Raw genomic sequence first — 242,107 nt, 5'->3', positions numbered from 1 at the left:
TATTGATTTGCAAGTAATTATCCTTTACAGTCAATTACAGAGGCATAGTTGACTCTGTTTCCTGGGTGGTGTAAATTAAAAAGAAAATACCCTTCAGCAGTTGCTTTTTGCTATTCTGATCCTGAACTGCAGCCAAGGACAGGCAGCTGTTCCCACCAGGTAAGGAGGGGCCCTCTGCACCCACACCAAATCTGAGACATTGAAGCCACTGGGTGTCAAACCCTTTTGGACAAGAGACTCAGCAGGTGTGCCTTCCACACCAGCAGCCTCTCAGTTACAGGTTTTAATTGCTGATTATTGCACCACAGCAAGCTAAATTCATCAGGTGCTTAGGACAGTTCTCTAGAAGCAGCACCAGTAGTCTAGCTTTGGTTTGTATCAGAAACCGATGCTTGAGCTTGAATCAGGGCTCAACTCGGAATGAAAGAAAAAAAAAAAAAAACAAACACCAAAACCTGGAAAACCTGTATAGTTAACTTCTGGCTGCCATCTCATTAAACAAAACAGCCAATGGATCTGCCTTTGAAAAGATACCCATCCTGCCTGAAAGCAAGCCCAGAGATGCAGCAGCAGGATGCTTTTCACTGGTGGTCATGGTAGTAGACCTCTCTGATTTTATGTACATGCTAATTTTACAAGTGATGCTCTTCTAGCAGCCTGACTTATTGCTCAGAACTTGGCTTGTGCTTTTTCTTTCTATCTAGTCCTCAGGGATGCATAAATGACCCTTTGTGAAATCCTTCTCGTGTTCTAAGTGCCCGAGGGATAGTAGGAAATCCATTATTTAGCATCAGTACTACAACAAAGAGGGACTAAAAGGACAAAAGTAAGACTATGTCACAGCTTTAACATAGAAAAATGTGGAGTTTCTTTATTTGAACACTAAAAGCTGCTATACTATGTTCAGTAGATTAATTTTACAGATAGCATTTGGAACTGATTTGCCATCAGATGCTAGTAATGTGTAGAGGCCACACACCATATGCACTTTTTCAATCATGTTCATCCACTGCAGCATCCATTTGCTATCCTACTTGGCAGGGTAGCAAAAACAATTTTTGCTTTTAGAATTCAAATTCTATTTGAAAAAAAGAAAATCCAAGTCAAGTGTATCTGTATTTAATAACAACTGCAAATTCAACCAAAATAATACAAAAGAAATATACTAACAATGTCAGTGTGAAAATTGCAATAAGTTTTTCTGAAACAAAACCTTCATCTTCTTTTACAATGATGCACAATCAGAACTTGTCTGGAAAAGCTGTCATTTCTTCCTTGATCCTGTTTTCTATGAGTAAGGTGAAATTGCTGTCTGTGTTTTGAAGATTGTAGCTGACAAATATCTGCTTTTTGGTCTTGCTGGCTAAAACACAAAACAGAGTAGTCAGCCAGAGTTTATTCTTATATTAAAGTGATTATGGTATTTGAGCAAGCCTCTTAAAAAACCACATCATGCAGATTTCTAAGATGTTCTCCACTCCTGCTGTGCTCAGTGCAGTTAAAAATGAAAAGCAGAACAAGTCCTTGACCACTGGGGAGTTGGGCAATATTTTGCACATCACAAAAGTGAACAATATAAGACTGGTGACTGTCAACTAGTTGTTGATCTGATACAAGACAGCACTAGTCACTGGAGAGCCTTGCAGAGCTTGTAGTGCATTTTTGGACACTTCTTAAATATCTTACATTGTAAGTGACACCATAGATTGTACTGGACTCTTAGCACTGAAATTCAGAGTTTGTAAATCTGTGCTGTGTAGAACATTAGAGGGAAAGTGCTTAAGAAAGTAATTGGGCCCAAATTAATTATTTTTATGAACCTTAAAAGGTTCACAAGCCTTAAAAGACCCCAAAAAGCTATGCACCAGTTCTGTCTAAGCTTGCTATCAATTTTGTCTCCATTAACCTTTTTTCAAATGGAGTCCATGAATGCTCCAAGGATGAGCTGGAGAGCCTTTACTGAACATGATGAAGCCAAGCACAAGTTCCAGGCTACTGTAATGACAAATACCTAGAGAGAGGTGCTACAAAATTATGAGCTGCCTTCCATGACAGAGCTAATTAACAATGACCAAAAAGCTGTTCAGTAGGACAAGAAGACATAATTATCAGAGTAGAAAAGATAACACTAAGAAGTGTTTTATAAACAAAATGCCATCCTACTTAGAGTTTACCATGGTAATATAGCAAATTTGTGGCTCTCCTTATATATTACTGAAGTTAAACTTTGTGAAAAATGTAAGCACCATACAGGAAAAGTAGCCACTAAATTTAAATTGAGTTGTGTAAAATAGAAGACATAAAATAGTATTTGGGTCACAAGATATTCTTGTCCAGGAATGAGCTGGGAGCTAATGATCCCAGACACAAATCAGACTGTTCTGCTGAATATTCAAAAATGTCATCTGAATTTTTAACACTTCAAAACAGAGACACTCAGACTTCTAAAATTTTAATCCTTTCTAAACAGGAAACTAAATAGTTAAATACAGAAACCCATATATATGTATGTATAAAATGTAGTTGAACAATTCCTTTAAGGCATTTTCATTATGCAAATAATTTTTTTATTATTTTCTATTCTAACAGGTTACCAGCTTCCTGACTCAGTAAATAAAGCTGCTTCTGAAATGCAAGGATTCATTTGCCTTTTATGTCTTGGCACTACAAAATGCTGATACAATGCAGCGTGCTGCTCTGATTGCAAAAATTAACACCTGGCACTAGATTTTTGTGGTATAAAGCAGCATGTTTTGTAAGCACTACTGCTTCATCATCATGCCCTAAATGAATGCAATGCCAATTCTGAACTAATTAATGCCATCATCCTAGCTAACAAAACTATGTAGTGCACTGCAGTGTCAAACTCAAGTTCTTAATTATGTTTGCCTATAGAGTCTCTGGGATGCTGCTCCAGTTCCCAGGAACAGTGTGAATCTGGGAGTCCCTCTGGGTTTCCTGTGCCAAGAACCTCCACTCCCAGGGCTCTGAGGGGCAGGGGCACCTTTTCTGTCCCTACTTCCTAAGGATTCAGTTGGACATGTGCACTCCTGCGGAAAGGACAAAAGAGGGCAGATCTTACGCCTCTGTGGAAGACCATCTGCAGCTTCAGAGTGAAGCAGAAAACTGCAAAGTACAAGGCTTACCTAAAAAGCCCTCCAGCAGGTCTGCTTCCTGCAGCCTGGTTAATAACCCCTATTCCACTGTCTCTTCAAAGTGGAGGAAAAACAGCCTTGACAGCCATTATCCGGGATGCACTGAGTACCAGCAGAAAATACAGCAGCACAGATCTGCTCCTACATCATGTACAGAGCAAAGGCCCAAACCAAAGAAGCCCAGCAGGAGCAGAAGAGGTGGGATAAATGTTAGACATGTGTCTGTATTTATGCTGGAAAAGAGGTGATGAAAGTGACCAGCGCCCAGCTGAGAAATACTCAAAAGAAAAGGTTGAGATTATCTTCACCAAGAGTCTGCCAGTCCCTACAGAAGGAAGACTGAAGACATGGCCCTAATCAGTACTGCAGCCCAAAGCACTGTGATTTCAGGATATGCACGTGAGGGAGGCACTAATGGACACGGACTTTCTATAGAATTGGCCTCCAGTATCCTACAGGAAACATTCTTAGAATTCGGGTTCATTGACTAGTGAGACACATCTTGTGCCAAAGTGATCAGGCAGGGTAGTAGGAAACTGCAGCTCATAAAAGCAGATATAGATAGATATATGTAGAAAGAGGAATGAGAATGAAGTATATGTGTCTTCAGCAACAAGAAGAAACATCAGAAATAAGGAAGGAGATAGAGCAAATACACAAAATGCAGCTGTTGTGGCTAGGACCCCTGCCAAATTATCCAGAAAACAAAAGGAGAATGTGTGCACTGTGATGCACAGCAGCACTGAAACTCCTGCTCCAGGGCTGGAAACCTGACATTGCAGGAGCACATGGCAGATGATGGAATGTGACTGGCAAGTTTAAGAAATAGAAATAGTTATGTGCAAAAGGCACTGCATGCTACTCCTGCTAGTGCCTGTGGAGACAATAAACTGCACAGAAAAAAGGGTGACAAGCATGGTGGGGGCAAGAGAGGCATGAAAAACTGCCTGCCTGAAGGTTACCACATGTCAGGATGGTTAAAAGGGCTACTTTGGAAGTACAACTACAAGTCAATACTTGACTGTGAATAGCATCTCTGCTATTACAGATTGTGTGGGAGTAACAAGAATTTAAATTCCCAGAGAAAAACTAAACACCATTAACAGCAAAGCTGGGTATTCCTAGCTGAGGTGGAGCACAGAGTTCCTTACCAAGCACTTTGCGAAACAAAGATAAGGGATCCTTGTTGATAATCTTGCACATCCACAGGTCTTAGTAAAAATATTTTTTTTTAATAGATGTATAAATAAATAAATAAATTTGGACGAAGTAACCATGAGTTGACCTAAATTGCTGGGCTGTCAAAAGCCAGCCTAAAGATTTTGGTGTGAGATTGAAAAAGATGTATTTCTTTTCCCAGAAGCTAAGGTAAAGAGTAAGCACATAATTATTCAAAGCCATAAGTGTATTATTTACTTTCCACTTCAAACTAAAGGTGAAAAAGGTCTATCCAAAATAATATACTTTAGCCAGGATCACACAAGCAAGAATAGTATATAAAAATAATATGAAAGGAGCTGACTGGCAAGGAAACTGCAACACAGTGGATGGATGACATGGATACAGAGGAACATGGACCAAAAGCCTAGCTGGGCCACAACTGGCTCAGAAATTTAAGAATAAATAACAAAAGACACCTGAAGTTCACAAAGCAAAAGAAAATAGGAAGGTGCATTATAGTCCAAGGATAAAAAGTAACCTACAGACAAATACCATGCAACAGTATCAGTTCCCAGTAACAAAGTATGGGAAATAAGTGGTGCAAATAATAAAAGCACCTTAAGGGAAAAAATAAAGATAAGAAAAAAAAGCAGCAAAACTGAGACAACTCACTAGGAGAAAAGTCAGGCCACTCAGATAGCTTCTGTCCAGAACACTGAAAGAGCTAATAGAAGAAATGGCAAGTTATTATGAACTTCAGCTATGAAACATGTGATAAATCTTTTAAGAGAGACAGTAAACACATGTACAAAAAAAAAAAAAAAAAAAAAAAAGAGTATGTCAATCACTAAGATAACTTAGAACTGTCAGCTGGGCTGCAATGCTACACAGAAGATTAGAGCAAGATTCAGAAAAAATTAATGACAAGGAGACCAAATTTCCATTTGGAATAAAATGGAATAGTGGAATAAACTATTACATTTTATCCAAAGAAAATCCTCTCTGGCTATATTTTGACTGACTTCCTAAGGATAAGGCAGTAGTTTCACGCAAAGAAGTTGTGTTATACAGTACCTCATAAAATTATTACTTAAAGTAGAAAGGATTGAACTCAGTGTGTACAGAAAATTGAGTCACCAGAGTTGACTAAAACAGTGTATATTAAAATACAAGTTATTGTGAAGAAAAGATGCTAATACCATTTTTCAAAGATTAGTCTTGTGAGCAACCCTTTTTTATATGTGGCCATGAAGGAGAAGCAGGTGATGTAGACTCATGGAAGTGCCTGACAATACAAACTCAAGACATACTGTCTGAAACAGAGATCAGCACACAGATCATTAATAATTCTGTGGCCTTTCCATCTGAAACAGAGGAAGTAAGGTGAGACTGAGCAGCTCAGCATGTTGCTTTTAAAACTTGGTAACAAGCACATCAGCAGTTTACCAGTTGGAGCTGTATGAGCCACTGGTGGGTGATGATGAGTAACCAGCATGACACAGCTGTCAGAGTTGTGAAGGTGCTAGGATGCACTAGGCCGTGTATTTGTGATCTTTTTAATAGGGACATGGGAGTTTGCAAGCTGTCATTAAGATTCAGGATTTCAGCTTTTGCAGTAGCTGTAGCACACTGCACGTGATGGAAAAAGGAACAGTCAGATCAAGCCCAAGCATCTGCGAGACAACCCTGGGCTTCCCAGGCCACAGCTTCCTGGAATGTGGGGGCTAAAAGGTGCGAGATGTGATGAGGGTTGCCTTCATCTTCAGGTAAAATGCACGTGCCTGGCATGACGGCCACCTCGCCCACCAGCACAGCAATGTCACAGGTTTACAAAGAGGAGGTCACTTGAAGATAACCAAATAATTCACTTCCGATAGGGCACAGCGTGCCCAAGGCCGCTGACTCAGGTGCCACAGACTCCCACAGAATGGGAAAATAAAAGCGGATCGGTGCATTGCATGGAAGCTGCCGCAACTTGCAGCAGCGCAGGCTCTGCGGCCGGGGCAGCGCGCACCGCATCCCTCTGCACCCGCCCGGCCCGGGCTGGCGGCTCCGGGCCACCAGGGAGGCACGGCCCGGTCCCGACCCGCGCGTTCCCGGCGGGAGGCGGCTCCCGCAGCCCCGCCCGCCCGCAGCGCGACCCGCACCTACCCAAGCGCTGCGCCAGGCAGGAGGAGGCGGTGTCCGAGGGGTCCCCCAGCAGCGAGGCGGCCACCGGGATGCTGTCCTGCAAGCGGAGCACAGCACAGGGCACGGCTTAGTCCCGGCAGCGCGGGGCAGAGGCGGCGGGGCCGCCCCCAGCGCCGCGGGGCTCCGGGGAGCGGCGGGACCCGGCAGCGACACTCACACGGGGGCTGCACATGGCGACGGCCAGGCTGGCGAGGGCGGGCGCGGCGCCCACCCAGAGGAAGAGCGAGTCCCGCAGCCGCATGGCGTGGAAGTGCACCCGCTGCTCGCCCAGCTGCCCGCTGAAGTCGTGCAGGGCGATGCCGCCCGCCGCTCCGCCGCCGCCCGCCGCCTCCATCGCCGCTTCTCCCGGCGCGGCCAGGCCCGAGCGCGCAAGGCCCGAGCGGGAGGCTGAGCCCGGCCCGCCCCGCTGCCCCGGGGAGGCGGCGCTGCTCCGCTCCGCCGTGCCCGCCCCGCCGGGAGGCACCGCCCCCGGCACCGGCCCTGCGCGGCCGCCCGCCCCTCCCGGCTCCCGGGGGATGCACGCTGCCCGCTCCCCCGGGGAATACCCGCACACTCACTCACACCGGTGCCCGCACTCCGCTCCGTGCACGTCCCTCCCCGGGCCCCCGCTCCGTCCGTGTACAGACCCCGCAGGCACGAACACCCAACCCTGGGTACAGCCCCCCGGGAGCGCGCCCCCTCCGTGCCCCCTACCCCCTGAACTTGCACTCCCCCCGGTCGGTGCGCACCACCTCCGTTCCCGACCATTCCCCTCCCATCCCAAAAGACACAGCCCCCTCCCGGTGCGCAGGCACCCCGCCGGTGCACACCCCCAGTGTAGGAACACACCCGCGGCCCCGGTGAGCGCCCGCTCCGTGCGCGGCTTCCCGCGGCCCACACCTCCCCGGGCTTCGCCGCGCTCCACCCGGGAGAGGGATAACGCGGAGGCGGCCGCAGGGATGGGCAAGCCCCGCTAGGTGGCAGGTGACCCCTGCGTGCGCCGGCACATCCATGGCTCCGGGGAGTCACCCGAGAGGAGCCCCGGGGGTTCCGACGAAAGGCAAAGGGATAGCGTGGTGCTGAGCAGCCTCGGGAAGGGGGAGGAAGGTCACGGCGACCTTGCCTTCATTCAGCTGCGGAGGTTTTCGGCACTGGGGATCTACAAAGCGAGTGATTCGGGTTTGCATAGCTCTGGAGAATATGGAGCCGTGAATAATTAAAAGCCCTACTTTGGGTGTGAATTTTGTGTTCGTCACTCTTTCAGCCGGAGCACACCAAAGTCGGTCATTACTGGAGAGGATTTTCAGTAACTGTACCGTCTGTTGCTGATAAGAATATTGTCGGCTCCCTGATGGCCGTGGGCCCTTTACAATTGGAAACGTGTATTTTCACGCCACCGGCAGGGCAATAATCGTTGCACAAAGAACAAGGACGTTAAGGGTACAGAATGGCTTTTTAATCAGCATTTCCTCTGCCTCCGGTTTCCTACATACTGCTGGAAATAAAAATTTTTATTTCTAAATTGTTAGATTTAATTTTCCCATTGAAGAAATGGGTGGAGGGAAAGGAACCCTTCATCACTTTTCTTCCCTGAGCTGCTCCAGTTCTTCTGGCATCTGCCAAAAGAAAATCCTCAGCCCTGTGCTAATTTCTGCCCATGCTGCCACACTGACACTAAATCCCGGGAGGCAGCTAAGCCCGGCTCAGCTGCCATACCCCGACATCCCATGGCACAGGATCAGCTTTGGGGGGGGGGGGGGGGGTCGCATGCCCTGCCCTACATTTGTCACTTGCTTCTTGTACAAAGCATTATGGGATGTATGGTGTCAGCCCCCCACTATGTCTGTCCTCTGCCTCACTGCTGAAACAGCATCAGGCTTCTGCTAGTCCTCCCATGCCCCCCACTCTACAGCCGGTCCCAACTCTTTCCCTCCACATGGGTTGGCCTCCCACAAGGTGAAGTACTGCAGAAGCTGAATCTTGTGTTGGGGCTCAAAAACCTGTTCCCACAGCCTGTTGCAAACTAACACTTCTTCTGTGACAGCTGTGAAAACAGACAGGCAAATAGGTGACAAAAGCCACCTTGGAAGGGAGAGAGTGTTGCCTGCATGAACTCTGCTTATTGCAGCTGCAGGTTCGCTCTGCAGCTGGGTAAGCAGACATGCCAGCTAAAACAGCCAGGAGCCAGGAGCATTGCAGGAATAAAATTCTAATAACAGGATAAAATGTCTGCTGGGAGCTACACAGGTGGTGGTGATGAGATTCCTGTGGTTAGACACCTGCAGGTGATGGAGGAATTTGCCCCAGGCTTGCTTGATCAGTGGAGAGAAGAAATATTAGAGCACAGTTCACCCGAGCTGCTTTAGGTCTCCCTTTTGAGAGAGAAGGAAGCCCTCCTGTCTGGTTTCCATTGACTTGAAAGGAGGTGAGGGTGAAAGGTAAGGCATTGCACAGCTTTGCAGACAGATTTATTCATGCAGGCAGATCCTCCTCTAAGTATTCAGAGTCAGTTTATTTGCTATGCTGGGTCAGGCTTGGCTTCTGCAATGGAGTCCTAGTGGAGGATCTGTTCTAACAGTTCCAGCTCAGTGTGTCTTCCCACAAAGTAGAAGTTTGTGTGCTGAACCTTTGTTAAAGTCATCTGCTGGACTGAAGTAAGAGTTTTCTTCACTGGTCTTCACATCAGGTGCAAATGTCTGGTGTTGCTTCTGAGGCTGTCTCCTGACTTGCTTCTCCCTACAAGGAACTGCCCCTATTTCATCATGCTGTGATCTGTTCCTATTCTCACCAGGAGTCTTCTCCAAAGTGGTTGTAGCTTCCCTTATCCTAAACCCTGCAGAACTCTAAAAGTAAGTCACAGGGCTCCTCTGCACATTAGCAGTTCTGTGTATTCAATGCTTTTCTGTGAAATGCAGCTGCTCTCTGTAAATCATGCTAAATCCTTGTTGAAGCTCAGAAAAGGAAAAACATTCATCTAGTGACTAAAATGCTGGTTAAGCATTTTTATTTGCAGTGCAGGTGTGTGAGTAGAGCTGTGCAGAACCAGAACATCAAGTGTGAAATTAATTTCTTTATTACAGCACTGCAAGGTCATGAGAATCCCTACAAAATGAGAAGGGAAAGCACTCTATATGTGTATGGACCCTCTTGCATTTCTTTTTAAATGCTATTTTTTTTTCCCTGTGGCCTTGAAAGCAGCACCCATAAGTCTGCTTTGTTTGTCGGGTATGAGGCTGCAATGAGCCTCAGGTGTAGTAATACACTGGAGAGAAAAATAAAGACAAAGCAAACACACCTTGGCAAAAGCACTGCATGTTTATATGGATGTGTATGTATTCCTGCTCAGGTGAGATCAGGGAGAGGTGATTTAAAGGTATATACTTCTATCTACCTTGTTCTTCACCAAAAGTTAGGTTGCCCATAAGAGTCACTAGATCCTAAACCTTGATTTTTACTGATCATCATCTCCATTTTAAGCAAGAAGTAAATCTTCTTCCTGGTAACTGAGGAGTCAAGACCCATAAAGCACAGTTATGAACTGGGATATCACTGAGAGCAGCATTTTTTTCTGATTCCAAAATGTATTCTGTGCTTTGGCTCCTGCATGAATAAAGAGTGAATTTGACATGCAAGAAGGCAGGTAACCATTAATGTGTGTCAGTGAACCTTCTGTTGATGCCTAGGATGTTCTAGCTTTCTTGATTTGCCATCCTTCTGCAGAGGAGTAAATGACTCTTGATAAAGTCAAGCAAAACCTTCCAGCTGCTCTGCTAAGGCTCCATGACACCAGGCTATTCCTGCAGTAGTTGTGCTGCAGTCCCAGGGATCTACTTTGAGGCTTGGATGCTCATTGTATGTAGACTTCCATCAGTGGCACTGATGGCTGAGGGGATTCTTTTCTCTCCCTCTACATCAAGGCACCTGAGGAGCTGGAAAAAACAGCACAGCCTCTTTTGAGGTTTTTTTTTTTCCCCATCATTGAATGGTTTTTCTCAGCTGGATCCATCCTCTGACGTAAATTGTTGTGCCACTGCTCAAAAACTTGTGCTGTTATCATGGAGGGCAGAATCAGGCAAGCAAGAAAGGGAGAAATGTCTCTGCTTACACTTTACTGTTACCATGGTTGTGAGGCTGTGGCCATCTAAACCAGTTTAAGGTGGGGCTGGCCCAGTCCTTCTTTTTTGTACTTATCTAACATGATGATGAGTCAGTGTGGGGAACCAAACTGGTCAAAACCTTTTTCTGTGATCCTGGCATGGGTTGTTTGTTATTTGTGATAGGAAGTTGCTCCTGAATCAGCTAACTATGGCCATAGGGATAACCTGAGGACTCAAAAGACTTTGTCAAGTGTTGATCAGTCTGAGTTGTAGTCTCAGAAAAAGAGATGGAAAGAGAATCCAGGCTGGAACTTCTGAAAAAGTTGCAGACAATGGAGGAAGGGGACTGCACCAAGTTCACACTATGAATCCTGCAATCCAAAGCACTGTCAAAGCCAGCTCTCTCTGAAAAACACTAGTAAGCAGATGCAAAATATAGAGGTACAAGCAATTCCACATCTGCAGTAGCTGCTATGACAGTGTTAGCAGAACTGCTACAACACCTCCTCATCATACATGTTGGTACCTAGGCAGGCATTGCTACAAGGAAATTAAGTTCCTGATTCCCAAAAGACTTAAGATAACAGATTTTATTTTCCTCCCTGAGTTTGTAACCTCAGCTGTGAGGATTTCCATACACATGTGGGATGAAGCCTGGAATGCAGGTGGCACAGCAATTCTGTCAGCTGTGATCCTCTGCCCAGTGTGTTTGATTAGAAATTGTGTCTGTTAGGTTTTGTGCCCAATGACCCAGTGGCCTCCTGCAAATCCCTTCTACCCTGCTCTATTTCACTCCTCTGCAGACTAGAAGAGTACAACCACTGTTGCCTATCTCCCTGCAGCTGAACAAAACTCTGTGTGACACACAGCTTGTAAAGACCTTTGTGAGACCAGACTAAATTTCTGCTGTTATCAAATCAGTTTCCTCTCCTTGTCATATAAGTCATTGGAGGACCTTGCCTTAGATCTGCTGGAGCATTTGAGATGTGTGGTTTTGTAGCTGCTGGACGGGAGGCACTAACACAGAGTGACTCATTGCTCCCCTTGGGGACAAGAGGTTTATGCAGTCAACTGGAAATCATATTTTGTATGCAGATAGACCACTTCATGGTGGAGAATCCCAAAGCATCTTACCAACACCAACTCCCCTATATAGATGTCAGCAGCTGTAGTGAGATCTGCAGGAGCAATGGGTTATTACACACCTGTGACGTAACAGGGAAGGGCATAGGTGTGAAAGGCTGATGGAACTGAGAAGAGAAGGAAAAAAACCCATGAGATAGTACTGAAAAATGTTTTCCTTTCTCAATTAAATTCCTAGATCTTATGTGACATACAACACACCTGGTGGATCCTGGTATTTTTCTGTCCCTGGGTCATCTATACCAGTGCAAGGCCAGGGCAGAGGGTATGTGATGTCCTTGAACCAGAGGGAATGTCAGTCTGCTGCAGACTCAAGGGCTCACTTGTCTGCTCAGGCTGCAGAGAGGCACGTTCATAGTCATGGAAATTACTGATTCAACATGCAGCACTGGCAGCCACAAAAACAAAGGTTTGACCGAGATTCAGGCTGCTTTGGGAGTGGAATGAAATTCCTTTTTTTGACAGATAGTTTGCTGTTGCCATGGTTATGCAACTTGCTGCACTTCTGGTCTCTTCCCCACCCCTCTGGGTACTTTCCTTCTGCTGATGCCAGGATTTCCATGAATCTTCTTTTTGCTCTTTATACTGAGCCTTGGACTTATTAGTCTCTGTCACAAGACCCTGAACCTGCAGGTTCAACTGGATGTGCCCACATACAGGTTATCCCATTCTCCAGCATGCCAGCGAGGACCTGCCTCTCAGTCTGGCTCTCCAAACAGCCACTTCTTTTTATTAAAGTGATGCCATGGCCTTTTCATTTTTCCATTTGCAAGCAAGCAAAACTAGCTGTACAAAACCAGCTTTGATTATTTTCCATCCTCTTCCCTGGGCAAGGCAGGAAGCTAACAGGCCTGGTGTTGTCCCTTGGCAGCCTCTCAGTCTTCACTCAGAAGTTCCTCAGCTCAATCCAGTTTTTTCTCTTAGTTTTTCCTTCCTGCACCATTGAACACAGTGGTTTAGCAGAAGGAGTAAATATCTCAAACAATAGTTTGTACATTACTAGAGAGCAGCAAATGTCACCTGATCCATAAGGATATATTTGCTTTGCCTAGGACCTCCAAGTTCCTAGTACAATTCTTGAAATTTTATGATTTAGATCTGGTGTGTATTTTATTTCCTAGCAAAAGTATGTCAAACAGCTACTGTTTGACATCTCGTCAGTATATCTGATGTTATTGGTGGTTACACTGGATATAACAGATCACTTCAATTATCTGTTTCCAAATTCCTGAGTTAAAAAACACGTAAAACAATAATTCACACTAGTAGCCAAAGATGGGAGTGTTCCCTATTTACATGACAACAGAACAGACAGAATGGCTTAGCTGTCAGTACACATCACCCTGGGAAAATGTTTTCAGTCCCTTTACTGCATTTTCAAAGTATGATCCCAAGAGGCTGAAACTGCATCTTCAAAAAGTCTGTGTCCCACTCTTCTATTCTGAAAAATATCTTTCTCTGCTGCCTCTCAGAAAGCATGAGAAATTATCTCCCTTTTCTGCTTTTGTGTTTGAAAAAGCTGGTGCCAGGCACAGTTGCTGCTATTACAGTGTTCTGGGGTGGAATGTCACCTTCCTCAGGATTGAAAGATTTGTGTACATGAAGTTAGATGTTTCTCATGAGGCAAACACAAATTGGCGAAAAGTATCCCTAAATCCTGTGAAGACCCGTAAATGGAAAAATGGGAGGAGAGAGCAGGACAAAGGAATTCGTGCCATTTGGAAGTGATATATTTTTTTAACGCATTCAGAATCTGAGCCAGCCTCTACACAAATCAATTGAAAAAATACCTGCTCCTGTGAGCAGAAGATAAACCTTGTAATGATGAACCTCGCTGAGCCATTGTGCAAAATGCTGCAGTGTGCTCAGAGGTAGTGCTGGATGGTTTGCTTACCTACCTATGCCAAGGTGAGGCCTCAGCCCATAAAACCCAGGCAACTCTGCGGGCACAGTTCAGCTCTCCCCTGCTCCCCTGCAAGCGTCTATCAATCACCTATACAGATGTCCCCGAGTCACAATGTCAGTGCTGGCACAGTGGTCCTCCGTCACCACACCCCAATTTTGCCGCCTTTTCCTCATCTCTGCAGCTCCAGCGCAGGGGTTCCTTAAAGCACAAAGGGAAGGAAGGGATGGAAATGGTGCTTTCAGCTATGCTCTTGGTTCTGTCTTGGTGAGGATGCTTCCAGCTTTAATAAACCAGACGATCAAAGCCTTTGTGTAAATCCTGCCATCAGGAGAACGGCTGTACTGCTGCACTGACAGCACAGCACAGCTCCCCCAAACCCTGCTTTTCTCAGCTGCGAGCTCCTGGCACCCAGATCATCTCCCTCCAGCCCAGCCCGGGACGGCAACTGGTGCCCGAGAGAGAGAAATCTCTCAGTCATTTTCTTTGCCAGCATACTATACGTATGTGTGATCTGGGACCATTTTTTTCAGCTTTCAAAATCACATTTCTTTTCTTTCCGCTCTTCTGAAAATGTTTATCAGAGGCACCTGAGAGGCCAACGCAGCTGCTTGATAAGGTCTTCACGCTTTATTTGCACGATCGTGCCTTTAGCAAAGGGAAAAAGCAAGTGTTAACGAGTTGACAAGCACACGCTTTCGTACAGCGAGCCTCGCTGCCAGCCGCAATGTAACTGCAGGGAGGAGAGAGCAGGGTGGTGGCAGAAGACCTTGAAAAAAATTTCTTTGTTCAAAGCGGTTACAAAGGCTCCTGCTTCCCTAACATACCAAATCCGAGCTGCTCGAGGGAGGCAACGGATTCAGTAGAAATTAGACTTAGCACCGACGCAGGGCAGAGTGGTGCTATCGGGGTTTCAAGGATGACTGTTGGGGTGGAAAGAATTTTTTTTTTTTAACCAAGGAGAATCTAAACAAAAAGGGAGTATTTGCTGGGCATGTGGCTCCTGTAGCGCTGCGGTTCCAGATTCTAACCTGATGGCTGCAAATGAGGGTCTTGCCAGCGTTTCTACCCTCTGACACTGCCATTTGCAACAAGATCCTCAAACTGTGCAAATTTGTCCCGTTTATTTCAGCCCGAACATACACACACACCCCCTCAAAAAAAAAATCCTGCTTATGAAAGGAACAAGACCAGATTTCAAGAATATCTCAGACAAGCAAGTGAATATTTTCTTTCATGCCTTGCTCTTTTGCATTTACTGAATTTGTTCCACATGAACGTAGAAACAGCTGCATCAGCAACAGTATTGAGGCTGGAACCTTATTAATATTTATGCCTGGCAAGGAGAGCACACGGGAATCAAAATGCTTTCCCATCATTGGTTCAGGGAGCCCAGCGTCCATTCAACATCTTGCCACGTTTGGGACAAGGCAAGCGGATTTATTAGAGTAGATCAATTTTTCATCAACAGTCTCACCCTGTAGTAGGCAAACTGCCCTTTGCCTCTTCTTACCTGCTCTTTGCTTCTCGTCATCTAGTAATTTCCTAATTAGAGAAACCATTTTTCATCTCTCTTTTGCACTTCTGTATTTATATTCCCACGTATTATATATTCTTGAAGACTTTATAGATGCTTGATTTATTATTATTAATATTATCATTTGCTTATATGGGGGCATACCAATCAGCCTTAGTGTGAACGAGATGAACCAGGAAATAAAACTGACACAGATCCATCATGTGCTATGGGAAACCAAGTGCTCATTATGTGTCACTATGCACATGAAAGGTGTCATGTGGTCCTGGGATTTCCTTTAGAACCTCATTTGGGGCTTCTTACTGCTGTAATTTTTGCTGACAAAGTGCTGCAGTGAGAGTCCTTAAGCTGAGGCTGGGGGGTTTCCTTTCTGAGAGTACTGAGTGATTGCCTTGCTCCAGCTTTTGTTTTGTGAAAGCAATCCTTACATTCTGTAATAAAGAGGAACTGATGAGCACACAGGTGCCCTCAGAAAAAAATTAAACAGTCACAGAGTTTTAATTATTCACTAGCAACAATGACTTGTAGCAGCAGTAAAAAAGAAAAAAATTATCCTGTGATTGGCTGAAGCCCATTGTGGGGAGGATGCACCAGCAGTTGATGCACTCAGCAGGGATGAGGCCAGGGATGGCCCAGGATAAGCAGTACTGGCAGGGACTACAGGGCAGCTGCCCTGGCCCTGGGCCCTGCTGGCAAGCGTGGCAGCACTGTAGGGGTGACCCTGCTTCCCTGGGGGGCTGCCTGGGAGGACATGGGGGCTGTGAATACAGCAGGACCATGGCCCAGACCTCATCCACTGGGGCTTGTTGGGTGACCAGAGCTCACCCAGCAGACAGGATGGTGTGGGGCCACTGCTGACAGTGTAACCACACCCCTCTGTCCAGTCCTGGATCACACTGTGATCACCAGTCTCATCGGGCATACATTGGCATTAACCCGGGGGACTGCAGCCTGAAGGCAGCTTGGCCTTGATGAGCTGTGGGGTTTAAGCATTGCATTGATGAGCAGAGACAGACTCTGGTGTGCTGGCTGGGCAGCTGCAGGCAGAGGGAGGAGGGCCGAACTTTGCTGCTCCCATGAACACCCTCAGTGTTGATGCATTGCAGTTTTCTGCTGCCTCTCTGCTTTCTTCTTTTAGGGTCTCACAGCTTTCCATACTGATGTTGATTCTACCCTGTCCTTCAGCCACTGATGATCGTGTTCCTATAATCTCTCTCTGCCTGCATTTGCACCTTTTCTTGTTAGGCAGGGGGCTGTGCTGCTGGCTTTCCCACAGTTTAGCAATTTTCTCAGGAATTTGGGTCTGGGCAATGCAGTACGGCTATGTTACAGCCAGGGGTTTTTTTGGGAGCAAGGGTGATGAGGGTCACAGCACACAGCTGTGGCTACTATCAGCCTTGTCCTGTCCCAGCAGCTGGCTCCAGCCACTGACACAGACTGCAAGCAACCTGTATACAAAACTGTGAAGACACATAGAAATGGAGATACTCAACAAAATTTTGTTTTCAAAATGTTCCTTCTCCACCTGCACCACCCTGAGTTCCTCTCAAATGTACCCAGGATCCTCCCAGCCTGCCCGTCACCGATGCACGCTGAGGAGCAAAATATTGGTTTGCCCTAAATGACCTAATGAGCCAGCCTAGATGTCCAGCTTGGTCTATGGTCTAAGACCCCAACTCATGAGCGTACAAACTTCTAATTTTTGTATAATACAGCAGCCTTTCCCAAAATATACAGAAGGCCTAGGTGCCTCTCTTGGGGGTTTGGGCATTACTTCAAGGTCTGTAAGAGATTTCCATCCTTCTGAGATGAGCCACAGACAAGAAGTGTGATCTCCATTAAATCTGCTGCTGAGCCATGGGAGAGCTCCAAGTTTCTTTTTAGAACAAACATTCTAATGACCCACAAACTATGCTGCAGCACATCCCACAAAAGCACATATTTTCTATTATAAATTAAAATTATTAAGTCTTTCCCTTGGGCTTTTGTTAGGTGGCTTTTGCAACCTTCTGCATCCAGCGAGGAAACCAGGACTTTCTTTCATCAGTGCTCACTTCAATAGCATAAGACAGAGGCTCTGAAGGTGATCCTACCCAACCTTGTAGTGGGAGGATGGGAACCACAAAAGGGAGTGAGGAGAGGACATGTTAGATAAAACTGGGTTGATCCTCTGAGTTTCATTAAACAAACTCGTGACTGTGATTGTGTTATTCCTTCTCTCTAAAACCGACTGTGAACAACCTTGCAAGCTGGCATTTCACCCACCCTGCCGCCGTTTCCGCAGTCCCCTACCCACATTGCCTTTACGCCCTGGGAAATGAGCCTGGCGAGTGAAAATGCAGCAGGCTTTTTTTTTTTTTTTTTTTTAATTTGTGTGTGTGTGTGTGTGTGTGTGTGTGCAGCTCGTTTCTACCGGGCACAGGGGGCGGTTGCCGGGGAGATGGGGATGGAGGAGCCCAGCGAGGGCCGGTCCCCGGCTGGGGCTGGAGCAGGGGCTGCACTGACAGAGACAGCAGTGTCAGGCAGATCCAGAGAGGGGGGAGAGAGGCACGGGCACCAGCAGCTAACACATCATTTCCCTGCAAGTAATTCACAAAAAGCTGTGCTGAACATTTGAGGAGCCCTCCGTCCCAAACACCTTAGAATTAAAATGGACTTTGTCTGAAGTCTCCTGAAGTGATTTGAATGGCTGCCATTCACCTTTAAGGAGTCTGGTCTAGGGGATGCAGAAAAGACAGATCTGGGTTTTGTCTTTCATCCTTCTGAAAAGCAGCTATTTATTTTAAAAATAAACATTTCACCTATTTTATTTTTCTTACAGTCTTAACAAGTTCTATACAGTAGATATACTTGAATCTCCCCTGCTTCAAAGAGGTGTATTCGTTTATTTTAAGGCAAAGCTGTTGGGGTGGGTTTCTTTCCTCCACTGTTAATAATCTCTTTTCCTTGAATTGGATTTTAAAATGGCTTCCTTTGAAGCCTCAAGCTGTTAGGAATGAGCTTAGCGTAGGTATGGAGGATGTGTAAAATCAGCTACTCCCCTTCGCACCAAAATGTCTGTTATTCTCCTAGTAAAAAACCAATATGCAGGATACACGCAGGATACTTCGAAATAACAGTAGCAAACAGTCACAGTACCTATATTTTGCACCAGCTCTGCTGTCACCGAGTTTTGCTGTGACAGGGTTTTCAGGAGCACACCCGCCGCAGCCATGGGAAAGACTGGCATTACTTTGAATCATTACCTGGAGCGGTCAGTGGTCCCCTGCAGCTGCTAATCTGCAAGCTATTCTTGAACAAATAATTATAGATGAGGATGTTGATTATGCAGTTAGCATGCCACAAAAGAATGTTCGCTTGGAATTACAGCTACACATTGTTTGTGAAGCGTAGTCAACCAAATAATTAAATTGTTCCTGGCTTAGGCCAGTAAAAACAGATTTCACAGGGACTGCAAATGATCGGATTAATTTTTCTCAAAATCACTACTGAAGAGACAAACGTGATTCTGTATTTTCTAGCATGCCTTTTGGAGATGGGATGCCTTCTCACCGTAAGGCAAACAAAAGAAAGGTGTGGATGCACTGGCATATCAATCAGAGGAAACCGGGCTGTGGTGAGGATTGCCTTGGAAGAAGGTACAATTAGATCAGGAGTAATCCATAGGCAAGGTTATCGATCTGCATAAACCAGGTTAGAGAGATTAGGGATATCGGCACGTGTACAGAACAAAGGAGGGAGAAAGAAGAAGAAATATATAGAAGAAATATTGGTTGAAAATGGTGATACACTTTAATCTGCACCTCTAGAGTAGCTGAAGCATAGAATAGATGAAGTAGCCTTCCTCTAGCGGGTCACTAAAACGGGATTTAGCGGAGTCCCGCCCGGCGCTGGCTAAGGGGATCCTGCCTGGGCTGTCGGTGGCTCGGAGCAGCCTCCCGAGAGAACCGCTCCCTCCCTGCGCTGCACACGCACACCGAGACCGCGGTGAGAATCAGGCGATGCCGAGGAGGAGCCGCCACGCCGGGCTGACCGCCCCGAAGGGCACCGGGCACGGCGCGAACCGTGCCGCGTTGCCCGTGCTCTTCCTCCTCCCACCTCCTCCTCCTCCTCCGGCGGCCTGGGCAAGTGCCGTGCTCTGCCCGCTGCCGCGGCCCCCGCCTGCCCGCCCTGCCACCGCTGTCATGCCCGCGGCGGCATAGGGGCTGCTCGAAAATAAAGTGAGGGATAAGAAATCATCTCTGGAGACCACATGTTCAACAGTCTCCTGCTCCCCGCCCCCCACCTTCCTTTCTTCATCCCTCGGCATCTGTAAATCCGCAATGAAGCGGCGAAAAGCAAGACCCGTTTGCTGCAGAGCTCAAGGAACCACCCCACTCAAGCCCCCGGCCCTGTGCAGCAGCACCCGCGCTATTGTCTGCTTGAGGGTCGCTGGTGGCTGCGGCCGGACGGGTGACAGCGCGGAGCGGGGCGCTTGGCTGGAGCGCGGCTCCTGCCTCATCTTCGGAGCAAATCCAACCTTCTTAGGCATAGAAAGAGAAGCCGAGCTCGGTAGCGAGGAGAGGCGGGCGGGAACCGCCCGAGGGCAGGCAGGGCTGGCGGACAGGATCACCGCAGCCCGTGCTGGAGGGAAGCCCACCCGCGTCGTGCCGGGGGTGGATAAACCGGGTCAGGGCGCGGGGCTCCTGACCGCCGGGGCGGGCTTGTGCGGGCAGACGGGCGGCAACCACGGGCGTCTGGTGATGCCGGCGGGTACACGGTGCCTCCACGGGGAGGGAGTCTCCCGCCGGCACCTAGTGAACGGAGACACTGGCGGGGGGGCGGAGGCAGCCGCGGGGTTCCCCCTCCCACCCCCCGACGGCAACGCCCGCTGCTGCGGCAGGGAAGGCTGCGCTTCACGGGGAACAAAAGGCTGCGGCGGCGGCGGCCGCGGGAGGGCGAAGAGCGGGACGGCGGCCGCAGGGAGGTTCCGCGGTTCACACGTGGGCGGCCCGGCCCGGCTCGGCCGCCCCATCGTGGCGCTCGGCGCCTTTGTCCCCGCTGTCAGCGCCGGAGCGGGGCGGCGGCGGCGCGCCCGGCCGCTCCCGCCGGCCACGCCCCGGCCGCGCCCCCCGCCCCGGCCGCGCCCCCCGCGGGACACAATGCCCGCGCCCGCCCCATCCCCGCGCGCTCATTGGCTCCGCGCCGTTCCCGCATGACGTCACCGGCGGGCGGAGCGCGGCGCCCGATTTAAGGGGCGGCGAGGGGCGCGGCCGCCGCAGCGGCGAGTGCGGGAGCGGGCGGAGCGGGCTGTGAAGGCGGCAGGAGCAGCGGGGCGGCACCTTCCGACACCGGCACCATGCGTGAGATCGTGCACATCCAAGCCGGGCAGTGCGGCAACCAGATTGGCGCCAAGGTACGGACTGCCCGGGACTCCGCGCGTGGGGCGGTGCCAGCTCAGCCGGGCTCCGCGTGTCCCGGGGATAGCGCTGCCGGGCGGGAGAGTTCTCGGCTTCCCGATACGGAGCACCATCGGGCTCGCCCGTCCCCGGGAGGGTCCGCGCGGCATGGTTCCCGCCTGTTCCACCTTACGGGGAAGCGCGGAGGGGCTTCCGCGCCGTGGGCGCGGCATGCCTTGAGGAAGAAGGGAAGGGCGGGGGCATCAGCTGCCGTCCATCAGCCCCTCGGGGGCTGCAGGGGTCCCAGGCAGGCGGGGGAAGGGGCGCCGGGCAGTGCCACACCCCTCCCGTCGGTGGAGGGGGAGTGTGCAGGGTGCGGTAGCGGCTCGGTCTGGCTGGGGGGGCGCACCCACGCGCGGCGAATCCCCGCGCGCCACGTGGCGGGGATTTGACCGGGGGGCGAGAGAGGGGCGTGGCGGCACTGACCACCCTTCTGTCCCTTTAGTTCTGGGAGGTCATCAGCGATGAGCACGGCATCGACCCCACGGGCAGCTACCATGGGGACAGCGACCTGCAGCTGGAGAGGATCAACGTCTACTACAATGAAGCCACCGGTAACGCCCCTCTCTAATGAGCTTCCCGGGGGAGTGGGCAAGGGGTGTGCAGGCAGGGGTCCCCCCAGCCCTTCTGCACAGTGGGAGACGCCCCAGCACAGCTTAAATGGCTGCTTTTGTTTTCCCATCTTGGATCTTTCCAAATTCCCACACCCTCCATGTCCTCATCAGCAAATCCTGGGGAAGCGGATGGGAGCACAGCAGGGCTCCCGTGGCTGCCAATTGCGGGTTGTAACGCTGCTGCTGGTTCCTCCCACAGGTAACAAGTATGTCCCCCGTGCCATCCTCGTGGACCTGGAACCCGGCACCATGGACTCTGTGCGCTCTGGCCCCTTTGGACAGATCTTCCGTCCGGACAATTTTGTCTTTGGTGAGTGACTGTGGTGTGGAGGATTTCCCAGAGTAGGAACTCCTCACACAGAAAAGGCTTAGCATGGGCATGCAAGTGACCCTGACCCTGGGGAACTTGTATGCCCTTAGCAGAGTGGGGATGGAAGAGAGGGGTGGGCCCCTAGGGAAGAGGCAGTGGCATCATCTGTGTTTGTCCCTGGGGCGCTAATGTGGCACCTGGCTTGTGGTCTGCCCTGTAGGTCAGAGCGGGGCTGGCAACAACTGGGCCAAGGGGCACTACACGGAAGGCGCTGAGCTGGTGGACTCTGTGCTGGACGTGGTGAGGAAGGAGTCGGAGAGCTGTGACTGCCTCCAGGGCTTCCAGCTGACCCACTCGCTGGGTGGAGGCACGGGCTCTGGCATGGGCACCCTCCTGATCAGCAAGATCCGGGAGGAGTACCCCGACCGCATCATGAACACCTTCAGCGTGATGCCCTCGCCCAAGGTGTCGGACACGGTGGTGGAGCCCTACAACGCCACCCTCTCTGTGCACCAGCTGGTGGAGAACACGGACGAGACCTACTGCATTGACAACGAGGCCCTGTATGACATTTGCTTCCGCACCCTGAAGCTGACCACTCCCACCTACGGGGACCTCAACCACCTGGTGTCGGCCACCATGAGCGGCGTGACCACCTGCCTTCGCTTCCCCGGCCAGCTGAACGCCGACCTGCGCAAGCTGGCGGTCAACATGGTGCCTTTCCCGCGGCTGCACTTCTTCATGCCGGGCTTTGCCCCGCTGACCAGCCGCGGCAGCCAGCAGTACCGCGCCCTGACGGTGCCCGAGCTGACGCAGCAGATGTTCGACTCCAAGAACATGATGGCCGCCTGCGACCCCCGCCACGGCCGCTACCTGACGGTGGCCGCCATCTTCCGGGGCCGCATGTCCATGAAGGAGGTGGACGAGCAGATGCTCAACGTGCAGAACAAGAACAGCAGCTACTTTGTGGAGTGGATCCCCAACAACGTCAAGACGGCCGTCTGCGACATCCCCCCGCGCGGCCTCAAGATGTCGGCCACCTTCATCGGCAACAGCACGGCCATCCAGGAGCTCTTCAAGAGGATCTCGGAGCAGTTCACGGCCATGTTCCGGCGCAAGGCCTTCCTGCACTGGTACACCGGCGAGGGCATGGATGAAATGGAGTTCACGGAGGCCGAGAGCAACATGAACGACCTGGTCTCTGAATACCAGCAATACCAGGATGCCACTGCTGATGAGCAGGGCGAGTTTGAGGAGGAAGGAGAGGAGGATGAGGCGTAAAGTTGAGATGGGTAGGAGTTAAGTATAGTCTGAGCAGGCAAGTATTCATTGAGAGAAGGAATCTGTGCAGTTGTGCTGAAGCATGCATTTTTTCATTTGGTGCTCTCCACTGTTGCTTCTGTCAGCAGTTTTGTATCCTTGACTGTCCAATGTAACAGTAGTTGCAAAATTCTTCAGAGTCTTCTGTTGAAATGGTTAACTTCTCAAACATAAAGGCTTTTTGTGTCCTAAACTGTCTCCTCTACTTTATTTCTCTCTTGATTAAGCAAATAATTCTTGTGTAGTTTTCTGTAGTTTCGCTTCTCAGTTTATTCCTGTACCTCAGTGAAAGGCTAAACTGAACAAAAAAAGAATTCCCAGGCTGTCAGTTTAGCAGCACGTGGAAACTCACGTAGTAGCTCAGCTAAACGTGCCAGGTAGTTTATACAAAATCCTGTGTTTAACAGCTTAGCTATTTGTTAAGGCAAAAGCTGCTTTATCTGATAAAAACAAGTCACTGCATTAGAATCATACTATTTGTCTTTATGGACATACATGGTAGAGAAGTCAGAGCGAAGGTATTGAATTCCACATTACTGACTGTCAAAACTGATTTGACGGGATAGCTGCGGGCTTCCGTATGGGCATTCAGCAGCTTATTTAACTTGTTCCACAGACTGTAGTACAGGCATATGGGTGGCTGACTGTGATTTGACTTGATGCTGAGCTCACTTCTCTTCCCCTCAGCTCTCCTCTCTAAATACAAACATTCCATACAGAGAAGCATAGGTTGGTACTAGCAGGCAACTTGAGAGCTCAAGTAAAAAACTAAGCTTTTTCTCTTCAAGAATAAAATTTGTGTTTCCCAAAGATAGCCACTAACCTGCCCTTAATTGTAAAAGGATTGATTCTACAGGGCAATCAATTCCCTTTAGGAGATAGGAGGTAATGAGCACATTTCTAGGCTCAAAAGTGTGTCTAGAGCATACCATACAATCTTAGTCAACTGTACACCCCCTGACAACAGCTGTCTCCAAGTTACATGTTTACAGGGCAATTGTTTGCTCCTGGTTCCTGCAGCAGGAGATGAACCTCTACCCAGGTAGGGGAGAGCAGTGCAGCTGCACCCTCCTGTGCATCTTTGCAAAGGTAAGTGTTATTTCTTTACAGTGAGGGAGGGGGGATTGATGTTCTTATGGGATGCAAGAACCCTGAATGAATCTACAATGTTGTTAACAGTAGTTAGCAAAGTTTCATAGATTCTAATCCTCCTACAGAGCAAGAATGAAATCCCTCCTGGAGTTTAACAGTTACCCAATATATAAGCTTAGTCCTTAGTTCATCCAAACACCACTCTAGGAGAGTGGTCCTGCACTAAAAAAAAGTGTTGCTATGAGAACTGCTACCAATACTACAATTACTGCAGTCCTTACTGCTCTGAAAGAGCTGGTATTCACATGTGTTCAGCCTCTATTGTGAGCCTTTGCTGAAATGCTTGCAAGGCATTACTGGAAAAAAGAATTAAAAGGGAGCTGCTGTGCATGACTAATATCTTGCCTGAGTCCTCTGCCTGTGGATGCTGCTCTGAATGTGTGCTGTTCTTTGCCAATGGGCCTGGCTGCACTGGTGTGTGTGGGACAACAGGCACTTGCTAAAGCTTTTCTCTCATTTGTAGGTTTGGTCTCTGGTGTACAGAGGAGTGAGAAGCTCTTAAACTACCTGGGCTGTCAGTAAACAAATACAGCTGTGTATATCCACAACAGTACTTGTATTTCTTAATGCTTGAGCCATTCAAGGATTAAACATTAGACAAATTGAAGTTGTTTTAGTAGCTGAGTTAATACATGCTGCCTCAGGCCCTTTGGGGAAATAACACTGTATCTGGTTGCCACAGTAACCTTGCCTTGAAATTACCTAGCTGGGTTGCACTTGAAACTGTTGTTCATATAGCTTTGAGTCAGCAAACAAATCCAAACAGTTTCACTAAAAGAGAAGACCTTGGTCTTTGATAGTAATGATCTTCCTTTCAGCTGTGACACTGTAGCAGTTTTCACTAGTATTCAGCATGTCTAGCATCTAATTCTTAGTGTAATTACACTCTGTCTCTAGCTAATCCTTAAATATAGCTACCCAAGTGACACATTTCACTACAGCTCCCTTACTAGAAAGTAGGACACCATCCTACATGGCTTGCTGTTGTTTTTAGTCTGCCTTTTTTTTTTTTTTTTTTTTTTTTTGTTCTAGTGGAAGAAAACCCAAGAATAGAAATACTCTAGAAAGAAGCATGTCCTTTCATAAATTCTACATGTCTTATTTGCCAATCATAATCATTAAAAATTCAAAATCAAACCATCATTTCAGTAGGAGTTGAGAAATATAGAAAAAGGGGATACTGAAAGATTTGAAGGGGAAGGTTCAAAGCCTGGTAGGAACAGTAAGTCAAATATAAGGGAGGTTGAGTCTCATGGGCCTGGGACTGCAGTACCTATTTTTGTTTATCTTTGATCTTTAGCTGTATTTATTCCCCATGAGACCTTTCATTATAAAAACTGGAGCTGAGTGCTGTATGCCAAACAACAAAGATGTGTCTTCACCTGTCTTTATGGTTGCAATTTTTCTGTTTCACAAAAAAGCAGAACCACTGGAAGGATTTCAGATGAGGTTATCTGACTGACTTTACTTCTTCTGGCTGTAGATTTATATTTGTCCATGTAATGAACAATACATTTAGGGCTAAAGGTCTTGCATGAGGCATCCTAATTGGAAGAAATGGAGATGGATAATACAAATTTAGTGGTCTGCAGATTAAGCTGCTTATAATGTCTGATTTGTGTTGAGATATAAGTTAATAGCATAGAGCAATCTATTCTCATTTCAATAGATCAGTTGTGGCCTGAAGGGTAACATTCTCTTCTTTTGACAATTGGAGCTGATTGTGTTGGAGAAGGGAACAATATGTTTTTTTTTTTTATTCCCTTTTGTTAAGTGTGTAGAATTTTTAATCATGTTAGTAGAGTCTTGACCAAGAAAACCAATCAGTGTTTGACTGCTGTTAAGTACAAGAAGGTAAAGATAAATAAGGTCATAAAAACAAGGAGGCAGCATGCAAATTTAGTTTACATAGAAATGGCAGGAGTCATGGTAGCACTGGGATGCCCTCTCTCCTAATTTCTCAGACTTCAGTCTAAACCATTGTAGCAACAGTGTGGTGGAAATATAAACCAGTATGTGGTTTGATATTTCAAAACTTGCAATGGGATTGTAAACATACATCTGTTTTCCAAGAGATGTTTTCCAGTCTTTCAAGTGGGATGATTCTTATCTTCCCAATAATGATTTTCATCTTCCCAAGATACATCAAGTGTGAATATAAATCAAAAATTGGATTGCATTAAGTATAAAATTGTCCTGATGACACGATAGTCTTAGAATCAAACCGGAGGCCCATTCTGTTGAGAGATGTATCCTTCCACAAGGTATGAGGTAATGAACAGAATAAACCAAAGTAGCAAAAGGATTTAAAGCCTGAAGAAAGAAGACAATCCATATGTTTGGGTTTTCTCTCCAGTGAATTGCCTGCAAAAACAGGGCAAACATCTAATCTGTGCAGGGAAATCTGCTCATGGATGACAATATCATGTGCTACATAGTTCAAAAGTGTGTGGTTCTAGTAGGTTTTTCTAGATATGCAAGCTCTCTGTGCTTAAAGAAAGTGTGATGGACTGACAGTCCCTATGGGATGGTGCTGTCATGCACTACTGCAAAGCTCAGCTCTGGTCCTGGAGTGACTCTGGCAAAATGGTGCTAGAGGGACAAGTTTTCTTCCCTCACTTGAAAAAGCTGGGGCTTCTTGCAATACTCCCTGCATTAGAAAGAGTTTTCTTGTTTCCTTTGTTCTTTGCCTTCCCTGTAATCCCCATAGACAAGTTATGTGTAAGATCAGGATGAAACCCAGTAGGCTTTCAGTAGGGCAAGTTACATGGTTGTTCCACTGAAATCACTTTCCAAATAACACCCCCTCCCACCCAAAAGAACCCAAACCCAATCCCCCACATCTCATGGTTTTATTACTATATTTTAAAGAAGGGCTGTTAATCTATATTAGGTTCTGCCTCACAGTGGGAGGTATTTTTACTACTTTCTGTTCAATGAAGCCTAATATTTTTCTTTGCTATTGTAGCTATGAGGAGGTAAAATCTTCTCTGGAGAAATCATGTGACTATCCCCTATAATTTGATACACAAATTTTCTCCCAAAGGATGTTATTCTGCTTTTCTTCTCCACATTAAAGCATAATGAGCAAATATGTTTCAGAAATGGTAGCCTGCACAGGAGTTATAGGTAACATTATTCCTCCAAGCCTGTTCATTGTCGGTTAGGCACGGTCTTTTGTTTACAAACAATCTCCTTCTCAATCATCCCATTTGTTTTTTCAGCTGCTTCTACATTTCTACAGAACAAAGCTTGTGGCACCTTTGATGCTTTATATGTGCCTGGGGTAATCCGAATAAAGGTTATTTTTCTCCCCCTTTCTTCAGCTAAAAATAGATCTCTACAGGAAAGGAGCTGATTTTGAATGTGGCTTGAAAAAAAAACAAAACCAACTTCTGAGAATTTTTCACCTTCCAATAAAATCCATTCATACTAAGCACCTGCCTTTTGATACTTCAGTGATCACCTGTCCTGGTCTGTTATTTTTTTTAAATGGGAAAGAGCTCAGATACTCCCACTTAAATGGGTCTTATCTTTAGCTTGCCTACAAGAAAATTCAAAATTGAAGCATTTGGTCATAGGAAAGTGCCTCAGGGCATGATGGATTTTGGAAAAACATTTCTTGGCTGTGAGTCTCCTGGAGAGTTGTCCAGCTGGAGCCCTCTGAGCAATGGAAACCAAGGCAGAGGGAGGGAGTGGGGTTTGCTGTGAAAGCCTGCCCATCCCCAGACATCCTGCCAGCAAAGCACACAGTGCAAGTGACAACTGCTCTCCCTGAGAAGTTTAACAAGAAGTGAACTGTTTCCTTGCTCCTAGCTTCACTCCTATTTTAAGTATTTTATTTGTGAATCTGCCAGAAAGCAAAATTGTGCCTCTTTGAAGTGTGTGTATAAGAAGGCTATCTACTTACAGTATCTAGGTAAAAAAAGAAATAATTTAAGAGTAGGTCATTCCCTCCGCCCCACTCAAAAAGTCATTTTTCCCTTACGGGCAAAATTCCACTTGTAAGGGAAGAAATCAAGTTAACTCTGTTAAATTCTTGTTTATTAACATTTGATTCTTCTAGTGTAGAGATTTTCCAACTGGCCTCAATTTATCCATCTGTCATCCTTTATAATCTGGTTATTTTTCTCACTAGTCTTCCTTGGAAAGCTTAAGGCAAAGGTGGTGTTTTTTTTGTTGTTGTTGTTAGTTTTTTGTTGTGTCTTTTTTTTTTTTTTTTCATTTCTGGCAAGAATGCCTCTATCATTGAAAAAAAAAAAATTCAGTTTAAGCAGAATGTGAAAAAAACAACTTGTTCCGGAGTGGCTAAAGTGAAGTGGCTACCCTAAAAGAAGTTCTGTAGCTTATTCAGTAAGTTCTGTGTTGTTTTGCAGTGAAAAATATTTTCACATTTTCCATTAATGTAATAGAAAGATACTGCCTACCTCCATAGTGAATAATTAAACAGGGGTTTCAAGCAGCATTCAAATGGTCTCACAACAAGCTTTACAAACACTTAATGAAATTCATGCACTGACTTCTTATAGCATGCTTCTCTGCATCTAGCCTAATGCTGGTCTTATAATTAATAAAATTATTTTGTGGCTGGTTTTTTTTTCTTTTTTTTTTTTTTTTTTTTCTTTCTGAAACTTCAGCCAAAAAATTTCCAGCTCCACCCTAGCAGGCAGGGATTAGAGGTTTTATTGACATTGAGAAAACTGTCACTTCCAAAGGCAGGGCTGATTCAGTATTCTCCAACTGCTGAGAAGGATTCCTATTCCCCTTGCCCCTCTTCAGGTGTTACCTCTGGTGTCATTTCCCCTACCAACTCCAGGGCATGTCTGACTCTTTTACCAGTCTTTTCCTTAACTCCACAGTTAATGACAGAAAATTGAGGGGGTGGGAGAAGGTTTTTCTTCAATTAGGTGGTGTGCCAGAGGGAGAACATGTACAAAGGAGGAGGGAAATGCGAGCAGCTGGAAGGAGGAGAGAACAAAACAAGTTATTTGGTTGATTCAGCCACCACCTACTGCAACATCACCCTAAACTCTCCTGCAGAGAACCCAGGCAATTTTAAACAATGTACACTGAATCCCACCACAAACTATGGCATCTCTTAGCAAACCTCACAAGTAGTAGTAGCTCAGTTTGCCCACTGTCAGTTTGAGTTACAAGTAACTATCAGATTGCAAGAAAAAAGGAGGCTAAGGAACAAAAGAAACAGTAACTAGAAGATCAGTCTTTATCTGTACCTTGTTCTCAATGACGTGCAGGAAGTGAACTGCCCTGGGAAACATGGTATCAGCATTTCATTTATACTGATGCTGGAAGCTTAGTAATCTTTTGACTGGAGGACTCAGTTCGTAGGGATATGAGATGTGTTTCATCTACTGAGCAATCTAAAAAAGGTAGATGCAGCCTGGATGGGGGCAGGAGCCATCTGGCTGCTACCCCATCACATCTGGTGTGCCAAAAGGAAATAATGAGACGCTGCATTGTTTTGCTTTTCTTCTAAGTAAATTGCTGCCTGATGATGATCGCCACATTTTCCCCTTTTTGGAATTGTTTTGTGATGTGATCATGTTTATTATGGTGGTTTTGAAAGACAGAGAACCAGGGTTCTGTTTGCTGTGTCCAATACAAGCACATGCACAGAAATGCCTGACTCTCAGAGGTTATAATCTAAATTCACAAGAGGAACCATATGGTGTGGAAGAAATATTAGATTCACTGAGAAACTGTTCTCCCCTCTAAAGGTGCACGGGTTATTTTAGAATTGACTGTGTCCCAAATTGCTCTGTAATGTGATTTTTTCTCACACACTTATCCTCTCTCCTCTTTTGTTCTTGGCAAAACACATCGACCCTCAGGTATAATAAATACAAGTTCAGAGGGCTCTACAATGAAAATGGTTTTGCTCATTCATAAAAACACACTCAGTATTGTTGTATTTAATAGCTTCTGATTCCTGCAGTGAGTTGTAATATTGAAATAAAAATAGATTTCCCTTTAGGTATTTTATTATTAGCATTAAAATCACTTTCACAATTATTCCAAATATCCTCTTGCTGGCAGAACATCCTTCTATCTTAATGCATATTGCAAATTATTAAGCATCATGTTCCAAAGGTGACTTCATACAGTCCTCATCAGCTGGTTATGTCATAGTTACCAGGTAGAAGGCAAATGATAATGTATTGAACAGAGCCTGCTCATTTGAGTACCAACAGAAGGACTCAAAAAGCCATGTAGTCTCTGATATAAATATCTGAGCAACACATTATATCACCCATCACAAATGACTGAGAATAAAGCCGTGGGCAGACATTTTGTGTGCATGAGAAGCTTTCCTATCTGTACACTTGTGATTCTTTCTCAAACAATGGGAAATCACAGACAGATATGAAAATATTGTGGGATCCCTGTTGCCTCCCTTGTGCATCCATCGCCAGGCTCCACCGTTGCCTTGGAAACTGGGTAGGCAGGGCTTGATTCAGGCAGGGAGGAGGCTGTGGCAGTTTCAGCTGCTGAGGGGTCCATGGATGTTCCTGGGCACAGCACATGCCCTGCCTTTGTATGAACAGGAGAATTTTGGCTTTCATTTGCAATTCTGACAACTTAGAATTTATAGAGCTGTATTCAAAAACCCCAAAACTGTAGGGAACTCCCATATCTAAGTATCATTGATGGATAAGATTTGTTAAAGTGTTTGCCATAAGGAAAGGTTCTGAATTGACATTCAAGTAATTGACATTTAGTTCAGTTCACTGTGTGTTCATGGATGTTCAGCATTGCTGAAGATGAAGGAACTTGTATGCATAAATATGTACTTCCCTCTAGGTACACAGAATAAAACCTGGAGCTACCAGCCCCACCCCGAAAGAAACAGTGGGAATCTACAAAGAGACCACTACTATGGTACCTAAGAATTAGTTTCCTAATAAAAGAATTCTTAGTGGAATAAGTCTAAAGGAGGTCACTGTGTGCATGTGGGAAGACAACATCTCAAGGAGTGTCCAGGTGTCTTCAAGAGAAGAATCGTAATACTTCAAGCCAAGCCTTTGTGGATTGCCAGGAATATTCTGGCACCCAAAAAGCTCTTCAGTGTCTGTGTGGATCTCTCAGAGATACCAGAGATGCAGTTGTGTTGCAGTTCCACCAGTAGTTAGATGTAACTGCTGCTGCTGCCCAAAAAGGTGGGTTATGCCTAGAGCAAGTACAAATGTATATGCATAAGTGGTGTGAACAATAACAAAGACTGCCTGTGATTAAGTGTTGCCAAAACATGTCAAAGGAAAATACTGATGACAGCTGGGATATAAAGAAAGAATTTGGTGAAAAGATCTCAGTGCCTGCACAGTGCTGGATATTTTGTGATTGCAAAAGCCACATGGAATAGCACCACACTTACCTCCCTGTGTTGCAAAGCTTAAGCCAATCTGTGCTCATGACATTTCACAGCAGCTGAGGTTTCTGCACTATGGAAGAAAATGAGCTACAGTTGATAAGAAAGTCAATTCACTGGAGCAAACTGAGAGCTACTTTTGAAAATATAGCCAAAGTACTTTTTCAAGGTCACAGCAGCCAAATTCCAGGCTAAGATATGGCACTTCTTTAGCCACTAGGATTTCCTGCTGTTGATGAAAAAAAAAAATAAATAAAGAGTGAAACTGGTGACATTGTGCATTGATTTATATTGTGTTAAGCATAGCTAACCTGAGTATTCTGATCATTCTGGCCTTATTCTTGATAGTGGTAATGATTTCCCACATCAATTATTACCTCACTTTTGCAAAAATCTTCCTGTTTTGAAGGTGTTGTAATTGCAATATGATGTTATACTGTAGTGAGAAACTGAGATGAATAAACTGTCAGTCTGGTGTTGCTGATCAGACACAGCCTCCCACTCCTTTCTTTCCCTTTCATACAACTACACAATTGTGGAGGTTGGACAGAACCTCTGGGATCATCTAGTCTAGTCCTTTACTTTGCCTGACAAGGTCAGCTAAAACAGGTTAATCAAGGTTGTCCCCACCAGGTTTTTGACTGTCTCCAAGACTGGACACCACAATCTCTCTGGGCAACCTGTACCAGAGCAAAGTGGTTTTGGTTTTGGATTTTTTTTTTTTTTAAATATTCAAATTTCTGTATTTCAGTCTGTTTCCACTGATAATCATGTGATATCATGTGTTGCTCAGACATGTCCACTGCCTCTCCTCCCATTACTGTGCACCTCTGAGAGGAGTCTGGCTCCCTCTTTTTTACTGCTTCCCATCAAGCATTTATACACACTGATAAGAATCTCCTGAGCCTTCTCTAGGAAAATTGGTCCCAGCTCTCAGCCACTCCTTGTATGACAGATGCTCCACTTCCTTAACTGCTTTCATGGCCTTTCATTGGACTGACTCCAAAATGGCCATCTCTCTCTTATACTGGGGAGGCCAGAATTGGATGTAAAACTCCAGATGCGTCTCATCACAGCTTATCCCCTTCATTGACCTGCTGGTAACAATCTCCCTTAAACAAGGACATTGCTGGACAACTCATGCTGTTAGGACACACTGCCCACTCACGTTCAACTTGGTGTCCACCAGGATCTCCAGGCTGGTTTTGGCCAAGCTTCTTTCCATCTGGGTGGTCACCAGCATGTACTGTTTCAGTGAGTTGTTCCCTTCCAGGTACAGGACTTTGCACTTCCCTTTGTTAAACTGCATGAGGTTCCTGTCAGCCCATTTCTCCAGCTTACTGTGGTCACTCTGGATGGGCAGCATAATCCCCTGGTGTGTCAGACCCTCCTCCCAGTTTTGTATCATCAGCAGACTTGCTGAGGGTGCACTCTCTTGCCATTTAACTCACTAATGAAGCAATTAAATGGTGTAGGCCAAGGATCAGCCACTGGAGTATGGCACCAATGTCTGGCATCAACATGAATTTTATGCTGCTGATGTTAAACCCTGCAGCTTGGCAGTTTAGCCAGTTTTCACTCCATCTCACTGCCCATTTATCTAGGCCATACCTCATCAACTGGCCTACAGGGATGTTATAGGAGACAGTTCAAAAGCCTTCACAAAATAAACAATGTTAACTATGTTGATACTTGGCAAAGTTTTAGTGCTTGCATCACCATGTTGTCTCCCCTTTGTGCTTTAATGTTGTGCTTGAGGTGAACACTCTCCAGTTCCATTATGCTGAACACAAGGTACACTGTTTTGCATTCTCTTTACCAACCTATTCCTTGCTTCATTGTGGGCTGTCATCTCCCTTCCCTGGTGCTAGTGTAAAGCTGTCCTTACCAGGGTGGCCAGATGAGTAGCAAAGTTACTTTCATCTCTGAAAAAAAAAAAATAGAGCCGTGAATCAAGTACTGTTTTATAATCAAGTTCAGTAGTTTCTGCACAATCAATTATAGACCCTGCTGAAATGTCAGATGTTCTCTCCTTGGCAGCAGTGCAGATACAGGTGTGTATTGCAGTTTGTTCAGTTATATTCTCCTGTTGTCCTTGAACTGTTCCTCCTCCCTTGGTCATCCACCATGTACTTTTCTCAGGGCTTTTTTTTTTTTTTTTTTCCTATGAGAGATCGAGCAAGATACTACTAGCAGGAAGCAGCATAAAATTTTATGCAAGCCCTCTGTGTTCCTGAAATTAGAGCCTCTTGTATATATGTTTAGCAGCACTATCTAAAACACAGTTTCATACTTGAAACTGGTTGTGGGCATTAACATCACCACCCAATGTCTGCTTGTTTCAGGTGCCCAAGCTATGGAAAAATTATGCTTGTGCTTTAGACATATTGAAATATGATAAAGCTGGCCTGAGCTAGAAATACAGGCTTGAGGGTACTACTAAAACATAGCAGCATGTGCTTTGCTGCTGTGGCTTAGCAGACGCGAAGGAAGCAAGGGCACGAATTCCAACAGGTGCGCAAAGACGAGTTAGGCGGTTTTGTTTTCTTTTTCACTCTTTCACTCCAAGATAAGCCATGTCGCATCCGATCCCGGCCTTTTCCCCGACGGCTGGATGCGAAGTTCCCGCAGCACCCCAAGCCAGCGGCGTTCAGCATGCGGAGGGGCCCGCAGCCTGCCTCTCCCAGACCAGCCCGGGCTCGGACGGGGAGCCAGCCGGGACAGCGGGGCGCGGGAGACAATGCCCGGGCCCGCCCCGCGCCGCGCCATTCCCGCCGCACGTCACCGGCGGGCGGAGCGCGGCGCCCGATTTAAGGGGCAGCGAGGGGCGCGGCCGCCGCAGCTGCGGGTGCGGGAGCGGCGGCGAAGGAGGCGGTAGCAGCAGCAGGGGCAGCTTCGGACGCAGGCGCCATGCGTGAGATCGTGCACATCCAGGCCGGCCAGTGCGGCAACCAGATTGGCGCCAAGGTACGGACAGGCGCGGAAGCGGGGCGCTCCTGCCGGTGGTGCGCAGCCCGTCCCGAAATGAAAAGCGACCCGGGGTTTGCTGAGGCGTCGTGGCTAGTGTTACCCCTCGTCCGTGCCGCTCCGAGCTGCTGCGGGGCTGGGCGGGGCAGGAATATGCCGGCGCTCCCGTCCGGCGTGCCCGGCCTTCCCGCAGGCAGCCGCGGCCATCCCGTGCTGCCTCGCCCCTCTGCGGCCGCGGCGCCAGCTGCCGAGGGAGGGAACGGGAGGTGTTTCAGTGTGCAGGTGTTTCCATCTTGTCGTGGCTGCAGGGTCTTAAGCCAGTGCTAGACAATGGGAGGGCACCAAATTGATACAGCCAGAGATGGTTATTGTTTGGATACAAACTACAAAGGAATTAACTTGCACTTCAGTGCTATGGCTCCTCGTCAGCCTCCTGCTAGTTCAGCTGCTGTGGCCAGCGAAGCCCTTGTGCACTGACTCACCTTCCCACCCGGCAGCTGCTCTGCCATGCAAGGGAGTGGTCAGGGCCCGGAATGCATGGGCTGCACCGGGGGTGTGTGATTGGCACTGGCCAGCTGTTTCCACTGGCACTGAAAATGGCCAATTGTAATTTTTCAAAAATTTCCTCTAGTTCTGGGAGGTCATCAGCGATGAGCATGGCATTGATCCCACGGGCAGCTACCATGGGGACAGTGAACTGCAGCTGGAGAGGATCAACGTCTACTACAATGAAGCTGCTGGTAAGTGCCTGCTTGCTCAGATGTCCTCAAATAAATGGGGCAGCCATGACAGTTCATTGAGGCTGGAAATATCCCTGAGCATGAGCTGTCATCTGCCAGTGACTCCTCTAAGAGACCTTTGTTCTCAGAAAGGCTCTGATAACACGGCAGTCTTGATTGTGACAGTGCCTCTCCAGAGAAATGCAGGGAGGTGGAAGGGAACACAGCAGGGCTCCCATGACACTGGCTGCTGACTGCAGGGCTGTAACGCTGCTGCTGGTTCCTCCCACAGGTAACAAGTATGTCCCCCGTGCCATCCTCGTGGACCTGGAACCCGGCACCATGGACTCTGTGCGCTCTGGCCCCTTTGGACAGATCTTCCGTCCCGACAATTTTGTCTTTGGTGAGTGACTGTGGTGTGGAGGATTTCCCAGAGTAGGAACTCCTCACACAGAAAAGGCTTAGCATGGGCATGCAAGTGACCCTGACCCTGGGGAACTTGTATGCCCTTAGCAGAGTGGGGATGGAAGAGAGGGGTGGGCCCCTAGGGAAGGGGCAGGGGCATCATCTGTGTTTGTCCCTGGGGCGCTAATGTGGCACCTGGCTTGTGGTCTGCCCTGTAGGTCAGAGCGGGGCTGGCAACAACTGGGCCAAGGGGCACTACACGGAAGGCGCTGAGCTGGTGGACTCTGTGCTGGACGTGGTGAGGAAGGAGTCGGAGAGCTGTGACTGCCTCCAGGGCTTCCAGCTGACCCACTCGCTGGGCGGAGGCACGGGCTCTGGCATGGGCACCCTCCTGATCAGCAAGATCCGGGAGGAGTACCCCGACCGCATCATGAACACCTTCAGCGTGATGCCCTCGCCCAAGGTGTCGGACACGGTGGTGGAGCCCTACAACGCCACCCTCTCTGTGCACCAGCTGGTGGAGAACACGGACGAGACCTACTGCATTGACAACGAGGCCCTGTATGACATTTGCTTCCGCACCCTGAAGCTGACCACTCCCACCTATGGGGACCTCAACCACCTGGTGTCGGCCACCATGAGCGGCGTGACCACCTGCCTTCGCTTCCCCGGCCAGCTGAACGCCGACCTGCGCAAGCTGGCGGTCAACATGGTGCCTTTCCCGCGGCTGCACTTCTTCATGCCGGGCTTTGCCCCGCTGACCAGCCGCGGCAGCCAGCAGTACCGCGCCCTGACGGTGCCCGAGCTGACGCAGCAGATGTTCGACTCCAAGAACATGATGGCCGCCTGCGACCCCCGCCACGGCCGCTACCTGACGGTGGCCGCCATCTTCCGGGGCCGCATGTCCATGAAGGAGGTGGACGAGCAGATGCTCAACGTGCAGAACAAGAACAGCAGCTACTTTGTGGAGTGGATCCCCAACAACGTCAAGACGGCCGTCTGCGACATCCCCCCGCGCGGCCTCAAGATGTCGGCCACCTTCATCGGCAACAGCACGGCCATCCAGGAGCTCTTCAAGAGGATCTCGGAGCAGTTCACGGCCATGTTCCGGCGCAAGGCCTTCCTGCACTGGTACACCGGCGAGGGCATGGATGAAATGGAGTTCACGGAGGCCGAGAGCAACATGAACGACCTGGTCTCTGAATACCAGCAATACCAGGATGCCACTGCTGATGAGCAGGGCGAGTTTGAAGAGGAAGGAGAGGAGGATGAGGCTTAAGCCACCTGGTATCAAAGGAACTTCGGTAAAGCGGGCATGCACCTGAATGACTTCTGATAGTGGTGGTGAAGCATGTTTTCTATAAACTGTACCCAATTATCCTCTCAGCTTTTGTGACCTTGCCAGATTTCTCAATGTAACAGTTCTGAATCCTAATTCTTACAATGTTTTTTGTCCTTTAATATTAAGAGCACATAAAGGCATGTATTCAAGATCATGGTTTCTGTCTTTCTTAACACCTCTATTGGACAAAGACCAGCTGTTCTGCCTGGGTGGCAACAAGTAAGTTTAAAGGCATGTCAGAAATCTAGCAGTACAGTAGTATGCTCTGATCACTGAGGCTTGCGTGTTCTTAAGACATATGCTTCTCATGCAAATATGTTTAATGTTTTTCTTACGTGATTCAAATCTACCTATTACTCCATTGAAAATGGAAAGCCAACCAAAATTCCTAAACAAGGCAAAGGCTAAGCACCTCTGACTTGTTTTACAGTTCATGTCAGCGTAGAAAATTTTCCACTTCTCTGTTGAAGTCCTTTGCAAAACGCAGGTGTAAATTATGCTTTCCTTCTGGCATCAGAAGTAACCTTAAAAGAGGAAAAAAAAAACCCCACTGATTATTCTGTGGGCATGGGTAATTAAAATGCTTGTTTCATTTTCCTTGCTCTTGGTTATCCCGTAAGGAATTGTAGTAACTCTTATTTTAAGTACTGTCCTTATGTATGTGGTTGGATTGTGAACCACAGCAACAGTTGGAACAGCAAGCATACTACTTGTCCCACTCTGGGGAGGGTAAAATAAGCCTAAATCAAATTTTTGGGTCCTAGACCCAGTTTATAGAAAACTTTCTGATCTTCAGAGAAGGTAAGTTCCAAAACTTATGTAAGATGCATTTTGAAAGGTGTGTAAAGGACCTGAGCATGAGCACTTTTGCCTCTTTCAGAGAACAGTAGTTGTGCTGGGCAGTGAAATGTAGAGTTCTTGTCATTTCCTAAGCTTAGTTAGTTTGTGTAATCTTTCTGCAAAAAGACCATCCAAAATTAAAACCATTTATCCCTTAAAATAAAAAGGAAGTCAGAACTTCTCTGGCTATACCAAAAGCTTAGAAGTAGCACCTGCGAATAAGGTTCAATTTTTATAATATGAATATAAGTTTCACATGTCTAAAATTCTACTTATTTTTGCTTTCTGAGGAAGACTTTATCTATCAGGGACATACACTTCTTCATATGGAAGTGGGAAATTTTTAAAATTGTTTTGTTTTACCACATCCTAAGCAGTTCCTATAGAGCTAAAACCATTTTGACTGATACCATGCTGCCTCCCTGTCTAAGTCCCACTATAGCAAGAGGAATCAACCTCCTTTTGGTGGTGACAAATGCTGTTTTGTTTTGGGAAAAGAGCAGCAGCATGTGAACATATCCAGATTTTCTAGTGAATTCTGTCTGAATTTCATTAAGTCTGTTTCTTGAAAGGTAAGCAGCACACTGATGCACAGATTAAAGCACTGTGCATGCTAGTTCCTATATCTGTTAATGTTTCTGACTGCTGTAATGCTACTGAACTCCAGCCATACCATGCAAATGCAGAATGATGGCATACTCTTTCACCATGAGAGAAGCCAGCAATGTATCTGCACTAAAATCAGAAAAAGCTTTTTCTACTTTACTACTAGACAAAAATCAAGGCAAGAAAAACTGATGGTAGAAGCCTGTGTTACTGAAAACATACTGAATTTAGGCTTTTCTGTCTGCTTCACAATGTAATTTCTAATGCATTTCTAATAGGACCATGTGCCCAAGCATTAATTCCTGAGAACACCATTAGTGTGGTTTATTTTCTGACAAATAAGCATACAGGGGAGCACTTCAGCACAAAGACATGCAAAGAATTACTGGTTTATATTTCACTGGATGGCATTTTCTAACAGTGTTTCATCTTTGACTTGTCTTCCAAAGAGAAGCTATCAGATTCTTGTTGATTTTCTTGGGATAATTTGCCTTAGGTAGCATCTAGAGTACTTTGGAGCTCAGTGAAACCAAGCTGTTCTGAACAGGGCATGTAGGAGTGATAAACCAGCAGACATGAAATAAAACACCTGCATGTGGTAGTTACAAAGATCTCTTGTTCTCATCTTTCCTGTAGCAGAATGCATTATTATAGTCAGCATAGTAACACATGAGATATCATTCATTTTTGCACTGAGATGACACCAGCAAAACAGCTTCCTACACTTCGCATTCATAAAAATACTTTTTCCCCCCCTCACTACTTCTGTTCTCCAGTGCTAATCATCACAGGCTGTTATTAGGTAGTAATAGAATGCTTGCATTTGTGTGCAAATTCATGAAGAAAATTCAGCTGGTAAAATCCCAGCTTTTTATAGGAAGCCTTTCTGGAATTTTCAAGTTGTGCAGGTTTTGGCTGGATAGAGTCAATTTTCTTCACAGCAGCTGGTACTGGGGCTATGTTTTAGATTTGTGCTGTAAACAGTGTTGATAATACAGAGATGTTTCTATTATTGCTGAGCAGGGCTTGCATGGCATCAAGGCCTTGGCTTCTTGTACTGCCCCACTAGGGAGGAGACTGGGGGTGCACAAGGAGCTGGGAGGGGACAGAACTGGGACAGCTGACCAAAGGAATGTTCCATGCTATATGGCATCATAGTGAGCATACAGAGCTGGGGAAAGAAAGAAGGGGGATGTTCAGAGGGATAACATTTGTCTTCCCAAATAAACTGCTATGTGTGATGGAGCCTGGCTTTCCTGGGGATGGTTGAACACCTGTGGGAGGTGTGAGTTAACCCTTGTTTTACTTTGCTGGCATGTGTGGCTTTTGAATTAGCTATTAATCTGTCTTTATCTCAACACATGAGGGTTTTTTTTCCATTTTTACTCAGCTGATTCTGTCCCTGATCCCATGAGTAGGTGAGTGAGTAGTACTGAGTTGCCATCTGGGGTTAAACCACAACACACATGAAGCAAATTTTTCTTGATATTTTTCTTGTTTAAATAATAATGTTTCTGAGCACACCTGTACCTTTTTTTCTTCATTCTGCTTTTCTTATAGACATTGAAAATTCATGGGACAGGTGGAAACAGAATCTTTGAGGTTGTTCACATTATTAGGGCACAGCAAACAGAAGCAAACTGTGTTTCTAATAACTGGGAATCTCTCTCTATTCATAGCATCTAAATTCCCTGTTCTACTGAATGGGACAGAAATGAGATCTCTTGCAGCAAAAGGAATGCAATGGTCATAACAAACAACTTTGCTTGCTTTGATAAAGCTTAGGGAGTAGTAGTTCTGTTTGCATAGTGGAAAGAGGAAAAGGGAATTACTTGGTTTCTCTCAGAGGGCTTTAGGAAGGAGCTTATTAAAATACTGTACTTTTTATACTGCAAGAAAAGTCCAGCTACTCTATTTGCATTGTAACTTGCTAGGGAAGTTCAGAATCACTCTCTGTGTGGCAGAGACAACTTGTCCAAATACTTTTTTTTTTTTTAACAGTGAGTTTGAACTACTTCATTCCTTCCACAAGGATTTTTATAAAAATTCCATCATTTAACTTACCGAGAGCCTTTGATGTGATTATGAATGTATTCTGCATGAGCTTGTGGGACCAAAGGGTCTTTCTCACCATGAATTATAAATGTGGGACATTTAATATCTGGCAGCAACTGTTGGCAGATATTACCTAGGGAGAAAACAAACGAAGGTCACACTTTGGTTTAAAATTGTATGAAAGATGAAACAGCTTCCATAAAGGACTCTGAACTCCATTGGTTCTAGCTATTGCCTCTCCTTGTGGATTGTGTGATTAATCTACGGAACTACATAAGCAGGACTATGATTAATATTTCTTTCTCCAAAATCTTACTTCACTGCAATTTGCTCCATTAATGGATACTAGCACAAAAAGATACAGAAAATCAAGTACTTCTGTTCTATATTTCCCCCAGGCTCCCTTTGACTCTTCAAAGCAAATGCATGAATCTCATTCCCAGCTTTGTTCTTCTTAACCTTAGAGTCTTGTGGTCCTCAGTTTAAGCTGCATTTTGTTGCAGCAGTTGCCAGGTTACAAGATTTGCTACTTTTTTGGAACAAATTAACTTAGGCTGTGCTCATACCTGTTGCACTTCCCAGGCCCGTTGCTGTCTGCAATATTCTAATGGACTGACCCTGGCTGGATGCCAAGCAACTACCTAAGCCTCTCCATCACTCACCTCCACAGGTGGACAGGGGAGAGAAAACAGAATGAAAGGTTCCTAAGTTGAGATAAGGACCAAGAGAAAGATGAATCACCAAATACCATCATGGGCAAAACAGACTCAAATCAGAGATATTAACTGAATTTATTACTAACAAAATCTGAGCAGGATAACGAGAAGTAAAATAAATATTAGAAGCTTCTTCCTGGGTTCTCCTGTCCCTCTGTGGTGCAGGGAGATGGGGAGTGAGGGTTGTGGTCAGTTCATCACAGTTCCTGCTGCTGCTCAGGGAGTCCTTCCACTCCAGTGTGGGGTCCCTCCCACAGACAACAGTTCTCCATGAACTTCTCCAGCATGAATCCATCCCTCAAGCAATGGTTCCCCACAAACTGCTGCCAGGTGAGTCAGCTTTCCACAGTGTGCAGTCCTTCAGGCATAACCTGCTCCAGCATGAGTCCCCCAGTGGGTCACAAGTCCTATCAGGAAACCTGCTCCAGGGTGGGCTCCTCTCTCCATGGGTCTGCAGGTCCCAGCAGGAGCCTGCTCTAGCAAGATTTCCCACAGGTGCAGACAGAGCCCTCTCTTGGGCCCACACCTGTTCTGGTGTGGGTTCCTCCAAGAGCTGCAGGTGGATCTCTACATCCCTGTGGACCTCCATGGGCTGCAGGGGCACAGCTGCCTCACCAAGGTCTGCACCATGGGCTGCAGGGAAATCTCAGCTCAAGTACCTCCTCTCCCTCCTTCTTCCCTGACCTTGGTTGCTGCACAGTTGTTCCTCTCACATATTCTCACTCTGCTCTACTCTGTCTGCAGTAACATCTGTGCAGTAACTTTTATTCCTTTCAAAATATGTTTTCACAGAGGTGTTTCTGCCATCACTGATTGGCTTGGCTTTGGCCAGTGGTATTTCCATCTTGGAGCAGGCTGGCATTGGCTCTGCTAGACACTGAAGAAGCTTCTAGGCACCCTGCAACTTCCCTGGTACCAAAACCTGGCCATGCAAACCCAGTACAAATGCAGAACCATTTGATATCAATAGTACTAAAGCTATTCAAAAGTTGTTTTCCCTGCCCATTCATAATTTTATGTTTACTACTCATTAATCTCATTAGAAGTAATTTTAATGGTTTTGCTTAAAGACTTTGCTGAATTTTCTCCCTTTTTTTTTTCCTAATTTCTTAGTAACCCAATTTTCAAACTCATTGCCGAACTTCCCACATTCTTGCAAGGGAATCTTTGGGCAAAACATCCTTGATGGGCTTTATATTCCATTTTTCTTTGAGATAACTTTGTCTATTCGTAGTTGTCACTTTGCAGCTACAAACAACTCTAAGATTAATGCTCATACATGTACACTTTCCTTAGCTGTAAAGTCAGAGACTGTTTCACAGTTTTTCCAATTGTTTGGTTAGTTATGCAGTCTTTGTTTGCTGTTCTACTGGTTAAATATTTTCATTTAGAACATTTTGCCCATAGTCCTCTAAAGCCTGCAGAAATGTTGACTATTTTTCAGAATGAGCACCAGGTAATTTTAGGTTATTTATCTAGGAACATAGTTGGCAGTCAAACTATTATTTCCCAGTTTTCATTACTAAAATAATCACTAAATTGTATTTACTCTAAAAGCATGGAACAGCAAGAAGAATCTTGGATGTTGCAACTTTATGCAACTTACTCAGTTTTATTAATTGTTGTCTCCTTCTAAAAATTCATTTCTTATGGTATTTTACACTAAAAGCTGTCTCATTTAGGGAAAACAGTCTATTTTTAAAAAGAGCTTAAGTTTTTGACCAACATTGGGTTTACTGTCCTCCTTTGATCTCTAATGGGTTTTATTAACACCTTTTCTTATATCTGCTGTAACTCTGCCTTTGTTGCAGTGTTTTATCTTTAATTGCAAGGTGATCTGTTTGTAATCTAAATTGGAAAACTGTTTTTCCTCTGGAAAAAAACCTCTGCAGTCTGATAGCTGTTATCTCTTGCAGCAAACATTAGGCTTCTCCCAGTATCTGACCCAGTTTCAGCATCTAGGCAATTCAGCTCCTTGTTGCATGTTTCTTGCTGGCTTGTTTTTCACAGTCACTTTATCTCAGTGTCTGAGGCATGTGCAGGCTGTGAAGGGATGTCACAGCCACAGATTCACCAACCTAGGCTTTTCACTTCAGAAAAAAATAATTCTAAGGAGATTCCAGAAAAGGTAAAATAAAATTGGAACCTAATTTGTTATATCACTTTACTGGGAGAAATCCTAGTCCTGTGTTGATCCTATATAAAAATTTATGGCAAAAATATGACACGAAGAAACATTTTCCTTGTAGTACCTGCTGCTGTTAATGTACATCACCTTCTATCTTCCATTGTGAGAGCTACAGGAAAACGTGGATAAGAGTTACAAACACCTTTTTTATACATTATATATTACTGCGTTAGGCAAATTAAAAGCAAATTCCCTCTGAATCAAAATAGAACTGCAGATTATTATTCATAATATCCTTGGCTGAAAAAGTCTATGTAGAGTAATTGCAGAAATCTTCAGGAATAAACAATTATATTGTCTAGTTTAACTTTTTTTTGTTTTATTTTTAAACATCTGAGCTGCTTCAATAGTTCTCAGAATCTGAAGTCCCTTCTTTTTTAACTAAAACATTGCTAAAAGGATTGAAAGGATGCTAAAAGGTTTGAAAGAGTATTTCAGCTCTGTTTGCAAGAAGTGGAAAGAGCATGCCTTACTTTTGGTACATCTTAACTATGCCACCAAGAGATAATCCTTTGACACAGAGACAGAAGAGGAGAGAAAGATTCTGCCTGAGCAGAACCCTTCCTATTTAGTCTGCACAAAAGCAATGACTTAATAATGCAGTTTTGTGGTGGAACAAGAGGAGAGACTCGTCAGCTAACGTTTTCCATAAATGTTTTCCTCCCATACCTTTCTGGTTCTGTGAACCATCTACAGAGTAATTGTGTTATTCCTGAGTGTGAGTCAGACACAGCTTTTAATGCCATATGCAGAGTCCTTCCTTTACTGGCTGCTAGAAGTACTGTTAGAGTAGTAGGCAATTCTGGATTAAAAAGAATTCTAATTGCCCCAGTTTAACACTGTGAAAGTCTTACCATCTGAATTTTCAGCAAAGCGTGATATTCCATCTACCCAAGCCTCACAGGTTTCTGCAAAGTACTTATGTCCATACAGCTCTTCCAGTGGTTTCCTGACCTTTTCACTCCATTTGGAAACATCTCGGATGCCTACATAAAATAAAGTTGAAATATGTCATGTCCTTTCCAGCAAAAAGGTACAAGCCACACCTAATATGGGGAAGTTCTCAAACCAGACTGCAAATATGTATTTCAAACTCGAAAATGTAATGGATGTTTTAAGTAATTCATAGTATGGAAAGAGTAAAAATTATAGTTGTACAACCTCTGCTGTGGTCTTCTGAGTTGTTGAGGAACATCTGAGTTGTAGAGGAACACAAGGAAAACCGGAAAAAAACATAATATTCGAAGGACTCAGTCCTAAAACTTCTGATGGTTCTTTCTTGAAGGCTTTCATAAGAGAAATTCAAGGGCTACCTTGTGTATAAAACTGGGACTGTTTTATAACAGTGTTCTAGACCTGGCAGTTTTTTCATATCCTTTAGCCTTTTGCATGGCCTCATGGATGGAAGTTCTTCCATGGCTCCTACCAACTCTCAGAGGAAGGAAGCTCTTACTGAGGCATTCCAGCAAGCTGACATCATGGTACATTTGCCATAGTTTTACACAAAAACAAGTGACTCAGTACAGATCTGTGACTCATGGCAGGCTGGCTAAAACTGTACAAATAATCTGATATTTTAGTTATTTATCAGATTTTTCTATTTTTTTTCCTCTAAAATTTTCAGTACTGCTCACAAACTAGGTATTCAAAAGGGTTATTTTCACTAAACTATATTCCAGCTGTGCAGCTTTGTACTGACAAAATCTGAAACAAAGTTGGCACAGCAGAGACCAGGACAGTACTGAATCATCAAACTGCAAAATATGCCACTAGCAAAATTTTTAATTTGTTTCAAAAGTTAATTAAGGGAAGAAAGGAATGAGATGTTAATTAACAAAGTGAACCTGTCCAGCCAAATGATAAAGGTAGCTGTGACTGAAAGTATTTTATAACAGCATCTGATTTGAAATGAGACTGCTCACCCCAGGCTAGGTGCTACTGAACAACTGTTTCCCATATAATCTACTGTTTTGTCCTTGTGGTGGGCATTAATTTAAAAAGAGAAGGGAGAAGCCAATGTTGAAAGGACATAGACAACAAATCAACACCTTTCTTTCCTGCTAAACCCTCCAATCCAGCTGACATGCACTGATAAGCCAGTTGTAGAAGACTTGTGCTGCTACTCTCTGCACTCCATCAGCCAGGGAGAGATGTTGAAAGCAACAATTCACAAAGGACAAAGGTCAATATTTCAGTGGGCACTCAATGTAAATAAGGTTTCTTTTTTGTTGTTGTTTTGGGTTTAATTTTTCTTTTACATTTTAGTCTGCTGTGCAGGGAGGAGGTGTCCATTTCATAGTTATACAACAAAAAATTCATAAGTATAAAAACATGTGAAGCATTTTATGGAGCTAAAAAGTATTTTGCTTTCTGACATAAAAAATATATTGCTATTACCACTACCACTTTGAGTTTTAGTATAGGTGAGGTAAATATAGATATGCAATATATACACTTGTAATTTTGCTGAAGCAGGAGAGATTTCACAGCGGATATAAATCAAACTGCAGTCACTAAAATGAAACTATAATGGGTTACATTTGTTGAGAGCAAACATGGTTAACTCTTTTCATTTCTATGTTCAACAGGAAATACGGCCCCTTTCAGAGCTCACCAGCCATTTCTTCCTATTTTTCTTTACAGTGAGCAGTGATCTCAGATTCTATTTCACATGAGTGGAATAAGGACCAGAAACCTCATATTTCTTCACTTTGCAAAGGTTTTCTAATGATAATAATTAACTCTGAAGGAATGCAAATTGTAAAGACACCTTGGGACATTTACTTGAAAGATTAATTTGCTTCCTGAACTTAAAAGGTAAGTTATGAACTTGTTTTCTTACTGTCTATATTATATAGCCCCTAGAGGCAAAAGCTGTAATGAGCTAGCCCAGTAATTATCTGTGGACCTGGTTTTAAAAAGGTTGTGCAAGATGTGAGATAAGAAATCAAACCTGGGGTTTGATAGCATTATTTGGAATTTATTTTTAGAAATTTGTTATAGCAACAAAACTTTCACTTTCTGAAAACTGCTGATAAGCTGCTGTTAGTCCTACTTTTCATCATGGTAAACCGGAAAGGGCTTATTAAAAGATCTATTATATTACCCTTATAATAATTGTTAGAGAGTTTCTCACTATAAATTTAATCTATCTCTATACCTAGCAATGCAGTGAATTTTGTGTCCTGTCTCTTTAGGTTTGTTTTGTCCTCAGCTCTGTCTCCACTTAGCTATTACATGACTAAGATCCTTGGGTCAAGTAGAAAGTAAAATAATTTATTTAGAATACAATATGCAGTTCATACATACCACTGTAAATTCTCACATCCTCTTGAGTAACGCTGGCATTTGCTCCCCAGACAACCAACTTGTGGATAAGATTTGGGTACTTTGCAGCAGCAATGAGTGCTGTAATTCCACCATCACTCCACCCCAGCAAGGAGAACTTCTCAAACTTCAGTGCCTTGATTCATACAAGAAAGTTATATGCAAATCATCAGCTGGCTTTACAGCCAAATGTCAAGTATTTATTGAAAATTAACTCTACCATTTTAGGCACAACACTACGTAGTTAAACTATAGTTAGCTTTAATAGTTAGAAAACATAATTTTCTTACTATATATAAAAATGCTAAAAATAGTCAAATATTTAGGAAACAAAAAATGACATCTGCCATTTCAATTTTCTATAACTCTTCTATGAAACAGGCAGTAGTCCTATTAGATTCTTGCTGCATTTTAAAAAGCCCTCCAAAAAAAGAAAAGTTGATTTAAAATGGAGAGTAAAGACCTTTTCAGAGAGCCTGATAATACAAAGAATCTGTGGAAACTCTTGGTGTGAAGTTGGCAAAGACTACCACAGTGTGGATGGTAAGCAATCCAAGATTAAGCTAAACTTAAGAAAAAGAAAAATGTAAGACTTGAAAAATGGAAGCCAGTGATCTGGTTTACTGATGCTATCTTCTTTTTGGTAACAACCAAAAACAAAAAAACCCAAAAAAACAAACAAAAAAAAAATCTGCTTTTTGGTAACAACCAAAAAACGCTTAAAGTATTTTCTAAAGGAATGTATCAAATTTTAGTTGCTTATTCACATTTTCTGAAGCTTGTGAGTGTATGTTTGAAATGTTACTTCACGGTCAGTTGCAATTTGAAACATGAATAACTAAATGCCTCTTTCTTCAAAAGGAAAGCTTAGGGCAAAAACTTTTACAACCAAGACCTTAATTCATTCTGACCAGTGACAGGACCCAAGGGACCAAGCATGAAGCTGAGTTGGTGGAGGTTTAGGTTGGATATCAGGAAGGGGTGAAACTGGAACAGCTCCACAGGGCAATGGTCACAGCACCAAGCCTGACAGAGCACAAGAAGCATTTGTACAATGTTCTCAGGCACATGGTGTGAACCTTGGAGTGTCCTGCACAGGGCCAGGAGTTGTACTCAATGATCCTGATGGGTCCCTTCCAACTCAGCATGTTCTGTGATTCTATGATAATGCTTTGTTCTAGAATTTCTAACTCTTGTTTCCTCATAAATCACTATATGTTGTAGGGAGTACTGATAGTCACAGGTGAGAGATTTTGTGTGTGTTATGTTCAGTGAAGAAAGAGTGGGGAAGGTAAAGGCACTCATCTGAAGGTTGTAGAGGAACGATGGTTAACCAACGGTACAATGGTTAAGCAATACTTGAAGTTTTGCATACAGGAACTGCGGTTTGTGAACTCACTCACAAGAAAATATATTTCACAGTGTGTTTTGCTTTTGTTCTGCAAAAAATACAGCCTTTTAGATGTAATTAAGGAGACTATTGTACTTTTGGAGCAAAAAGAGCAAGTTAGTTGAATGAGTTGCTTTGGTGCTTGCTGGTGTCAGAAATCCAGGCCTGCTTTGTTGTGACAGAAGAAAGCAAAAATGCAGGCAATGACAGAAACAACTCTCCCTCATACAAAGGGAGAAAAAGAAGTTTCTACTTTGCTAGTAAACTTGATGATCAAGTGAGGCACAACTTTACTAATCAACTCAATATTTAGCAGATTGCTATCCCTATAAGGCTTTTCTGTTTTTGGCTTCATCCTCAGTATTCTGCTCACTGTAGTTTTGACCAATTTTAGATTCCACTCTGCAAATCTGTAATTACTAAACAGAAAATAAATAAGGTAGGGGAAAGAAAGGGACATGTGAAGTAAGAGCTGACAACAAGAAAAGAGAACTTTGAAATTTTGCAGCTGATCAGAAGCTGGCCTTGGTCTGATGAAGAGGTAGTTCATCTGTGTCCAACTTTCACTATTGTGCTCCTGAAGGGTTCCTGGTATCTTGGCAGATTCTGGGGGTTTGCAGCAATGCTTGTAGAGGCTAATTTTTGATGTTGCCACTGTTCCCTTACTGTCAGTAGCAAATGATGGGGCTTAAAGTTGGCTGATGGATGGAATAGCTGATTAAATTTTTGTTCTTCATGCCAGGTTATTTGAGATCTGTTTGCCTCCAGTATTTCTCATGTTTACTAGCCTTTATCTTGATGCATTCTTTGGGGTATCTCAGGATGCCTTTCCAGCAGGAGGAATTTAATTTATCCTCTGCAGCTTTCAGAAAAACAATGTGATGTAACAGATGTGCTGGATAAGGTGTGCATGTTTGCTTGCTTTAATTTTTAACTACTTACAGTATAGGTCACTAACCTAACATGGCCAATACCCTGAAAGCTGATTGCACAGCACAGTTTTGTGGGTGATTTTCTGCTGCCTTTACTCAGTGAGTGAACAAAATTTATTTTGAAGTCACCTTCTCCATCCAGGCCTATGTGAAATGCAATCCAGTGACCACATACAACAGTGAGCTGCAACACATCACTGTGCACTGCATGTATGCTTTCACTGCATCACAGGGAGTGTAGCACAAACAAAAGTTACAGTTGATGTACAAAAACATAGAGAAGCCTAAGCCCATCCTTTTGCTAGGACAGTGGCTCTGAAGAGTAAGAACTTCTTAAATATAAACACAAATTATTTACCTAATGACTTTTTTAATGCTATTGACTTTGCTAGCATTAGACATTTGGGTAGAGGGCAGCAAAGTGGACTCAGGTGCAGTATATTCCTTCTATTTCAAGTAAACTCCTTCACAGAAGACAAATGGAGATACAGAACAGTTTCTTCTGCATAAAGGTGCTAAATACTCCACAGAATTTCAGCTTTTGTTATTTCACAGAAACCTTGTATCACTCACAGCTCCAGCAGAGACACCAGAATATGAAGGAAACTAGAACAAAGGTGCTGAAGGCTCACCATAGGGATATGTTTTTTGGATGATTGTAGGTTGGATGATCTATATAAACTGTTATATTCTGGAAGTCATAGTTAGAATGATTCCTTGGGATTTGTGCTATCCTTTATAATATCCTAAAATAGAAGTAAGTCATCCATGCTTGGAAACACTTTAGTAAGTTGTTATTATATGTTTATATTGAGAAACATCTTCAATAAAACAGGATGCTATGCCTCATTTGCTTTGGCAGCTCTAGAGATTGGTAGGCTGCTGTTCCGTTTGGCTGGAAGCTACATGGTTACATTCCCTCTGGGGAAAACTCTGTTTAATATTTTGCATTTATTAGTATTTGATCAGAGACAAGAAAGGGGGACGACCATTTAGACAGCAAGTTTGTCACCTATTCATGGCAGCATCTTTATTTTCTTTGCTAGTGTAGCAGAAAAAAAATAGAAGATTTACAGTACAGAGAGATAGCTTTTATGGTTAGAGGGCAAATCTGTGTCTTAATCCTGATTCTACTGTCAGACTTACTTTGTTTCACTATGCAGAATCCACCTGGAAGGCCACATTTCCAGTTTCAGATGGGTTTTCAGCCAGGTTATTGTTTACTACAGAAATAGAGTTGGACTGACTGTCTGAATCTTGCCTCATATTTTTGGAATTTTAATGCTCTGTCAAATTTCTTAACATGGTCAAAGAGACTGTATATCTTAATATAAAAAGACAGAATATTAGTTAAAGCTAAACCATAAAATAGTGTCTGCAGTTATAGGACAGAATAAAAGAGGAACACAGAAACACAGATTAGAATAAAAAGTTCTGCAAGAAGGAGAAATAATAACAGCTTTAGGCCATATTATTTATAACCACAATAGCAGTATTAATTAGTAAGATTTGGTATGGTCACAGGAAGCCTTTGATTTCCCACAAAAATTACTTCAGTAATGTACTGTAAAATAAAGCATCAAGTTAATTTTTAGAATCAAATGTTGCTTAAAATGGGCTGCTCCAGGCAAAATGCCAAGATTCTATTAGATAGAAAATTTCCTAAGAGCCCTTCAGTTAAAGGGCTGGTAATCCCTTCAATTAAATTACTTTGCATAGACTTTGTTTCTTATACACACTTAACTAAACTTATATGGTTTTTGGCTGCAAACCTCTTAGAGCAGGGCCTTAGAACAAAAGCACATTGCTTTATATTAATTCCCACTGCTGAACCTCTATGTATCTTGCAGAATAGGTGGAAGAAGAAAATATTTTCTAGAATAGTGTGTATATCCTTTTAAGCCTTCATTTGTATGGTCTTTTCATAATCTGCTGTCTGCTGGAAACAATCTTCCTCCTTCTCAAAATTTAAGGAAAACAACTTAAAAAAAAGAAATAATAAAAATCTCATCATAGATTTACCTGCATAAGATCCACAGCATCTTTTGCATCCCTCTCAAAGAAATCTGGAGGAAAGTCTCGAGATGGAGGAATGGACTTTCCATAACCCCGAGGATCCCAAGCAACAATTGTGAAAAGTTGCTTATTCATAGACTTAAGCTGAGGTCCAAAATCAGTTTGACCACTCCCTGAAACATTATAATTTTTCAATTTTATTAACCACCATACTGCATACATAGTATACATTCTTTCAAGGGAAAGTGGGGAAAATTTGTAGCTTCACTCCAAATAAGAGATTATCCAACAAGTGAAGTACTCTTTAATTGTAACTATCCATTGCAATTCTTAGACAGGAAGAACCACAACTAAAATCTTTAGAAGCATCTGCAGTATGTTCAGAGCAAACTGTTTCTGGTAGATGTGAAAGGTTTTCAAGAACAGCATTCTCATGTATGATTAAATACAATATCTTAAACTGAGTTACTTGAGTAGAGATTTATATTTGACAGATTTAAAGTACCAGCAAGGTCATTGCTGTTTACCTGGGCAATACAGGCGACACTGAGAGGGCAGGAATATTTTGCTACAAATTTGTAAGTGAAGAAGCACTGTGCCAGATGGTTACTTATTTGATAAAGCATCTCTTTTGGTGCTTAAAGCTGACCTTTAAATACTTTGTTGCCTGAGGAGACTGTGGTGCCACAGAAGCATAAAATTATGTAATTTTAATTTTTTAATATGTAAAATTAAGACAAATACAGCCTTTTTTTCTGAGGTGGACCCATTTCTCCTATAAATGATTCAGACCTTCAAAGGATTTAAAAATTAAGTACTCCTGTCTATTACACTAAGCTATCTATGAATGAAGGTAACCTAGCATGAAAGTAAGACTGCAGTTTGTGTTGCTTGTATTGTGGTCATGTGGTAATAGTATCAAATGCTACTTGATTAAAACTTGTTCAAATTTAATGTGCTGAAATATGAAATTTGCTACTTGTTGCTATATTAAAAAGCCATTTAAAGGCATTTTAGAGTTTTTTTTTCTGTTGACTTGGAGAAATCAGTCCTCAGATACCATCAACAGGTCTAAGTTATAAAAGAGGCTTTATATAGCCTGCTATGATGATATCAATGTATGCATAATAACAAAAATAATCAATAACAATAATATTGCTCACAACTGCAGAAATACATTATTTCCGTTTAAAGAGTTTGCATTGGCAACAGTATTGCTAGTTTAAAAAGCTGTTTAAAATCAATAGATTGAAACATATGACTACTTGACATATGACCAGTATTAATTATTTCCACCCTCCCCTTGAGAATTCTTTGAAAGAAAGAACCACACCATGAAGACTTGAAAACATTGCTGCCAAGAAGAAAATGTTTCCTGCTCTTCAGTTCTTGACATTTTATCATCTTATCCAGCAATTCAATTAAGCATTTGCCCAACTCTGAGCACAGTAACAGTCTTACTGACAGCCTGCCATGAACTGTTGGTAAGTCTGATGGATCCTTTAGAACTGCAAGAACCCAGAAAAAATAGGCTGTGTTAATTTTAAAAGGTTATCAAAAACAGAGTTTTCAATGGACAAACACCACTCAGCTAGCAGAACCTGTTGTCAATCTCAAAAAAATCACTGAGAATCTTAATGATGTTGCCTTGAATAAACAAAACATGAAAATACATCTTTAAGCAAAAAATAAATTTTAACACTGACTTTTTCACAATAAACTGTAAGGGTTACATCATGTCTATAAATTCAGTTGGAATCCATCCAGCTTCTAAAGAGGAATGCATAATTCAGTCTGCCTAACAAATATAGCTGACCTGTTTTTTCCTCCCTTCTGCTATTTTCCACCTTGTGTAGCTATTTGCCACCTGTCCTGGACACCACCTTTGCACAGTTAAATCCAAAAGTCCAAGTGACCACTAGGTGAGTCAAGACATCGTATAAAAGGTGCCTGGTAAGATGAAATATTTTAAAAACTGTTAACTGATAGCAACAACTCTGCAATTTCCCTTCTGTTTTAAGTGTAGCAATTTTTTAAAAATGACAATGCTCCATAATCAGGAGCATTGTCATTTAAATTGTTGAATGTCATTGTCATTGATGTTGAATACATTACAAAATAGTTTTGTGCATTCTTGCTGGAGACCACTTGGATAAAGAAGTGGGTGTTCTACAAAGACAAGATAAAATCTCCAAACCTAGCATTCCTGGAAGCAGAAGAACTGCATGGCTTCCTTCTCCTGTTTGCTGATAATGCAGGTGAACTCCATTCACTTGGATTTTGGCAGATGTTATTGAAGTACTAGGGACAGAGAAAGAAGAGAGAAATAGGAAAACATTCAGAGAGTTAATTTTTATTACTACCTGGTCACTTCAGGAATACAGAATAATTACTTTTCCTAGATATTAATGACACCACTGTGAGATTTTAATGGGTCACTTGCCTTTCATGGGTGCATAGAAAATTAAAAAAAGCTTCTCAGGAAAAGAGAATAATTCAGTTGTGACCATTATGTAGCATCCATACCTAGGCTAAAGGATTGGGGGTGGGAAAACAGTTTTGATGGTGCAACCAGGAAAAAATAAAGGCAGCTTTACATGGCTACAGAAATATTGAAATAAATATATTAGAGAGGAGAAACCTCATTCTGTCACAGCATAACTTTCAAAATGGCTGGTGTTCACCTTGCTATTACTAAACTGAGCCTCTTCATCTGCCAGAGAAACCACAATCTATTGTTGCTGCTCCTCATGAACCACAGGGTCTGCAATGAAAACCACTTTGCACTGAGATGAGAGCAGAGAAGAAGAATGTGATAATAATATTTCTGTCAGTGTAATCTCACCAGGAGATAATGCTTAATTGAAAAACACCACATGAGCAATAAATCCACACACTAAAAAATCACCACATAAACTGACTGCACAGGCCATCTTTCAGCCCCAACACTTAAACCCCTACACTAATCTTCAGTACAAAGGAAAACATATGTGTAAATGCAAATAAGTGACCTAAGAAACCATGTCCAGATACAAACTCCTAGTGAGAAAGCAGAAGTAGCACAGATTCAAAGTATCTTCTTAAAAGTATAAACCATTACATCTGTTCTCCCAGGCAAATTTATGCCCTAATGGTTGCAAAACATCTTTTCAACAGCCTAATTAATTTTATTTAAAGGTAATATGAAAAAAATATTGTCATTTGGTTACATATGGCTATTGAGTAACCATAATTTCACCTAGATTAAATATTCATGCCCTATGAATTTAATCACTGTGAATTTCATGTACATAGAGACATGTTGTTTTCCAGCCTCAGATATAATAACAATCTCTATTCCATGATATGCACTGGGCAATTCATTAGCAATTTAATTTTTATATATAAAGTCTGAACTACTTACAGTATGTACAGAGGTGAAAGTGGTGGATTACAGATAAAAGCAATCCCAGTAATTTAAACCCTTTTCATAAGAAAAATGAACAGTAGCTTGCAAACGCAGGCTCCTAATACATAAGTGGCAGTTAAACCACAGAACCTCTTCAACATAAAGCCATTTTAATTTTAAGTAAAATCTTGGATCTGTGTAACCCATCATGCCACATGCCTGAATAAAAGCTGTGACTCTGAAGAATAGTATCAGCTCCTTATGTGCAGATCCAATTTGAGAACTGGAGTACAAATGCAGATCTGTGGCAAGAGTACAGCTCAAAGAAATTGTGTAATTATAACTTCAGTGAGTTTTGCTAAATTGCTATGCTAATGTGATTGTTTGCCTGTAATGCAATATACATATATAATGAGCACTTCCTTATAGTCCATAGTCCATGTATCACATTTGATGTGGTTTATTACATCTTACAATTCAAATTCTGCATGTAGCACTCATATGGCTGCCTTACCCCCTTTTTGAATACTGACTTTCACTTTTTTTCTTTATAAGGGTTTTGTTTTTATTCTTCATATGCCATCTTTTCTTTGCCATCAATTTCAACAGGCACTTTATTATACTTCTCACCACAGTGTATCAGCACATTGCTCTTATTAAATTTTAAGAATAATGTGATGGGCTTTTTTGCTTATGATTAATAATTGCCAAACCCACACTCAGTTCCTAACAAAACAGAAATAATCAATATCTTGTTACTTTTTAAGAAACAGGTTAGCAATGTACAGTTTAACAGACAGTTATATATTCTACTTTCCTGATTCAGATTTTTTTTCCACATAGTTCTGTGTTTTTAGGATTAATTATTAACATCTGGGCCTTGAGAATTTTGCTGAGTCTGTGATGCTTTTCCATTCTTGGATTATGCTTTGGTGTGAAGCTCACTGAAATCCAGGAGTTTCACACAGAGGGTATTTTCAATACTTTTTGGACTAACTACAAACGAGTTGGGGTTTTTATGCACTGAGAAATTGTATTGGAATTGGCAACATCTAAGGCATACTTAATCCTTCCAATACCAAATTTCTGGGAGCCTGAAATCTTCAGGCTTCATCAGTGTGCTTGTCAGTAGGATGACTTCACTTCCGTTAAGGTTTTGTAAATAATGTTTTTTTCATTGGTTGAAAGAATTGGAAACTGTGGTAAAACAAAACAAAAAAACCAAAAACCCCACCCTGGTGTTTTGGATTATTAATGTTAAGGTGTACAACTCTTTGAGAAGCGTTGGATACATACTGCCTATGTTTACCACAGCAGCACAGATGCAGAGTGGGCAGATCTTGTTCCTCGTACTCTCAATGAGTGCAGGTTAATCTGGGAACTACCTCTGTTCCAGCTTTCTACAATACGACCTGCTCTTTATCTGTGCAGGGGAAAAAAATTATGGTACTATGTCAGTTTTCCTCAACAGGATCTGCGGAATAAACGGGATGATATAGATTAGATATTTGATTAGGCGAGTGCTCTCTTGGCTACCTCGGCGACCTCCAGGGAGCCCCTTTCCAGCAGCAGGCGGCGGAGGGCTGGCGGCCAGCGGCACGTCCTGCCCTGCGGGGACCGCCACAGGGGAGGGCGACAGGCACTGCCCAGACGGCGCTGCGGAGCCCTCCAGGTCCGGATCCCGGCAGCGCAGGGAAAGCAGGAGCCGGCTCCTCAGGACACCGCCCGAGTCCCCGCTGTGTCACCTCCGCCCTCCCGATCCCACGCACCACCCCCTCTGCTGACACGCTTTGTCTATCCCGCCGCCTGTCTGACAAATATCCCCTTCCCCAAGCCGCGGGAAGGGAGGAGGGAGCTGGGGAAAGGGAGGAGGAGGCGGCTGTGGATTTTACCCGTAGCAGGCGGCCGGTCCGCGGGGCGGGAGCGGCGCTGCCCGGGCGGGCGGCTGCAACTGCAGCAGCGCCAGAGCCCGCAGGGCCCGGCCCGCGCTCCGCCAAAACATTGCACCCAGCGAGGCCGGCGGGGAGGGAAGGAGACGGGGGAGCCGGCCCGCCTCTCCTCCCCTCCCGCCCCGTGTCCTGCCCCCATCAGGGCCGGCCCGCCTCTCCTCCCCTCTCCTCCCGCGTCCTGCCGCCTCCCCTCCCGTTTCTCCCCCGCCGGGCGGGAGGCGGGGCCACTCCAGGGCCCGTGCAGGGAGAGGGGCGGGGCGGTGTCCGCGCTCTGATTGGTGACCGCCGCTGTCACTCAGGGCAGGATGGGCGGGATTGGCCGCTGGGCTGTGGCCCCGCCCCCCGCGGCAGCTGTGGGGCCGGAGCGGGTCTGTTGGTTCCTCCTCCCGCATCCTTTCCCGGTTCCTGATCCCGCCTGGGAGCCGTGGAAGGGATAGTACTGCCCCCGCTTGAGAGCAGGAGGCGAGGGTTGAGGGCTTTGCCCTCACCAGCCTCCTGCGAGAGTAGAGCAGCGCCCAGCGCAGCACAGGTGTTTGGCTGCGCTATCGGCCGTGGCTTGGAGCGGGGCTCTGTGAGCGCCTCCCTCCTCTTCCAGAGGCGGAGACAATGGAGACGCGGCAGCGCCCGGGATGTCTGCAGGGAGCAAAGATCCTGGCCCTGGAGATAATGGGAGCTGAAGCCATGAACTGCCCCTCCGGCACTGCCCGTGATGCAGAAGCTCCGTGGGCTGTGAGAACACAGAGGACACGGGATCGCCTGTGGCTCCAGGTCTGCCTGGGAACGCTCCCCGGGCAGCTGGGGCACTGAGCTGTGATAGTGCAACCTCCCCGGTGGCCGTGCCTTCAGCGTCTCAGCGTCCAGGCGTCCCCAAGCGCTTGGCAGGAATCATTAACACTGCCTCACCAATGTTATTGTATAGGGCCTGCTTGTAGGGAACATCTGGAAAAAGCTTTTGCACTGGCAAGTCCCCGTACTCATCAGGGCTGGCCACTTCTGAAGCAGCCTGGCTGCTTTCATTTAATGCAGCGCTTGGCCTGGCTTTCCTCTGCATATTCTCACAATTTGCACATAAAACACCAAGGAGACCAACTGCTTTCCTTGGTGTCTAGCTGTGTTTCTTGGTGTCTGTTTTCCAAGCATGGAGGAGAATGGATTGAGTCCGAGTCACAGCCAGCCAGGGTGATGGTGGAAAAGGCAGTTAGGAAAATAGCAGAAAGCTGCAGAGCTGATATAAAGCTTGAAGCAGACCTAAAGGTCTCCTGCCTTATACCTGGATGAGAGGAATTTCCTCAGGATAGGTCAGTGTTAGGTATTCCAGCCCAGCAGAAGCTCAGTGGCTGTCCTGAGAGTGAATAGTTGTCATCCTTCTCACCCCATTGCCATATGTGTGCATGGAACTAACAAGTCTTCGAGACAAATGACAGTCATAACAAATCCCAGTGCATAAAGAGATTAACTCAACTGTGTGAGCATACTGGTTCGGTTTATCCCCTGAGCAGATCAAACCATTTAAGATTAAGGTCTTTAGAATGGATAATTACAAGCAATCCTTCATCAGGACAAGCTGTCTTTGCTTTTGCCTGGTGACATTTACAAGCCCCTGCAGTTTCCTTGGTTCTTAGGCTACTTTCAGAGGCTCATCTTTGTTGTGAGTCTCACTGTCTAAGTTTCTTTCTGGTAGAAGATGACTGGAGGAGATGGCTGACTATTCTGTAGGACAAAGAAGTAGCTTGGTCTACTGCTGTAAAAATGTAATTTTTTCTGAATTTTATATTTTCTGTGAATCAAAAGGGGCTCCTATCTTGTGTGTCACTATGAGCTTTCAGAGGGAAAGGTCTCCACTTGTATCCAATTTCATGCTGGTTAAAATGCCTTTCAATCTATTCTTCCTCCATATCAACTACTTACTAAGGCTGAAGGAAACAACAAATTCTCAGAATGTGTGCTGAAGGGAAGAGGTAAGTAGAAAGGTAAATCCAAATGCTCTTCCCGGATGAGAGAAAAGGGAGATGGGGAGATTTATGTACCACCTAGATCTGGGAAAGTTTCAGGTGGGTTAACTCCATTGTCAGTGTGGCAGAAATTGGGAGGTGTCTGTGTAGAAAAGGCTGTCACATTTGAGCTGTTGCACCGTGCATCTCCAGATGCAATCGCAGCTCTGGAGCATAGGAGGCCTGTAAAGCAGCCATTCCTCTCCCAAGTGCCTGGACCATGCAACCCCTCCCACAGGTAGTGTCCTGCCTTCTTTGGCCTGAAGAGAAAAAAATAGTGTAGCAGTTAGGCAGAAATGGCATTGGCAAAAAACCTTTGTCTGTGTGTGTGTTAAATCACTGGCATTGTGAGGGGAGCAGGGAAACGGCCCCAGGTAGAGCTGTGAAAACAGGACTTTGCCAAGGCTGAATGCAGGTGGTGGATGATCTGAGGACAGTGTAAACTCACAGATTCAAACTCTATTCAACCTGCTTAGCTCACCAGAACACCCAGTCTTGTTAGTAAAGCAGATTTGCACATTGTGATGGGCACCTGGGAAAATACAGTATTTTGGTTCAACTATTTCCTCAAATACATTTTCATAAATTAGTGGCTGAAAGGAGAGGAAAAGCTTTGAGCAACCCAGACACAGGCTGCTCAAAGCTTTTTGCTTTGCTTTTACACACATGAAAGAGTTGAGAACAACTGGAACACTAGTTTTCCTGACCACTCTCATAAAAAATTTTTATTTGTCTGATTATTTCTGATGGCTCAGGCTAGAAACTACCTGGTTTTGGCCATTGCATAGAGGAGAAAAGAAAAAAAAAAGAAAAAAATGAAAAGGCGATGTTTAGAAGAGGTAGCACTGCTCTGTGGGTGATGTGTTCCTGAGAACAGATTTCCCTTTTAACTGCCCCTTCATTTTTTGACCCCCTAGTATACCATCTCTTCACTGCAGTCATCTACTACTGGCAGGGTTTCCCTCATATCCAGGTAATGCTTTGCAGGGCATCACTGCTGTACAGTGGGACTTTGTCACCTCTGAGGAACTATCACAGTCCCTGCAGAAGACCAGGGAAAAGTTTTCCAAAACGTCTCATAAAGGACAAAACTGCACAACAGTGAGATTTTCAGTATGCCTATTAAATTGCAAGGAGGAGTCTTCTGACTCATGGTTGGACAGAAAATATGTTATCTGCTATTTCTGTACTTCTGCAGGTTGTAGAAAATCTAGAAAAGACCTAGTCAGTTGTTGACATAGTGGGTCCCTTGGGATCTGCTGAATCATCAGGCAGAAAGCCTAATTCCAGTTCTCAAGAGGCATTATTTTCATCCACACATGGGATTCTCCTATCAGGAGCTGCGATCCCATACAAGACACTGGAATTATCAGCATTAGCAGGGATCTAACTCTGGAGTTTTCAAGGAAGAGCTCATTTGTCAGGACCATCAAGGCACTAAGAGGCTAATGGCCACAATCAGCCTCAGCTGGGGTCTCTCCCACACCCTGGCTCATGGGTCCTGGAACCTAATTTCAGCTTACCACAGTGCTATCAGTCCCTGCCCCTGCTCCAGCTGTGTTACAGCCATCTCTGTGACTCATTGGGGTCTCCAGTGATCCAAGTACTGTTGTAGGCATTGTGTCCTGAGTCTGTGAACACAATGGCTGATTATTTTTATCTCATTTATTTTAGCTGCTTCTATGAGGTGAAATATCCTGCTCTTTCAGGACTGTTTTGTTACTTGGGCTCTTGTGCCTCTTGGATGTTGATTGTTATGTTTTCACCTTAGGAGAAAAGTCTTGCTGCTTCAGCTCCACAAAGAGGTAAGATTTGGGTAGTTGGGAATTGCCAATTCAGAACAAAGATGTGAAAATACTGGTATTTCTGTGATTTGGTATTGACCTTCCAAATGAGAAAGACTGAATAAGGCATGACTTTTGAAGCTGTGAAAGTATGTGGTTTTGTAGCAGGAGACCTATTTATTTAGAATATTAACCAAACACAAAGGAATGGATGCTTTGTCATAAGCAGAACAGATTGTAGAAAAAGATCCCAGATACTTTGGCTCAGAGAACATTTCAGACTGATGAGGAAACTAAAACACAGTATGTAATAATTTTCTTTGCTTGCCTGCAGTTTTCTTATGCTCACAAAGGATAGTGTCTGTCAACTTAAGCAGTGTCTGGATATCTTTTGTATTTTCATGAATAACTGCATTATAAATCTAACACACCTGCACTTGGGTGCTTCAACGGGAGGTGGTTTCATAATTTCAAAGTTGAATATAATCTCCATCTTGTAAATCCAATCATAATCTTGGTATAATTTCTGACCATATTTAGGACATTCTAGACACAGAGACTTGAAATTACTTCAGATACTCTGGTATGAAGGCAGAAACAGATTGTTCCTTGGAGAAGGCAAGAATTACATCTAGAAGATAGTTATTGATTTGTTTATGGAAGGGGTTGTGTCAATCTATTTTGATGAATTCAATGACCAAGACATCCTTTCCAGTGCTGCATTTAGGTCTCTCAGCTAATGAGAGAGGGTGTGAGTAGGGTGTACAGGAGTTGCAACCCATCATTCAAAACCCAGCAGTATTTCTGGTTAATTAAGGAAAGTAGTGTGGGTTTTTGTTTCAAGCAGCTTTTATCAAGCATCTCTGAGCTCTATAGGCTACAATGCTTATTATCAGATCACATTTAGTCCTGGCAGAAGTTAGTGTCTGTACAAACATGAGGAAACTGTACTAAAGAGAAAGGAAGTGACCTACTTAAGAGTTGCAGAGGAGGGGGAAACCCAGCATAAGTCAGAGCTCTGGTCCGCTTTGTTTCACTCATAGGCAATACTTCCTCCAGCACAAAGATCACTTCTAGTCTCTACAGCCTAGAGCCTGTTCTGATCTTGCCTTCCCCCTTCCCTTTTTCCCAGGGGCTGTATTAAGGGGCTGCACTTTCACTAGCTGCTCTTGTTTGTTGAGGAACAAATGAGCGTGGTCGGCTGACTCCTCCTATTGCTAATTGGTATGCTAGAAGGGAAACCTAGCATGCTGCAAGGAACACTTTTTGTATCTTGTAGAGACTGCAATGAGGAAGGGGTAGGAAAAAATGCTTGGAGGACACTAAGATCCCATGAAGAAAGCTCTCCCAAGTGCTGCTTAGCTGTAATGTGTCCCTGCTTGTATTGGATGATGCTTCCTACTTTGCTTCGCTGTAGCTCCTTCTCACTGGGTACATGGCTGAGCATGTTTCAGAGGCTTAGGGATTCTTGCATAATTTCCTGTGTGCTTCCATGCTGAAAGATGGTTTTCATTTATTATTGAACGGTGCTAAAAAATCCATCAGAGAAAAGTGGCATAGTTTACTTAAAGCTGTTGGATCAGTCAGAGGTTAAGTGCTGACTGTTGCCTCTCCTTGGAAACTGGCCTCTGAGGGAGAGGAATTGTATGTTGCCAGCTCAGTTCAGAGGTCACGTATCCAATACTTGCAAAAATGTATGAGTTTTTAATGCAGCATTATTAATTGGTATTGTTTTGCAACTATTTTGGAAGGTGTAAAAATTCCTCATATTTCTTAGCTGCTTGTACACTGTTAGTGGCAGCATAGTAACAAAACTGAACAAATTAATTGCTCTGAATTACATGGCCTCAGTTCTCTCTGCATGTAAGAGTTTCAGCACAGACTGGCTGCTGTGTGATGAGGGTAGCTAATGGGCAGGGGTAAATCTCTGTAAAGCTGCTGCATTACTGCTGCCTCTGCCCTTGAGGCTGTTAGCTTGCCAGTTTGATGTGAAATTTCTCTTCTGTCCTTTCTCTCCTTTTGTTTTGCCATGAAAGGTATCAGATCTATGTCATCATACATCACTCTCTTTCATCCTTGTCCCCATTATTTTCCTGCATTTTTTATCTCTTGTGAAAGGTTGGTTTTTAAAAGTCAACTCCATCCTTAATTTTTTTCCTTGGTTTTTATTTTGAGCAGGGAGAGAAGGGTATGGGGTGGTAGATTAAATGAGCAATCCAGTAAATTAGTATTAGCTTCTCTCTCTTCCATACTTGATGTTTCTGTAAATTTTTAGGTTGAGGAGAACACTTTTTGTTGGACCTCTTGTACACCATTTGCTTTTACATTTCACCTAGTTTACCTTGTATTGAGACTTACAGCTTTGATTTAAATTATAGCCATCTTAAGAAACAAGACCAGTCTTAATTAAGAGATAATAAGAATATCCACAGACTCCCTAGGTAGTTTATCCCAGTAGTTCATCATCCTTATGATTGAATATGTATTCTAGTTTGGCATGCCTGGCTGCTGCTTTCAGGCATTGTGTCCTGCAATGTGGTTTTCCACAATATGCTAAAGGACTTGTAGTACTTTAGCCCTTCTGCCCAGGAAGCTGAATCCTCTCTGTGTTTGAGTTGTGCAAGGGCTGTAGTAAAGGAGTTTGTCTCTAGGTGAGTTTAGTTTTGTTCTGTATCATCTACAGTGTCACATGAACTTTGTAAGCACTAGTCTAGAACTGGATTGATAAGCACCAAAGCTAAAACGACCTTCATCTTCCAAGTCCTGCATTAAAGACCTATGACAGCTCTATGCCTAAGTCTTGTTCTAAAATGCTTCATGTTTGTGCTCTACATCTCTGTTCTTGTTTCAGAAAGTAAGGTCCAGACTTGCTTTAATAAAGAGCAAATGAAGCATTTAATGTAGGCCCATTAAATTATCACCATTCATTCTGTGTACCAAATAAGACAAAGATCTCATGATTGAAAAAATGCATATTGTTTAAATAAAGACTGCAGATATGGGAGACTTTAAAAACCAAGGGGGGTGGAGGAATTGATGTAGCAATGCAGTGCAACCAGCGTTAACAAAACATAAATGGACCTTGTGATCTGTTCAGGGATCTGTTTAAAGAACTAACACAGTAACTGCAGGCTGTAGCTCTGTGGACTGACATAGAGAAGACACCCCAACACCCATCTCTCTGTTTAAAGAATAATTTTTCTTTTTCTGGGATGTGTATGCGTATTACATTAGACAGATAAACCACATCATTATATTGTACTCAAGAATTTATAGAAAATTTAGCATGTTGCTAAGTCAAAACTGTAAGGCAATGCAATAGATTTTAAGTAGGTTTAAAGACACTTGCTTTGATTAGTTTCATTTTGCTTCCACTGAAATGGTGGGTGCTGTATCAAGGAGCAGAAATCCATTGTAACTGCACTCCATTAAGTTATTAGCTTTTTTTTGACAATTAAAATTAATAATTATGAACACCTAGTGCTCTATGTACAGCTTAAACAATTACCAAAACATCTGCCTGAAATATCTGTAAACCTGATGGAACAGGAAGCATTGTCCATCATAAGAGGAGTTTGGCATAATTCTTCAGACAAAAAACTTTAAGTAATTCTTCTTTCATAGATACTGCACACTGAGATTATGTCAATTTGAGGAAGTCAGAGTGACAAGGAACACTTCCAGGCACTGGGATATCATCATCTGAACTACAGAGCTGTTCCAGTGTTCCCCAGAAACAACCTGAGTGCTGTGAAATAGTCTTTGCACAACATTTTGGAGAATTAAAGAATGTGCTATTCTGGCAGCAGGCTGCAGCATGCCAGTTTAACCTCAGCATCTAGTAACATTTCAAGGCACATTTAACTTACTAATATAAATGCAGCCTAAGAGATTCAGAATGTAGTGACACTGTGCCCTCAGAGCAGGTAGGAAACTTGGGTCTTCAGTCAAGAGGTAATAAGGCACCTTTCCCTTCCCAAAACTCTTGTATTATTGAGATTTTACTTTGGATTGCATACTGATTTAACTTATTTTTTCATTATTTCATAAAGCAGATGAGACTTTTACCCTGGAAAATCTTTTCTACCAAATGATGTAAAAATCTAATGCAACATTATAAAATACCAATTACAGACTTTTAAAGCCAGAAATAGATTTTGCTTTTATTTATGCTGCTGTTCTGCATAATTCTATACATCCATATTTAATAAAATTTATAAAAATATTTGAAAACCATTATTGACTTGGACCAGTAAATTACTAGCATGATAAGTATTGGCACTTTTGGTAAAATATAAGGGTTGATTTTGGTTTCTGTACAAGTTTTTCAGGCAATAGGTCGATCTTCGGAACTGAACAAGACTACCACATGTTTCAAGATTAGAATGTAAAAATTTTGTGTAATGCATTCTCCTTGAATTGATATTTGTCTTGCATTTTGTTGTTGTTATCTTTGGGCAATTGTTCTATTTGGAAGGAAGATGCTTTTTTTTAATCCTTTGGAATATGAAATACTGTGACGTGAACTTTTTGATTTATTGCAGGTATTAACTAGTTGTAAAAAAATAGGTTCCAAAAGTCTGTGCAAAAACGAGAACTCTAGAAAGTCTGTTCTCAGTAAACTTATTCTTCCTGGATTTGCATCAAACTCCTAAGGAGATCAAGTCTTCGGCAGCCAACAAGGGCCTTGGCGAGTTTTCCAACTGTAGCACCTTTGGCGCCTTCCCTCATTACCCACTTGAGCAGCATTTGGTAAACTTTTTCTTTTAGTCCATCTCGTTCATAGTCATGATCAATTTCATCAATCTCGGGATCACCAAAGCCCAGTTTCCGAGCACAGTGCTTCCACTGCTTAGCCAGATTTTCTCTCACTAGATTCAAATGTTTTTCTGTCAGGACAGTAGTATTGTCTGCAAAAAGAAGAGTGTAAGAAAATGGCATCATTCAACAGTTCTTCTGCTCCTTTCACTCCCTCTCTCCTGTCCTCCCCCAGCTACTTATTGGTAATATCTAGAGACAGAATCTTAGTGATGCAATCAGAAGTGGATTTCATGGAGGCAGCATAACCCAGTGATGGTAGGCAAGAAATGTCCAGACAGCACATGTGTAGTCACACGTCAGTTGCTGGATTTGCTCTTTGATCTGAAGCTATCACAGGTTGTCACTTAAACCTGCAAGATTGAAAAAACCCTTTCTAGAGTTCTTAAAGAATTGTATATGTTTGATATTCTGAAACACAAATGTTACTTAGGAATACATAGAGATAGTTTAATTCAGTATTGACCAATGAAAATAAAGTACATTTCAAAATTGTCCCACTTCTATCTGAATGAAGTTGTCATGGCTCTTGCTTACGCGGTTTAACTTTTAGTTTTCCGTGTGTTGTGTCAGACACTGGACTCTATGATCTGCACGGGTCCATTCCAACACAGGATATTCTACAATTTAAACTAGAAGTCAGGTGAGGATCTCCAATCCCAGCCTTGCTTCTACTAGTGTGAGTGTTTTATACATTCCAAACCAAATGATTCTCAGGTAATTATATGGGGTGAATACATGAAAACTAGGGATTATTTCTCTTACCAAATACACCTGCTGCTTCATAATAAGTATAAATGTCTTCCATAGAAACAGAATAAGTGCTGACATGTGGATTCTGCTCTTCAATTTTCATTTGATTGTAGGATCCAATCTGAATTCCAGAGCTGTTATTTATGTTGTACTTGATTGAATCATCTGTATAGGGAACTTTAACACAAATTTACAAACAACAGCATCAGTTTCAAATATCAAGAAGTAACATAAGGAGGAAAAAGTTCTACTAATAAGGGGAGTGATATTCATTGCACTTGATGTAGAAATAACCATTTACTGGCAACTGTGCTGTGAGCACATTTTCACTATGCAGTATGACACCAGTGCACTTTAGTGAAAACCCAGTCTATTTTACAACAGAGTGCCACAACCAAGTTGATAGTTACTAGACTCTAAATAATGTTCTCTGTGCCTTGGGAATGCATAGTAGCAGTCTTGCTTTCTGCTGCCTAACAGCTTCAGGATGTCAGCCTTGACTTGAATGTTCTTTTTGTTTAAATTTTAAAGCCTCGCTTCATCCTCTCAGCTTTCCTTTTCATGGATGTAAGTACAGGTTTACAGTTATGACTTCTGAGTTCTGTGACACTACAGCAAATTGTTTCTTGTTCCTCATAAAATATGATAAGTAAAACACATAATTTGATGTTTTGTTTACTGTTGCCTGATTGCCACATGCAGCATGAAGCTAAGTCACTGTTCATTTTAGGTGATGTCAGTTTTCTCTTCTCTTGACAGTGTTGTCTGAACTCTGCTTCGATAATTATCCACTAAACATTCTAACTCTAGTTTAAATGGTGACTCTCACAACCTGTGTCTAAAATTGAAGTACAGATACTTAAAATGATACACCAAGGTCTGTATTTAATCACCTGGAATCATAGTTACAGCCTTGTTACACACTCAATTGCAACGTGAAGTGTGAAAATCTATAGTTATGTAAGAAAATCTGACTAAGTACACTTAATATATGCTAACCTGGGACTGCAAGTCAGAAATATTATATGTATGTATGATGAGATTGATGAAATTGCAAAAAAGGAATGCATTTTATGTCTCATAACATCATTACTTCTACTCATAACATTATGATTTCTGTATTTTTTAAGAGCCAGAGGACTCAGGAAACACATCATATTTGTAGTTAAAAATATAAAGAAACCTCATGTTTGCTATGTTCTTATCTGGCAACAAAATGAATTTAGCATAAGATATGAAAACGTATACTCATACTTAGTCGATATTACAGTATTAACAGGAAAACTTACTATGCTTATAAATCTCCTTTCCCAAGTCTTTACACTTCACTGCTTCTCAGACTTGGGTCATCATTTAAGGGGTGCAGAGTCAAGAAGACAGAAAGCTCTTTCAAGTTTTCTTTGTAGTGCTGACCGCTTAGAAATTGGACAACCCTTTGAAAGGGTTAAATAAAGAATTCAGAGTGTCCCAAGCAACACAGCTTTAAGGAGCATATATTAACAACCCCTGATGGATATTACATGATTTTAGGGGTTCAAGCGAGTAGAACTGTAGAGATCTGTCCCCCAATGAAGGCTGATCAGCACAAAGCTTGTAGCTCGAAATCTGTATTAAAATGCAGAGCAAGACAGGACAAAGTATCCCAAATGTGTGTGTGGTTCCAGAGCTGGGCAGAGTGACAGCAACTTGAAGTTTAATCTAAGGAAGTGGTTAGTTTAGGTGTGCAGGAGATCTTGCAATGCTTTTGTATTTTTAAAGTTCTTACATTAAAAAATATGTTGTCCTTGATTTATCAAATACACATTTAATAGTGTGTTTAGGTCCTGCTAGAGACAGGAATTAGTTTTACCTACTGATACCAAAAACTGGTTAGAGGTATTAAGCAATAACAGGAATTATTTCAAGTTCCTGGAGTTTTTTGCTTTACTGGTTAGGATGCAAGGCATGGCCTGTTGGCTACCAGGGCACTTACCTGGGCTTACTCTGGGTGCACTAGTATGGTAGGCGAACGTTCCCCTTGTGAAAGAAGTGGAATCCCTGTAACCTGTAGAAAGAGAAAAAAACCCCAAAGAAATGCCAAAAGCATTATGTAAATAGAAAAGCAGATACTTAACAATGCCATATTTTTAGCAGTGTGAGTATACAGTGCTCTTACATACAGAGATAAGAAGCTTTTTAATTAGCAGCATTGTGTCTTGTTGAATAACTCGAATTTAAGCAATGATCTTATTGAGGTTTTGCTGAGTTGCTATTAACCTTAACCATCCTTGGATCTCTGTGAGGACAATGGGCTTCCATATGGGTGTAGGAATACCTGGAAGTGTGGGATCACAGCACACTGCAGTTACAGACTGAGTTGCATGTATGAGGTATTCAAACTGGCAAATTCCAGACTCCCTAGTGTGAGTTTTTGGATGCTCACAGATGAGCTCTGCAACTCATACTGGGGCAGCAAGAGCAGATGGATTACAGCCACCCAACAAGTCAGTGAGAACTGAAATGCAGCTCTTGTGCACCTCAGTCTGGTATCTGCTACACTATTTCACATAGCCTTCCTATAATGTTTTCCTTATTTCTTTCAAATAGAAGGTTTTCCTTTATTAGTGATGTTGAAAATTTTAATGCCTGCCTTATGACATGACAGCCCTTGGATTCATTTTTGTAAATAAATGCACATAAACAACTAATCACAGCCTCTTCATTAATAATTTAACAGAATAACACCTTTGTGGAATTCTGCTTGTAAAAAGCTAGGCATTTTCTTGTGAGATGACCTGGAAAATAACACCATGCTAAAAATATTCAAGAGTACGAGCAGGCATCTCATGCTGTCTTTAGTTCCTCAAAGTTGTATCTTGTAGGTCTCCAGTTACCATTTTTGTAGCTTTTTTTGTTTTGTTAATGTCCAATATTCTCTTCCTTCTTTGTCTTCATACCTTTCTACTCTATGGCTTACCAGCAAACACCAAAAGAACTCTCTCTCAGCACAAGGCAGAGCTCCCTGGAGAAACCAGGTAAAAGTCTCAGCTCCTTGCTGGCTCCCTAGGTTCAGGAGTCTCTCAGCTTGCTGCAAGTCAAGCTAAAAAATACCCATCTATTTCCTGAAATGCTACAAGTGTTGTTTCTGCACAAGCAGAACCTATGGTATGAATGTTACTGTTTTCAGAGTCAAAGGTCTCAGCTTTCCTAGAATGACTGGTAGCAGCTCCTGGTTTTGGGAGCTGCTTTGGCAGTACTTGCTGTCTGTTCTTCCTTGGCTGGTAGCTGAAGAGTCAGCTGTTGGGTCTCATGCTCTTCTGTTACACTGATGCTTTAGAACTAGTTCATTTGAAATTGGCAGCTTGACATCAGTGAAAGCAGCATAATGAAGTCAGAGCTAGAGTGTTTTAACTTTGAGTAAACAAAGAGAACTTAATGAAATAAATTCACCCTTTCTATATTACAGATCAGCCTGCAATAAGCAGGTTGTTCAATGAGCTAAATAGAGGAAAAATGTGTTTTTATAAACATAGGTGTTGGAAAAGGAGGAATCTCACCTGTATCTGTGTCTGAATTCTTTGAATTCCAGTTTACGTTGGTCTGTGATTTCACATTTTGTCCAGATTCCAGCACAGGAGGTTTATTTACGATAGAGTTAGTGGCTGAACTTAATCCATAGGTATCTACTGGCTTTCCTGTTGGAGGACACTTGGGATTGGGCCCATAAAAAACATCTACATTTCCCCATTTTGGTGTTGTTGCAGCTGGCCAGAAATATGGATTAGTGTTTGATCCTGTCTTCTCAGCTCTTGGATACATGTTACTCAGTTGAGAAGTAGGGGATGGCTTTGCAAATGGATCGCAGGAAACTCTCCGTCTCCTTTCCTCCTCTAGCATTTCGGGGCTGTGTACCACAGGTGGAACTGCTTTATCCATCCGGCTCCCAAACGCGTGGTAGTTGTATTCATGCTGAAGTTTTCTTTCCAGATTATCAGGAGGTGCAAATGAGGTCTCACAGCTCTCAACGGGCTGGTTCTCAGGGGAGGCAGCAAACAGGGCTTCATCGACCTTACTGGTCATGGGACCTTGAGAGCTGTGTAGAGAATTAGGCTGATCTGAAAGGGAAGAACATTAAATGTTTGAAAGCATTCAAATGCAAGTATTTAACTTGTTGCAATGATAGTAAGATCTATTAAGCTACTTTATTATTATTGTACATCTAAAAGGTTTAAGGTTTAAATAAAGCATTACTTCCAGCATAATACATTCTATAAAATAAAACATACCTTTACTGACAAGTAGAACAGATTTCTATCTAGGAAGTACAGGTTTGCTTAAGCTATCAGTGTTCAAATCTTAGTATCTTGAGTAGTGTAAGAATTCACTGTGTACTCTGTTTGTATTGATATCAAGTTTTCAACCATTGAAACAAACATTCCTGGAGGCCTTTGTAAGATCTGATTTACTGGTGTGTCCCGTCTGGCATTAACTGGAGTTTGATCAGTGCAAAACTGAGGTGTAACAGGATGGAAAATAATGCCACTGTAATAACAGATGGAATTTCATACAGCACAAATAATTAAAATATTATTTTAAAATGATTATGTGAAGTGTCCTGTCTGAGTATTTCATGATGAATACTCTTCCAAAGAATACATTTTTACAAGTAATGTCTACCAGATAAAATAGTGTGTGTCATCTATACCTTTCAACATAATTCTCAGTAGCAAACGAAGCTCTACTTCAGAATTGAGCTAGATGGAGTTATAATCTCTATGATGCTGTAGCACTCCAAGACTAAATAAGAAACATAAAAATCTGTTTGTTACTACTTGTAATAATTTTTTTAAGGGTAGGACTACAGATGCTTTCTGAAAGCTTCAAACTTTTCTAGAAAGTATCATACATTGCTTGAAGCAAGGGACACTTACAGAGCACTGTAAAACTGGAATAAAGTGTATCTATGCACTTCTATTTAGCTCAGATAATGCTAGTGAACTGGGTTCCCCCCCTCTGCCCCAAATTACATTACTTTAGACTAATTAGGCAGGACCAAAACTAGTTCCTTTGAATGGCTGTATATTCAGTCAGACTTGCTCTGCTTGTTTTGCTACCACTGCTAGAGAGGGAATGGGAGGAATGACTAATACAGAAATAAACCCATCCAAAGTGACGGCTCTTAGCAATTCAGTATTAGCATAAACTATATGGCATCTGCTCTCCAGGGCAAGCTTGAGATGTATGAACAGATGTTGTAGGATGCCTTTCACTACCTGAAAGACTACATGATGTCTGAGTGATGCCCATTGACTAGAGGAACCCCTGCCTTTGACTGACAGGCTGGCAAGATGGCATCTTTCTGCAGTGGAGATTCACAACAAAGTCCTTTATACTTAAAACATGAGAGCATCTGCAATCTGCAGCAATCTTACACAATTCTTTCTGCACAGGAAATGTAACTACACTCACTTATAAACACAGTGGAGCTGTGGAGCTGCCCTAAGTCCATCAGTTTTACTGAGGAAGAGCTGTGGGAAACCTAGCTTTGGGGAAGATTTATTAGTTGCATGTTATAGTTTAAGATTACTAATTTAATAATGTCTTAGATAACTCAGCAGAATTTTATTTCTACTAGATTTTTTATTATTTCTTTTAAATCAGTCTTGCAAATAAGATCCTGTGTCCTTTGACATTAAGAAATCTTGGTAAGAAAATTCCAGATACACTACTACACAGCTCTATCATATTAGATATATTATCACATAGTAGAGAGCCAGCTCTATAAAATCACAAAACATGCAAGTCATCCAAGATTTCATGAAGGTATGAGAGAAAAGAGAGAAACCTATCTACTAGTGTTCCTCGGATTCCTTAGAGAGCGAAGTCCTAAGCAAAGGAATAGTTTACAATTATATATCTTGGTCGTATTCAGAGAATTCATAAGAAAGGATGGAGGGAGAAAATGAAAAGTCTTAATGAAATTAAAGCCTACAAACCAAGCAGTTGGCATGACTAAAAAGATGAGAAGAAAGATCAAGTACGAAAAGTAATTATCAAAGTGACCACTGTAAAAGCTTAATGTTGAACAAAATTTTGGGCATGGAAGAAAAAGTGTAAGCATGTAGAAGGAGATGGAAATTGTAAGTGTGACTTCTGGGAGCAAATAACATCTCAGTGATTACAATTCTTTCTGAGGTGCTGAACAATTGAGTCTCTTGATAACCCTTAATGGTAAGGTTACTTGCTTTGTACACAACTTCATCTTTGGCAAATAAACAGAATAATTATGTACTAGTGACTTACCTACTTGACCATTGCTGGTATCTTCTGGTACAGCGTCTATTTCAAGGGATTCCATGCTATACAGCAGTTCATTTGTCTCGGGCCACATTTTCTGCATGTGAGAAAGAACAAATGATCAAATTACAGGCAAAAGCTTAAAAATGGGTATACCTGTAGAGTATGAAACAGCACAGCTTCACTGTGAAGTGACCTGGATGAACAGATTCTGTGAATCTCTGGGAGAAGATCCCACCCTCTTTCAGATAGCACAGCTTGACAGAAAATACCCATTGCTTTGCTATAGGTGGGCAAAATCTTTTCTTCAATGCAGGGAGGGAGGACTGCAGTATAACTGCAGTATATAATACTCTGAGTTGGCCAAACAATACCCTTGCCTACATGAATGTGACCTTAATCCAGAGTGGCTCTGGATTGTCTGACTTGTATTTAATAGCCAGACTTTGGCAAGAAATCTCGGTGAGGGGATGATGCTGAGGTAAAGGTAGCAAACATGCATCCTGTTCTGTGGATCTATATTTAATAAGTTCATTCATCATCAGGGAAGAAGAGGTGAGAAATAATTAACATTCAGGTATAGGCACAGGTATTGACTTCTGTGAAGATTATTACAAATGAGGAATTTAGAGTAAATTTTCAGAAAGAAGCACTGGGAATTTCCTTTCTATAGCCCTCATCCTCACTTAACTAGAATGAAGGCCAAATCTACTCCTGTTCTACTCTTTTGATGCTCCCATTATTCAGGCTTTGCTGGAAGTAATTTTTTTATTAACCTGGAAAAATTACTTCTCAACTTCCCCAAGTGTTGCTTACTCACAAAATAATTTCCAAAAATAGAGTTTCTGTTAGTGTTTCTTTTTTTTCCAATTAAACCCAAGAAGTAATTTTACAGATTAAAAACCAAGAATTCCTACCTATATCTTCCCAAAAAATCTACTTCCCTCCAATACCAAAAGGTAGCATTCTAATACACATTACAACCATTGGGCCTTAGATTTTACTTGAGTAATGGAATTGTTTGAACACAGGGGTTGAAGAAAATGACTTCTGGTCCCTTTCAACCTCAACCATTCTGTGATCCTTTTAGTTAGGAAGCTTCCACAATTGCTGGGCAGGAGCAGGGAGGCTATGCCCAAATTCACTGAGCCATGTTGCTACTAAAGCTCTACTAATAATTCACACTGGATCCACTCTTCACAATCTGTGCCCTGACTGTAATGGATGTTTTCCTTCCTGAGAAAGGAATAAACTCACAGCTCATTTCCTAAATAGTAATTTTGTCCCTATGATATGAGAGGTGTATCTGCAGAGAGCATCTGCACGTAGTAAAATTTGCCATGGTCCAGATTTGGAGTTGCTGTCATAAATTAGACATATATACAGTTCATATTGGGAGTTTGATCAAATAAATCCAAGAAATCCGTTTAATCAGTTTCATTTTGTAAAACTCTGTTGCTTTTTGGAACAGTTACCAGTGCTTTGTAAGCAGCACACAAAATGAATAATTTTAATTTCCACAATTGAAGGCTTGGTGAGAAGGAAGCACTTAAAAAAATGTGAAAGAATGGTTTCACAAGGAAGTTTGTTTTGTTTTTTTTCCTTAGTTAAGAATACTGTCTATATTGTCTGTGAGTGAAGTCTATGTAATCAAGTGCTTATATTCGTAATATCTGTGATAAAAAGGTTCCATTATCAGCCCAGTTGTTCAAGAAGTTCTGATTCTCTTATTTTCAGGAAATTATTCTTTTAATCACAGTTTTAAAACTTACAGCAAAAAAGGTAAGAGAAACCAACTTGGACCCTCAGGAAAACTATCTCAATTTTAACTTTTACCTGTTAATATTACTATGGAATAGCTTCCTGGCCTCAAGCAGGCTGAGACTCATTAGACACTGCCTGAAAGCAGGGCAAAAATTACCAAGAATTTTATGAAATTACTTTAAATCAGATTTTGCCACTTCTGAATTGATAGGAATAACATTTTATTTCATGAGTGAGACTTAGTGGATATATGAGGAGCTTTTGCAAAATATCATCATGGAATCAGTGTGCCCCTCAGGTGGAAACAGACCTTGGGCCCACCTCCTGCTCAAAACAGGGTCACTTATGGGATCAGACTTGGTAGTTCAGAGCTTTGTGCAGTCAGGTTTAAAAACCTCCAATGAGCGTGACTGGACAACCTCTTTAGGTAACTTGTGCCGCTGCTCTGCTCTCCTTAGAGGGAAAAGTTTTGGGTTTTTTTCATTTCACACTTACATCCAAGTTTAAATCTCTCTTGTTTTCATGTTTGTTGTTTTTCTCTAGTCCTCACACAATGTGCTGCTGTGAAGAGCTTGGCTCTGTCTTCTCAAACTCTTCACATGTAGGGGCAGGTTGCTTTGTCCTCCAAAGCCATTGCATGTCTGGGAAGAAGTAGTCCCATCTCCTATTAGGACTAACAAGGTCTGAGCAGATCTGCTGGTGCCAGGCAGGCTATGGCTGGTGCCCAGGTTGCTGCTCTCCACCACCCTCAGGTTCTTCTCGGCAGTGCCACCCTGGCTGGCATTGAAGCCAGGGGTTATTTAATCCCAGTCACAACACATGCCTCTTGTGCTTTCTGAATTTCACAAGGTTTCTGTCACCACATTCCTCCAGCCTGCAGCTATCAGCCTTATCCCTGTGACTGTATTGACTAGTCCTTCTAGTTTGGTGTACACTATGTTCATCACTTCTGTCAGGTTACTGACACAGGAGTAAACCAGGTCAGGTCCCAGCCCCCTGCACTCCTGCAGCTGCTTCTGGCCTGCAGGTGAAGTAGGACCCATCAACTGCTCTCCTCTGGGACTCACCATCCAACCTGTTTTCATCTGCTCATCCAGACAGCAACATCTGAACTTGAATACAAGAGTAATTTGGGAGAAAGTGTTGAAAACCTTCTGAAGGTTGAGATAAATGACATGCACTGCCCTGCCTGCATTCAAAAATCCATCCATTTTATCACAGCAGGAAATCATATCAGTCAAGAATCAGTGTTGAAGTGGCAGAATCTGGCCATAATTAGGGCAGGGATGAAGGTATGTGAGGAACCTTAAGCTACTCACTTTTAAATTCTTCAGGTCATCTTCAATATTTTTTCCTAGATTTTCATAGTAAAATGGCTTGTATCTTTCACTGATTTCTGCAAAAATAAAAGAACTAAGTGAAAACGGTTTTCAAAGGAAAGTAAAAGTGACTTGTATTGTTAACAATCTTGATGGAAAAGGAAGAAGAATGAAGACTTCTACAATGTCAGAAACAAGAAAGGTATACATACATTTGTAATTTGTTCACATGGTACATTTAGTCTCAAACAGTAACAAGAACAGGATGACTTCTAGGGATTTGTTGTTGTTGTATTGCTTTTTAGGGTGAAATCTGTCTATGATCAGTAGTTGAGAGCATATTTCCTTGCATGTGGGAAAATGAGAAGCTAAGATCCAATACAAGTATAAACTTAATCTATTAGCAGTAGATTATGTAAGTTTAAATGGAGATAGTTGGTGGGTTCCTCATGGGATACACATTTCCTGTGAGCATTTAAGTACATGCCTGCTGTATACAAAGCTGTTGGTGCTTCTGTCTAAATACAAACCTCAGTTTCCCATTATTTGTTGGGGTCTTTTTTGTGGGTTGGGCTTTTTTCTTCCTCTTTTTGTTGTTTTGTGGTTTTCTGGGTTGCTGGGGTTTTTTATTTTATTTTTTTTTTTTTTGTTTGGTGGGTGTTTTTTTTGGCACTATGCATTGAAGCAGAAAGAAGAGACAATGAGATCTAGAATTTTTACTTATTTGCTCTTAGTCCTTCCCAGACCATTCAGCCAAGACTTCTACTGATTGGAAGTGTTTTGCCATCTGACCATATGAAAGGATGATTAGCTATCAGTCAGTCATGTTGCTTATGGAAGGATAACTAGGACAGCTTTTGAATCTAGAGTATTTTGAATAGGATATTTTCTCAGTCATGGTCAAGATATACTATATCCCTTGATATTAGTTTTATGTAAATTTCAGCAGTAAGATTATACTATGCTGAAAAGAAATGATCAGGGATAAAGTGTCTTAATTAGCTCCATTCACTTACTAAGATTTCTCAAATCTGCAAATGCTGGCTCAGATCCCATTTTTGGCCATAGTACAGTGAGCATGCTTTACAGAACATGTGCATGGCTATTTCAGTTTTCAAAAAAACCACACCTTATTTCAAGAGGAATATACTCAGGTTTGTTTTCTGGCATTATAAGTTATCAATGGACACAAACCAATACAAATCCTAAAGTAATGTCTTACCTGCAAAGGTTGGACGTTTCTCTGAATCTTCATCCCAGCATTGCTTCATTAAGTCAATAACTTCCATTGGACATTTATCAGTGATCTCCTTTATGTCTGGTCTGTTTCCATTCATGATGCCAAAGCAAATCTGGGTTTCATTTATACCATCTGAAATTTAAAATTTCTTATCAGGTTCTGCTCATGGGTTTTGCTACCTTTCCATAGGTAAAAGAAACAATGAAGTGGCTCCCTGTGTGTTTGTGGGTATGTAAAACATAATTTCAAAGAGGTCCAGGTTACAGCTACAAATCTTTTATATTAGTGAATTTGAATCCACTGCTCTGACTTCCATGGATTAGAGATTTATTTTTATGATTAATGGATTTACTTTTATATGTAAGACATGCACAGCGTGAGTAAAGGCGGCAGATGTACCTCTCTAGAACCTGCTTCTCAGATGCATCAGCTCTGCATTAGATATGAACACAAAGATGGCCACACAGGCAACATTTAGCCATTTAAATAGCAAAAAACCCATTCAAAATTATAAACATGTTACCCTGGAATTCCACAGTTGGCTCCTACTATTCTACATAAGCCCATTGTGCATGTTGAGAAATCAGCACCACACAGCTGAGAATCAGAAATGTGAGATCATTCTCATTTCCAAGTGTAACTAGTCCCCCTCAGGAAACAGTGTCCATCAAAGTTTCCATCCTGGCCCACCTGAGGTTTGCCTACTTTCTGCCACCAAGTCTGGTTTGTGCCCACACCATGTAGATGTGAGCAGATTCAGCTTATGGCTGCATTTCATTCAGATGTTCTTGTCTATGCTTAGAAGTCAGGAATGATGCAACTAATTCCTCTGACTGGCCAAGAGGTGTCAAACCAGTGCAATTCTAGGCCAGAGGTGATGCAATCTACTAATCTTAATTTTATAATATTAAATGCTTAATATTTGTAACTTATTTTCCTGATAGTATCCTTTGGGAAGTAACGTACTTTCGTATGGCTCTTTGTTAGCAAAAATTGCCCAGATCACAATGCCAAAGCTGTAAACATCTGATTTCTCCACTGGTTTAGCATTAACACAGCGTAAATGCTCTGGGGCCATATAGAAAAGAGTCCCAGCATTGTTCTGGTAAGTGCTCTTCATTTGCTTCTGTCGGCCAGTTTCTTCTTGGGTCAGCCTACTCCAGCTCTTAAAGGAGGCAACACCGAGATCTGCAATCTGAAAAATGAGACACATCAGAACTAGTGCTGTAATGAAGAGGAGATAAACAAGTATTGCATTCAGTGCTCAATTTCAGCCAGTCTTAATAAAAATCTAATAACTTATCTAAAAACTAAATAGTGAACAAAATACAACTTAAGAAAGGAAAACAAATTATTTTGGTTTTTTTTTTGTTTTCTTTGTTTGTTTGGTTTGGTTTTGTTCTAAATAAAGTATCACTGCCAATTGGGAGCCATTAGGCTGTAATTGTGGAACACTTGCACAATGTGAGGATAGAAGAAATTTGGTTTCACTCATATTGGTAATCATATTTGAGGTCTGCTTGCAGTGCTCAAGGGAAAACAGAAGATTCATAGGAGAAGAATCTAAGATTCAAACCTTAGAATCAATCTATGAGATGGGCAGATATGCATCCTCCCTCACTACCCTTTCCATTCAGATTCCATTTAACTCAACCATCTTAGATCTTCCTTCAGAAAAGGGCAAGAAGAGGATCTAAAATGGTGTGATATGTGTGACAGAGACATGGAAAAGAATAGCATGGAATAGGTTAAAGCAGAGATACCTGGGTACTGTGTGCTTGACAATGTGATATTATTGAAACTTTAGGATGCAGTTTTGCAACTAGACTAATAACTGGTGATGATGAAAGTAATCCTTCCCTCCTCTTCCACAGTCTCCTATTCTGTGTCCCCTCTGCTCTCTTGTTCCAGCACTGACACTTACCTGGGAAGACCCAGTGCAAGGCAGTCAAGCAGCTTGCTGAACCAAGTGCTCCCCAACAGAAGGATAGCACTGCCAACAAGATAAATGGCAATCTGCTGGCTTGGCTTCCTAAATCAAGACAGGCTGTTCACATTAGCACCAGTAGTAGCACAAAGAAACAGGAGGTCAACAGGAGAGGAAAGCTGAAAGAAAATGGGCCTGTCTCCCTTGGCCATAGAGAGCTGTCAAACAGTCATGTAACGTAACTCAATTACTTCAGATAAAAGTGAGATGACACCTTGCCTCACTTCTAACTCACTTTTTTCTATGGTTGCCTCTAACCAGCTTATTGTTCCTCTTGAATTTCTGAGGCCTTGGGCTACATTTAGAGGTTGTGTATTCAGAGGAAAATCAAAGCAACATTCAGCTAAGGAAAGTAGGAGTCCAGGTTAATGTCTACAAGTGAGAGGAGGTCTAGTGATAGAGAAGGATATGACATATATCTTTCTACATTTACAATTTCCTGGAACAGCTATTTTCCTTTCTAATTATTGACAATGTTAGACACATTCAAGCAGATAGATTGTACAACAGCTGCCTTAAATTATACTTTTGATCAAGCTGCTTGAGGAAGTCTTATCTGATTCTGAATTTGATCCCATGTTCTAGATCAGTTTGTCATGAAATGTGATGATAGCCTAATTTGGTCCTGTCCATATAAGTGAGCTGAAACCAAACTCCCCATACAATTTACATTTAAAGCAGATAATGATTAGGTTTTTATTTTTGGAAAATAAAAAAATTTGTAATTCTTACCTGCAAGCTGCACTTGCTACTATGTTAACCTTGTCGAAGAACTTCTCATTAATTTATGTGTGAAAAATAGAAAATGTCAGAGTTCTCTTCACAGAAATTTATTCTATAGTTTCAAACTGTAATGGGGTCATTATTTCAACAACTCACCTTAACCAGAGACAGGATATTTGATGAGGACTGCTGCAAATGCCCCTCAGGTATTTATTCCAAAGTAGCCTCTATATTTATGTGTCTTGATCCAAAACCCCACTGAAGTTAATAGAAGGGCTTTGGAATAGGCTTATAAACCATTCTTTGAAGCAGTATCCTGATGGGGTTTTTTGTAGCTCCTGGATGTCATTTTAAAATGAAGACTAAGGGAAAAGAGGGATACAGAAGAGGAGAAGATAACAGACAAAAGAAAGAAAAGAATAAAAAAAGGAAGTGAAGGCAGGAGGAGAAATTACAGCAATAAAGGACAAAAGACATCATACATAAAAACATTCTATTTTGTTTCAAATGCCGTATTAATATTATTTTCATTTAATTGTTATGTTATTTACAGCTTGTTAATTCTCAATAACACTGTTTTTTAATGTCCTCAGTGGTTTTATTTCGCAGTTGGAGGAATACTGTGCAAATCTCAGACTCAGAGGTTGTAAGGCCACCATAATTCAGTGATTGAGGGAACACTCTCACTAAACTACAAAGGCATTAATCTACCAATTCCACCAGGAACTCTAACCAGCACAGCTGTGGTAGGTTCTTCGACCCAAATCACCAACCTTCTCCATTCACACTCTAACAAATACCTTAATATGGAAGTCTCTGTCCACAAGGATGTTTTCTGGTTTTAGGTCTTTGTGTACAAAGCCCTGCTCATGCAGATAAAGCATCCCCTCTGTGATTTCCAGCACGAAACGCCCTCTCACTGACAAAGGTACCGAGATCTAAAAGAAAGAATAAGAACTGCCATCTATTAAAAAATTCAACTACAACAATCAAATTAAAACTCAGTCTTTAAAAAAATTCCTCAGTCTCAAGGGTACCTCTGCTTAAGCTATGTTAAGAAAAACCTGCATCACTAGCGTGTTGAGGGAGGTGATTGTCGCACTCTACTCCACTGGTATGGCCTGACCTTGAATACTGTGTGCACTTTTGGCCACAATTTAAGAAAGATGTAAAGCCATAAGAGAGTCTCCAAAGGAAGGCACAAAGATGGTGAAGAATCTGGGGGGAAGCTATATGAGGAAGGGCTGAGGTCACTTGGTCTGCTCAGCCTGGAGGAGACTGAGGGGATACCTACTGGTCTACAGCTTCCTCATGATGGGAAGTGGAGGGACTGGCACTGATTTCTCTCTGGTGGTCAGTGATAGGGCCCGTCGAAATGGCACAGAGCTGGATAAGGAGAGGTTTAGGTTGGATATTAGGGGAAGATTCTTTCCCAGAGGGTGGTTGTGATTTTTGGGGTTGTCCTGTGCAAGTTGGATTTGATGATCTTTCAAGGTCCCTTCCAACTAGGGATATTCTATGGTTCTAAGGTCCTTCTTGGATTGACATTTTGGCAGTAAAATTCTTGAGTCACTCCATATTTACAAACACTTGCTACATATTTAGCAAATTCTCCACTTATCTCTACAGCCTCTCTAGAACGTTTTAATCTGTTATTGGTTTGCTCCTCTGTGATGCACAGAAAAGCCACTGTCATTGTCTGCTGTCTCTAGAGAAGGCAGTGTTGCCACTGGCTTTTTAATACAAAAAGAAGAGTAAGAAATTAAAGACTCCATTCTCTGGATATAGCAGTAACATCCTGTCCCTTTCAAGCAGCTCACCAACCCTAAGGGATGAAGTAATTGACTGCTCACATTCTGTAGCACTTTCATCATGTTCCCCCGGTCCACATACTCCATCACAAGTGAGTAGTTTCCGTCTTCCAAAATGACGCCAAGCAGCTTTACCACACGGTCATGCTGCAGCCTGCGCATAATCCTACCTTCTTCAAGAAGGGAAACATTGTACCTGTAAAACAGAAATTACACTGAATTTAGGTGCCAGCCTAGAAAGAACAAAAGGATGAAAATCACACTGATTCAGGATGAAAACCATGGTCAAAAACGTCAACATCCCTACAACCCCTGCAAGATTAACCATACCTTCAGCTGCTTTTGAATTGATACAGATTTGTTCATGCCAGTTTATATTCTCTAAGATTCTGCTCAAATGCCTTACACAGAGACTGTCTGCTCAGTCTGATTTTAAGGCTTGCTTTTCAGAAACTGCATAAGCATTCTTCTTGTAGTTAGTGGCAGATGTGCAAATATTTAAACTGGGGTGAGAGCTAGGCAGAGCTGAATGAGCCTTCGAACAAGAAGGATCAGGATCTACATTCACTCCACTGCTTCTGGTACAGGAAATGTATAGAGGTCTTGTTTCCAAAGGGCTTCATGTTCAAAACGGATTTCTTACAAGGGAGCCACACACATACTAAATGATGACAGTATCTGCTAACAATTACTGGTTTAACAATTACCTCGGCCTCAGTACAGCCCATCAATAATCACAGGTACATAGCTGGGAGCTCACTAAAGGTCTTAAAAATGGATAGTATCCATTACATAATGAATAGAAGGGGTGGTATTTTTATTATTGTTCTTGCTCTAGTCATCAGACAGAAGGATGTAAGAAAATTTCAAAACAATACTGCTTGCTAATGCTTTCCTACCCTCCGAGGTAAAAGGAAACTGCTTTCTCCATCTGCATTCCTCTGTATTACTAGAGAATAAACTGGTTGTTTTGTTTGCATTAGGCTCAGTTTAAAAATTTGCTAAATACTTATGGTTCAGTATTTTAAGAAATAACAAAATTATGAGCCCATGTAATGAAAAAATAAAAACACAAACCTAAAAATACACTTGGCAGGCATGTCCATTTTAACTGTAATCATCCAAACTGTCATTGCAGGCTGCAAACTTCTATAATCTCTTAATTTGCTTTCTACCAGCAAAATTAAAACTCAGTTTATTTATTTATCATAATCCAAAGTAGAAAAAAACATGGAATTTTGTCTCTCTGTAGTGGATGACTTATGGGAGAGTTTTAGGATTGTTATGGCTGTGAGGTAGTAGAGCTGCAATGGGACCTGAATCCACTGAAATCAACAGCTAATTCAATCTTTGAATTAAATCAGTGGGCTCAGCTCACTCTGCTCTTTCTCAAGGGAGAGAGGGTCACATTCATGGTATTAACACACAGGAGGTTGGAGTTCTGCTGATAATTTATGTGTATTTAGTTCCTAGGGACATCTACAGTTGGATAATTTCATTGAAAACATATCTGCAAGTCTGAAAATATTGTTGGCCACTACTGAAAATATCAGTATGGCCACCGAGTTCCTGCATTTCCTTAAGTATGGTCACTGAGTTCCTGCATTTCCTTAAGTGTGCAAGAGTCCTCATGACTTTTAACAATTCATGATAGTGCTCACCTTGTAACAAAGACCACGAACTTTACTGCAACGATGAGTTAAATAAAAAAGTTGTCTCAAGAGGGAAAAAAGAAGCAAATTTACAGGACAGCTGTTAGTATTGTTTTCTTTTCCCCATATAAAGGATCGCCAGAAGCCAAAGACCTGAAGTTATTACAGTCCCTTTAGGTTTATCTTAATTGAATTTAGAGGACTTAGACTAACTGAAGTGAAAATCAGAACTGAGATCTGTAACTTACTCAGTGCGCTGTGGTCCTGTATACACTTTTTTTAATACTACATATCCATGTTTCTTGTGAACACATAAAGAAATTGTTCCAAATCCTCCAGCATCTAGTTGCTTTTTTTCAAGCAAATCCTTGGTGTTCATGTGGATGTCTTCCAGTGACATGGCTGCAGTCTTTGTGGCTTAACAATTAAAACAAAATCAAGCACCCTCGTGCTTCTGCACCTGCAGTATAAAGGAAGAAAAATAAGTGTAATTAAAAGCATTTAGCTATTCCACTAAATAAGTGTACATTTAAGGAGTGGGACAGAAACATAAACTCTCATGACCCTTATGAATGCTCAGCTGGAAGCCAAAAATGCTGTGGTTCTCACAGAATCAAACCTTTACATTTATCCTGTCAGCTCACTACAGTTATAATCAGTTGATGTAAAATAATTTCTTCACCTGAGGATCTCAAAGTGCTGTATGGATAAATAGTTTTTACCCATACAATATGCAGTAGATCAGTACTGTCCCTACACTTCATATGTGCAAAATCCAAACCCCAGAAAAACCAAGCGCCACAGTCCCAAAGGCAGGTAGTGCCTAATGATTATCTTGTATCTTGTTTTCTGAATTGCCTGAACATGGGCCTGTCATGTGCCCAGATTCCCTCATAACCCTAAGCTACTTTTTAGGCATCTTTGCAAACCTAGCTTTTAAGGCTTTGCTTAAAGCTTAAACCAAGCAACCTAATGGAGGGTGAAATGAAGGACTCGGCTTCTATGGGAAACTTATTTGCACATGAACTCAAGGTGACAAGTGCTAGGAAGGAATAGGTATAGCAACTTCTCCTCTGCCCATTAAAAAGAAGAGGAACAAAGAAATTATGAAGGCTTATAGTAACTCCTAAGTGCATCAAGACAAAAAGAGAGTTTGGGGCATCCTATGAAATGGGTAAGTAATAGGTAAGTAAGTAGTTGTGATAAGTAACAGATAAGTTATAGGTAAGTAATAGGTAGGTAAACGCAAGTGGATGCCAGAATTATTATAATCCTGTGGTAAGGGTGTGATACTCTCTTGCCTAATATGCTTCCCAGGCTAGACAGCCCCTGCCTTCAGCACATGCCAGCAAGCTGCTTTGCTAGCATTGGTGCAAGCCAACACGCTCTGCTTTTCCCCACTCTAAGTTTTTAACTTAAGCGCCTTACATCAGGTAAAGAAAGAGTTTGCTGAGAAAAGCCAAAGTCCGAGAGACTGGCAGTGCTGTTCGTTTTCCACTCATCCTGGGTAACTACAACACAGACACAGATAGAGGGGGCTGGGAGAAAGGCACCACCTCTAAGTGCAACTATCAGCAACAGTAGATGGGCTCTCGTTTGGATAACTAAGAGCTCTAACTTGTGTAGCAAAGGGACTCCCAAGTTTTCCCAGATCAACAAATGACTGCTAACTCCTGCAAACTACTGTGCATCCAATCTCTAATTGAAAAGACTGCTTAATGTTCTTGTGAACATCGCTGCAACCTAATTTTGACTGCCTCATTACCACAGCCTCTTCGGGAAGCCTGGGATCTAAGGACTTAGTGTGTGTGGAATATAGGTACCTGAGGGAAAACAGACATTTCAGTGCTGAGTTGGAAATGGTCTGATCAGTTCAATACTGACAGGGTATTGTTAATAAGTTAATTTTTTTAAAAAATAAATGAATTGTGCCTGTAGAGGAGATAGAGCAAGAGCTTTCTTTTCAAAGTACATATAGAGACTCTATGGGCTGTCATAGTACAGATGGGGAACAACCTCCCCTACACCCAGAGCAGTGTTCTCTCTTCAGAGTTTTCTGCTTTGGCTTTACAGACTTCAAAAAGATGCAGGCTTTGTTTTGCTGCAGTGCTAGCCTGCATTATGAGCAAAGGCCTGAGGACATGGCTGCATTCATTTAGTAAGAAGGTAAGTCCTGCAATACATAATAATGATTAGAGGAAATTATTCTTGTTTTGTTTGTTGTGGTAGTTTTTTTGGGTTTTTTTTTGTGGTTGTTTTTGGTTTTTTGTGGGGTTTGTTTGCTTGTTTGGGGGTTTTTGTTTTGTTTTTAAATTCCTTTACAGTCAATCAAATAGATAACAAATTACTCATAGCAGGGCCATTGCTACTTTCATAGCTGAGCTTTCATCTCCCTGGAAGTTTCTGGTGATGGTTGTCTGGATTTGTTAGCGTGGTCATACTGACTTTTGTGCAGATAGGGTGGATGTCACATGTACAAGGGCATAAATTCAGTCATGAGAGTCAAACATGGCATAAACTAACATCATGCTTCTTTATCTGGGTGTCCCTTCCAAGAATAAGTTTGAAGTCACTTATGTATATTAATTTTTCCATGCTAACAGCAATTAAGCATCTAGGTAGTAGTTATAAGACTTGTGTGTGAAGATGTGTACTTTTGAATGGTGAATCTCTAAAGTTGCATTGATATCACTTGATAGCTTGGGACTGGCAATCAGTACCATATAACCTGGCAAAAAATATCTCTGCCCAAAATTGCAACAAATGCAGAACCTTGTTCCTATTTACAATGTTAATTACCTGTTGCTTCCAATCAAGCTACATGCAGTCACTATGACCAAAAGTCTTGGAAATTCAAAAGAAATAATAACTTAAAATTGTAATGTCTGTTGAAGTGAGCTGTGTAACATTCAAGAAGAGGGAAGTTTTTTTATTAGATGGGAGGGAACCTTCCCCCTTGCGCATGGAAAAATGCTACTGCTTTTTTTTGGTGTTCTTATTAAGTAATGAGGTACTCTGAATAGAAGCTCTCTATCTAATTACTTATTTCAAACCCAGTGTTTTGGGGAACTTTTCAAAGAATGAGTATCACAGGAAAACAATGTCTAGCCAGGCTTTAAAGCAAAGACTACTTATTCTATTTAACATGAGATATTGGCTTATGATAGCTTGAAATGTCAAATTATAAAAAAACAAGGATGGAAGCTCAAAGACTCAGGGTCACCCCAACCTTCTTTGAAATACAGGGTAATTGATACGTATTCTCAATACTAAGGACACACCAATTAATGCATTATGTATCTGTGGTTAAGATAATAAAAATTTTGTAGTTTAATTTAGCCAGCCCTTACAAAAGGTATGCATACTTCTAGTGGTTAATTTATGTTCTGTGAAGTAGCTGTCATCTGTATACTTGATTAATTTTAAAGCAGTTCTTCCTGTATACTATTTGAACATTTGTATTCGGTTGGGTTCATATTTACCAAGTACCAACATGTGTTATGAAAATTTTGAATACCATTTGCTAGAAGAGAGGAAGTTATGTCCAACAATATGACTGGTGTTCTTCAGAAGAGGATAGAACTGTGCTAAATGGGTTTGTGGCATTTTTCTTTTTAACACCATGGTTATGTCCTCTCCTCTAATGCCTAAAGGGCATATAAATTCACAAGAATCATAACCTGGACATTAGGTCATCATGTCATATTCCTAATCACTGTTCAAAAGTGCTTTGCTCAGTTTTAACTGCATCTGATCTGATGCAAATTCTAATCTGTAATGATGTGACCTGCCTGCCTGGTTAAGGAGGAGCACTGAGCACATTAGCACAGTAATATGAAAAAACATGGAACCTTTGTAGTTTAATGATGCTTCCAGCACCTAAGTTTCTAAGAGGTGTTAAACTTTAATTGGAGAAAATTAGCACCTTTACAAGCAGCAAAACTCAGCGGCCACTGAGTTATTAGTCAGTAATGGAACGGAATAAAGAACAGAAGCCAAAGTTGGTATTCCCAAATGACCAACAGGAGACAAATAGAAGGGTTGCTATAGCTGATAACAAAAATATTGCCTCTGTCAATGATGTTTCAAAACAGGGTATCTCAGATCTGTTGCTGTAAATGTCATAACCCACTCCATCTAAACCTTTCCCTTCTGCTCAGATTTTTCAGCTGATGCATCTTTTCACTAAGGAATGATTTCCCCCCCACTTTTTTTTCCTCTTGGAAATAGCAAAGACAATACCTGTGTCAGATCGTCAACAAGTTACACAGGAACCCGTGGGAAAGGGAGGAGAAGCCAATACAAGGGAAACAAAGGTGTTATGCAACACAAATTTTCACAGGAGCAGAGGCAGCGTGGGAAGAGGAAAGGATGGGATCTGTGCAGTAGCCAGTACCCGTGCAAAGGTGTTGCAGTCGGTTCTGGACACAAAAGTGTGCATTCCATATGGGGATCGGGAAAGGCTGTCTCGGCTGCGGCGCCGGGCCGTAGCTGTCGGAGACGGGCGCCGCGGGCGCTGCCACTCGCGCGGCCAAAAGCGCCTGCTGGGCGGCAGCCGGGACGCGCTAACGCGGGGCTGCTCTGGCCTAGTTCCTCGTCGGCCCATCTGCCTTATCGCCCTTCTCCTCCCGCCGGCTTCCTGCCGCCGCGGCCGCCTCCTCTCTACGTACCGCGCCCTCGCCCAGCGCTTCCCGCTCGCCGTGCCCAGGAGCCCCTCCGCAGCGCTGCGGGATGGGACGGGGCGCTAACACCGCCGCCGGCCATCTCACCTCGGAACGTCACCCCCCTTCGCACCCTCGCTCGCGGGGTCGCCACCGTGGTTTCGGTTTCGGTGCAGCAGCGCGGCCTCGTCCAGCTGCCCCCTCTCCGGAGTTCCTGCCTTACCGTGCTCTGGCCTCTGAGAGTCCTGCCGCTTCTCCGGGGGCCGCTGGCAATGGGGCTCGCCCCCAGCGCCCCTTAAATTATGCCTCGGTCCCGGAGCAGGATGACGCGGAGCGAAGGAGGCGGCTCGGAAGGCTCGAAGCGGCGCGGGTGCCGCCCAGTGACTCCTTAAAGTGCCCGAGCTCTCTGCGACCGGCGCCACACGGCGGCTCTATCGCTGCCTCGCCTCTCTGGGCACTACCATACTTGCCTAGAAGTGACTGTGTCGCTTCCTCAGCTCTCTGGGCATCCTAATCGGTGCCGCCAGAAAAATCTCTCACTGCCTGAGATCTCTGGGCGCTACGATCCACGAGCCACACCTTGGCTTTGTCCCTGCCTGAGCTCGCTGAGCAATGCGGTCGGTGCCACACGATGGTTCTATCGCTGCCTCAGCTCTCTGGGCACTCCGAGCCGTGCTACACCGTGACTCTGTCGCTGCTCCGGCCCTCCGGGCACTACGATCGGTGTCGGCAGAGAATCTTTCAGTGCCTGAGCTCTGAGCACTGCGATCGGTGCCACAAGAGAATGTGTCACGGCCTGAGCTCTCTATGTATTACGATCATTGCCACGCCGTGACTGTCACCTGTCGAGCTCTCCGGTAAGTACGATCGCTGCAACACCCTGCCTCTGTCACCTGCCGAGCTGTCTGGGCACTGCGATCTGTGCCACACGGTACCTCTGTCGTCTGTCGACCTGTCTGTGCACAGTGATCGGTGGCACACGATGACTGTGGCACTAGCTCGAGCTCTCTGTGCAAACTGATCGGTGGCATAGCCTGACTCCGTCAGCCACCGTGTGTCTGTGTCGCTGCTCGAACTCTCTGGGCAGTGCGATCGGTGCCACAACGTGACTTTGTCCCTGCCTGAGCTCTCTGGACACTGCGCTGCCCCCGCTCCGCGCTCCTGCCTTACCGTGCTCTGGCCTCTGAGAGTCCTGCCGCTTCTCCGGGGGCCGCTGGCAATGGGGTTCGCCCCAGCGCCCCTTCAATTATGCCTCGGTCCCGGAGGAGGCGGAGCGAAGGAGGCGGCTCGGAAGGCTCGAAGCGGCGCGGGTGCCGCCCACTGACTGCATTAAGCGCTTTAGTGCTCTAGGAAATGCGAGCGGTGCCGCCACAGAATCTGTTCCTGCCCGGGCTCTCTGGGCACTGCAATTGGTGGCGCACAGGCTCTATCCCTGCCTCAGCTCTGTGAGGACACTATATTTTTCCCAAGAAGTGACTTCGTGGATTCCTGAGCTGTCTGAGCACACCAGTTGCTCCTACCCTGTGGCCCTGTCACTGCCTCAACCTTCAGGGCACTATAAACAGCGTCGCATCTTGACTCTGCCGCTGCTCCATCTCTTTGGGAGCTGCGATGGGTGCCACACCATAACTCTTGTCACCTGTTGAGCTATCTGGGCAGCCCAATCGGTGCCACACCATGGCTCTCTCACTGTCTGAGCTTTCTGAGCATTGCGATCACTGCTGCATGGTGACTGTCATTGCTCGAGATGCTTGGGCACTCCAATCCGTGCCACACAGTGGCTCTATTACCTGTTGAGCTCTCTGGGCACTCTGATCCGTGCTACACCGTGATTCTGTCACTGCTCCAGCCCTCCGGGCACTGCGATCAGTGCTGGCAGAGAATCTGTCCCTGCCTAAGCTTTCTGGGCACTGCAGTCGGTGCCACACAATGGTTCTGCCACTGCCTCAGCTCTATGGGCACTACGATAATTGCCAAGTGACTTTGTTGCTTCTACAGCTCTCTGGGGACTACGATCAGTGTCACATCTTGATACTGCTGCTGCTCCATCTCTTTGGGGATTGCAATAGGTGCCACACCGTAACTCTGTCACCTGTTGATCTATCTGGGCGATCCCGTCAATGCCACAATATGACTCTGTCACTGCCTTAGCTCTGGGCACTCTGATCTGTGCTATGTCTTGACTCTGGCACTGCTCCAGTCTTCCAGGAACTACAATCAGTGCCAGCAGAGAATATGTCCCTGTCTGAGCTCTCTGAAAATTGTGATCGGTGTCACACGGTGGCTCCATCATTGCCTCAGCTCTCTGGGCACTATGATAATTGCCAACAAGTGACTTTGTCTCTTCCTCAGCTCTCTAGGCACCCTGATTGGTGCCGCAAGAGAATCTGTCACTGCCCGAGATCTCTGTGCGCTATGATCCATGCCACATCATGTCTTTGTCACTGCCTGAGATCTCTGGGCGCTATGATAATTCCCAAGAATCAACTTTGTAGATTCCTGTGCTCCCTAGACACTTCAATCACTGCCACAATGTAGCCCTGTTTCTGCTTCACCTCTCTGGGCACTAGGGTTGATGCCACACATTGATGCTGGTCCATCTGTTTGGGGGCTGTGATCAGTGCCACACAGTAACTCTGTCACCTGCCAAGCTATCTGGGCAGTCCGATCAGTGCCACACCATGATCCTGTCACTGCCTGAGCTCTCTGGGCATTATGAGCCTTGAAAACCTGCTGATGCTATTGATTCTGAGAGCAGGGTGGGACTTCAAGGCGTTGGAAATACCTTTGTCTATGGAATATTTAGTGCTGGATATGTGGGCATTTTTTTGTGTTCAGGAAGGCCCGAGGCAGGAGTTTGTTTGTCAACAGAGTTACTAACACAGATGACAGCCCTAGGGACAGTTGCAGGAATACGTAACCAAAAGAGTCACTGTAAATCATGTAGTTCAGCCTCTTCTGGATGTCAGGTATGTAGTTAATACAGCTTCTTTACAGAAGGGCCTTCCCACTGCCATTCCTCTTTGAAAAGTTTGGTGATAACGAGTGTCTAATGTCTTTACCATGATCTTTCCCACTCTCGAGAACTGTTGCATTCCCTATGATACTTTCAAGTGGTAGTGACAGAAGAGCAGCAGCATATCAACGTGGTAGGGCAGCATCAGCCCACAACTATGTTTTAAATTTTTTCCTTTGATGGTCAGCAATGCAATATAGGAGCTCCTAAACCATCCATCTACCCTTATCTGCTCTTCCAGGGATGGCACTGTCTGCTTTGTGCCTTGTGTTGGCCCACACAAGGCTGCTGGGAGCAGGGGCTCCTCCCTTCTGGCTTTCTGGAAGGTGTCGCATGGGAAAGACAGGTGGGACACGGAACGATGCGGGCGACCCTGGGTTTGGAGAGATAGCACAGCCTTGGTGATCACTTTCAAGGAGAACTTTTCTCTCTGATTATGAAACTGCCCTATGATGGGCAAACTGAATAAACAACTTCTTTCTAGGATTTTGCAAAAAGAAAAAAAAGAAAAACGGAAGTTGACAGTGGAATGAGAAGAATTGATGCAGGACCAGCACATTCCTGTTTTCCACCCATGCTGGATTAGCTGGTATTCAGACAAAACTGGAGTTTAATGCTCCGACAGCTCCTGATGTAAGGGCTGATCACACTTACTGTAAAGAGGAGACTCAGGACCAAATGCTGACTTGTCACACTGAGCTCACTGTAGTTTAAATGCTGCAATTTTATGTCCATCCACACTGTGAGGTATCACAAGGAGAGCTTTATTGAACCTGCAGTCCAGAGAGTCTGGGACATTTGTCAGGTAAATAAAGCAAATGCAAATATAGACATGAAATATGTTATAATTGGCCACCATCTCTGGTGGGCCAATTATTCAGTTTTTGTCTTCTGCAAGCCCAAGCATCACAGAAAACTTTGGATTACATTTGACTTCTAAGGGTTTTTTTTCCCCTTTTTATGGTCAGTTGGTTTGTCTGGTTTGCTTTTTCTGCTGTTTAGCTTTGCATTGGGTATGGGGCCAAAGGTGTGGTCTAAAGATGGGAAGAGAGATAGCTGAATTTATTAGAATTGCTTGGTTAAAAACTTGTCAGTCTCATTCAGTGGTGATTTGCCAACAATCACTATGCAAAGAAAGAGGTTTATTTGTCATTTATTTGTATGTGCTTGGAGGTTGGTGTTGCCAGTTTTGACATTAATTCATTAAATGAATAGGGAAAATAAACTGATCCAGAAATGCAAACTGAATTTACAGAGAAATGTCTTAATTCTGATAGAGGAGAAGGAAAGATTCTCTTGAAATGGACAAAATGATTGGTACATTTTTAGTGCTTTTCTCAATAATGAATTTATCTGAGCAGAAGTCTTCAATTTTAGTATTAATGAGAATTTAATAAGCCCATTAGTTTTCTTTCAACTTTAACTGAACTTGCATTAATCTCAAACATTCACATACTTTGTACTACAAATCTCAACCAACTTATTAAACTTAGTGCTACCATGTGTGGGAGCTGGCATGTGTCTGCCAGATAGTGTCAAGCACAGTATCCTCAACATACAGGTCAGTCTGACATTCTTCATCTAATAGTTAACCCCACTAAGCTCTGCAATTGATCCCAAGCAGTAAGATTGGTTTGACATTGCAACTTCTGCTTTTACCTCAATTTCCTTCTTTCCTGAATAGTCTGCTAATTGAACACAGTGAATAGAAGGATGATTTCTCTTCTATGCAATTTTAAAATTTGTGCTCAGATTTCTTTCAGTAACTTTAAGTTGTTCTCCTTAAGTCTTTAAGGCATGAATCTGCTTTCTCCACAACTTAGATGTGTAGTACTTTCTTCCTTATTCCTTTTCACTTTCCTTTTCCTATAACAAAGCTGTTGAGACAAAGCAAATTTTCTGCTTCTGCAACCTAAAGACTCTGGCTCACGTACCTCACAGCAGACATCTGCAACAGCTTGGGGCAGCTCTGCTTCCTGGGAAATGTCTCTGTTGAATGTGGCCCTTTGCTTCATATGGGAGCAAACAGGAAGACTGACCTTTTCCTGTGGTGGCATTTCCCAGCCTGGTGTATCAGTTTACACAGAGCCTCCAGAGCTTGGGTTCAGCATGTTTATTATCCAATTAGTCCCTAAGGAACTGTAAGGCTGGGGTGTGATAAGACTGCCACAAAGCAGGTATGGCAGATGCATAGAGGCTTAGTTGTCTTTGACAGGGACTCAGGGAATGGGTTCTTACAGTGGCCACAGTCTTTTAATATCAAAGTGCAAAGGCAGCTGTTAGGTGAGCTGGTCAAAGCAAGAAATTCAGTAGCTAAGTGAGAAACCCACCCCCTTGCCATATGCACAAACAGGGTTAACAACTCTAAAGCACAAAAATAACACTGCTACATTTCCAGGTAAAAATCCTGGATATTAAGAGCCAGACAATTCATTTATCCCATAGATCCTGACCCATATACAGACAGTGCATCTGCAGGCTTTCGGGTTAGTGCTCTGCCTCACTATCTGCTGGTGCTGGAGATCTCCAAGGAAGCTGATTGATGCTGATGCTGGAGGGGAAGCAAACACCCTCCAGACCCAAACACCAACACTGACTGGTGTGAGAGGGCAGGCTACAGACAGGATTCCTTTTTCTCTCTACTTTGGAAAGATGCATACTTTACAAAAGGGAGCTGTAGTCTACAAAGGAAGGTAAATTAATGCACATATCACTACATACATATTTATTTTTTTCTTTTTCTGGCATCTGTCATAGCTTTAATATTGCTATATAGATAGGATCTGGAGAAGCCTAGATTTAATCTAGAGAAGCCTATGGCTGCCCACAAGGATTTCCAGCTGTTTAAGACACTTTGCAATGGTACATCCTTTTGCAACACTAGTCATAACGTGGTTTTTGTTGCTCCAAGGCACAAATATAGCACTATCACAATCCATCTTGGGCTTTTAAAGGTTGAGTATGGGCACCATATTCCCTGGCAAAGGAAAAAGAAGTGTCAATTGGTACAAAAAGTGTTAAAATAAATGTGGCCACATACTGTTTCACAAGCAGCAATGGTATAATCTGCCATGAAACACCATGTGTGCTATCAACCACAAGGAGGCAGGATGACGGTGTTTATGTGAGCAGAGAGAATTTCAGAGTTTTGCACCCATCCTTGAAGGGAATCTCCTGGGAATCACTGAAGATAAATGCACTGTTGTCAGTTAAACTGCTAGAAGCAGTATTGAAAATTGTTAAAATATATTTGAATTAGGAGATTAGTGTTCAGATATTTAGATAGAGCATCAAAAAGAATGGAGAAAAAAAAATCTTGTAGTCTTGCACCTGACCACTACTTGAAATACCACTCAGGAGAGCAGTTTATGGGTTCTTCCTTCCAAAGAGTCTTCAGACGCTGGGTCCAGGCAGCCAGCATCTCCTTCCTCTTCTCCTCAGAGACATTCTCTGGAGCATAACAGATGTGAGGTTCAAGGACTTTGACACCACAGAAGTGCATGATTCCATGCTGGATGCAAAACAAAGAAAGAAATGCCTCAGGAAATATCTACTCTTACTTTCCTTTGAAGAACATGGAAGATTCAAATCTGTTCTGCTTCTCTGATCTGATATCAGCCAGGTTCTCTAAACCTGTGCATTTATCAGGAGAAGGAAAATAAATTGCAGAAATTCACCACCTATCCAGTCAGACATTATTGAAGGCATTCAGCAGAATAGCACACAAGATACTCAAAGGGCAACTTCATTTCCTCTGCTCTGGGGAATTTATTTTTAACTGCTGCTAATCCCGTAGAATTTTTCTTTTTGGGAGCTGTTCACTGTTCAGTTTGCAAGGATCACAAAAGTTCATTGTTCAGTTTGAAACTCTTCAGATGGGTCTCTAACTGCAGTGCTCCACATCTACTTCTAAAATGTTTTTTTTTTTAAACTTTTTCCCTCTGGCTTAGCTGAGGTTTCTGTAGGAAGACTAGTACCTCTGGAATCAGCTCAACTTGCCATTTTCCCTCTGTGTTTCTGAATTTAGATCTGTGTTTCACATTTTTGCCAAGTTGACCTGCAAGCTCTGCAGCTGGACAGCTCCACAGGAGCAGGCAGCTGATAACAGTGTGGGAAGACCATGGAATTTTGGCTCATCTCTTGTATCAGGAAGAAGCTGGCAAAACTTGCCTTACCACCTGTATTTCCCAAACCATGCTGGGTACTTCTGAAAAAAGAGTAGCAATTAGAAGAGGAATGCTAACTTTGTGTGTTGACTGTTACTGCGAGGGTAACGTGTGGCTCCCCTCCTGCCCTGCATCCTAAATGAAATGGGAAACCACTGGGAACAGAAATGCATGACTGCGTGACTGAGCTAAAGGAAATCCTGTAGCAGGGAAACTGAAAAGACTCACAGTGTTAAGCTTTCTCTACATTCTAATCTGGAGGAAGCGGGACAAAACAACTTTAAAAGTCAGTGGACTTTTAAAGTATCCCAGCATTTTAGGTAACAGTTTACAACCTGCAGATCCTTGGAACTGACAATTTGAATATTAACTATTATATTTCATATCTAAAAAATACCCAATAAAGCAATTGCTAAAAATAGCTGGAATAATAAAAAATTATATAGACAATAACCAAATGTTCATATATTATACCTGCATGGGCCACAGGACATAGCGAATATCACCACCAATACCTTCTTTTGAATATATCTCTTGGCTTACTCCCGTGGTGAAAGAAAACAGGGATAACTTGTCCTAGAATTAGGAAAGTTGTGGTTAATTAAGACATATTTAAAGAGGAGTGCCTGAATGGTTCAAGAGATATTCAGGCAAACCTGGACAGCAAGGATTTCTAATGAAGAGGGTGACTTCTTCTTTCTCAGACCTTACATGAAGTGGCAGTTCTGAGGCAAAGATTGATGTCATACAATTAGACAGTGGACTGCGTGTCTTTGGAAAGACAGAGGTTAAAGAAAAGGAATTATGTGTCTGACACCCTTGTGTGAAGTAGGGCTGATACACTACAACATAGTGTAAAGTGAGAGCTGTAAACAGCTACAATGGAAAAGAATGAACAAGGACCCATAGAACATGGTGCAAGCCTTGACCTTAGTAAAACAATTCCAAAAACATACCTGAAGCAAACCATCATCATAAACCTTTGACAAATCGTAAGCAAAGCCTTGGACCAAGACTCTGTCCATCCAGCCCTTCAGGATTGCAGGCATGTTGAACCAAAACAAGGGAAACTAGGCAAAGAGAAATGACCTGGTTAGCACAGAGAGTCTGGGTCACCCTTAGGCCGGGTTTATAGGACAAATCCTGTCCTCTGAACCTGCTCAGATCCTGTATGTACCTTCTCCAGCTCTCTGTCAGTAGAGGTAGTAACTATGGCTGGCAAAAGAAGCCAAAGTGCTTTCTGTTTGTGGTAAACCACAGGGCCAGACCTGAGTATCTACAGCACACCAACATTGTGGTGCATGTGAGGGCTTCCATCCAGAATAAAGTTGTAATGTGTTGAATTGGTGGGTGCAATTTAATTCTGATTTAAGGCTATACAGAATCATGTCTCCTATGGCTGAAAGGCAAAAGAAACTACTATTGTATTAGCAGGATTGACATCTGCTGATCAGTTCTGATCTGACAGTCTGCTGACAAATGCCAGGGCATCATAGGAAAGACTTACTTTCAAAGCCTTATTTTCATGACCCCTAATCCCTTTACTGAGAAGAAAAAGAATTTTTTAACAGTTGGACCCTTGGTTTCTAGATCTTCCAGTTAGTCCGTGGGACTGCATGCCAAAGCTATCATGTCCATGGCATTATCTTGACTGCTTAATGGGCTCTTATACAAGGCTGCATCACTACTCTTAAACCTTTGTACACATTGCAAATAGAGAAATTCTATAAACAAGTAACCACACTTGGCTTAATACACGGTGAAAACAAAATGGAAACTGGGCAACCACCACTGTAACTACAAACAGTGAGTTTAGTCTGTAGCAAATCTAGAATTCCTTCATCATGTCCTTTAGAGGCTTTTAAAATTTATTTTGTATTTTCTCCACCAGAACACACTCAATTCATCATAGCATTTTACACATGAAACGTAGACGGCAACTACTTCCTTCAGGGCATGTCTTACTGTTCTTATATGGGAAGTGATAGTGTGAAAATTACAATGACTTAGAGTGAAATGCTTAATTGATATATGGCCCCAACCTAAATTTAATCTAACTTTAGACAGAGGAATATATATAGAGATGTCTAAGGCCAACAGGGACACAGAGAAATGTAAGGCTACTACTTCCCTCCACAATACTTTGTGATTTGTAGAGTTGGCATAATGGAGAACAGAGATGGGCTGTAAAGCTCTGTTATCAATTCCCAGTAGTGTTTCTGCAAGTCAGCAACAAATGACAACAGTCAACTTGGGAAAGCCCAATTCCCTGATTTGCTGGTTGCCCCCAGCTCCTTGCCCAGGAAATAATCCTTCCTCTGCTTTCTGCCTGCCTGCCTGCCTGCCTGCTATCCATGGTCACATGTTTTTGAACATCCTACAGGAAATTTGGCCCAGTGTTGGGGAGTTTCTGGGGTTGCTGTTGTTTTCAACCTGCATCATTGTGCTACTCAATTACTGGATTTACTGTAGTAATGACCCAGATAATTGTACTACTGACCTGTAGTTTCTACTGTACCATTTACCTAAAGTCAACAGCACAACTGAATTCTGTTTAAAATAATGACCTGAAAAATCAGCAGGTCTGCTTCCCGCACTTTCTTCTGCTCTTCAACCAGATCTTTGGACAAACATCCTCTCTTGTAAGCTTCCCAGGTTTCCACACCATAATTGAACGCTTCTGAGTTGTGCAGGTGACCTGTGGGTAGAACTGAAAAGTCATTCCTTGGCCCCTGTGCAGTATCAGTGCCAGATAAGAGTTGAATGCAGGTTGCCATTCACAGTTCTAAACTGAGTTACTGCTTTCCATTTTTCCTGCTTTTTGTCATTGTTGGATATTCAGCATCAACCCAGCTGATGGCCACTTGATTTTAAAAAGGAGAGGAACATAGGATCTCAGAGTTCTAAAGCTTCATCTTCCTGTAGCAACACAGGAAGTGCAATATGAGGACCTAAGCTTGCCTCAGGACTCTGGGGATGCAGGTGGAAGATTTAAGAGAATGTTGTGAATTGTTCTGCCTCTGCCTTAGGGCTTGCTGAGGCCATCCTGCACTTGTAAGCTTAACTATGGAGCTGCTTTCCAGCCTCTATAACTGGGACATTCCCCAAGGGATGGGGGACCAGTATTGGGAATCAGCTCTACTGATTCCACTAGCAGATCATCAGTCTCTAGCAGAAGACAGGGGCAGTTGTAGCCTCGTGAACTAAAATGTAACTAAACTAAGTCCCAGAAGGGCATCTGAAGGCATTTCCTCTCCATGAGAAATGGTCTCTGGAGGCTGATTCATGGATGTGCTAATGTCTTTTTTCCTGTCAGTAATTTCACTGTGATACAAAGTTCATGTTCAGGAGTGGACTTTTAGAAATGCAGATGTCTGGTCATGGATAAGTTTCTTATCAATTAATTTTGTTTATTACTAATCTCTTGAGGATCTGATGGCTGGAGCACCTCTCCTACCAAGCCAGAATGAGAGTTGGGGTTGTTCAGCGTGGGGAAGATTTCAGAGAGACTTTTTTCAGTCTTCTGACACTTGAAGGAGGTCTTACAAGTCACTGTTTTTTGAGAGAGGCATATTTTGGCTGGGCTCACCAACAATGTCATTCCTTGTTGCTCTGGGCTCAAACTGCATGGCGTATAAATCCGACACGGTGACACTGCAGCCCTGCTTGGTCAGCTCTTCCACAGCAATCTTCAACAAAGATCCATTGAAGGACTTGGGCTCTTGATGTGCATACACTATCAGGACTTTTTTCCCTGGAGGCAGAAAGAAAACCAGGAGACCATTTGGAATCCGGGAGGCAGGTGCAGAACAGTTTGTAGAGTTGGGGCTCACTCCTTGCTCCTTCTGTGGTGTCTTTTCCCAAGGACACAGAAGCAGTGAAAGTAGTGACAGTGGCAGCATTTGACTCCTGCTCAGTAGCACTGAGTGGCCCCTGAGGCCCTGATTGCTGCATGTGCCCAGCGCAGCAATTCTGTGCTACACTGGGCTTTCCTAGGTGGAGCCCAGTGCATAGAGGGGGTGTTCCATATCAGGTCACGCTGCCCTACATCAGCACAATACAGCCCCTTCTCTTGAGACAACATTTCTGTTGGTCTGATTCCACTACCATCCAAAAAGCATTGCCAGATAGATTGCCCAAAAGTGTCATGGAAGTTTCTTAGAGGTTGGAACACCTTCCTACCGCAGTGGTGGTTCCCTTCCTGATCTTTCATTTCAGTGCTGTGCAAGTTACAACACAGACATTAAAGATAGGGATTAAAGATGCTCGTGTCCCACTTCAGCACAGTTACAATTACTTCTGTACAGAGCAAAAGGGGTTTTTTTCCTCAAAGATGAGAGTCTTATGTGTATTTCAAACTGTTGTCAATGTGGATTCAAGGTAAACTGAGTGTCCAGGCAGTTGTGGAAGTATGAAATATCTGAGAGGCACGTAACAAGACTCTGCTCAAAGAACTCCACTGTGTGCTTTATTAAGCATAGGTCCTACAATTTTTATAATTCTCTTAAAAATCATTCATCAGTGAAACAAAGGAAAGATTTTGTATGGGGTTTTTGTTGATAGATAACCAGATAGGGAAATTCACAGGCACTATTGAAAATGACAGGGTTTGCAGAATATGCAGCTCTTGCTTCCTGACTGCCAACCCAAAAGCTCAGGCATTTCCTGAACTCGGTTTCTCTGTGGTGCAGCTTCTGGATATGGGTACCTAATGTCTATGAAAGAAGAGGTATGCAAAAAAGACTATTAAAACTTGCAGGTCAAATGCTATCATAAATTCAATGTGTCTATAAACTCTTTAAATCCCTGCTCCTTACTCTACTCTGGAATTTCAGGAGCAGTTACAACTTCGCTGTTTCTGCCAGATCTCAACAAATGGAGCTCAGTGATTGCACGTTATCAAAAGCTCCAAAAGGTGCTAACTTTCATTCTGCAAAAATGCTGATTTGTTTCCATTTCAGTAGAGCTGAGGGCACTTGGGCAAAGGATTTGGAGAGGCTGGAGTTTTCCAAGGCATCACTTACTGAGGTAATTTCAGTCTTTTGGAAAAGTAAGACCTCAGTGTCCCAAAGGCCCAGAGGCCTCAACCCTGAGGCACCCAGCGCTCAGGGCTGGAGCGAGCAGCATTTTCGCCCGGATTTGCTCTTACCTGCCATTGCTGGGGAGCGCTGGGGAGCTTCACTCTTGATCATCTGTCACTGCCTGAGAACTCAAGTGAGAGATTGGCGATGAGAAACACCCGGAGCAGGTGCAAGGAGAATCGCTGTTTCAGCGGAGATGTGCCGTGGTGTGGCTGCGGGCACTCACGCACAGCCGGGCACTGTCCAAGCGCGGCCGCCGCAGCGGAGGGAAGCCGCCGGCTCTCGGCCCGGCCCCGGAGCAGGAATTCCCTCTCCTCCGGCCGCCGCACGGCGCTGGGCGCCCGCGGCACGGCCGCCTCGGCCCGGGCTGCGCCGGGCGCACGGCGCCGCTCCCGGTCCCGTGCCGCCTATGGAAAGCGGCTGCGGAACAGCCCCGGCGCCCCGCTCCCGGCGCAGCCCGGGCTGCCTTACCTGCTCCCCGGGGCCCGCAGCACATGTGCGGCGGGGCTGGAGCCGCCCTTCCCGGCGGCCCCGGGCCTGGGGCAGCGCCGGAGCGGGGCGGGATCGGGATCGGCGCCGCCCGCCGCTCCGGCTCCGCCGCTGTGACAGCGTGCGACACCTACATCATCTCTGGATAGGTTTTTTTATTCTGGGTCTCTGCTCTTCTCCAAGTACAGAGCTTGTCCTTCATTTCTCTCAGCAATGCAGTATGAGAGCTCCTAAACCATCCATCTACCCTTATCTGCTCTTCCAGGGATGGCACTGTCTGCTTTGTGCCTTGTGTTGGCCCACACAAGGCTGCTGGGAGCAGGGGCTCCTCCCTTCTGGCTTTCTGGAAGGTGTCGCATGGGAAAGACAGGTGGGACACGGAACGATGCGGGCGGCCCTGGGTTTGGAGAGATAGGACAGCCTTGGTGATCACTTTCAAGGAGAACTTTTCTCTCTGAGTATCAAAACTGCCCTATGATGGGCAAACTGAATAAACAGCTTTGTTCTGAGACCTTAGGAAAAAGAAGAAAGAAAAAAAACCCCAATAAACAAAACAAACCTCCACCACCACCATCACCAATAAACAGAAACAAACAAACAAACAAAAAACAACAAAAAACACAACACAACCCAAAACAAAACAAAACAAAAAACCCCAAACCCCCCAAAAAACCCCAAAACCAAGTGCAGTCGTTTCCCCTGGAAAAAATGGAAGTTGACAGTGGAGCAAGTAGAACTGATGCAGGACCAGTACATTCCTGTTTTCCACCCATGCTGGATTAGCTGGTATTCAGACAAAACTGGAGTTTAATGCTCCGACAGCTCCTGATGCAAGGGCTGATCACACTTACTGTAAAGAGGAGACTCAGGACCAAATGCTGACTTGTCACACTGAGCTCACTGTAGTTTAAATGCTGCAATTTTGTGTCCATCCACACTGTGAGGTATCACAAGGAGAGCTTTATGGAACCTGCAGTCCAGAGAGTCTGGGACATTTGTCAGGTAAATAAAGCAAATGCAAATACAGATGTGGTATCTCTGGTGGGCCAGCTGTGCAGTTTTGATCTTCTCCTGCAGTCCCAAACATTACAGGAAGCTTTTGATAACATTTGACATAGTTGTCTTTTGGTTTGGTTTTTCTAATTTTGTATTTATTTATGATGGGGCTGAAGGCAGTAAGAGAGATGGCTGAATTTATAAAAATTGCTTGGTTCGAAAGGTTTTTTCCAGCGTGTACTAGGTAAAGAAAGGGAGTTATTGGCGTCTATTTACATTTAGAGGTCACACCTTTGACATGTAGCTGTGTGGTTTTTTTTTGGTTTTTTTTTTTGTTTTTTTTTTTTCCAGTGGGATGAAAACTCTGTGTGTGAAATTTGCAGGTTTCATTGCACCACTGGAAAAATTATAGGGACTGATGAATAAAAAGCATCAAATCTCCACAGTGATAGACCAAATGGTTACCAATGGTAACCAGATGATTTCCTTATCCCTTAATCTTAACTAAAAATCCAATCACAGTAAGCTTGTGCCATAATGGGAAGGTGATTTTGTACCTGTTTTCCTGGTATTAATTTAAGGGCTGGATAGTAGTAGTAAACTTTGCCAACACAGGTTTAATTTTTAAGTCTCCTTTCTCTCCTCCTGTAGTTTGCTGCCAGGTATCTCTTTAGAGACTTTTTCCTCTCCATTTCACTGATGAATTTTAAGATCTGTAGCAACCTGAGTGTATTCATTCTCTGGCTGTCTCTGGCTTAACACTTTGCCTGGCCCAGCAAGAATGAGTGCTCTCTCACACAGGAGGTTTCCAGCTCAGGAGATGACTCAATGCTAGAAAATTAATTCTGGGCTCTATACCTCCTCTGGGGAGGAGGATCATTGGTGGGCAAGAGTAAAGTATTTTTCCTAGTATTTCTGAGGAAGTACTTGTCTATATTTTTTGTGTTATCTACCTTTTAATCTAAAAGTAAAGCATTATCTGGTCTGATTGATTCCCCCGTTGTTCAACAGTCATGAAGATATTATGCTGTAGAGCTTATTTTAGAGAAAGAAGCTGTGTTCTTAGTTAATTTTGCATCATCTGTGCACCAAAACTCGTATTTCTCTAAACCCCTCAGAGAGCTGAGGTGGGAGAAACTGCAGCAACTAACAAGGCTGATGCTTGTGGAGCAGGGTTGCATCCACCTGGGGAGTGTGAATGCAGAATGGGAGGCTCCAAGAGCCTTGGGAACCACTGTGGTTGGTGACTGACTGCAGTCACAACTTTTCACTGCAGTTAAGTTCAAAAGAGCACTACTTGACATTTCCCATAGATACTGAGCAGTGGCCTAGCAACAGATGGCAGAAATACAAGGGTGTATGTGTAGAGAGGATTTGAGAGAGGATTGACATTGAGAGGATTATTTTGATGAATAATTTATTACAAAGTATATTCCTCTGCAAGCTGGCAGCTCACCTCAGTGATGTTGCTTCAGGAACCAAATATTAAACCACAGAATGAACAACACCTGCCTTAAATATCAGGATTTTTGAAACCTGGATTAAAAGCACCTTACTGCAAGACATCAGTCTTGGTTTCTCTAGGCTTCTTGGTAACATAGTTCAGATGGGTATCTGTTTTCTTCTATTGTTCTGCAATTGCAAGCATGTTTGACCTGCCATTTCAGAACATCAAATAAAAGAAATACCATCATGATTTCTGGAAAAAAATGTCATACAAAAAGATCAGACCACTACTTAGACATCTGTGGGAGAGCAGGACCACCAGCAACAAAAAGCAAATACCCAGACTAAATGGAAGCGGAAAGCACGTTCCTTTATACCCTTCTCCCCAGCCTGAAGTGCAGCTACAAGTCACTCACCTGATTCTAGCTCCATTCTCATGAAATCAATGCTGGTTTGGCAGAGTGACATTTGACTTTTAGTGTTATGTGATTTAGAAGGACAATTATTCTTTAGTTCAAAATGTCTGTAATACTTCCAGTGCTGCTAAGACTGCAATACTGGCACTTCTTTTCTCTCTCCTTACTAAGCACAAACAAGTCTTTGTTGGTTTTCTATGTGATAAAATTCCCCCGAATTTTGGAAAGGCATGTGTCAGAACACACGTGCAGCCCAGCACAATGCCCTGCACAGCACACACTAAAAGAACATCAGGATAGGGACAAAACTCTTGGCTCACCACCCACTGCCACTTCACAGTTGTGGCTTCCAAAGCATTGCAACAGCAGCAGCCTTCTGGAATCTGAAAACTTTTTCTCACATGCCCCACAGCAGACATCTGCAACTGCTTGGGGCAGCTCTGCTTCCTGCGTCCCTGCTGGATGTGGCCCTTCACTTCATACAGGAGCAAACTGGAAGAGGTGACTGATGTGAGAGGGCAGGAAAAAACTAGGATTCCATTTTGTCTCTACAAAAGGTAATCAAAATAGAGAAGTCCATTTGATTTTAGGAAGTTGCATACTTTACAAATGGAAGTTGTAGTCTACAAAGGAAGGCAATTCATGCATATAGCAATATACAAAATTAGCAATTTTTTCACCTTTCTGGTATCTGTTATGGCTTTAACATTGCTTTGTAAATATGTCTGAAATCCTGGGGCTGCCCATGAGGCTCTCCACCTGTGTAAGACACTTTGCAATAGTACATCCTTTTGCAACACTACTCATAATTGGTTTTGTTGCTCCAAGGCAAAAGCTTTCACAACCAATGACAAGTGACTTTGAAATGACAAGTTGGGTATGGGCAAGATATTCCATGATAAAGGAAAAAAAGTGTTAAAATAAACTTGGCCATATACTGTACTGTTTGACAAGCAGCAATGGTGTAATCTGCCATGAAATATCATGTGTGCTATCAACCACAAGGAGACAGGATGATGGTGTTTATGTGAGCAGAGAGAATAACACAAAGAGTTTTGCACCCATCCTTGAAGGAATCCTCTTGGGAATCATTGAAGATAAATGCACTGTAGTCAATGAAACCGCTAGATGCAGTATTGAAAATTCTTAAAATATATTTGAATTAGGAGATTAGTGTTCAGATATTTAGATAGAGCATCAAAAAGAATGGAGAAAAGAAAAATCTTGTAGTCTTGCATCTGAACACTACTTGAAATACCACTCAGGAGAGCAGTTTATGGGTTCTTCCTTCCAAAGAGTCTTCAGACGCTGGGTCCAGGCAGCCAGCATCTCCTTCCTCTTCTCCTCAGAGACATTCTCTGGAGCATAACAGATGTGAGGTTCAAGGACTTTGACACCACAGAAGTGCATGATTCCATGCTGGATGCAAAACAAAGAAAGAAATGCCTCAGGAAATATTTACTCTTATTTTCCTTTGAAGAACATGGAAGATTCAAATCTGTTCTGCTTCTCTGATCCGATATCAGCCAGGTTCTCTAAACCTGTGCATTTATCAGAAGAGAAATAAATTGCTGTTAAACACACAGGACTGTCCTCTTTGTATGCTGTATGCTGTTCAAGTTGCAAGGATAAGGGACAGTCTAAAGTTCATTGTGTTGTTTGAATCTCAGATTGTTCCTGAACTGCAGTGTGTTTCACATCTACTTCCATGTTGATTTCCTGGATTTTTTTTTTTTTTTTTTTTTTTTTTTTTTTGTTTGGTTTTTAAGCTTTTGCCTCTGGCTTAGCCATATGAACCTGCATGATGTCTAGTGCCTGTGGAAGTTCAGCTTGCCATTTTCCCTCTGTGTGTTTCTGAATTTTGAGTTGTGTTTCATGTTTTTGTCACATTTACTTGTGAACTGTGCGGCTGGACAGCTCCTCAGGGGTAAGGAGCTGGTAACTTCAGTGAGGAGGAGACATCCTTCACAAATTGGGTAAACACAGCAAACAGAAATCCTGCATGCTAAAGCTAAAGTTAATCCTGTAACAGCAGACACACTGGAAAAGCTGACAGCAGAAGCTTTCCCCACATTGCAAGCTGGAGGAAGGGGGACAAAACAGCTTTAAAACTCTATGGACCTTTGAAGTAATCTCAAGATTTTAGAGTCGAGTTTATAACCTGCAGATGCTTGGAGCAGGCAACTTAATTATTTCTTATTATGTTTTGTATAAAATAAACAATAAAACAATTGTTTATAAATAGCTGGAATAGTAGAAGTTAAAGCAAATAGTAACCAAATATTCATATATTATACCTGCATGGGCCATAGGAGATAGCGAATATCACCTCTGATTGCATAATTCTCTTTGCTTCCTCCCGTAGTGAAAGAAAACAAGGATAATTTGTCCTAGAATTAAGAAAGTGTTGCTTGAATTAGACACGTTTAAAGAAGAGTGGCTGAATAGTTCCAAATATATTTGAGGGAACCTGGACAGCATGAATTTCTAGAGGAGGGGGTGTCCACTTTCTCCCCAGATATTCCAAGGACTGGCAATTCTGAGGCAATGATTGATGTCATACAATTACATCAATGGACTGAGTGTTTGGACTTTGGGCAGAGATGGGTTAAAAAGAAAATAAATTATGTGTCTGACACCCTTGTGTGAAGGAGGGTTGATCCTTTTTCTTCCTTATGCAACAGTTGGAAAACTGTGTCTGGAAAGCCCTCTGTTACTGTGAAAAATCTCTATTCCTGTCCTCTGCAGAAATTTTTTGTTAAAAACCCTCTTCAAACTTGGGCTTGCTTAACCACCCTCTTTCTTCTGCTCCTGTGATTATGGTATTAGCCAGGTGCTCAGCTTCTCTCATCTCAGTTTTAGCTTCTGTAATCGAGCTAACATTTTTCCAGTGCCGTATCCCAAATGTCTCGAGCCTGTACTGGGACCATTGGGGATTATACCTATTTATGTCAGTGAGGTAGTTATTCAATGTAAAGAAATTTAAATATTTGAAATTGTTAAGAACATCTGAACTAACAGAGATTAACATGCACTGAAATAAATTGAAACTAATATTGACTGTTTTTTGATGCTGCATTTGTTAGCAAATAAAATCTATCAGAGATAGTGGGCCAGCATTTTCAGGGATATTCTCAGTGCTGTGGGGAATTAAAAATGTATTAATTGACAATGAGAGATACTTCTCATGCCAAATTAAAAGCTACAGAGAGGAAAAGGTTCAGAGTAGATAGTTGTGACAGAGGCTCACACTCTGAGTATTTCAGATTTCTGATTAAGTTTTATAGTTCAAGTCCAACCTTTGACATCTAATCCCAGAACAGGACTTTGACACTTAGCATGTCAATCATTACAGGTAAGAGCAGTGCTAGACTTCCAGGACTGCTGTAGTTATAGAAAATGGATTGATATAAAATGTTTCCAAGCTGTATGATACCACAGTATACTCTAATACTCCTAACAAATTATAAAGCCCACATAGTTGGCCAATAAAGGTCTTTAGGAGATAGTGTAAATCTTTAGGAAATGCTGCAGTCTCCTTATTTTCTTACCCTCCAGACTGTGTTAAGAAGCCAGAAAATCACACAACATATTACCAAAGCATTATTTCAGAGCAGTGAAAAGTAAGAGCTCTAAACAGCTACAATGGAAAAGAATGAACAAGGACCCATAGAATATGGTGCAAGCCTTGACCTTAGTAAAACAATTCCAAAAACATACCTGAAGCAAACCATTATCATAAACCTTTGACAAATCGTAAGCAAAGCCTTGGACCAAGACTCTGTCCATCCAGCCCTTCAGGATTGCAGGCATGTTGAACCAAAACAAGGGAAACTAGGCAAAGAGAAATGACCTGGTTAGCACAGAGAGTCTGGGTCACCCTTAGGCCGGGTTTATAGGACAAATCCTGTCCTCTGAACCTGCTCAGATCCTGTATGTACCTTCTCCAGCTCTCTGTCAGTAGAGGTAGTAACTATGGCTGGCAAAAGAAGCCAAAGTGGTTTCTGTTTGTGGTAAACCACAGGGCCAGACCTGAGTATCTACAGCACACCAACATTGTGGTGCATGTGAGGGCTTCCATCCAGAATAAAGTTGTAATGTGTTGAATTGGTGGGTGCAATTTAATTCTGATTTAAGGCTATACAGAATCATGTCTCCTATGGCTGAAAGGCAAAAGAAACTACTATTGTATTAGCAGGATTGACATCTGCTGATCAGTTCTGATCTGACAGTCTGCTGACAAATGCCAGGGCATCATAGGAAAGCCTGCCAACATTATGCCACCAAGCCTTGTCTAAGGCAAACAGGGACACAGAGAAATGTAAGGCTACTACTTCCCTCCACAATACTTTGTGATTTGTAGATACTGGGGACAGAGTTGGCATAATGGAGAACAGAGATGGGCTGTAAAGCTCTGTTATCAATTCCCAGTAGTGTTTCTGCAAGTCAGCAACAAATGACAACAGTCAACTTGGGAAAGCCCAATTCCCTGATTTGCTGGTTGCCCCCAGCTCCTTGCCCAGGAAATAATCCTTCCTCTGCTTTCTGCCTGCCTGCCTGCCTGCCTGCTATCCATGGTCACATGTCTTTGTGCATCCATCAGGAAGTTTGGCCCAGTGTTGGGGAGTTTCTGGGGTTGCTGTTGTTTTCAACCTGCATCATTGTGCTACTCAATTACTGGATTTACTGTAGTAATGACCCAGATAATTGTACTACTGACCTGTAGTTTCTACTGTACCATTTACCTAAAGTCAACAGCACAACTGAATTCTGTTTAAAATAATGACCTGAAAAATCAGCAGGTCTGCTTCCCGCACTTTCTTCTGCTCTTCAACCAGGTCTTTGGACAAACATCCTCTCTTGTAAGCTTCCCAGGTTTCCACACCATAATTGAACGCTTCTGAGTTGTGCAGGTGACCTGTGGGTAGAATTGAAAAGTCATTCCTTGGCCCCTGTGCAGTATCAGTGCCAGATAAGAGTTGAATGCAGGTTGCCATTCACAGTTCTAAACTGAGTTACTGCTTTCCATTTTTCCTACTTTTTGTCTTTGTTGGATATTCAGCATCAACCCAGCTGATGGCCACTTGATTTTAAAAAGGAGAGGAACATAGGATCTCAGAGTTCTAAAGCTTCATCTTCCTGTAGCAACACAGGAAGTGCAATATGAGGACCTAAGCTTGCCTCAGGACTCTGGGGATGCAGGTGGAAGATTTAAGAGAATGTTGTGAATTGTTCTGCCTCTGCCTTAGGGCTTGCTGAGGCCATCCTGCACTTGTAAGCTTAACTATGGAGCTGCTTTCCAGCCTCTATAACTGGGACATTCCCCAAGGGATGGGGGACCAGTATTGGGAATCAGCTCTACTGATTCCACTAGCAGATCATCAGTCTCTAGCAGAAGACAGGGGCAGTTGTAGCCTCGTGAACTAAACTGTAACTAAACTAAGTCCCAGAAGGGCATCTGAAGGCATTTCCTCTCCATGAGAAATGGTCTCTGGAGGCTGATTATGGACACGTGCTAATGACTTTTTTCCTGTCAGTAATTTCATGTTCAGGAGTGGACTTTTAGGAATGCAGATGGTCATGGATAAGTTTCTTATCAATGAATTTTGTTTATTACTAATCTCTTGAGGATCTGATGGCTGGAGCACCTCTCCTACCAAGCCAGAATGAGATTTGGGGTTGTTCAGCGTGGGGGAGACTTTTTTCAGTCTTCTGACACCTGAAGGAAGTCTTACAAGTCACTGTTTTTTGAGAGAGGCATATTTTGGCTGGGCTCACCAACAATGTCATTCCTTGTTGCTCTGGGCTCAAACTGCATGGCGTATAAATCCGACACGGTGACACTGCAGCCCTGCTTGGTCAGCTCTTCCACAGCAATCTTCAACAAAGATCCATTGAAGGACTTGGGCTCTTGATGTGCATACACTATCAGGACTTTTTTCCCTGGAGGCAGAAAGAAAACCAGGAGACCATTTGGAATCCGGGAGGCAGGTGCAGAACAGTTTGTAGAGTTGGGGCTCACTCCTTGCTCCTTCTGTGGTGTCTTTTCCCAAGGACACAGAAGCAGTGAAAGCAGTGACAGTGGCAGCATTTGACTCCTGCTCAGTAGCACTGAGTGGCCCCTGAGGCCCTGATTGCTGCATGTGCCCAGCGCAGCAATTCTGTGCTACACTGGGCTTTCCTAGGTGGAGCCCAGTGCATAGAGGGGGTGTTCCATATCAGGTCACGCTGCCCTACATCAGCACAACACAGCCCCGCCTATTGAATCAACAAGGAAAGAGGAATATTTTCTATGCCGTAGGAGTTGTTTATAGATAACCAGAGAGCCAAATTTATAGGGATTATTGGGACAAGGGACAAGGTTTGCAAAACATGCAGCTCCTATTTCCTGACTCCCAAGACAAACATTCAGGCATCTCCTGAGGTCATTTTCTCTGGGACACAGCTTCAGCCTGGAGCAGCACTTGCTGGGTAACAGGCAAGTTTCCAGTTTCAGGGAAAACTAGTAGAAGCAGAACTGAATATTCCATGAAACAACAGCACATTTTTAACTTAAATGATAAGAGGTAATTATTTCACGATGATGTACAGTGTCCATGAAACAAGAGTTCTGCAAAAAAAGAAAATTAAAACTTGCAGGTCAAATGCTATCATAAATTCAACATGTGTACAAACTTTTTGAACTCCTGTCAATATGTTATTCTGGAGTATAAGGAGCAGTTGCCTCTTTGCTGTCCCTACCAGCTCCTAGCAAACAGGGAGCTCTAGGGAGTGCCTGGAGATGGACAATCTCCCCAAGGTGCTCAGTTTGATTCTGCAAAGCTGCCTAATTTTTTCTGTTTTGGTGGAGCTGAGGGCACTTGGGCAAAGGGTTTGGAGAGACTGGAGTTTTCCAAGGCATCACTTACTAAGGTAATTTCAGACTTTTGGAAAAGTAAGACCTCAGTGTCCCAAAGGCACCCAGGGCTGGAGCGAGCAGCATTTTCGCCCGGATTTGCTCTTACCTGCCATTGCTGGGGAGCGCTGGGGAGCTTCACTCTTGATAATCTGTCACAGCCTGAGAACTCAAGTGAGAGATTGGCGGTGAGAAACATCCGGAACAGGTGCAAGGGGAATCGCCGGGTGCGCGGCGCCGCTCCCGATCCCGGGCCGCCCTCCAGAGCGGCCCCGGCGCTCCGGCCCCGCCAGGCTGGCTGCCCTTACCTGCTCCTCGGGACCCGCAGCACACCTGCGGCCGGGCTGGGAGCGACCCTTCTTAAAATCACTGAGTATCCTGAGCTGGAGCGGACACACAAGGATCATCGAGTCCCTCTCTTCCCGGCGGCCCGACCAGGCAGACCCTGGGGCAGCGCCAAGTGCGGGGCGGGATCAGGATCGGCGCCGCCCGCAACCACGGCTCCGGCTTTTTTTCCCTCTGCACCTGGTTTCGTTTGATACCCCCACAGTTGTAGTTCTTGTACTGTGAGTGGCAGCGAAGGGTTAATCCGTGCTCTTCTCCCCTGTCCTCTGGTGATGTTGTGGACTTGCAGCATGTGCCGCCTGAACCACCTTTCTCCTGGTGGTTCTGTTTCCAGAAACCGTTCTGTACTTTCAATCCTTCTCAGTGCTCTTCTCTGTCCCTTTCCAGTTTTGCTGTATCATGTCTTGAAGCAAGGAAACCATCTCTATACATAGGTTTCACACTGTGGAGATGACTTGAATATACCTAGTAGTCTAATGATTTTCTGCTCTGCAGATGTAAAATTTGTGCTTTTTTGACTGCTATGGAGTGTTGAGCTGATGAGTGTGTGAAATTACCTGTTATAATTAGAAAATTTTACTCCCGTGTGGTGTTAGTCAGCTCATAGCCCTTTATTTTAAAAGTGAGGCCAATCTGGTTGGTTTGTCTCCCATAAGCATCTCGTAAGGTTCACAAAGACTGAAAATAACTTTCACTTGTCTAACCTCCTCAGCAGCATTCAGAACACTCTGCTGGTCTCAGTTCTCACAGAGGTTAGAAACAACCCTTCTGCTCTATGAACGACTTACCTATTGGAGGAATTTGGCACAGGTTTGTAGTTTAAATACTATTCTTCAGATATATTATGGGTACACGTCCCTACTGGTATCTAAAATACTTTTACTCTTGATTTGTAGCCCCAAACCATCTAAAGAAGATGAATAATTTTTATTCTCTGAAAATCTAATCAGGAAACTTGATTTTCTGTTGATTTTCTTGGGGCAGGCATTGGACACATGGAGAGGAAGGTGGAAATACTTTAAAAATTTTTTTCTTAATTGCTGCAGTATTTGCTTATTGGTCCATTTATTTAGAAATGTTATGAGTTGGATTTAATTCTGTCTTCAGCTTCAGAGAAACCAAACACCCATTCTTAAAGAATGACCCCCAAATCACACTGCAAGTTGTTTATTCTGGAGTGGGTACATGATAAGTTCTTGTTGAAGCTGTTTCACTGCAGAAAAATACTTTATGTTTTGGTGAAGGAAAAGAGAGAAAGTGGGCATCATTTTATTACTTAGGCACTGGGATGACCTTGGAACAGGAAAGTTCCAGTCTTTATGTCAAGAATTGCTAAAAATTTTAACATGCAATAGCAGTTGAGTGCTGTAGTGACCCACTGCAGAAGGTGAGGGTAACCCAGGTTCTTGTTGATAAATCCCTTGGGGAGGATTAGAGGGAAACAACACTGAATGATTGGTAAAGAAATGCTTCCTAATGTCCAGTCTGAACCTGCCCTGGTGCAGCTTTGAGCCATTCCTGCTGTCACTGGATCCAGGAGAGGAGAGCTCAGCACTTCCATCTAAACCACTCTGAAACAGACAGGTTTGTTGCTTCAAGGCAACAAAGAGTTGAGCCATAAACACAATCAAAGCCATTACAGATGCCACTGTAAAGTACAAGAACATGCAGCACTTAGGTTGATTGGTTTCTTCAGCAATTGAACTAAATGAAAGCTTCCCCCTCCCACTTTATCAGATGACACAGCACACAAGCGGGGCTGATGGGCAATAACTGTTGTATAAATTCGTCTGGAAATGCTAATACCGTATTTGTGTGTGTGTATGTGTGCATTTTCTTCTATACAAATTGTGTACTGTGGTTTAGAGTGTTAGGGACGGTCATCTTAGAAAATAAATTCATTAAGATAAATGAAATAGAATATAACAGCTCAGGAACGACTTTAATTATTCTTACGGCTTTTCCTAGGATTGATACGAAGTTTACTGTACACATTGTTCCGTCTTTGGAGTAGTTTATCAATGTTTTAAGGGACTGTGCATCTAAAGGATATTTGTTGTGCCCTCTAGCGCCCAGTGTGAGGTTTTACCTTTACAGCAGAAGCGAAGCCTCCACCGAGGACGAATCCCTAAGGCAAATTCCGTCCCAAAAAACCTGTTTTTAGAATCTTTGCTGCCAGTGATAATAAATAGCAAGGAAAAAGGATGCTAACAAACGTTAATGTGAGAGAAATCCTATTTAAGATTAGTTTTCCGTGACTTTTGCAGAGAACAGAGCCACTGGGGGAACGGTTCTAAGCAGTGAGTACTGTGGTTCTGCACTGAAAAGGAAGAAAAAAGGAGAAACTGAAAAATAATATCCAACAGAAGATAGGTCTCTCCCGCCATACGTGTCACAATAACACTGTAGCTATTCGTAGGCTTGTTTTGTCATGTGATAAAGATGACAATCACTCTTGCATTGCTCTTTCTCCTTAGAACAGAAAGGTTGATGGGCTGGTGCAACAGGAAGGAGGGAAGGAAGGAAGTAGAAGGACTGTGGGACTACCAGCCTCTCACTGTGACCTGTTTTCTTCTCTGTCTGTATGGTAATAATAAACAGAAATTGAAAATGGTCACCTCTGGGGTTAAGTCTGTCATACAGTCTCTAAATCAAAAGCAAACCAAGAACAGGGATAGTGTCCCAGAAAACATCTATCAGGTGTTTAGCTTATTTTTAAACTTTGTGATGTTAAATATTTAACACTATGAAAGTATATAAATTAAATATATATCTAAGACTTTTATCTGTTTGAAACTGAATTGCAGCTTCTGCTAGCAGATCAGGTGTAAGAGGACTAGTTCAGTCAAATACAAATTTGTTACTTTCAAATTTGAAATCCCTTCTGTAATTTTAACTGAGGAGTCTGGCCTGAAATGCTCTTTTGATGAGAGGCTAAAGTTTCAAATCTGGCTATGAATTCATTCTTTGTCTGTAAAGCATGGCATATCTAGGATTTGTCTTTGCATCTGAATAATGAGACTCTTTGCTAAACGTGACTGTCTTTCTTTGCCCCATTTGTGATAGCAAAAGACAATAGGAAGTGTCTGCACTCTCCCTCAATTACTTGTGGAATAGTTAATGTAAATATAGAGTGAAAGTAATATTAACTGGTACTTAAAGAGGCAATGAATAAGCAGTTTAATTTCAGGACAGGGTACTTTATGGAGTATTTGAACTGAAAATGGCGATGTGTTAGCTATGATATAAAAAACTTGAATACATCTGATCATAGTTTTCTGAGAAGGTATTTTAAAATCTGATGATATTTTACAGCTCTACCTATCTGACTTTGAACAACTTTGAAACACAGTTTTAAAAATTGTGATCTTTTTCAGGAGAGAGGTGAAGAAGGGACTAAGCAGATTTTCTATGCCAATAATTCTTCCCTTAGATGAAACAACAACTTGGGAGACCTGTTTCAATAGTCATTGCACATAAAAATTGCTTTCTATCCCTAATGTAAGATTCACATTTGGCTATTATGGAGAAAAGACCATACATCATATTGGCATTCTGTTTTCATATTCAAGATGATGCTTCTTTAGATTTGAAAAGTGATGCTGGAAAGAAGCACAGCTGCTGCCTGAAGTCTGTTATGGTGTGGGTAACAATCCTATACAGCTGATCAGCTGTAGAGAGGCAGCAGAACGTACACAAGGGGCTGCCTCTGGTGAGTCCAGTGACATGTGTGACATTATGTACTTCAGAAGCAACTAATTTTAGATATTCTTTCCAAAGGAATTTTTACAGGTTCCTCTCACATGCCAGAGTACTAGTCTGAAACATCTGCTGACAGGTCATTCTGTGCACCTGCAAACGCCATGGGGAGAAAAGCCAGGGAAATTAAGAGGGAGCACCCCTTTGCTCGGTGTGCCATGACCTCATGCTGGCATTTGTTATGGGATGTACCCATGATAGTAACTTGGTGATTGCTTTCCAGTTACTGTTGAACCTTTCATTGACTTGGAATCAAGCTATGGTATGAGATCAAGTCCTGTACAGGAACACACCACCCCATGAGCTGAGTGCTAGCCATCCTGGTAAAAAAGCCATCAAAGGAAAATTGCTTTAACACATAGTGCCCTGCCCAGGCTCAGAATTAACAACCTGGCACTGGAAATTGTCACAGCTCAGTGACAATCGGCTTCAAAACAAATCCAGCTATTTAGTCAGAGTTCAGAGGAATAATGTTATGCAGAGGCCATAATTCGGGGGGGAGGACCCTCTGAATTTCCACCAAAACCCGACTGTCTAAGGCTTCAATAGGAGCAAAGCAACTTTTCAGTCTTTAGTGCCCTGACACCAACTAATCGAGCCTGTTGTGAGCGACAGAATAGTCAGGAGGGCGCTTGCCCTGCCGAACCCCAGCTGGGGGTGCTGGAGAGCCGAGAACGGCGCCGTGAGATGCTTTAAACTCCTTGAGCCCCGCAGCGCATCAGAGCCACCCCCCATACCAGTGTGTTTTCTCCCTTGTCCGGGGAGTTGCAAAACAAATAGGGAGTTAATAAAAATCTTGCTTGTGTTTGCCACCCAGCAGGTGTGGCTCTGCTGAGCAGCTGTTTTGTTGCTTCCACCATCCTTTCTTGGTTTGTTTTATGTGTCAGGTAAAGAATCTAGATACCTTGGGTTTCACCCGTACATTTAATAGTTTATTCATAGAACAGATATTGTTATCAAAGTACTTGATACAAATTGAGGGTAATGATTAATGTTTGGTGGGTAGGCAAACTGATGCTTAGAGACAAAGGGAGGCTCAACAAAAAGATAAAATCACCTCCAATCTGCCTATGGATAAAACTTCAGCCCAGTGTTGTACAGTTTGTTATGCTCAGAATCCACTACCAGAAAACTTTCTTAATTAGGATTTGATCTGGAATTATATAGGTAATGATTGTGCATGTGAAATACAGGGAAAATAAAATCCCCGGAGTCAGAGCTGGGATCCAAACTCCTCTCTGCACTACCAGGGCCAGCCAGCAGGCCACAGCCGTGCTGCGCAAGAGCTGCTGCTGCTTGAGCTCTTCTGCAGGTGGGAGTCTCTCCAGCACGGAGGTGCCCTGACTCTCCCCAGTCCTCACCTCCTGCTCTTCTACAGTTTCGTGGCTGAGGTGCCCTGAAGTGTGAAACCTGTGATAAAATTCTCTCCAGGGAGAGACGGTTTCAATTCTAGTCTTAATCATTGGACTATAACATGGGAGGGAAAAAATAAAATAATCAGCACGTGCATGCTTGGGAAAAGATATGTGCCAGCTTCTGTGTATGGGAATGGCAGCCTGTTGGTAGTTGTCCCCCTGGGATGTACCAAAATGGTTGGGGAAGCAGATGATTCAAGACATATTCCTGATATTACTTGATGTTGCATTACTATTGGATGGCTGCAGATAATCTGTCTTTCTGTGACTCTTTGACTCCTGAGCCTGAAGCCTCTTTTCCAGAATGTCCATATTGGCTCTTCTCTCTCTGTCAATGGACCCTGTGCAGGCTGCAGCCAGCAAGGGGCTGCCCAGGGGAGCAGCTGCTGTTTGGTTGGTGGCCCCTTGGGAAATGACTGCTTGCATCCCAACTTCTTAGTCCCTGCCAGGTCAGGGCCCGAGCACTGCCATGGGCTGCTCATGGGTTATTATTCTCTCAGACAAATAGTAGGTTTATAACATTAATATACAAATAAGCCTTTGCCGGGCTGGAGCATTACTATATCTGATAGGTACTCACGTCCTTTCAGGATCCCAGCCTTCAGAGGTGTGAAAGGGCAATCTTCACAGAAATGTAACCAGTAACCATATATGCCTCCTCTCCATGTGGGGAAAGGAGGAAGGTGTTCCCATAAAAGGAGGTGTACCTCCAGTACACTGAAGAAGCCAGCTTGGTAAGCTGCCCTGAAGGGTAGATGTTACAGTTTTACAGGACAACCAATACAACGTTTTGGCAATTGACTGAGTGGAGGTTAGAGTGATGCAAAATTACATGTTCATACAAGTTGTTGTTAATTCAGTGATTTGCTTATGGTTTGGGTGTTCTAGTTTGAAAAAGATTAAGATTGTTGCTGTAGTATGAACTAATATGCACACAACTCAATGTGCCCCATTACTTTTGATTGCCTCTAGTTTGGTCTGCATGAAAGAGTAGGCAAAGACTTGTGTATGATTCAGAAAGGTCTGTCCCAGGCACTAAGGGGCATTAGTCACACAGCTATATGCATACTTCTTTTTATTCATGTTGCTGTGGGGTATCCCCATTTTCTCCCAGACCTCCTATGAAAAGGCACAAGGACAAAGTTACTTCCCTGCAGCACCCTAACTAGTAGTGCAGATCCAACACTGCTGACACAGAGCCCTTAAATTTGAGAATTACTTCCTTGCTATATATCTGTGCTGCCCAGCCCCTTCCCCTCCCCCTTTCTTTGCTATCTGCAGTACTGCAAACCCCAAGAGCAATGAGCAGAGCTGAGAAATCCCCCAAACTCAGTTATCCGTGCAGCTACTCAGCATGACTTTGACAGCACTCAACAGTGCATTGCTTCCCCCACTGGGTTTTTTGACCTTTTCTGTGGCCTATTGTCATCTAGCATCCTGTGTTCACACCACCTCACAAGCCAAAATAGTTTGTTCTGGGATTAATTTCTGTGGTTCAGGGGCTCAACCTGACAAGTAATGTAGCGGCAGCCAAAGCTTACAACAAAACCCCAAGTAGAAAATTGAAAGAGAGATAAGTTCCTTTCCCTCTCCTCCCTCTGTAAACTCAAATGATCAAGCTAAAGGATTGTCCATACATTTTCAGGTAAAGAGGCATCATTTTGTTCCCTTTTAGTTACTCTGTCCTATAACAGAATTCCTCACTACTGCAGTTTCACCTTGTGGGAAGACAGCATAGCAAGGTATGTGTAATTTCTTCCCATTCTCAAACTACTGCAATGATAGCACAATTGTTCCTGGAAAAGTGTGCATTAGTGTTTGTGATAGTGAATATACAAATATGAAAAATTATTGTGGTTTAGAAGTAGGACAGTCAGGGGAATATGTGCAAGTCTGGGAAGTAGTAACAATTAATTTCTTCCATTGACAATCTCCTTGCCCATGGGAAAGTTACACAGACTCCTGTTTTGAACAGTCATTCACTCAAGTTCATTTATCTTGATTTTTGGATGTCTATCTTGAAACAGATGGCGTGGGAGCACCAAAGGGCTATTCAGCTCCTGTATCAGCATATTCCTTAGAGAACCCTTGGCAATAGGCACTTATGAGAGCAAGCTTGGGTTGAACACTCAGAAAAAAAAGCTGCTTTTGAAAGGAGGGCTTTAAGGCTAAGGTTATGAAAATGCTGGTTATCATGAATGCTTATTTCAAAAGGTCAGCTAGTGCCCAAGATGAGTGTTGCAGGAGAGTGAGGGGAGGAAGGATGTATCCCCTCCTGCTGCTGTTTCTCTGGGGAATCACAGTCCACAAGTGATATGAGGGCTCACAGCATTTTGCCGCCCTGCTTGAAAAGGTTGGCCCCTTTGGGTGACGAAGCTTGGATGCACTCTGCTCAAGAATACTGTTGCTGTGACCAAATGTTGCTCCACAGCAGAGCTGTAAATTATGATGGTGGTTTAGAGCTGATCTTAGGAGGCCTTGCTGCCATGTAATCTCTTCAACCAAGGTTGTTTTAACTGTAAGAAAGAAATTAAAATATAAACAGAAATATGAGAGAAATAGGAACAAGAACATGCACTTTATGTTCCTGGCCAGTGTAAATGAGTCATGGAATTGAGTTAAAAAAAATAATAAGGGAATAGAAACCTCTGTAGATAACTAGTCATTTGTTTTATTAGTGATATAATTGGATTTGAACAGGAACATTTGGTCTGGGACTAAAAGCAATTTCTTCCCTTCTTTCTACCAAAATCTTTAACCAAGATGGACATATGCTGCTCTCTTTCAAACATGTCTGTTTCATGGCAGACTTCAAACTTTACTTAATCTGTTGCAGTACAGACAGATTTGGATATAATTGAATACATAACCTGATGGTTTATGGATCACACTTGAATTTCTCTGAGCATTGCTCTAGCAGTATCACAGGACAAACACTGAGCTGCTTGCATAACCTTGTAGGTGTCAGTGGTTTTGCTGCAGAGGCATTTAGTCAACTGATTCTCCCCAGCAATATGTTCTTAAGCACAGTGGTGTTTTCAGGCCTGCTGCAAACATACCAGCTTGTGCTGAACCTTACATGTGCTGGGGAATGACTTGGATTAAGGCTGTGTGAATGTATGGCCTTTAGTGTTCACTAATTGTAATGGTTTCATCCTTTATGACATAGTGACTAATTTCTTTATTTGCATGGACATGGCAGGTAGTGCTCCTAAAGCTCCTCTTAGGGTTTCTGATGAGGGCTGATACTTGACTTTCTAATGCCCATGTCCTCTCCTCATGACATTGCTTCTGGAAAATCTTGTTCTCAAAGACAAATTTCAATTTCATTTTGATTGCCATATCCAGCCTCCTTTCTTGACATGCCACCCTGTTGCAGCATAAAACCTAAAATCATTCTTTCACTATGTTGAAAGGTCTCTAGAGAAGAATGACACTGTGATAGTTCTTTGTGTAGTACATAGCATCTATTATTTGGTTTCTCACTTGCACAATACAATTGTATTTTGGAAAACTGCCTGCTTACAATTACATGCTGAGATTCATATAAAAGATTATGAAAATATCATTTGTTTGAAATAGATGTGGGACTGCATGCTTGTGTATGCCTCCAGGATTTGTGTGTGTGAGCACCTTGCTGACAATACCATACCATCCTATTTAGTAGCTGTACTGAACAGTTGCTGAACTGTTCACTTTCCTCTAAATCCTGCTGTGATCTTTTCTTGGGGTGGAGAATCTGTGTGATGAGAAGGAAATAGCAGTGGTCTAGTCAGTTGTCTAGATTGCATCATTTTTTCCTAGTCCCCTGCAGAATTTGCAGGTGAGGGCTGTGTAGATGAATAGTTTTAAGCTGAAGGTGTGTTAGTAGCACTAACCCCTCTGTGCTACAGGACATGCTGTGTAAAGGGAGAGCTGGGTCAGAGCCAGCAGCATTTAAAAAATGCAGAAATCATGTTGCATGCAGCAGTGCTGCCATGTGTTAGGGATGCTGCTCAGGAAAGTTTCCTCTGTCTTCTCCTAGAGTGAGAAAGACACATTCAGAGCCAAAGGATGAGCTGCAGCTTGTGCAAGTTTGGACTTCAGGCTTTAAAAATTAACACTGTTTTTCCCAGAGCCCAGGACTGTGCATTATCATGTGCCAAATTGTAGTAATAATTTTGGTACTTAAATGAAAAATGTGGGTGTATGGAGAGAAATGATTGTATGGAAGTGATGTCATGCAATGTGAAAGAAGAGAAAGTCAGTCTTTGTTTCCCTCTGTACGTGATTTTCCAAATAGAGGAACCTTTGCTGCATTCAGATAGTATATAGGACTAATAGGAAAAGAGCTGTCAGCATGAAAACCAAGAACAAGTCTTCTGTAAGATCCAGAATCAAAACTAAATAACTTGCATGAATATAAGACTGTGAGTCTTGGATGTAAATCTTCACTATTGATAAAAAATGAAATAAATTTTTTGACAACAGAAGGGCCCATCCTAAACTGGGTACAAGTCTTTACTTAATCTTAAATCTGTGGGGTACAAGATTTAAGCAGTCAGCTGAGTTACCTCAGTATGTAATGTCAGCTTTTACTGCTTGATAACCTTTGTTTATAAAGTCAACATATGCAGTCCAGGATGCCATTTCTGTCACCTGCATAAATATCTTAAATTTTACTGGCAGTTTTTAATGTCAGAGGTACTTATAGAGTTTAGGAGGGCCTGGATTATCATTAATTAGAATAGCTAACAGTTACTGCAGACAGTCTAAGTGCAGATGCAATTACAGACACCTCCTCTATAGAAATGAAGCCAAAAGATTTTAACCCAGTTTTAATGAAGTTATATCTCTGTGTCTGTATTCCAAAACTCTACCTCAGAAATGAAGTCATATTCAGAAAAAGTCTCAGATCTTTATCTCATATTTGTAATATGAAAGATGGAAGGATGAGCTGAGTTTCTTGGGATTTGAACTGTTACTGTTGTTAAATATAAAAGGAACCTAGTGACAGAACGTCAGCAGATGTACTTCCTCAGTAGGTGCCTCTGTAGGATTTGATCCATGGAACACTGTAGTTTAACATTCCTAATAAATAATATTACAACTCTTGGCAGTTGTCTCTGTTACAAAACATACATCTCACAATCTCTGTCAGTCAACACTTTTATGGAGGAGCTATCATAGAGGAGTTGAGATCAGGTCTGTTCTATAGTGTCTTTACCATGTAACTGCCAGGGGGGGGAAAAGAAGGCACTCTGAAAAAAGCTTTTCAAACTACCCGCCTTAATACTGAACCCTGTGAATGAAAATCCTGTGTAGTGAATTGATTGCATCAAACTGCAGCCTGATTCTGCAACTTCTCACTTTACAATGCTGGCTTGCAAGAGATCTTGGAGGAAGAGCTTGTGAAAAAGGAGAAGTTGTTTAAAAGTCGTGTCCTTCTTTCCCTCCTTCCTTCCTCTGTTGGACTGCTGTGGAGGTGTTTAAGTCCTGCTGAATACTTTGGGTTTTGTTTAACTTTGCATTTGCCTTGCTGAGGGTTATGGTGAAGGACTCTGAAGAGAAAAGGCTTTGAGCTCACTTAGAAAATGCAACAAAAATGGTGGAGGCTGCATGAAGGGATTAAAAAAGGCAAAGATCCTGAGCAGTCTGGCAACCACGTAGAAGCTGGTCCCAGTAGAACAGTAGTGTGGTACCTTAGCACGTGTATTGTACAAGCTTTTGAAAAGGAAGTTGTGAGAGAAAGCAAAGGGACCACATGCATAATGAAATTACATTATGAGTAACAGAAGTACCACCAGGCCTGTGGGCCTCCCTTTCTCCAGGATCTATTTGAACCTTCATTTCCTTGTAACTGTATTCTGTGATGGGCATTGTTTCATTTCACGCCTGGTTAGGAAACTCTTCCGTTTTTGGTGGCCCAGATTGTCTCACACACAAGTAGTGCCACCATGTTCCCTGTGGTGACTTACCAACACGTTGGCCAGGAGCATCCCAGTGCCAGAACTAATGCAAGGATGTCAAGGCTGGGTAGGTGTAGACAAAGATGGAAGAATTGGAAAGTGAAATATGGTGGAGCTTAGGAAAGCCTTCAGATGCTCCTGGGGCAACAGAAGAATGGTGAAAATAATTGCTGCTGTTTCCCTGATGATTGCTGCCTCTCTGAGTATACCCATCCCTTCATAAGTCTCCTGCCTTGCTTTCCAGGGCTTTGAACAAGACAAATTGGCCACTTCAATATCCTTCCTGAACCATATGCATAACATCTTCATTTTAATTCTTCAGAAACTGAGTGAAGCTATAGAGTTCTGATTTACTATTCTTATATTCCCTGCAAATGCTCCCTGGGCCCAGCATGGTCCCAGCAATGGGATTCTGTGTCACCTTTTCCAACAGGCAGTAAATTGACCACACGTGTATTGATTTTAATCTAAATTCCTGAGAAAAGGCCAAGATTCATAATTTCACCTCAAAAATCTGTACAGGTACATCATGCTATCTTCTATCAATTTTACTGCCTTCTTGTTCTATTGCTTTAGAAGAACTTTGCTTGAATACAGAGGTAGTTCCTAATAACTGAGCAAACCTCAAGTTTACTGATGAGTGTGAAGTCTTGCTGCCTTGAAACATGAGCCCTCTGGGTTGGAATGGCTGAGTTCTGAGAAGAGAGGGGAAAAGATAAAAAAACCTCATCTCTTAAGAAATTGATTTGTGGTTTGAAGGAATTCTGGAAGTGTGTGGGGAGATAAACATGGTAAGCCCAAACCAAAACTGCAGTAATTTATTTTGAAACTAAATTAAAAAACAAAAACCATCCTAAAATCTCATCATATCCCTTTATTAAAGGCTAACACTATCTTCTAGTGAATTTTCTGTGTCCTTCTAAAAAATTAAACCAGTATGATTTCCTCTTGATCTTTCTTGAGTTCAACTTGTGACTGTTACTAGGAGGAAGTCGGCTGCTGATGTTTTGCATGAAGTTATACTATATTGCTTATATGTTACAATTTATACAAATTGAACTTCTGCCAGTTACTTCTGTGCTCAGCATAAGAAGCTGAATCTTGACCTCGAAGACAGGTCAGAAATAGGATAGTGGTGTACTGATGGGCTGCCTTTGATGGGTGATTGTTTAGTTTTTGGTTTTTTTGGGTTTTTGGGGTTTTTTTGCACAAAAGCAGTGTGCTAAGAAATTTCCATTGAACTTTCTGTAATTAATTCAATTTAATATCAAGGGTTGGATTTGTAGATGCTACTCTAGCCCCTTTCAGACCTGCCTGGAAAATCACTGTGACGGAGAAGCTCATGATATACTCATGATTTTCCCATCAAGGGAAGTCCCCACTCGATGGTGAAGCAAATCTAGACCTGCCTCTTGTTTAGAGGCACATGAAAAAATTTGCCCTTTGGCATATTAGCTCCAAGAAAATCATTATTCCTCCCAGTCTTCCTGCGTAGTTATGGGGCTGGGTATACTAGGGATATTACAGAAGGTGCCTCTTGCCTTGTTGCTTCAGGTGTGTGCCAGGCACAGTTTCATACCCAGGTCTGAGATAGTCTGTAAGATTAAAACCAGTGCATCTCTCCAGCCACATAAATTTAGCTTAAATTTTGTGAAATTGTTTTCTTTTTAGTCACTAACATATATGTGCATATGCCTGTACTTACATGAAAAGTGTGTACTGTCATATGTAATAAAAGTAAAGGACAGAATATAAGGCCTGCACAAAAGCACAGAATTATATTTTTTTTTCAAAAGTAGATTTTTTTCTAAATATTTTCTATTAGCAAATACAGCAAAGATGAGGTAGCCATTTTCACTAAATTTATATAATGAATATTTCCAAAAGATCCAAAAGCTTGATACACTGACTTTGCATAAAATTTTAAAAATTTGAACTGAAATCAATGCCTTCCTACTCGTTCTGTGTCCTTGGACCTTTTCTGGCTGCTTGCTGGACTCCTAGATACTTTTTAGAGAGAGGTTTTTCCCTCCATCTAGAACTGTAGTTCTTCAGCTTTTTACTTATAGGGCTTACATGGTTTCCTTTCTAAACCTATCCTTTCCCTCCCTTGCATTATTAGAAAATTTAATTTCATGGAGGTCACTTGGGAGACTCAATAACCAGTGTTTTTGGTAACATTGCAAATATACAGTAAGGTAAATTAGTTATGTACAATTAGGAGTTTCCTGGCAAAGCTGAAAGTAATCATCTCAGGTTTATGAAGTTCCATTCTTTACCAGGGATCTAATGGTTTGCCAAATGTACAGGAGGATGACAAATAATATTTAATGTGCTGAATGATGGTATCCAGTGGGCTAGATAAAAATGTTCTGAATGAAATTGCACTTTGATTTTATTTCAGGTTGATTTAAATGGGAATCTGTGACTAATGGTTTGAGTTGACCACCACACTGACTTTTACAGCCAACATTTGCCAAAACTAACAGAACATCCTTGATGTGTTTTCAGTCCTTCACAGAGCAGTAGAACAGTGTTTTCAGCTCATTGTTCCTGAAGGGAGATTGCCTCGGCGGCAAGAGTGCTCCTGTGCAGGTCCCAGCCCTGTGCGTGATAAATCCCATGCAGATATGAATGAGATCCAAGGCTGTAGGATGGAATTGTTCATGAACAGTTGGTTTTACTGTGAACTGTGCTCTCAAGCAAGAGGAACATATTCTACAAACATTGTCTGGTAACCCACAGCACCCACATCCTCTGCAAATGAGAGGCAAGAGGTAACAGGGATGATAAAGGCGCTGTGTATGCTCCCTGCAACTCGCAGGTCGCAATGAGGTTATTAAGAGAAAACTCCTAAACTCAGCCCCCAGTGCAGGGCAACCACTCTTCCCCTTGCCTGGAATTTTTCTTTGAAGAGCACATTAAGAGTTGTAACCAAAATTTGGCACAGTATTTGATATAACTGTACTCTGGTGAAAAAAAATTGTTCTTTCATTAGGCCTGACACAATGATGAAGCAAGTTGCCCAGCACTGTTCAGAGGAAGTCTATAGCAAAACAGCTTTGGATATCTTGCAAGTGCCACAGATTTGAGATTTCCTTTTACAATTTTGTGTTTTCCTCCAAGTTTTGAATGAGCAGTAATGGAATAACAGCAAAATGCAATGTTGTAAAGAGAAGTTTCTCAGGGACCAGTCAACAAACTGATTACAGCAAAGAAAATACAAGTGGCCTTATTGTGGAAGGTTTTGTTTTCATACTGTGTGCTAGGAGGAATCTGCTTCCTGGTTAGTGTGTAGAAATTGTGTGATGTTTCTTTAAATAGCTGTCATTATCTGGTGCATTTCCTGATCTGAAATGATTTGCAAATCACTGTGGCTCTGCTACAATAAGCAGATGAACTGATGTTTGTATCAATAGAAAACAGTTAGTATGAACCCTAGAGTGCTAATGAAATTAGCACTCATCTGAAAACATCTTTCTTTAGAAGATGTTTGGCTTGGGCATGAAGTAAAAGCATTTAGATTATTCTCAAAGGTTTTGGAAAATGTAAGGTGCTTGGTTACCCCCATCTGTATCTGGTAGTTGGTCATGCTCTTCAGTATTTCAGGACAAGAGACTGACTGTTCAATGACACCTAAAGTGAGGCAAATTGGCTTGGAAGAGACTGTGACTTGCTTTCTCACAGGCTTGTTTTCCTGATGGTAGTTTCTGGAACTTTGCCTTCCTGGAAAGCTGTTCCCTGTGGCTTTCATCTCATCACAAGCTTTTTCTCCCATCTGGTATTCTCAGGAGCTAAGCCAGCTTTCTGCCTCGTCTTACTACTCCCACTCAGAAGAATTTTCAGAGCAGGGTAGAGTTGCACATACAATTGTGAGGGGGTCTTTTTTCTTAACCTAGGAGAGCACTGTAGAGATTTTCCACTCTTTTTGTGTGGGTACAAATGCTTTGCACAGTCTGGTTGACAGGTCCAGTGTGGCCGCTTAGGGAAGTGGAGAAGGTGGCTGTTTCATCTGGTTTTGCATTTGAGTTCAAGTGGCAAAAAGCCTGGAAGACTCTTCATTTGCCACACAGCTACTGGCTTCCAGGAGTAAGAAACACATCATGGCTGGTGAAAGAAAGGTTCACCTGTCTGAAGTCTCAGAATAAATCCTTGTTTGTTGGTGACAACTGGCAAAAGCCTGCTGGAGGACATAATGAATGGAGAACCAGAGTCTCTGTGAATTTGCCCTTAGAACAGGGTGACTTGTAGAGGGGAGAGCAGAGCGGCAGATGGGGGAGAAGAGTCAAATGTGTTGAGGGGTTTTGATACAGGGGCATTAGACTAGAGGCAGCTGCTGGTTTCATCCATAATCGTGCTGCACATGGCAAAATTATTTGAAGATATAATGTAAGCGTATTTGAATAAAACCATGCAGCATTTACTTTTGCCTTGGCATTTAGCACTCAAACTTGTTTCCTATCAGTTTGAAATAAGTTATGTACTAAAGGCTTCTACAGTAACAGCAGGATCAGGGTGTGTATCAGGCTAACCAAAAGGTGCATTCTGATGGCTCTTGCTGAACTTGAATTGGGTCTTTCAGTGAGGTAAACCAAGGCATGGCCATTTGGCATGATCGCCACCTGGATCTGGAGTGTTTTTTCACCCCATAGGTGAAGATTTTTTGTGCTCAAATCTACAATGGAGCAAGACTGTAGGAGAAGGATTACAAACAGATTTCAGTTGACAAGGCTTGACATGAACACCTGCACATTGATCTCACTGCACTACTTAGTAGAAGAGTCGTATTTCTCTGCCATGGGTCTATGTATTTAATGATATTGTTTGTTCACTGCTTATTTCATCAATCTGAAGAGAAGACAAGATAATATGGACCCAAATTTCGGTATGCAAGACTGGTATGGGTAATGTTCACTCTCTAACTGATACTCATTTTACTGCTTTACTGTCTTTTATAAAAATAAAATGTTAGATAGTGCAAAATAGCAAAATTACTGTTTCTATGACCAGCATTTTTACTTTCTAGGATTTTTTGTTTCATGATTGATTAAAGTTCATTTTTTTCTTTGGTAATGAAGTTACTATTAAAATATCTGTACATGCAAAAGAAGAGAATATTAAAATTGGGTTATTGAGATTCATGTTCTTAATTTTTAATTTATTTAATTTTTGTATTCTTCACATAAAAGCTAGTCCCTGATTTAGACTGTGACAGGATATATTGACAGACACCCACAGGAAACTATTAATACATTTTTTTTTCCCTTGTGGCTCTTTCTTAGTCATGCCTTCTTAAAATAGAGGGAGAAAGTAATAACATGGATTAGTATCTGTGGCATAAGGATCTAGTGGAAGTTTTTCTTCTCAAGATGCATTGTAGAGATAAGAAAGGAAGTGGCATGTCAAGCTGGAAGCTTCAGGATCTGATTCAGACAGAGAGTATGTAAGTTATTAATTCCAGTGTTTGAATCTTCGTTTCATCACTGACACAAGAGAAATGGCAAAAATAGAATTATGGGTGAAAGAATTCATACTGTGTAATGTACATCCACTGAACTGAAGCTACAAAGTTTACTCTTCAAAGCAAGAATGCAGAGTAAAGAATATTGGGTTGCACTACTTCATTGTAAACAAAAGATGTCACTATCAGACACAAAAAGCACTGAGATAATTAAAGTTAATTCTGAAACTATTCAGATGTTACCATTAAGCTTTAATAGTGGTTATTTTTAGTTTCTTTCTTTCTACAAAGGGAAACCACTGAAGACACTCTGTGAAACTACTTCATCTGAAAAAAACCCAAAACCCCTACCCCAAATTCTGTTTTAAAATATTCCTTTTTTATAGGAATGTTAATAGAAATGCTTCCAAGTTCCTGTAAATGCCCCCATGTTTCACATATCTACCACGTGAAGCTGTTCTTAACCCCAAAGAAGATGCGATTGAATCATTAAACCAAAATGAAAGAAGAAGAATATGGAGAATAGAAAGTGTGTGAATTGTGAGGACAGACACAGTATAAAGTGGAACAAAAGAGGAAGTTTCAAAGTAGTAGATATTAGAGAAAAAATTACACTAAATGAAGAGATTTTCTTCTGTCTTCATCCATATTTCAATGAGGTTAAACTAAATGCAGTAGGACAATATCTGGTGCAGCATGGATCTCAATTTTCATGATCCCACAGATATCAAAATTCTATTGATTCTTCAGAAGTAGGATTGGAGTAATGTGTTGCAATCAGGCTAAGCAACAGGGCAGTATTTTCACAAAAGGAGCATCATTAGCAACAAAAATGGACCTGCAGACACAGCCAGACCCCTTCCAAAGTCAGTTGGACTGACGTATCCTGCTCTCTTATTCTGAGTTACTTCCTCTGGAAATATCTTGGGCTGGATATGAAAGTTGTTACATGGGCCAACTGTCTCTGTTCCAGCTTTCCTGAGAGTTTAATCTCTCCTCTCTGCTTCTCAAGTGTGATAGAGCTGAATGTGGTCCTCAGGTTGTCCTCAGCCTTTATTGAGGTTGAGCTCCCAAGGATGCAGGCCATTTTCTCAAAACCCATATTAAGCAGAAATGCCATATCTGCATGCATGATCCTCTTTATCCCTCCTTCCCCTTCTGACTGTGCATCTTCTGCTAGGCTATCAAAATTCTTGTAATTATTTTTCAGTCTTTGCTTTTTGTGTCTGTTTTTTCCCTTCTTTCTGAAGGGTGAGCACAAGATTCAGAGAGGAGGAAGTTCATGGGAAGAAAAACTGTCCCTCTGTTAAGTCTCTTGGGGAATCTTTTCGATGCTCAGTACAACTGGAGACTTGCATTTATTTCTCTGTGAGTCCTGTCTCTTTTGGGGAACTTCCCCATTTAGGGGGAAATCCACATTCAGTCACAGCTGGGGGAGTCCCAGGCAGCTGGACAAGAGGTGAGAGGGGTGTAAAGGACCTAGAAATTGCTTCAGAGAAACTAAAGCATCTCTCTGGGCAATCTTCAGTGCACACCAGTAGATGTAACTGAACTTGAAAGACCTCTAGACTTGAGTCCTAAGCCTACTTGCTGTCTCATGGTGAAACAATCTGGATATCTTGATCCCACTCCTTGGAAATAGTGAATTTGGAAAGTTTGGTGAAAGTTTGTTGTGGAAAGTGATGGGACCTTTTGCCTCACAAAGCAGTGGGAAAAAGCTGAGCGAACATGTTGAGATTTCATCAGATGAAAGAACAGGAGAGGAGGCCTCTGATATTTGCAGAATTAAAAAATAAAGCTTAGTAGGGATGTAGGAATTTCATGTACCAGATCAGGTTACAGACTGGTGAGACATTATGCAGGGAAGATATCTGTATCTGTAATTGTGTCAATACATGGGCAGGGACACTGTGATAGAAACCAGGCTCTAGAAATCAAACCTATTATTGCGTATTTATTTCCAGGTCTGCTAATGAATAGAGATCATTGGGTCAAGTTAACTGTGGACATTATCCCATGCTGTTTTTAGGGTGAAAATTTATATAAAACTTTGTCTTCATTTAGACAGCTTGTTCTTTGAGAACAATTCAGAATAAGAATTTTCAACCTATCCAAACCAAAGGAAGTTTTTCTATTTCTTCCATAGCATCTTTAGACCAAAATATAATTTTCCAGCTGTATGATAATGAAAATGTTAGTGGTTTGAACTTACTATAGATTAAGGACTAGAAAAAGCACAGTGCTGTTTTTTTCCCATCTTAAAGAAACTATAAGGCAGATGACAGCAGAAGACGTATTAAGAAATAATCAAATGTTGATAAAAATGTTGATCAATTTTGGATCCTGTAAGAACTTCCCGGAAAGGTGAAAAGCACAGCTTTCTTTCATTTTCCTTACCTTGGCACTTCCTTAAATCAGGTATGTCACTCAGCAGAGTGTAGTATTACATTAAATAAATCATGCCATGCAGCATTTAATGAAAGCAAACTCATTAAATTCAGAAAAAATCTAAAAGTCAAATTACTTCAGCTTCTTAAAAAGTTTTCATAATATGCAGAATTTCCATTTCCTTAAGCTATTTCTATCATTGCCACTTTTTCCTAAATTTTTTACATATGCTTCTGTATAGTAAAGTGGTTACATGGTATATTTATAAATGTTCTTTAGTTGCCAATTCACATTTTTTATTTTCCAGCAATTTTAGAATATTCCTCTCCAGCAGTTTTTTCCAATTACACTGTTATAAAATTTCATATATGGATCAAGAATCTTCACTGTTCAAATAAATCCTTATATGCAAAAAGCTTTTATTTTTCTGCTCATATCGTATTCCAATAGTGGCATATGTAGACATTATCCTGCAATGCATTGGATGCTGATTTTTAAAAAAAGGTATTATAAAATAAATCTGCTCAAGTATAAGTGTTAGGGAGATCATCAGAGTTCTTAATTTGTACTGTATTTATAATTGCTTATTGATTCCCAGGGTTTCCAGACTGAGCATACATGTTCTCTGGAGACATTTTACTAGACTGTGGTGAAATATGGGATGCATCTGCTCTAGTAAGTAAATAAGATTAAACTAAATAACCTGATACACAATTATTTGCAATGTGCAAGAATTTATAAGTCTTGCTCAGAGTACTTCAGAAGAAAATTTTATTTAGAAAAATGTGTCATTCACAGGAGGATTATGTTATGTTATGCTATATTATGTTATGTTATGTTATATATTTAGGAACTCTGTACAGAACCATACAATAATACAAGGACAAGACATTATTAATTTGCATACATTTCTATTAAAATTAAAATTTTTACTCAGGAGCCATAAACCCCTCTGCTGTCAAGGTGGTTCTCTCCTCTTGGAGTTTGTAATCTAAGAGTAACCCAAAAACATAACAGTAGAACACAGTCTAGTAAGGAAGATGGAACTTAAATTATCTCACTGTTAGCATAATTAGGACTCATATTTGTTGTAATGGAGCATTTTACATGGAAACATGAGGGCACACATCAGCATGATAAAAGATAAAAACAGAGGTGTAGATCTCAAAATGTGACAGGTGCAACAAGATATTTGAAAGGACCTCTCATACTCAGCATTTGAATAGGAAACATGCAGTCACTAGATTCAGGTCTAGACTGTGACAAACAGAAAACTGCTTGGGTTAAATTTCACATAATATAAAAAAGCAAGGATAAGAGGTGTCTCAAAAAAATGAGATAAAAAAATCTTAATTGTAGAAAGCTTGTCTTTGCTGAAATACTTGGATGGTGCAAGACTGTGTTGCCAAAGCTAGGAAAAGCAATTATTGCGGGGGGAACAATTAACCATATTAAGCTTCCACTGATGATTATACACAGCCAGAGTGAGCTGCCTGGAAAGACAGGCTGAGCTGTTAGCCTGGCTAAAATGATTCATGCCTAGAATGGAAATGTGGATCTCTTAGTTATGAGTATGAAGTTGTTAAGTGAACCAGGGGAGTGATTATTCAGAGGTAAAGGACAGGAGAAGGGAATAAAACTCAGGATTTGGTAGAATACCCCATCCTCCTTGTAGTGCTGGGGTGGAATGGAGATGCTTCCAAAGAGCTTTGTGAGCTGTTATACAGGATAGAGGAGAATCAGGAGAGGATGGAGACCCTGAAGCAAATGAGTGTGAAATTTTCAGAAATGATATAGTTATGCCAAGAACAACCAGCAGACCAAGAATGGGAAGTCTGCAGTGCTGGAACTGTAAGCTGCAGTAAAGAAGTCACTATACACTATCATGGAAACAATTTAGTTGAACTCAACTGACAGGAACTGAACTAGTGGAGGCCCAAAATGTAATTTAAAAAGCCAGCTCTAGGCAGTGTGCTTACAGGTGCCATGTGCAACATACCTGGAGTGTCCAAAACCATCAGTTAGGTGCATTTGCTGAGTAGAGACCATGTTACAAAATAATCCTAAAAGAATGAGCTCTTCCATGTTTGAAGTATCAAGCCTGCAAGAAATAGCTGTATTTAGTTAAGGGAGAACACTGATAGTGTAGGATGAATTAGTTGAAAGAAATTAAAATGTAGTAAGGAAGTAAAACTGAGTGGATGGTTTGGAAAAAAACAAATCCTACCCAGCATGAAAATCTCACCAATGCAATGTAAACTAATCAAAACAAACCCAAACTAATAATGGTACATAGTGGAAAAAAAAAAAAAGTAAAATAACACAGCTGTTGGAAAGTAACAACTAGAAATAATTGACAGAGTTTGACAAAAAATACATTTTAAAAATCAACAGGTAACGTTTTGTGTACATTGCACTGATTTCAAAGAGAAAAATATGCTGCTCACATTTCTGTCAATGTCCTGTACGTGAATATTGGCAATGTGTATGTGAATTTTAGGCATTTTGCCTTATTGATAAAAATTGTATTTATCTGATTCCTAATGAATCTTATTCCAACAGAAATGAGAGCAAAAAATCTGTAGAAGTAGCAGAATTAAGAATAGAATATAATCAAGGTTGTTTGTATTGGGAGGAGAAACAGGCAGACAAGAAAAGCTTGTCTGCAAAAGAGACCAGGAACCGGAATAGGAAAGGATCATGATGGCAAGACAAGATGTTAAATGAGGAAAGCAGATTAAAAAATTGCTACTTGTGAGGTGAGAAGAAGGAGAAAGCCAAAGAAAAGGCATGAGCAATTGAAGGCAAGCTAAAGGGAGGAGGAAAATCACAGTGTATTTAACCAGTTATCACTGGAAAGAAACTGATGGCTTCTGGTATGATTTAGTACATGTTCTTTGACATCCTGAAAGTTCTCAGCCAGAAAAGAGACCCATTATATTACACACTAAATAGCTGTAAGTACTAATTTTAATAGTTTTTCCTGCTGGGCCTTTTTTGTGTGAAATAAATTTATTTTCCCAAGTATCTTCTTTCTGATCCCAAATTCCAGCTCTAATTTTATATCTGCCTTTTTCTTTTATTAATATTTTTTTTTCATGTGAGAAAGATGGTTAAAAGCATTTACTTTGTTCTGGATTATTTGTTTACTCTTCAGCTCTCACTTTATGAACCTACTCTCTTGTATTAGAGAGTTCTTCTGCTGACCACTACTGAATGAGTGATATTTCTACACAGAAACATAGGGAAGCTACCTTTCATCTTTTCTTTCTAAAATTGTATCAAGAAGCTGCTTTCACTATAGGTTCAGTTTTTTTCAGACCTGTTAATTCTGTCTTCATTGCCTGTGGTGGAAGATAATCTTTTTTTTCTTCCTTATTCAGACTAAAAGTCTTCTGGAAATCACCAGATTTGTTTGAATGCTGTATGCATCTGAGATACAGATTTTAGGTCTAGCTTTACAATAGAAGGCTAAAGGGATAGATCTGAATGGTGAAATGAAACTTGGGAGTACTTGGAACATTGCAAGACAACAAACCAAAATAAAATATTTTAGGTTCTAATTGGAATGCACCCAAAACTAGCAAAATGTTTCAGTCAGGAGAAAAGGGTGAGAAAGGCTTTGGGAAGTTCCTGCAAAAGCTGAGATTTGATTAAACATAATCTTGAAGTTCCCCCACCCACATATGTCACCTGATATTCAAAAATACTCTCAGAAAACAGAAACTATATGGAAGATTTTAGTTTCAGCTGCATTTCCTAGCCTAACTTACAGGACCAAGATGAAATTACAGAAGTTACTCTCACTGATTTTCTTAGAAAGTGGAATCTCTTCTGAAAGGCTGCAGTGTAAGAAAAGATGCATTTTTTAAAAGCCTGCCCTTTAAAGACTGAAGCAAAACAACCTGATGGTGGTGTTTTGTTGTTTGGGGTATTTTTGGGGGGGCTTTTTTTTTTTTTTTTTTTTTTAATTACTGTTTAAATCTCTCCACTCATTCAAAAGAGTGGATATCCAGTTATTTGTTGGAAATGTATTTTAAAATATATTCCTTGCTGGAAAGATGTTAAAACTGTCATACCCAGAAGAAGTTTAAGAGGGTGGAAACAGTGTTATCCCTATTTTTCTGAAGTGCAGCTTTTAGCTTTTGGTTATGTTTACCCTTTAGACTTCAATAGTTAAATAGATATGAAAGGCAGAATTACATAAAGAACTCTGCTTTCCAAATGTAAAGTAAATGTCTCAAAGTCTTCATGTATTTCAACTGAAGCACTGCTAATTCATATGAAGCTCTGCACTGTGGATTTACTGAGATGCAGGAAACAACACCAAGTGTTATGAATCTTAAATTCACTACCTTTGCAACCACCCTCCTATTATCTAGTAGTAAAGATATGACCTGAGAACTAGAAGGAGAGCTAAGACCATGGTATTAATCTTAATTTTAGTTTTTAGAAATTACCTTTTTAAAAAATTGTCCAAGAAGAATAAGTCTTTTAACAAAAGAAAAAACCAAATGGAAAGCAAAAAAAAAAAAAAAATTGTGGAACTGTAGAATATCTCAGATGACTCACCAAAATGCAGAAAAAATGCAACCAAATAACCCCCACACAATGTTGTACAGAAGTAGATGTAATACTAATATAAAGGTTACATCTCTGGACCCCTATCTTAGGTCCCTCATTACTGAAAGGGAGGGATGAGTGTAAGAGATTTGATGTACAAATAAACGGCAATGTTTAGATAAATCTTGAATATGTAGTCTTAAAAAGCTGGATAAGAAAAAGATGGTACCTAACAGTGAGGCTGAACTTGAGGATTTTGGAAGAAAGGCTTGAAGTTCTGTCTGTGCTGTCTTTAAACTGATGGCTAGACACCGTGAGAAAATACTGAAACAGGGCATTTATTAGGGACAAAACAATTGTGAAAGGCCAAGGCTAGCAGGGGAGAGCTACAGTAGCTGTATTTTTATGTGAGATCTCCCATAACAGTGGGTGGTAGATGGGAAAAAGAAGCAGAATCATTGACTCCAAGACTTAATCGAAGTTGGAAGGGATCTCTGGAGGTCATGTAGTCCAAGCTCCTGCTCAGAACAGGGAGCGTGTCACAGACAGATCAGGTTGCTCAGGCCTTGCCCAGCTGGATTTTGGCTGCACACAATCTCTCTGGGCACCTGTTTGAGTGCTTAACCAGCCTCCCTGTGACCAGGCGTGAAACTCTAGAAGACTGTATAAGATGTTGGAGAATGGTACAATCATTAATTTTAAAAGGATGATTTCAGCATTAGGAAAAAGTGCCAGAAATGATCAGTGAATGAGGTTTGAGAAATGGCAGGTCAAAAGCAGTTTTGTATAAGCCCTTGAAGTATGGCACAGAAAGAGTTGAGACCTTTCTAAAAGGCTCCTATGAGCACCAGGAATAAGAAAACTCAAAATTTATTTTCATTGGTAATTGATTAATTGGTTAATTCTTATGTGATTTTGCAGATGTTATCCTTTCAATGGTTGACCTATCCACATTTCTAGACCAGGTTTCTGTCCCCATTTGTCTGATATGTTCATGGTCAGATACCTTTTCCAATGTTTAAAATATTCTGGGGAAGCAGAGGCAGAATTAAAAAGAAAGATTTAATTAACCAAGTGCTTTCAGGAGCAGGTCTTCTTTTGGAGGTTCTTTTTGGCCCAATACAAGATGAAATGCTTTATAGAGCACAGCCATCACCCAAACTCAAGGTCAATAAAAATACTGTCAAATTTTGTTGAAAGCAGAGTTAGGCTGACACTTTGTGGTTTTGGAAATTCTACCCATAGATGACAATTGAAACTACTCGTAATATTAACTGATGGAAAAAATACATAAGTAATAATATTTGAGACTGAGAGTTATATTGCACAACTAGTAATGCCATGTACTTGTATAGGTGCTAGATCAGCTCAGTTTTCTCACCTCCATGCCACAGGCAGTGTGACACCCAAGGCAAGGCAGAACTACTGTATTTTCAAAAGGGTGTCTCAGGGGGCCACAAAATAATGAAACAATAGCTTGAATGTCATAGGCACGCAACAAGCAGGAAAAGCATATATCAGGCTCACAGCTAAACAGCATTCTGGATGTTTATTCAACTGCTGAGTAAAATTTCAGGTCCTAGGAAGGGATATGCACCTGTTCTAAGATTAGATTACCTGCTGGAGGGTACATCAGTTCCTCACAAGTTTGTGTATCTAGGCTTCACTGCCAATGTGCCAGGGAGTGTAATTGTGAGGTTAGACTCCAGTCAAGCTGGTGTTTGGATGCAGCTAAGGCTGGTACCTGGTCTCAGGAACTGGATAGCTTTCTTCTATTTCTTAATCTTGAAGTAGCTTCAAAGCCTGTCTTTAATTTCCAAGAAGTGTAGTGCTTCTGATTTTGCTGCTGTCACTACTTCTCCTGCATTTTTGCTGAAATAGCACCTTCTCGCTGGTCAGCCACCAAACTAACATCACAAAAGGGTCACTGAGGGCTCACTAAAAAGAGATCTGTTTCTAAAGCCAAGAAGAGCCAAAGGCCACTTTAAATCTGATACTGTTCTGAAGTCACCATGGAAGAATTCCACCTTCCGTAGGAACAGCTGTCATAATCACTTGTGCCAAAGAAGGGGTTTTCCCCTGATTTTACCTCTGTGCAGCTAGGTGACCAGTTAAAGGAGCTGATATTAGATTCAGTCCTGTATGAAATAGTTCAGGCTTTTGAAGCAAGGACTTTCATGCCTTGACTCAATGTATACAGGAGCACTCCCTTTGAGTCACATTACATTTTGGCCACTCTGAAAGTGGTAAGTTTGCATAGAAAATATTAAGCAACATAATATGATAGTCTGGAGAAAAGTTTCGAGGAGAGAAGCTATCATAAACTTTACAAATCTGGCTAGATTTATGCTATCAGACTGCAGAAACAAGGTAGTCTTTCTTCCACATAGACAGAAAACCTGTGCACAAAATACAAAAACTGTTGTATTGAGTGATGATTCATCATTGCAACAGAAATTGACATGCAAACAAATTTACACTTTCTCATTTCACATGGGCAGAGGAAAACAGCTTGTTAATTTTAAGAATTAGCATCCAGACTTTCAGTAGATAATCAAATATTCATTGGAGGTGCCAGACTGCCAAGTGCATCTTTCCCTCCCTCCTTTCCTAGTACTGGAAATGGTTGAGTAATCTCTTCTATGTCAGCAATGTGTTCGAAACCTTTCAGAGTTAGGGGCAAGTGATACAGCTCTGATGATTTCAGTCAGTGTTGCACTTGATGGACTGGAACTGGCTGATTGTCACCTTTTGGTTTGCAGTAGAACATAAACTACATTGGCAGTTTTTGAACACTCAGTCATTTGACTCAGCAAAATCAATCCTTTTTACGAACATTGTATTTTGAATTCCTTTTACAGGCAGAGAGGCACTGAATATGCAGCATGGGCAGTATGTCCATAGCTCCTGTTCCTCAATAGTTGGTACTTTGCCCTGGTCTATTTGATGACGAACAGCACAAAAAATTATTTCCTTTAATTTGTGCTCTAGAATTATCCCCACTGCTGGAGTGAATAAATCAAAAGAGGTCTGCTTGTTTCAGAGAACATCCTGCTGCTCCACCAAAACGTAAAATTGAAACACTTCTGTCAGATCACTCCCATGGATGTCAGGTGTGTAAGTGGAGGAGGCTTCAGCAAGGAGAGGACAGAACAGGCAGCATGTGGAACAGCTGTTATCTTTTGTGAGAACCCTTTTTCCCTTGAACTTCTTGGGATTGGTGTTTCAACCAGAATAAGATATTGCCATTTGGACTAGCACCAGCTCTGCTCCTCAGCTGAAACCTGTATCACATGTAACAGAGATACAGTCTTGGGAAAATCAGACCAGCAACTACCTACCCCAAGGAACATGTAGCTTTAATCTTCCACTAGCCCTCCTCCTTCCTATATCCTTTCTCCCAAATATGACAACACACAAAGAGACAGAGAGAAAAGTTAACTCACTCATCTTCCTCATGTTGCTTCTCTGTTTCCTATATTGAAGGGCACAACATATTTGATTATTACAGATGCAAATGCATCTGTCATAATCCTGCTGTCTCCAAGGTGTGGAATAAAGGTGAATCTGGTGAAGATGTTTAGATTCATCAATTGTATTTGTAAACTTCTTCAGGTTTGGAAAAATCTGTGTTTTGTCTTTAGCTCTGTCTTTCCAGGCATGTTTTCTGGGCACTGAATCTCTGGAAACACTATCCAGGAAAAGGGATCTTGTGGTCCACCTGCCTGAGCTAATTTTTCAAAGCAGCTTTGTTCTAGCAGGTTTTGACTCCATTATTTCTTTCCTACTGTGATATTTTATACTCAACTCTGCAGAAATCCTGATGCCATTAAGCCAGAGCCATCCTATTGTTCAGCTGTGTTTCCAATTTGCATGGAAAATTATTCATGTTAATAACTCCCCATTATTAATGTCTTATCATCCTAAGTCATGTCAGAGAGCTACACAATGCAAGCCTGCTGTCACAAGGTTTCTGTACACTTAAAGGCATGAAGCCATTTGCCTTCAGTGAATTCAAATGAATTAAAGGTTTTAGGGACTTATGTAAAATCAGACAGAATTCTTAAGATTTTCTTAATTTCTTCTCAGGTCACGTTATCCACCTCTGCCTCTGCTAGCAGTCTTTGACCCAAATACTCCTGCCTGTGCTACTGCTGAGCCTTGTGTTTCAGAGGGAGGCCACCTGTCATTCTGCAGCAATGGGAGTTGTTCATCTCACTGTGCAAGGGAAAGGTACTTTCTCAGCTGTCATCAAGTTAAGGTGTTGATTACAGATGTCATGTGAATTCAGCAAACAACATTTGGCCTACTCTTGCATTCACTGCAATGGAGTTTGCCTTTTTCTACAAACCATAATTGCTGGTCAAGTGAAGTTAACAAGGCTTTTAAGTTTATTGCCCTTTTCCCTCATTTGTACACATGTTCCAGATAAAAAGAATAGGTTTTAGCAGTTAAGTTCATAAACATGTTTTCTTAATCTTCAAAAACTGCTGGCATGCACATATAACAATAAAAAGTTAATGTTTGATGGGCATAATCCAAACTACAGAGCTACCCTGATATAAGATGCAGTGTCTTGTACATAATCACAGAAAACTCTAACATGGTTTTAGATTATAGGGGAGTGCTTTAAAAAAAACATCAAAGCATCTTTTCAGTTGCTGTTTAAAACCACTCTTGTTTCTCAGTTTTTAAGCACTATCACTCAGCACTGGTTTTGCTTCCTAATGTTGATTTACTTTGAGGTGAGCTTTTGTTTCACAAACTTTGTGAAACACACCTGTTTAAACACTTTGGCAATATGGAGCAAACCTGAAAATGGCTCAGTATCTATTATTTAATAACTGAAACCCAGTCAGGTTTCTTTTGTATTTTAGTATAATACTGTAAGCCACACAGGAAACCTACCTTCATTTCTATAGTGACTTATTGTAGAATATTTGTTCAGATATTATCAACCATATAATATATTAAAATTACTCAGTGTTGGCACCACTCCTAAATACAAGCCCGTATACATGCATTATAGCTCTATTCAGACATTAGGAGTATAAACTGAGTTTCATTTTCTGACAGATGACAAATAAAGTAACCATCAAAGCATGCGGAATAATAATCAAATGAAAAAAAAAGACACTGTGAAATTTCCTGAGACATCTTGTTTTATTATTTACAAAAAAACAGGTCAAGTGAATCTTGAATGACAAATAGTGCACCTTTTCCTACTGAAATCAGTGACTAAGCTACTCTGACTTCAGTGGCAGCATAAGCTGTTCCTGTTAGGCAGTAAAAATGCAAACCCTGAACTGTGCCTTCATGAACTTCAGTATAAACTTGTATTAGCCCCACCCAAATCTAACTGGAGTTTGAGTATTGCATTCCCTCCCAGTGGGTTTGACTCCTTCTGAACAAAGTACAATTGTTCACTAAGAAGAGACAAAAGTATTCTTGCTTACAAAACTGCATTCAAAGAAATTAGTAAATGAAAAAAAACCTTTATAATTTTACTAATAAGCTGAACATTCAGTTCATGTTAACAGTATCGCCAAATGGATTTCAGTGGAAATATGCTGCCTTTTCACAAGTAGTGCTCTGGAAGACTACACCATTTTCTCAGGTTAAGGGGAAGTTTAAACGTAAGAAGGCTAAAACCTTTCTGGTCTCAAAGAAAAATACTCCTTGCTCTCCACCATTTTCTCTATTCCAATTTCCCCCAGCATTTGTATAATAGCATTTTTCAGAAATTTTTTTCAGAGGATTCCCCAAACTCCAGAAGGCTTATTAAAAAGCCTTTGTTTGAAGGAAGATCCTTTTGCGAATTAGTAACAGGTTAGAGGATGAAAAACAAAGGGGGAAGCTACTGATCCTTTTTCACAAACTTGACCTGCTGGTTGCCAGAAACTGGAAGATATAAAAGAGGAAGAAACCTCCTGTATTCACCCTGTTTCTCATAGGTATCCACTACTTGCTACTGCTGAGAGAAGATGGAGCTGTATGGATCTTTGCTACAGCCTAGAACAGCTGCTCTTACATGCTTATGTCAAATGAGCAGTTCAAGAGACTAGATCTAACCTGGAGTCACAAAGAAAAGTGAAACCATAGAGGTACACAACTTGAGAACCAATGTCTCAAGTTCCAGACACATCAGAAGAAACAAAAAAGCCTCAAAAGAGATCACAAGGAGACCCTGGATTAACCTTGCCAGTTTAGAATATTACTGGGTGTTCTGGTGCTTTAGCAAAGGGTGGACCGACAGTCCAAAATACCACAATAAAACATCACAGTAACACCTGAAGAGTTGAAACACAGACATACCAGTATCTTCTGCAAGAGGTCTAGTAGATGCAAAAAGAGACAGACATTGGCTAAGAGATCAGAATGAAAGCAGAGTATCAGCAGTTCCAGTAGATTTCCCTTGGAAGGAGGCATTGGTTGAAAAGAAGACCAATGAACTGCCAACCTGAAAGCAGACAGTAGCCACCCCAGACTAGTAATGCTTCTGTGACACAGCTTTACTGATGACTGTGCCTGTAATGTCAGACAAGGCATATTGGATATTATAATATCTGAAAATATCTTTGGTTTAATGGCCCTGAATTTACACTGTGTGCAGTGGAGCACAGGTTTACATATCAGCATGAGGTGTCCATCTGCACTTAACTGGGTCACTTCAAGTGGGACGGTCTGTCAGCAGTGGATGCTTTCCTCAGGGGAGACAGTGCTCAGCAGGGGATGATGTTAGAAGAATAGGGATTTGCCAACCGCAGAATTTGAAGTCCTGACATTGATACTGCTTCCTGAGCTTGACATGATTCACATCCACAAAGGTCCTTAACCATTGATGAGAGTAGCTGCAATCATACTGATCCAGGGTGTCTCAGGTGGCCATATATTTAGAAAGAAAACACATTTTTAACTTTAACTTGCAGAAAGCGGAAAGGAAAGGGACACTGAGTTTGCTGCTTAACCTGAGAACATTTTAAGGGTTTACACCTACTCACTCCAAGAAGCAGGTTTCTTGGCTGTAAGCATGCTCTGTGCTCTGCTTCCCACTCATCTCTTGTTCCCAGGTCTGTGCTACAGACCGCTCCCAAACAGCACAATGAAGTGCCCTGGACATGCTGAGTCACAGATGCATTGTAGCTAGAATTTTTAGGTAACCATGTAGCTTGGAAGCAGCTTTGGAGCAACTCTGCTGACACAGATAACTGCAACAGGGTAAAACAATGAAACCAAGTAAAAAGTCTACAAGAAAAATCAAATATTTAATGCTGCATTATAACACTCTTGTATCAAGAGTGAGCTACAAAAGTAACAGTGCTAGGGCCTCACAGGGTAGCTGAATATTCTTGGAGAATGTGGTCATGTAACTGCTTGTATTGGTACTTAATATGTGGTATTTAAGGGCTATTATCTCAAATTTTGACCAAGAAAACATAACATAGAATTGAGAACTGTTTTCAGTTTTTCAAATACAGATCTTAAGACAAATCCTATTAAGGAGAAGCTATTGGGAAAATGCCATCAAAATAATGATCTCTGTCCAGCATGTTGCCTGGAGGCAGGCCCTGATTACTAAGTACCACACTCTACAGTGAGTATCATGTGATGATGGAGGAACCGGGAATTATCTCCTGGCATTGACCACAGCTTTTTATGCACTTGATTCAAAGATTCCTGCTGATTTTGGGGGGTCAAGCCCTAATGCTTCTCAACTAATGGCTGAACATCTCAATGATGTTCACCAAGTTTCAGTGGGAAGATCAAAAAACCTGACCTCTTTCTACTCTGAAGAGTTTCCACAGACCCTACAAGAGGAGTCCAATGGCTATAATGGTCTGTGGGCCTCCTCCACAGAGGTGTTGTGAAGACTCTGTTGTGTTTCTCCAGGATTACATGCACATGGCCTGGAAGTGGAGATTAGGCTATTATAGCATTATTTTTCCATTTGAGGACACTTTGACGTGTGCCCAGAGAGAGTAATACATGCTTAACTTATCAAGGGAATGCATTTGGATATTTTCACTCACACTCAGCAATGGACTATTCTTAGTAACTAATAATATGCATGTGCCTTGCAGCATGCTCTTTGATAGCCTTTTTTCCTATTCCTTAGGGATCTAAGATTTTACAAAGAATCCTGGAGTATAAGAAAATGTCTTTTTCTTTTTATAACATAGCAGATTCTTGCAGAAAAATCTTGCAAAAATCAACAGAGCTGCTGCTAAGACCACTTTCTTTCTTATAAACACATTTGAGGTAAAAGTATCAGGTTGACCTGATAAATATGTGCAAGGCAAAGCAGTACAAATGCAGGGTTAAAACTGCCTGCTATGACTGTTAAAGAAATTACATATTTTTAGCCACTGAAATCAGAATTTTCAAGGGCTATTATTTTTTCTATCTCTATTTTCTAAATGTTTAAACCAAGCATCCCACAGCAGTCCTGGTGTCTGCATGTCATTTGCAATCCCTCATGAGTTTTAAGGTGGTTTAATTGGTTTTAAAGCCTGAGGTACATGCAAATAAAATTAGCTGCTGGCAGGTTTAGAGACACAGAAGTGGAGTAATTTGGTACGTGGTTGCCATGGAAGCTAACCTACATCTAAATTATCCTACATGCTTTTCTCAGCTATTCTCTGGCATTGTTCCTTCTGTCTCAATTGTTGATTTCTTTATTTTTATTTTTTTTTAAGCCCTGCCTGCTGCAAAGCCCTTTTTGTACCACTTTGGCCTCATCTCCATGCTCAGCCCTCACATCCTGGCATAGTCTACAGGCTGCTGATATTATCCATTAATGGAAAGGGGAAGCAAGGGGAGTACAAGGCACAATTACAGTCTTCCAGCTACTCTGCCTGTTGAGAGCAGCTACCTGAAAGCTGATTTTTGCTGAAGTAAACCACAGTAGCAATTCCCCTCATTTCCAGGTCTTAAAGCTTGCTGCAAAATCATTGATTTTGATGAAGTTATTGCGATTCACAGAGATATAGTAAAAGCCAAATTTTGCCTTAAGACAGTGAATTTATCAAATTATTAATGATCTTTGGTCTGAGGCAAGATGGCAGTAAATCAAGGTGTTTTCTATTCAGAGAAAACAGGTTTTGAAATGCTTTGGCAATGTTTATTACCAACTAGAAGTACTAAAAGAAATGGCATGAGTCCTCCAAGGTCTTTCCCTACCATTGATCACCCTCTCAGAACAGCTAGAAAACAAACTCAGTGCCATTTATGAATGTTAAAGTTTTGTTATTTATTTCTGATGAAACAGTTCCTTTCTGTAAAATTGCTCTATTTCAGAGGAAAACCATCCTACTGGCTATTTCTGACCAACCGTCCTTTTTATCTCCCGTCTTGCCACCTCTGAGAACTAAGTTGTGACGCTGCTTCCCAGGAACCCAGCCCAGGTTTTATCAGTTCCTGACAGATCATGGATAGCCAACATGCCTTCTGCATGGCTGCATGTGACCTCAGGGTTTAGAGAAAGTGAGATCAGAAGATAAGACGTAGAGAGTATTTACTTACTTATTTTTAACATAAGCTCAACATACTGTCAAAGCAGAAGTTTTTTCAAATTTTTAAGAAGGTTCAGTTTCATTATCAGTTTGGCTGGTTGGTAGTTTTCAGGCAGTTGCCTAGAAAACGGTCAGTGCTGTTGAAGACTTGACATTGCCAGATACATTTGTGTGTGAAGTTAAGTAGGGATTACTCAATTTATGATCCTCGTATCACAAAGAAGTAGGAAAATCCCTGGATTTGTGGGATTACAGGCAATGCTAAAGTGATCTCTTTGCAGGGATACTGACTGTAGACTGTGAGATTCAGCAAGAGCTTTATTCTGAGTTCATTTATTCAGTCCAGTCATCTCAGGATAGCTTGCTTTTTAAAATGAACTTTCAAAATATTAAAACCACGCTCAAGGTATAAGTGAAGTAACAATGAATCTTGAGAAGTGTCAATGAATAATCATCTTATGAGGATTTAGGCTTACTGAAGACCTGCCCCCATAAATGCATTCTGTGGTATTTTATTAAACAATTGGCTGAAGAACTAAAACAAACACTTTTTAGAATAACTAGGTAAGAGAGGCAGGCCTGGCAAGAGTATCAGGATTTCCCCTGTAGATCTGTGGAGAGGCAAAGGATGTACTATACATAAGGATAAATGTTTAAGAGATAAGTGTATTTCTTCTCATTGCTTTTAAATTTTGGTATATTTGTATACCTCTATAATTTCCCTAATTTTCACTCTTTCACTGTAAAACATTGCATGGATGAAATAAAAGCTTAATATGGGAAAACAGTGCAGGCTGAAGTAGGCATCCTGAAGAGAATCACCAAACCTGAAATTAAAACAGAGGATCACACTTCCCATTCCGAAGAATAAGGATGTTTAACACTTCCTATTCAGAAAAAAAGTCAGAGACTAAGTTAGATATTCTTCTATTACTTGCATCTGTATTGCCTAATATAATAATTTCACATTAACTCCCCATGCACAGTACTTTTCCAGGGCTCTTTAACAAAAGGTCAGAAATATTGTTATTCATGTTTTTCAGATAAAGGAACTGAGTTATGGGGAAGCAAATTGACAAACCCAGGCTTCCAGCAAATTGACCACAACGTCTCCCAGTTACCCCGGTCCTCTTAGCACAACACAGATCCCTGCAGTTATTATGGATATTTTTACTTTTTATCCTTCTTGCCAGAGTCTCTGACAACTTTCACTTTGGGGATACAATGTGTTTAGCAGTTATTATGGTAACCTGTGATTCATACTGTTTGGACCCCATTCATATTTTGCATGGCATGAGAATAAAGTAAATTACATCCTGGAGAGCTTTGCCAATGAAATATTAAGGCCAATATCTGAGATAAAGCTCACTGCTGTGCTTTTGAGCAGTAGGGAAGGAGAAGAGCAGCACATGAAACCTGATTGCTATTCTTCCTGGCCTTAGAGAGGGACTTCTCTGATGTTTTTCAGGCTGATGATGACATGATACAGCCCCCAAACTCTGTTGACCCTCAGGGAGGGAGAGGTTCAAGAATGGTTTTCCATCTTTTTATGTACCCAAAGGTAACTTCTGTTGGCTTTCAGATGTGCCATTGCCTTCTGTGGGAACAGCATCAGCTCTTCTTCAGGCTTGTCCTGATCCCTGTCTCTGTGTGCACTGGTCTGACCCCACAGGGAGTGGGTTTGTGACTCTTCAGCTTTCTACAGGGTTAATTCTCTGAATTAGTTCAGTCTTACGTCAGGCAGGTGTCAAGGGTTGCCTAAAGAAAGGGGAACAGAGGTACTATCAAGGGCAGTGCAAGGACACCGGTGTTTGATTGCAACTGGAGGTTGTGAAATTTTTCCCTTGGAGTTTGCTTGTACTGGCAACCACTGACAGTAGGTAAGAGTCCCCTATCACTAATCTATCCTTTAGAGAGTTCATCAATCCATTATTTCATACCTGGCCTTGCTGCCCACTGGCTTTACCATGTTCTCCACCTTTCACTAGACTGTGCTGGACTGCAGCTGCCCCTGACCTACCTAGTCCTACCAAGGTGTGCCCCAAAAAATGACATCTTCACTTTTTACACCCATCTACCACTGACAAGGGTATAAATGCACAGGGAATCTGATGGTGGCCATACAGCAGCATCCTCCTTTGTATTAGATTTGAGCCGTTAAAGATTTCAGGTTTTTTAGGTGGTTTTACTGTACTGGTTATTGGGAGAAACCTTATGCAGTAGTATCCTGTCCCTGCATATTTGAACCGTGCATATCCCCTATCAAATTAACTCTCGAGACAAAATTTCCCTCACTAACCACCAGATACCCATAACCAGACCTTGAAAAAAACACATCCTCATGGATAGAGGGATGCGACTCTAGCATGTCATGCTTAACTGTGCATTAGGGAGCAAAGCATGATGACGGTGGAAGTAGTGAGCATGGCTTAGAAGCCACGCCTGCCAAGGCTCAGCAGAACGCATCTTTCCCAGCTTGGGGAAGATGGTTGAGGCAGAGGTGTCTTCCCATTTCAGTCAGTATGATCTTGCGGTGTTTGCTTCAAACAATCTGCTCTCTCCTGTGTGACTGTCTGAGTTTAGGACATTAATGTCCTTTGTCTACCTGCGACCTCAGCTTGCCCGCAGCGCGGCCGGGGTGACCAAGCAGGAGCCGCCGCAGGTGCCATAACAGGGCACGGGGCGAGGCTCAGTTCACGGGCGGGCAGCGGCACAGCGGAGCCGCACGGGCCGGGAGCGGGCAGCCACAGCAGCAGCCCCGTGCCCAAGGCCTGCTGCCTCCTGCCATAGTCCTCTCTTAGCCGAAACCAAACGGGTTTCGGGATGGCGGAGGCGAGCGGGCAGCACCTGCCCGCTCCCGCACCGCATGCCGCAGCCCTGCCCTCCCTGGGCGCACTGCCGGCGGGCGGTCCGTGCCGAGGGGCGACCCACACGCCCCGCAGCCACTGCCGCGCCCCTCCGCCGCCGCGGCCGGCGCTTATTCATCCTCCCCGGAACGCCCGCCGGGCGCCGCCGGCCGCGGCAGGTGGGGCAGGTCTGCGGCGCGGGGGTCGCTGGGACACGTAGTTCGTCGGGCCGCGCGGCAGCGGGGCGGCGCGGCGGCGCGGACTACAAGCCCCAGGGCGGCCCGCGGGGGCCGCACCGCGCGTGGGGCGGTGGCGGCGGGAGGTGGTTCCTGGCAGCGCGGCCCCGCGGTTCTCGCCGCTCCCGGGGGCGGCCGAGCGGAAACCCGCCCCCAGCCGCCCGGCATCCAGGAGTGCGACGGCCGCGGCCAGGGCGAGAGGGATGCGCCTCGCCCAGTCCGACAGCGGCGAGCAGCGGCCGCCCTTAATTAGCAATTAGCCCGTCCCCAGTCCCCCCTCGGCAAGCACTATCCCATGAACGCCGACCCGCCGCTGGCAGCAGCGGCCGACGGCTTCTCCCGCGGTGCTGGCGTGCGGGTCGCTTAAGCCATGGGGAATGGGATGAACAAGGTAACCCCGCTCGTGGTTGTCGCCGTGCGCGAGTGCATGTGCGCGGGCCGGCGCAGCGGAGCCGGGGGCGGCTGTCCTTCCCCGCCGGGGGCGGGCGGGGTGCCGCGGCGCCCCCGCCTTTGTCTCGCCCCTGCGCCGCGGGCACCCGCTCCAGGAACAATGGCCAGGGCGACGGGGCTTTTCCCTTCGGTTTTGGGGGTCCCCCGCCTCGGGGGAGGGCGGAGGGACGGAGACCGCGGCCGCGCCGCTCCCTCGGGGCGCGCCGCCTTCTCCTCCCCAGCCGCAGCGCGGGCGGGCGGGGGACCCTGGTTTCGGTGATGTGCCCGGGCTTCCCCTTCCCGGGCGAAGCGAGTTCCCGGCGGTCGGCGAGGGCCGCCGTGCCCCCGCGCCGGGCTTCAGTGCGCTGTCTGTGTCCGCCAGCGCTGAGGCAGAGCCGGCGGCCGCTGCCCTGCGGCAGGAGCCGGGCGTGGGGCTGCCGGCGAGCGCGGCTCTGAATCGGGTCACTAGGCAAGGCTCGCTCCGCTCCCGAGGCGCGGAGCTCCGCCGGACACGGGCTGTCGCCGGAGGGCTGGGCCCGCCCGGTGCCGCTGGGACAGGAAAGCGCTCGGCCCCAGTGCAGATCGCAGTGAGGAAGAGGAAGGAAGATGGATCTGTTTTGCAAAGGGTGTTGGCCTTTTGGCAGTAGGGGGTTTATTGTACACACCGATTCCCCTGGCATGTCATGGTGGTTACCTAGGGGCCACTGTGATTTTTCTCAGAATCTCCACCTCTGTTTAAAAACCAGGTTTGAAAGTGTGGTGGTAACTCGCCTTTTATAGATAGCTTACTATGAGAAACAGAAGTTGAGTCATCTCCTCTGCCTTACATCCTGCTTTGAGTGCTTTGGGAGTTGCTTTGCTGTGTGCGTGGCCTGTGACAAAGCAGAGGAGAACACCTAGAAATAGCTCCTCACATTTTGTCCCACTTCTGACATCCTTACCCCTGGAAGTCAGATTGATGAGCATCCAGACTGCTTAGTGTGCCACCTGGGAGGGGAAGCCTTTCCATCCTATGGATAGGGACATTGAAATAGAAGCCTTTGGCAGTGAAAAGATCTGGCTGCTGAGGAATTGAGTTAGTGTGTAGGAGGTAGAACCTCCCTTGGTCCTTTTCTCAGTTTTTGCTTTCAAAGTCTGAGAATAATGCTGTGATATTAGCCACTCATTGATATTAGCCTTCTAGAAATGGCCAGTTAGTAAGAAATACAGCTAGAGAAACTCCTTTTAGGCTTCTGATATTTGTAGTATTTGTCTCGGAATGCTTGAAATTATCAGAATGTTTAGAGGGATGCAATATAGGATGCTTAAGTTGCAGTCTAGGGAGAGACAAAAAATAAAACAGAAAGGACAGCTCTCAGCCCTTTGAAGCTTCATTACATTTTACTGTGGTACTGTGTGGGTAGGAATTGGCAATCTGTGACTGGCCAGTTTGGTAATTTTAATTCTGTTAAGTGTTGCCCTGACATGTACCACCTGGTGCTTTTTGGACAAGCATAACACTACTTGGATTCTTCTCCCCTTTCTTATAGCTGTATCCAAGAGGTTGAGCTATTCAGCAGTTTGGAAATGGCTGGTTCCTTTAAGGAGGCTACAATCATATTGGGTACTGGCCTTCAGGGTTTATATTTGTAGGGGTCCCACATGTTCATCTGGAACTTGCCATCTTCCAGATGTGTCTCGGGATCATTTCTTCCTCTTGATCTTGTGAGTCGGCAAAGCTGGAGGGGCAAGGGGAAGCATGGAGCCATCAGCGCAGATGTAGGTGGTATTTGCTTGTCTCAATCTAGGCAGTCAATACAATTAACCTTATTTCCAACTGAAGTGTGTTTCTTGTGGTAGACCTGTATATGGATGGTAGGAAAAAATAATCAGCTTATTTGATGGTGGATTATTTCATTTAAGGAGTCCCTTTGTACAGATGCCAAGGGAAGACGATTAATGATGGCCTGTAATGGGTGTGGTAAGAAAGAGATCCAGGGACTGCTACAGCCTCTGGATGCTGATCCTTTCTCAATGGCATGGTCCCCTCTTTATTTTTCTGTCCCATTATGCTGATGTATTTCATAACAAATAGCAATTGCACGTGACTTTATGTGGCCATTAGAGTGATAAGGGCTGGAGGCCTGGTATTCTTTTTAGGTGAGGTTTGTCTTTCTTTGCTAATTTTCTCTGTAAAATTAGCCTGGCCTAGTTATTTCCTAAAGCCCATCCAAGCCTTTTGACATTTCCCAAATTAAACTGAAAGCATTTGTTCATACATACCTTTTTTTATTCTTTTCAGAGAAGAAGGAGAATCAGCTTGTGAATATGCATTGACCTGCCTAGTATTAATTTTCAGTACTTCACCTTTTTTTCTTGTATTTTTAAGATGTATATTTTACAGAATGAGTAATGGAGTCTGACTTAGGAAATTGTCTCAGCGGTCTGATTTGTGTTCATGGTTAATGTCTAACTTTGGCTTGTATTCAAAGTTCAAGTTGAAGTCTGTGGTTGAAATGTAGAAAGATGTTTTCCAGGAGCTGAAGTCTAGCGGCTGAGATGGTGACAAGATTTGACTATCTGTGAACAGGATCTTGGTGAAGAGCTCTTCCTGGGGTTTAGTTGTTGTTTAGTTCTGTTAAAGTTAACTGACAGTTATTCATGTAAACTCTTCAGAAGATTCGAGTATTATCTTTACAAAAAGGGCAGATAAGCCCTGTTTGTTGTAGGAGTGGATTCATAAGAAATTTAAACCAATATGGCTAGTTACAGCTGAGGTAGCCAATTTTATGTAAGTCATAGAAAGCTGTGCCAGTTCATGTCAGCAGCAAATTCCCCTCCCTGATGTGTGTCACTCTCCTGTACTACTGGACAAAGGTAGGCTTGTCTTTTCCTTTTACAGTGCCCAGACATCTCTGAGAAAGCCCATGGACCTCTCCGGAGTGCCCATCAGAACTAACACAACCAGAAGCAGTGTTAGGCAAGAAGTTAGATGCTTTATTATAAGCATTTGTTGATGTAGGAAACAGCAGCAAAGTAGCCCTTTAAGCTGTTTTCCATTGAGGTGTATTGTCGGAGAGGACTGACAGAAGCATTAGCAACTACTGTCTGTTCCAGGGCTTGGTCTTTGTGCAGGTTGAGAACGTGAGCTGCTCTCATGTGAGGTACAAACTAGGACAGACGTTGGTGTCCTTGTCCCTTGGTTGTGCATTCTTCTACATCGGTTACTTGGTCTGTGGTCATTTTCTCAATGTTTCAGATCACATAAAGAGGCTACTGTTTTTATTCATATAGCAGTGGTTGAGAAGTTCTCAAAAACATCCACCTTATTTTTCTACTCTTCTGACTCCCACCCCTTCTCTCTCACACGCCCCTAGCTGCCACCAGCCTTCATTTTGCACAGCCTGGAGTTGCAGTTACTGAAGGCAGTGTGAGATGACACAGCTGAAAGTTCCCAGCCGTAGTTGAATGCTGAAGTATTAGTCAGCATGACATGAAGATTCACTTCTTTTCAGGTAGCTTTCACCCATAGTAATGTTTCTTGCTTCTAGAATGACTAGTGCAACAGGGATAACATCTGTCCTTGGTTACACGGTGTCCTAATTACCTGTCTATCATACAGCATTGCTTCCTGATGCACAAATGCAGACTTCTGGATTTTTCCTCCTTTATCAACAAGAAACCTCATTTCTGCAACCCCCCAGTGTTTCTCAATATCTTTAATTTCTAATGTCAAAGCTTAATGACTGTGACTTCAAATTAGGCTTTTATTCTCTCTTGAGAATGCACATTTGATGCACAAATAATGTCCTGGAGTCTAAAATGCTATAGTCTACAGCAGTAGTGGTGTGATGGAAGATTTGTGCTGCAGATAGGAAATACCAGACAGCTATTTTAAAATACCAGAAAGCTTTTAAAATTTTTCTTCCTTTTTTTTATACTGAAGTTGAGGGAGCTCACTGGGGTGATCTTGTGGGTGGAATTCATTCATAACTTGAGCCCCTTTTGCTTTAGAACATGATTTTGTTTGCAGAATTTAGCCTATTTGGCAGTGACTCTTCAGTACTGTCTTCTATGGGGCAGCTACAGGCTTCTTTTTCCTGACCTAGGATGCAGCATTAGAGCTGCACTTCTAGCAGTGTCATCGAGAGCGCTCGAAATGCTGAATTGTCCCTTGAAACCATAAGTCTTGTGCACATGGAAGGGGAGAGCAGGATGTTATAAAGGTTCTTTACCCTACGTGATACCCTGGCATTGGAAACTGCCCTGGACATTTTTGTTGTCTTTGTAAGAATGTTGTATTTGTACGGATGAAGAGGGAAGGAAAAGGGAGAAAGCTCTCTGAGCTTATCTTTGCAGAATGTACAGGTGCCTATTTGTACAAGACTAAAGAACTGTTTTCTTGATGAACCAGTGCTGTCAATCAGCCCTTATTTTTCAAGCAGGGGTCTGCAAGCAATAAGGTACAGCAAGAGTCCTGGAGAAGCTGTCTTTTTGTATTGGGGGGAGAACTGAGCCCTGTGTTTAGAGCTGGTGTGACACAGCAGGCAGAGAGTGATCCCCCAGCAAAGCCTAAAGGGAGGAATGTTTGCACAAACCAAAGCTGCAAGGAGTGCAAGAGGTGTTGCAGCCTTTCTGTTTTCTGGAAAGCTCAATAAATAACAGCAAACAAAATGCTTTGATCAGATGAAAGCCCTGAAGTTTGGGCAGGTCAGAAGCTGTTTTACAGGCTCTTCTGCTGGCCCTGCTAACCTGTGCGTGGTAAGCTGGGTCACCTTTCAACAGGAAGGCTGCAGTGAAACTGAGTCTGTGGCAATGATCCCTGATGAAAAGTCCGTCATGACTTTTGGGATTTCATGGCTGCTGGATTGAGCTAAATGGGTGGAGTTTTCCCTTTAAATAGCTGGGCCTGAGAGGCTGTTGCTGCTGTTGTGCTGTTGTGGGGTGTTGTTAAGGCTATAGGAAGTCAGTGCTGATTTACCTGTATTGGTGGTATGCTATGCATGGACTGAAGAAAAATGTATGGTTTCACCACCATAGTTCTGATCTCCTCAAAGGATGTGGGTCAGAGACTTCAGCTGGCAGAGAACAAAAATCTTGGCTAGCAAATGTATATTCAGTGTGCCTGTCAGTTTTTTGATGTCCGTACTGCTGTTCCTCTGTTTGGGAGGGTTATGAGAGGGTGGGAGGGGCAGGTGTCACCTGCCTCTGTGTCTGTGCATGCATGTGCCCTCATGCACATGTTGGTCCTTGGGCAGACCTTGAAACTCCCCAGTTACCTGGTACCTGGTGCTTGTTATGGAAAGATGTGAAATTTAAGAATGTCCTGTAACTCGCACCTGTGCAGGCATCCGAGAGTGTGGGGTGAATAGGTAGATCTGGGAGAGAAACATGCATTCCACAGACTTTTAGCAGTTCCCTTTCTATGTGAGCACACAAGTCGCTGTTTTCAGTGATTTCTGCTAAGAGCTCCACAGTGCTGCAGCCCTGACTTGCATGGCTTTGCACTTCAAAAGCTTTGAAGGATGTCATTTTGCAGGGCTTTGTCCGGCTTCCTTAGCAACTTTAGGCAAATCACCTTTGCTGTGTGAAGTTTCATCATTAGTTCCATGAGGGTAGCTGTTACCCTGCTGCGGGGGGCAGGGGAAGGCTGTGTTGTGAGGGTGCTTCATAATTTGTAAACTACATTTGCTGTCCTTGGAGAGCCTCCATTAAGTGAAAGAATCCCCACGATTAACAACCTCCCCCCCCACAACTAACTTCAAGGAATGCTATTGAAGCTCAGCATGCCTAGAGCTGTCTGGTTTGAGAAGGTTGCAAAAGTTGTCAGCATTTTTTAGATTGCATTTCACAATAGTCTGCTAAAGTAGTATGTTCCATCCTGTATGCAAATTGAACTTTGTCAAATTGTCTTACCACAAGATACCTATATTTGATACTATATTTCTTTCTCACAGATTCTGCCTGGCTTGTTCATTGGCAACTTTAAAGGTAAGATTAGTTTTATTATTATCTCTAGGATTTACTTAACAGGGGTCTTAAGGTGTTGTTTTGCAGGCACTCAGAATTCTCTAGCATCTTTGTAGCTTTTTAACCCCATCTTGCTTCATGTCTGGATTCACCTGGTAGCATTTAAAGAAGAGCTCATTTGCTCTCTCATCTGTGTGCTGTGCTGCAAGTACTTTGAGAAAAGTAAAATGAATACCATCTCCTTGAAGCATGCTTCAGATGGAATTCCTAAATATTGGCCTGCCTCAAATGATTTCCTTGCTTGGCAAACAAGGCTGTGAGCCAGGCAGATTCTTTGTAAGGCTTTTGCAAGTCCTCCTTATAAGTAAAGGCTTACTATGCCTCCTGCTCATTGCTTTCATTATTTTGGTTATTTATAACAACTGCTATAGAGTTCTGTTGTCACCGCTCGTGAGACTGATACGCGTGCTGGTTGCAGCCTGACCACTGATACTCACACTGTCTCTGTTGCAGATGTAAGTTTCTATGGATTTTTTTTTTTTTTTTGCTTCATGCATGAAGTTTATGTTTTGTGTACAGAAAAACAGACACCTTTAGAAATCACAGGAAACTTTATGCAGACATCCAAATAAATGGCATGTTCTCAAAGCACTCTGTTAGCAGCAGTTCTGACTGACTCTTCCTACTCAGGAGTAAACCAGTTGTGCATGTACAGTTGTTTTGATAGATGCAGACCCCTTATTTCCTATGCTTGGGTAAAACAGCAAAGCAGGGCTCACCAGGGGCTGCTGCAATAGATATATGTCCTTCCTGGGCTGTCTGATACCACACCCAGTCCATTAAGGCTGGCAATGTCTACACTGGATTTAGATGGTGCTGCACCTTCTCTCTGCCTCATGCCCACTCTTCTTTCCATGCCTCCCCATCCCAAAACCTGTGAGTTCAGTGTTTTTTGCCTGACTTACCTGCTTCTGGATCTGCCGACCAATAAGGTGGATCCAGTGCTTGCTGTCCCTTGGGATGTGGAGCTGATCACTTTGGAAGGCAGCCCAGAGGTACACCTGAGGTTGAAAGCTGCCTTTTGCCACACCATAAACACAAGTACAATGGCAACTGTGTGAGGAGTTAATTGTGCTGTCGTAAGGAAAATGAGAGGATAGAGGGGATTTCATGCTGATAATGAAAGGAGAAAAAATAAAAATATGGGAAAAAAAAGAAAATAAGGCCAAGAGGGTGGTTTGAAAGCTCTTTGGATGGACCACTGCATGATCTGTTGAAAAAATTAAAACTTGGTCACAGCCATGTTGCTTCCTCTTTTTATTTTCTTTTCTCTTCCTGAAGTAATTCAAGCGAGGGGTGGAATTGGGAAGATGTTGGATAGTGGAAAATCCTTTAGGTTTCAGGTAGGGTGGGCAGGATGGGCTCTGGTAACGTGGCTCCCAATCTGTCCCTCTCCCCGTGGCCATCCTGCTCATAAGCCCTTGCCCAGGGGAGTGAAACTCAGCGGGAGCATCTGTTTGCTGGTGCATCTGTGTCTTCAGAGCAGGGCACTTGGGCAGGGTTGAGTGAGTCAGCATCCCTGCCCACAGCAGGCCTGCAGCCCTCTCCGTGTGCCTTGGGAGCGGCCCTGGAATGGCAGGGCAGGTCACGCCTGCGTGGAGAGCAGAGGTGTGCGGGTGGAGGTGCTGTGAGTGGAACGTGCTTCTGGGAACCTCGCTGAAACAGAAGCAGAGGGTGTAACGCTTCTGCTTACCTCCGTAAAAGAAAGACGAGTTGACTTTAACCTCGGTGTTAACGTTATGGAGTCTGTTTTTTAAATTAGTTAAAAACACAAACAAAAATTTCTGTTTGTTTACTGCTATATGACCTTTGCTCATATTGCATTTAATCATTACATTCTACCCTCACAAGTACCTGTTATAATCTCAGGTAATCTACTATACCTGGAGAGGAAAAGATAGGTGTTACAATATGTCACTAATACGAGAGTCTTAGTCTTTTTTGCATCCCTTGTCGCTCAACGTCCCCTTGCCTCACTGCTTAGGAGCAGATGCAGCAAGCTCTCTGTGCAGTGAAGTCATCCCATTTAGCAACAGGTTGTTGGTTAATTACCAGTGTATTTTTCTGGAGGAGTTTGATCCCAATGTTCTTGGGACGTGTTCTGATTTATGAAACTTTTTTAAAAGGTTCCTAGTGAGCGTTGAGACTGCCACGAAGGGCGTCACTGACTGAGAAATACTCAGCAGCATGTGCAGTTGGGATTGGTCAGAATATCCTGATTTGCCTAGCTACTTGTGGAGACAGGGGTCTAATAATAATAATAATAATTTTATAAAATTATTTCCTGTAATGCATTTTTGACCAGTCTCCCATTCTTCAGATTAAGACTGATAGCTTGAAATTGAATAAAGTTGCATCTTGTCAGTAAGAGGAGGAAACACTGAATCCCTGGTGTTGTGCATCTTGCTCGGACACGGGGCTGAGAATTCAGCTGAAGTCCCTGAGCTGGGGTGGAGAGGAGGGAGATTCTCCTGAAGTTGAGTCAGGGAAAATGTCTGTAAATCGCTCTGATCTGCCCTCTGGAGGATAGTCTTTCCCCAGTGGCTCCTCAGGGAGCCTGGGCATGCAGTTCCCAGAGCTAAATCAAAGTACCATCCTACTCACACTCCTGTCTCGCTGCTGCATGGAAGACCTCTGGGAACACTGGCAGGCTGGGAAAAGGCACAGTTCTTCCAGATGGATGCCTTTCTGCTGGGTGAAAGTAGGATGTTTGAGATGTTAAACACTAATTCTGGAGGGCTGTTATCTAGAGAAGACATTATTCAGCAATTGCTTTGATTGGGGAATTATTATTCACCATTCAGCTATATTTCTGCTTTTAGGCCTAATAAACTTAAATACAGTCTATGACAGAGCAGTGCAAATTCTGCATTTGACTGGGAGATAAACTGAGGCCCAGAAAGCTTGTGAAATGAACCTGTGGCAGAAATGAGGACTGAGCTTGCTGCTTCTGCTTCGTTTGGTGCTGCACAAATCTCTAAGCACGTAGACTTGAGAAGGGCTTTAGTAATCACTTTAAGGGTCTTTAGGGTAGAAAGTTACATGTAGTGCTGATTATGGAAAGCACTGAAAAGTATCTCCTGAAATCCTCCTAAGTCCACAGAGCTTGAGTATGTCTCTGAAAAACCTTCCTGAATAAGCATAGATCTTGGCATGTGTTCAAGTGCTTTTTATCTTACAGGCTCTATAAGCATGATTCAGCTCATCAGTAGCACATGAAAAGTGTAGTATGCTCCTGAGAGGGTATATTTGAGATTGCACAGCTAGAGGGCAGAAAAATTCAAGAAGAACCATAGATGTCCATATAAAATACAAGACTGAGTCTGATCTGAAAGCCCAGAAGGAAACAACACTTGGGATTTTTCTGTGGAAGTGAAGGAGTAGTTATTTCTTTGCAAATGGGAGAGTAGGGGGCTAAGAGGGAAAAATGAGGGAAAAGAAAGAGGAAGTTAACTCTTCTTTCTGCCTCTGATTTTGGAGAAAATTTGTTTTGTTTTGTTTGTCTTTTGAGAGGACTGCATTTTATCTGTAAGGTACAAAGAATTTATTGTGGGACTGCATGTCCACTTGTCTTCTGCACTGGAAACCTGATGGCTCTTGAAAGTCACCTGTACTCACAATAAAAATGGTTGCTTTGTTCCTTAAGGGATTGACAGGACAGCCTTGTTCTCTGCACAAATGGAAAACAAAATCTGTTTCTTCTGATGAGAGATTCTTAATGGATGCTCAGTTTGTTTCCAAACCAAGAGGTGTGACAGTAGCAGAAACCGGAGATTCGAGAGTGTTTCTACCTTGAATATTAAAGAGCTTCCTTGTTTGTAATCATTCAAGGTTTTTTCCATGGAACATTTGGGGGCTTTTTAATTTGAAGGGGAAAGCCACAATATGAGGTTTAATTTCCCCAAAGAGTCCAGTGTTGCTGTGGATGGTCTGGAGAGTCTTGAGGAAGTTTCTGCCCTTCCCATTACTAAGTGTATAGAAAGGCAATTCCCACCAAGTAGTTCTGCTGTGTTTCTAAAGTCAGTTAATTCCTGTTCTCATCCGCTTAGTATTTTTTTAAATTCCATTTCCTAAGGCTTTATATCAGGTACTGAAAACAGGAGAGGATGGAGATACTATTTTCTTTTTCAGCTTCACATTTTGAAGGAAGACTAATGGTACTCCATTAAACAGAGTACTGACCTCTTTTCTCCATCTTTCTTGTTCCCTAAGAAGGTCCTTCTGAGAGGATGGGACAAAATATATTTTAGAACAAAGTGTGGATACAGGACAGGTGGAGTTTTTGTTCATGTACACAGTTTGTGTGTGTGTCTGTAACTGCACATAGCTGGATTCAGGAACAAAGCTCTCCTGATAAGAGCTCTTAGTGCTCTAAACCACTGCAGAGGATGTTCTTCTTTAGGTGGCTGTGTCTCTATCTAGCTCTCTCCAAAGCAGAAGAGAAAGTGTAGAAAAAAATTTGCTTTATATAATAAAACTAAAAAGATCTGATGATGATGAAATTGTCTCTATACATCTGCAGATTGAGACCTAATACTGTTGTACATGCTGAGCTGACTTGCCTTGTCTGAGAGGAAGTCCTTATTCCTCACCTTGCATTTCTGTGGAGTCATTAAAATACTGAAGTAAGAGAGAGGATGGTTGTAGGTACATTTGAAACTTCACCACTGTAGTATTGGAGTTGTTCAGTCACTGATGTGTCTTAACTGCAGTGCTTGGAGCTGTGTCTCTCTTTTGCTGATGGGGCATGGGATGGAAGCACACTGCACTAGGTGATTTGCTCCCCAGCCACACAGTAAGGCTTCCCAGAGCTGCAGGGATACAAATTCTGAGGCCTCGGTCCTATTTTGATGACTTTGGCATTGCTTTGGTATATAAGTGTTTGCAGCTCTCTGCATGAGTATAGATCAAGCTTGGAGTCATAGTATGAAACTGAGGGGAAAAAAGGCTAAATGTGAGAAGGAGAGAGGAAGACTTCCCTAGTGTGAATTGTGTCATTTTGTGTGAAGAGAGAGTTTCCCAAAGGCTTTACTCAAAAGTCCACATCTGCATTAGCTGAGAAGCTAATGAAACAGAATGTTAGGTAAGCTGTTGTTGAAGAATAATACCACATTTGAGGCACGCTTTAGAGGATGCACTGGAGGGGGCTCTGATAGGTAGGTTTAATCTTAAAATTTGAAAATGGGGTGTTTCACACTGTGATTTCAAAATGTCAGCTTGGATGTACTCATACAGCATTGTGCTACAGCAAAGAAGTTAGAATTGCTGTGGTTCTTTTGGTTTTTGGTGGTTCTTTACATAACCTCTAATTTTTTTTTTTTGTTATTTATGGTATGAGACTGTGAGTGACAGGATATCTTATTTGTACTGCTGTTTAAATAGCCTTTTCTGTAGTATCTGTAGAGACTTAGGGCAGGTGCTGGGGAACTAGGGGAATTTCCCCTTTGTAAACTGTATGAAGTTTAGATCCAGGCAGTAGCTGGGAAGCTTTTTCTCCTGCTTTAGTGAATTGAATGCTTATTTCCCAACTATATTAAGGACTTGCTGGCTACCCATTGACATAGGTACCCATTTCCAGCTTGTTTCTAGGAATATCTGAAATCTCAGATTGTAGTTTTGATTTGCTGAAATTCCTTTAGCCCAAGTCTCTGTTAACTGAAGAACTAAGGTATTTCAATCTTTTTGAGTTGTACTATGTCCATTAGGCCTTTCAAACTAGTTCAAACCAGTCAGCATTTAATTTGGATCATATCTTCTCTTAAAGCAGTTTGCCTTGTGTGGCAAGACATTTCTTAGCACGTAGGTCATACTGATAATTAGAGATTGGGGTCTCATTGTACTAGGTGTGCCTTAACACCATGAGTTCCAGCCAGCAGTCTCTGAAGTCTGCCCTTAGTCTTTGTAAGACAGAAAACAGTGATTTCTAGGGGCACTTAGGCTGGTTTCTGGGCTTCCAAATCCTTGCCAGCTTAGGTATTCCCTAAGGAATTGAGACTGTCCTACAAACTGTTAAAAAAAATCTGAAGGTCGGGTAGATTAGAGGATGTCGCCTGGCGAGCATTAGCATTTCTTCTTTGAAATGTTTCCTCTGAGATTTTTAGGAAATTTTATTTGTTCTGTGAAGCTAGGCTTTAATTCTGTTTTAGACAGAATTTGTATTAATTCTCTCTTGAAGGATTAGGCATCTGTGTTGATCATGCAGGCTTGAGCAGTAGTGAATAAAATCGTTGCAGTTTTGACTATTTTCTTCATTTTATTAGCTGTAGAGAAGCTTTCATAATTGGATTAGGTTTAAATTTCATGGCTTGTTACTGTGCTCACTTGGATCTTGTCTATGGGGCAGTATAATTAAATGTTCAGCTCTTCTTTGTGATGTAGAAAAGGCATTGAAACTTTATAGTAGGGGGATAAGACAACCCAAGAGATGCTAATTGAACTCTTGCATGTACATAAAGAACATACAGGTGATGCTATTATTTTTGTACCTAGAGAGAGCCGGTTTGAAACCTTTGTGGTCAGTGCTCTCTTTTTGTGTGCAACCAGGCTAATGTGAAAAGATTGTATGGGCAGGTTTCGAAGGCAGGTGTTCCCATCACAAAACCACTGCTGTACTTACCATGGTGTGCTGTGCCAGTCTCAAGCAAAAAGGTCAAAAGTAGATGGGCACAAGCTAACTTTTACCTGTATTGGTGGTTCTTTCAGGTTGTTTTTTGACATGCTGAGAGTTTAGTATGGGGAAAGTTGCTCGCTGATGACAGATTGTCTATTTTACCCTTTTTCTCATAGAATCAAGCCTATGGTTTTGCCATATCTAGCATCAAATTTTCAGTCACCCCAGTTTTCTTTCCAGTTTTGAATGTCTGAAACCCCTTGGTTACAGGTCTAGGAACCACCTTTTCACAACTGCACTTCCTTGCTGTAGCATTTTGCTTTTTCATGCATTTGATATCTTTATCACCTGTCTCTCTTTAGACCTAATTATCATTTGTATTGGCTAACTGCACATTTTTCTCTACTGGCTCACAGAAAGTAAGAATCTTATTATCGTCTTGGCTTGTCTGCAGAGATCTCAATTCAAATGATACGGCTGACTTCCCTTCTCAGACCTGGATATCACAGGGTCTGTTTCCCAAGTGAAAATGTATTCCCTGAAGGGGGATTTGTGGGTAGAGGGGAGGTCAGATATTTCTTGTACAGCTCTGAGTGCGTGTTCAGATGGCCATCACCTGCACACAGGCATGCACAGACTTACATTTCAGATGCAAAATACATGAAACTTCTGACTTGAACACATTCCTGAGTCACTTAAGCTTGGTCTTTATATAGCATATAATTTGTTTTGGAGTTAGAAGTGTGTCTTCCCGTTACCCACTCTGGTGATGGTGTTCTAGAGCAGCTGCAGTTGAGGTTTTGCCTGGCTTTATGCAGCTTGAAAAGGAAATGTATCAACAATAAGTAACTTTTCAACATGCACAATGGAAATGCTATATCAAGAGATTAAAAAAATTATCTTCCTTTTTTCCCTCTATCACAGATGCCCGAGATGTAGAGCAACTGAGTAAGAATAACATTACGCACATTCTTTCAATCCATGACAGTGCCCGCCCTATGCTTGAGGTAAGAGTTGTGGGGGACTCCACAGTAAATCTTTCCTTTGCAGTTGACTATCACAGTCATCTTGGGGTTAATTTTTTGTTCTGTGCAATTGGTGTTTTGAGACTGGTTTTCTTGAAAGCTGAAGTTTTGAGATCCAGCCAGTTTTATTGTTGCTGCTGTTACAACAAGAAGAAATTTAACTGAAAAAGGAAGAGTGCTACACTGTCAATCTGTATAACACAATAATGAGATTATGTTATTAATTTAATAGTAAAGGTAAGTTTCCTTATGTGTGGAGTTTAAGCATCACATAAACAGCTTGCCTTCCCCAGTGCTAACCCTTCTTTGTACTTGGGCCCCTTCCTTGAATATTTATGGCAGATGAGTTTGCAGTCTTTTTCTATGTGAAATTGCCTTATTTAGGCTTGGAGTGTGGGAGGAACCAACGATCCTCACATAATAGGTCTAAAATAGCAGGGCATCTGTAGTCTCCAAAACTTTACATAAAGTATTATTCCCATTTTACTGAAGGGAAACTCATCTGAAGACCTGTATTTACTGTGTTATCTTGAGCAGGGAAGAAGCTGGGAACAGGATACAGGTCTCCTTTGTTGGAATGCTATGATTTCTTCTTTACACCAGCTTACCTTGGAGGGTAGTCTGCCTGGGCTTTGCTACATCTTAAAATCTGGCTATTTGAGTTATGTCAGGAACCATTATCCTCTAAAATTTGTTCATTCCCTGCGTTCCACTTCTCATGAAATGTGGAAAAATCGTGGGTAAGGCAGTAGTTGGTGCTGGGAATATCTCCTTTTTCTTCATGCAAAATGTCTCCAGTGATTTCAGTTCTTAAACTACAGAATTTACACTTCTCCCAGGCAAGTCAATAGGTAAGCCAAACAAGAGGTGTCCCCAGTATTCACAATCAACCCCAGTATCAAGGTAATGGTGAGCTCTGGGTTGACCTTGAATTTATAAATGTGCTGAATGTGATTTATAAATGTGCTTCATAAAATAAAATGTGCTTTAGCTGTTGACTTTGCTACACTGTCCATTTGACTTGTGTTGTGCTTGATGTTAAGTCTGAATTTCAGGAGTGCGCTTAGTTGAAAAGATAAACATTTGTGCTGAGTAAAGATGTCATATTGCCTCTAGGGTGCTGGTCTTTAAAATGAATGGAATTTTGTTTTATTTTATCATGATTAGAAAACTAGGAAGACTGATTATGGTACAGATCAGCTGCAGCCTCAGGCCAGTGCTTTTGGTGGTGGTAGTTTTGGCAGCCCACACACCACCTCCTTGCTTGTGGTGGTGCATCTGTTTGTGAGGCTGCATGGTAAATAGAACTGGGAGCTTTTGTGTTTTAAATATAACCAGGTCATGATTTCTTCCTCTAGTTGCCACCACAAAAGGTATGAAGGATTATGCTTACCCAGATCTCTTCCCAATCTGGTTCACAGCAGTGTCTCAAAAGTAACAGTGGCGCGTGAACAACATGAGGATGGACTTGCTTTAATCACCCCTGCTTCCAACTGTGTGTTCGATTTTCTCTGCATGCAGCATGGTTCCTTTAAACTTCTCCCCAGTTCCTAAAGTAGTGTAAGGATTTCAAATTCCATTTGGGAGCTGAGCTAATTTTGATTACTTTATCAGTCACTGCGGTGATTAATTGTGACTGAATGCTTCTGTTTAGTACCAAGAGCCTAGAAAACTTCTCTTAGATTTGGTTACTTCCTTTGTTATTTACATCCATGCCAGGTTTTAGGTAGGTTTGTTTACAGCTTGTGTGTCCACATTGTGCTTGGGGATTGTTCTTATGTCCGCTGAAATCAAATAGGAATTGTTTTCCTTATGTGTATCCCTCATCACCTTTCTCCCCAAATTTCATTCATGGAAAATGATTACTTTTGTGTTCAGAAATCATCTGATGTTTTTCAGACTTTTAAACATGCAATTGCAGTGATATGGGAATATATTTTCTCAGAGATTCCTTGTTTCATGTGTTTGCATTTATGTGAATGCGCATAACCTGTAAAAAGCTGCCTTTGCTTCTGCAGTAGTTGCCTTTGTCTTTAACTAAGAATATTTTATCTCTAGTATTCCCTAGTCCTGTAGGAGATGTAGGGAAATGCTGCAAATAATTCATTAGACAAAGCTTTTTATGCATACTAAGGAAGGTAAATGTTTTTAGACATTGAAAAGCCAGTAGTGTTTTAGTAGCATGTTATCAAAGAGAATTTGGTCTTTTCTGCCCCTGTGTGGAACAAATGATATGGCTGCATGCTGTAGCTCTCAGAATCACAAATTACCCACATCTTGCTCATCAGATTCTGAAGTTTCATCTCTGTTTTGTTGCAATAATACCTCTGAATAGAGCACTTAAAGTGGTGTATCAGAAGTACTGATTTTATACCCAGTGGGGCTGGTGGGTAGAGAATGAAAATGCCCAATCTGTCTTTGTCATTCATAGTCAAGAATGCAACACTGAAGAAATGGAAACAAACAGCAGTCTATCTGGTGAACACCAGCTTGCTACAGATTGTAACATCACAGAGAGGGGCAATGCTTTGAGTTACTAGAGTAGAAAACAGTTTTACAGACTGTTTTTACCTGGTTGTTTGAAATGCTCATAGTAAAGTATGCTTTCCTGTGACTTAGATACTGCAGGTTTTGAGTATAGGTTGCTTCAGTTCCTCGTAAGTTAGTAAGCTATTAGAAAATGACTGAAGTTTCACAACAAAGTATTGGTTTAGGTTACATGTGCCTACTGAGATATACTTAAAAAAAGTTTTCTTATAGAAATTCTGTTTTGGACATTATCTCAAGTATCATTTACAAACCCGTATGGATGTCTGATTCATGGATGGCTCATAATCAAAGTTTGGCCTTAGGAAGTCATGAGTACTTTCAAGCTGGAATAACAGGAAAAAGTAAGTATAAAATTAGTTGGATTCTAAGACTTCTTACACCTTTAGACATGGCTAGCTTGCATTAAGTGCAAGACACAATCGTTTGTAAGACTTCAAGTGATTTACACTAGAAAAAAATTGCCAAAATATGGCCTGAACTATCTTGCCATATTGCCCTTTAGTTCTTTTTGTTTCAAAGAAGTTTTTCCTCTAGTAAAACTAACTTTGAAATATATTCAGAGAGCATTCTAAGGCTATTGTCCCAATGAAGCACACCATTATTATACAGGATCTTAAACACTTTGGTGAGAATTTTGTAATTTAAAGATGTCTGTTTATAGCTCCTGTGATACAAATACCTATCTCATGGAAAACCCTATGGGCAGCAGGTAGCATGTCCAAGAGAAAAGGTGTGCATACTGTGTGGAGCCAGGTTTGTTATTTCAGATGTAATGAGTGCGAGCAGTGTCCAACAGCACTATGTGCTGTGTGCTCCCACAGATGCGCAGGGGCAAGTAGCCTTGGTGAATCAAGCTGGCTCCTCCAGAGCACTTTGGATGGCTGCCCATGGGACACTCACAGATGTTTTATAAATCCACCTAAGAGCCATGAACAGAGGAAAATAATTAGGTTTCTTGCCACCTGCTTTTTGTATTCTATTTCTCAGTTAGTTTAGGTTTTAAAATTTTGATTCAGAATATGAGACACTGAAAGGTAGCTGGGGAAACGTGTGCTTTAGATAATAGCATGTCTGGCAGTGATGTGTAGGATCCCTCCAACAGGTTGTTTTGTGTCTGGACTGCTGTAAGGCCTTCATTCTCTCCTCGTTCCTCCCCACAACCACAGGTTTAAATGCTGGTAGAGGAAGAATGCTTCCTATGCTGCATTGGGCAGTGGTTGCTGTTTGCAATGCAGGAAGGAGGACAGCGTGAGTCCTGGGAGAGGGAGAGGTACTGAGATCTTCTTGTCAAACAGTGCTCAGACCCTGTCCCAGAGGGGTGTCATCCCCAAAAAGAGGCAGGGATGGATAGGCACTCTATAGAATGTCCATGTGGACATTGTGGAATGTCAACATTTCCATGTGGAAACTCCATATCAGAACTGATTGTCATTGTGGCTGGCAAATGATGTGTCACAGATTCAGACTGGAAGTAAGCAAGACTTTGACTGTGAAGGTTAGTAATTGCTGGAATATATTTCCAGAGGTAAAGGTGGGTTTTTTGATATGCTCCATTTTTGTGTGGAAGTTGATTGAGGTAAGGCTGGGTTGTAGCGGTCTTTAAGCTTTGCATTTTAGAGCCAGAGCATTTCACAGTCCTTGGTCTGTCTGGGACACTTTGAGGTGCCAGTTGTGGTGACTCTTGTGAGCGTTCCAGACACCTGTCCATCAGTCCGGAAATGGACTGAAACCAGCAGCTTCTTTCTCACAGTCCACCACACATTTGTCAGTTACCAGTAATTTTGCTGCTGCTCTTGACCTGCACCAGAGGTTTGATCTAGTAAATTATGAATCCCATTACCAGTCACCTGTGATTGTGGAGTCCTTTGCCATTAATTTATTTATAGCATTGTCATTGTCAGATTGACTCCTGCTGTGTCACAGAAAGCTTTGTATGCTGCACTCATTTGGTAGACATCATAACAATCACAGTAATGTAGATTTTAAATCAACAAGAGCTCATGTGGGCATGCCTGTACTGTCCCCTGCCACAGAAGCTCTGTGTTATTCACTCAGCTAATGAGGAATTGCATTAAGAGTAGCTTTTTGCATGAATGCTGCCTCTGTATGGCTGTCAGTTTTCTTTCTTTGTTTTCTGCAGCTATGGAATATTTGTTTGGGTTTTATTTTCAGTATGTTTATTTTTTCCCCTCATTCTGCAGAGTTAACCACAGCACCCTAAGAGGACAGTTATCTGTTTTTCTTTTGTATTCTGATGCCATTAACAATATAGTCTCAATCTGGTATGTGCTGTCTCCAGAGCAGTGGTTTTCCCCTCTTTTTTCCTGAATTTGACTACCTAAATAAGTGTTGATATGGTAGGTGGGTGGAGGGATGGGGTAAGCAGAGAAAAGCTGCTTGCTGACTGAACTACTGTGTGTGGTTTTGAGCACCACAATATAAAAAAGACATTGAGCTATTGGAGATTGTCCAAAGAAGGGCCATGAGGATGGTGAAGGGCTTTGAGGGAAAGCCTTATGAGGAATAGCTGAGGTCATTGTTCTGTTCAGTCTGGAGAAGATGAGACTCAGGGGAGACCTCATTGTGGTCTTCAGCATCCTCATGAGGGGAATTAGAGGTGCAAGTACTGATATTTTCACTCTCATGACCAGGACTTAAGGAAGTGACAGGACTTAAGGAAACGGCATGAATCTGAGTCAAGGTAGGTTTAGGTTGGTTATCAGGAAAAAGTTTTTCACCCAAAGGGTGGTTGGGCACTGGAACAGAGTCCCCAGAGAAGTGGGAACAGCACCAAACCTATCAGAGTTCAAGAAGCGTTTGCACAGTGCTCTCAGGGAACATGGTATATAACTCTTGGTGTGTCCTGTGCAGGGCTGGAAGATGAACTGAATAATCCTGATTGATCTTTTCCAACTTGGCACAGTCTATGATTTTGTAATCTCTTTTGTCCAGTCTATCAGTTTATGCAGCCAGCACAACTTAAATTAACTGTGTCTTTGCAAATAAAGAAGTTCTCAGACAGGTTGTCTTATAAAGAATTTTAGATACTTTTTTCCTTTCAAATTCTAAAATTTTCATCCAAATAGAAATAGGGTTTCAAAGACTAGTCTGAAAGGGAACAACAGTTAAAAAGCTCTGTGATGGTCTTTTAGAAAAATCTTTCATGCTCCATGAGTAAACAGTCAAATGCATTAATAGAATACAGGCAATGAAAAGATTGCAGTAAGTGTGAGGAGTAGAAGTTATGGAAAAGTAAGGATACTGTGGAGAAGATGCATAACATCTCTGCACCAGATGAATCACTTACAAGCTGAATGCTGTGATATACCTGTTTTATAAGGTATTAAGTATGAGAAGTTTGCAACTGGGGAAATCACAAGAGGAAGTACTGAATCAAGATTATGAATTAAAAAGAAAATGTACAACTGGCTGCTAAATTCAGACCTTTGGAAGAAAATCAGGAGCTAAATGACTGAACACCTATCAAAAACTGAGAAATGTTTATAAGATCAAATGGTCATAGCCTGAAGACCTGATATAGATAATAGATTCATACCAACTTGCATTAAGATAGGGAATCTTGCTTCATATTTTTCAAGCCTGGCTATGTTGTAAGTGTTAATGCAGTTTTAGCTGAGCTTGATAATCTTGCATGTTTACCCATGATCTTTAGACTATATATGTGCATTTTTTTGAGAAAGAAAAGTCAGCTATTTTAGAAGAACTGAACTGGCAGCTCTGGCACAATGAAAGTAATCTGGTTAGCACAGTTTGTGGATTGCATTTTTTGCAGCTATTTAGGTTCTGACTATAGAAACCTATGATATCTGCAGTTAGCTCTTAATGTGATAACTTTGGCCTTATCTCCTTTGAATTTTCTAATTCTTTCCTTCTATTACAAGTTTGAGGAAACTTATTTCTCTCATGGCTGCACTTTCTGGATTTTATGTCTATGTATAACAAGAATTACCCTTAAAAAAAAAAAAGAAAAAAAAAATCCTGTGTTATGCCCCCAGTTTCCCCAGCTGATAACTTTGGAAGTGCTGAAAGCTGCTTTAGTGGTTTATTTTGTAGTCATAGATTCAGAGAATGGCTTGGGTTAGAAGGGAGTTTTGAGACATCCCATTCCAACCCCCTGCTGTGGACAAAGACATCTTCCACTACATCAGGTTGCTCAGAACCCCATCCAACCTAGCCACGAACACTTCCAGGGATGGGGCATCCACAGCTTCTCTGGGCACTTGTTCCAGTGTCTCACTCTCATAGTAAAGAATTTCTTCCTAGCATCTAATCTAAACCTATCCTCTTTCATTTTGAAGTAGTTTTCCCTTGTCCTATCACTACATGCTCTTGTAAAAAGTCCCTCTCCATTTTTCTTGTAGGCTCCCTTCATGGACTAGAAGGCCCCAGTTAGGATACCCCCAAAGCTTTCTCTTTACCAGGCTGAACAATCCCAATTTTCTTAGCCTTTTCTTCTAGGAGAGGTGCTCCATCCCTTTAAACATCCCAGTAGCCCTCCTCTGGTCCATGTCCTTCTTGGGCCCCAGAGCTGGATCCAGTGCTCCAGGTGGGGTCTCAGCAGAGCAGAGCAAAGGGGTAGAATCCCCTCCCTTGACCTGCTGACCATGTTGCTTTGGATGCAGCTCAGGATGCTGTTGGCTTTCTGTGAATGTTCATTTCTGGGTTGTGTTGAGTTTCTCATCCACCAGCACCTTCAAGTCCTTCTAGGTGGGATTGTCCTTGATCTGTTAATCCTTCACTCTCTGAGGACTATCCTCACATAGATAGTAGTCCAGAAAGCATTTGTCTGGACTCAGAGGCATATCAGTGCTTAACAGGAACTAACTAAAAAGGGCAATACTGGGAAACCAATCAGCTGTACAAAACATCAAACCACAAAACATCAACATATGTTTATTCTGGAGAAATGCTGCTCAGGAAGTGAAAACAGCCAATCTGTTAAAACTGTACTGCAATATTGGATAGCAGGCAGAAGTCTTGAACTGTAAAAGGCCTTTCATATATGAAAATTGCATCTTGATGACATGACAAGTGAAGGCCCTGCTGGGTATCACTGGCAACATGTTCTCTGCACAGGCTCTGTTGTCATTGAGATCCAACCCAAACACTTGAACTGTTAAAGAGGGACATGGCAGGACAGCCTTCAAAATCTAAGGTGATAATATCATATAGCAAGGTCATGGCTGTTGTATAAAGACCAGTTCTACAAATTAATAATTAGTCTAGTTGGATTGTTGCATTTCCGTCAGTAGCACTAAACTCATATTTCACCAGTGTTAGAAGCTGTTGATTTTCACCCATCCTGTTAACTTCAAGAGAAAGTGTACAAGCACTTCTTCTAACAAAAAAACCTTAACTTTCCTCTGTGATGTTTCACTGTCTTTTCATGGTAAGGGTTTTCCCTCATGAGATGTTTCAGTAGATCATGCTGACCAAAACAGCTCCCATTTTTCTTTCAGGTATAGCGGCACCAGATGATTCTAGTTTGAAGTAATGCCCTGTCTGGCATTGATTCTGCTTGTGAAGTTGGGAACTCTGGCTAATTTTTCAAATATTATCCTGATAGCCCACTAAGAAGCCACCAACAGACTTCCACAAAGTCTCTTTTGAAGTGTGTCAGGCCAGGCCTTTGTGACAGGGTACCCCGGCAGAGGCTGCTGTGGTGATGCACTAAATTAGTTCACAGTTTGACTTGTTCATCGCACATGAGCTGTGTCGAGGGAAGCACGTTCCTGTCACGGCAGGTGGCAGGGAGGAGAGGATGAAGACTGCTTGGAGCTTTCAGTGGTGAGCTGTTTGCATGAGGGATGCTGAGACCAGTAGATGTCTGGTGTTTCTAATTGCTTGGTTGTGGTGTTAACCAGAACAGGACAAATGCAGAGGACATGATGTGTCCTCTTGTGTGTGATGTGTTAACCCATGCTTCTAATCACAGAATCATAGAATGGTTTGGGTTGAAAGGGACCTTAAAGATTATCTAGTTCCAAACCCCCTGCCATGGATGGGCAGGAATACTTTCTACCAGACCATCCAATCTCACCTTAAACTTTTCCAGGGATGGTGAATCCACAAACTTCTCTGGGTAACCTGTTCTAGTGTCTCATCACCCTCACAGTAAAGAATTTATTTCTACTATCTAATCTAAACTTGCTTGCTCTTAGATTGAACCCATTGTCCTTTGTCCTGTCACTGAGTACCCTTGTAAAAAGTAAAGTGAGCTTATTCCAGAGGTATAGTGATCATATTCCAGCATTCCCTTAAAGAAAGAGGCAGTTGTGATATATTGTTTTATTTTAGTACTCGGGGACCCCCTTGAGGGTTCAGGGATAAGTGTGATTGGTAGTGTTCAGATATGCCCTGACATGCCTGAGGGCTTGAATAAGTCATGCAGTCAAGACAGACGAACAAAGCCTTTCCTCTCAGCTGAAGTCCGGTAAATAACTCTTGGTATGTCCTGAAGGAGATAAGCCACAATTTAATACAAACTCATTACTGTTTTCTCCCACTCTGCATTTCTTCATATGAGGCAGGTTAGAACTGGAATTCAGGGTTAGAATTAGAAATTATAACCACAGTTCTGTGCAGCTAAAATAAAATCCTTACATTTTCAGCATTTGCCTCTTTTCATTTTAGAGAGGAGAGATGGAGAAGGAGGGTCTTAACAGGACACTTTATATTTGTGATTGGCACATTCCAGCCTTAAGGAGCTATTCAGAAGTGTCACTGAGACTACTTCCTGAGAAAACTGTGAACCAGCATTTTAAAAAACTCTGACATTCTATTATTCCTGATAGCAAGAATGAAACATATGAATTCTATTGCAGGAGCATCCCATTTGCTGCTGTTCATATTGATATGTTCATGTAATTGCAATTTTGTTTATCATATTTTTTGAAGCCAAACCTGAGTGTGTTGTTCACTCAAGTCAATTAGTGGTTATCCTTGGCTGAAACACAAATGCATTTTCTATGAGTCATTAATAAAATCAGCACTAATTGTGATTGCTACAGAAAGTAACTGAAAGGACAAACAAACGGTTGAACGGTTTTCAGTTTAGCAGGTTCAGTTTGGTGCATTACTGGACTAAACTCTTTATAAACTCTCATTGGTTTGGCTGGAGGAAGCTTTGTGCTGGCTGTTTCCCACTTTAGCCTTTTTGCTGAAATGCCCCTAAACAAAAATAAGTCCTCCTGTCCTCATCTGTTGATGTGACGACTCAAATTAACACATGGTTTTTGACTAACCTGAAAGAACTGGCCAGGTGCTGGAGGTTTTCTATTTGCATTTTGGTTCACAAATATTAATTTAGGGTTTTATGTTTAAAAAAAAAATTCTTGGAAATTGTTGATGGTGCCTTTACATAAATTTAAATAGAGAAGTTTAATGCCAAAAATACAATACTGAACTTTCTGAAATTTTTTTTCTGACCCTTCCCCCTACTCTTTGCCCTTGGAGAGCAGAAATTTTTTAATTTGAGGATCTTTCCCCCTCTCCTCAACTTTTAAAATCTGACACTCTAGATTCAGGCTTCCAGCGCTAACTAGAACCTCAGAAATGTATGTACAGCAGCAGCAGAGATGATATTCTGAAAAACGTCTGTAAAAACATTACTTGGAAAACCCACTGAACATGAAATAGTGAGTAGCATTTTTAGTGCTTCTTATTATCATGCAAGCTGTTTTATGAGTGCGCATTTTATATAAGAATCACTGGCCAGTTTCCTTTCACATATAAAACATATATTAGTATGGTTAAGATGTAATCAAACTGATTATCATTCTCAATGACTTCAGAATATCTTTGATCATTGCAAAGGAGCAGCCGTCTGTATAGATGCTGTATTTGTCTTACGGTACTTTTTGCACTTCATCCTGTTCAGAGCCGAAATCATTCTTGGTATTGTACAATTGAATTTGTGTGTGCCCTGCAAAGGTCCTGTTTTCAGTCATTGACCCAATAGTTGACATTTGGCACTTAGAGAGATATGTCATTCTGCTACTGCAAAACTCTACAAGTTCTTCCAAAAAACCCCAAATGCCAGTTTTTACAAGTTTAGTTAAAATGAAGTCAGAATTTTTAAAATAAGATTCTGTTTAAGTAGAATAGAAACAGAGTTTTCCCTATACTGTACTGTTGTGTTCCTGACTACTGAATGAAATACTGGATTTAATAGCAAAGATGCAATTATATTTTTTTAAAAGCTAATGATATTGGGAAATTCTTGTTCTTTAGTCTTACTGACTTTTCCAAATGTGACATAACTGTTCTGTTTCCAACCTTAGTAGATCAACCTCTAAAATAATTAGGAATTTAAATATTGACAGAATGCCATTAATACCTTATTGACTGTAGTGTAAAACTTCTGCATATATATGTATGCACCTGAAATCTAGTTTAATCCCTTGATATTCACTGCAGTAGAACTGGCTTATTAATTCCAGAATCTGTGATGAAATTTCACAAGTGTTGTTGTTTCTCAAATAACAGTGAATTTTAGAAATTTTACTTAACTCTCCCTTGTTTCAACTTTGACAATCTTGAAATCTGAATACTTGCCATAGTTTTGTTAGCTCTCACTGTATCGGTTTAACTGCAGCACTCAGTTTCAGGGCCTGTGAGAGAAATCTAGTTTTGGTGGTTACTCTGCTGAAACAGAAAACAAAAAAGTAAATTATATTTTATTTTACAGATTTTTATTTGGGACAGTGTTAACAGGTTAAATAACCAAAAGAAGTGAAAGCACTGCTTTTATTTGATGGGGCCATCAGTTAGGGTCACCATGTAAGTAATAAGCAAAAAGTCTGGCGAGTGTGTATATGTGTTGGAAGGTAGGGGTATTTGGTGGTAAAGGTGATTGATGGAGAAAGGAAAGTGAGCAGTGATTTCAAAGTAACAAATGGAAAGTAGCAGTGAATTGAGATGAGCAGAAAAATGCTGTGTTGAGCATCTCATTGCCCTAGGGGCTTGGGTCTGTACCCATTCCATATGTTTGGGATGTTATATTGCCTAATAATATACATAGATTTTGTGTAATTAAAAAGGCTGCATCAATAGATTTTAATTGGGTACTCTGAGGAAAAGCATGTTTAGAGACATAAAACATAACTGACATAGCTGTCAGCTGAAGAAATTTTTGAATAACAATATATGTGCAAGAACATGCAATAAGTAAAGGGCATGTATTACTTTGTATAGGATTTTAAATGGTGTTTCTTTTTTCATCAGTTTTTAGGATTTGCAAGTTTTTCCCTTTGTTTCAAATAAAAACCATGTTTTGAAATGAGCCGCTTGCTCTGTAGCACCTAATTTAGTGTGTGTAGATGAAGTTGGCACAATACCTGTTTTGCGTTGTTCTGACCTTCCTTCACTGAATAATTCTACGGAATTGTCATTCTTAGGGAACAAAGTGTCCTTAATTTAAAAAGATGTAAATAAGGACTTCCATATGGTTGACATAAAATTTGTATTTGTCTTTCCATTTTTATTAATATGCCATTTTGGTTCAACTGGGATATTGCATCTGCAACTGGATTCAGGTTTATTTAATGAAACTGCTGACTAGGGACCGATTTGGAGCCTGTTGAAATTTTCACAAGAAGCTGGTTTCAACAGTCTTTGATTTAGCTTACTCTGTTATAGTCACTGTTCCAAGGATTGTTGCCACCTAACATCTTATGCTTTGCAGTTTGAGAATGGCAAACAAACTGCTAGGTAAGAAAACAGTGGTGTTTCTGTCTTTTTTGCATGCTAGTACCGTATATTAAATGTTGTAGGTAGCTGTTTGTTTGCTTGGCATAAACTGTTCTGCTTGAAAAGTCCCTTTGGGACAGTTCTTCGATGGTACCTGCAGGGTATGTGCACAGGAAAGACAGTAGTGTCTTGGGGCACAGATACACAAATGTTATGATCCTGGGTAGGTTTTTTTTTCAAAAACAGTCACAAATAGCAGGGTTCAGCAATTAAGTGTCTTCCTATTGCTGATATGTTTTAAAAAAAGAAAAGTCTATACAGTATGTGTGAAGAAAATCTAATTCCAGCAATCATTGTAGGAATATCTACACAAAAAATCCTGAATCTCATTGATGAATATCTGCCTCATACAATCTTGTGGTGATGTCATATTTCAAGTATCCAGTTATGATAAATGGTATTTGATCTATTATTACAATTATTATTTCAACCAAAAGAAACAAAACTGGTAGGGTGGGATCCTCAGGAGTTACCAACTCTGGCCAAACTGTGTTTGGCTCAAAGTTGCTGAGAGTTTCACTGTTGATTTTTGTGGGAGATGGGTTAGGTCACTGCACAGTACTTTTGAAATCCCACCTGTAACTATTTCTGAGTTGAGTGTGTGATTATTTCCTCACAGGGAGGAGTCCATCACCACAGCCTTCCAGAAACACAGGTGATACACATCAGTCAAAATACCAAATTCCAGTAACTTAAACCATCTCCTTTCTGAGAAGATTTATTAATAAAGCTGACAGGATGATGCTGAGCATCAGCAAGCACAATAATGAAAAGTGTGCTGTGGGCTTCACTGGAAGTTGTAAGTGCTGAAGGTGTCCAGGATCAGGCTTTGGATGAGCCATTTGGGACCGTGTGGTCTCTCATAGGCTGGTTTCATGCTCTCTTGCAGTAGTTGGAACTAACCAGCCATGACAAAAAAAGGAACATTGCAGGTCTTAAATTTGTGCTGGGTGCTACTTCTGCTTTTAGAGTGAACACGATCTGAAAGCCCCTCTGCACTCAGCCTGTGAAAAGCACTCAGCATGTGCCATAGCTTCTGAAATCTGCGGAACAATTTGCGTCAGTGTGTGCTGGAGGAGTGAACCTTCTGGCATGTACTGCACTCCGGAGCTAACCCATCTCCTGCCCTCAATTTTCAATTTTTTCAATGGTATGGAGTTGCTAGAGGTGATGGGGAAAGAATAGCATGTAAATTTACTTTCGGGTCTCAGGCCCTCAGTCTACTGGAGTGACTCACTTGAAGTGATACTAGTGTCCAAGATAAACCTCTCAGATGTGTCATACAAATGCTTATTATTGTAATTAATCTGTCAATATAATTAATTATCCTTGGCTCAGCAGCCTATCAATATAATTATTGCTGCTACACTATCTTTCTAAATGAGTGTGTCTATACAAGATGTTTTGGATCAGCTTTTGGCTGTGGAGCCCTCCTGGCTTCTCACAATGTTTCTCACTGTTTCTGATTGTTTCCCACAATCTCTCTGACATAGTGGTGAAGTTTGTGTACCTTGCAGAGGTGTGTCATGGTGCTGGAGTCAGGATGTCTTGTAAAAGGCTTTGCTCTTAATGCAATGGCATGTGAAGAAACAAAGTATGTGTAGGAGAAATATGGAGGGGTTTCCGAGCCAGCAAAGCAAAGGAGTTGTAGATGATGCTGCCTCAGGTAGCCATGCACTTGAGCAGTGAACATTCCTGTTCTTTCCCCAGCTGGCAAATAAAATGCCTGGTAGGTGCAGATTTTGTTCCACTGTGTTAGCAAAGGATCTCTTGTACATAAATATGCAACTTTCCATGTGTGGTGTTGAACATGTGGGATTATTACAGGAGTGTGCATTGTTACAACTGGATGGATTTAGATGCATTTTATAATGACCCTTCTGCTTGAATTCTTATCTTTACACATGCATCTGAAGAATTCATAACTTGGCATCTGAGATAATTCAAAAGAGTTCCAGTAAATAATGTAGGTTTTATGTGTCTGAGCTGCAGATCGTATTCTTGGAAGTCCTATTTGAGAAGTCCGCTAAATGTGCTTTCAGAAGTGTTCTATTTCTTAGCAGCCATAGGAGCAAAGAAAACTTTGAAAATAAAATGACAGTTGAAACGAGTGTTGACAATGCAAAGCAGTAGTGTAGGATTATAGATATGTTGTTTTAAATATGCCTAGTAACATTTTAATGCATCAGAAATGGTTATATATTTCCCTACTCAGTCTTGTAACTTACTGATAGCTGACTAAGAAAGAGAGGCTAACTTTGTGGAAGAAAGGTATGGTTTTATGGTTGTCCTTCTTGAAGGCTTCCAGAAATAAAAAAAACAAAATCCATATCACAAACATGTTTCTTCTTTGAAATCCATTTTGTTTGGTTTATCAACTGGTAAAGAAAAATAATTGTGTGAGTTTAAAAGAAACTGCATATCACAATTTCAGATTGTAATATCTGTTCAGAGAAAGGGAAGGGCAGGAGAAGATGCAACTTCATTTTCCTAGAAATGAAAGAGAGATGCTGTTTTCAGAAGTTTAGATCTTTTTAGTAAAGATGCTCCTTTTTTTAAAAGCTTACTATTGAGCCTTGGGAGAAGCATGACTAAGCTATATGCTGGAGTCTTAGCAATGTGAAAGCAAGTGTTTTAAAATCTGACTGTATAGAGATGATTTCTGCCTGAATGATGGTGTTACTTCCTCCAAATCATTAATATTCCACTAGTCTAGAGCAGGACTTGTGCTGTGCTGGATGAATGTGTTTAACTTGAATCTTTTCTTCTCATACCTTTTTGCTTCTTTACACAGGGAATGAAGTATCTGTGCATTCCTGCTGCTGACTCACCCTCGCAGAACTTGTAAGTATTTTTTAAAAGTAAACCACAAAACCCCAGAAATCCCATGGTACCATGATACCTATTTTAAAATTTGCTGAAAGCTCTGAATCTGAGCTCTAATGAGTATTACACAAATGTGGGGTTTAATCTGTTAGGAAAACACAGCAACACTTTAATTTCACCCTGCTTTTTGTGTGTGTTTGTAGGAGTCTTGGTATGTAAACACTCTTGATTTGTGGCCTTAAACTTCAGGAATTCCTTAGTGAGTCTGAGCCTAATTCAGTTACAGTTTATTCTAGCCACTGTTTTTGTCAGTCTTTGTGTTTGGCTCCTCTTTTTTTTTTTTTTTTTAGTGCCAACTGCAGCAATTAACAAAACAAAATATTTGAAAGCGGTTTGAAGCCTGATGCTCAATGGTTGAAATATATTCCTTACAGTGGGCCTTCAAAACAAAGTCCCTGTGTGCAAACTACCTCTGTGACAATCTTCTGGGGACTTCTTGAACCTGCCTCAGAAGTCCCTGCTGCTCTTGGTATAAGCTGGCATGGCAGGGAATTTTCTGCCCTGCAGTGACTCTGACCTTGGGGACATAGGTACTGCAGCTAGGGTGTCCAAGCCTTGCTCTTTCTCATCTCTGCTAAAGTTCACGTAATGCTAATTGATTTACCCCTGGTTTTAATTGAGCATGCCAAGTCTTGATTCCAAAGACAAATCAAAACAAAAGGACTTGGATGGTGACCAGCTCTTTCTTCTAGGGCTCACTGTTTATGTTGGGGAGAGGTGAGGGGGGTTTCAGCCACATCCTGCTGCCAAGTTTTGGTAGAGAAAGAAGTAGTGGAAAGAGGCCTGGTAGGTACGGAAGGAACTGCAGCACTGCTTTTCTCTTGCATCACAGCAATATTCTGGCTTATGCTTTTGGGGGATATTTTTAGAGCATGTGTTTCTCGTAGTCTAGAAAGATTCCAGTGTGGCACTTGATGTGTGATTTGCCTTTTCATTCTGCATTTCTGTCATGATTTTGGGTGAAGGGAAAAAAAACCACCACACCCCACCTGCAATAAAAAACACCCTAATCCCCTAAATTTCAGGTTTGTAATGAGAACGCAGAGAGCTAACTGCCTTTGTCATGGACAACTTCCATGGCCTTAATATCTAGAATAAGCATAAATAAATTTAAAGAAATATCTTTTCAGGAGGGAAAGCTAATACGAGATTAGAAGAAAACATTCACATGTCATTAATTGTTCCTTGGTATTTTGAGGTGTGTAGCATTTTTGACATTTTCTAAATCTGCTTTCTTTGTCAATAGAGATAAATTGAGAATAGAAAGAGGAAAGATGGCATTTATGATGAACATTAATCAATGTACAATTCCCCTCACTGTTAAATATCAAGGACCTATATTGAAAAAACAGCTCCTGTGCTTGCACTGTCTGGCACAGTACCAAGGCTCTTAAGGCTTCAGTAAGAAGATAGAATATTTGCATGAATATTGTTTCTGTTATGCTGCAGGCATCTAAAATACTTGCTTTGGTATCAGGTGGTTGCAAGCAAACGTCATTACTTCTAATACTGATACATTCCATCACTTAAAATAAAACTTGATGAGTAACCGATTTTTCTTCTTTTACTTTATACAGTCCAGGACTTCAAGTAAAATCAAATCATGATGCTCACAAATAGCACCATTGCTTGCTTTGCACATGCAGTCTTCTGAAAAAAAGAGGAAGTTATTTTTGTTCAGCCTGTGTGGTCTGGATGCAGTCTTATATAGGAGTGGTTAACCCATACTGCCTGTGCCCACTGTGGAGGGAGGGATAGCTAGGGAACAGGAAGGGAATTGGTCCCTCTGCAACATCTTTGCACGTCTACCCTCTTCTTCTGAAAGAGCTTCTGTTGTTTCTTTCTAGGGAGAAAAAAACAACCAAGCATGCAGTATCCTCTATTGCAGGTCCTTGTGTTCTCTTAGCAATGGCTGACAGGCACAACTGATGGGGTGCACTCTGCTCCTTTGTCTGTCCCAACAGCAAGGACCAACTGGAAACTTTTTACCCACTGAATTTTGGGACTGTGAGCTCTTAATGCACTTCAGCTCAGTTTATGTGAAGAAAATCTTTGGTTTCTTGTGTGAATAATGCATATTTTACTCCTAGAAAACTTACTTAGCGGAGTTCTTTTCCTCAAGGGATGACTTGCCAGGGAAATACAGCAGGGATTCCCCTGTTAGCATGTGGGTGTTCACTAAAGTGTCTCAAAAGCTTTAGTTTACTCCCTTGTTCTGCCCTTAGCAAGCATGGGGAGAAAGCAATTGCTTTTCAGATTCAAGGTATTTCCTAGATTTAAATCAATGTTTTTCCTGGTCTGTGAGAATTTTACCTTGGGCCAGTAACTGCTCCAGAAGTGTCATCCTCTGTAGAAGTCAGCACTAAAAAGTTATTTCTATAGAAATAAAATCTTGCCTTCCTGCCCTGTTCCAGTTAATTGTCTCTGGCTGCCTGTTTCTAAGGAATTAACCTCCAACAATCAGGTGGTTAGTGGTGATAATACAGAAGCCAGATGACCTATTAAGAGGAGAAAATTTTGGTTTTTTTTTTTTTTTTCTTTTACATCATGAAAGGAAAAAAACATCAAGATGCTTTGTCCTATCTGATTTGGACACTGTCTTTTTAACCTTTATAAATACTTGTAGAAGTCCAACTAGCAACAAATGAAAATATAGCTCTGGTATCATAACTCTGCTCTTGGTCTAGTTTTGAATTTTGCAGCATGCTAATGCATAAGTTTAGATAGCTTCTACAACATCCTGGTAGGGGCGTTGTACTGGTGGTTCTTCCTGTGGTGTTTTCCCACTGTAAGGATGATGCAGTTCAGGACCCAGCTTTCAGCTGGGAGATGCAAGAGTCAGATATCATGTAATAAATTGTCCTGAAGTCCAACAAATGGGCTGCAAATCAACACATTTGTCAAGTGCTTTCCTGTTAGAGATGATAGTCAACTGTTTTGTGGTTACTGTAAGACTTACCATTCTTCTTTGTGTCTGGCACTTGCCACACAGCTAACTGGTCCTCAATCTTTGTTTTCATCTGAATGTGATTTTACCATAACTTTGAAAATGAGTTTAGGCAACTGTGTCTACTGGCTCCAGAAGAGACCCTGGCCATAGGGTTGTGGAGGAGTACATAGCTCCTTTTCTCTGGCTCGAGATGAGGAAGGGTCAGGGTGCTATAGAGCAGCACTAATTCTAGATGTGACTATTCTCATTTTCATGAATGTCTATAAACACACTTGAAAGGACACCAGCAGACTGAGTGTCAGCAGTGATGAAGGGTGAAGAAAACTGGGTGAATGGAGTTCGTGATGTTTAGTACCTTGCAAAAGTGTTATGCTCAGTCACAGATATTTTTCAAACCAGAGTGTTGGAAGTGTCTTACCAAAACTTCTGTGAGACCATTGAAATGAATTCACTTGTGCATGAAGCTACCCTCCTGGCCAGATTTTCTAGAGAGAAAGAGAAAAGATGAGAAGATCAGGTTGTCAATACAACCTAGCCAGGGTTAGGTGAGTGAATTTTTTCAATCTCAGCTAAGCTTTTCATTGTGCAATAGCAAAGCCTCTTGCACACATAGCCAGAGATCTCATTTGTCCTCTAAGTTTGTTTATGTGAAACCTCTTGTGCTCCCCTGGCAGACTTGAGCACCATGATTTGTTAGAGCTCAGCCAGCTACAGTGGTTTGGTGTGGCAGTTGGAGTACACATGCATTTGTAAGGCTTTGTCTTCACTTATCCCACATGCTTCATCAGTTCCCTGAGAAACATAAAACCCTGAGCTGACCTACTGTCCAAGGGGATTGCATTGTGCCTTGAGATTTTCCAAATAAGCTGCTCAGGTCTTCTCTAGCTGTGTTTTCCATGTTGTATCCAGTGATGCAGGAACTGACTGGAGAGGGAGCACCAGGCTTTGGGATCTTCTTTTTGTTTATTCCAGTTAGAGTTTCCTTTGCAAGTTCTGCAGGCAGTGGCATCCTGTTGCATCAGTGTTGTCCTTCAGGTCAGGAGTGTTTACAGTATCGGCAGCTGCACTGTTAGGCAGGAAGGGAAGCTTCTTTTTATGTGGGTATTCCTGATTTTTGTGTGGCTGCTGGTGCTGGGCTGAGGTTTTTTTTCTTTTACCCTTGTGGTATAATATTCACTCAGAAAGGGGAAACATCTTGAATACAGGACGTTGTGTTTCATGGGTGTTGAGCGCAATGTGCTTTCAGGTTTGCCCTTGCTGACAGGCCTGGCAATGACTGCCCCCTCAGAACCTCTTTCCTCTGCCTGTGTTGCCTGCATTACTACTGCTTGTGAGCTTGAATTGCAAGAGCACTCAAAGGCCACTGTGAAGTCCAGCTCTGTTGAGCTAAGAGGTGCTGCTTGCAGCTGTGGTAAACTGCAGGCAGCACCAAAGGTGGGGTGTGCAACTTGGAACTGGGATGCAAAGAGGCAGTTCTATATATTCATTCACTCACATGACAGCTGCCCACTCGCTATCCTTCACTATGCCTCGCTAAAAATGAAAGGGGCACGTGTAAAGGATAATGAGATTATAACCCTAAAGTTTGCCAACAGTCTTCTCTATGTTTTCTCCTCTGCTCCTTTAAAACAGGTGGGCTGACACCCTGAATATGGGCAGAAGGGGTACTGCTGTCTGAAAGAAGACTGGAAGGAACTAAAGAAAAGAGGGCTTGAATTGAGAATTTTTTCATAGCAGAGACAAAAGGGAGTGATTTCACATAGCCAAGCAGAAAGTCTTAATGTTTAGACATGCCCTAGCATATGGCTTGAAGGAGGAGGTGCAGTTAGAGTTAAGCATAAGTTTGGGTAGTAGGTAGTGTTTCTTTGTGAGAGACATTACATCTGGAGAACTGCTCGTGTAGCTGTGCTGAGTTCCACCAGACATCTGAGCACACAAGGACATGTGAGATCAAGTCACTGCTTTTAAGAAGTATCAAACACAAACCGAAATACAGACTTGACAGTCATCAGAATAAAGTTTATCGCACTGTAGTGCCTAAAATACCAGTTTCTTACTTGGATAGAGTGGCGAATAACTTATGCCAGTGAGTTCTGTTTCATTGGCAGACAATAAATTTTACTTTGTAAGACCTGTATTCAGTTCTAAATTCTAGAAACAGCGTGAGGTGAGCTTTCGGATATATTTCTTTCTTTCTAAGTAGTGATTTTACTAAATGCAGCACTTTCTTTATCCTCCTTCTGCTTTTGTTTTCAGAGCAAGGCATTTCAGAGAGAGCATCAAATTTATCCATGAGTGCCGGCTCACAGGTGAAGGCTGCTTAGTTCACTGGTATGTATACGGCTTGCTAAAAAATTCTTTTTAAGGGTTTCTCTACCTTGATTTGGATGTTCATAGTTTTAATAAATTAGTGGTCATCTCCACTCTGTAGCAAAATCCTCTTGGACTGAATTGCCCCCTTTATTCAAAAAGCCCCAAAAGATTTGCAAATGCTATTAAAGTCTTATGCGAGGATGCTTGAGTCTCTGGGATGGGCAGCTGCTTGGAGATGAAAGGAGCCTGAGAGATTTTTCTTGACCCTCTCTTATCAAACACCTTTGTGGGATTTATTTAACTAGGAATGTGTTGGCTGAAGACATGCTATTTATTTCTCATCATTTTAATTGCTGTATTCCTAAATGTGGTTTACATAATTCTAATAATTCGATTAGTTTCTTAAACAGCTGTGTTAGTGACTTCAGAGTTGTCAAAAAAACCTGTTTGAACAGAAATTGATTTTTTTCCCTCTTCTTAAAACTGCTGAAGCATTCAAATGTTGCATTTGTTAATAGCAAGACCCTGATTGGAGATATGCTCCTGGGATTGTAAAGAATATAAAAGGAAATCCCACCCTGGGTTTTTGTTGCTCTCTGCTATTGGTTGTGGTCTTTGTGCTGTGTCCAAAAGACATACCTGAGTCTATATTTGGTATCAGAGTAATCTCATTGGAACACTGGACTTGTACACAGACCCTGAGTATAAATCCTCACTTTGCTATTGACTCGTGACAGGGCTGTGCATGAGCCATTTGGTCAGTCTTGGTGTACAGAAAACAGGAATAAGTAGTCTGAATACTGAGTTTTAAAAAACATATATTTAAATTTGTGAAGTATTCAGAAACATAAAATGGTGAAAGAGACTGGTAACTCTTTATTTTTACTGTGGTAAATATAACTCTAACACATTCTTTATACTCTGAATAGAAATAACTCTGAGTTTGTCCAGTGTTGTCCAACCAGGCATCATGAATGATTCTTACTCTATCCCAGCTTTTCATCTGGGGAAAATGGAGTCCTGAGAGTTTTAGCTGCACAATGCAGTGGATAGCAGAAAGAGGAACTCAAACAACCAGACATATGTACCTCTTATTGGTTCATTTAAAGTTCATTTTGGCCCCATGAAATTGCAGCCTTTGTTCATGATGGAGAGGAAACAGTCTTATTTCACTGCTCAGATCTTTATAAACAGAAGAAAGAAAGGGTGACTTACTTCTGCCTTTTGAAAACCCAAATCTAACTTAGAATGTGTGCACTGTCCCCTGCTTTTGTGACTACTTAATACTTTTTTCTTCCTTTTCAGCCACATATGAGTTACCACTCAAAACCCACTTTCTTAATCATGTAATTTTCTTCTGCTGCATTTGAAAAAGTAGCAATAAAACTATTTAACTCAAATATTATAATATTTCTTCCCCATGGCAAGCAGCACAGCAGTGATGTTGAGATGTAATGCTTTTAGCTGTGACAGGTGAAGCACAGCACTGCTTCAGTGTATTGCACCCTCTTCTCCATGCAGCCTTGCAGGTGTGTCCAGGAGTGTCACACTGGTGGTTGCCTACATCATGACCATCACAGACTTTGGCTGGGAAGATGCACTGTCAGTTGTCCGTGCAGCAAGGTCCTGTGCCAATCCAAACATGGGCTTCCAGAGACAGCTGCAGGAATTCGAAAAACATGATGTTGATCAGGTAAATGAACTACAAAAAAGAGCTGTGAAATACAACTCCCAAGTCAGATCATGGGCTACTTCTCATTATTTTGTGGTCTGTGTGGTTTATCTGACTCCCTGTTTTTGCTTTGAGGGAATTCCCATTTGAGGGAATGGCTTCTTAGCCCAGCCAGTTCCATGAAGGAGACGGATAGATCTGAAGGTGTCAGGGGATGCTGGGTGGGAGAAGGGATGAAGGACAGCATCTAAACACCTCCTGCCTAGCTGTGCTGTCAATCTAGTAGTTGCTTCATGTGAGCTAAGACACAGTTCAAGATTAACATCTTTAGGGGGATAAAAGGTAAAAGGTGCATTCTCAGAACACAGGTAAAAGGCCAACCTATAACTACCAGTTCCATAAAAGTAGTGGGTTTCCCCCAACACATTCATTTGGACTAGTAAGCAGGAAAGAAATCATCATCACAAATCTTTCATATCCAAGAGTTAAACTAAGTCCTCATTATGGTTTGTCCATAACCCAAGTCCTCCCACCTTCTGTGGCTAGGAGTTAATATACTTTTTGATGTTTAGGGCAGCCTCAGATCTGAGCCTTTATTTTCTTATTAGCCTTTGAAGATTTTGTAGCACTGGGAGAATCAACAAAAGAGTTGGACTGACAAAGGAGTTTCATAAAACAAAAACTAGTTTCTTACTCCAAAAAAACCCCATCCTAAGCAGAAGACCTGCTCCCTGTGGGTGATTGGTGACTTCCACTTACATTACCAACCTACTGTGGCTGTCCCTTCCATTTTCCATTGCTCAGCATGTTGTTGTTGTTGTTGTGTGGGCTTTTGTGCCTATTGTGCTTATTGAAAATAACAACAACAGCGGTGAACCAAAGTCGGAAAGCAAAATACACGAGACAAAGAATGTTGTTTTTTTTTATCCCATCCCTGTCATTCTGCTGCAGAAAGCTCAGAGTTTAGAAATTACCATTAGTTTTGCATGATGCAGTTAGCAACTGTAAATATTTGCGTTCTTTTTTAATATTTAACTGAATGTTTCCTGGATCATTTGGAACTGGTGTAAATGGTAGAATAACTGATTTTTAAGAGACAAAAGTCAGAGAGGGACTTTCCAGACTTGTCTCCTTCCTCCCTTACAGTCATTTCTACTCTAATTGGTTTAGTCTAACAGCAATGACAATTAAGGCTGTATGCAAATAGCCTGATAAAGACAGTAACGTCTCTGTTTTTTCATTCACCATGGACTGTGCATTCTGTCTTTATTCACTGAGGGGGAGGCAGTAGGTTGCAAAAAGAAGTATCCACCTGTATTCACTGGCTGGGCTGTAGTTTCTTACTGTCTCTTAAGAGCAACCACATCCTCAGCAGGTGTCTGTTTACACACCTGATTTTAGTGGAATGGTGCCATCTGCCAAGGGCGTGAACTTTTTTCAGATTTCAGCAGCATTTGGTGATTTGCTGTTCCACTAAAGGGTGGTGGTATCCTGTGGTTCTCTGGAATGTTGTCCTCTAGATCTTGGTCTTGTAGAATGAGGTTTAGTCACTAAGGTCACAACATAGTTTGCACCTGTTGCAAGCTTCCACATGGTAGCCTGAGGCTTCAGATTTGCCTGAGGACTTCTTTAAGGAATAGGAGGAAGCATCTATGTTGAGATCTTGTCTCCCAATATCCTAATAAATTATCTTTATGTATCAAGCTATTTCATGAGCCCCAAACAGAACAAAGCTATGAAGGTTAAGGTTTGTAAATTTAGTATTATCCCCACTGGGACACAACAGTTTACTGTTTACTGTGTTTACTAGCTGCTTTTGCAGGTAAGTTCGACAAAATTGTCAGGAATTGGACAGTTCCTCAGCTGGAATTGTTCTCAGCTGGACTCAAATTCTCCAACAGGCAAAGAAGTGTCAAAGTTGAGTGGATAGAAGAAGTGAATATGTGAAATTTCCACTCTTTCCTATGAGGCAGTTATCTGTTGGCAGGTCCAAATCAAAGAAAAGGAGCTGGGGATTTATACAATATGCACTTATGGAGCTTGTTGGCATACAGGTATCTTGTGGTAAAAAACTGCAGGTTTAAAATGAGATTTCATGACAAAGAATTAATTTGTGTTATGAAACACAAAGATGCTGCCTCAGCCTCTGAAATCACCTGAGCTGAAAATTGCTGCAAACTGAGGAAATGGCCAGGGAAAAGGTCCCAATATTATTGTCCTGCCATTGGTTGATTCTTTTCTCATCATTTATGTCTGGTTGCTCTCAAAGCAGGGTACAGAGCTAGACTGACCATCAGCTGGGCCTGGTACCTATGTTACCATGTACCATATTCAGTCATTCATATCAGTAACATATGGCGCCCAATTCTATAGCTTATAAAACTCATTGAATATTTCTTCCTAGAAGACACCTATTTGGATATCCACACCACATTTTTTACTACTGGTGTTTGTGGGCTCAGGATCAAAAACCTGTAAAAGTGGTTCACTTTCTGATCTTCAACCCTCTTACAGCCTTTTGTGACTTGGGCAAGTTGGCTGACCATATTGGCTTCTATGCTAATTCCTCTTATTGTTTATGTATACAGCAAGACCAGGGAGATTTTAAGTCTAGGATGTCCTATCCCAGCAGGTGTTCCTTACTGTGTATTACTCCAGTCAGGCAAGCTGTTCCACAGATGTGTCATTTCAGAAGATACAAGGGGTCTCAGTGATTTTAAATATGTGATTTAAAATCTCAGCTGTGCATTCTGTGGTGCTGTTGAAGGACATGCAATATTTGCAATGCTTTTCTTTAAACTGTATATGATCCTAAAGGTTATTGAAATTCTGTAGGACAGGAAGAAGAATTACTTCTCCATCCATTTCATGTTTAATCATTTTGTATATATCTTTTCAATTTCTCCAGTTCAGGCAGTGGCTGAAAGAAGAATATGGGGAAAACTCTTCTCAGGATCTGCAAGAAGCCAAAAATCTTCTGAGCAAATACAAAGAGCAGGCAGAGTTGCATCAGACTACTGGAGGAAGGCAGTGGAATAACAACTTCTCATCTGTGCCATCACTCTCATACAGCAACTACACAACAGAGACCTAGTTGCAAGAGGTTGATGTTTTTTTTTCTTTCTACTTTTGCAAAACATCTTGCCATGTTTTTCATCCCATCTTCAAGACTTTCAGCAGTGAACCATGCAAACTGTTGATTTATAGAAATCTTCTTGATGACATTATGTATGTGTGTGTATGAGTGCGTTTCACACAAGTTGGTAATTTGGGCAGGATCAAGCTCTGTTTATGCCCAGGGACAGGATCCAGTTACTGTGGCTGAGGCAGTTTGACAGCCACAGCTATGTCCCCTTCTGCCCACATTGCCTGGCATTTGCTGTGAGGTTAGCTCAACTCCTCTTGTCGTAGTCTAGCAAAGGGCTTGGAGAGATGAGGTCTGGTGATTCAAGCTGTGGCAGTTTGGCATCTCTGCACTCGTAGTGGGGCAAAGGTGTTAACTGCACCTGAAGAAGGGAACTCAAGTCTGTGTCTCTGCTGCTCCTGTTCACAGTCCATTGGCAGGTAATACTGTGGAGGTGGGCATGAGCTGGAGTGCAGGCTGAAAGCTGGAGCAGGTGAGACAGGGGCCCAAGTACCTTTCCCCAGCAGTGGCATCTAGGAGAGAAGTGGGACAGACAGCTCTGAGTAATAACACCTTCAACCGCCACAGCTGTCTGTGCTTCAGTGCCCGTGAGACTGAGCTGTCGGCAGAGCTGCCACAGACCAAGAGTGCCCAGGCTGTTACCACAGCTCAGCTGATGTGCAGTGATTTACGCCGTGGTCCCTTGACTTTGCATCTGGTCTCCCAACATAAGCTTTTCTGGAGCATAGTTGATCATGTCTCCAGAGCCACTGAGCTCCATTCCCCACGGAACACGTGCCTCTTCAGCACACACCCCTGCGCACACCATAACACGTCTCCAAAGAGTGGGCTCGGTGTGAGTGCGAGCACCTGTTTCTTTGCTTGTGCTGTGGTTTGCTCTTTGACTTCAGCTACCTCAAAAATGCTGTTCTTGTCATTGTGGTTGTAAATGCAACCTTGAAAATTGCCTTGTGTAATCTTAATCTAACACTGAGTGAAGTAAGTGGGTGCGTGTGTGTGCGAGAGTGCGTGTGCACGTATATTTCAAAATGTCTGTATATGAGGAGTTTATTGTTTTCTTTTAAAATTGCCCATATTTCTCACTGGTTTAAAGATTGAGTTGTTGGAATTCAACTTTCCTGCCATTTAAACACCACTATCTATTTTGCTGTGATCAGATTTATGGGAATGCATTTGTACAATATGTTTTAAACTAGGCTGAAACTAGGGGCCATAATCTGCTCTTGTAATGTTGTGTGTTTCTGGAATGGAACCATTGCCTGAGTCAAGTGGCTTGAAAAAGTGTAACTTCAAACATGTCAGTAGGGATGCTGGGCAGTGTATTGATTTCTGATGGTGTAATATGGGGTGGCCCTGATGCCAAGATCATGATTTATTGTCTTTGACTTGGAGGATGGAAGGCCCACTTTTCTTGAAGATTCTAGAAAATAAAAAGTACCACCCAAACAGGCAAGATAGAAAACTAAAACCAAACCCTTCATTTGTTCAAGTGTGGTGTATATCATGCTAAAAGCTGAGCACTGAGTGAGAAGCCATCAGCATACTAAGTAGTATCCAAATTGTGTCTCTTTCAATTCCTTTGGTACTCTGGCCTCCCATTCCTTCACAAGATTCCTCTACATGTGATTTCCTGCTTGCAGGTGGCAGTGAATTCTTTGGATTGGGAACAAGGCTTTTAGGCCAAGTAAACTCTGGCTGTTAAATATCTGTTGTTAAGTATCTTAAAAAAATATGTTATGGCTTGTGAAATACAGGTCCTGCATATCAATAATTGCCTAAAAGGAAAAAAGGAAATGGGGTGGAACTGACCTCTCCATTTCATCTGAGATCAAGCCTGCATCAGGGTTCTCATTGCACTAAGTGCTTGAAGTGTACTGAGCATGATGAGAGCAGGATAATATTGTCTTTGTTGCAGTAAGGGATGTTGCTGGATTTGGGACAAGTGCTGGAAGTGACTTTGTTTTCAAGCTTGCAGCTAAATGAACCACTGCCTCTTTGTTATATCCAGCAGTTGCTCTGTGATTGCTTGGTAAGAGAGGTATTTAGCTGTTTCTGAAGATGTTGATCTGCAAATAATAGTCTGGTTAACAATTCCAGCCCAGCAGTGTCCACATTGGCAGTCCCTTCTGTGCTCTGAGGGTAGATGTAATAATTGGAAAATGTTTTCCTCGGTAACAGGGTCTGACACACGTTCAGGATGCGGGTCCATTTGTTCAAATCTCTACTCATAATAGGATACGTAGGGCAGCATCAGCCCGCCCCCAGAGGGCAGCTTTGTCAGAAGTATTCTGCCTATGGTCTTGCAGGTATCCAGCCAGTCCTTCCTGCAGCTGGCTGCCAACACTGTGTGTCCTATAACACTCCTGTCCTTTCAGTAGTAATGCTGTGGGTGCTGGTAAGTTGCCAGTTCTTTTACTGTTCTGACACATACAAGGCAGAATAGGAGATATCTGTTAATTTTCATGTGTCCAAGATTAACCTGCATTGTTTTTTTTTAAATTGTTTGGTTATGTCCAAAGAGTCAGTCCCCTGAACAGGATTTTTTTTTGAACTGAGTTTGGCTTTAGGGCCATATAGCCAACATCAGTGTGCATTATGCTGCAGCTCCAAAGCAGATACTGGGTAAGCTGGGAAGACAGAGGGAATGCCACATTGTCAGTGAGTGGAAGTGCTTCTCTCTTTTTGAAAGGCAGAAGGGGTATTTTCTGCAGTGTCTGCCTTCAACATCTTCTGTAGTGGTCAGTGTGTACTACATACTGCAAGTAAGAGCAGTATAAGAGCAACAGCAGTCTAAGACCACTTGAATCTGGTTTGTCCATGTAGAGAGCAGAATGATGGTTTATTCCCTAATTACCACAGGTCCAGAAGAGAGAGCTACAGTTCTCACCTTTAGCCTTTTAGAGAGGGAGAGGAGCTAACACAGACTGAGAAGGTGACATGATTTGTCTTCCAACCAGCCTTTCAGTGGCAATTTGTAGAACTTTCCAGCTATCTGGAGGTATGACTAGACTCAATTCACCTCTTAGTAGTTGGCCTTTGTAATGTAGATGATGCATTCAGTTATTTTGTTTCTGTACTTCAAAACACGGTCCTCATTTTGATGTTCACTGGAAAATGTATAAAGTTTATAACACCTTATTGGATATCCAGATTTCAAATGTATAATCAAATTTTTTTGGGGCTAAACTTGATATCCATGTGTGATTATAAGCAAATGTCTAGTGTTTTAGAATGTAGGAAATGGATAAATGCATTAATAGTATTTATTACTCAGTTTTTTAACCTGGAAAAAGTTGCTTCCTTACATTTTGTGGTTGAATGGGAAGATATGGCAAATCATATCTGTTTTTTAAAAGGGATAATAACTTTGGTTGCTATAATGGCTACCACCTATAAAGATGTCAGTGAAAAATTATAGCAATTATTCCACTAGTTTAAAAAGTCTAAATCTGGTAAGCTTCTTGATTCTCTGTCTTCCTCTTCTTGGGCATCTTAGCGAAGCCTTGATTACTTTTTCCAAATGTTTGTATTTAATACGTTCTACAATTTTTTTATAAATAAAATTAAATGTTAACACCTGATCTGTTTTTGTGTTTCTTGAAATCATCGACAGTGTCCAGAAGGCTTCTACTCACTGTTTGTATCTCTGCAGGTACAGTAAGAGTACAAGGCTAACTCATTTTGGTGTTTTGATTACTTTTTTCTCCTGCACACAGGCTTCTTGAAACTATCTCTCTTTTCACCAACTACTTCCAGGTGACTTCAAGAATCTTCAGCACAAGCACCTCTTGATAGTCTCCCAAGAGGTTCGTGCATGTTGCTGTCTTATTGATTGTTGCTGGCCCATCTTTGCAATGGGGTATGTGGTGAAGCCAGTGTTTTTTATTATTTTGAAATACCTTATTTTCCATAGCACACTGATTTAGGGCTTAATCAGCTGTAAAACTTACCTGGTTTTCAGGCTGGCAGTGTTCAAGGCTCTCAGAGGAAGCTGATGTAAGTGGCAGATGATTCTCAGGGGAAAACATTTAGAGACTTTTAGTGTAAGGGAGGAAATGCCCCGTTCAAATTCCCACAGATAACTCACTGAATTTCTGGTTTGACACTACCCCTGCTAAGAGAGTATTTCTGACAGTTGGGCAATTGGGAAAAAAAATCCAAACCTAAACCAAAAAATCCACCAACCTGAGAGTATAAAGTCAGATCACAGCCATATTGCATGGCCACTTCAATCATTGCTGAGGGCTGATCTGTTTTTGCAGTGGGACTCCCTTGTCATGAAGGCAGAATTAGATGCTCAGGCACAATGAGTTCTGAGTCTTCTCTTTTTTCTCTCCTTCCTCTCCCAGAACTTGTTATTTTATATACTGTTGGGAATATGTGGATGGTGATTCCTAAGGAATCTTGGGCATGCAGCTAATCAGTAATATACTTCACTGAATAAAGTAGATGTGTCTGTAGATAGCTCTGAAAGTGACAGATGCACCTTGTTCAAATACATTTCATAATACATAATACATAATTCATCTTCAGTGTAAATTGGATGGCTCAGATTTTACTAATATATGTTTCAGTCCTCTTCATGTCTTTCTGTGACGAGATTTTAAATTCAATACAGCCTGCTATGTGACACTTGAATTGGTAGTGTGATTACCTTCTTTCTCCCATCTGTTATCCATAGCAGTGTCTTAAATATATGTGCTACAACATCAATGAGACAGAAAACATGCTTAAAGTATAATCCCTTCTGATCTAGGGAAACCTCATAAGTTTTTTCTAAAACTTCTTCTCTGCCTAAAGGAAAACAGCAGTTTCCAAATGAAAAATGCTTTACTACTTAATCTTCTTTTTGACCACTTAGTACTTTTCAAGGGTAATTTTTAACCAAATCACATGCAAAAATTGTGCTGGAACCATGGTGCTGCATTGCTGTTCCTGACCGTGTTCATTCCCTCGAGTGTTACATAGAACTGTTGTGAGTTCTGGAAAGTGGCAGTTTTGATCTAATTCCTGGAGTCCTGTCCTACCATGCAGTTGGCTGAGGCAAGTAGAGGGCAAACCTGCATGTCCTTAGATGTGTTTATAACCTGAAAGGGGTTTTGGCTTTGCCAGCAAATTATGGGAGTCCTTCCACCTCCTCAAGAAGATTGTATTGACAGAGGGAAAATTACAATGACCTGTAGAAAATATTAGCATGAGCAAGATGATGTTGCACTACGCAGTGTTTATGTAGATACCTCTGGAGACACAAGGCATGTGACAGAAACAGCTAATTTCATACTTTGTTCCCAGCAGAGCTTTAAATGTGGGTCTTGTTTTCCATGTGGTCCAACTCCTGTGCTTAACTATTCCACTGATACATTTAGCTGTTCTGTCCAATATTATTATTCTGCCCTCAGCCAAGGAACAAACTCTTCTTTATATATTTGAATGTGTGCTTAGCTCTAGTGAATTATGCCAACTGTGGTTTACCAAAACTGAGTAGCTTGTAAGTAGCTACAGGTCCCTTCTTGTAGCCACTACAGGTAACTTCCTCTAGTTTTCCATGTAGTTTCTAGTGTAAATATTAGGAGTGGGCATTAATGAAGTGTGAGCAAGAGGTGTCCTTTTGCCATTGAGCTCAGTCCTGAGACTGAGCTGTTGTAGGAAACTTGGTTCTGCTCATGTGAGCCAAACACATCTGTAGTGAACTGGGACTAAAATTCACTTGCAAGCAGCCTCAAAAAGTGGGATTTTCAGCCAGACCTGAGCCCAGTTTCCATTTTAGATGAGACAATTATGAATGTGCAGGTTTGTATCCTCCATTATTTATCGAACTATGAACAGAGAGATCACAACCAAGACATTGAAGCTACTTGAAGTGTGAAGTGTTCTTAGGTTGTTTGCTTGATAGGTCATTATTCATACAGGCATTGGCAATGCAGTGTTAGACCTGGGAGGAGACATTTACAAATGCAGCCTTTGAAACCTTGAGTTTGTGATTCTCCTTTTTCCCTTCTTTCTCTGGGAGCAAGTGAATTTTTATTTAATTTGTCAGTGGATAATACAGCGAATGGGATTTTTGTTGTGATTTATTGCAATTCGTCTCCTCCTTTCATCCTTTTACCTTTGTTTTCTGTATGTGGGTTTGTTTGGGTTTTTGTTGGGGTTTTTTGTTTGTTTGTTTTTGTTTTGTTTTGTTTTTTTAATAACTGGTATTTAGCCCAGACTTCTTGAGTCAGGTAAGTGTCAGTGTGTGGCTTGCAAACAATTTGTCTCCTGTAAGTATGTATTTATATTAATAAATACTCTTGTTATAAGGCTGCTGATTTACTTAATTGTATTAACAAGTACACTTTGGCTGTCCCTGTATCTTCCCTGTTATGGTTGGGGTGGTTTTCTCCAAAGCTTGATGTGCCTTTTGTTGGATGTTGTCATTTTCTGTGGCCTTCTGGCTCTTGTACAGCACTGGATACTTTGGATAAGTAACTCTGATCTGTGACAGAGTTGAGCCTGTCATTGAAAATGTGCAAAAGGGATATTTTATTTCTGATTTGTATGCCAAAAAGCAATATTCATTGGTGGACCAGCATCCTGTGCAGGCTACTACTGATTGCTAACATTTTACTTGATCCTCTCCCTTATATTTTCAGGCAAGATGGGACTTTGTTGAAAGTTTCTAAGTAGGGAAAACTGTTCAGTGTTTAGAGGAAGTATATGTTGAATTACAGCTGTGTATATGCATACTCACTCTATTTTTCCAAGGATTGCATTTTGGAAGTCTTTACAAGTTAAGTCTGCAACATGTGACTTTCCCAGCAAAACAGCTTATGAAATCTCTCAGTGTCTCAAAAGAAGGAAAGAAAAGAGAAAAACAAACAAAAAAGAGAAAAAAAAAATATATTTGCACATATTTTTTGGAGGCCATGCAAGTGTACCTCTGTTATTTCTCAGCTGGGTAAGGCTGTATTAAATCAACCATCAGTAATAAGTCTGGAGGATGAATGGGAAAAGGGATAACCACCAACGGGTATGAATGTAATACAGTAATTCATTGGAAACACACTCTAGACTCTGCTGTCACTGAAAGAGTCTTAAATACCTTACAATATTTTCTTTTCTTATAGAGTTGACCTTCATTTCCCTGGGTTGGTCACCATACATTGATGTTTCCCTTGGGAGAGCTCACATATTTCTAGTTGGGCTTCTCTCACTTAGAATTATACCTCCCTGATAATGCACAAATTGCATAAATGGCATAGAAAGGGTGGCAAGAGCACCAGTGTTGCAGTAAGACAGACCATGAGTTTTCATAATCCTTTTTAAAACAAAGGACTTGTGGTTTTGACTTACCAAGAAGGCATACTGAGTCTGTCACCTTTGTCCAATCCATAAAATCCTGGACTGAGCAGCATTTGGGATTCTGTTACTAAATCTCCCACCATTTGCTGTGTGATTATGCAAGTTGTTTCAGTCTGGTTTACTTCATTTTCCCAGTAAAATGGGGAAGCAGCTACAACTTTCCCTGGTACAACTTTGATATGCCTCTGATGAAGAGCACTGCATCAATGTTGGTTCTGTATTGTCAAATGAAGTATCTGCCCTCCATCTCAGGGGTATTAAAATATGTTTGTAACAGAGAGATCCTGAAGCAGGGCAAGGAGCTGTGGGGCTGTTAACCCCTTCATCCCACCTGCATATGAAGGTGCACAGGATGGTGGTTGGATGTAGATGGGAGAAAATTTGAGATCTTATTCCCTCAGGAAACGTTTGCTGTATTTCCACATAAACAATAAAGTGCATCTGTCATAGTTGCTATATGAGAAAAAAGCGAAGTGAAGAGAAAGAGGACCAGAGCAATTCTGGTTGTGACTTTCCTAGGTGAAATTAATCCCTCTGGTGCATCGGTTGGACATAAAAGCACAGGTAAAAATTAAATGATTGGGATATGTAATGTGCTTGTGATTTCAAGAATGATGGGGAGAGCAGCAGGTGGTGGGCAAAGGAGGAATAGCACATGGCAAAAAATTAAAGCATTGGAATAGGTAAGGGTATAAGGGTAACGTGGTTAGACTCCTGAGGCATGTCCTGATACCTTCCATTTACTCCAGGAAAATGTCTGCAAGCTAAAAAAAAAAAAAAAAAAAAAAAGGATTCTCCACAGTACTTTGGATATATGGCTGTGGTGATAGAAAAAAGTGTCCTGATTTTCTTGTTCTGGAAAAAATGTGCATATGGTGAATGCATCAAATAAAGACTGTGCTGGCAGATGAGAACTGGAGGAAGAACAAAATCAGTGTCTCCCTGGCCAAGCTGCTGCTACTACTTTTGGACTGCTTCATGGAAGACATGAATTTGATTCATTTCCAAAGACAGCTTGGAAACTCCAGGCAGCAGAGGAAGGGACTCCCCATTGACTTAGCTGTTTTTCTCTGCATGCATTGCACTCTGTGAAATACCATCAGTGCCACCTCTCAGGTAATTTCTGAGGGAAGGTCAGTGTGTGGGGACTCAGACTGAGTGGTAATGGAGCCTCAGTGGCTTGAAACATATTGAATTTCATGCAGGAAACTTGCAGTACCTGCTGTGGGCACCTCAGTAAAAAAAGAAAACCTTACATTTCCAGCTGGAGTAGATCAAACTGTGTACTGGAGAAGCCCCTGTCTCTCTACTGATGGCCAAAGTCTCCTTGTCCTCTCCAGGGCTGCCTTGAGCACTAAGCTGGGTAATTAGGATCCTATTGGTCCCTCCAGGCTTTTCTCCCTTCATTCAAGACTGAATGGAGGTGGTTGCTGGACTCTGTGCTGATCACTTATTCAAGAAAGCTGGACAGTTTAATCAATTTTTAATTGGAAGCATATATATTAGGGTGGTTGGAAACTAATAGATCATTTACCTAGCTGAAAATAACTGTGGAAATAGCAGAGGTAAGAGTAGGTATAGCATGGTTTGGCGAGTGCTCTGAGAGCGATTTGCCAGCTCTGATGGGAAACAATAAAGGGGAGGAAGAAACAGTAATCGGTGAATCAATCCACACAGTTCATTTAAAAAGACCTCCTTTTTTGTGGCTTTGGTTACAAGAATGCTTTGTGGGCTGTAGAAGAAAGGCATTAGTAGCTGTTTTAAACCAGCCATATTCTAATTTAATATTTCATGAAGTACTGTGAACCTCTGAGCAAGAGAATTTCCACCTATGTGCTTGTTGGGGGAGGGAGGGCAGATGGGCAGTGGATATTTTAAACAAGAGGTTGCAATTAAAGGAAGAAGGAGCTTTCTGTAAACAGTGCTAGGCTGCAGCTGGGTACTTTTATTGAGAAGGCCTGGAATGACACACTAGCGGCCCCATTTCAATAGATGATGCCTGAAGGAAATACTCGACAATGGTGTTGTGAGAAATGGCCACGTTCTCCTGGGAGATGGTAATAAATAGGGTCATGTCTCCATCACCTAGAGTGAGACCTGCACGGTGTTGCCAGCTGGTTCTGTGCTGTGACATGGCACACCCTGGCTTCCCAGAGGGCTGATGAGCTGGGACAGGCCCGTGCCATGGATTACTGGGGAACTGCATGAGCCATACCCCAGGGAGCTGGGAGCTGATTGTGCACTGGTTCAGTCTGGGAGAGGATTAGCCTGACCACCTGCAGGGAAAGCTTTAAACATTTGAGTGCAACCCTAAGATAAGCCTTTAATGCACATTTTCAGAAGTCAACGATGCTTTTGGCAATTTTGCTTTTTGGCCATCCTTCAAAGGAGGGTGATCAATACTTGTGGTCTGTCAGATGTTGCAGCTTTATGGAGCAGCAGCTTCACATTTCAGGGAGGACTTTAGCCAGGCCCTGCAGGTACACAGTCATTCCTGGAGCAGAGTCATAGCAGTCACGAAGAGGAAGACCTCTGCTATGATATATCTTCCCTTCAACCTGTCAGTTATAACTAGATGTGGGAAGAGATTATGAAGATCCCCTCTAGAGAGGCATAATTTATTTATTTAGACAAGACTACTGAGTATATCCCAAAGTTAAGATTTCAAAAGATCTTCCAGCAAGGTGGTGTATCCTGACACCTGATAGCAGGAACAATGAACAAGAGAGTAGTTTGAATTATGCAGGTATCTGCTGCAATCATCTTTAAACATAACACATAGCATTTAGTAGAAAACTTGTAGTCATTGTAGGACTTTGGGCTGTCATCAGATTTCTTTTTCCTAAAGTCTTCTAGAGCTTTGCATCAGTGACTCTCAGTTTCTGTCACTGTTGGTGTGTTGGGCAGCCATGGTGCACACTTGTTAAGCCCCTGGAGGTGAACAGTCATAACAGATAGGCTGATCATAAGGGCGTTTATAGTGCTCTAGCTTAGAGAAGGTAAAGAGAGAAGCATAATGACATTTTTAGATGAAAGCCAAGTCAAGCTTTGATTTTTGGTCTGTTGGTTTCCTGCTGCTTTATCACAAGGGAAAATCTCTACAAGCATTTTGTGCAAGATGGAGGAAAAATTGGAGGAACTTTCAGGAATCGTGTAAGTTTCCTGAGAAAGATACAGTGAGGTAGAGTTAAGGTTTTGTTCTGGAATTACTTAGAGGGCAGAAAAGATGGCTAATATAGTGTGCAATCAGAAAGATGAAAGGAAAAGGACACTTGGAGAATTACATTGCTGTGTCTCAGTGCACCAAAAAGCCCCCCAGAACCCAATAATGGAAACATGACCAAACTGATGGTTCTAGTCCAGAGTGAATACACAAACTAGCTGCCAGTGACCTGCACTTGACAGGCCAATGGTTAGAGCACCATTCCAGTATTGTGGAGCAGGAATATGAGGAAGGAGTACAAATGCATTGGTAGAGAAAACTGAGCCAAATGCTGCTCAATGCCTCATAAGTGATCTGAATGATGAGATCAAGGATACCCTGATGAAATTTGGTGATGATACCAAACTGAGAGGGGAAGTGGACACTTTGGAAGGGAGAGCCACTCTCCTGGATAGATTGAAAGAACAAATGAACAAGAACCTTATGAAGGACAAGTGTAATATCTTATATCTTGGAAAACATAATGCAGGACTCTATCACAGATTGGGATCTACCCAGTCCCAGGGCTGGTCCTGGTGGACAAACAGCTTGAGAAAAGAAAGCTCAGAGAGAACTTTATCACCATGTCCCAGTATTTATAAGGTGGCTACAAAGGAGATGGAGACCCCTTTTAAGAGGGGTCGTGTGGAAAAGATGAGGGGTAACAGGTATAGGTTACTCTTGGGAGATTAGTCACAAGATTATTAATCACAAGAGGGAAATGCTTCCCAATGAGAAGAATCAAGCATTGGAATAATCTCTCCAGGCAAGTGGTGGATTTCCCAACATTGGATGCTTTCAAGAATCAGCTGGACAGGGTGCTGGGCCATCTTGTCTAGACCATGGTTTTGCAAGAAAGGTTGGACCAGATGAGACTTGAGGTCCCTTCCAGACTGGTACTCTGTGATTCCATGGTAAGGTTTAGTTAGGACTTGCACACTTAGGCTACATGCTGGCTTCTGATGTTCTGAGCAGGTCCACTCAGTACTGATATTTTATATTTTAAATTCCTGCCCATGCAGAGAGGTGAAAGGAACCAACAACCTCTTCTCCCTTAATCTCTGAGGAGCTTCATGAAAGTGCACCCAGCTGAACAGTTTTTTTCAGTTCTGCAGGTATAAGATCAGACCCTTTGCTTGTGCTCTTTAGTTGGCACCAACAGCTATCCTCACCCCAAGGCATTGGAGGCATCTGTGACCTTCTGTGAATGGCCTCTGTGCTCTGGAAATGTGAGTTAGTATTTTGAAGTGTAAATTTATAGGCTGAGAGTTGCTAAAAGGATCCTATTTGATCTCTGGCAAGTGTCAAAATTATGAGAACTTGATTCCAGGGGACCTTTGAAGGAAGAGGAAAGAATTGGTCCCAGGCAGAGCCCTTTTAATATGGATTTCCAAATGAGCCTTGGGCAGCAGTAATTATGTTCTTGAGTTCCCTGTCAAACACTTTTTTTTCCCTAATGAGGACCGTCTGTCCTGCTGCTTCTCCAACATTATATGATATGTTCCTCATTTGCCTTATGAAAAATAAACACCAATCTTGGAGCCTTCCCAGAATCTACATGACAGGACTTTAGCTGACTGCCTGATGTGGAAGCACACACCTATCCCAGACATGGGATCATTGGACTACCTAGGCACTGGTCTCTGTCATACATTGCACATAAAATGGGTATCAGTCTAGGCTGGAGTTTAGATGGATTGGGAACAACATCACTGAAGCTGTGTCCTGGGACTGCTGTCAGTCATATGGTGCTGTCAGTGCTGTTGTGACTTGGAAGTAACTGTGGCAGTAAAGTCCTTGCCCCAGAGATGCCTCAGAAACCCAATACATCTGCCATTTTTTGTGGGGCATTTACTGTTACTCAAGAAGCTTTACTGTGTCAGCAGGGAATTTTGTTTGCATCCCCTTAAATGCTGCTGTCTGTCCTTTTAAAAAAGTATTTTAAAAAGTCATTGCCTTGCAGCTGTGGAGGGAAACCTCATAATTCACAGCTAGTGGGGCAGTGTAGCAGCAGGCAGCCCCTTGCATTGGCAGGACTGGGACTGTCTGTCCCTGTGCAACAGGCAGCTCCTGCCCTGGACACTTTGTTCCCAGTCAACAAGGAGGGGGAACCCCTCCCCAGTTCAGGGACAGCAGCATTTGACTTTTGGTGCTTTGAGTAGCAGTTTAAGGCCACCAAATGATAATTTCTTTCCTTTAAAAAAAAAAATTCCCCTTTCTCAAGGCAGCCAGCTGGAGTACCAGTGTGGGGGAAAGGCTCAAATAGCAATAAAGAAATGTAACAGGGTTTGCCTTACATAGAGATGCAATGGGATTTCACCTCACTTCTTGTATCACCAATAAATTCTCCCATCTGCATGGACTAAATGAAAGAAAAGGGTTAGAAAAACCTTTAAAACAATGTAGCACATTTGACAAGCCTTGTATCCTGAACAGCAAGAGCAGGGGAGCACTGCAAGCGGATTATGAAGGTCTTTGTAAGGCTGGTAGGTCTGAATATCCAGAGGTGAACTGCCCACAATGGCCTGAGGTGCTGCAATAAAACCAGTGGCAAGGTATTCATACCATCTTGCTGGGACCAGTAGCCCATGATGCCTTCCCACTCGGTCACAGCCAAAATTGCATTTGCTATAAACAAGCATAACAGACAGCTGGGTTTTTTAAGGGCCAGTGTATTTATTGACCCAATCCACAGCAAAAGGAAAAAAAAAGAATTATGTAACAAAATGAGTAATGCTGAGTGGGTGAGGGAATTTCTTGGTGTTTTCTAGCATGCAGCTACCTTCAGCAGAAGTGTGTGTGGCTAAGCTTTCATCACTGACAATGTGAAAAAAAATATTTTGCTTCAAAAGGGAAGCATTCCCCCATGCTAGTAAGTCACCCTTCAGAGCATCCTTCCTGTTCATGCTAACCATGAGTAGCCATGCATGCAAAGATCTCTTCTTTTTCACCACTGAAGAAGAGCAACCTGGTACAAAAGTCAATGAAAGTGGCCATCCAGGCAGCATCAGCTGTCAACAGTCACTGCAGCTGTTCAGTCCTCAGAAGGCATCGTGGGCCTGCATCAACTGCCAGGCAAAATTAGGAGAATATTCAGAATTTTCCTGAGTTAGAGTGAAATAATACCACGCAGGAAATGTGTCTAATAAGGGGAGTATTTCCCATGTCACTGTAAGGAAAGCAGCAGCTCACTGCCATTGAGAACTTCCCCCTCTACCTTTGCAAATGTGCCCTTGGTGGTCCCGGATGCTGTTCCCCTGATCAGACAGTTGTGGATACAGCCTTACACTTGCCATGGCCCTTCCTTTTCCAGTGATGCCAAGAGCTGCTGTGATCTGCGGTGGAGAAAGGTGGGAGGAGATGTAATAGTGTATCATTACTTTAATTTCATGTATTCATTGTTCCTGGAGGCATTTCCAAAAGCATCCAAGTCTCTTTTTCTGAAGTGCCCACCATGTCACAATGCTGTGAAGATTCCTACTGCCTTCTGACAACATTCACAGCTCTTGTGAATTTCCCCTCACATTTAGTGGGTTTATCCTCCCTCACCCAGGATGAAAAAGGTGCCAAAGCTACTTTAGGCTGAAAGATGCTGACATCCCAGGAGAGAGGGGTTACTTCAAGCTTGTCAAGGATATTCACACTCATTTATGGAGGTACCGACAAGGAGGACTGTAACACAAATGTCCCAGTTGTCACAGGACTGCAGAAGGATGAATTTCCCCCTGCAGGACCTTGCATTAAAGCCCCTGCCTAGGACAGCTGGCCAGTGGAGTGCTTTGTGGGGCTTGCTGATCCAAGGACTAGAGCTGAAACCACTCAGCATCCAGTGGTTCATCTGGTGTTGTGCTGTAAAGTGATTTTTGGTTGGATTTGCTGTTACTTGTTTTTGAAAACTTTTAGAAAGCCTTCACCAGTTTATGTATGTGCTAGACTATCATTGATAGCAGGAGAAATTCTGACTCGCTATCCCCCATTCTTGCCCTCCACCGAAATCCTTGTTTACAAAGACTTGTTTCCTTTTAAATCATTCTCCTGCACATCTAATGGGGCTGACCAGCTTCTTTGCAAAGTGAAATACCACGGTACATTCATTTAGGGCTTGATTGCTCACTCCCTGTAGATCACAGCCAAACTCACATTGCGCCCCTGTGAATGATGAGCCAGGTCTCTCCTCAACAGAATAATATAGGCATGTTATTTTTGTTGCTGCCTAAAGAAGAGCAATAGATAAATGGGCTTTTGTTTTATTTAAATACTTTAGGTTATAGCCCTCCTTGCTCATTAAGTATTTTTTCTTTGGGGCTCTGGGTTCCTCTTTTGTCTGTCAGAAAGAAGAATGTAACTAACTGCTAGACCATCACCACCTCCTTCTCACAACGATCTGCATGTCATCACCATCTGTTCAGTAAATCAGGGTTGGGGATTTACCCCTCGCTAATCAAGACAGGATGAAACCAAATTATGCCTGAAATGGTGAAGCTCCTTCCACAGTGTTGTGCCTCAAGTCTGTCACTGGCAGTCCTCCCAGTTTCTTTAAAGCAGGGAAATCCTAATGGCACCCACATCGATGACTTTTGTGGAACTTCCCAAAGCTCGCTTCCACCTGAGTTCCTTTCTCTATCATTTTAATTCCTGCTTTGCACTGCTTTTCAGAAAAATGCTCCAGTTCAAAAGGACAGAAACCCCAGGTAGTTTTAAATTTAATGGACAATTAGGTAGCAGGAGCGGAATGGATGATACATATGCAGTATATATCTTGTGGATTTTTTTCTAATATTCAGTGCCTAGTTTTTAGTGAGTTTTCTTGTTGTTTTCCACCCTTATCCCTCCCCTCTCCAAGTAATTTTCTTTTTTAACAGGGCTCCTTGCGGCTCACTTCCGTGGAAATGGAAACTCAATCCCGCAATATACAAAACCAAGCTGATCTTTTGACCCCAGAAAATTACGTGGGTTTGAACTTATACAAAAAGGTACCCAAGCACATTGCTTACATTTACTAGTATGAAAGCTGGCAACAACTGGTTAAAGTATTTAAAGTGGTTATATAAAATTTGTATATGCAGCCTCCTTTGCCTGGGGCATGGGGTTCTCACAGTGTCCCAGGGTGTCCAGCACTTGGAGTGTTATCCAGTCACAGACTCTTGACAAGCTCAGAATGTGCCAAGAATCAAAGAATGTGTCAGCCGCACAGTGCTCAGTGCTCCCCAGTTCCCTGGAACTCACTTTTTCCTTGCTGGAGGAACGTATTTAAGACGGTGATCCCGGGGGCATCCCAAAGAAGACGCACAGGTGTCAACACCCGTGTCACCAGCTCTATATTTGTCCCACAACAGTCAGCCTGGCCCTCTCCTTTTGTGTCCCACAGTTTGGAAACGGACTCCAATAATGGAATGTTTCCAAGGCAAGAATTCAGTCTTTACCTTGTTCTTTGCGGTAATAAATCGCGTTTAGATCAGGTACCTCCTTTGGAACAGTCCCACTTCTCCCTTATGGTGAGAGTCCATCCCTAGTTTGGCCTTACTTCTGTGATCAAATTGCAGTAAGTGTTTTTTTTTTAGTCCATGCTCATTATACTTGGGATGTCTTTGAATGCAGTCTGTAAACTGCCTTTATGGGACATCCTCTGAGGTTACAGCAAAGTTGAAGAAATTTGGTGAGTGGGTTGATGGCCTGAAGTTCCTACCTGTCACCCCATCTTTTTGCTGAAAAAAGGGGGTTGGATATGAAAAAAAAAAAAGATAAATCCTATAATTTGAATTTGCCTCTTCCACTGGATGAGGGGTAGTACAGATTCCCAGGTGACAGTCAGCTTGACTTGTTACTCCAGGGAATAGGGGACACATGGCTATGCTGTGCCTCACATCACTGGCAGAGGACCATGATTCCCTTGCCTCCATGCCAGCAGTCCCAGGCAGTCCTTGGTAGCTGTCCTGCAGAGATTGATGTCTCAGATTATCTGAGTTAAGGGAGAGGTTGCTCTCAGTAGGTCAACTGGCTCTCAACTAGCCTGCATCGGGTGCTTTCCTTATCTTTTTAATTTGAAAACTTCTTAATTTTTTTTGTTTTCCTATCGTTTCCTTTTTTTTGTTTGTTTGTTTTTCTCTAGATTCACGACTGCTGCTTGCTGATGAAATGATGAAAGTAGCTGAAATACCAAAGGTTGAAATGCTTTGGAGAGGTGGGTAGGTTGTTCAATCAGGAGGCAAGGAGCCTCCTTCCTTGAGGAGCAGGAAGTCCATAAAAAATTTGTTGTTGGTTTTCAGAGGTGAAAGTATCAGCCCAGGGTTTCCAAGCTCTTGGCCTGACATCTGGGCTCTGGGCAAGGGCACCACACTGCTTGTGTGCCACACTGGTTGGATGTGCTTGCCAACTATTTATCTCCAAAGGAAAGCCACAGAATAGCATTTTAATGTGATGTTAATTTGCAGGTTTTTCTAAAAAATAGATTTTGCAGTTAAGGCATTGTCTTATCTTGCAGTGGACTTGGCCAGTGCTAGGTTACCAGTTGCACTTGCTGATTTTAAAGGGCTTTTCCAAAGTAACTGAATCCATGATTCTATAATGACTTAGGAGTGAGGACACGTGATGAAGGGCTCTTTCAGTCCCGTGCACAGGCTGATGTACAGAGGCATGAAAGCAGCCTAATGGGAATTGGTTTGAAATATTCTTGGCTATGAAGCAGAGGGGAAGTACAGGAAAAGAAAACATCCACCAAATCCACCTAAAATAATGTCAACTGGGCTGAGAGGCTCTTCTGTTTGAAAGACATAGCTATGCTTGCCACTTTGCTTTGTTTCTAGTAGTTTAAAATGTCTCTGCAATTCGTATTATGGAAAATATATAACTGGCTAATACCATTTTAGGAGTCATTATTTCAAATGGAAGAACTGCAAATACTCTTCCAAAATGAGAAGGCAGCTCATATGATACCAGAAGTTGAAGTTGCTATGATAGAAGATGCATAAAATTGTTTGTTGTTTTTGTTTGAACCATGTTAGACTGCTTATCGAGCAGGTTCTTTGCTGGAATAAACCAAAGTAATCAGAAATCTGCCCTGAATTTCCACAGTCTCTCTGAATTCATTCAGTTCCATCCACAGACATATTTCTAATGTATGAATGACTTCTGAACTCCACCCCATGCCTCAGAGCTGTTGACTGAGGTGTGGTGTTGGGAGTCTTTAACAGTGCCCCTGTTTGGGTCTGAGTTGTGCTGCTGCTTTGGGCAAAGGAGGACATCATTCCACAGGGACTTGCAACCAGGGACTGGCAAGGACTTTTGAGGGATGAAAACCCCATGGCAGAAACCTGTGCCACCAGCAACCTCAATCTCGGAGAACAGGTTTTGGGACAGCTAAAGGTGTAGACAGGTAGCTGCGGGCTTTCCAAAAATCCTTTTAGGGGCTTAATGAACTTCTGAAAATGCTTTTATCAATGTCATTTGTCAAAGGGCTTCAGCACGAGGTTTGCTGAGCTCCTGAAGAGCCCTGGTCAGGGTGTTCACTTGAGAGCTGGAGAAGGAGCTCGCTTGCTGCCATGCTCCTGCTCACTACTGAGTCTGCTCTGGGCTGCAGGCAGAGTGCAGAGGGCCAGAGCTTTACTGAGCACCAGGAGCTGCCCCCATGAGCAAACTCCCAGCAGAGCCACTGGCAGATGGATACCAGGGCAGCCTTCCTGGCCCAGGGTGGAGCAGCGCCACGGAGCGGGTGCCCCTCAGTCCCCTCTGTAGGTTCCTCTTCTGCGTCGTGGAACTCCCCCTGTGATGATGCCTGAGGGGATTTCATGGTCTCTGGTGCAGAGAGAGCTCCTGAACAAGCCACAGTCCTCCAAAGGTCTCTGCTGCCAGACTCATTGTCCCCAACATACCTCTAACAGGTCCCCCTGGCTTAGGGACTGAGTTCAGCCAGTGGTATTTCAGGGAGACGGGAGAGGCTTTGTACCCACAGAGGAAGGGAAACCTTCCTGAAGGAAAGGAGGAGTAAACTCCTGGGTGCAAGAGCATTTAATGTGTGTGCCCCGTGGCTCTGCACTGCCCCTTTCTGTAGGGACCCACTTCAGAGAGCCCGTGGCAGCTGCTTTGAGATGACGTCTGTCTCTCTTTGCCTCTGTACCTTGTGTGCAATTCCCAGGTGAGTCAGCTGGGACTTCAGAGGGGTTTGGTGAAAGCAGAAGCCATCTTTTTGTGCACTGAGGGCTTGTTAGAGACTGTTGAGAAGAAACAGTCACTTTTCCTGGCATGCCTTTAGTCAGTGTGACCTTAAGAGTGTGAAAAACAGGGGGCCCGCAGTGACTGCCGTGGTTAAACAGCAGCAAGAGCATTTTCACAAGAGGGCTTCAGTCATTAACTCAGAAAACTTCCATGAAGGCAGCAGGGCTTTTGGGTAAGGTTTGAAGAGTCAGGCACTTCAATGGTGTGGAAAACACCAGAAATGGATAAACAGGCTGTGAGGTGCTGGAGTGTTCGCTTTACTAGCAAGGCTGGTTAGGGAGAAATTGTCTCTTAGGATATGCAAAAAGCACCCAGTGATGCAGCATTTAATGGGGACACCACAGCTGAGTTATTGATCACAGCTTTCTACTTTGCAGACCAAAATGGTGGTCCTACATATTTTTGCCATCCTAAATGGAAATGGGTGATGTCCAGAAACACTGAGTAACGAAGCCAGCAAACTTAATGAGATTAGAATGTCTTACTCATGAGAATACTGATTTACAAAGGCTGAGTGTGCATGTAGGGGTCTGGCTTTAATCATCTCCTCTAACATTAAGGCAACTGGAGATTGTTTTCTGATACAGTTCTTGCTGCACAAAGCAACAAACCACCCAGCCAGGTAATTTCCTACATAGGTATTCTCTGGGGATGTTATGACTGACTTTATCTTCTCTTAACATGCAACTTACCTACCTCTCCATCTATACATGAATATCTTTGGACAAGAGAAACTCTTTCATAAAAATATTCTCCAGTATTTGAGAAAAAAGTTGTTTTTTTTTCTCATTATGGGTTTGACCTAGTGCAGATCCAATCTGCATGTTTCACCCTGGTCTTGAATTTGCTGGTTTAAAAACCACAAAAGAGAAGACATGAGAAGTGTTCCTTTTACAGTGATATATTTCAAGATGGTCTTATACTTAGTGAAATTACAGCTGGCACCCTAAGTACCGCACAGTCTTAACCCTACAAATTGAAACTGGATTTTTAGAAAGTCTTTCAGATGCCTTTTGGTAAAGCTGTGGTTACTTGTCTTGATTTATGGTAGCAGTCACCTCCAGTATCAAAGATGCATTCCAATGTTCCAAAAGTGCCTTGGCTCACGACCGAAAGGATTTCATACTGGCCCTGCCAATGCTTTTTTTTGGAGGATGGATGGTGTGTTACAAACACAATGCCTCAAAACGCCTGCATTTCTCACTTCTCCCTCCGAACGCGGCGATAATTACATTTAAATTTCAGAAGATGGCGTTGAAGATTTGCAATTAATATCCTAAACCTGCGGCGCAGCGCGGTGACAGATTCTGTGACCTGAGACGTTGCAGCAGAGAGGATGTGGATGGATGTGCGCTGGGGACGTTAGAACAGACCAAAACCAGAGTGTCGTGGCGCGGCACACGTGCTTGAAACCCAAAGGGCGGCAACAGAGACTTTCAGCAAGCCCGGAGCTCGCTCCTTCATCCACCAGCTTCCACCACGTTAAGGCAGGAGGCTCTGAAGGCAGGCGAGCCGGCGGGTTGCAGCCCTGGTGCCTCAAGATGGCCTTTGCGAAGGCAGCATCCCCTGGGCTCAGCCGGCCGGAGCTGGTGGCTGTCCTGCTCCCGCGGCTGCCGCCCCGTCGGGGTTCGCTGCCTCCAGGGCAGTGTCCCCCCACCTTGCCCCCCAGTCCACACCTTTCGGGCTGCAAAACACGGAGCGGGCTGGACGGGGACAGCCCGAGCCTTGGGGGGAAAGGAGGCGGGTGTGTGCCTCGTTCCGCTCCGCGATCCCGCTCTGTGGCCCGAGCAAAGAGGCGGCAGAGGGTGCCGGCAGAGGGTACCGACCCCAGGCACGGCGTGGGCTGGTGGGCGATGCCCCCGCGTCTCCCCGAGCATCCCGGGGGCCCGGCCGGCGCCGTCTAGGACGGTTCTGGTGGGTGTAGCGAACTGGGTCTTTACAGTAAAAGCCGACCGGCTCTCACTGGTAGGAGTTTCCCTGGGCTATTTATGTATGTGCGTCTGTCTGTAAAGATTTAAAAAAACCCAGCCCAGCGGGGACGCGGAGAGCGCCGGGCTGCACGCCCTCCCGCCCGCAGCGTGTTTACCAGCAATGGGTATGTGTCACTGCCTCAGATGTTTTCCAGCTCGCCAAGTCCCCGCTCCCCTCCGCCGGCTCCACCTCCGGGCCCGCCTCCCCCCCGCCCGGTACGACGCCCTCCATCATATAAAGAAACTTCCCGGTGCCGCCGGCCCAGTCGCTCTGCGCCCCGTCTCAGCGGCCGTGCGGCAGCCGGCGGCCCCTGCCCGCTCCCAGCGCCGCCACAGAGGTAAGGGGGGCGGCCGGGCCCCGGGACCCCCAGCCCCGCCGGGCACAGCGCTCCCGCCGCCGCGCCCGGCCAGGGAGGCGGGCTGGGCGGTCGGGCGCCTCGGTTTCCCCCGGTGGGCACTTCTCCTGCGGCTGTCGGCACCTGAGCGAGCCCTTTTTTTTTTTTATTTCTTTCTTTTCCCCTTCTTTTATTCCCCCCGCCCCCTCCCCATTCTATTTTTTCCTTAATTTAAAGCAAAAGAAATAATACCCGCCCGTTATCTGCTCCTGAGGTGAAGGCGCACACCGGTCCCCAGCCCGGCCGGTTCCCGCTGTCATCGGGAGGGTCGCGGGAATGTCTGGGAGGGATCCGCTTCGTGCGCAGTGAAAGAGGGGAAAGCGACTTTTTTGGGGTCTTCCCACGGACTCCTACGGGCTGCGGGCTGGGGAGCCGTGGTCCCGAACGTGTCCCACCCCCCCAGACGCACCATGTGCAAGGGAGATGCCGGCTACCGGCTTTGGTGTCCGGAGGGATGCTGCCCCTGCGGAGGCGTGTTAGGGGCGTGGAGCGTGCTGCCCATCTGCCCACAGTAGTGTGCGCCTGTTTGGCAAGGGTCTTGGAAAGGCTCCCTGTGGGTAGAGGCAAAGATTCCTGGTGAGGAATCGCTCACTTTTGTTAAATGTAATAGGGAGTTGGAGTGGGAAACCACCAAACAAGGATTTCGGGCATTCAAGCATTTTCCAGATCGGTGAGACAAACCTGACGCCAGGTCCCCATCCCTGATGCCAGTGTCCTGGAGTTCACATCTTCCCAGGAGCCGTGCCGCTCTCCGTGCGCGCCTGCGCCTCTGCACGCAGCTATAGGGCTCTGTGTGGGGGGCTGCGAGCTCCCACGTTCCTGGGGACATAAGTGCCCTTATGCCGGGCTCTGTGGGTTGCTGTCTTTCCACTTTTAGGTATATGCAGTGTATAGATTTGAATGTTGCTATGTGTGCGTGCTGGGAGCAGTTGGAGGGGTAGATATGTATAGGACATCATGTGTTCCAGTGTGTCTTGCTGAAGTGAGCTTGTGAAAGCTACTTTGGTGTTATAGATAGATGCCGTATAAACCATAACTGCCTGTGAAGCCCTCCGGATCATGTGCGTGATATGTCTGATAGCACATATGTGCACGATCATATGCAAGTCTATTTTAATGCAATTTTTTCCTCATTTGGTTGAAAAGTAAACTCCCAGTTGAACTCTCAACAGGACAAGGGAGTTGTGCCTTAAGTCACAATAAAAATTTCAACGACCGATGTCTGTTCATGCAAAACAGTATCGGGACAGGGGGAAGTCTGTCGAAGCCTGCAGCACAGGCAGTGCCTGGGGAGGGCTGTGGGGGGCTGTGCCCAGTTTCCTGAGGCTCTGTACCGTGTTTCCCGGGGCCCCAGGGCCTCGCTGCGTGCTGTGGCTGCTGTTTGGTGTGGCGTGTGTGGCATCAGGGTCTGGGCACCGCTGGTGCGGACTTAGCCCAGCACTTAACCTGTGGGTTTGCCTCTCCCCACATCCTGCCCATTTGCCCCTCCTCCGCAGCCTTCCAGAGAGCCGGTGCTTGGACGTGTGTGGAGAGGTCAGCTTGGTGGGGCACCCCAAAACCCCTCACCCAACCTCTGACACGAGTGGCATGAACTTGGAGCCGGGCGAGTGCGGGATGAACTCAGTGAGCTGTGGCAATGGGAAACTCCGCCAGTGGCTGATCGACCAGATAGACAGCGGCAAGTACCCCGGGCTGGTGTGGGAGAACGACGAGAAGAGCATCTTCCGCATCCCCTGGAAGCACGCTGGCAAGCAGGACTACAACCGGGAGGAGGACGCCGCCCTCTTCAAGGTAAGGCTCAGCCTGGGCTTAGGATTGTGGAGCACTGGCAAGGCAGGAGGGATGCCCCTCACCATCCCATCCTTGCCACCTGCCTCAGCAGCTGGTTCTGCTGGTTGGCTGCTGCTGGACACTGCCTGGCAGGTGAAGCAGGCTGTGCCCTGGTGTCCCTGTGTTTGTGGGACAGCCCACCCTTCCACAGTTCTCTACGGGGAGCTAAATGCTTCTGGGACCACAGCACATCTGCTTCCAGATTCATTCCCCTTTCTTATGCCCACTAAACAGTTTTTTGTACCTTACCATGCTGCGATTTTTTAGCCTCAACCTGTAGGGAGTAAATTAATGAACAATTCATGCACATGTAAGCACACACACATATGCTGTTTCAAGCATTGTGCCTTGTACTTGATTCTTTTCTTTCTTTTTTTTTTCTCTCTCTCTCTTTTTTTTTTTTTTTTTCCATTTTCCTGCTCTTTTGATTATCTGAAATGTTTCCAGGCTTGGGCTCTTTTTAAAGGAAAGTTCAGAGAGGGCATTGATAAACCAGATCCCCCTACCTGGAAGACAAGATTAAGGTGTGCTTTGAACAAGAGCAATGACTTTGAAGAACTGGTGGAGAGAAGCCAGCTGGACATCTCAGATCCCTATAAAGTGTACAGAATAGTGCCAGAAGGAGCCAAAAAAGGTAAAGCATCTCAAATTCCCTGTATAATGTGAGTGTGAAAATATCTCATTGCAAGGATATGAGGACTGAAGTGTGCTTTTCTGGAATGGCCCTGCAGCCTTTGTTAGTCTTTTAAGGGACCAAAATGAGGGCTCAAGTGCAGCTTGTTCTGGTGACTTGAGAGGCTGCGTCTGCGGGAGGACTGCTGGCATTTGAGTTGGAGCACTGAAAGGGAGCCCCTGCAGGAAGATGCAGACAGGCGCCTGCACATCATTGGAGGAATTGCTCTTTTAGCTGGAGCCTCTCTGCCAGTTCTGTGTAGTGAGAGCCAAGCAGGAGGCTCAAGGGACAGGCAGAAAAAAAAAGCATGCTGGATCTAGGTTCTGAATACAGGGAAGAGCAACTTCGGGGAAGACAGTAAGCAACTGCCTTGAGTGGAAAGAGCTGTGAGTGAGGGATGCCCAGCCTTCAGCCTCCAGGGCAGGGGCAGGGCAGTGCCTGCTCTCCATGAAGACCCTGGTGCCAGGCAGGGCCTGTGAGAGGTGAAGGCTTGGCATCTTTGTGCACGAGGCTGGGACACGCTGTGCTGTGGGGCACTGCAGAGCCCAGAGGCACAGACTGCCTCCCAGACCTGACTGCAATGGGAGCCAGGAATCCAGTCCCAAGTGGGCACTGGAAGGCATTTTGGTCCTCTCTCTGTTCTGTGGCAGGTTGTATGGATTTGCCTTTATTGTGCTGATTTCAGATTTCCTTAAGATGTGGAATAATTTATTTTCATCCCTTAGGTGCAAAACAGATCAGCATGGAGGAACAACCATTAATGATGAACCATCCCTTTCCAATAACATCTCCTTACACTGCACTACCGTCCCAGGTATGGCATTAGTTGAGTGTTTTTCTTATTTGGTGCCTCTACACTGACCAGCACAATTTCTGTGCTGTGTCTGTCCTTGCTGGTGGGGCTCTCAGGTTCTCCCTGTGAAGAAACTTCATTATGACAACTAAGAAATTGAGAAGCAACTTTTCTAATGTCAGATGAGGCCACAGGGCAATTGCTTTCCCTTGGTGTTGTTTATCCTGGAGTAATAGCTCTTTTCTGTTGGACGACAGTTCCTAGTGCCCTGCCATTCTGTTGGTGCCAGAATGAGAGCACCCAATGAAGCCTTGCTCTTTCAAGCAGACATTTACCAACAGTGCTTTGACTGCCTTTTGTTATTCCACTCCGCTTATTATTTACACCAGTGGTGAGAAACTCATTTGAAAGCCTCATTGGTGGTGGTGGCCAAGTGCCATCCGCACAGCTCAGACCTCCACGGGCTTTGGCAGGCAAAATCAAGGAGCTGAGATGAGAAAGTTGATGCAATGCATAGCATTAGTTCTGACACTGCCTACTAAAAGAATACCTCGTTAAATTGGACAGGTACCGAACTACATGATGCCCCATGAACGGAACTGGAGGGAGTTTGCCCCGGAGCAGCCACATCCTGACATCCCGTACCAGTGCGCCAGTATCCCCTTCGCCGCTCGCGGGCATCACTGGCAAGGGCCCGGCTGTGAAAATGGTAAGAAGCCCCTGTTTAGGGCTGCTTGCTGAGGCTGGCCACCTGGAGGAACCTCACATTCCTCAGGCTTATTATTTGTGGCTTTGATTGGAATTAACAAATGTGGATGGGGAGGAGTGCTGGGAGCCACCTTTGTCCTGGCTCTTGCATTCACTGCCACTGTATGTGTGGTGTGTGGGCTGTGCAGTTCTCTGCATGGATAGAAATCAGCCCCCAAAAATCCTCAGCTCCAAAAGCCCTGAGCAATAAAGAAGGCAACCAACCCTCACAAAAACCCCAAATGGGAACATATGTTCTTTAGCTTTTCTCTCTGATTTTGGACTTCTGGAGGCATACACCAGTGAGGTTTTCCCTCCAGCCTTGTGGGTTAGACTGACATTATTCTCCCTAGAGGAAAGCTGGAATTATTACTTTATTTTAGTGCTGTAGCAGTGGGACAACTTGTCATGGATTGAGATTCTCTTGGGGCTGGTACAGCAGAAACAGAATAAAGGAATGTTTCCTTCCCCAAAGATCTCACAGTACCAGAGCCTAACACAATCATGGCTTTCCAAGCCCTGCATCTGTAGGAAAAAGGCTAAATTGTGAAAATCAGCAGTGCTGAAGTTGCAGGGAATAAAACAAAAGAGAAAGGGAACTGTGTGCTGTAGACCCTTGCAGGGTAACTCACCTGAGGATGCAGGCATTTGCTTTGTGAGGAGAAGCACCTGGTTCAGAAGGGCAGGAAAGGAGGGGAAGCAAGAAAGGACCCTTGGTGTAGGTGCTATATTTTCAGAGGACAGCTCTCTCCCAGTTTTGATGCAGAGAAATCTTTGGATTTGCTAAAAAGTAAATACTTAGTGCACTGCAACATTTTTCTGGCAGTATATTGGAATTATTAGGCAGAATGTTTTGCTTTTTAGTTGAGTTATTTGATAACAAAAAAATGAGGGTAGCAAGCAGAATGAGCTCTGCCATGAAGTACATTCTCTGCAGCACTTAAACACATTTAGATACTTTGCTGAATTTGTAGGCAGTTGTTAGTGGTTGATACTGTGTTTCTCACTGGGCTATAAAATGCATCAAGAGATGGTGGGTGTTTTTTATCCCTGTCACTCCAGCTCCTGATTGTGGTGAGTTCTGCCACTGAGAAAGGTAATGCATTCTTGTCTGCAAGTCACTTGCATCTTCCTCCAAAGACTTTTACTGGCATTAAGAAACAGACGAAAAACATCAGTTGTCCATGGTATAATCCACTTACCCAAAGGCATCTGTTGGAACAGTTCAGTAGTTCTAAATAGTTCTGTTAATAAAACCCTAATAGTCGTCTGCTGCACATTTTTCTTCACCCACATTTAAACAGTGTTAATCCCAGCTTTATTGTTATACCCATCATTAATATTTTTGGAAATATGAATTGTTTCATGCAGGTGACTTTTAAGGGCACTGTAGTCTAGTTAAAAATGTAAATTATTTCTCTAATGGAATAACATGTTAAGTAAGGAAAAGGATTAGGGGTGATATAGAAACACTAAGGGATTATTTCATGCAGACCCAATTGAAAATACAGTCCAGGTAACATCTGGAGTGATTGGCAGAGTTGGCCTACATGGAGGAACTGGGAAATAAGACCATTTTAAGAAGAAGGGGAAAGAGAAAGAGAGTTCCTGTTGGGGCCCAGGAAAACTCACTTTTGTATTGCTGTGATCTCTGCCCTAACTTTTCCTTTAGGATTTAGGCCTCTGTCACTGACTTTTGTTTGTGAAAACAGGTTGTCAGGTGACAGGAACCTTTTATGCTTGTGCTCCTCCTGAGTCCCAGACTCCTGGCATCCCGATTGAGCCAAGCATAAGGTCTGGTGAAGCCCTCGCTCTGTCAGGTAAGGTCCACAACCCCCCAGGCTTCCTGGGGAGCTTGACAAGAGACTCCCACTTCTGGCTTGCCCAGGCACCATCTCTCCTTTCAGATGAAAGGAAAAAAGAAGGAAAAAAAAAAAAAAGAAACCTCTTTAATGAATGAATTTGAGTGGATGGTTGTAAGTCTGTTTTCCAGGATACTTAAGCACTTCCAGCCCCAGCTCCAAGGGATGGAGGTGGTTAAACCTTATGGAAGTGCTTCACTGGCTTGTGGTGTTAGTGCTGGGTTATGTTGGTGAGACTCCAAATCAAACCTTCCCAGGGGAGTTTGGCAATTTAGGACTGTCAGTGACTGAAAGCTCAGGTTTTCATTTGGGAGGACACCCCACCCCCCGCCCCCCTCCAAAAACTGGTAGTGCTTGTAGTGCTCCTGTTGGAGCTGTCTGGCTTTGTTCTGCTTTGCTATTCCTAGCGGGAAAAAAAAGAAAAAAGACATTCAGGAAAGAAGAGGGAAGTTATTTCAGCCAGGTTTGCAGATGTCTGGATGCTGGGGAATTTTCTAAGTAATTCTGGGAAAAAGTGTGGGAATGTGCTTTTCACAGAAATAATGGATAGACCTGTAAAGCGCTGCTTGGTGGGTTTCTTAAGTGGGATTGTTCTCCTGAGACAGGGTCAGTGTGGGTGTGGAGATTTGTGTTTCTTTGTGTGTGTATGTGAACATACATTGTACACACATGTATATACTATATATATGTATCTATGTATATATATATATTTTTTCAGTGCTGTGCAAATTTGTAGGAGTCAGCCAAGTGCACCAAATGGCCATTTGAAAGCAAGGCAGGGGATTTTGGGTACAGCCCTGTTGGAGCTGGAGCCAGCAGTTGCTTCTCTCCAGGCAGCTGAGTGCAAGTTTGCAGGTCCCCTGTGCAGAAGCCTTTTCTATGCAAAGTCTGGGGGGAAACACAGCTACTTCCTTGTTAAATCTGAGGAAGTGTGCTGAGCTGGTGGGTTTAATTGTGACGTGAACTTGGAAAATGTGACCAACATAAACTTTTTCTGGGCAGGTTTTTCCTTTTAAATGGAAATGTGAAGTTTGTGGAATTTTAGTTCCTACTGAATTCCCATGCGTCAGTAACCCTTTTAATAAGATGAGAGAGCGTTAATGCTACTGTGCTCCAAAAAAATTAGTATTTATATTCTTTTTATTTTTTTGACTAATATGTCCTTCTGGGTGGTGCTGACCACTGGGCTCAGAAATCTTATGCAAACTTGTCTCTTGGCCTTAGCTCAGATCTGAAACATAGAATATCCATACTAATTTATCATTAATTATTTTAATTATTTTAGTTATTGTTTTTCGTTTTTCTGGTTGTTTCTCCTTGTAGACTGCCGACTCCACATCTGCTTATATTACCGTGAAATACTGGTGAAGGAGGTGACAACTTCCAGTCCTGAAGGCTGTAGGATATCCCACGGGCAAAGCTATGAGGTCAGCAGCCTGGACCAAGTTATCTTCCCTTATCCAGAGGATAATGGCCAGAGGAAGAACATAGAAAAACTGCTGAGCCACCTGGAGCGAGGAGTAATTCTATGGATGGCACCTGATGGCCTCTACGCTAAGAGACTTTGCCAAAGCAGGATCTACTGGGATGGGCCTATGATGCTCTGCAGTGACCGACCCAACAAGCTGGAGCGGGACCAAACGTGCAAGCTCTTTGATACTCAGCAGTTTTTAGCAGGTAATTCCCACTATGGCTTTGATACCCTTTTGGAAATGTCACCTAGTCACTGTCCAAATCAGCTTTATGGGAGGGCTCTTTTCGTTAAAGTGAAAATTGCCCCTTGATACTTCTGGGCATATGCAGCCAAGGGGTGCTTGAATCCTGAGTAATCCTATAAATTTCTGCTCCTGCACATTCAATGCCCCTGCACAGACCAGCAGGAGTCAACTGAGGCTCAGCTGGTGACAGCCAATCTCTCACATTCCTATATGAAGCATGAGGAGGAACCTAGCAAAATAGTTTTTCCATCAATTGGCACAGAAAACTGGATCCTCATCTTGGATTTGCTAGTCTAAGTCATGGACAGGTCTGTGGTCTGCACCTGCACTCCTCTCAGCTTGACCCAGAGCAAGCCTGAGTATACAAATTTCAGTAGCAAGCCTGTGCCAGTGTCTAAAAGGTAGCTAGGAATTCAGAAGGATTTCACAAACCCTGGAATTTCAGGACTGCCTAATATTCTGAGCAAGGAGGTGCATACCTCACCAGAGCTCTCTGGAAAGGTAGTGCAGGGAGGGAGCAGGGGAGTGCTTTAGGACAGCGCCTTCTCCTTAGAGCCCATGAAGGGAAGGGGCAAAGCTTCAACCCCACTTCCCAGCACACCTGCACAGCTGGAGAGAGGAGAGCTGTCCACCCATAGAAACTGGTGGGAGGTATTAATTGTCCTAGAGGACAGCTTGGGCTGCAGGAATAGACATTGGCCCTTTCTGGATATTTCTGGCATCACTTAGAGGTGAACTAAGTGGCTATTGGTGTGTTTTCTTGCTAGAACAGGGCAACAGGACTGGCATGACACTCTCAGGGGAATAATGCCTTGCAAAATTTAAAAAAACCCCAACAAATGAAATCCAAATCATCAGTTTTAGCATACTTTATATTCCAAGGTTGATACGCTGTCCTAGAGAAACAGCCAAGAAAAAAATTTATTTAAAGAGAGAAATCTTATATAGATGTGCGAATTGACAGTTAGAAAGGGGAATTTGAGGTCAGGCATTGGGTTGGGCTTCAATCACATGCTAATTTAAAGATGTATAATTCTGTGCCTGGTGATGGTTTTGGAAATTCCTTTCCCTTTTCTCAGGTGGTTTTTTAGATGTGCTCTGGGTTCTTCCAAATGATTGACAGGCCATCTCTTTTTAGATACCTAACCCCAAAGATAAGCTCAAGCAATAGTTATTTTTCACCCCTCCTAAATTACTTATGCACCAGTGCCTGTGCAAACCCAAGTGTGTGGTTGCAGTCACAGTCTGTGGTGTGTGCAAAGTGAGTTTTTGCATGTGATGATGCTCAGTGAAGTTTGGAAGTGACTTGCCATGGGCCTGACACATCTGCTGTGTTAATTGAATGTGCTGGGGTCCCAGCCTGCGAGCGAGCTCAGGGATTCCCCTGTGCTGGGAAACTGGGACTCCCCTGGGAAGAGAGGCAGATGATCTCTGAACAGGGAGGGAAATCATGAACAGCAGAGAAAGGGACAGATGCAGAACTGCTATGAACCAACCACAGCTCTTGGGAAACCACTGAGGAGATGAACCCTACCATGCAAACTGCACTGGAGCATCAGGGACTGTGCTGAGAAGCCTCTGCTGCTGAGAAAGCTAAAATGGGGCAATAAAACAGAAACCAGGGGAATGTCTCTGTGAAGAGAGATAAATGCATTGTAATTGTTTTAAATTGGACTGGGTGGAGAGTAAAAGAACAGAGGAAGAGAGCTTGGAGTGTGAGGGTGGCAGCCAGAGAATGGTTGGTGGGATGGAAGGAGTGGCAGCTGGAGCAGGAGGATCAGGAGGTGGGAAAGGTTTGGGGAGACACTTGGGGAGCCCTTGTGTGCTGGATGATCCACTTGGTCCTGGAAAGGAAGATGGAGCGAGTCCTGGTGTTGGGAAAGAAAGGGCTTTCTTCTCCAGGTCTGTGCTATGGACACTCCCACAGGTATTCAGGATTTGAAGAATTGCTGAGGTCAAGTAAAACAAGGGAAAGAGGAAGCTGAAAGAAGTTTTACATCAGCTGGATTTGCCTTGGGTGGATTGTCCTTCCTTGTCCTGTAGCTGCACAGAGGGAAGCAGAGTCCCATGGAAAATATCTCTTCTTTCTTGCCTTATTCCCAGAGAGCTCATGGCACATTTCAGATTTTTTTGTGGAGACTCTGGGGAAAGCTAAATTTTACTCCATGTTTGAAGTGAGCTGCCCATTGTTTTACTTGCTTTACTGGCCCTTTCAGTAAGAGTAGTAGTCCAAGCCAGGGTTGGGATTCTGTTGTGATAGCCACTGAATCCACATGTTGGTCTGAAAAGCTTGCAGTTAGAGTAGGAATGGTAGGGGTGTATTTTGGGAAAAGATGCATTTGTCATGTCAAGTTCAAAAGCTCTCCTTTCCCTCTACAGCAGGGAGGGTGCTTCATTATACTGCATTGGCTTTAGTATTAATTGCAGCTTTTCCCAGAAAGCATGAACAGGGTTATAGATTAAAATGGAATATTTACTGATCAGCTATGTAGAAATACAGCACGTAACACATGCTTTAGCAAGGATATTGTGTTAGATTGAATTTTCTCTTTTCTGGATGGAAATGCAGTGTCAGAACCACAGCATTTGGTCCACAGCACTGGAGATTTTGGTCTGAGTGGGAATACCTTATAAAGGCCTCCCCTGCTACTTTTCATAGGGGACACTGACTATTAGAATAATAATGTTTCATCACTTCACTTTGAACAACGTTACAGGTTGGCAAAGAGAGTGCAGGGGCACAGAAGACACAGAAAGCTCTTTTGCTGGCTCAGGACATGGCTGAAGTGGAGGTCTTTCCCCTTCCTTATCTCAGTGTGACAGTGACCTTACCTCTGTCACAGTCTGGCTATGGCAAATTTTTGTGCCTGGCAGTATTTTGTGTCTCTGGCACTACCAAGCCATTTCAGTGCTGCTCTTGTGTGTCTGCTTGAATGGCTCCCTTGGGTGGTAGCAGCAGTGTCTGCTCCAGGGGTTCTGCAGTTGGGGGTCCCATAGAAGTACTAACTGGAAGATATCTTGGTTTGTGCATATGAAATCAATTGTGAGACAAAGTAAACAGAAAAGTTGCAGTGTTGTAACCAGCTCCCCCTGATCCGAGGGAAGGTCTCCAAACTCAGCGTCTTGTCAGACCTTTTGTCTTTTTCCTGACCTCTCTCATCAACCCCTGGTGTTACTTTATCTTCTCCACTGTGCTCCAAGGTTATCCACAAAGTCAGTCTTACTGGCCTGTACTGGTTTTGACTGCAGGAGAGTTAATTTTCTTCATAGTGGTCCTTGTGGTGCTGTGGTTTGGATCTGTGACCTAAACAGTGCTGATAACACAGGGACATTTTAGCTGATATTGAACAGTGCAAGCACGATGTCAAGGCTTTCTCCTTGTCTCATTCTGCCCTCACAGGCCACAGTCTGGGGTAGGACAAGAGTCTGGGAAGGGGCACAGTCCCTTCAACAATCCCAGCTGAGGGATGTTCCATTCCATATGACCTTGAATTCTGCAGTAAAACAGGGCATGGGGGAAGTGGCCAGAGGTTGCTGTTGCTTGGGAACTGGCCGTGTGTAGGTCAGCTGGTCACGAGTGATTGCTTTTTCCATCACTTGTTTTTCTTTGTTTTGTCTTCTTTGTTTGTTTCTTTTTACACATTAAATTGTCTTTCTCTCATCCCACATTTTTTTTTCCTTTTCCATTCTGTTTTTCTCTCCCGTGCTGGTGGAGAGAGTGAGTGAGTAGCTGTGTGGTGCTTGCCAATCTCCCCTGATTATTCCACAGCATGGTACTTTCTCTCTTCCCAGACCTGCAAGACTTTGCTCACCATGGACGTCCTCTGCCGAGATATCAGGTCACTCTGTGCTTTGGGGAGGAATTTCCAGATCCACAGAGGCAGAGGAAACTAATTACAGCCCATGTAAGTAGGATTTCTGCCTTACCGAAAACAAGCACACTCCTTGGAGGATATGAATCTGCCAGTCATGCTTTTTGTGTCTCATGTAGATTATGAGGGAGGTAGGAAATGGTTGACAATGCAGCACTTTCCAGAGCAAGGTTTAATCCCCAGATCTGCCAAGGACTGCCTGGAAGCCCGCAGTAGGGCAGAGCACCTGATTTTCCCTTTCTACAGAGCATATAATTTGTGATCTGTTGCAAACCCCATCTAAAGCTGAAATGTGCCTGGAAATGCTGGGCTGTGTTGTTATCACCACCAGCCCAGTTGTGCAGCTGCTTGGGCCACCTGGCCACTGCAGGATGTGGTGCTTTTACAGCCACTGAACCTGAAGGTGCCCCAGAATCTCAGCCTCCATCTCAAGGGCCTCAGCCCTTAATGGGATGCAAGGGCTGCCTGTGCAGCTTCAGGGTTCAGCAGCTGTCAGGCTCATGGGTTGACTGCCCTCAGTTCACACACACTTAAAGCTGTTGTTTTGGGATGCTCTCAGAGAGAGGGTGATGGTGGAGACTGAGACTGGGTACTTTCTAAATTGGCTGTATTAGCCCATAAAACCACAAGAGAGGTGGTAATTAGTGGCAGGGCTTAGCTTGCTGCATCCTTGAGAAGAAAACCAGCATATTTTACATTTTTCAAAAGCCCCTTCAGTAGCAGGATGTGTGCCAAGTCAGCCTGCTGCCATAAGCTGTGGCCTTTGCTTAGCTGTGTTGCTTTCGTGCTGCCACACTGCTGCCCGGCAGGTCTCTGGGGTGGAAGCTGAGAAGCTCACAAATCCATCCTGAGCTGTGCAATGACTGCTTAGAGATGGTTGCCCATCCCTGACTCTCCTTCAACTTTTCCCCATTCTTATTTTGGCTTTCCAGCTTTCCATCCCTGCTTTGCAGCATTCTCCCTCCAGCTCCCATATCCATTTCTTGTCCTGGTATCTTTTCCGTGAACCTGTACCTCCTGCTCTTTCCAGAGCTTTGCTTCCCCTTTGCCAATTGCTGCATCTGCTCATCCTCTCGATCTGTCCTGACTTGTGGGCTGGTGGGGCTCTAGCATCCCACCAAACAGTTATGCACTGAAAGCTGCCTGGGGCACCTGTCCCACTGCCTTCCCATCTCCACCATGGCATTTATTTCCTCCAAAACAATGCCTGTGTCTTTTAACATGGAGGGATTGGCTGGCCAGCAGGAGAGGCTTGTGGACAAGTGTTATCCAGCCTGTTCTCCACTGGAAGTAAGGAGAGCTTCAGGTCTTTTTTCTCAGTGTACAGCTCAAATATTTACAGTCAGAGCCCAAAGCCCCGAGACAGAGTGGTGGTTTCTGAAGAGACAGAAGTGAAGGCAGTGTTAACTCATACAAATCCCACTTGGTGGTTGAACAAATTCCTCATCAGAGCTTGAATGAACAGAAACAAGAGTAACCTTGATGTTAGGTTGAAATCTAACTTCAGACACAGTCATTTGGTGACATATCTCAGCCTACCTGAGGGCTCCAACATTTCAAGTTAAGTCCTCAAAGTACTTTGCAGTGCAAACAAGACTTTTGGCATGTTCAACCTATGTTTAAACAATTGGAGCAGCCATGGGCATGTGTGTTCTGTGGGCATTGCTCACAGCCTGGGGCTGCTAAGGGACTGCAATTTTTGATATATCATTCGTCACTGTTGCAGTTCCTTATAATAAAGGTGATGAAGGTAAGGAGTGTGTGCAGGTAGTGAAACATTTGGCAGCAGAGCTAGGCTAGGCTAGGCAAGACCTAGTTTAGAACAGAGACTAGTGAAACCACTGATATTCTATTCCCATTCTAGTAAGCAGAACTGTTCTGCCCCATCTTGTTTTTAACTTAAAACCACCCTGAATAACTAAGATGAGGAGCATTAAATTTTGTCTCATGTCTGATTAACATTTTGTCTGTTCTTAAGGTTGAACCAATGTTTGCCAGGCAGCTGTATTACTTTGCTCAACAAAACAGTGGACATCTGCTGAGAGGCTATGATTTGCCAGAACTTGTGACTAGTCCAGAGGATTATCACAGATCTATTCGCCATTCCTCTATTCAAGAGTAAGAACCTGAGGAGGAGTGGTTTTAAAGGCACTGTAAAGATTGTGCAGAGTGGAAGAGCAGATCTGGGTCACGATTTGGAGATCCATAATCCCTGCTGGATGCGTTCAGTGGTACAATGATAGGCAACTAGGACAACTGTATTGTACAATAAAATTGACGGGTCTTCAACATTTGGATGCTACGTCTCTCATGGGGCTCCACTGTCGCTGGGAATTAACTCGAAACTGACAAAATGATTGCTGTGTTTACGTTTGCTTAATGTTTTTCTTGGCTTTTGAGGACTGATCCTTACCGAAGACTTAAATCCAGAGTTTACACTGTTACCTTTGCAGGGCTATTTATTTTGGATTACTGATCTCAGGGAAAGTTCATAAATTTGCGGTGTTCCCAGTCTGAAACTGTAGCTACTGTAGGTGGGTAGCAAATGTAGATGGTTTATTGAGAATAGCTGATACATGTAAGTGGTTATAAATTTAGATTCGTAAGTGTGAGGCCTATATTCTTGTATAGAATATTTCAGTGTATTTTTTGAAAACAATGTAATTCTTCAGAGACGTATTTTTTTAATGCCTGACTGACACTTGTCCTGATAAGGAATTTTGTTGCTGCCATTGTTGTTATTGGATTAGCCTCCATGATAGCAGTCTCTAAAGTAATGCATTTATGGTACTGTGTTAAGAAAAGTGACGATCAACTCATGTTACCTGTGAATTTAGTGGATTAGCCGCTAAAATTTTAGAGTCCCAAAGAGCAGGTTTATAAATAAATTGCATTTTTCTTATAATTGTAAGCTACAATGCATGCATTATACATACACATATATACGTGTGTATATATGTATGTGTTAGAATTAAGTTGGCAAAGCTTGCAAATAGCACATAAATAGTCCAGCTACCCCTTTCTGATGTCACATACATAAGCCAGGTTAAAATAGCCACCACCTCTGACTTACACAGAGCCAACTGTGCTGTTTGTGTGCACTTACAGCTTTCTTCCAGTGGTACTGAAATGAATGTGAAGGGAGAGCTCAAGGTGAGCAGCACTTGGCCTTCTGTACTAAGGCAGTCAAGGAAATACTTGTTTGAATGTTCGCAGAATTTGATGCAGTTTGCAGTTTTCAGTGCTAGGGTGCTGTTAGAGAGACAAAGAGGTCTGTTGGGTGCGTGTGTCAGTGAAGTTTCCTTGCTGGCAGGCAGACCATGTGGTCTTAGCAGCTTTCACTCCAGAACATGATCCCCCTGTGCTTAGCAGACATACTTCACTTGACTTCCTAAATGAGGAAGAAAAAATGGTACTTGGTCTGGCAGCAGACTTGTGTTAGGGACTTTGAATTTATACATCTTAAAGATGCATACTTTTTTGGGATATATTATCCCCCTCCTTCTCCACAGTGCCAAGCAGAATGAACACATCATTTCTACTTTGTTACTTGAAGGGTTTTTTTTTCCTGGCTTAAACATTTTTGTAGAGGAGACCTCTTTCTTAGACATTAAAAGCAATGCTCTAGGTGACCATCTGAGATTTTTTGCATGTGCTTTTGTTCTGTGCATACATTTACTGAAAGGGACTTTTGTGTTCAAACTTAACGGGTACAATACAGATATTTGATGTGTTTTTCACTTTTTTTCTAGTGGTTGTTGCTTCATATGCTCATTGCTTCAGCTCACGTCTTGGAATAAATTTCTATTTCCCTACCAACTCGGTGCGTATGTATTGTTTTCATAGTGGGACAAATCTAACACCTGTGGCTCTGCACTGTGAACCTGGGCAGTGCTGCTTGCTGTCTATGGGGAACTCTGTTCTGAGCCAAAAGTGCAGGCAAAGGTCAAAAGGTAAGGATTTTTGCTTACGGAAATGTCTGCAATATTAGCCACAGGTAGCAGAAAAAGGGAAAATAGGGAGGTTCCCCTTCGGCTGTTGGTTTCCAGGTCCATGAAGAGTGCAGCAGAGCCCCTGCAGCTGGGGAGCTGGTGCTGCCATGCTCTGTCCCTGCCCCTCCTGGGCTTCTGGGGCTGGGGACCAGGCTGGTACTCTCCTGCCCAGCCCAGCATGCGGGGATCCTCTGACTGCCACTTAGTTCCTGATTGTTAGGAGTTTCCAGTGCACTTTAAAGTTCATAAAGCTAGGAAACAGTGAGAAGGAGGATGGTAAAGTGAACTGAAGTAGTGAAGTTGCAAACTGGAGGGAGTTTACCAGGTAGCCCCTCTTTGTTGGAAATCAGGGTCCTGAGAGGGTTTTTTTTGCGTGCAAGAGCTTACAGAGCAATACAGTTATGAGATCTGTAAAGCGTATGAAGATGGAGGGGAGAATATTTTCTCTTTTTGTGCAGACTCCTATTAAATATCAAGGTGCATTATAGTTCTTGGCTTTGGAATGCACTTTTAATTATTTTCCTTGAAGCAGCACAATTTAAAGCCAGAAGCTGTGGGGAGAGAGGGAGCGAGGGAGAGAAAGAGCACCATCTAATTTCTGGCCAAACACAGCTTGCTTGGGGGGTGAATGGAAGGAAAATCAGGCTGTTATTTGTACCATACATTGTTTTGCAACTTAAAGCTGCATTTACTTTTGTGATCATTTCTTACTGTTCAAAATAACTATGAATACCTAAAGTGGGGAAAAAAACAAAGAGCAAACAAGAAAAAAAACCCTGGAAACATTTTCTCCTTTCAGTATTTTTTTTACAGTCACTATGTGAAAGCATTTGAGGTACTTCCTACCTCTCTTAAATTCTGTTTATAGTTTCTGAGGTCTACTTCCTTCCTGTTATGTTTTCAGTGGCATTGTAAGTGACATATTTTACTCTTGTCAACACTGAAGGCATGGCTGTTTTTTTTTTTTTTAACGTTTTTTGTGTCAGTATTGGTTTTTCTGATTTTAATACTGCCATAGTAGCAACCATTTCTTGAAAGGATTTTGTATCTATATTCCAAATTTGGTTCTGTTGAGTCGTTTTGCCTGTAAACTGTATTAGCCTTAGAGGAGTTGTAGGTTAACCAGAAACAAGGAGATATATTTTAAGCTGAAGTACAGTGTAATGGGTTTTGTGGAAAAAACGCAGGATTCACGTGAAAACCCCTGTGGCCTTTTAGACAGGCATATTCATGGTGTTTACATCAGCGCTTGTCAGCAGCGTGGAGGTGGGGAAACACCACCCTCGGCACAGGGCTTTCAGGAAAAAGTAAAGCATTTTCTCTTGCACACTCTCAGATCACTGTCTGTGTACACTTGTAGAGAGGCAGGGGGGAGGAAGGGGGAGGGAAGAGAGAAAGAGAAAGAGTACTCACCAGAAAGGCCAAGCAGATTGAAACAATCGTATGTATCTGCTTTCCCAGGCAGAACCGTGTGTCAAATTTAGATGAACTTGGATTGAAAGATATTAAAGATTGCCAGAGTGGCTTTTTATCTGAACTCTGATCTGGCTGGTAGTGGGCTGAGAGCTACTGATTTTTGATTTAATGCTTATGAGTTTGGTTGGCTCTGAAGAGATGTCAACAGGTTGCTGTGACTCAGAACAGTTGCGAGGTAGCTGGTGTGCAGCCATTCCAGCACTTAACTTTCAGGCATGTAGTCAGGTAAGCGCATCCTTGTTGCATCCCAGAGGAGCGGTCACATCCAGTGTGACCCACAACCAGCTCCACTGCTGGGCTTCAGGAGCCAGCTGGCCCAATGCCTGTGGAATGCTCCATGCCCTGACCCTGCTGAAATGACTGTGAAGGAGGACCTAACTTAGGTGTCTCAGAATAAGACTCCTGGAAGGACAGATGTTAAATAATGTACTAACATGCTGATTGGATGGGTTGTTGTTGTCCTTTTGGCAACTGGCAAGAGGAAAAGGCAAACACCTGTGCCCAAGTGGAAACTGAAAAACAGGCTAGATGCCTTGGTTCTGGGTTTGAGTTTGTTTTTCTGCTTGGCCCTAGCAGAGGCTGACTGGACAGCTGATGTCTGAATGGTTCTGCCCAGGGTGTTGTTCCACAAAAAGGCAACTATCAAGGCTGCGAAGAGCCCAGTCCAGGTTTTCATCCTTTAGATAGGAATAGCGTCATGCCCTGGTAAACAACGGCAATGAAACACAGGACTTCATTTTGCAAATGCATTTTTATTGTTTCTGCACAGCACGGCTGCCTCGCATGGCTCTGCAGGCATCTGGCAGCCTCCTGCCACTCCGGCTTACAGTGCTGCCAGCTGGGGCCAGAACTGGTGTTGGGCACTTCTCTCAAATCAGTCTTCCAGGCTACAGCTATCTTTTCCCGCTCCCAACAAAAGACAAGTCATGAATCATGCAAAAAATTCTGTCTTTTAAGCTAAGAGAATAGAGAGATCCAGGTGACTTTTCACAAACTACAGCTAATGCATGCCTTCCATATTTCTGGGAAGTGTTTTCATCCTTGACCCTTGGGCTTTTTGTGTTTTAATTTTGAGACCAGCTTCTGAATTCTTGCTCTAGGAATGTCTGAAATCTAAAAACTTATGGACTCTGGTTGTCCTTTTAATCTTTTAATCCCCTTCCTAGCCAGGCAGAACTAATGTCTGTGTAGTATCAATGAAACCACCTCCCAGAGGAAGTTTTGTGAATGTCCATGTGAACCTAGTGAGGTTAGAGCAGACACTTGCATCTTACCTGAAATATGCTTTCCAAGCTCTCTCAGCTATGGCAGTACAAGTGCAGTTTGTACATCACCATGTGCATCAAGGACATTTCGTCCTCACCATATTGTTCATCTTTCTCCTTCTCACTTCCTTTGTGAAGAGCAGATGTTTAAATCTGGATCAGGCAGATAGAGAGCCCTGATTTCTGCAAGATGCAGATTCTCTCTGACCTGGGAATGGCCAGCACAGCACATGCAGATGCTTTCAGATTCAAGCACTTCTAATGTGTGTCTCCAAAATGCATTAGCCTGTCATTGTCCATGGATAAGTCCTGCTTGTATATCAGGGACTATTTATCTCATACAATCTTATGCCTTCTCTTCTTGGACTAATATGCCTCAGCAAATGGTCATCAAGAAATTTCCTTTTTTCCTGGTGGTTGCAGCCATCTGGTAATGTGCACTGCTAGCTACCTTGTTGTGGTCTAGTTAACCCTTTTGACTCTCTCTTGTGTCCTCTATCAGTTTTCCTCCACACCAGCAGCAAGATCTAAGGGCAGACAGTGCCTCTTAGTTGAGCATATTAGGAGGGGCACAGCTTTTGAAGATTAATCTCTAGACAGCACTAAAATTCCTGTGAATAGGATGTTCTTGTGACTTCCCAGTTGTGATTCTGACCCTCAAACCCATGAACTGCTCAGCAGAATATAATCGTGGCAATCATTTAAGCTAGGCTTTCCAATTGGAAGCTGGTGTGCAGCTTCTCTTCATCTGCGGCACCACATTCAAATTGCAGTTTCTCAAGGTGATTGAATCCATGATTTCTTATGCTCCTGTCAGAGCCATTCCTTACTGTCTCATACAAGCAAAGGCTGAGCATTTCTAGTTTCTAGCTCAGAGAATAAAGCCTCTAGCTTTTAGAGCTAGATATCCTACTTTTTTCCTTTCAAACTTCTGCATTTCATGATTTTATATCCTCAGAAACCAAAGTTATGGGTCAGGCCTTGATACATCTCCAATAGCTCATTTTCATTTCCTTTTTTCACACATGATCAAGAGGTTTAGCCCTCTTCATGACTGTCCCCTCCCACAGAAAAAAAACCCATGCAAGGAGTAGTGAGAGAGAGACTTCAAAAACAGGGGAGTGACCTCATCTACTGTGGAGACGTCAGTCTCCAAGAAATAGGAAAGGTCAGAGCTGTTTAGAGCAATGGGGTTTTCACAACTCAGCTAAAAAACCCAGACTGTGTCTGAAGAGTTGTTGGTGTCCTCACCCTTTATCTCATCTTTTTCCAAACTGGTTGGCGACCCTCCATCCAGAGAATTGGCAGCTCTGTAGTTTTTAATGTAGATTACCATCCTATGTTCTATTGCTTAAGATGGACTTTCCAAAGGAAAAGTGGTGAAATAAATGACCGATGTTTACGTGGGAATTTTGCAAATTCTTTTCACCTTTTAAAACCAAACACAGCATTTTCTTCTTGAGCTTCTTCTGCCCCCAATATAACCGAATCCTGGAAGTTTTGATTGCACCATCTTAAACATTTTATTGTTTGAACTAATTAGCTGGTTGGGTTGCTGAGCTTTATGCAGCTGTCTGTGTGGGACAGAGGCAGAAGAGCCCTCTCGGTGGTGGTGGCAGGAAGCTGGAGGAGCTGGGAGCTGCCTGTCCCTGGTGCCGCGGGCCAGGGAGGGTGTTTGCCTGGTGTCCCCGGGTGTGGATGCAGGTCACCCATACCCGCAGACAGCGCCAGCCTGAAAATGACTGAAGTCTCACTTTCCTTTAAAACCATCGCTCTACAAATAAAATGGCTTACCTGCACTCCCCACACAGTTACAGGCACCGTTTAAATATAGCATCGATGTCTATCTGCAAATTACAAGGAAATGAATAAATCGAGGCGACGCGAACCGCAAGGAGGAAGTTGAGAGCCTGGAGCTGTGATAGGCTGCGTGTGCCGGGGTCCCGCTCCGACCTGCCCGTCTGCTGCAGGGGTGCCGCCGCCGCCGCGCCGGACCGGCCGCGCCGCCCGGCTCCGGCACGCACATCCCCGGGAGCTGGCCCTCGTGGGATGGGCTGCATCCGTGCCTGGGGACACCCGCACCCCCGCAAAAGCCAAGAGCACCCCGGGGTCCCAGCCGCAGGGAGGGGGACGGCGCGGCGTTTTCTGGAAATGAATGAGTTCATTTCTGGGAGGCAGTGGTGGGGGGTGCTCCAGGACGCCGGGGAGCGCAGCGAGGATGAGCGCAGGAAGTTGAAGCACGACTTCTGTGCTGCTTACCATCCTGCAGCCTGCTAGCTGCTGGTATCTGGCAAAGTTATTTGGCCTGGCTTCATTTTTATATTGTGAAGGTTGACTACTTTTTTTGATTGCAAAATTTATATAAAAGCCAGAGTCATTAGGCAAAAAATGAAGGTATTGCATACAGTGTCTCTCTCTCTCTCTCTCTGTGTGTGTGTGTGTGTGTGTGTGTGTGTGTGCAGCTAGCAAGCCACCCTCACCCCTCTCCAATAATCTTTTACACAATTGGCAAGGTTTATTCCCATGTGAAGGAGATGCTAATGACACCCTAAACATTTTATGAAAATATTGAGCTGTGGAGAGGAAAAAAGATCAAGTGCAGGTCAGCATCTGCTGCAGGCTCTCAACACATATTAGGCACTTAATTTTTCAGACTCTACCAGAGGAAGAGTGTCCATTGGTGCCTCGTGCCTTATTAATCCCCTGACACTGCACTGCACTGCAATTAGCCTGCACTGCACTGCAGGCTAATCCTGCAGCTCCGGAACTCCACCTTACCTGCAAGGTCTTGTGGAAAACAAAGCACATACCCCAAGGGCCCATTTCTCCTTCCACATGCCAGGTGTTCCCAGAATGAAGGCTGTAGTTCTTGGCACCAACAACCCTTTCCCCTGGTCACCAGCTTGGGTGGTAAGCTGACTGTGGGCAGGGGAAAGTGAATGCTAGTGTGCAGCGTCTTCTTCCAGCCCCTCTGGCACACCCCTGTGGATGGGATGGTACTGAAATTAGTCTAGCAGGATGCAAAGATCATTCCAGCCAAAATGTGGCTTTCCAAGGAAAAACTCTGCATCTTTGGATGGAGGAGGCAGAGGACAGTGGCTGCAGGTGTGAACCCAGTGAATGCAAGGACAAAGTGTGGAGGACAGCGGGTTGAGGACAGTTCAGTTGCAGGTATAGCTGGGATTCATTAGGGCCATTTAGTGTGTTTTGCCTTTTGCAAGAGTCTGAAGTAGAGAAGTGGGTTTTGGCCAGGAGGAGAAGTCAGCTAGTTCTCAGAAATAAGGCAGCACGTGCAGACATGGGGAGCAGGGAAGGCATAAAAAATGTAAAAATAAAAATTAGTGCATAAAGACAGGTTTTCCCCACCAAAAAAAAAAAAAAAAAAAAAAAAAAAAGAAAAAAAAAAGAAGCTAAATTTGACTGGAAAAGAGCTGGAGACAGGTATGAGCTGCTGCTTGTGGGCACACAGGGTCGAATCAGTTATGTGGGGAGTGGGGGGAATGGGATCTGTTATGAAGGCAGGTCTGGAAGAACTCAGAGTTGAGAGAGGGATACCATTGGAGAGGGGGCCAGGAGCAAGCCTGGAGACCATCCTAGGGGAGGATGGAGGAGGAAAAAGGGAGTGAAAGACTCCCCCAAGGTGCAGCGATGGAGCCTTGGCCATGAGGGAAGGTGACAGTGGGGCTGCTAAGTGTGGGTGTAAGTGGAGGGCAGTGGGAATTTTGAGGAATACAGAGTAGTGAGTTGTGGTTAGAATAGGGGAGGAAACTTGAGGAAGAGCTTGGAGGGAAAAAAGGAGATGAAGGCTGCACAACAGGAGGGATGCTGCAGCCACAGGTACTCTGGCAAGCAGGACGAAAGGAGACCAGGAAAGAAGAAGAGGATGGAGGATGATGATGGTCAGAAGTAAGGATCTGGTTGTGTTTAGGGGAGTCAATGTTAGGTGTGTGGCTGGGTCCAGAGGAGCTGGAGGAGAGGGTTATTGGAAGGCCTTGCCGGGTGGCTTTCATCCACACTTGGAGAATGGGGTAAAATCAGCTCATGAGCTGGGATAGAGTGAGCCAGAGTGAACCCAGTGCTACAGAGAGATAAAATCAGGAGACTCAGAGCTGTTGGAGATGACCTTTGTGCAGAAGGACAAGGAGAGGCTGAAAAAAGCAGCAAAACCACAGCCAGTGATATTGCCAAGGTCACAGCAAGGCCAGGTGGAGAGACAAGAAGATGATGCTGAGGGAGAGACAAAGGTGGCCATAGAGAAGGAACTGAGAGCCCAGAGATCAGATAAGGAGTAGAGCATAGCCTGAAGAATGTTTTTAAGAGGAGTGAAAGTTAGCAAGTGGTCCTGATGTGGTGAAGCCTTAGTGAAAGTGGGATGTTGAATATTTCCTCAGTTCCTCAACAAAGTCAAGTGAAGCTTCCTTGGCTTCAGGTAAGTATCTCCCCACAGACACCCACGTGCTTCTGGTCCTGCCCAGCCATCTTCAGCTCCATGTTTGGAAGCAGAAAGTGAAGATTATTACTTTTGGAACAAAGGTAGCAGTTCCTGTGCAGTCCACCAGGGAATCTCATCAAGATTGCCAATGATGCAAAAGTTCAAGCTGCCATTGCTAGCCAACGCTTCTTTTCTGGAAAGCCCAGATCCTTGGACTGCCATTGCCATGACCATGCTCCCACCAAGGAGGTGTTGCTGTGAGCTGCATGGGTGCAAGGAAGTGCTATGTTCCCAGAATGCATGGGATTGCTCTGGATCACACAGTCCAGCAGAGATATCCTTCCCTTTCCATTAGCATGCAGCCAAGCATTGATTGTCTCCATCTCCTCCCCAAGCTCCTTGCAGTCTTCCTGTGGGCTGGGCTGGGGGAGCCACTGCTCCTTTCCCCCATGCCATGGGTGGAGGGGAGAGGCCAAATGCACCAGGCAAAGGTCACCTACCTGATGCTTCAGAAGGATTCATGGGACAAGGTCTTCTGCCTGTCAAGAGGGAAAATTAACCTGCCCCTAGAGTGTGTGAGGAAACACCTGGTGAGGTTTGCTAACGGGCAAATAAATGTCTGGGGTTGGTCCAGAGTAAATCCATGATTAAAGGCTATCCAAACCCATTCTTCCACCCCTAAAATAGTCCCGTCCTTATTTGTGAGAAATAATTCAGTTTTGCTTTTAAATGCACTTGAAGCAGGTGAGTTTTAAGATAAGTACACAAAGCAAATGTGCTGTTTATCACTTCTTATGCTGATGATTAAAGCAAAGGTTTTCTTTTCTCTGCAAGGAGTATTGTGAACTGAGTGCAATTGCATTAATGACAGCTGTAGCAACAACAGAACAAGTATTATTTTAGTGGAAACTGAGGTGTTGGTGAAACACAATCTAAGAAACTGGAGCAGGACAGGGTTGGGGTAGAGGCTCAAAATCCTGACTCCACTGACTTTGTGGGCTGAGATGTCACCCCTGAGAGAAAAGTTAAAAAACTAGAGATGACTTCAGTTATCTGGGAGTGGGTCTGTGGTGTTACCTAACTGCTGAGGACATCCCATGAACCTCACAGCCACCTGCCTGTGTTTTGATGGCCAATTTGGAACTGAAGCAACTGATGTGGTGGAAATAATTATCTCACCATCTGATTTAGTCACTCCGGCAAGGTGTTTGCAGAACTTAGCGCTTTGTATAGGATAACAAAAAAGCAATGGGCTGGCTAATAAAGCAAATAACTACAGTCTAGGCACTGACAGCATGTGGGAGGAAGTGGTGTTGTTTCCACTGTGACTGGCAGCGAGTGACTAGCAAAAACAAGGTGGTTTGAGGAAGGCTTGCGTGTTAATGGCATTTCCCTGTTCTGTTTGTCAAGCAAAGGTGGGAATATAGAGTCAGAGTTTACTTGAATCGGTTCCTTTACAAGAATAGACGGGGGGCCTCCATGGGGACGGTGCTGGGTCGCCGGGGCGCACAGGCAGCCCTGAGCTCGCTGCAAGGTGCCCGTGAGTGCGAGGGGCAGGTACCCAAAATCACTGTGGGTGAAAGGAGCAAAAGGCACCAGAGCTGGGCACAGGGCAGGTGCGAGATGCTGGTCTGGCTGCCAGGAGGGCTGAGCTGCTTTTGCACTCTCTGTCTCTGGCAGCCGGGCTCCCACTGCCTGCTGTCAGCTGGAGGCTTCTACCTAGAAAAGGTCTGCCCCTGGTGTGGCTGATTTACTTTGTACTTGCAGCAGTCACAGGCCCACTTTGCAGCCAAGGGCTCAGCAGTCTGGCTGCGGTGTTGCATTTTTCCAGAAGTGAATCAGTCTCTGCCTGATGGCTGTATCAGGCACGATAACCCAAAAATGTCTAATAGCACCTTCTTCTGTCTCTGCCTGAGTTCATCTTTCCATCATTAAAAAGATAAAAAGGCCACCTGTATTGATTTGGGTGCTCCATCCTACAGGACACCCTATAAGATGGTAATTCCCTTCTACCTGCCTCAGATGACTTTTCATGAGGAGAAAATATTTCTGTATCAAAATTCAATTTACAAGAAAATTGCCCATAATTATCTAATTCCAGCCTTTTGATGGCTTAATCTTTTAGTGTGTTGCAAGAGAGCCAGAACTGAGGTGCAGCACAGAGGGACAGTTTCTGGGCTCCCAAGTATGTGAGAGGTCACACTGGACCAGGGATTCCTCTGCAGTGCTGTTCTCCTACTCACAGCTCTTACTCTGATTTGAAATCTGTCAGCCCTGGCTGGCATCAAACTCCTCATACTAAGTCAGGCTCAGCCTTCTAACAGGTCTTGTTTCTCCTCAAATACGTAACAGCCCGAATAAAGTATGTAGATTCTCCCTGTACCACACCAGCTAATATATTTTGTCAAAAACAGAGGGGATGTGCTCCGGACTTATCTCTGTCATTTGAAAGATGGACAGAACAGTGTAAATCTGGAAAAGCTCAGACTTTGACTGGCATTACCTCTGGCCCATCCTGATGTTCCCATGCTGGTTTTGGTGAGTTTTTTGTCTGCATCTTGTCTTGGTTGAAATCAGACTACAGGCTCTCTGGCACAGTGTGTGGGCATTTCGCTGTCACTAAGCACTGAGATGTGCTGGTGGCTCCAGCTGGAAGCTCTGTGTGGTACAACACTGCAAAGTTTGGGAGAAGGCAGCCAGGCAAATATAACAAATGCAGCCAAGAAGTAGCATTGCTACAGCACATCTTACAACACACAAAGCACCAGCACATGCTCGCTGGCATCCTGTAGAGCACAACCATCCTGGCCATGCTGGGTGCCTTGGGAGACAGAGCCTGCAAGTGTGTCCTGCAACATCCTCTACCACCAGCCACAGGGGCATCTCCAGGAAAACAGTGAGAGGAGAGGCAGAGGGACTCCTGTGCAATTAGAGATGCCTTAATGCCATTGGATGTGTGCCCCAAATCTCTCCAGGATATTAAAAAAACCTCACGACAGCATAACCCAAGAATGTGCCCCAAGCGAAGCTAACAAGAGCACGGCTATGTGATGCACATGTCCACACAGGTCCAGCCATTCCAGGGCTTTGCAGCCCCATGTTCTCAAACCATGTCCACAGCTGATGGTATTGGATGTTTTGGCTGTGTGAAATAGTCTTCATTTCCAGCTGCCTCTGAGAAGGGCAGCTCCTGCTACTCAGTAGTGGGGATTGCATGAGCTGGGCACTGCTGGGAGGGACCAGGATGCTTCACCTGCAGGTAGAACCCTTACTAGTGTTGGGAGCCTGCCGGAAGAGAGAACAGCTACTCGACCACATTTACTTACACCAAAGGGTAGTTCCTTTTGTTCTGTGGTTGGCATCAGGAACTTCACACCAGTGATTTTTTTTTTTTTAAGTTGTTTTTTTCTCTTACCCAGTTTGAATGGAGCTGCCTCCTGCTCTTCCTTCCCCATTGCTTGTTTATTCTCACTTAGTACTTCTGCCTCCCTCTAGTTCAGAAGCACTGGCTGAGGAGGGAGGCAAGGTGGCTCCCTGGTGTTCATTTCTTTGCAACAGCTACAATTTTGCTGCCTGTGCTGGTTTGGCTTTGACAGACAGCAAAACAAACTCCTTGGTGTTTGCATGGCCCTGCCCCATGTAACACCCCTCTCCAGCCCCATGGTATGTGGGAAGCCCTCGTCCTGGGTGATGGGAAAGTCTCTGGCCCCACACTCTCCAGCACCTCATTGCAGCCTGGGCAATGCTCACAGCAGCAGCACCTTGGGAGCTGAGTTGCATCCCAAGTGGAAGTGTTTGTGTTTTCTCCTTCTTGTTTGCTTCTTTTTTTTTTTTTTATTTTTCTTTCCCAATGCTGCCACAGGTCTGTCTGCTTTGCCTCTGCCTGTCAATAAGTTGGGGCTGTGGGACAATAAGCATTCTGTTTTGCAGAAGACATAGGGAGTTTTGTGACATTTGGAATTTGGGCTTTTGTTTGCTGTCTAGTTTGGGTTTTTTTTTAATTCAGCAAGGGATGGGGGGAAAGCAAGTTTTCATTACGATTTTTCTTGGGGAGAAAAAAGTCTCTAAGTCTCTAAGAAACCATAAAAATAAAATAAAGTAAAAGAAAGTAAAATAATGAAATGAAATGAAATAAAATAAAATATAAAATAATAGCAAAAGGAAGCCATTCAAAAGTACTTCACATCATTAAGAAAGTTTGAAATCTGGAGTGGGGCCTGGCCCAGTCCAGTCTCCCCAGTCACCTGCCTGCTGTGGTGTTGACACCTGGCCATGCATGGGTGCAGCTGACTCAGCAGAGATACTGAGATACCCAGACACTGCTGTCCCTGGAGGCAGCAGCCAGGGATGTGCAAAGGAGGCTTGAACACGATGGAGAAGAGGCTTACTGGTGGGGAGGACGTCTCTTCACCTCTGCCAAAATCAGTGACTTCAAGGCTCAGCCATCATCCTGCCGGGAGCACTGCTGGCTCTCCAGAGCTGTGCTCCACAGGTGCTCAGAGGAAGCTCAGCAGAAGGGATGCCTCTCCAGGAGCCGGGGTTGGTCCTGTGTGATGCAGCTGGAGTGTGGTTTTGGGTGCCCAGGCAGCGAGGCAGGGCTGGAGGCAAAGCTGTTCCTGCAGGCTGGGGCCCCACTGCCGGCGCTCATGGCAGCACAGCAGGGCTGAGCCGCTCAGGGGCTGGGTGTGCAAAGCTTGGCTTCTTCTAAAAACAGGAGACTTACTCAGAAGCAGAATCCAGAACTTGCCTTTACTCCAGCTCTTTTATATATAGTCCTCATTTCTCCTGATTTTACTTCAGCAGTCACTGTATGAATTGCAGCTCTGAAGTGTGTGTAGGGGGTGCAGGGACAACTGAGTGCTGCTGGCCAAACTGGAGATGCTCTTTTGCTCCTGGGTGTGGGGTTCCCTCTGCAAAGCCACGTTGGAGAGCAGACTTCATCCTCCAGACGGTTGTTAGGGGGGGTGTCTGGGGGCTTATATCACCTTAAATGAAAGTGGGGCTCTTCTTTTTCTCCAGGGATAGACCAAGAACACTTTTATCAGTGTTTCCCTTCCTGTTGCTGGTTTTCTGAATTCTTTCCCTCCTTCCCAAACCCCCTAATTTTTTAAAGAAACATAGTCAAGCTGCAAAACTAAGAGGCTTGTTTCCCTGCAATGCAGAATGATGCAGAGTGTGGATTATTCCTCCAGTCTTTTCAAGGGAGGTGTCTGATGCTGAGAAGAATGTTAGCTCAAAACCTGTGCTCAGAGGGAAGGAAAGAGAGTAATGGTGGTTTGACCTTACCTCCAGGAACGCTGGTGGCAGCAATAGACCTCCCAGTTTATCTGAAACTCAGCAGATCCCCTGATCCACCACCAAACGTCCCGAGGAGCTGCAGCGTTCCTGCTGCCCTTTCCCAGTACACAGCATGGTGATGGGAATTGGTGCTGCTTTCACTTCAAGGATTCCCAAACTGATGAATCCAGGCCTCTGTTTATGACAGCAATTCAGAACACACATAAATGGGGGGCTGGCTTATTTTTCTCCTGTCGTTTTTATGAAGCTATAGCAACATAAACAGGGATTTGTAACAGCCAGAAGAGAGCTCAATGGAGCAGTCTGAAGTAATTTCCTAGAAAAGATTCACACAGAAATGAGTCCTTGGCCCATGTGATTATAAGCAGAGATAAACAGAAATGTTTATCTCTTTTTAAACACTGAGCCTACCCTACTTGGAGTTAGGGAATTTAAAAGCAAGGGACATCTTTCTATAGTGGTCACTTAAAGAATCAACCTGATTTTCCTTTTTCCAGCAGTAACAATGTAACTTCTGAAAAAGTAGAACATCCTATATGAAGTCTCCTAATTCAATTAATAGAAGCAGGGCACAATCAACACACATGCAAGCAGAAGACACATACATAAATCAGGTCATCTTCATGTTGGAGTCAAAATCAAAACAGACACCAAAAAACCCAAACCAAACATAAGCCCTCAAAAAACTCACAGGTTTGATTTCACCTCATGTGAAGGTGAGCTTGAGGCCATCAAACAAGAACTTTCAGGCATTTGGTGGCTCAATTTTTATTAATGCTCTGTCTAGACAGCAAACCAAAATGAGGTTGGCAACTGCAGTTGCTTCTAATAAATGACATTTCTTGCCCTCAGAAGTTTCCCGTCTAAGTCAATGGGGCAAGTGGCAGAAGAATGGAAACATTACTAACTAGATCACTCCCTAGCCACTTTTGAAAAAGTGACATAATGAGGGGGTTGATAAGAAAATATTACAGTTTTGATAGCTGAAAAAGATGTAAAAATACAGACAGCATTTTTTGAATGGAGCCATATGCTTACAAGACCTGGAAATCATACCATGGACCCCTTTAGACTCTTAGGCATGAGACTGGCACCTGCCCTGTGCACTCAGGGCTACTGTAAGGAGCCTTTGGGGTGCCCAGCTTCAGGAAGGCCCCATAACTCTCCCTCATGAGCTCATTTCTCAGATTTCGCCCTTGCCCAGGTAGTGCTGTCCTAGCTGGTGGCGAAGGGAGCATTTCCAGGAGCTGATGCTGCTCCCTGTTTGTCCTTGCTCACAGGCAGCTGAGCCATGAAGGGTCAGCACAGCTGCAGACAGGGCTGGTGGCTTTTCTAGCTCTGCATCGACAGTCGAAGTCTCAGTGTGGTACGTGCAGAGATGTGGTGTTGGTGGGGGCTTGTGGCACCAATTCACAGCCTGTCACTGTCCCAAGGACCCCGGGAGCTGGACCGATGGTGGGATGGTGCCTTGTGGCCCTGGGGTGGCTCTGAAAGGCTGGTATAGGTCCAGGGCCTTGGGAGTTGCTTTTGACTGGACAGAGCAACCATCAATACCCACCACAAGCAAAACTAAACAACCCCAAGCTCCAGCAACCTATTTTTATGAGTAATTGCATCCATTATCCTAATTAAGAAGGAAATGCCAGAATTCTGGATGAGGATTGGGACTGACTGGAGTGATCCCCCACCATGTCCTCCCAGGGCCGGGTACCTCAGTGGGTGCAAATGGAGGCTAAAATGGTGAAGAATGAAAGCATGGCACATGAAAGGTCTCTTTGGCAAGCTAGGGAAGAAGAGCAGAGATAAGGGATGGTTTTGGCACAGGTCTCAGAATACAGAAAGGCCTCGTGGCCCATGATTCAGAGGTGCTGGTCACCGCTGCAGCGCTGTCTGAAGTGGTGGGTGTTGAGCTTCTCAGAAAGTCAACCCTTTATTTACAAACCCACTCATCACCTACAAGCCTGCTTATTTACAAAGCCTGTTGATAAAAGTACTCCTTGAACTCTCAAAGGGAATCTCTTTAATCACAGAAGTCTCACATTGCTTCTTTGATTTCGGTTGGTTTTTCTTTTATTTCTATTTTTCATTTCACTTACAGTATTTTGCAGACAGAGGAGAATACTATGAAGACCACATGGGCAAATTTAAGAGATGTCAGCATTTGACTTCTCTGTGCAGAGCTTGTGTGCCTGGGTATGTGGTTCCATTAGCTTAAGGAGACAGAAAGGGAAGGGACAGCAAACTTAAGCAACAAGATGGGAGTCCATTTCATTGGACCCTTTCTGGCTGTAGCCTGATGCTTCACCTCCCAGAGGAACTCTGAATTACCATCCTTAAGATTGGTCCTCACCTAGTATGTCCCAATATGCTCCATGCACTTTCCTCCTCACTGCTTCCCTTTCCCATCACCACCATCTCTAAGGCACAACTTCTCCCTCCCTCTCTCACCCCTCATCCCACTCCAAACCATGTCTGCCCTCCCCTCCACCCCCAGATCCTGCCTTGTCCCCAGCAGCTCCGGGGCTCAGGCTGCTGCTGCCAGCACTGCTGGTGCCTGTGGTGGTGGACCCCACCAAGACCCACTCCCCAGGGCTGCAACACAAAGTTCCGTGCAGGGGGGCTCAGGTGCAGACCCCAGGGGGGCTCATAGGGACCCCTGGGTGTGGAATAAAGACAGGGAGGATTTTTTTAGTTGTCCAGCTCTAGGGAGTGCTGTGATCAGGATGATTTATTTCTTCAGAGGTTTATAACTTGGCAAAATTTGGATGGAGGTTTTTTGCAGGCAAGCAGCACATTCCTGGCACCCAAGCCGAAGTCCTGCCACATTTCAAGTCCTTTTTCCAAAGCCTGGGGAGATGAGGAAAAGGTCACCAAATTTCTTGAAGCATGGAGCGGGGGAGAAAGAGTATATTTTCTTCCAGCTAAATGATCAGCAACTACTTAAAATTTCCAGGCAAAGAAAATAGACTGGGGCAGACTCCAACCTGGGATATTTTAGGCCAAAATTACAAGCAACTGTAAATGAGAAGCAAGAGGCAACTGCTGGATTTCCTTGTGTCCCATTTTTGCATTTTTCAAAGACTGAAATTGCTGTACAGTGTATTTGCTGTGGTTGGGAAGAAGCAGTACCCTGCTTTGCTTCTCCCGCCACCTCCTTTTTTTCTGAATGAAAGTGTTTTACAAATGAAAAATGAGGTTTCCTGAAATGATGGGTCGCTTTTTATTCTGAGCTGGCTTCCATGAAAAATATTTGTGAGCCTTTTGTCGTTATCTCTGAACTTGCTAGAGGGTGACAAGGGACCATACTGTCCTGGTCAGCCTAGCCAGGCAGAGACCAGAGGGGCATTTGAGGAGGTTCTGGGAAGCCCCAGGAAAAGCTTGTCCCCAGATTCAGAATCAAACCTGCTTCTCCTTAGGGCCTGATGGACATCTGGGGAGGCAGAGGCTGCAGGAGAGCTGTGTCCCTGTCGCACCATGGGGCTACTGTGCTAGCCAGCACACAATCCCCATGACATCCTGGGGAAAGGCTTGGCTGCCTGGGTGTCATCATCACCCCATTTGGACACCAAAGGGTTCTGGTTCCCCAGACCAGAGCAGGGGAAGGTGTCCCTGGACTGCTCACCAGGTATGACTTGCACTTGCCCTGAGTGCTGCTGGCTAGCTCACTCTTCCATATGCTTTCTGACTCATCTCCATCACTTGTCTCTGAGTCTTCATGCTCTCTTCATTGAACTCCCTTTGTGTCCTAGCCCCTCTTTCCCTGCTGCCCTAGAGTGCCACCAGGAAGGGTGGGAAGTGCTCACGTGTCCCATTCCCTGGAATGAGAGAACACCAGTGTCTCCAGAAATGCAGCTTGACCTGCATGGCCCTCTGGGCAAGTGAGATAGTGAGGAGACTGTGGGCATGTATTGGAAAGTGTGGGCCAAGGCCACCGTGTCCGTGCCTGGGAACAGCTGACACTCATGAAGGAAGACTCCATATGGGAATAGAGGCACCCCAGTACACTTAGAGGTACTCAATAACTCAGTGAGCAGCAAAACCTTCCCTGACAAGGAAAAAGCAATGCAACTATGAATGATAAACTGTTGCATGGGTTAGGATAATAGTCTGAAATGGCACATGAGCACAGGAGCTAAAACTTGTAAAAAACCCCCAAACTTGCTCACCCTCTGTAACCTGTGGACTAACTGCCACAAAGCATTGCTGAAGCAAAAACTCCACAGAAAAATTAAAAGCCTGGTAAGTCAACCCCTTACCCCTCATCTATATGGCTGTTGTTAAGAGCAGAGCAGTACAGCAGATGAAAACCCATCTTGGTGCAGTCTTGTGCAGGTGGTAAGAGCTGCAGGGATGCTGCAGTGGAATCTTCCACCAGGTATGCAGGAAGGGCAGGCAATGTCCCATGAAGCTGGAGCACTTACTCTTCCTCATGCTCAGGAAGGCATTGTGCTTTTTAGAGCAGTCCTAGCTTCAGTTTTCATCCTGTGGGACCAACATAAAAGCAAAAGGATGTGTATTTGTATCTGTGAGCAGGGGTAGATCTACTCATGGACAGGTCTGAGGAGACTGAACCTTTGCTCACCTTTAGCTCCTGCTGGCGTTGCTCCCACCACACATCCTCTTCTTTCCCAGGGCCAAAATGGTACAATTGCAAATGTGGTATAACAGTATGTGTAAAAAAGATTCTGTTTTGCCACAGAGAAAACATTTGTTATGTTGAAGTTAAGCTGAAATATTACACTGGTGAAAAGTCTAAAATTTTTGAAGAAAGAAAATATATTGTCACTGCAAAATCCCCCTCAGGTAGCACCCCCTCTAATAAATCAAATATATAAAAAACCTCTTCCCAATAAAAGACCAAGCAAAACACATGAAATACAAACCCCAAAAGGACCAACCAGCCCCAAGACTCTGACAAAATGGCAGCAACTGGGTTTTATTGGAATATGAGGAACAGAATAGATGTAAACACAAACAAAATGCAGATATGGGAAGCGGGAAGAAAACACAAAAACACCCCAACAAGATGAAGAATAGAAGGAAATAAACACTTGGGGCATCATTCCAAAAAGCCCACACTTTGTGGTGTGAGTCACTTCAGAGGATACTCCACCAGCCCACTGTGTCTTTGTTCTCCTCCCTGCTCTCTGCAGCATGATAAAAGCACAGGAAGGATGTTTGATGGCAAATTGGCCTTTGGCCACTTTCAAAGGAGAGTAATTTAGTGAGATTCACTCATATTTGTATAAGCTGAAACAAAAAAAAAAAATGAACATGTGTAAAGCAACTAGACTGATTTTGCAAGCACACTTCATTTTGGATCTGGCTGATGGGAAAAACAGCCCATTAGAGAGAATGTGACACTATGAATACAGATAACACCTCCCAGCAAGCCTCAGACACCTATTTCTAGATGAGTGTTTACTACCATGTGGCCAATTGTGGCTGGCCATGTTGTGTACAAGTCTGATTATTACAGCCCTAGTGTATCAATTTTACTTTTAAATATCGGCGTGTATGGGGGAGGGGCGGTGTGTGTCTGACTCGCCCTTCATTTCTGTAGCACAATGGAGTAGTCAGCTTACACCAGAATCCGTGAGCTGTTTTTCCCAAAGAGGTCATCCTGATAAAAAGGCTCCCCAGAAAGGTGGAACCATTTTTATCAGTGAGTGTTAATCACTCACTATCATTGGTAAAAGCTCTCTAGTCAGACTGAAGGTCATAAGAAATAGAGGAAACCCACAACCTTTCTGCAGTTATTTGAGTGACGTGCTGCTCCCCGAAAGGCTGAGAAAGCTTTTGAAGACTGAGTAGTTTCTCATTCATGAGAACTAAGTTGGTTTTACTGTTTGTTTGTTTGTTTGCTTGTTTTTGGGGGCTTTTATTTTTTCTTTCTTCTGTTTTTTGCTTTTAAACTTGTCTTACAGATAAAACCTGACACAATTCACCACAGGCAGGAAACCCTGGAGGGTGCGGTCTGCTGGGTAGAGCAGAGGCCCAGGGCTTTCAGGGCTTCCATCCCTGACTTGCTGGCTGCTGGGGGTGAGTTATGTCCTTGCTCCACAGCTCCTGGGGATGTGGTGGACACCGGGTGGGACAGGTCTGCTATTAAACACAGCCAGTGCCAGGCACATGGTTTGGGGGCTGTCAAAGCCAGTGGGTGGTGTCTGTTGGCTTTCACAAGTTCTGGTGTTCATCCCTGAAAATTGCACTTGGAGTCAGAGATCTTGTGCCAGGGAGTGCCACAAGAAGCCACGATGGATTTGTAAACTGAGTTTTCAGTATGTTCATAGAGTGTGTGTGAGGGTGGCAGAGGAGTAAGAGCACGTCTGCCTTTACTGTAGCAGCAAGCATGACTTGTCATGTATGAGCCACCCAGATGTTCCATGACTGCTCCAGGAGGACTTCAGGTTCATGTCTCTGCTCTTGCATCAATGCATGAGGCCACAGGCTGATCTCATGTCAGGAGAGGAACCTTGGGCTCTTTGTGCCCCTCAAGCGAGGCTGCTTTTGACCCTTCCAGCCCTAGACCATGCATTCTTTATCCCTATACTGTTCCTTGTTCCAGGCCTTGTATTTGGCAATCATCTGCTCAGTGGTCTGATGCCACAGATGATGAATTTGAGGCTAAGGTGAAGTGCTTGGCCAGGGTGGTGATGCCAGCCTAACACTCCTCAGAGCCAGATGTTTCCAGCTTTGCAGTTCCTCAGTCCCACAGCAGAATCCACTCCGAACATCATAAGAAAAACACAAGTGTGCCTCAAGAGCACATCAGCTACATGAAGAGGCATCTACACAAGTTGTTAGAAGTCAGAAGTTCATATTTGAACAATCCTTAGTTGCAACACTTCATCAGTCTTTGAAACTGAGATGTTGATCTTCACCTCTCCTCAATTCTCACTTTCAGCAACAAAACACCACTTGGCTCCTTTTTTCTGACCAAAGGAAATTTGTGGACTCAATCATAGAATATTTAGGCTGGAAGAGACCTTAGATCTCACCTAGTTCCAGTCCCCCTGCCATGGTCAGGGACAGTTTTCACTAGACCAGGTTGGTCAAAGCCCCATCCAACCTGGCCTTGAACACTTCCAGGGAGGGATGGAGCAGCCAAAACCTCTCCAGGCAACCTCTTCCAGTGTATGACCACCCTCACAGTAAAGACTTTCTTCCTAATATCTAATCTAAACCTCTTCTCATTATTTTTTAAGCCATTCCCCCTTGTCCTACCACTATAGATCCTTGTAAAATGTCCAGATCTCTTGCAGGCCCCTTCTAGGTACTGCAAGGTGCTAAATGGTGTCCTCAGAGCCTTCTTTCTTCCAGGCTGAACAACCCCAACTATCTGAGCCTGTCTTCATAAGAGAGGTGCTCTCAGAGGAGACCTCTGATCATCTTGGTGGTCCTCCTCTGGATTTGGTCTAACAGGTCCACATCTTTCTTGTGTTGAGGGCCCCAGAGCTGGACGCAGCACAGCAGGTGGGGTCCCACAGCAGAGCAGAGCAGAGCAGAGCAGAGCAGAGCAGAGCAGAGCAGAGCAGAGGAGCAGAATTCCCTCCTTTGCCCTGCTGGCCATGCTGCTTTGTATGCAGCCCAGAACATGATTGGCTTTCTGGGCTGTGAGCGGACATAACTGGAGTTTCTTGTCCAGCAGTTCCTTCCTGCACAGCTCAAACCATGGGAATTGGGA

The 242,107-nt window shown here is 43.1% G+C and overlaps 9 protein-coding genes and 1 long non-coding RNA gene across 26 annotated transcripts; 5 read left to right on the top strand and 5 right to left on the bottom strand.

Annotated features, from left to right (window-relative positions):
- Window positions 1-1,103: 1,103 nt before the first annotated feature.
- Window positions 1,104-6,911, bottom strand: PSMG4 (proteasome assembly chaperone 4). The gene is made up of 3 exons (XM_021544786.4): window positions 6,664-6,911; window positions 6,468-6,543; window positions 1,104-1,363 (listed from the first exon to the last, which is right to left on the bottom strand). The coding sequence occupies exons 1-3, from the start codon at window positions 6,838-6,840 to the stop codon at window positions 1,242-1,244; spliced, it is 375 nt and encodes a 124-aa protein (XP_021400461.1). The 5' UTR covers window positions 6,841-6,911; the 3' UTR covers window positions 1,104-1,241.
- Window positions 6,912-20,422: 13,511 nt separating this feature from the next.
- LOC110478247 (tubulin beta-2 chain) lies at window positions 20,423-23,040 on the top strand. Its single transcript, XM_021544783.4, has 4 exons — window positions 20,423-20,560; window positions 21,049-21,157; window positions 21,417-21,527; window positions 21,748-23,040. Exons 1-4 carry the CDS (start codon window positions 20,504-20,506, stop codon window positions 22,806-22,808), a joined length of 1,338 nt encoding a protein of 445 aa, XP_021400458.1. The 5' UTR covers window positions 20,423-20,503; the 3' UTR covers window positions 22,809-23,040.
- An 11,184-nt stretch (window positions 23,041-34,224) lies between these two features.
- LOC110478245 (tubulin beta-1 chain) lies at window positions 34,225-36,970 on the top strand. The gene is made up of 4 exons (XM_021544780.4): window positions 34,225-34,353; window positions 34,985-35,093; window positions 35,365-35,475; window positions 35,696-36,970. The coding sequence occupies exons 1-4, from the start codon at window positions 34,297-34,299 to the stop codon at window positions 36,754-36,756; spliced, it is 1,338 nt and encodes a 445-aa protein (XP_021400455.1). The 5' UTR covers window positions 34,225-34,296; the 3' UTR covers window positions 36,757-36,970.
- Window positions 36,971-37,121: 151 nt separating this feature from the next.
- On the bottom strand, window positions 37,122-56,286 carry BPHL (biphenyl hydrolase like). Of its 2 annotated transcripts, none has more exons than XM_021544781.3 (7): window positions 56,170-56,286; window positions 53,087-53,190; window positions 50,896-51,062; window positions 46,534-46,687; window positions 44,079-44,210; window positions 40,330-40,453; window positions 37,122-37,343 (listed from the first exon to the last, which is right to left on the bottom strand). In XM_021544781.3, exons 1-7 carry the CDS (start codon window positions 56,277-56,279, stop codon window positions 37,256-37,258), a joined length of 879 nt encoding a protein of 292 aa, XP_021400456.3. In that variant the 5' UTR covers window positions 56,280-56,286; the 3' UTR covers window positions 37,122-37,255. The 2 variants fall into 2 exon arrangements, with proteins under 2 accessions (XP_021400456.3, XP_021400457.3); XM_021544782.3 differs by having other exon boundaries at window positions 44,148-44,210.
- On the top strand, window positions 45,902-137,612 carry LOC146768275 (uncharacterized). Of its 3 annotated transcripts, none has more exons than XR_014952697.1 (3): window positions 45,902-46,041; window positions 52,746-52,811; window positions 137,479-137,612. It is a non-coding gene; the product is annotated as an uncharacterized LOC146768275 (long non-coding RNA). The 3 variants fall into 3 exon arrangements; XR_014952696.1 differs by lacking the exon at window positions 137,479-137,612 and adding an exon at window positions 59,892-60,029; XR_014952695.1 differs by lacking the exon at window positions 137,479-137,612 and adding an exon at window positions 56,822-56,956.
- RIPK1 (receptor interacting serine/threonine kinase 1) lies at window positions 63,180-88,317 on the bottom strand. Of its 5 annotated transcripts, none has more exons than XM_021544779.3 (12): window positions 88,176-88,317; window positions 82,593-82,804; window positions 80,735-80,888; window positions 79,682-79,819; window positions 77,138-77,366; window positions 76,154-76,303; window positions 74,932-75,008; window positions 71,855-71,945; window positions 69,109-69,666; window positions 67,545-67,616; window positions 65,585-65,749; window positions 63,180-64,911 (listed from the first exon to the last, which is right to left on the bottom strand). In XM_021544779.3, the coding sequence occupies exons 2-12, from the start codon at window positions 82,742-82,744 to the stop codon at window positions 64,625-64,627; spliced, it is 2,073 nt and encodes a 690-aa protein (XP_021400454.3). In that variant the 5' UTR covers window positions 82,745-82,804; window positions 88,176-88,317; the 3' UTR covers window positions 63,180-64,624. The 5 variants fall into 5 exon arrangements, with proteins under 5 accessions (XP_021400454.3, XP_021400452.3, XP_021400453.3 ...); XM_021544777.4 differs by lacking the exon at window positions 88,176-88,317 and adding an exon at window positions 87,114-88,047; XM_021544778.4 differs by lacking the exon at window positions 88,176-88,317 and adding an exon at window positions 87,229-87,384.
- On the bottom strand, window positions 91,159-99,875 carry LOC110478241 (ribosyldihydronicotinamide dehydrogenase [quinone]-like). Of its 5 annotated transcripts, none has more exons than XM_021544776.3 (7): window positions 99,740-99,875; window positions 99,337-99,389; window positions 97,777-97,941; window positions 96,755-96,885; window positions 95,144-95,257; window positions 94,662-94,763; window positions 91,159-93,532 (listed from the first exon to the last, which is right to left on the bottom strand). In XM_021544776.3, the coding sequence occupies exons 2-7, from the start codon at window positions 99,377-99,379 to the stop codon at window positions 93,359-93,361; spliced, it is 729 nt and encodes a 242-aa protein (XP_021400451.3). In that variant the 5' UTR covers window positions 99,380-99,389; window positions 99,740-99,875; the 3' UTR covers window positions 91,159-93,358. The 5 variants fall into 5 exon arrangements, with proteins under 5 accessions (XP_021400451.3, XP_077642093.2, XP_077642100.2 ...); XM_077785967.2 differs by having other exon boundaries at window positions 96,755-96,897; window positions 99,740-99,845; XM_077785974.2 differs by having other exon boundaries at window positions 96,755-96,897; window positions 99,337-99,396; window positions 99,740-99,829.
- Window positions 103,745-109,959, bottom strand: NQO2 (N-ribosyldihydronicotinamide:quinone dehydrogenase 2). 3 transcript variants are annotated; one of them, XM_077790854.2, is made up of 7 exons: window positions 109,819-109,959; window positions 109,620-109,679; window positions 108,394-108,558; window positions 107,403-107,533; window positions 106,336-106,449; window positions 104,913-105,005; window positions 103,745-104,034 (listed from the first exon to the last, which is right to left on the bottom strand). In XM_077790854.2, exons 2-7 carry the CDS (start codon window positions 109,624-109,626, stop codon window positions 103,861-103,863), a joined length of 684 nt encoding a protein of 227 aa, XP_077646980.2. In that variant the 5' UTR covers window positions 109,627-109,679; window positions 109,819-109,959; the 3' UTR covers window positions 103,745-103,860. The 3 variants fall into 3 exon arrangements, with proteins under 3 accessions (XP_077646980.2, XP_085427583.1, XP_085427594.1); XM_085571457.1 differs by having other exon boundaries at window positions 109,620-109,672; window positions 109,819-109,958; XM_085571468.1 differs by lacking the exon at window positions 104,913-105,005.
- Window positions 137,613-146,153: 8,541 nt separating the features above from the next.
- Window positions 146,154-188,924, top strand: DUSP22 (dual specificity phosphatase 22). Its single transcript, XM_021544772.3, has 7 exons — window positions 146,154-146,374; window positions 152,349-152,382; window positions 159,956-160,038; window positions 175,172-175,221; window positions 180,470-180,544; window positions 182,048-182,219; window positions 185,107-188,924. The coding sequence occupies exons 1-7, from the start codon at window positions 146,354-146,356 to the stop codon at window positions 185,290-185,292; spliced, it is 621 nt and encodes a 206-aa protein (XP_021400447.1). The 5' UTR covers window positions 146,154-146,353; the 3' UTR covers window positions 185,293-188,924.
- Window positions 188,925-200,817: 11,893 nt separating this feature from the next.
- Window positions 200,818-221,776, top strand: IRF4 (interferon regulatory factor 4). 4 transcript variants are annotated; one of them, XM_085571347.1, is made up of 10 exons: window positions 200,818-200,859; window positions 201,996-202,067; window positions 207,959-208,253; window positions 208,740-208,926; window positions 209,691-209,779; window positions 210,326-210,467; window positions 212,218-212,325; window positions 213,691-214,044; window positions 217,878-217,990; window positions 219,936-221,776. In XM_085571347.1, the coding sequence occupies exons 3-10, from the start codon at window positions 208,050-208,052 to the stop codon at window positions 220,077-220,079; spliced, it is 1,341 nt and encodes a 446-aa protein (XP_085427473.1). In that variant the 5' UTR covers window positions 200,818-200,859; window positions 201,996-202,067; window positions 207,959-208,049; the 3' UTR covers window positions 220,080-221,776. The 4 variants fall into 4 exon arrangements, with proteins under 4 accessions (XP_085427473.1, XP_021400445.4, XP_085427470.1 ...); XM_021544770.4 differs by lacking the exons at window positions 200,818-200,859; window positions 201,996-202,067 and adding an exon at window positions 206,268-206,405; XM_085571339.1 differs by lacking the exons at window positions 200,818-200,859; window positions 201,996-202,067 and having other exon boundaries at window positions 207,562-208,253.
- Window positions 221,777-242,107: the final 20,331 nt, after the last annotated feature.

This window comes from Lonchura striata, chromosome 2, assembly GCF_050655825.1.
Source record: "Lonchura striata isolate lonStrDom1 chromosome 2, ASM5065582v1, whole genome shotgun sequence".
Classification (NCBI taxonomy): domain Eukaryota; kingdom Metazoa; phylum Chordata; class Aves; order Passeriformes; family Estrildidae; genus Lonchura; species Lonchura striata.
This window is presented reverse-complemented; position numbering and strand designations above follow the sequence as displayed.

Bases quoted from the DNA above. Each gene is read 5' to 3' on its own strand.
- DUSP22 (XM_021544772.3), top strand. From the start codon at position 146,354: ATGGGGAATGGGATGAACAAG. The intron at 152,383-159,955 runs GTAAGATTAGTT...CCTCTATCACAG, and splicing joins GTTCATTGGCAACTTTAAAG to ATGCCCGAGATGTAGAGCAA. The intron at 175,222-180,469 runs GTAAGTATTTTT...TTTTGTTTTCAG, and splicing joins GACTCACCCTCGCAGAACTT to AGCAAGGCATTTCAGAGAGA.
- IRF4 (XM_085571339.1), top strand. From the start codon at position 207,681: ATGTCTGTTCATGCAAAACAGTATCGGGACAGGGGGAAGTCTGTCGAA. The intron at 208,254-208,739 runs GTAAGGCTCAGC...AAATGTTTCCAG, and splicing joins AGGACGCCGCCCTCTTCAAG to GCTTGGGCTCTTTTTAAAGG. The intron at 209,780-210,325 runs GTATGGCATTAG...TAAATTGGACAG, and splicing joins ACACTGCACTACCGTCCCAG to GTACCGAACTACATGATGCC.
- PSMG4 (XM_021544786.4), bottom strand. From the start codon at position 6,840: ATGGAGGCGGCGGGCGGCGGCGGAGCGGCGGGCGGCATCGCCCTGCAC. The intron at 6,544-6,663 runs GTGAGTGTCGCT...CTCCGCTTGCAG, and splicing joins TCGCCATGTGCAGCCCCCGT to GACAGCATCCCGGTGGCCGC. The intron at 1,364-6,467 runs GTAGGTGCGGGT...TTTGTGTTTTAG, and splicing joins CTGCCTGGCGCAGCGCTTGG to CCAGCAAGACCAAAAAGCAG.
- NQO2 (XM_077790854.2), bottom strand. The intron at 107,534-108,393 runs GTGAGCCCAGCC...TTCTACCCACAG, and splicing joins AACAAGGAATGACATTGTTG to GTCACCTGCACAACTCAGAA. The intron at 106,450-107,402 runs GTCATTATTTTA...CTCTTTGCCTAG, and splicing joins CAGACCTGCTGATTTTTCAG to TTTCCCTTGTTTTGGTTCAA.
- BPHL (XM_021544781.3), bottom strand. From the start codon at position 56,279: ATGTTTTGGCGGAGCGCGGGCCGGGCCCTGCGGGCTCTGGCGCTGCTG. The intron at 53,191-56,169 runs GTAAAATCCACA...CTCTGTCCCTAG, and splicing joins GGACCGGCCGCCTGCTACGG to TACTTCAATAACATCTGCCA. The intron at 46,688-50,895 runs GTAAATCTATGA...GTATGAATCAAG, and splicing joins ATGCTGTGGATCTTATGCAG to GCACTGAAGTTTGAGAAGTT.
- LOC110478247 (XM_021544783.4), top strand. From the start codon at position 20,504: ATGCGTGAGATCGTGCACATCCAAGCCGGGCAGTGCGGCAACCAGATT. The intron at 21,158-21,416 runs GTAACGCCCCTC...TTCCTCCCACAG, and splicing joins CTACTACAATGAAGCCACCG to GTAACAAGTATGTCCCCCGT. The intron at 21,528-21,747 runs GTGAGTGACTGT...TCTGCCCTGTAG, and splicing joins TCCGGACAATTTTGTCTTTG to GTCAGAGCGGGGCTGGCAAC.
- LOC110478245 (XM_021544780.4), top strand. From the start codon at position 34,297: ATGCGTGAGATCGTGCACATCCAGGCCGGCCAGTGCGGCAACCAGATT. The intron at 34,354-34,984 runs GTACGGACAGGC...AATTTCCTCTAG, and splicing joins GCAACCAGATTGGCGCCAAG to TTCTGGGAGGTCATCAGCGA. The intron at 35,094-35,364 runs GTAAGTGCCTGC...TTCCTCCCACAG, and splicing joins CTACTACAATGAAGCTGCTG to GTAACAAGTATGTCCCCCGT.
- LOC110478241 (XM_077785967.2), bottom strand. From the start codon at position 99,379: ATGATCAAGAGTGAAGCTCCCCAGCGCTCCCCAGCAATGGCAG. The intron at 96,898-97,776 runs GTGAGCCCAGCC...ATGACTTTTCAG, and splicing joins AACAAGGAATGACATTGTTG to TTCTACCCACAGGTCACCTG. The intron at 93,533-94,661 runs GTATAATATATG...TTTTGCATCCAG, and splicing joins ATGTCCTGTGGCCCATGCAG to CATGGAATCATGCACTTCTG.
- RIPK1 (XM_021544779.3), bottom strand. From the start codon at position 82,744: ATGTCACTGGAAGACATCCACATGAACACCAAGGATTTGCTTGAAAAA. The intron at 75,009-76,153 runs GTAAGACATTAC...TTATTTTTGCAG, and splicing joins GAAACGTCCAACCTTTGCAG to AAATCAGTGAAAGATACAAG. The intron at 69,667-71,854 runs GTAAGTCACTAG...CTTCCCTTTCAG, and splicing joins TACCAGCAATGGTCAAGTAG to ATCAGCCTAATTCTCTACAC.